At 35.7% G+C, this 288,358-nt stretch overlaps 3 protein-coding genes across 9 annotated transcripts; 1 reads left to right on the top strand and 2 right to left on the bottom strand.

The window, feature by feature from the left end:
* Positions 1-13,787: 13,787 nt before the first annotated feature.
* On the bottom strand, positions 13,788-25,692 carry DCAF16 (DDB1 and CUL4 associated factor 16). 2 transcript variants are annotated; one of them, XM_082653876.1, is made up of 2 exons: positions 25,451-25,692; positions 13,788-16,260 (listed from the first exon to the last, which is right to left on the bottom strand). In XM_082653876.1, exon 2 carries the CDS (start codon positions 15,618-15,620, stop codon positions 14,970-14,972), a length of 651 nt encoding a protein of 216 aa, XP_082510002.1. In that variant the 5' UTR covers positions 15,621-16,260; positions 25,451-25,692; the 3' UTR covers positions 13,788-14,969. The 2 variants fall into 2 exon arrangements, with proteins under 2 accessions (XP_082510002.1, XP_082510001.1); XM_082653875.1 differs by having other exon boundaries at positions 13,788-16,245.
* Positions 25,693-25,819: 127 nt separating this feature from the next.
* NCAPG (non-SMC condensin I complex subunit G) lies at positions 25,820-72,542 on the top strand. Its single transcript, XM_082653377.1, has 21 exons — positions 25,820-26,015; positions 27,003-27,206; positions 27,719-27,947; positions 29,708-29,853; positions 37,257-37,341; positions 38,351-38,543; positions 39,007-39,156; positions 42,923-43,063; positions 43,656-43,779; positions 44,975-45,064; positions 45,392-45,571; positions 48,245-48,355; positions 50,788-50,907; positions 56,674-56,901; positions 64,445-64,626; positions 64,899-65,073; positions 67,569-67,730; positions 67,956-68,094; positions 68,462-68,545; positions 70,789-70,864; positions 71,786-72,542. The coding sequence occupies exons 1-21, from the start codon at positions 25,905-25,907 to the stop codon at positions 71,883-71,885; spliced, it is 3,030 nt and encodes a 1,009-aa protein (XP_082509503.1). The 5' UTR covers positions 25,820-25,904; the 3' UTR covers positions 71,886-72,542.
* Positions 72,543-74,286: 1,744 nt separating this feature from the next.
* LCORL (ligand dependent nuclear receptor corepressor like) lies at positions 74,287-240,355 on the bottom strand (the record flags this gene model as incomplete). 6 transcript variants are annotated; one of them, XM_082653190.1, is made up of 8 exons in its annotated part: positions 74,287-74,467; positions 85,147-85,173; positions 105,247-105,340; positions 129,587-129,838; positions 177,287-177,416; positions 178,312-178,391; positions 190,198-190,263; positions 240,190-240,355. In XM_082653190.1, the coding sequence occupies 8 exons, from the start codon at positions 240,353-240,355 to the stop codon at positions 74,287-74,289; spliced, it is 996 nt and encodes a 331-aa protein (XP_082509316.1). The 6 variants fall into 6 exon arrangements, with proteins under 6 accessions (XP_082509316.1, XP_082509317.1, XP_082509313.1 ...); XM_082653187.1 differs by lacking the exon at positions 85,147-85,173 and adding an exon at positions 92,486-97,299 and having other exon boundaries at positions 74,423-74,467; XM_082653191.1 differs by lacking the exon at positions 85,147-85,173.
* Positions 240,356-288,358: the final 48,003 nt, after the last annotated feature.

Here is a 288,358-nt window from a genome sequence, read left to right as displayed (position 1 = left end):
GTAAAGATAATGCCACCTTCAGGCTGACAGCTGTATCATCCCTAAAATGCCATTTGTTGTTGACACTCATTCTGGCCGCGTGAATGTCCTGCCCCAGAAACACAGATAAAAAACATGGCTCTCAGCAGGCCGTTATCCAGGCATACGTGCCTTTGCACATTTCTAACAGAGCAAGCACGTATTGACTCTAGGCATCCTCCACCTGCTGAGCCCCTCTTTCAATTTCAACTGTGGTTCTCAAAACTGAACGTTCAGGGCTTCCCTGGTGGCGCAGTGGTTGAGAGTCCGCCTGCCGATGTAGGGGACACGGGTTCGTGCCCCGGTCCGGGAGGATCCCACATGCCGCGGAGCCATGGCCGCTGAGCCTGCGCGTCCGGAGCCTGTGCTCCGCAACGGGAGAGGCCACAACAGTGAGAGGCCCGCGTACCGCAAAAAAACAAAACAAAACAGAACAAAACCCTGCACGTTCAGAAGTCAAGGCTGCTGCAGCAGACAGGACAACAACACTGCATACCCCAGGATTCTGGTAATGTGGTCCTCCACCTCCCTGGCACCCTATCCTAAATGTCTTAACCTTCACTATACTTTCCAATTGACTTCTGTTTAAAAGTGATTCAGTAAACCATGGGATTTGAGCATCTTAATTTGGGCTGTAAGGATTTGCTGTCCATGACATCTGGGATAGTCTGTCTGGTAGTGTATTTGGAGATTACCATTGCATCAGGAAAACTTCCTACATGACATTATACACGGAACTTTGCACAGATGTGCAAGTATTTCCATAGGAGTAAATCCTAGAATAAACTGGTTTCAAAGAGTATGCAAATTTTAAATCTTTATATATTCTATACTGTTCTGGAATAGTTATTCCAAATTATACTCATTAATAGTGCTCAAAAATGTGTGTTTTCCCATGCTTGTGATCTTGAAATATCTTCCAATTTAAAAGGGGAAGAGCGTCTCCCCTACACCATTTGTTTGATTACTAGTAGGGCTGTTAAAACACCTTTCCACAAATTGATCAGTCATTGGAATTAAACTTTTTGTGCACTCTTTTTGTCTGGCTGTCTTCTATATGTTGAAGTAACTTTCTAGACCCAAGATAGGGCTGCTACTGTGTAGGGTGCCATGTCAGCAAACCAACACCTACATAATTTTTGTGTCCCTGTAATGCTCTGTGCGACCAGAAACACAGTATATCCAGTCAGCCAATCCCCAAACACCAAGCCAGCTCTGGGCTCTCTACTTAGTTTCTTCTTACTCTAAACAAGGTTGACTAGGTGACCCCAGCCAATCAGATATTTTCTATTTTTCTCTTCCTTGTTCTTTATTCTTTATCCTATAAAAGCTTCCTGCCTTCCACCCCATTTTATTCTACTTCATAAAGTGCTAAAGTTTGTATCACCAAAATTGTCTTTAATCATTTTTTAAAACTTATTACAAGATCTTTCTTTGCAGGGGCTTTGAGCACTTTACTTATCATACATATTGCAAACATTTCCCCCAGTTAGCAATTTACGTTTCTTATGCTCTATGAATATCTTGAATTTTTACATAGGTAAATCTGTTTATCTTTTCTCATATTTTGGAATAAAATGTTTGGTGGCAAAATTTTAGCCAGATTATATTAAATATTGATATGATCACCATGAGTGCCACAAATTGTGTTGGAAGCAGCTAGTGGGCAATGAGTCTAGTAATGCGAGCATTGGTAGTCATTTTTCTCATCTTCATACCTGAAAATCCTCCTTGTGGTAACAGAGGTGTGAAGCACAGGGATAAAAGAAGAGTTGAGTACATGGGCTAAGAGCAGTTAATCGCACAAGTAGTCTTTCCAATACCTGAAACATTTAACAGCCAGTTTGCAAAGTACATTTGACTTCACTTTAAACAGGCAGAAAGGGAATCTGGCCACTCAATACTGCTGCCTTTCTGGTCTTTTTCTAGAGTTCAAAGGTAAATAAACAATAGAACTCTCCAAAACTCGAAAAAGGAATGGAACTGATGCTTTTAAATTCTCTTTATTACACAGCAGTAGAGTGCTCTCTACTTAATGGAAACGAAAAAGTTTTTTAACTGAATTAAGTAGTGGTAATAGAATGACCTATGGTTCAATTTTTCAACCTAGCCAAGTCGTTTTTCAATTTCCCTTTCCAGAATTGACCACTGTTTTTGTTTGTTTTGTTTTGTTTTTGTTTTTTAAGGTCATCTGGTCATACCTTATTGTATTGTATTGCAGGTCATCTGCAATACAAATCCAAGTATCACCTAGAATATGTACATGGACTTAGAATTTCTCAAATTTTGGTAAACATAAAAATTATCATGAGCTTGATAAAAATGAATAATTCTGACTCCTTCATCAGAAATTTTGATTCAGGTCTGAGTAAGGCATTTTAAACAATCACTTCAGTGATGCTGTTGTGGATGGTACCAGACCCCAGTTTGAGAATTGCTTTAATGTCTCAAATAAGCCTTAACAGTTCCCTCTATGTCGTCCTGCTTTATTACGTCCTCCTCATCCTTTCTCCTATTCACATCCTATCAGCCTTCATGTCTCAGCTCAGGTAGCACTCTGAGGGAGCCCTGACCTGACTACTCCAGTCAGAGGTGCTCTCCCTGAGCTCTCATGGCACTTAGTATACAGCAGACGTCTCTAAACTTTGATTCAGCAACTGATCAGAAGAAACTTTTTGAGCATGCATTCCAATAATGTACTTCTTGACCTATGATTGTACTGTACTAATATTTTATATACACTGTAAAATATACCCAAAAGAGAAAGTTAACAGATGAATTAAAGAAAATATGACAAATTATTGTTAATTTGACAAAAATTTTGGTATATATTATTAATATATTGTGATATAGTATTTTAGATGAAGCAATTTAATTGAATATGCTTCAACATTTTAAAAAATCTTGATTTATCATTTTAGGATATTGTGATTCAGAGGTCTAATTCTAAGTTCAGTTTATTTCAACATTGATTTTAATAGCTGCTATAACTGAAAACATATGAAACTTCACAGGTTCAAGGGATGGATATCATTAAAGTTACTTACTAAATTATGGTTATCAATTTTGCAATCCCATACACCAATTTTCATAAAGGATTTTGCTCAAATTTTGTTGAAATTCAGTAAAGTTATATCTTCCTTGATACCAATCAATTCTCACAAGCTAATCATAAAATGTTGCATTTCTATATGTATTTTTAAATAGGTAGTTATTCATATGGTACAATATTCAAGAGTGAAAAAATGAAATGACTTCATTCCACCTCTGTTTCTAGTCACTGGTTCCACTCCTGCAGAAGCAACAAATTCTATTCCTACATGAGCATAAAAAGCATGTGTATATTTAATTTTCTGACACATTTTACACTTACTACCATACTGAATGAGGAAGGATGTGGTTTTCCTACACCATATCCCTTCCACATTCCTCAGTCTTATTTTATCAGAATTCCAATAGTAATCACTTAATATGATAACAATGTAAATATGGTTCATGGGCCAAAGTGTGCTCAAAATTACTCCTACTTTCTTACACAATCCTTCTTTGTCTTCTTTTTTAATTCGCTAACTGCTAGGGATAGATTTAAGTGTGTGTTGGTTTCAGTATTCAGCAAAAACCTGCTCTTAGGCTTTGGCCTTGCCCTTTGGGAGGCTGAAGAGCTGACTACCTCTTTCACTATCATTTCTGGCAACTCTGAAATTGTACCAGATCAATGATAATGGTTCTTTTTTCCAGATGAACATCACACCTATTCAGATTAACAACATCTGTATTATTAACAAGGCAAGTATATTAGTTACGGTAATGTTAATTGCTAAAATAAACAAACCCTACATTTCAGTAGCTTAACACAGTAGAGTTTATTTTTTTGCTCACATGAAAGTCTGAGTTACTTGTCTTTGGACCCCCTTCCTATCTAAAGTGAATCAGCAGTTGGCTATTTCTATCTGTGCTCCAAGATCCTCCAGGACCACATAGTCATCTGCATCCAGCCAGTAAAAGGCAAAAAGAATATAGAGAAGGTATATCCACTTCTAAAATACCTTGGGGCCTGGACTTGACATACCAACTCTGTAGTCATTGGCAAAAACTGATTATAGGCGAGAACTGACTGAGATATAAGGGGGTCTGGAAATATAATTCCTGGCTGGGTAGCAATTTCTCATAAGAACTCTACACTCTGAAAAGGGGAGCACACAATATGATGGACACAGAATTATCTATTACAAATAATTCAGACTTACTGTTAATATCTGAATATATATTTTCTAGTACAGGTAAACATTTGGGATATAAATTGAAGTGAAAAATCACACTGAAATGTAAGCTCCATGAAGGCAGAAATTTTTGTCTTTTTTGTTGACTGCTAAAGCCCTAGGGCTTAGAATAGTACTTGGCACTCTGTAGGTGCTCAGTAAATATTTGCTGAATGACCAACTGAATGAATGTATTTTATGCACTGAAATTCTATTAATCAGGTCAAATATTATGTGTATGTTTTGCAAAAGTAAAGTGCTGCAAATAATTGATTTGAAAACTGTTAATTTTATGTACAGAAACAGATATTGAGAACATTCTGGTAGCTGAATAACGGAAACAGATGAACACGAACATTAGACTAGATAACGTCTAGAAGAATACCTTAAATGTATAAAAACATTTAAATAACAGTGCAAGGCAGAATAATAGATTCAATTGTTTATAATTCCAATAGCTGTAGAATTGGTATACGAAAATTCAAAATTTTAAACAAAGAACTAGTATTAGATTTTAGTTAATTTATACCATTTAGATAATTAATTTTCAAGAAAAAGTCCAATTTGGGAATTCTTCAGTCTTTTGAGGATAACTGAAAAATGGAATGTCAACTCTCCTACCTCAGATTTCATGAAGAGGACAAACTCCAAAGATATATAAACCACATCTATGATAAATGACCTTTAACCTGGATAAAATAAATGTAAAGGTTACCGAAAAATAAAAAGAAGATAGTAATAGAGAAAAATGAGATACCTAAAGTATTGTTTTCAGTCATTAAATTTCAAAATGTCAGTTGTAATAAGAATATTTTAATAAAGACAATTCCTCTTCTACCTCATATCATATACAAAATTAACTTGAGATGGATCACAGACTTAAATGTGAAAGCTAAAACTATAAGGCTTCAAAAAAAACACAACATAGAAGAATATCTTCATAACATTCAGGTTGGCAAAGATTTGTTAGAGCACTAACAATAATAGAAAAATAACCTGATAAACTGGATTTTATAAAAATTTAAAACTTCCACTCATAACATACCATTAAGAAAGTAAAAATAAAAGGCATAGACTGGTAGAAGATACTTGTAACACACATACATATATCTGACAAACAACCTTGTATACCAAATACGTAAAGAACACATCATTAAGAAAAAGATAGCATAATTTACAAGTGGGCAAAAGACTTGAAAAAGTACTTTCAAAAGAGGTATCTGAAAGGACAATAAGCATATGAAAAGGTATTCAATATTGCAAATCATGGAAACGTAAATTAAAGCCACGATGAGATACTACTATACAATAAAAGAATCGGTAAAATTAGGGACTGACAATAACAAGTGTTTGTAAGGATGTGAAGCAACTGGAATTTTCATACATTGCTAGTGAGAATGTAAAATGATACAAACACTTTGGAAAGTGTTTGGCAGTTTTACTCTATGACACAGCAGTCTGGCTCATTCCCTAAAGGAATGAGTGCCTACAGCCACAAAAAACACAGAAGAATGTTTAATTGCAGCTTTATTTGTAATAGCCGCAAACTGTAAAGAACTCAAATGCCATCTAACAGGTAAATGAATAAAAGAATTATGGCATATTCATACAATGGGATAGTCTACAGCAATTTAAAAAACTGAATCATGGATACGTGCAAACTCCTGGATGAATCGCAGATATTATGTTGATGAAAGAAGCCAAGTGTAAAACAATACATACTGGATGAGTTCATTCACATAAAGTTGAGAACAAGCAAAATTAATCAATCTTTAGAAGAGATGAGTGGTTATTTCTGGGGGAGGTATAAACAGGGAAAAGGGCACTAGGGAATCAGAAATTTTTTATACTTTAATCTGAGTGTATACATCTTAATATGAGTATGCATTATGTGAAAAAATCAAGTACACTTAATGATTATTGCACTTTATGTATTTTAGTGTAGGTATGATTATCCCTTACTTAAAAAAAGAAAAAGAAAAAAAAAAAAAGGCACATGGACAAATTGTCCTGGCAAGGTTCACTCAATAGATTGGATGACAGAGAAAAAACCACATCACCACACATAATTATTTGTAGTTAGATCAAAATTTATTAAGTTATATAATATTAATATAAACAAAGTATAGGGAAAAAACCTCAATCATAATACATAGAAAAAAAATCTAAAGCATTATATGGGAATAACTATATCCTGATAGCAAAAACAGTACAGAAGATGAAAATATGAAATTTCAGAATATTATTTGTAAAGAAGTAAATAACTCCTTATGCTTTTGAGTCTACAGAGGCTAAAATTTAAACAAAAAGCTGGTTGAAATGATTGCTATGTATTATGCATCATTTCTTTAAAAAAATTTGATATTTGCTTAAGTAAGGGGCATTTTACAAAACAAGTCACTGAACACAAGTTTTTCTGAAAAAGTCTTCCGCAGTGCACATCTTATTGAAGGTGAGCACCTATTGCAATTGTGGTGTATGATGCCTGAATGAGCAATCTAATCGCTGACAATACTAGTTTTCCTATATTTTTAATGTCAAACTTCTAAAATCTGACTAATGAAATTGTAATAGAATGATTACATTTTAAAAAATAAAATTTGCAGATATATTTTTGTGACACAGAGACACTCATCCAAAAATTTGTATTTGGTGTACTTCGAATTGCTTCATTTTATCATTATTCTAGTTACCCTTGTACTTATCTTTAAATTTTTTTCCCTTGTCCCAACATCTGTTGCATTTTTTACACGTTCCATGTACTCACACACTTTGTTCTAAGTTTCCTAGAGACCTGCTTCCTGAGATCCCCACTCTACTTACTTGACACAGCAGTCATCGTGGGACTTTCTTTCATGGCATTCCTTTGTGAGATCGTATATTTTCAGGATCTCATGTCTTCTTACTTAGATTACTCCTTTGTTTTGGTGAAGCACATCCTCCAGTAGCCTCCTAAAAAAGGGTACATGGTAGGATAAAATTTTGAGACTGTGCTAGCCTAACCTTTATTTTAGCCCCATACTTGATTGGACTGTCTATATTCTAGAGAGAATACTAGACTGGAAATCATTTTTCCTCTTAGATTTGAAGACCTTGCTTTCATAGTTTTCTGCCATCTTCTAGTGTTGCTACCAAGGAGTCAAAATGCCATTCTGAAAACATCCTTTTATGTAACCCTTGTTTTCCCCTTGTGGAAACTTTTAGGATCTTTAACCCTGGCATCCTGAAATATCATCATATGCCTTTGTGTGTGTGCGTGTGCATATGTGTATGTGTGTGTGTGTGTGTGTGTGTGTGTGTTTTAATTCATTGTACCGTGCACTCAGTGGATCCTTTTAATTTAGGAGCCAGATGTCTTACATTTTTGGGAGATGTTCTTTAATTTTTTATCTTCACCTCCTTTCTCTGTTCTCTCATGTTGGAGATCTTATTAATCAGATGTTGCATCCCATTCTGATCTTCTTTCTTTGCTATTTTTCACCTCTGCTTTTTTGTTCTAATTTCTGAGATTTCTTCAGCTTATCTCCCAACACATCTATTTCGTATTTAACTTTGGCTCTCCTATTTTTCCAATATTCTTATTATTTACTGATTGTTCATCTTTTATAGCACCCTATTCTTAATTTTCATGGGTGTAATATATTCTATGTTTCTGAAAATATCATAGCATCTTTGAGAGCTTTATGATTTCTGCCTCATTTTCAGTTTTTTTTGTTTTAGGTACTTTTAATTGTTTTGGTCTTCATCTTTCATTGTTGAACGTATCTTCAAATGTCTAGTGATCCTTGGCTATCAGTTTATCATGACTTCAAGGGACTGAAAGCCACGTATGAATGAGCAGGGCTGTGAACTCTGGGTTTCACTGTAACAAATAATCAAGTGGCAAACTGTTTTTTAAATTGTCCATCTTTTTAGATGGGCTGGTCAGGGCTGGGGATAAGCCCAGCTACCAGATTCTGTAGTGAGGTGGTGAAAGGGCACTGAAGGATTATAATGTTCAGAATACTGACCTTCTCTCAATCATCCTGTTTTCAGAATAGCAACTCACTACCACCACCATTCTCCCCCCCCCAGGCCCCAGTTCTGATCCATTTGGTTCAATTTCTCCAGAGAATAAGCCTCTAGCCTTCTGCTAGAAAAAGGGAAAGCTGCCTGGCTACAAAGGGAGAACAAAAATAAACTTTCAAATAATTCCCTTATTTTCAACTTTGCTCCTCAACTGCACCTCCCAGGGTACCTTGTGCCCCCAAATCCTTGACTCTTTGGGGGGTTCTGGAAGGAAAAGATAGGTGTTCCAAATTTGTGGACCTTTTCTGCAGTGAAGAGTGGCTGTGAGAACTGTGCTACCTATCAAGTATTAAAAAAAAAAAAAAGAAAGTAGTGCTACCAAATGTAAAATAGTGGGAAGCAGCTGCATAGCACAGGGAGATCAGCTCAGTGCTTTGTGTTCATCTAGAGGGGTGGGATAGGGAGTGTGGGAGGGAGTCGCACGAGGGAGGGGATATGGGGATATATGTATACATATAGCTGATTCACTTTGTTATACAGCAGAAACTAACACAACATTGTAAAGCAATTATACTCCAATAAAGATGTTAGAAAAAAACAACAAAAAAGAACAAAAACAAAACAAAAAAAGATGTTAAAAAAAAAAAAAGTAGTGCACTTAATCTTTCCCTTCATGGTAAAAGAGAAAGTAACTTTAAAATACACACAAACGAAAAACAACAAACCCCCAAACTACCTATTACTGAGACATCATTTTGAAAATTTGTACGTCTGGAAATGTTTTAATGGCTATGTGATAATTTTAGCCAAAGACAATGTGTCTCCTATAAAAGCGCTCATATCTCAATTGACCTTCCTCTTTTATCTCTTAACAACAGTTCTAATCTTGGGTCAACTATGTGTTAGCCTCTCTCTTCCTGCATCAAGTATTCGCAGATAAAAATACAACACATAATGGAAAGAACCAGAGTGTTCCCTGGGAACAACTACAAGACTACAATCCAAATTTAATCAGTGTTACTCACACATTCATAGGGTTGCCAGATAAAATATGGGATGCCAGATAAATCTGAATTTCAAATAATTAATTATTTTCCCTCGAATAAGTATGGCCCCTATTTCATTGTTTATCTGAAATTCAAATTTACTTGGGCATCCTGTATTTTTGCTAAGTCTGGCAATCCAACACATTTACTTAAACAGTGTATCATAAGTAGAAAGTGACCAACATAGAAAAACTGGGTTTAAAGAAGGAAACTGGGATCTGGACCAAAGCTATTCAAGCCACTGGGCAAGTCTACATTACTACCAGGCAGGTAGCCATGGGCAACCCCATATGCACCCACTTTGCAATGTACAATGCCTTGGCTGTGGCCAAAATTAATGCTTTCAATTACTATAGGAACTTGGATTCTCTAGGTAGTGTGGCCAGCCCCTTGTGTCACCAGAGCTGTGCCACTCTATCAAGCCATTTTGGTTGCTCAGGGTTCAATCATAAAGCCAATCTAGGGTCTTTTTTGATGGACGATGGCCATACTCTTGGACAGTTCCAATTATTTGTGCACCTCCCAAACAAAGTTGCCCCAACCAGACCTAGATAATATACACACAGCAAGATATCAGTTGATGTATTGGAGTGTCAGGTCTCATAAGCTGACACCATGGATTGAAGGGGAGCATTAAGCATGGGTTTAATAGTTAACCCAAATATAATAATTTCCCCCCAATAAAATATTACTAGCTCCTTCATTTATAAGCTGTAATATTTTAAGACTGTTTCATCTGGTTTCTGTTGATATCTAGTTTGATACCAAACCAGCTCAGTTTCTGTGTATACTAGGAACTCAGTTACAATCTTGTTAGGCTGGCTGGGATCCTGTCTCCTAGGTGAATACTGGTTATGTCCTACGCTAGGAAATACAGCATAACTTTCCAAATGATTTCAGGAATTTTCATATCATGTTTCAGGGTCATCTATTTCTTCCCAGATAAACTACCCAAATTCCAGACTACTTACTGTTTTATGCTCCAACCCTAAGCTGTCACTAACATTTTTTTGAGCTTGAATTGTTTATTGTTCACTGTACAGTGTTATATACATTATCATGTCTTAAGTGGATTATTAATAGACTCAAATATTTAAATACTTTGTATTGAATTGGACAAGTCACTTAATTTTTCTCATCTTCAGATTCCTCACCTCTGGAAATTATCTTAAAGTATCTTTCATAGTGTCATTTCAACGGGTGCTATAAGATTAAAAAAGAAAATAGATGAACATTAGTTATGACTTTGGTAAATACTGCCCAGCTGTGGAAGGTCATTTCCAGGTTTATGAGCTGCTGTCAATGAGAAATAAGCAATGATCAACCACATGCAGCAGCTGCAGGGGATGAGGGGAGAGGTTCCTCACAAAGGTCTATGCTCAATATGTAGGAAAAAAAAAAAGGCAAAAGCCACAGTATTCAGGTCTTAGAAGAAGGTAGAGGACTGGCTTTCACCAATGCCCCGCTTCTGCCTCAGTTTCAATGCTCGTTGCTTACAGACTTGTTCTCTGATTCAACCCAAGCCCTGAAAGTGGTCCTTGAGATGGGGTAAGATATTTTTGCATTTATACATAATATTAAGGTTTTTTTTTAACCTGAGTGAAGATGTGAGTTGAAAGGATTTTTACACTGTGCCACAAAAGTTTATTTTTGAATATTTCTTTTTAGAAATTAACAAAATCCTCTTGGAATTAAATGGATTACATTTTATGTCACGTGTGGGCTGGAATAAAAGTGATTTAAATTTCTATTTAAAACCAATGGGCTGCTCCAAAAATATTGAATTCTCTAACAATGGAGCCAAAAGTAGAAAATCATTTATTATGTAAGAGAATTTATGTTTTCAGTAAGAAAACAACCCAAGTGACTTCTAAAGTCCTAATTGCTTTAAGCAATTGAATAAAAGTTAATTCAGGATTGACATTTTAAATGAAACATGTATATTCCTAGTACATTTGATAACGGTTCTTCATTGGAGGCTACATTTTAAACTGACTCCACAGTTTAGAAGCAACTCTAGTACTGTCTGCCTGCTACATTGTTATTTTAAATCATTATTCTAAAATCAAGTATTCTTTTTCCATACCTTATTGAGAAGGGCTGGTCATAGCTCTTACAGCTAAGAGGAGCTGGGTAGATCAGATCACTGTGATACCTTTACCCTCTCCCTTTCCTTAGTCTCATATCCAAAAATTGTATAGTATATAATCCTACTGCTGCCACCAATAGAAAGAGATTAGAAGATTATATACAAGGATCACACTTAAACATGTAGCCATTAACTAAATTTTGTTCAAAACTGGCAAAGATACACCACAGAGATTTTCCTTTTGATGACGGCAAGTAGACACAGAAGAAATACCTGGTGGTTGGTGTCAGTTAGTGTAGCTCCTTCAATTTTCCTCAGTCCAATGGATACCACTCATTAGTAGAACTTATGTGCCAGCAGCTTGTATAAAGTTGTCTCATGAAGTCTGAGTAGTTATCCAGACTTTCTGGGCTTTTATACATACCCCAGCCATATGAGCATAACACTTCTGGTCCTGATCTTTGTGTGCCACTGCCTTGTGAATTTAGTATATACAATTTAAATCTGTGTATAAAATACCTATTTATTTTATGTATTCCCTTAGCTGACTACCTCTTGTGGGGTTTAATTGTTGGAGTGTGCTCTCCATCTGAATTCCCACTACACTTCGATGACTGTCTCATTTTCAAATATTTAATGGCCAGTGTAAGGAGTAAGCTTATATTCTGTGACTCTAGCTCACAGTAAACGAGCATCAGTGGCCAAAAGCCTTGGGGTAATTCACATTGGTTCAATATATTTTAAAACTGATTTCTTATGTATATCATCTGATTTAATTTTGCACTCCCAGTGAGTGTCTGGATTATAGTAGGCACTCCATAATGTTATTAAATGACTAAATTTCTATTTAAAACTAATGGGCTGCTCCAAAAGATACTGAATTCTCTAACAATGCAGCCAAAAGTAGAAAATCATTTATTATGTAAGAGAATTTATGTTTTCAGTAAGAAAACAACCCAAGTGACTTCTAAAGTCCTAATTGCTTTAAGAATCTACTCTAATATCAAAACACTGTTTTCACCATAGAGAAAATGTTTTAGATGGACAGTTGTGATTGGAGTCTCAGCAAAATAATTCCCTAAAGGTGACCTAACATCTGCCCTCCTCCTGCCATGTCTAGATTTCTTCTGTTAGAAAGCTGATGGGCTTAAAAAAACATGTTTATCGTCTTCTGGGCTCAAGGTATCTGGGCTGCTTCAACAAAAAGAGACTATCTGCACCAAGACAGAATAATACCTTTAAATACATTGATGTCTGTTGGTTTAGAAATTCTGTTTCCTTACTCTTTTGATACATATTTCTATAAATAGGGAATAAATTCATCCTTCTTTATCCTAATTATGGGGACTGCATTTAACCAAAGGCCCATGGAGGGAGAGTGTGAAAGTGGTAAATTCACCCCTAACCCCACACCATGGCGCACAAAAAGAAGTAAAGGCTTAAGGCTTATTTAGGTATCTATCAATCATTTTGTGCAACCTGGAATTACTTATATACAAACAAATGGGTTCAAATCTGGGTCTTGACTGCATATCTGACACTTTCCTCTTCAACTGTTTCTTTTCTAGAGCTGCCAAGTCACCTCCTATCAGATACACTGTATCTCTATGGACTCTATTCAGCACTTGGTGAATGTTGAATATGCCTTAAGCAAAGCAGAATCTATTTCATTTGTGAAGAATAAATGACCATACTCTGTTCAGCATGTACAAAGCTGTTGGTTTATTCAGCTGGGAAGCTGGGGAAAGGCTTCCTTTGGGAATGAACAGCAAAAAGGGGTTCATGAACAAGGCACTTTTACACACACACACACACACACACACACACACACACACACACACAGGAACATATGATGGTTACATAAACATCAACAGATTTTAATTTTTAGACCCCTCTACCTCTTCCCACCTTCCCCTAAAAAAAAGAAAAAAGAAAAAAAAAGAAACAAAGAAAGAAACAGGTTTTTGTAACATTTTAAAAACCAACTTCATAGAACATCTACATAGGAACAGTTACTGATACATTCAGTTACACTAACATTATATGGTTTCAGTTCAGTAACAAGTTTTCCATTAACAAGTATTTTTTTCTACCTACTATAATTCCCTCCTTTTTCCTTAAGAGGAGACAACTAAGGTTCAGCAGAAACTACTCATTAGGTTATAAACATTCTCCTCTCTCCTTAAAGTTGCTATACATTTATAGAATTTGTGATTCCATTAATGCTTCAATTTTTTGATGCCACACTGTATACAGCACTTAATTATGGAGAACAGGAAAAAGCAAAACTAAAATAAGGAGAGATATATATCTTTAACAATCTGTTTTCTGATTCCCTTTAGATGCCCAGTCAACCAGGATCACACAAAGGTTTCACTCTTTATTGTAGGTGTGTGAAAAGACTTACTGGTCTCATGCATTTTATGTATGTTGATTTCTACGTTTTGACTCATCTAAATAAACACAGCAAGATTCATTTACAAGGGTACATATGCTTTCTATTCAGCCAGAAAAAAAAATCTAAAGCTAGATGTAGGAAAACAATGATGCTAAAAAACTCTTCAACTTCAGACTGTATTAGGCTGAGAATTTCTGCAGTAAAGTTCCTGAAAAGTTTGCAATGGACATGGAAAGTGCATGAAGTACTGCTCCAGGGAACATCATACAGATGAAATACTTTAATCCACTAACATAAATGCTCTCTTAATTTTTTCCCATTGGTCTTTGGAATGGGTTTTATTTGCTCTTGACTAAGGTCTGGATGCCAAGATGCAGGAAATATAATTGCCTACGGAACAGGTGTCTGTTTAATCCCCAGGTATGATCTTATAAGCCACTTTAGCTAGAGACTGCCTGGTGGGAGCCTATAAAATGTTTATGCCGTAACTGCAGGTTCCATAATAGGTTTGGAGCAGTGTAGACTACTACTACACTACTGCACTCCCTCCCCCCAAAACAGGAACTCCTAAAGGGTGCCATATATAGGTCTACCAATATAAAAAGAGGGAGATAAATCCATATTCCCACCATTTTCTTTTATCTAGTTATTCAATTTAACTCAGCTACCTCCCTAGAAATGAGTATCAGAGAAAAGTATGCTCAGAAAGGTGTTACTGGGAGTAGCTAACTTACCACTTTCCACAATGGCTATTCTGAAAGTTGGGTAACAAATGGGGTAGTGGCCTCCTTTTCCTTCCCATTAATAATTAGGTATCTAGTTAAGTCCATTAGACAGGCAGAGTAAACTGCGGGGAGAACTAAGTGTGGAGAATAGTCAACTTATCTCTTGTAATAAGGTCCCTTTTGACTAATTCTCTACTGAAGTTCTCATTTTAACCACAGGGTCTTTCAAAGTGAATGCTCACAATGTACATCTTCTGTACTGGAGTTACAGGACTCTTGGGTATTATATTCAGTACTTGATCGTATTTTGGCATATCAGGACAGTTTGGTTGAGAAGATGTTTGTTAGTTCCTCAACTGTGGGCTGTGTAACTGTATTCCTTTCTCAACTGGCAACACGAGAGATATGAGAAGGAATGGTGGATCTTTATAGTGATGCAGTTAGGAGTTTGTTAACTGCCTTCTGGAAGTCAGTGTAGGAGTAAGTAGTGTTGATGGGTTCAGTGCGGGTTGTTTCCTTAACTGTTTTAGTTAACCAGCCACAGCAACAACCAGAAACACATGAATTAGGAATTTGTTTTAGGTACTCAGGTATGGGAGTGGCTCTACTCAATGTTCGGCTTAACTGTTTGGTGGCAAATTGCAGTGCCCCATTTAGAGTGGCATGATCTCTAGAAAGCCGGCTGGGACTCATAAGGGGCTTTTGAAAAGGTGGGACTCCACAAGAAGCTAGAGGAGGCCATTCAGGAATCGGTTCCAGTTTGGGTACACAATGGGAGCAATGGGAGAGTCTTAGTCCTATCTCTCGTAGTATATGGACTGGTGTGCTAGCATCCAAGAGTTTAGCATGATACAACCAGGAATTAGGATTTAAAGGTTTCCAAGTTGTAGAATATTTTAAAAGGCACTTAACCTGCCAGGCAAGACTCTCAAGAGGTGTTAGGTTGGGCACCACAGGGTCCTCTTCTTCAGAGGAATCCCACTCTTCCCCAGAACTCTCATTTAGGTAGTTAGCATTTTCTTCTTCCTCACTTTCTGATTCTGATAAGGGGTCAGGAGAGGGATTTCTAGGACCCATTAGAATAGAACAACAGTATAGAAAAAAAGGTAACAGAAAAAGGTAACAATCTAAGCCAGTAAAACACTAACACTGGCAAATAGAAGCAGAAGATGAGAAATCCTTTCAATAGGATTCATTTGTCTGTTTCTCAGTCTGTTACACACACACAGTATGCCTCTGGCTTGCACCACTGTGCAGTTCTTCAAGATTATGTTGTATATTCTTCACTTACAAAGAAGACAGCTCAGTTCTCAGGACCAGTTCAGTGTGTAAAATTTAGTCACTTACCAGTGGCACAGGTCAGAGTCTCTCCTTCAAATCCTGGCTACCCAAGAAGAGAAGGGGTCCTCATCTAGGCAAGCTGATTTTCTTAGCATGGTCTCAACTGGTTGTGAAATTATGAGGAGACACTTTGTGTACTCTTTTTTGCTGGCAGAGATATTATATCTATTTCATAATAAAAAGAAACTCAGTGGTCGCCTTCTTTGTCCGCTGGTGCAGCAACTTTTGCGCAGAGAGATGGTGGGACGAGGTGTCAAGGATCTGTCTGGTGTGCACGGATCTGATGTTTTCCATAGGTGGTGCAAATGTCCTTGGAAACTGGTGACTTAGTTGTTGGACTATCTGGAAAGGTAGCCTTAACCTGTGAATGAGAAGACTAGAGACATGATATTAAAGCCTGAAAGCACTGGGTAACGTTATTATCCATCTAACTTCATAGACTATCCAAGCACATGGTGTTGAGCAAGAAGCCTTATCAGCTTTCCCATCTCTAGCACATAAGCTTAGGCAGAGTTTCCTACTGGGAATGGATCCTACCAAGACAAAATTGGGAAGAAGAGCCTGGGGCCACTTTAATCTTTTGTTGGTACATATCTGGGCTAGTTTTTTTATCATGCAGTTCTAGCCCAGGAAAGAGCAGATCCCTTATGCTCCAAACTCCAAATAGGGAGCTATAAAAGATATCTTTTTTATCTTTAGAGGTGCTTGTTGGGATTAGTTCTAGGGGACCTGTGCTGGTTGTAGAGCTGGTTGTAGAACTCTTGCTGGGACCCCAGAGGTTGTGGTCCTATGACCATACTCTACAGATAATGAGGGAAGATGGCAGGTATAAATCTTAATATAGCAGGAGTTAAAATGAATATAAACAGCTTAAACTGACAATTAAAAGGCAGACACTCAGACTGGATCAACCAAACAAAACAAGATTTAACAATATGCTGCTAACAAAAGATATTTTAAAGCAAAAAGAACCAAAAAAGGTCAAAGCTAAAAATATGAAAAAATATATATCAGGTAACTGTGGACCAGAATAAAGCTGGGACAGCAACCTTAATATCCAACAAAAAATATTTCAAGGCAAAAAAATATAAGGGACAAAGATTGATGATAATACTAGTAAAAGGAAAACAATGAAAGTGATACACTCATCATAAACATCTATGACCCTAAAGGCACATCCTCAAAATTTCTCTAGTAACAACTAATACAACTGACAGGGGAATATAAGTAGGGATACAAGCATTCTGAAAAAGTTAAAATATTAATATACTTTAGGTATTATATTATTTAAGTATACAAAACTCTATACCAAACAGAACAGATATTAAGTACACACATACACACACACACACACACAAATAGTTCATGCATTAGGTTATAAAGTATAACTAGATTCCAAAGGGTCAATTTCATTTAGACTAAATTCTCTAACCATAATGCAATAAAAGTAGATATTAAAGGTAGTTAAAAGTAATCCTGTTAGGAAACTAAATAGCTCATGAATCAATAAAATGGAAATCATAAAAGATATTAGATATAAAACTGAATAATAATATAACCTCACAAGCAAAAATTTGTGGGGTATGGCCAAACCAGTGCCTAGAAGAAATTTATAGCTTTAAATACACTGATGAGGAAACAAGGAAGTTTAAATACGCACAAGTTAAGCATTCAATTCAAGACAATGGAAAAGCGCAACAGCAAAATAAGCTGAAAGGAAATAATAAAGGCAAAAATTAAATAGTATATAAAAGAATAATAGAGTGATAAAACTGAAAGACGGTTTTCTGAAAATATGAATAAGAAAAACAAAACTGGTGAGAGTTATCAGGAAAGAGATTTTAAAATACCCCCCCAAAATTAAAAACATAATATATGCTAAAATGTGAAAACCTAGATAAAATGGCTAAATTCTAGAAGAATATAAAATACTAAAATTTGTACAGGAAGAAATAGATAACTTGAATAAAACAGACCAGTATTAAAGAAACTCAAAAGGTAACAACCTATTAAAAACACCAGGTGCAAATGGTTTTATAAGAGAGTTCCACTAAACTTCCAAGGAAATTAATACATATTTTACATAAATTGTTCCAGAAAAAAGAAAAATAGCATAAAACTCCTTTTATGAGGATAATAAAATATTAATTCCAAATCTAGAGATGAAGCAAATAAGAAAGGCTCATTTCACTTGCAAAAATTTCAAATATTACCTAACAAAATGTAATAGTGTATTAAAGAAAAAAAGAATGTCACAATCATATAGAGCTTATCATAGGAAAGCAAGAATATCTCAACTTCATAAAATTTATAAATATAAGTCACTACAGCAATAAAATAAATTAGATAATTTTATTAACTATGGATATTTAACCATTCTTGGTTCTTGATCAACACCTATTTATGTTTTAAAAAACAAAATGCTCTTACCAAACTAGGAAGAGAAAGTCACTTTCTCAACAAGGTAAAAATTATCTATGAAAAACTTTCAGCAAATATTCTAAATGAGAAACTTCAGATATATTCCCTTTAAAAATGAAATTAGGGAATTCCCTGGTGGCGCAGTCGTTAGGAATCCGCCTCTCAATGCAAGGGACAAGGGTTCTATCTGTGGTCCAGGAAGATCCCACATGCCGCGGAGCAGCTTAGCCCGTGCGCCATGACAACTGAGCCTGAGCTCTAGAGCCCGCGCGCCTAGAGCCCGTGCTCCACAAGGAAGAATAGCCCCCGTTCGCCACAACTAGAGAAAGCCTGAGCGCAGCAACAAAGACCCAACGCAGCCAAAAATAAATTAATTAATTAAAAAAAAGAAATTAGATAAGGATGTAAGGACTGATATTGTGTAACAAAGTACCAGTGTAACAAAGTACCAAAGTCCTAATCAATGTTTTTTTTAAAAAAGGTGTGAGAACTGGAAAAAAGATATAAAACTACTAATTTACAGATGATATGGTCATCTAACATTAAAAAAAGCCTAACTTATAAACTATTAGAGCTAATAAAAGAGTTCAACAAAGTTCCTGGATCTGAGATTAACCTATGACTATTCATTAATTTATTTATATAGCTCTTAAAATTTTCCAGGTACTATTCTAGGAACTGCACAAATGTTAACTCATTTAAAATTCTCCTAACAATCCTATAAGATAGGTACTTTTATTGACCCCATTTTATACATGAGGCTTAAGCTACCTGTCCAGGGTCATATATCTACTAAGTGATAGAATCAGGATTTGACCCCAGGCACTCTTAACACCAGCAATACTAACCATGAAATGTATTACATACATCACTTGCACAATAGGGGCAAAATAAAAAACCTATAAAGGATTTAAGAACTAATCAATAATATGCGAGACCTCTATGAAGAAGACTGTAAAATTCTAATGAAGGACATAGATGATTTAAAATAGACAGACATTCCATGCTCTTGGATGGAACAATGAATATTATAAAGAACTTTTTTCCAAATTAATTTGTACAATTCCAATATGTTAAGAATAAAATTCCACATATAGCTAAACAAACTATTTAAGCAGAAGAGTAAAGTAAATATCATGGCCTACAAGATATTAACACATATTATTACACATGTTACAGAAGCCACAGAAATTAAAGTAGGGTGGTTAGTATAAGAACAAATAGTCCAATGGAACAAAGCTCAGAAATAGAGCCACATAAGACTTAAGAATGTAGTATACAGTAAAGTTGGCACATAAATCAAGGGGGAATGAATGCATTTAGTATATAGTAATATTGGTAAAAACTGGCTCATTACATGAAGAAAAATAAAACTGTATAACTATATAATGCCACATACAAAGGAGGACTCATGACAGGTTAAAGACCTAAATGAGAATTGTAAAACTATATAGTTAATAGAATATAATGCAGGAGAATATCTTTGTGACTTAGGGCCAGAGAAGCACTTCTTAAAAAAACATAATGCACAAGACCAAAATACGATGAATTCAATCACATCAAAATTAGTATTTTTGGATTGAACTAAACACATCAAGAACAAAGTTAACTACAAATCAACAACAACCAAAAAGGTAGCAGTCTCAATAAAGAAATGGACAAAGGACAAAAATATCCAATTTACAGAAGAGAAAATCCACAGGCCATTAACTATATGATGAGTAAATAGATATCACATTATTCTATTATTTTGGTAAAAATCAGAAAGCTGGAAAAAGCCAAGTGTTCGTGAGGGGACTAAAGGAACTCCCTTAGAAACCAGCACTACTGGTGGGATTACAGACTGGGGTAACCTTTCTGAAGAGCAATCTGGCAGCACTACTTAGTCAAACTATTTGCACAACTCATGATGTAGGAATTCCACTCTTGGGTATATATAGCAGAGAAATTCTCCATAAGACCAACATGTACTCTGGGGAGTCATCTTTGATGGTAAAGAAATAGAAGCATTCCAGGCTTCCATCACTGGAGGAGTGGATAGGTTAACATGTGTTAAAAGCACATTAGAAGTATACATAGCAACATGGATGGACTAAAGGCATAGGTCTGAACGAAAAAAGCAAAACCAAAATATCAAGATCCCACTCATGCCATCATGTAGGAATGATTTCCAAAATGAAAGTTAGCAAACATCTCTAGTTTCAAATACACACTGAAGTGGATATGGTCTGGCTTCGTGTCGGTACTATTCCTCTAAAAAACATTTCTCTGGCTTCTACTCATTCTTTATCTAATTTAGTTCTCTGCAGTGTCTGGCACGTATTAGGGGCTTAGCAAATTTTTTGGAAAAATTAATGAGAGAATGATGAAGGCCTGCTGTAAGTAACTATACAAGCATGTTTCACTTTTATTCTAGGGAGACAAAAATTCCTAAATTATATTCAGGTGATTTGGTAGTATGTTGTACAAAGACAAATGAAATAATTTTTTTAAACAAGATCAACAAAGATAATGCTACTAAAGCAACATAAAGGTCACTGCTTATAACTTCATCTTTAAGAACATGAGTGCAAATACTTTAAAAAGTTTATAATATTATTACCTACTTCAATCTGAAAACAAAAGGAAAATTTAAAACATACCGTATTTTATTGAGACAGGTGTTAACTTTTTTTAAAAAACTAATTAATTGGGCTTCCCTGGTGGCGCAGTGGTTGAGAGTCCGCCTGCCAATGCAGGGGACGCGGGTTCGTGCCCCGGTCCGGGAAGATCCCACATGCCGTGGAGCGGCTGCGCCTGTGAGCCATGGCCGCTGAGCCTGCGCGTCCGGAGCCTGTGCTCCGCGACGGGAGAGGCCACAGCGGTGAGAGGCCCGCGTACCGCAAAAAAAAAAAAAAAAAAAAAAAAAAAACAAAAACTAATTAATTATTTATTTTTGGTTGTGTTGGGTCTTTGTTGCTGCACCCGGGCTTTCTTCAGTGTGGCGAGCGGGGGCTACTCTTCGGTGCGGTGCGTGGGTTTCTCATTGTGGTGGCTTCTCTTGTTGCGGAGCACGGGGTCAGTAGTTGTGGTTCCCGGGCTCTAGAGCACAGGCTCAGTAGTTGTGGCGCACGGGCTCGTTGCTCCGCGGCATGTGTGATCTTCCCGTACCAGGGCTCGAACCTGTGTCCCCTGCATTGGCAGGCGGATTCTTAACCACTGCACCACCAGGGAAGTCCCCAGGGGTTAGCTTTTAATTCTTCTGTCCTCTTATATTTTTACTATTTTCATTTCAACCAGATTCCATTTGCATGATTATTGATTGGCTATACTTCAGTAATTATGTTGCTCAAAGCATTCTTTAAAAGGCTCACCCTACTTTTTTTTGTTAAGCAAAAATAAAACAAAGTTTCTTTGAAGGCATATGTAAATTCTCGAGTGAACCCATCACTGTTACCTCTTTACATTCCATGAGTAATAATACCCTCATATCAAAAGTGAATTAACCACTTACTCTGTACACTCCCATGCATAATTTACTTTGAAAGAACCATTTTTCTGTAATTTCAGAACTAAATAGCCTTACCATACGAATTAGTTAGTTTGCTTAGTTTAGTTGCTACAGTGTGTTCTTTTCCCTATAGCATTTAGAGAAAAAGTCAAGACACAGGTAACCTAAAGGCAGTGAGTTTAAGCTTAATATAGCATCTTTTTTTTTTTTACCAGTTTTATCGAGGTATAATTAACAAATTACATATATTTAACATGTACAATGTGATGCTTTGATATACGTATTCACTGTGAAATGGTTACACAATCAAGCTAATTAACATACCCATCACCTCACAGTTACTATGTGTTTTTTTTGCATGTGATGATAACACTCGAGATCTATTCTCAGCAAATTTCAAGTATACATGATCAACTATAGTCATTATGATGTACATTAGGTCTCCAGAAAGTCTGTATGCTTTGATATCTATCTCCTCCACCCGCTAGCCACTGATAACTCCCATTCTACTCTTTATTACTATGAGTTCAACTTTTTAAGATTCCACATATAAGTGGGATCATACAGTATTTGTCTTTCTGTGTCTGGTTTATTTCACATGGCAGAATGTCCTCCAGGTTGACCCATGTTGTTGTAAGTTGCAGGATTTCCTTCTTTTTAAAGACTTAATTGTGTATGTATATAAATGTCACATCTTCTTTATTCATTCATTCATAAATGGACACTTAGATTATTTCCATATCTTGGTTCCAATCTTAACCAAGATTAAGATGTGAATAATGCTGCAATAAACATGGGAATGCAGATATATCTTTGAGATAGTAATTTTATCCTTTGAATATATACCAAGAAGGGGGATTGCTGGATCATATGATAGCTCTATTTTTACTTTTTTGAGGAACCTCCATATTGTTTCCCACCAATGTGTTTAAGGGTCCTAATGCTCACCAACACTTGTTATCTTCTGACTTTTTGATAACAGCCATCCTGACAGGTGTGAAGTGATACCTTATTGTGGTTGTGATTTGCATTTCCCTGATGATAAGTGATGTTGAGCTCCTTTTCATATACATGTTGGCCATTTGTAGGTGTTCTCTGGAAAAATGTCTATTCAGGTCCTTTGCTCATTTTTAAAGCAGGTTATTATTAATTTTTTTGCTACTGAATTATATGAGTCCTTATATATTTTTGATATTAACATCTTACAGGATATATGGCTTGAAAATATTTTCTTCCATTCCAAAGGCTGCCATTTTTGTAATCTAGTATCTTTTTTTTTAACTTTTCAGATAATGTTCCAAAAATACTGAACAAAAACATGTTATTAATCCCCCCTGCCCAAGATGGTCAAAATATACTTAGGCTGACCTCTGGTGGCCAGATGCCTCATCCCTCAGTAATGACAAAATGGTATGAAGTCACCTCTCATTTGTGGGTAACCAAATAAAATATGGTAAATGAAATAATATTGTTAGAAATTTCACAGTTAAACAAAGCAACAAAGGTAGCAGACACCCAAAGCATAAGGAGAGCTGAGCAATTAAAGGCCACAAAATAAGAAAAATTTCTCCAAATATTAGTTTGTTCTAACTTTTAGTTCACCAGTTGATTTTACATGAAAAACAAATGGTATATTCAGTGGTTCCCAAAGTAAGAATAGTTCTACACTATCTAATACTGTAGTCACTAGCCCCATGTTTATTGAGCAGTTTGAAATGTAGCTAGTGTAAAATAATTCCCAATTCCAAAGACTTAATAGGAAAAAAAAGAATGTAAATTATCTCATCAATATAATTTATGTTGAGTACATGTTGAAATGATACTTTGGATATAGCTGGTTAAAAAATTAATGCCCGTTCTAGGTTTCTTTCACCACAGCTGTCTAGGTATTCTACATTTTAGCTATAGTGAGATTATAAATGTTATCGACTATATTCCATGCACTCTTAAACCTCTGCTTTCCCTCTAGCTGATTAACCTAAAATACCCACCCCTCTTGCCTTTTCAGAAATTAGACATTTTGATAATTTTGAAATTATGGGCAACCCAATATTTACTATTACTGCTACCATATTTACTATTTTAACTAGCATTTGAATACCTGCAATGTTTCAGGAATTAGGACTATGAAGAGAATAGATGAATAAATTATGGCATGCTCATACAATAGAATTCTAGAGCAACCTATATGTACCTCAGTTTCCTCTTCTTAAAAAGACGGAAAGAATTTACAAGGGTTGTGCCTAAGGATTAAATGAAGTAAAGTGCTTAGAACAGTGTCTTGGCATATAAGGTGATGAAATAAAATTCATACTTTATGGCAAGACAAGAAAAATTTAAACATAAAATTTTTCTCTGCCTGTTTTGGGCCTCCTCCCTCCCCTTTAGTGTGTGTTGTGTATCTGCACTAACCAAACCTCCTTAGGAGATAACCTTCCTTCTTAATCTTGTAAGGAGTCAAGCTGACCCATGACCTACTACTCTCTTTGTAACTATAGATCTGGATTGTGTAAACTGTCAATAATACGTCATTTGACGTATAACCCTTTGTCTCAAAAACATATATTACTGGGCTTCCCTGGTGGCGCAGTGGTTGAGAGTCCGCCTGCCGATGCAGGGGACACGGGTTCGTGCCCCGGTCCGGGAAGATCCCACATGCCGCGGAGCGGTTGGGCCCGTAAGCCATGGCGGCTGAGCCTGCGCGTCCGGCGCCCGTGCTCCACAACGGGAGAGGCCACAACAGTGAGAGGCCCGCGTACCGCAAAAACAAAAAAAACCAAAAAATCCCCCATATATTACTGTGCTTAAGACCTCAAAAGGGCAGGACAGTCCTGAGCTTCCTGAAAGATTGTCTCACAGGTTATAACCCTCAGGTTGGCTTGAATAAAATTCTCCATTTCTTTCCTAGATCAACCGTTGGTTAATTTTTCCTCGACAATGGGTCCAAAAGGTGTTGTTATGGTTATGAAAATATCAATATGAATAAACCTCAAAAATAATACTGAGTGAAAAAAGCAAGTTGCATACATAGGATCATTCATATAATGTTAGAACATGAAAACAATACAAGATACTTATTCAGAGATTTATTCAGATATCATTAATACATAAAAATTAACAGTAAATTCAGAAAATCCATTGCTGCTAGGGAGGAAAGGTAGTTCAACAGGAAAAAAGGCGTACAGGCTGCTTTGTAATCTATTTCTTTAGATGTTAATAATTGTCTCAAATAATTCCATTAAAGAACAGTTTAAATAAAGACTTAGTTCCTGCCGGAAGGCACTCCAAATTTCTTTATCTTACCATTACCCTAAACTCTTTTTCCATTCTGTGTTGAAAACATTGCCGTTATGCACCTCTGTAAACAGGCCTCGAAAGCCGGTACATCTAGAACAAGCTGTACCTAAATTAACCCGTGCCTCTCTTCCCATACTGCCTTACACGTTTGCAGACTCTCCACCAGACGCGGACCTAAGGCTTAAAAATACTGCGGCCCGCCTCCATCTGGAGACCTCGGAACATCCTCCCTTCCAGTAGAAACCAGGCCGCCGCCCAGCACTCCCTAGCTCTCCCTTCTTGACGGATCTCCGAACGAATCCCTCCTCCCCTTCAGCGGGGGCAGGGATTCGTCCCCTCAGCAGATTCCCTTTCTCACCCAAGAAGGATCCGTTCTTCTTCCTCGCCTCACTCCCAGCCTCAAGACACGACTAAGCCTGGCGCCACCAGCTCTGATCCAACAGTCACTCCGCCGTAAGGCTCGCACTCCGGTGGATACCACTTCCGGGGGCGCCAACTCCTCCTCCTCTTAGAAACGCCACTTCCCACTCGGAAAACGGTTTAAAAGACCCTAAGCGCAAGCGCCCCATCGGTGGGGTTGAAGGGGGTGGTCCCATCTCTTCCCACTCTCGCCGCTCTAAACTCTCGCGATAGTCTCGCGTATTTCCTTCTCCCGCGGGAGTTATTTGAACGCTCTGGCGGTTACCACGCCCTCGGCTGTCGGCCGCCTGCAGACTGGAGACTGAAGCGTACCTGTGGAGTCCCTGACCGTGGTCAGTCGGTCAGCTGAAGCCGAGCGCTGACAGGCTTCGTCACGACAGGGTCCCGGCGCCATGGGGGCGGAGAAGAGGCTGCTGCCGATTAAGGAGGCCTTCCAGCTGGCGCAGCAGCCGCACCAGAACCAGGCGAAGCTGGTGGTGGCGCTGAGCCGCACCTACCACTCGGTAAGCGATGCGGCCCGCGGCACCGGGCCCCCGCCCCTCCCTTCCCCGGCTCGGCCTGGCCTCTCCCGGGGGCTTCCCGCGACCTTCCCGACTCCGCGCACCAAGACTCCAACCTCCTTAACTTTCACGACCTGGTTCGGAGAGGCAAACCCTCCCCTCCCCCCCGCCTCTTCCCAGCGGCCTCCGGCGCGGACCGTTAATCCTCTGGCGGTGAACTTGGAGAAGAGTTTGCGCGTACCGTGGCGACCGGGCATCTAGTGTAGGGCCGCAGCGTGGATCCTGAACGCGGTGTTGTCCCTCAGATCACCGCCCACATTTAATTACGTAAACCTCGCCCCACTGTTAAATTGTATCAAATCACCAATTAGCAAATTAATCGTTAGGACTTGGCTCTTCTTAGTCATGTAAATACTGTTTGTTTCGTTTTTAAATGAAACTTCAAGAAGAATAGGACCATGAATTTACTGTTTGTTTCGTTTTTAAATGAAACCTCAAGAAGAATAGGACCATGAATTTCGGGAGAATAAATTATCTTGAGGTCCGAGAAAAATTGTAAGTCAGTATAGGGCTTGAGGAGATGAGGTAGGATGTGAGTTATATCAAAAGGAAATTGCTGTGTAATATTAAGGGTAATACGGTAAAATGCAAAAGCTGTGGTTGATTTTGGGTTGTTCATGAAGAAGCAGATTTTTACTAAACTGGTACCAAGGCATCATATTGAGAATTCAAGGGTGTTAAAAAAAAAAATCAGAGGAGTCCTTTCACTGTCAAAATTCATGTTTGTTTTCTTCCTGGGAGAAATAAATTTCTCTGGAGAGAAATTAGTGCAAATTTATTTCCCCTTTGATGGTTTGGATAATTGAGAGTTTACTAAATAATGATTTTAGTTTGTTTGCGTTAGGGCTGGTGTTTTCAGTGTCTTAGAGTAATGTTGAGAAAAAAGGATTTTATCCCTGCACTTTGTGAAGGGTTTCTTTTCTCTTTCAGGTGGATGACAAAACAGGTTTTTATGAGGAGTTTGTTAATTACCTTAAATATGCTATGGTGGTCTATAAACGAGAACCAGCTGTAGAGAGGATAATAGAATTTGCAGCAAAGTTTGTTACTTCATTTCACCAATCAGATATGGAAGATGATGAAGAAGAGGAAGATGGTGGCATTTTAAATTATTTGTTTACTTTTCTATTAAAGGTATACGAAAACTAGAATTTCGAGGGAATATTGTAGAAAATTTTACTATTTTAAAAGGGCCATGGGAGTTTGTATATCTTAGAGAATGAATATCTGGTAATTGAGAAAATGTCTGAACGAATTTGCCTTTTATAGGAAATATTAGAACTGTCATTAAGATTAAAAAGTGAACTTTTAAAAACTCCAGCATTAAATTTTTAATGACCATTCTAAACCAGTTCTTACATACATTTGTTTGAAATGGGTTCTCTAGTTCAAAAGTAAAGAGTTCCTCCGAAGAGGAATATGCTTTTGTAATTTAGCAGATACTTTAGACTGTGTATTTTGAGACTTTTATGTTATGTAATGTGTATTTAGCATGTATATATGGATCAAGGTAGCATTATAGTTTTTCTGCAAGGAATGAATTATTGCTATAAATTCTTGAATTCTAAACATAGAATTCAAATGGTATGTCATTATTTAGTAATGGTATGTGACTTGGAATAAATTTTGTTTTGTTTCTGTTTTAGTCTCATGAAGCAAACAGCAATGCAGTTAGATTTAGAGTGTGCCAGCTCATAAACAAGCTCTTGGGAAATATGCCAGAAAATGCCCAGATTGATGATGATTTGTTTGATAAAATTAATGAAGCCATGCTTATTAGATTGAAAGATAAAATTCCAAATGTAAGGATACAGGCAGTTCTTGCTCTTTCACGCCTTCAGGATCCCAAAGATGATGAATGCCTGGTGGTTAATGGTATGTATAGCTCCTTAAATCCTTTTTCAGTTTCACTGACTTTGTTAAATTCTCAGCAGATGAATTTTCTTATTATGAAATATTATGGAAGAGCATAGTTTATATACACACACACACATACATGTATGTAAAAATATATGATTAAAAAAAAATACCCAAGTAGCCACCATCCAACCTAAAAATAAATAGAGCATCATCAATACCTCTGAAGCCTATCTTATGTCCCTTTCTAGTTATATTACTCTCCCTCTGAATTAACGAATATCTTGAATTTTGGGTTCCCTTTTGTTTGTTTGTTTAAACAGTTAACCACATGTATATACTTCTAAATAATGTTTAAGTTTTGCGTATCATTTTGTATGTTTTGTGGATCATACTATATTTTTCTGTGCTCTGAACATTATTTCTCATTGTAACATTCATCCATGTTGATACATTACTGATATACTGTTCTATTGTATGAATGTAAGACAATTTTATTGTTTCTATTATTGATGGACCTTCTAGTTGTTTCCAGTTATTTTCCTCTTAAAATACAGTGTCGTTGCTATGAACTTTCTTACACAGTACATGGCTTCTGGTGCACAGTTTTTCTAGGATATGTACCTAAGGGTGGACTTGTTGGGATATGTGCATTCAGCTTTATTAGATGAGGTACAAGTGTTCTACAAAACATTTATCAATTTATATTTCCAATAACAGTGCATAAACTTGTTCATTGAGCCATATCCTCTCTAGTGTTTGGTACTGTCAGATTTTTAAATTTTTGTTAATCAGGTTGTGTGTATCATATGTCATTGTTATGCATCTTTTCATATATTTAGCAGCCAATTTTGTTTCTTCTGTATAATGCCTATTAACGTGTTCTCATTTTTCTATTGGTTTGTCTTATTAATTGGAGTTCTTTATATATTCTGACGGGAAATCCTTGGGTTATATGAATTGTTAGATCTTCCTGCTTTCGATGGATTATTTCACTGTCTTCACTATGTCTTTTTTGGGGCAGAAATTCCTAATGTCAGAATTACCAGTCTCTTCCTGTATGATTTGCACTTTCTTTTATTTAAGAAATCTTTCTCTACCTCTGGGCTCATAAAGATAGTCATATTCCAGTTTTCCATATATGCCTAGGTTTATTTTGGGAACTCTTCTGGTTTGTTTTTCTCTTTGTCCCTGTTACTACCTTTATAATTTTGATAACTGGTGGTAGTTGGTATTTTTTGGTGTTAAATGAGGGGCATAATAATATGTGAAACATATATGTTTAGTAGTCAACATATACTTGATTATAAAGCATGGGAAAATCTGAGAAATAGAGGTGAATAAATATTTAAATACAGGAAATGAGTTTTGTTCAATGATAAGATCAGAAGTTATTTCTTTTTAGGATTCATTAAAAATCAAAATACTGAGCTCTTTATAAAGCCATATCCGTTTAAAATAAACTGGCTTCCATCCTAGACTTGTTTCTAAATCTTAAAGAGTAGCAAAGACATAATCTGAATGATGGATTTTCCATGATCTTTAGGGTTATTTATTTTCAGTTTTAGCCTTCCTGCCTAGTCCATTGACTAATTTCTAATTCTGTCCTTTTTAAGGGATGTTGGCAGAAAAAAATCTTCAGCTAAAATTAAATGTGTAAGACTAAAAAATGATTTTTATCATTTTAAAGATTAAATATCAAAATGTGGGTTATCTATGACTATGGCTAACTAAATAATATGTTGTTAGCGTACTAAAATGTATTGCTCTATTTTTAGCATATGCTACTTTGATTGAAAATGATTCAAATCCAGAAGTTAGGCGGGCAGTGTTATCATGTATTGCGCCATCAGCAAAGACTTTGCCAAAAATTGTAGGGCGCACCAAGGATGTGAAAGAGGCTGTCAGAAAGCTGGCTTATCAGGTAAATAAGTCCAATATCTTATATAGACATGTTCTTAAAAGACAAGAAGCTGTATTCTTAAAATACTTTTTTTTTTAACATCTTTATTGGAGTATAATTGCTTGACAATGGTGTGTTAGTTTCTGCTTTATAACAAAGTGAATCAGTTATACATATACATATGTTCCCATATCTCTTCCCTCTTGTGTCTCCCTCCCTCCCACCCTCCCTATCCCACCCCTCTAGGTGGTCACAAAGCACCGAGTTGATCTCCCTGTGCTATGCGGCTGCTTCCCACTAGCTATCTATTTTACATTTGGTAGTGTATATATGTCCATGCCACTCTCTCGCTTTGTCACAGCTTACCCTTCCCCATCCCCATATCCTCAAGTCCATTCTCTAGTAGGTCTGTGTCTTTATTCCTCTCTTACCCCTAGGTTCTTCATGACACTTTCTTTTTCTTAAGTTCCATATATATATGTCAACATACGGTATCTGTCTTTCTCTCTCTGACTTACTTCACTCTGTATGACAGACTCTACGTCCATCCACCTCATTACAAATCACTCAATTCCATTTCTTTTTATGGCTGAGTAATATTCCATTGTATACATGTGCCACATCATCTTTGTGCATACATCCGATAATGGACACTTAAGTTGTTTCCATCTCCTGGCTGTTGTAAGTAGAGCTGCAGTGAACATTTTGGTACATGACTCTTTTTGAATTATGGTTTTCTCAGGGTATATGCCCAGTAGTGGGATTGCTGGGTCATATGGTAGTTCTATTTGTAGTTTTTTAAGAAACCTCCATACTGTTCTCCACAGTGGCTGTACCAATTCACATTCCCACCAGCAGTGCAAGAGTGTTCCCTTTTCTCCACACCCTCTCCAGCATTTATTGTTTCTAGATTTTTTGATGATGGCCATTCTGACTGGTGTGAGATGATATCTCATTGTAGTTTTGATTTGCATTTCTCTAATGATTAATGATGTTGAGCATTCTTTCATGTGTTTGTTGGCAATCTGTATATCTTCTTTGGAGAAATGTCTGTTTAGGTTTTCTGCCCATTTTTGGATTGGGTTGTTTGTTTTTTTGTTATTGAGCAGCATGAGCTGCTTGTAAATTTTGGAGATTAATCCTTTGTCAGTTGCTTCATTTGCAAATATTTTCTCCCATTCTGAGGGTTGTCTTTTGGTCTTGTTTACGGTTTCCTTTGCTGTGCAAAAGCTTTGAAGTTTCATTAGGTCCCATTTGTTTGTTTTTGTTTTTATTTCCATTTCCTAGGAGGTGGGTCAAAAAGGATCTTGCTGTGATTTATGTCATAGAGTGTTCTGCCTATGTTTTCCTCTAAGGGTTTTATAGTGTCTGGTCTTATGTTTAGGTCTTTAATCCATTTTGAGCTTATTTTTGTGTATGGTGTTAGGGAGTGTTCTAATCTCATACTTTTACGTGTACCTGTCCATTTTTCCCAGCACCACTTATTGAAGAGACTGTCCTTTCTCCACTGTACATTCCTGCCTTCTTTATCAAAGACAAGGTGACCATATGTGTGTGGGTTTATTTCTGGGCTTTCTATCCTGTTACATTGATCTATATTTCTGTTTCTGTGCCAGTACCATACTGTCTTGATTACTGTAGCTTTGTAGTATAGTCTGAAGTCAGGGAGCCTGATTTCTCCAGATCCGTTTCTCGTTCTCAAGATTGCTTTGGCTATTTGGGGTCTTTTGTGTTTCCATACAAATTGTGAAATTTTTTGTTCTAGTTCTGTGAAAAATGCCAGTGGTAATTTGATAGGGACTGCATTGAATCTGTAGATTGCTTTGGGTAGTAGAGTCATTTTCACAATGTTGGTTCTTCCAATCCAAGAACATGGTATATCTCTGCATCTATTTGTATCATCTTTAATTTCTTTCAACAGTGTCTTTTAATTTTCTGCATACAGGTCTTTTGTCTCCTTAGGTAGGTTTACTCCTAGGTATTTTATTCTTTTTGTTGCAATGGTAAATGGGGTGTTTTCTTGATTTCACTTTCAGATTTTTCATCATTAGTGTATAGGAATGCCAGAGATTTCTGTGAATTAATTTTGTATCCTGCTACATTACCAAATTCATTGATTAGCTCTAGTAGTTTTCTGGTAGCATCTTTAGGATTCTCTATGTATAGTATCATGTCATCTGCAAACAGTGACAGCTTTACTTCTTCTTTTCCGATTTGGATTCCTTTTATTTCCTTTTCTTCTCTGATTGCTGTGGCTAAAACTTCCAAAACTATGTTGAATAAGAGTGGTGAGAGTGGGCAACCTTGTCTTGTTCCTGATCTTAGTGGAAATGCTTTCAGTTTTTCACCATTGAGGACGATGTTGGCTGTTGGTTTGTCATATATGGCCTTTATTATGTTGAGGAAAATTCCCTCTGTGCCTACTTTCTGCAGGGTTTTTATCATAAATGGGTGTTGAATTTTGTTGAAAGCTTTCTCTGCATCTATTGAGATGATCCTATGGTTTTTCTCCTTCAGTTTGTTAATATGGTGTATCACATTGATTGATCTGCGTATATTGAAGAATCCTTGCATTCCTGGAATAAACCCCACTTGATCATGGTGTATGATCCTTTTAATGTGCTGTTGGATTCTGTTTGCTAGTATTTTGTTGAAGATTTCTGCATCTATGTTCATCAGTGATATTGGCCTGGAGTTTTCTTTCTTTGTGACATCCTTGTCCGGTTTTGGTATCAGGGTGATGGTGGCCTTGTAGAATGAGTTTGGGAGTGTTCCTCCCTCTGCTATATTTTGGAAGAGTTTGAGAAGGATAGATGTTAGCTCTTCTCTAAATGTTTGATAGAATTCGTCTGTGAAGCCATCTGGTCCTGGACTTTAGTTTGTTGGAAGATTTTTAATCACACTTTCAATTTCAGTGCTTGTGATTGGTCTGTTCATATTTCCTATTTCTTCCTGGTTCAGTCTTGGAGGTTGTGCATTTCTAAGAATTTGTCTGTTTCTTCCAGGTTGTCCATTTTATTGGCATAGAGTTGCTTGTAGTAATGTCTTATGATCTTTTATATTTCTGCAGTGTAAGTTGTTACTTCTCCTTTTTCATTCCTAATTCTATTGATTTGAGTCTTCTCCCCTTTTTTCTTGATGAGTCTGGCTAATGGTTTATCAATTTTGTTTGTCTTCCCAAAGAACCAGCTTTTAGTTTTATTGATCTTTGTTATCGTTTCCTTCATTTCTTTTTCATTTATTTCTGCTCTGATCTTTATGATTTCTTTCCTTCTGCTAACTTTGGGGTTTTTTTGTTCTTCTTTCTCTAGTTGCTTGAGGTGCAAGGTTAGGTTGTTTATTCGAGATGTTTCCTGTTTCTTATGGTAGGGTTGTATTGCTATAAATTTCCCTCTTAGAACTGCTTTGCTGCATCCCATAGGTTTTGGGTCATCATGTCTCCATTGTCATTTGTTTCTAGGTATTTTTTGATTTCCTCTTTGATTTCTTCAGTGATCACTTCGTTATTAAGTAGTGTATTGTTTAGCCTCCATGTGTTTATATTTTTTACAGATCTTTTCCTGTAATTGATATCTAGTCTCATAGCATTGTGATTGGAAAAGATACTTGATACAATTTCAATTTTCTTAAATTTACCAAGGCTTGATTTGTGACCCAAGATATGATCTATCCTGGAGAATGTTCCATGAGCACTTGAGAAAAATGTGTATTCTGTTGTTTTTGGATGGAATGTCCTATAAATTATCAATTAAGTCCATTTGTTTAATGTATCCTTTAAAGCTTGTGTTTCCTTATTTATTTTCATTTTGGGTGATCTGTCCATTGGTGAAAGTGGGGTGTTAAAGTCCCCTACTATGATTGTGTTACTGTCGATTTCCCCTTTTATGGCTGTTAGTATTTGCCTTATGCATGGAGGTGCTCCTATGTTGGGTGCATAAATATTTACAATTGTTATATTTTCTTCTTGGATTTCTCCCTTGATCATTATGTAGTGTCCTTCTTTGTCTCTTCTAATAGTCTTTATTTTAAAGTCTATTTTGTCTGATATGAGAATTGCTACTCCAGCTTTCTTCTGATTTCCATTTGCATGGAGTACCTTTCTCCATTCCCTCACTTTCAGTCTGTATGTGTCCATAGGTCTGAAGTGGGTCTCTTGTAGACAGCATATATATGGGTCTTGTTTTTGTATCCATTCAGCCAGTCTGTGTCTTTTGGTGGGAGCATTTAATCCATTTACATTTAAGGTAATTAACGACATGTATGTTCCTGTTCTTATTTTCTTAATTGTTTTGGGTTTGTTATTATAGGTCTTTTCCTTCTCTTGTGTTTCTTGCCTAGAGAAGGTCCTTTAGCATTTGTTGTAAAGCTGGTTTGGTGGTGCTGAACTCTGTCAGCTTTTGCTTGTCTGTAAAGGTTTTAATTTCTCCATCAAATCTGAGTGAGATCCTTGCTGGTTAGAGTAATCTTGGTTGTAGGTTTTTCTCTTTCATCACTTTAAATATGTCTTGCCAGTCCCTTCTGGCTTGCAGAGTTTCTGCTGTAAGATCAGCTCTTAACCTTACGGGGATTCCCTTGTGTGTTATTTGTTGTTTTTCCCTTGCTGCTTTTAATATGTTTTCTTTGTATTTTATTTTTGACAGTTTGATTAATTTGTGTCTTGGCGTGTTTCTCCTTGGATTTACCCTGTATGGGACTCTCTGTGCTTCCTGGACTTGACTATTTCCTTTCCCATATTAGGGAAGTTTTCAACTATAATCTCTTTAAATATTTTCTCAGTCCCTTTCTTTTTCTCTTCTTCTTCTGGAACCCCTGTGATTTGAATGTTGGTGCGTTTAATATTGTCCCAGAGGTCTCTGAGACTGTCCTCAGTTCTTTTCATTCTTTTTTCTCTATTCTGCTCTGCCGTAGTTATTTCCACTGTTTTATCTTCCTGATCACTTATCCGTTCTTCTGCCTCAGTTATTCTGCTATTGATCCCTTCTAGAGTATTTTTAATTTCATTTATTGTGGTGTTCATCGTTGCTTCTTTCATCTTTAGTTCTTCTACGTCCTTGTTAAATGTTTCTTGCATTTTCTCTATTCTATTTCCAAGATTTTGGATCATCTTTACTATCATTATTCTGAATTCTTTTTCAGGTAGACTGCCTATTTCCTCTTCATTTGTTAGGTCTGGTGGGTTTTTACCTTGCTCCTTCATCTGCTGTGTGTTTTTCTGTCTTCTCATTTTGCTTATCTTACTGTGTTTGGGGTCTCCTTTTTGCAGGCTGCAGGTTCATAGTTCCCGTTGTTTTTGGTGTCTGTCCCCAGTGGCTGAAGTTGGTTCAGTGGGTTTTGTAGGCTTCCTGGTGGAGGGGACTAGTGCCTGTGTTCTGGTGAATGAGGCTGGATCTTGTCTTTCTGGTGGGCAGGTCCACGTCTGGTGGTGTGTTTTGGGGTGTCTGTGGACTTCTTATGATTTTAGGCAGCCTCTCTGCTAATGGGTGGGGTTGTGTTCCTGTCTTGCTAGTTGCTTGGCATAGGGTGTCCAGCACTGTAGCTTGCTGGTCTTTGAGTGAAGCTGGGTGTTGGTGTTGAGATGGAGATCCCTGGGAGATTTTCGCCATTTGATATTACGTGGAGCTGGGAGGTCTCTTGTGGACCAGTGTCCTGAAGTTGGCTCTCCCACCTCAGAGGCACAGCACTGACTCCTGGCTGCAGCACCAAGAGCCTTTCATCCACACAGCTCAGAATAAAAGGGAGAAAAAGTAGAAAGAAAGACGATAAAAGAAAATAAAATAAAGTAAGATAAAATAAAATAAAGCTATTAAAATAAAAAATAATTATTAAGAAAAAAATTTTTAAAAAGGAAAAAAAAAAACGGACGGATAGAACCATAGGATAAATGGTGAAAGCAAAGCTCTACAGACAAATCTCACACAGAAGCATACACATACACACTCACAAAAAGAGGAAAAGGGGAAAAAATAATAAATCTTGGCCTCAAAGGCCACCTCCTCAATTTGGGATGATTCGTTGTCTATTCAGGTATTCCACAGATGCAGGGTACATCAAGTTGATTGTGGAGATTTAATCCCTGCTCCTGAGGGTGCTGGGAGAGATTTACCTTTCTCTTTGTTTGCACAGCTCCCAGGGCTCAGCTGTGGATTTGACCCCGCCTCTCCGTGTAGGTCGCTGGAGGGCGTCTGTTCTTCGCTCAGACAGGACGGGGTTAAAGGAGCTGCTGATTCGGGGGCTCTGGCTCACTCAGGCCGGGGGGAGGGATCAGTATGGAGTGCGGGGCGAGCCTGCGGCGGCAGAGGCCCGCGTGACGTGGTACCCGCCTGAGGCGCGCCGTGCGTTCTCCCGGGGAAGTTGTCCCTGGATCACGAAACCCTGGCAGTGGCGGGCTGCACAGGCTCCCCGGAAGGGAAGGGAGGGTTGTATAGTGACCTGTGCTCGCACACAGGCTTCTTGGTGGCGGCAGCAGCAGCCGCCTTAGCGTCTCATGCCCATCTCTGGGGTCCGCGTTGTTAGCCGCGGCTCACGCCCATCTCTGGCGCTCCTTTAAGCAGCATTCTTAATCGCCTCTCCCCGCGTACCAGGAAGCAAAGAGGGAAGAAAAAGTCTCTTGCCTCTTCGGCAGGTCCAGACTTTTCCCCGGACTCCCTTCTGGTTAGCCGTGGTGCACTAACCCCTGCAGGCTACGTTAACGCCGCCAACCCCAGTCCTCTCCCTGTGCTCCAACCGAAGTCCGAGTCTCAGCTCCCAGCCCTGGCCCCGGCGGGTGAGCAGACAAGACTCTTGGGCTAGTGAGTGCCGGTGAACACCGATCCTCTGTGCGGGAGTCTCTCCGCTTTGCCCTCCGCCCCCCTGTTGCTGTGCTCTCCTCCGTGGCTCCGAAGTTTCCCCCCTCCGCCACCCGCCGTCTCCGCCCGCAAAGGGGCTTCCTAGTGTGTGGAAGACTTTCCTCCTTCACAGCTCCCTCCCACTGATGCAGGTCCCGTCCCTATTCTTTTGTCTCTGTTTATTTTTTCTTTTGCTCTCCCCAGATACGTGGGGGAGTTTCTTGCCTTTTGGGAGGTCTGAGGTCTTCTGCCAGCGTTCAGTAGATGTTCTGTAGGAGTTATTCCACGTGTAGATGTATTTCTGATGTATCTGTGGGGAAGTAGGTGATCTCTGCGTCTTACTCTTCCACCATCTTCCCTGCCGTAATCCCTCTTAAAATACTTTTGAAAAATATTTGGCACATAATAATTCAATTGAGATTTTTATGGACGGAGAGTGTAGATAATTTAGGTAGAATCTTATTGCATTAATGTGTTACCAGATATTAATTTTTTTGGAAATTCTGGATAATTTTCTTAGGTGAAGGAGATATTACTAGTTATAAAATACATAAATTATATTGAGTTTAATGGCCATTTTTTTATTATCATCTCTTTAAGGTTTTAGCTGAAAAGGTTCACATGAGAGCTATGTCCATTGCTCAGAGAGTAATGCTCCTTCAACAAGGTCTTAATGACAGATCAGGTAAGTTAGATATCATTATAGACAAAACATTAGTAGATTTTGAGGTTAGATTTAAAAGGTTTAGGAGAGTGTCCTAAATTAAGTCAGGTAAGCCTATCATTCCCACAGCCTGTCAAAGTTTATCTACGTGTGTTGTATAGAATACATTTTCTAGGGTTAAAGGTCTTGGTACTTAGAAGTAGCAGTTTGTTTTAATTTTTCTGTGTTTTATGTGTGGAGAAACTAAAGCTTAAGGCTATAAAAATAACATCAGAAGTAGGGCAGGATCTCTTTTTCACCGCTTTCGCTTCCTTTAAAAAAAATGCTGTCTTACCCCTTTTGTGTATATCCTCCTATGAATGTGTTCTGTGTATCCGAAACAATTAGAAATGGTCAGACCAGTATAATTTTTCTAGTCCCCCCCACCTTTTCTCTTTGTTACAGCTGGAGAATCAACTTATAGCAATGATATGAAGAATGATATATTTTAAATTTCCAAACCCCATGAGAAGGTTAAGATGGCTTAATTTTGCTGTAGCAAGAAAACATGAGTTTGAAGGACTAATGACTAGGATGACTTTAAAAACTAAGAATAAGGTTTTTCAATCATATGCCTGTATGATTCACTACTGCACATATCAATCATGTAATAAATGGATGAAGTCAGGCAACAAGTAAAATAATAGGTGTTATATATAGTCTAGACTAGTACCTGAAGCCCAGTGAACTCAGGGGAGAAGGAATGCAAAAATATTTTTGTAGGCTGTGGTAGTGGTTGTATATTTGGTTCTGACCTATTCCATTTTCATATGGAAGTGAGCATCACAGTGACTTTTCACTTTTTACAATATCATTGTACTTTTAAGTTTTTCTTTAGTATGCATTGTTTTGCCTCTGTCTGGTCCCATTTTTCTAGTAAATGTCGACTTAGTTAACATTGATCTGGTAAGAGTTAATTAAAACAGACAAAATATAGGAAATGGAAGCTAGAGGGAGACTTTGTTCACCTGTGTTTCAAATGACTTAACAGATGCTGTGAAACAAGCAGTGCAGAAGCATCTTCTCCAAGGCTGGTTACGTTTCACTGAAGGAAGTATATTAGAGTTGCTTCATCGGTTAGATGTGGAAAATTCTTCTGAAGTGGCAGTCTCTGTTCTCAATGCCTTATTTTCAGTGACTCCTCTTAATGAACTGGCAGAAATCTGTAAAAATAATGATGGCAGGTATGTAAAGTATTCATTATTTGAAATATGATACGGATGAACCTCTGCAATTAAAATTAGTCCTCTTCTGCATTACTTAAGATTGTATCAGTACTTTTTATCTACATGTCTTTTCTTTAGTCTGGTGGATGTCTTTTTTCCCTTTTTTTCCTCCTTGTGTTAGAACTCACTACTTTATCATAGACTACTTTAGCTGCGTTTTTTGTTTTGTTTTGTTACTTTGATTTTTGCATTAGCTTACCATGGAAAGTCCAACAGCATGGATCCCTATTGTGTTTGCTCATTTGATTTTTTTTTTTCTCTTTTGGTTTAAATATTTTCATTCTCTTTTGTGTGGATAAGTTAATGACCCTGCAGTTAAAATGATGGTGGTTATAAATCAAGTCTGCTTATTCCCACTTTTCTACTCAGTTCATATTTTTACTGGATATTAAGATATATTCTGTCTCCCTTTTAAATGAAGGAAATTGATTCCAGCAGATACATTAACTCCTGAAATTGCTTTGTATTGGCGTGTCCTTTGTGAATATTTGAGATCAAAAGGAGATGAAGGTGAAGAATTTTTAGAGCAGATTTTGCCAGAGCCTGTAGTATACGCTGAGTATTTACTAAGGTAAAATTGTTTTCTTTGGTTTGGGATGTACTTGTGTTGTACTTGTGTTGTTGTGTGTATTAACTTTCCAGCCCCCTCCCTCAAAGCAATGCTTGATTGAGAATAAGTTGAAAACCATTTTTTTGGACAGGCAAGGATAAATAGGTATACTGATTGAGTCTTTCTAAAGAATATCCTGTGCTGGTCAGTATACTGAAAGACCAAAGTCAATATGTTTTGGGACATTTCCTTAAAACTGGTAAGATGTAATAATGAACATTTCTCCATAAAGTTGATGATGATGTGTTGCTCTTTGAAATTGGTTGGCGAACTCTTTCTAAGTGCCAGACGGTAAATATTTTAGAGTCTGTGGACCATGCTCTGTCGCAACGACTCAGTTCTGCTGTGGTACTGCAAGAGCAGCCACAGAAAATATGTAATGAATAAGTGTGATTGTTTTCTGATCAATCTTTCATCAACTTTTATGGACACTAAAATTTGAATTTCATATAATTTTTACACATATATTTACATATATATATATCATTTAAAGATGTAAAAATCTTAGCTTGCAGGCTGTACAAAAACAAGCAGCAGGCTCTCTCTGGTGCATGGGCCACAGTTTTCCAACTGACAGGGTGGACCTCTGGCCAGTTTTAGTATTAATTAAAACTGTTAACGGTTTGGCTTTTGTTTTTTAAAAAGTTTTTTCAAAATATCTTTTTCTTAAATTATTTGAATTACTCTAGTTTCTACTTGGTTCACTTTAAAATTATACAAGTAGGGTTTCCCTGGTGGCACAGTGGTTGAGAGTCCGCCTGCCGATGCAGGGGACGTGGGTTCATGCCCCGGTCCGGGAAGATCCCACATGCTGCGGAGCGGCTGGGCCTGTGAGCCATGGCCGCTGAGCCTGCGCGCCGCAACAGGAGAGGCCACAACAGTGAGAGGCCCGCATACTGCAAAATTATACAAGTAAAATTGTACAAGTAAAACATGAATGCATTTTTGTCAAAATTCAAATACAGAAGTATACAGAATAAAAATGCGGTATTTCCTCTTACTCCTAATTCCTCAATCCCATTAATCTCCTTAGAGTTAACATCTAAACAATTTGGGGTATACACTTTCAACCCTCTTTCTCTACATTCACATACACATATACTAAGTGCATGGTTTTTAAAAATATAACACATTATACATATTTTTGGTTTTTTTCAACTACTATCTGAGATCATTATATTGGTACATATCAGTACAAATCTATCGCAATCTTAATAACAACCTATCACTCCATAGTACGGTGATAATGTTTAATTTACTTTTCTACTGATGGACATTTAGGGTATTTTCAGTTTTCACTGATGAAGGTGTTTTAAATTTTCTTTACATTTTTATGTATGTTTGGGATTTTGTAGGGTTGATTCCCAGAAGTGGAATTGCTGGGCCAAAGGTTATATATTTTTTCAATAGATATTGGTGTGTAGATTTTTAACTTCATGATTTTGATGCATTTTTTAAAAAGCTTTACATATAATATGGATTATGGGCCTGAATTCTCTTGGTGTGAAATATAGTGTCCTGCTTTTGTGTATAATGGCCCCACATGTAAGTTAGGGAGCGAAGCTAAGAACGTATTTGAATTTTGTATGCAAAACATTGAATCCATAAATATCTTAAATGTGAGCCAATATGGAGACTTATAGCTTGAGCTCATAGTAACATGAAAAACGTGGGAATCTACTTAGAGTTTTAAGGGTAATTATTTCAGGCTTTAATATTTAACTGGAGTATTCATTATAATGGTGTTTGGGCCATGTTGAAATGTACCCAAAAGGAATGAATTTTGATGCAATGCTTAATAATATATGTTTATATAAAAGTAATAAGTGCTCATAGAAGATTGAAAAAATATAAGAAAATATGAGGAAATGTTAAATATTATATTTAAATAACAGAGGGTGAGCATCTCAAAGACTGGTTCACAGATTGATTAATTCTTAGTTACTGAAAATTGACATGTAAAGAGCTTGGTTCCTCTAACTTTAAGAGGTCAGGGATTCTTATATTTCCTTTGTCACTTAATCTGTGAGTTTTGAAATAAGTTACTTGGATCAACTTGTTTTTTTCACATATAAAAAGGAAAACTTTAAAGATCATATTTAATTATTGAAAGAATACTTAAGAAATAGGATGATTTTCTTTTTGGAGCAGTGTCACTAGATAGGATTCGTTTTCTCAAGAACAGAGACAAAATTAAATGGAAAAATTGTTTCTTGATAATCTCAAGTGTATTCTCAGACATTTTGTAGCAGGAAGAGTTAATGACTCAGAATGCTGATACAAAATGATTTCCTGTTAATTGAGGTGTTCACATAAAGAGAGAAATTGGGGATGTTAAATGAGGCCTATCAAATTTGAGTAAGAAAAAGGGACACTAATAGAATTTTAAGAAATCTACCTTAAATTCTTAAGAGAGTTTAAAAAAAGACTTTCTTGAGTGGTCTCTTCATTATAATGACTACCTTTAAAAATGGTTGGAAAGAGACGATTTCATGGTAATTAAAATTGGTAGGTCGATTTTAAGTTGTATTTATGCAGTTCAGGATTTGTAATTATTAATGAAACAACTACTCTTTAGGTATTTTTAAAAATAAATTCAAAGTCTTGATACTATGCATTGTGCTAAAGCTGGGATGGAGAAGTAGGAGGGATTCAAAGGTGAGTGAAGGTTTCTTAGCTTGTCAGAAATCAGTAACTCTACTGATTTATTGATTTTGATAATTATCAGTTTTGTAGCTTTTGTTTAGTTTCCTGCTAGAATCCAAAGGGTGGCTGATGGCCTTGAAGGTCCTAATATCATTGCCAGAGATTTATGAGCTTTTATTTACTCTTGGCTGTCATTTTATGAGTCAGTTCATTTATTCATCATTATTCTGCAGTGTTTATAACTTGATTTTTGTTGACAATTTAAAATGACATTTTTCATCAGGATTATCATTTCATATATTACTTCCAACCTAAAGGCACCTAGTTGTATAGGTTTAAACTCTTAATTCTACTTAAACTCTTAATTCTGTTTTTAAGTAGCTATTTTTGTTCCACACAAAAAAGGAGACCTTCTGGTAGACTCTTGAATGTTATCTAGGTGAGGGTTGTAAAAGGCTTTAATTTGGGCAGTGATAGTAAAAATAAAAGGGTAGTTGACGGTGCTTGCTTAGTAGCACCTACACTAAAATAAGAACAATATAGAGATTAGTAGGGCCCCTAAGCAATGGTACTACAAATTCATGAAGCTATCTATATTTTTCTGATTTTTTTAAAAAGGTCGTTGTATTCATGCATTACTTATGTAATTACTATTTCTACTACTATTCTTTTAAACAAAATAATGGTTAATTAAGGATGATGAGGGAAGACTAGCTCTTTCTGAATAATTGGATTTTGGAGACGGGATTTAGAACTTTATAATTGAGAATACTAGTGACATTGAAATAGTTATTTTGAGAGATACAAATATGTACCTTTTGAAAATTTCCCATAGGAAATTTGAATCTTTAATGAAAATATATTTTCCAAATTCTTTTGAATCAAGCCAGTAAGTTCACAGAAGTTCATGACAATAACACAGAAGTTACTCTGTAGATCTGGATTAGTATAACATGGTATAAATATCCGTATATTTGGACTGATATGAGCAGAAAATGACCTTTTCTGACTTAATGGGGAGCTGTTTAATGTTTAATGTTTCTAAACAGATTCTACATCTTATTAATTGTGCTTGTTTTAGTTATATTCAGAGCATTCCGGTTGTTAATGAAGAACAGAGAGGTGATTTTTCTTATATTGGCAATTTGATGACAAAAGAGTTTATAGGTCAACAATTGATTCTAATTATCAAGTTTTTGGATACCAATGAAGAAGGAGGAAGGTACATTTAAATGTAAACCCTTGTTCTTATTTGCGCTTCTAATTTTATGTGTTGAAATATAGTCTTGTTACAATATGATTAAATATATTTAACCTAGCTCCCTAAAGTGTTATATGAAGTGTTCTCTTTCCTCTTATATATATGGAGTATGTAAGAGGAAATATATTTATATACTGTCTCTCTTTCTCCTAATTTCTCTCTCTATATATGAATATATGTATATATGGAAATATAAGTTTCTAATTCAGTTCCTTGAGAATAAATCAATAAAATTGCAGGTTTTTGCTTAAAAGTTTCTATTAGTATTACTAGTCCTCTCTAATAAATACAGTCTAAAAGATTTGATTCACTTATGGTATTTTGTCATTTCATCATGTTGATTTATGAAAGATTATAGGGCCATTTATAAATTTTTTTTCAGAACGTGAATTTTGGTCTAAAGTCTGTACATATATTTTTGTACCTATAGTGATAAATATAAAAAAGAAGACAAATTAAGTCTGTAATTAAGTCTGCAGAATAGGTGAAACGTTAGAGATATAATGTGTTTCTACTCTTGTACTGAAATTAAAATAGTTCTTTTTGAATGCAGGAAACGACTGCTGGCTATCTTACAGGAGATTCTTACTCTACCCACCACCCCAATATCCCTAATTTCTTTTCTTGTTGAGAGACTGCTCCACATTATTATAGATGATAATAAGAGAACACAGATTGTAAGTAATTTTCTTCATTCTTGATAAAAATAAAAGATTTTGGTCAATAACATTGAGGGTTGTCTTATTCTCTTTTCAGTACTTTTGGCTTTAATTGCTTTTGTTTTAGTTTTGTCTCTTTATCAAGTCTTTAAACTTCTTAAAACCAAATCTCTCTCACACACACATTTTAAAAAATATCTCCTTTCTTTTACCATATCTATCATTGTTTTGAATCAGTTTGAAATGGAGCAGGTTAGGGAAGAGGTGACATATAGGCATTGGTTGCTAGAAGGTTTGAGGGCCGACTGAATTTATACATACCTGGGTTCAAATCCCCTCGGACGCTTTCTCGATTTGTGGCTTTGCCTGAGTTATTTAATTTAGAATTTTTACCTGTCTGCAAAATCAGAACAATGAAATTTATCTTTCATTGTTCAATGAAGCAATGTTCATAAAGTGCTTGGTAAATACAGAAATAAATATTATCTATTATTTTACTATATTCAAGTGTTATTTTCTCTGGGGTAGCCCAAAAAGAGAGGCCTGTATCGTTGATTTTCATAAAATCGTATAGTCTTGGAGTTGCGAGTTAATTCAAAGGTTGTCTTTTCCACTCCTTCCTTATATAGATATACATAACATAAATTCTTTCTACAACATCCCCAGTTAGTGGTTATCCAGCACCTGCTTAAGGTACCTTCCTTTGGGATGCAGCTTTTTCCTGAATTGGCCAACTCCAATGCCTAGTGGCTCTGAAAGAAAAGTGTTTAATCTGCTGTCATTATTTATGCCTTGTATACCCAAAGGAAGAATAAAAGAGTATTCTAATTTTTTATATTCCACTTCCATTGGAGCTGAACAAGGGAGGGAGTTGAGGATTTTAGGCAGAAAATTTTAGTTTTATGGTGCCTAAGATTAGATGCTCTTTTCATTTTTTCTGTTTCAAAGCACTATATGAAAGAGAATTTATCTTCAGTGTCTATGTGCCTATTTACCTTCCCATAATCTTAAGAGTTTTTAGTCAGATGTATTGTTTGGTCATTTTTTTTCTAAAATTGTCTAGCAAATAGAATGTGTGCCATTTTTGCTTGTATATTTTGCTCTATTTTTCAAGAGATTGTGGATACAGTTTGGAGTTTTGTATAACAGTTCTATGTCATTTTCTGATATATAACATATATTAAAGCATGTATTCTGAATTATAACTTATCAGGTTACAGAAATTATCTCAGAGATTCGGGCACCCATTGTTACTGTTGGTGTTAATAATGATCCAGCTGATGCAAGAAAGAAGGAACTCAAGGTAACTGTCTTCTAAATTAAAGAAATGCTTGAGTATATTGTAGTTGTGCAAGTCTTTTATTTCTTCTTGTACATTTCCAAAATTGCACAAAGTCAAATTATTGGTTAACTATTAAACTATATAAGAGTATCTAAAATGTTATCAGATTATGTCAGTCAGAAAGATTTGCCAATCTCTGTTTCAGGAAGACTACCACTTTTTCTGTATGTACCTGACTGCTTAACTTCTAGATGGTTGAAATGGTTTTAAATAATACTCTTCAGTTTGCTACAGATTTCACATTAATAGTTTTTGTTTGGTGTTTACACAATTTATATCTTTTCTTAGATGGCTGAAATAAAAGTTAAACTTATTGAGGCAAAAGCAGCTTTGGAAAATTGCATTAACTTACAGGATTTTAATCAAGCATCAGAATTAAAAGAAGAAGTAAAAGCATTAGAAGATGCCAAAATAAACCTATTGAAAGAGACAGAGCAACTTGAAATTAAAGAAGTCCACATAGAGAAGGTATAGATACATTTTTCATATTGAATTTCAGCTACTGTTAATCATCTCAACTAAACCTTGTTTTCTTAACTCAGCTGCTGGAATATATTCACTTAGGAGGGATTTTTTTTTTTTTTTTTTGTGGTACGCGAGCCTCTCACCATTGTGGCCTCTCCCCTTGCGGAGCACAGGCTCCAGACGTGCAGGCTCAGCGGCCATGGCTCACGGGCCCAGCTGCTCCGCGGCATGTGGGACCTTCCCAGACCGGGCACGAACCCGTGTCCCCTGCATCGGCAGGAGGACTTTCAACCGCTGCGCCACCAGGGAAGCCCTAGGAGGGATTTTTAACAATACCATGAACTAATACAAAAATAATATTTTTCCGCCTGTTCCTTTCTATTTTGGACTTCGAAAGGCTTTAATGAACTTTAATTATTGTAGCTAAGACTTTATTTGATTTGCTCCCTTGTCATGCTAATCCCTAGAATCTGAAGTCTTTCTTCCTTGCCAAGGAAACCTGCTTTCCAGTGGTTTCCTTCTCTTTGTTTTGTTCTGTTTTGTTTGTCTTGAATGGTTTAGAAAAGGAAAATGCATCTTTCACTTATTTGTGGAAGACTCATGACCTTTCCACTGCTAGGAAAAGAATTTCTATAGTAACAGTGCAATTATACACATAATTTTTTAAAGTTTAATTACTCTTTTGTTTTTAGAAAAAGCTAAGTAACTTTGTTATTTTAAATGAAATACTGTATAAAATAGATAACTAATAAGAACCTGCTGTAAAGCACAGGGAACTCTACTCAATACTCTAATGGCCTATATGGGAAAAGAATCTTAAAAAAAAAAAAAAGAGTGGATATATGTATATGTATAACTGATTCACTTTGCTGTGCACCTGAAACTAACAACATTGTAAACCAACTATACTCCAATAAAAATTTTTAAAAAAAGAAATACTAAACATATATCTAATAACATTTAAAGCTTCGTTTCAGCAGTCTTTTTTAATTAACTTAGTTGTATTTGATACATGAATATTATTTTAATGTAAGGTAAAATGGTATCAATTACTAAAATATTTGCTATTAACTTTAATTCAGGAGGTCTTTTAGGATCTTGCCTTTTGTAGTAAACATCATTTATTACTGTAGTTTTGGTTTGGGAAGTGCTGATTATTCTTATAAAGAGAATGCTGGATAGGGAAGAGTTTACTGTACAGGAGAGTTTTGTAAGTTATGTTATGTCCTTGAGCTCTGCAGCCATAGATATCCCTGCTCTAACACCCTACCTTCCCAGTGGGTATGCCTGAATTTTATTTTCATAGCTAAGTAGCTTATTTCTTTTGTTTGACCAAGTCAGTGGATCGTTATAGGCTCTTAAATTTGAGGAGCAAATTTAAAGTGAAAAATGAAAATATAAACTGAAAAATGATATAAACTGCAGGTCTGAATTAGGAAAATTTTAACTAGGGTGATCTATCATGGTTATTATTATCTGTTTAACTTTACCTGCTTTGACCATTTATCTGTTCATTTGTCCTATTTTAAGGGTTATAAATCTATTACAGTATAATTACAGTATAGTATAATAAATGCTATGTTCAGGTAAGTATAGGGGTTTTATGGAGAGGGTGGTATTGGCTTCCCCAAAAGAAATGTTTCAGCTTGAGATTTGAATAAAAATAATATAAGCAAGTAGTTACAGGATCCTTTTTTTGTGGTATTCACAAGTATAAATTCATTTGATTCTCATTATGACCTAATGGAATTGGTACAATTATCCTTACTTTATAGAAGGCAAGTAACTTGCCTGAAGTTATACAGATAGTAAATGGTAGAGGCAGGATTCAAACCCAGGCAAGTGGCTTTGATTGTGCTTTTAATGCACTCTGTGTCATCTCTCCTCAGTGAGTTGTTAAGGGAATGTTATAGGCAGATGGAATGACGTGTGTGAAGGCCTAGAAGTTAAAGAGTGCCTGTTGTGTTTAAAAACTTCAGGTCCACATGACTAAAGAATTGAGGTGGAGAGATAAGAGATAAATCTGGGGGGAAGAAATTAAGGGCCAATTCATGTAAGGCCTTGTATAAACAATATTTTAAAAATTGTCCCTTACCCAAAGATCATGGTGAACCACTAAAGATGAGATTTATGTCTTATAAAGATCACTGTTACTCAGGAAATGAATTGCAGGCAGGCATACTAGTTTGAAGACTGTTAACAGTAATGTAGGATTGAGATGAGTGCAGTCTGAACAAGATAATGATGGTGGATATGGAAAGAAGTGATGGATTTGAGAAGTATTTAAGAATTAGTAACAAGGAGAAGAGTGAGTCAAGAATGTATCCTAGGTCTTTTGGTTTGGACAGCTGGGTAGATGGCAGTGAAATTTATGGAGGTAGCACAGGAGGAGGAATTTGGGTAATGATTGGTTAGTTCCCTTTTGGCCATTTTGAGTTTGGGAAGCCTGTGGACCATACAAGAGGAAATGTCTTATGGCAGTTTTATATATGAATCTGAAACTTAGAAAATAGTTGAACCAGCTTATAAATGCTAAGTTTTGTGACTGGATAAGGTTGTGCAGGGAGTGTGTATAGAGACAACATATCTTGGACAAAAAGCCTGGAGAAAGTAAACATTTAAGGGATGGGCAGAATATATTTTTACTAATGCTGAATATTTTGTGTTTCATTTTAGAATGATGCTGAAACACTACAGAAGTGTCTTATTTTGTGCTATGAACTGTTGAAACAGATGTGCACTTCAACAGGTATAGGTGCAACCATGAATGGCATCATTGAATCTTTGGTATGTTGGTGCACTTTGAGGCTTTATTTTAGCTCGCGCCTTCATCATTTTATAAGTAATATGTTCCTTGGGGTTCAAAAGAATGAAAAGACGATTTTAAACATCTGATAAATATAAATGGTAAAAAAGAAAAAGTAATACAGTGGCTGCTTCATATTGTGAGGATTAGATTAAGATAATGCATGTAAATGACCTGGTATATAAGTTATAATTATTCCTTTAGAAAATTTGAAAAAATTATTTTATGCTGGAAAGAGATGCAGAATATCTTCATTTTTTGAATAGTAAGAGGAAATACTGAGGTACATAAGGAATATTTAAGTACCAGAATCTTGCTGTGTAGAAAGACTGAGAAGAAGGTTACATTGTAAGCCCTGTGAAGGGAATTTGTTTATTATATATTTAAGGACTTTACTAAAGTAACCCTTCATAGGTAATCTCCATTTTACTGACCAGAGGGATATAAATACCACAAGCCTTTAGAACCACGTTGTCTGATAGAAATATAATGCAAACCACATGTAACTTTAAATTTTCTAGTAGCCACATTTAAAAATTAAAAAGAAATGTGAAATTAATTCTAATATACATTAATTTAAATATATTTTAATATATTTAACCCAGTATACCCCAAATATTATAATTTCATCATTTAATCAATATTTTATTGCGATATTTTACATTCTATTCTTCATACTAAGTCTTAAAGCACAATCTCAATCTGGACTAGTCATATTTCAAGTGTTCAGTAGCCACATGTGGTTAATGGCGACAGTATTAGACATGCAGCTTTAGAGTATTCTTTTTAATAGTGCTACTTATCCAAAGCAAATTTTGAATGTATCCAACCTCTTCCAGGATTCTCCCCAAATTGTTTTTACTTGGGATTAGTGAAAAACAGCCAATGAATGTGATCTAAAATCTAGTTCCTTGGATTGTCATGAGTTTCTAAATGTAGTAAAGAAAACCAATTATTGTTTATAACAGTCCAGAGCTGATTAAAACTAGATCTGTTAAACCGTTAGAATTTAGTTTTATTTTTAACAAAGCAGATGTCTAGTGAAAAGTGATACTGTTAAAGTTCTGCTTGTATACTTTATGTCTGGTTCTATTGCAAGAGAATGATAAATGATGGTATAATTAATTGCACAATTGAAGTAGTAAATATGAAGACTTACATATATATGTGGGGAAACACTATTGAGGGAAGAAAGAACACAAAATTGAATGGTCATAATGATTTTAAGTATATAAAAACAATCTTTCTAAAGATTGAAAGAGACTATAGAGGGATGTAAGTGAGTAAGGTATTTAAATATAGGAGCTATAATATTTTAATGAAATTACTGTGCTTTAAATAAAAATCATATATTAAGTGAACAAATATTTATTGAACATCTATACACCCAGTGCTGGGGATAGAGTGCACATGGTGTACAGAACACATATAGACTGCCCTTTTTGGATCTTCCGGTCAAGTGAGGGGGGCATCAATCAAATAAACAAGTGAAAGCTTATGCCATTGATAGTTGCTATGAAGAAGAGCTTTATGGTCATATGTGAATTTATGATAATGAGATTTCATCTGTTTATGGAAGGTGACCTTGAGGTGATGTTTGAGTTAGACGTTAACTATGTGACAAAGAGGGAAGAATGATCTAGACCTACTCTCTTCAGTATGGTAGCCACCAGCCACATGTGGATATTAAAAACCTGTGGCTATTAAATCTAGTCCAAATATATATATATATTTATACATATTTATAAATGTAAAACTACATTGGGTTTCAAACACTTAGTACAGACAACAGAGATTATCTCAATTTTTTATAAACATGAAAAAAGCCACAGCTAAAAAACAAATCTCAATTTTTTAACATTGATTACATGTTGTATTGATAATATTTTGTCTATATTGAGTAAAATAAAATGTATTAAACTTAGTTTCATCTTTTTCTTTTCACTTTAATGTGGCTACTAAAAAAATTTTAAATGACATACTTGGCTTGCATTATATTTCTAGTGGACAGCACTGAATGGGAGGCGTTGAAATCAGCTCAATTGAATAAACAGAGAGCAAGAGATAGCATGGTATAAGGTGATACTGGGAAAGACTACAGAATGAGGTGTATCAAATATTATGTTAAGGGGTTTTATCTTTTCTATGAGCATTGGGAAGCCATTGAGTCAGTTTCGGCAGGTGGAGGGAAGGTATCTCATGATCAGACTATATTTTGCTCTGACTGTATTCTTCTGTTTTACTGATTTAATATTTACCTTTTTTTAAACCAAAAGTTGACTTTTTTGGGTTAATAGACTACATGGAAATGGAGTAGGTCTGCAAAATCATACAGAAATTTGCATTTTTTAAAATATACTATTGTAAATTTCTTATCCTAGTCAAAATTATTTTAATTTCTAATTCATTTTAGATTCTTCCTGGAATAATAAGTGTTCATCCTACAGTAAGAAATCTGGCTGTTTTGTGCTTGGGATGCTGTGGACTACAGAATCAGGACTTTGCAAGTAAACACTTTGTATTACTATTGCAGGTAGGATTTATCTTGTGATTAAAATCTTAATTATACTTCTTGAGATAAATACTCAATCTGTGGTGATTTTGCTAGTGTTATTAAGTTTAATTGATTCCAGGGCTTGTTGATGATGATGATTATGGATGACTTTTAAGGGCTCAGTTTTTATGTTTTGATTTTTTTGTTATTAAAACTTTTTTGTAGAAGAAAGATGAAATGTCAATTATTTAAGGTATTTAAAAAATTAATCATATAGCAAATATTTATTGAGTGTATATTATATGCCCAGCATTATTATAGACTTTAGAAAACAATAATATAGGTAATGAAAAACATAAAAGTTGCTGTCCTAATGGAGCTTACATTTTAGAAGAGGAAATACACAATGAAAAATAAACAATATGTAGTATGTCAGATGGAAAAAAATAAAGCAGAGAAGGGGAATGAGGACTGGAAATAGGGAAAAGGAGCAGTTTGGTTTAGAAAGACCTCACTAATAAGTCAAAATTTGGGCTGTTACCAGAGGGAAGTGAGAATGAACTTTGTAGATCTGGGTAAGAGGTTACCAAAGAGAGGAAAGAGCAGGGGAAGGGGTCCATCAGTAGGACTCTGCTTCACATATTAAAGGAGCGGGAGCTCATATGGCTAGGCCAGATTGAGCAAAGAGGAGAATAGTAGGAGAAATGATTTGCAGGCAGCTGGTCATCCATGTCTTCTAGGGATTTCTAGTCTGTAAAGATGTAGCCTTCACAGTGAATGAGATGGGAAAGAATTGGTAGTTTTTATTTTCTTTTTTTTAAAAAAATTTATCTATTTATTTGGTTGTGTCGGGTCTTAGTAGCGGCATGTGGGATCTTTTGTTGTGGCATGGGCTCTTCATTGCAGCATGCAGCCTTCTCTCTAGTTGTGGTGTGCGGGCGTTGGAGCACACGGGCTCTCTAATTGTGGCCTGAGGGCTCTAGAACACAAGGGCTTAGTTGCCCCGCGGCATGTGGGATCTTAGTTCCCCAACCAGGGATCAAACCTGCATCCCCTGCATTGGAAGGTGGATTCTTAACCACTTGACCACCAGGGAAGTCCCAGAATTGGAAGATTTTGAGTAGGGGATTTTTATGCTGTGACTGGATATAGTGTTGGTTAGACCATGGGTTGGTTGGCAAACCTTTTTTCTAAAGGTCTAGAGAGTAAATATTGTAGACTTTGCAGGCCATATGGTCTGTCTCAACTGCTGCTTTGCTGTGGTAGTATGAAAACATCCATAGATGATACATAATTGAATAAGCGTAGTTGTAGATCAGTAAAACTTGTATTTATGGACACTGATACTTAAATTTCTTATAATTTTAGCATATAATGAGATATTATTTTTTAACCATTGAAAAATGTACAATTATTCCTAACTTGGAGGCTGTATAAAAACAGGCAACAAACTGGCCCATGAGTCATAGTTTGCAGATCCCTTATAGTAACTATAGGGATACAGTATGGAAGGAAGGATACTCATAAGGAAGCTATTGCAATAATCCAGGAAAGAGGTGATGATGACCTGGACCAGTGTTGTGATTATTGGGGTCATGAGAAGTGATGGTAATTTAAGTTTGAAGACAATGTCTATAGAATTTGCTGATAAATTTGATGTGGCGTGTGAGAGAAAGAAGTGGAAGAAAACAGGATTTTGGCCAGAATAACTGGAAAGATGGAATTGCCCTTTCCTGTGATGGGGAAAACAGAATAACAGGTTTTACGGCAGATAGGTGAGGTAAGGAGTTCAGTTTGGGACATGGTAAGTTTGAAGTTTGAGGTACAAGTGGATATATTGAATAGGCATTTTTAAGTGGGTTTGGAGATAGGAGAGAGGCCCAGGCTGGGGAGAGGAATCTGGAAGTCTTTATTCTATAATAGTATCCAATGCCTAGAAACTGGATGTTACCTGACAAATGAGTATAGTTGGAGAGGAGATCTCAACTTTATAGTTCCCTAAGCCTCAGGTAACATTTAAGGTAAGAGAGATGAAAAGGAACCAGTAAAGACCAAGGTGAAGTAGATAGTTAGGGGAGAGTGTGATGTCCTAGAAGGCAAGTGAAGATGGTATTTTAGAGAGGCCAGGGTGACCTGACTGTCTAATGCTGGTGACAGGTTAATAAGGATTCATTGTTGACCATTTTTGGCAAGTAAGGAAGTGTTTGGTGACTTTCATGTGCCTTAGTTTATGCACAGGGCAAAGCCTGTTGGAGTGGTCCAAAGAGAATTATGGGAGAGGAATTGGAGACAGCCAGTGTATACTACTCTTTCAAGATTTTATTTTGTTAGGAGTAATGGAGAAATGGAGTGGTAGCAAGAGAGGATATGGGGTAAAAAGAGTTTTTGGTTTGGTTTGAATTATTTTAGGATGGAGAAAATTACAGCCTGTTTGAATCCTAATGAGAATGACCCATTTGAAAGGAAAAAAACAATATAGGGAAGAGAGGGCAGTTGCTAGAGTGCTACTGAGTAGACAAGAGGGGATTAAGTCTAGTGTATCAGTAGAATGCATTTGACTTTTTAACTCCTTTGGACATGTTTTTAACATTTTTGGGCCTAGTTTTATTTGGAAAATATACTTCCCTCCACCTCCCCCTGTAAAAAGACAGTGTGATTCATGTAGCCTCTTGGTGTTGTCAAACGTAATGGGATAAAAAAGCTGCAAGGAATTTTAGTGCAAATTGCTTGCCAACAGGTGAATGGGAGTGCTTTGCATGTTCAACATGAAAATAACACATGACAACATGGATTATCATTTTTATGAAGATTATATTAAAAGACTCAACCAATAGTTGAATTTTCCCCCAACATAAAATCCTTATCTTGAAGCATCCTTTAATGTTGCATATGACATTGCCAAGAAAAAGAAAACATACAATTAGGGAGAAATTGGGGAAGTCATGTGTTCTGGAAATGGTCAAACTGTTTGTGACTTGTATCAAAGGAAGAAAATTAAACCATACTTTTGTCAAAAGGCAGTCCTCAGAAATTTCATTTTGTTGTAATTTCCTTTTTTGGAGTACTTGACATCTAATCAGTTCATTTAATGTGCAAGGATTAAATTCCTGACAGTGCTTTGTTTATATTTATCATCCCATGCTTGTTATCAGAGAAAAATTTCTATTATTGTGAGATCCTTTTGGAAACTTAGAATGTCAAGTATTATCTTTAAAATGGTGTACAGTTTCTTTTCAAAGAAACTGGAAGAAAAATCTTGGTACTTTGTCCAGATAAATCATTTATAGTGCTTGGCCATACATCTGGTTTTGCTCCAGGATGAATGAATGAATCTCCCTGTGTTATACAAAGTCATTACTATTTATATCAGCAGGTACTGGCATGAGTGATTCTGGTAGTAATTCTAAAGGGAGTCTTGTTTACTATTTTGAAATCTATTGGCTTTATAGGTGCCCAGGAAATAAAATACTACATTTTCAAAGAGGTTTTGCTAAGAAATTAAACCAGTAAGTTCTCTATTTCAATTTCCTGGTTTTCTAGAGGATGGGTCATTAAATGCTAGATTGACCCCTGGTCATTACTTTTTATTTAAGTGGAAGAAAAATCTTACTAGAAAATTTGATAGTGAAGGGTTCATTTATGTCTAGCTTATTAAGTATAGCGCTTTTTACTCTACAAATGAGGTAAAATGTTCATTAAGATACCCTATATACCATTATGAGTACTTCTGAAAAATTGTATTGAGAAGTTGTTGTTTTCAAGTAGAGGAGATTAGAGTTAGACAACTATATAAAATTTCTAGTACTGCAGCAAAAGAAATACCATAGAACTCTTTCCAAAGACACATAAATTCACTTGACTTTTAAAGATGAAATGTGGATTTTGATCCTTTTAATTTTTGCTGACATAACATCAATAATAAGTGTTTTGGTCATTTCAGACAGAAGAAATTAATATGAATTTAATGCTTACAAGTGTCCTGGAGCATTAGGAAGCTATTTAATACTAACTCATACCCCATTTGACGGAGCTATAGGAGCCTTGATACTGTTTGCTCCTATATAATTTTCTGTAGTGAAAAAGAATTGTCAAAATCAAGTTCATGTGAAAAATAAATGAATGTTTCTTATCAAGACCATTCCATAATTTTACCTTAATTTCAAATCAAAACAGTTAATAGCAGCCTTGTCATAGAATTAAAATTTTTAAAAATGAAAGTTTAGGGGCTTTCCTGGTGGCACAGTGGTTGAGAGTCCGCCTGCCAATGCAGGGGACACGGGTTTGTGCCCTGGTCTGGGAAGATCCCACATGCCGCGAAGCGGTTAGGCCTGTGAGCCATGGCCGCTGAGCCTGCGCGTCCGGAGCCTGTGCTCCACAACGGGAGAGGCCACAACAGTGAGAGGCCCGCGTACCACAAAAAAAAAAAAAAAAAAATGTGAATGATACCAGATACAAATGCAGTAAAATAAATTGTTTGTGGAATTTTGCCTATATTTTGACTGTTATTTTGAGGTGGGCTCTTATTAGGTCCTCAAAGGGGTTCGCAATCAAAAGAATTTAACCACTGAGTAGATTCAATTATTTATCTTTATAAAGGTATTTTCAGAGCTATCATTGGAAGATTTTAGATTAAGGGAAAAGAGCAGTATTTTGGGGGAGTAAGAAATCAGTTTTTTTTTTAATCAAGTTTTAGTAATAGAAATTGACTTAAGAAATATATCCACACTTGTTAGAAAGGCAGGAGAGGGAAATTATTTCATTTAGAAATCTTAAATAAATATCCAATATTGAGAGCTATTGCTAGCCAGTGAGGGACTGAGAAGGACAAGGAAAACCAAGATGCTGTTGAGAGTAGCATGTTTAGAATTTGTAGTGAATAGTCATGACAGTACATTCTTATAAATAAGCATTTGGCTTTGGCAGATTTGCAAGTCTTGCCATAAGAAAGTATGTAATAGATGTGTCTTGAAATTTCCTTCAAAGTTTTGTAATTTTGAGCCATTTTTCTCGATTCATTCATTTGACCAACTTGTGGGTGATTTTTCTTCATTCTGTGGGCTAAGCTGTATAGCCAAGTAGCTTATCAGTGACCAAAATTTAAGTGTATTAAAAAATATAGTAAATCTTTTCATAGTAGAAATATTCAGCTCTATTTTTTTCATGGCTTTGAAATTTGGTATGTAAGAATTTGGTTTTCTTAAGTCAGGATAGATTCATACAAGCTGCTGGGTTTTATGGATTCAGGATAGGCTCATAGAAACTGCTGGGTTTTATGGTTCACTTACTTTTATAAAGAAGTCCAGTTCAATGAAAACTGAATTCACTATTAATGAAATCTGAATTTATTGAGCTAATAAGAAAAATTTCTTTAATGAAACTTGATAACCTAGAAGAGTATTGATGTTCCAATGAATGCTTTTCATTGGTTAGAATGTAATGTTTTTATCTTGATAGATGGCCCCAAACAATTGCAATATATTGAACAGTTTTTCTAGATCTTAAAAAAATAATAAAATCATAGTTAAACATATACTTTTTTGTATATAAAAGGAACAAATAATATAATTCAGCTTGACTTCAGGGATTTTTTTTGACTGAAGACAGAATTTTTCTGAAGGAAATATAAAATGTCATGGTATAAATAAAAAAAATAACTAAAATAAACTTTTAAGTTTTAAAAAATATTTATATAGACTTGACACTGTTGTTGCAGTTCTATTAATAATAAGATATATATTAATTTTATGTAGCATAAACAATAAAAATATACCTAATTTGCTTTTGGTGGGGCATGTTTCGATTTAGGTTTTGCAAATTGATGATGTGACAATAAAAATAAGTGCTTTAAAGGCAATCTTTGACCAACTGATGGCATTTGGATTTCAACCATTTAAAACGAAAAAAATCAAAGCTATTCAAAGTGAAGGTGCAGAAGTAAACAGTAATGAAGAGCAAGAGTCAAAAGAATCTGAAGAAGAGGCTGATACAGCCAAGAATGTTCTAAAACTACTTTCTGATTTTTTAGATAGCGAGGTAAGAAATAATCATAGCCCTATTATTGTGAAAGGTAATTGTCAGCATATATATGTTTATCCTCTTTGTAGTTTTTAGGCTGAAGTTTAAACTTGGCTAACATTTTTTTTAAATTTGCCTTTTGAATATTATAATTAAATCCTACTTTTACTTCTAATATATCTAATTTCTCACTATCAAATTACATTGTGTAGAGAATTGAAGTGTAAACAAAAATGAAATGACTGTTGGGGGGGGTTATTTTTTCATCTTTTTTCTCTGTCTTTGTGATCTGTGACTTACAAGTTTCCCCCCCAAGGGTCTTAAGAAATAATTTAAAATAATCTTACATTGGGTGGGTAGAAGTTCTAAGATATGATATGGGATTAGATCTCTTTCCTTAGGGTACTCATGAACTACATTTTTATAGCATATGTAAACATTTAAATTATAAAATTTTTATATTTTTTTGTTGAGGTGAAATTGACATTACATTAACAGTTTTAGAGTGAACAATTCATTGACATTTAGTACATTAAAAATATAGTGTAACCACTGCCTCTGATTTTTAAAACATTTTCATTATCCCAAAAGGAAACTACCCATTAAGCAGTTGCTCCCTATTTCCCCTACCACCAGCCCCTAACAACTACCAATTTGCATTTTGTCTCTATGGATGTAACTCTTCTGGATATTTCCTATAAATGGAATCAGAAAATATGTGGCTTTGTGTCTGCTTTCTTTCACTTAGCTTGTTTTCAAGACTGTTGTGGCTTATATCACAAGCCTTCTTATGGCAGAGTAATATTCCATTTTATGTATATACCAGAATTTGTTTAGCCATTCATCCATTGAAAGATATTTGGGCTGTTTCCACCTTTTGGCTATTGTGAATAGTGCTGCTATGAAGATGTATTTGTCTGAGTAGCTATTTTCAATTCTTTGGGGTATATTTCTAGAAGTGGGGTTACTAGGTCATATATTAATCCTTTTTTGTTGTTTTTAGGATTTTACCCCTGATCCCTATCCCAACTAGTTAATTAATACATCCTCACATATTTATCTTTTTTTTTTTTTTTTTGAGTGAGAACATTTAAGTTCTCTCAGCAAATTTCAGTAATACAGTAGTGTTATCAGCTAGTCACCATGTTTTACATTTGGTGTCTAGAACTTATTCTTTTTTTTCTTTTCTTTTTTTTTTTTTTTTAGGTATAATAGAACTGATAGTATACCCTTTTCCATATTTCACCCACCCACCAGTCTGTGGCAACCATTTTTTCTACTCTGTTTCTATGAGTTTGACTTTTAAAAAGATTCTGCATATGTCATATCATGCAGTATTTGTCTGTCTTTGTCAGGCTGTTTCACTTAGCATAATGTTCTCAGGGTCTACCCCTGTTGTTGCAAATGGCAGGATTTCCTTCCTTTTATGGCTGAATAATATTGCACTATATATCTCACATCTTCTTTATTCATTCATTGATTGATACGTGGGTTGTTTCCATATCTTAGCTCTTGTAAATAATGCTGCAATGAACATGGGCATGCAGATATCTCTTTGAGATTCTATTTTCATTTCCTTTGGATATATACACCCAAATTGGATTGTGTTTTTAATTTTTTGAGGAACTTCATTCTGCCTTCCAAAATGACTGTACCAGTTTACATTCCCACCAACACTGCACTAAGGTTCCCTTTTCTCCACATCCTTACCAACACTTCTCGTGTCTTTTTGATAAAGCCATTCTAACAGTGTGAGGTGATATCTCATTGTAGTATTGATTTGCGTTTCCCTGATGATTAGTGATATTGAGCAGCTTTTCATGTATCTGTCAGCCATTTGTATGTCTTCTTTGGAAAAATGTTTATCAATTCCTCTGACCATTTTTTAATCAAATTATTTGCTTTTTGCTATTGTGTTATATGAATTCTTTATATATAATTTTGGATATTAATCCCTTATCAGATATATAATTTGCAAATATTTTCTCCCATTCCATAGGTTGCTTTTTCATTTTGTTGATAGTTTCCTTTGCTGTGCAGAAGGTTTTCAGTTTGATATAGTCCCATGTGTTTATTTTTGCTTTTGTTACCTATGTTAAGGAGCTGACTATCCTGTTTTTTGTAGGTGTTTCATGATTTCATGTGGTAATTTCTTTAACTTTTTGAGGACTTGCCAAACTGTTTTCCATAGCAGCTGAACCATTTTACATTCCCACCAACAAAGAACAGGGTTCCATCCTTATCAACACTTGTTATTTTAAAATAATTTTGTTTTATTAATAAGAAAAAATTGTTAGTAAAAATTTTAGCCATCTTGTTTTGAATTGCCTTTCCCTAATAACTAATGATGAGTATCTACATGTGCTTTTTGGCTATTTGTATACCTTGTTTGGAGAAATATGTATTCAAATCCTTTGCTCATTTTTAAATTGGGATGTCCTTCTGAATTCTTTATATATTCTGGGTAGTAGATCCTTATCAGATAACTGATATGCAGATATTTTCTCCTATAGGTTGTCTTTTCAGTTTGTTAATAATGTCCTTAGATTTTTAAAAAGTTTTAAATTTTGATGAAGACTAATTTATCTTTCCTTTTGCTGCTTGTGCTTTTGGTGTTATATCTAAGAATACATTGCCAAATCAAAAGTCATGAAAATTTATCTCTGTTTTCTTCTAAAAGTTTTACTCCTTTAGCTTTTAATTTAGGTGGATTGGTGCATTTTCAGCTAATATTTGTACATGGTGTGAGGTAGAGGTCCAACTTCATTGGTTTGCCTGTGGACATCCAGTTGTCTGAGCACCGTTAGTTGAAGAGACTATTCTTTTCCTATTGAATTGTTTTAGCACCATTGTGGAGGGTGAGAGAATCAGTTGATCATAGGAATATGGGTTTATTTCTAGACTCTCAATTCTTTTCCATTGTTTGTGTCCACCCTTGTGCCATTACCTGACTGTTTTGATTCATGTAACTTCATAGTAAGTTTTGAAATCAGGAAGTTGAGTTTTCCAACTTCGGTTCTTTATTTTCAGTATTGTCTTGGCTATTTGGGGTATCTTGCAGTTCCTTATGAATTTGAGGATTGGCTTTTCCATTTCTGGAAAAAAGTCTATTGGAATTTTGATAGGGATTGCATTGAATATGTAGATTGCATTGGGCAGTATTGCCATCTTAATGTTATGTTTTCCAATCCATGAACTAGAATATCTTTACATTTATTTAGGTCATTTTTAATTTCTTTCAGAAATGGTATATAGTTTTCAGGGTACATGTTTTTTACTTCCTTGATGAAATTTATTCCTATATATTTTATTTTGGTTGCTATTGTAAATGGAATTGTTTTCTTAATTTCCTTTTTTGGATTGTTCATTCTTGTTGTATAGAAACTCAACTGTTCTGTGTGTGGATTTGATTTCATATCCTGCAACTTGGCTGCATTCATTTGTTAGCTCTTGTACAATAGTTTCCGTGTGTGTGTGTGTGTATTCTTTGGGATTTTTTCTATAAGACCAAGTCATCTGTGAAGAGACAGTTTTAATTCTTCCTTTGCAATTTGAATGTCTTTTATTTGTTTTTCTTGCCTAATTTCTCTGGCTAGAACTTGCTGTACAATCTTGAATAGCAGTGGTAAAAACAGGCATCCTTGTCTTGTTTCTGATCTTAGGGGGAAAGTTTTCAGTCTTTAACCATTGAGTATGATGTAGAAGTTATCTTCTGTGTTTTTTTTTTCCAGTCATAAAAGCATGTTTAATTTTGTCAAATGGTTTTTCTACATCAATTGAAATGATTATGTGATTTTTTTTTTTTTTTTTTGCCGTACGCGGGCCTCTCACTGTTGTGGCCTCTCCCTGTTGTGGCCTCTCCCGTTGCGGAGCACAGGCTCCGGATGTGCAGGCTCAGCGGCCATGGCTCACAGGCCTAGCCGCTCCGTGGCATGTGGGATCTTCCCAGACCGGGGCACGAACCTGTGTCCCCTGTATTGGCAGGCGGACTCTCAACCACTGTGCCACCAGGGAAGCCCATGATTTTTTTTTTTAATTGCTATGGTACATTACATTGCTTGATTTTCTTATGTTGAACCACCCTTGCATTCCTTGGATAAATCCCACTTGGTTATGGTGTATAATCTTTTTAATATGTTGTTGGATTCCATTTGCTAGTAATTTATTAAAGATTTTTACATCTGTATTCATACGGGAAATTGGTCTGTAGTTTCCTTGTATTGGTCTTTGTCTGCCTTTGGCATCAGTGTAATACTGACCTCATAAACTGAGATAGGAGTTGTTTTCTCCTCTTCTATTGTTTTCGAAGACTTTGAGAAAGATTGGTGTCAAGTCTTCTTTAAATATTTGGTAGAATTTACTAGTGAACACATCTGGTCTTGGACTTTTCTTTTGGAGAGGTTTCTAATTTCCTTATTCAATCTGTTTATTGTTATAGGTCTGTTCAGATTTTCTGTTTCTTCTTGAGTCTATTTTTGTAATTTGTGTGTTTCTAGGAACTGGTTCATTTCATCTAGGTTGTTTAATTTGTTGGTATTCAGTTCTTATTATTCGTTTATAATCCTTTTTATTTCTGTAAGGTCAGTTGTAATGTTGCTGCTTTTATTTCTGATTTTAGTTGTTTGCATCGTCTTTTTTTCTTTGTTAGTCTAACTCAAGGTTTTTCAATTGTGTTCATCTTTTCAAAGAACCAACTTCTGGTTTCATTGATTCTCTCCGGCCCACCCCCGATTTTCTATCTCTTTTTTAGTTCTTTAAAGTGTAAAGTTATTGATTTGAGATTTTTTTTTTAAATGTAGGCATTTACTGCTATAAATTTCCCTCTGAACACTGTTTTCGATGCACACCATAAGTTTTTGTTTGTTGCATTTTCATTTTTATTCATCTAATTATTTTCTTTTTTTTTTTTTTGGCTGCTTTGGGTCTTTGTTATTGTGCTCAGGCTTTCTCTAGATGCAGCGAGCGGGGGCTACTCTTCGTTGTGGTACGCGGGCTTCTCATTGTGGTGTCTTCTCTTGTTGCAAGCTCGGGCTCTAGGCACGCATGCTTCAGTAGTTTTAGCTTGCAGGCTCAGTAGTTGTGGCTTATGGGCTCTAGAGTGCAGGCTCAGTAGTTGTGGCACACAGGCTTAGTTGCTCTGTGGCATGTGGGATCTTCCCAGACCAGGGCTCGAACCCATGTCCCCAGCATTGACAGGCGGATTCTTAACCATTGCACCACCAGGGAAGCCCCCATCTAATTATTTTCTAATTTCCATTTTGATGACTTCTTTGACCTTTGGTGTGTAAGAAGAGTGTATTGTTTAATTTACAGACTTGTGAATTTTACAGTTTTCGTCTCTTGTTGCTTTTCAGGTGTATTCCATTGTAGTTGGAGAAGATATTTTGTATAATGTCATTCTTTATGAATTTATTAAGACTTGTTTTGGGCCTAATATAGCCTCTGTTCTTGAGAATGTTCCATGTGCACCTGAAGAATGTGTAGTCTGCTATTTTGGGGTGGAGTGTTCTATATGTTTGGTAGTTCTAGTTCGTTTATGGTGGTGTTCAAGTCCTCTATTTCCTTATTGGTCTGTCTAGTTGTTCTATCTATTACAGAAAGTGGAGTATTGAAGTCTTCAGTTATTATTATAGAGCTGTCTATTTCTCCCTGCAATTCTGTCAGTGTATGTTCATATATTTTGGGGCTCTGTTGTTTGTTGTGTATATGTTTATAATTATCTCTTTGATGGATTGACCTTTTTTAAATCAATATTTAATGTCTTTTGTATATTGTAACAGTTTTTTACTTCACATTTGGACTGCAGAATAGTGGAAATAAGTCCTTTCTTATCAGTATTTTCTTTTTTCTTTATTGGAGTATAATTGTATCAGTATTTTCTTAAATTTTGAGTTATTAGCCAAGTGATAGACTGACTTCTCATTGGCAGTTGTCCAGTGCTGTGGGCTTGCTGACATTGCATAGATGGAAAACTGTTGCACATGAAAACTGTTTGACAGTAGATGAATGGTTTTTGTTTTTTTAAATAGTGCAGGTACTTTAATCTTCTTTTGGCTAAACTAGATTCTGTGGCTTTGATTTTATTTTTGTCATAAACACTAAAAAATCTTGACTTCCTTGACTGTCCTCTGGACCATAAATAATAGTTTTTCACATGCTTTAAAGACTTGCAGTCCTGTCCCAATTAAAATTCCCGTATTAGAAATTTTTTAAAAGACAGAGGGCATGCAGCCTTTGGAGTTGGAGACTTAAAGATTTGTGTTCTGGTAATGTCTGTGAATCTTCAATAAGGTATTTACTGTCTCTGTCCTGTTTCCTTATCTTTAAAATGGAAATAATGATGCCTATTCAGTGGGATAATTCTTTAATTTAGTCAACAAATATTTGAGAGCTATTTATGTGCCAGTCATTATATGCTCTTGAGAGTTCAATGCTGAGTGGAACAAAGTCTCTGCTCTCATGGTTGTTGTGAGCCCTAAATGAGTTTGTATGTGGAAAGCACATGCCAGTACCCTGGCACTTATTAATCTTATCAGCCTCTACATTTTTCTTCTTATTTTTGAGTTTTGAAAAATTTCTGAAATAGTTCTTGTATCTGCTCATTCCTCTGTTTTTCCTCCTGTCCCCTCTAGTTTAGACTTGTCTTTCATTCCCAGATTATGGCCTGTCTAGATAATTTTCCTGAAATCTCATTCAAATCTTATCTCCCTACCCTTTCAAAAATCTTCAACCATATTTCTTTACCTAATTTTCGAGGTCTCTCTAATCTGATCACTGAGCAAACTTACTTTCCATCAATAATAATAATCACTGACATTTGTTGAGGATTTACTGTGTAGATAGCACTCCTTAGAGCTTTACATGTATTATTTCTTTGTGTTTTTTGATAAGTAGTTTTATTATCCCTTTTTTTTTGTATATGGAAAAAGTGAGGCACAAAGAAGTTAAGTAATATGCACAGGATCAGATCATGCAGCTAGGAAGTGTCAGAGGCTTGAATTTAATTCAGGCTCAATAACCAATATTTTTAATTACTACTCTTATACCTGTACCTGCATTTGAATACCACTACATCTTTTCCATTTTCTTCTCTAGGTTTGTTTTGGTTTCTCTTTCTAGGAATGCCTTTTTCTACTTGTACACGTTCTATTCACATTTTACCTATTATTCACACACATTGCCACACCCACCTCTGGAGCTTTCATTTATAGGCACCTCTGATGGCAGAGACCATTACTGAAGGTTTTCTATATCTTAGCACCATGATAAGTGTTTAATACATATAGTTTTGATTTCTGGTTTCACAATATTATAAGATCTTTTGGTTTTTCTAAAGAGTTTAAAAGGAATTGAAGTTTTCATAGCTAGACTAATAATTTGTCACATAGCCTTAACCTAAAAGGAAAAAACAAAATCTTTTTATATGCCTTTAAAATAATTCATAATAACAGGAATGATTTTGGATAGTTTACATACAAATACTTATTTTGGGCTACAATGTAAGGCTTAAAAAGGAAATACAAATAAAAAATTTCTTTTAAATGAAAGTCATTTTTAATAGGTATCTGAACTCAGGACAGGAGCTGCAGAAGGACTAGCCAAGCTGATGTTCTCTGGGCTTTTGGTCAGCAGCAGGATTCTTTCTCGTCTTGTCTTGTTATGGTACAATCCTGTGACTGAAGAGGATGTTCGACTTCGACATTGCCTAGGCGTGTTCTTCCCAATGTTTGCTTATGCAAGCAGGTATTTAGTCATATCGATAAATCAAAATCTAACTTGAAGTTAAATTCAGGCTCCCTATGAGTCATATCTGTAGTATTTTGTTGTTAATGTTCTTTTTCTTCAGTGGTAAGTGAAGAACTTACTTAGATTCTATCTACCTGAATCATTTGGCTCTTTCCTAGATGAATATGTACTCTATCTTGGTGGGGTGCATTTAATATATAATGTTGTTGCTGCTTTTTAAAGAATCATGTTTTTTCTTTGCTAACATACCTCAAATTGTTTTTCAATAGGACTAACCAGGAATGTTTTGAAGAAGCCTTTCTTCCAACTCTACAAATACTGGCCAATGCCCCTGCATCTTCTCCTTTAGCTGAAATAGACATCACTAATGTTGCTGAGTTACTTGTAGATTTGACAAGACCAAGTGGATTAAATCCTCAGGCCAAGAATTCCCAAGATTATCAGGTAGGTGAGTATGTTAGCCTGTGGATGGTCTAGGGATGGTAACTAGCATGCTTTGGTAAAATAACCCCTCTCACAGATTCTTTGAAATAGTGAGAAGCTACATATAGATCTTGAGATTTCTAGTTTATATGGTAGCACATAACACAAAGCAAGAAAAAGAAAAAGATCTTTTGCAACTATGTGGGTGGACCTAGAGGGTATTATGCTTTGTGAAGTAAGTCAGAGAAAGACAAATACTCTGTTATCACTTACATGCAGACCCTAAAAAGTAAAACAAATGAATGAATATAACAAAACAGACACACAGTTATAGAGGACAAACTAGTGGTTACTAGTAGGGAAGGGGAGGGGAGAGGGACAAGATAGAGATAGGAGATTAAGAGACATAAACTACTATGTATAAAATAAACTACAAGGATTACTGTACAAGGATTACTGTACAGCACAGGGAAATGTAGCCATTTTTTTATAATAACTTGAAATGGAGTATAATCTATAAAAATATTGAATCACTCTCTTGTGCACCTGAAACTAATATAATATTGTAGATCAATTATAATTTTTTAAAAAATCTTTTGGGAAATGGGGAGATAATCATATAAAAATAGAAGTAATCAGTGCTAACATTTTTGCTACTGAAAAGAAGTTACCGAAAATTGATCATCCTTACTACCCCCTCCCCACCTAGTTCTGGCTGTTAATCATTCTGAATAATGACCTGTTATGTAGGACTCATTGAGTCCTCAGTTGTTGGCTTACCTGCTCTGTTTCTGATACAAGGAAGGAGAATTCAAAGATTGAAACTCACCTCAGGCTTAGTTTTGTTTTTAATTCAAAGAAGATATAGTAAGTGCATACTCTCCCACAAATTACATGTAGCTGGTTTTTAACCCTTTAATATCATTTGATCAAACATTCACCATATTGAAAATTAATGTGTTAATTATTTCAGATGCCAGCTGATTAAGTTGAAAATATTGGTCTTCTGTTTTGTTACTTAGTGACTGCATACTTCATTTGAGTTACTATGTTACATGTTATTGGAAAGAAGATTACAATGGATATTAAGGCAAAATATAGTAAGGGTCAGTGATATAGCTACTAAGTGCTTTAGCGCTTTAGAAGATGGCAGGTTTCATGTGGTATGGGTGATGAGTACAGCATTACTAGTTTTAAATCTCACTGAGTAAAATTCACTTAGACCTTGTTGGGATTTGGGGAGTGGTTTGGATAGAGAGAAAGACTTTTAGTAAAGGTGATTAAATGTAGCTGGTAGTACAAGTCATGTTGGGGAACTGTGGAAAAAATCTGTCAGCTAAGGATCCTGACAGGGATCCTTAGGGAAGAACATTAGGATAGGGAATTTGGAGTTGACTCTGTTTGCAGGGCGTATAATGAAAGGGTATAATGAAAGGGTTAATGGGATGACAGTTACTTATTAGGCAGATTAATTTGGTGGTCAGTTTCATTAGGTGAGGTGAATTGGTAAGAGGAATAGGGAGAGAATATTAATAAAGAGGGCAGTTAAAAGTTGATATAATTAGGAGATAAAAGCTTACAGAAAAAGAATAATATTAGTAGTAGTAGTAGAAAGTAGACAGAAAAAAGTAGTAGAAATTGACATAGAAAAAAAATTACGGGTAGAAAAGCCTAGAAGAACGAACTTTGTGTGAGGCAAGGGAGATGGAGGAATCCAAGATAACTCTGAGGTCCTAAGTGTGGGTGACAGAAGACTTCAAAGAAGCTGTTGACATTAGGGCGTACTCTCATGATCAGCATCTTGGAGGAGTGAGGGAAATAGATTGGGCAGAGGAAGAAGTTGAACTGTCATGCAGTCTTTTTTTTTTTTTTTGTGGTACACGGGCCTCTCACTGTTGTGGCCTCTCCTGTTGCGGAGCACAGGCTCCAGATGCGCAGGCTCAGTAGCCATGGCTCATGAATCTAGCCGCTCCGTGGCATGTGGGATCTTCCTGGACTGGGGCACGAACCCGTGTCCCCTGCATCGGCAGGCTGACTCTCAACCACTGCGCCACCAGGGAAGCCCTGTCATGCAGTCTTAAGGTCCCAGCTGATCTCACAGAAGTTCCAGAATTGGGATAGTTCTTTGCTTTGTCCAGAATTGAAACAAGGCTAGGCTGTTGTACCTGTACATCTGCCAGTTATTGAATGTGGACTAACCGTTGCGGGGAAGGTGTGACCTTAGGCAGAGCCCGTTGTCTTCAGCTTGGATCAGTTCTGCACCTGGGAACTTTTAGCCTCCATAACTCGTGGTAGCCTGGAGAATGAGTGGTCAGTAGTAAAGCAGATGGATCTGAGCCCTGTACCATGGCATCCACTCTACAAGAAGGGGGGAGCTCACATGGGGAGGACTATGATAATTTTGTTTTAGACATTTTGGATTATGTCAAGATAATTAGTTGGAAATGATAGATGTGTCAGACTGTATTGTAATCATACCATTTCAATTGACAAGGATTTTTCTCTTGATTTTCCAGGCCTTGACAGTTCATGACAATCTGGCTATAAAAATTTGCAATGAGATCCTAACATGTCCATATTCACCAGAAATTCGGGTCTATACGAAAGCCTTGAGTTCTTTAGAACTCACTAGCAGTCTTGCTAAAGATCTTCTGGTTCTGCTGAATGAGATTCTGGAGGTAAGTAGTTTCTAGTTACTCTTAATGTGTATAAATTTTTATCAAAGTAGAATTTACATGATTCTATTAATTTATGCATACATTAGTATGCTGTGACTTTGTTCATTGGAAGTAAATATTTCCTTCATAAATTTAATAGAATTTTTAGAATGTTGTATTATCAGTATATAGCGTTTTTGAAAGAAGATTAGAAAATGCTGCATTAAAAAAAGTTTTCTGTTACAGCAAGTAAAAGATAGAATGTGTGTGAGAGCTTTGGAGAAAATCAAGGTTCAGTTAGAAAAAGGAAATAAAGAACATGGTGACCAAGTTGTAGCGGCACAGGATGACAACACAACTACAGCTGTTTTTCAAAGTGAAGATGGTAATGACATACTAACCTGAGTATTTTTAAGATTCTGTCCTTTTCATCTTTACCGAGATACATTGTTTTCCTCCTCTAACATATATGTGATTGTATGTCAGAAATGGAAGAAAAGTTTTTCTAATTAAATCCCCTCAGGAAAGTGTATTACTGAGAAGTGTTCACTCACCATATAACCATGCATACTATGTTCCTAAGAGTTTTGTTTGCTTATTTTCCAGTGTTCACATTTTTTTGGAACACTTATTTATGATAAATTTTCAATAGCTGCTATTGGGACTGGTTGTCTTTGATTTGATCATTTAAAGTATTTCATGAGGCTACTTTTAATTTAGTTCATTAATAATTGTAGTATTTCCTTTAATAGAAAACAACAAAGAAGTATATATAACTCCTGTCAAGGATGTAAAAGCAACCCGAATGAAATCCACTCAGCAAAAGACCAACAGAGGTAATATATGGATTGACTAGCTTTTTTTAAAATAAATTTATTTATTTATTTAATTATTTAGTTTTGGTTGCATTAGATTCTTCGTTGCTGCACATGGGCTTTCTCCAGTTGCAGCGAGTGGGGGCTTCTCTTGTTGCGGAGCACGAGCTTGAGGCATGTGGGCTTCAGCAGTTGTGTGTGGGCTCAGTAGTTGCGGTGTGCAGGCTCTAGAGTGCAGGCTCAGTAGTTGTGGCGCCCGGGCTTAGTTGCTCTGCGGCATGTGGGATCTTCCCAGACCAGGGATTAAACCCGTGTTTCCTGCATTGGCAGGCGGATTCTTTTTTTTTTTTTTTCAATTTATTTATTTATTTTTGGCTACATTGGGTCTTCATTGCTGCGTGCAGGCTTTTCTCTAGTTGCGTCGAGTGGGGGCTACTTTTCGTTGCGGTGTGCGGGGTTCTCATTGTGGTGTCTTCTCGTTGTGGAGCATGGGCTGTAGGCGCGCGAGCTTCAGTAGTTGTGGCTTGCAGGCTCTAGAGCGCAGGCTCAGTAGTTGTGGCACACGGGCTTAGTTGCTCCATGGCATGTGGGATATTCCTGGACCAGGGCTTGAACCCATGTTGCCCACATTGGTGGGTGGATTCTTAACCCCTGCGCCACCAGGGAAGTCCCCTGGATTGACTAACCTTATAATAAAACTTTTCAGTTTTGTTATCCAGTGAAATACTTTGTTTCCTTAGATAGGTATAAAGATCTTTCATTGTCTTCAGTATCCTTAACTTTCTTTTTGATTTGTTTTAGCTGATATTAGGTTTTGCTTTGTGTCTAAAAGACATCAGTGTTGCTTCAAGTGCTTTTGATTGAAAGAAATATGATGCAAAAGATCATACTGCAAAGGACTATTTGGGTTAAATTAAGATTTTTATTATCAAATGATGAACAATGATTTTATATTTATATTATCAGTTGTTTGTGGTCTGTCCTTTATATGATTAAGCATTTTTGTCCCTTTTATCCTCCTAGTATATTTCTGGGCTTCTGTTTTCCGTTTTATTTCATATTTTCCCAACATAAATTTATTTTCAAAGGGATATCCAACAATAGGGGATTTGCTGGAATAAAGTAAATGTTGACTATTAGGGGATCACTTAGAAAAAAAAATGTGAAATTCAAGGTCTTTTTAATCTTTTATTATTTTCTTATTACAAAAGCAATGCATGCTTATTACAGAAGAATCAGAAAACACATCCAAGCAAACTAATCAAAAGAATGCTAATAATTCCACCTATGAACCAACCATTATTTTAATCCTTGAAAAATATTTTTTGAGGCCCTTTTCTGTGTAGACTTAATTTTTTTCTAAATGGAAAAAAGTAATATTGTTTTGTAGCCAATCAGTTATTTAAATGCTAATTGCTGGCTAACTGTTTCACATTAGTCCCATATTGTTGGATGTTTTCTTGGGTATAACTGCATTAGAAGTTTACAAGCAAATATGTACAGTTGGAAGAAAACAGAAAGAAAAAGTCTCACTTGAATAAGTAGGGTATATAAATTTCAACCAAATGATCATACTGAATAATCTGCTTTTGATCAGATTGCTTTTAATCAAGTATAAGAACTACACCTCTTTTTTTTTTTTAATAGCTCAAACTTCATTTATATATGCTGTTTTATTATCATAAATGAGCATCACAGGCCACTTCACTGCTTAACCTTGTGAATTTCTAGCTAGAATTTTTGTAACCCCCCAGCATATAAAGGGCTTTAATTTTTATACTGAAATGTTTTAGAACACACATTTGAATTGACCATGTATATGTTCGAATATTTTATAATAAACTATACCTTACTGATTAAAGTTCTATTTATTTAGGATCTGTTTCATGGGCTTAATCTCTCTTTTTAACCTTAATTTTCATTAGGTTCTCCATATACCTTGTGCTATGAGGTACTTTCTTTATATAACATTTTTCACATGCTTCTTTCCCTCAAATAAATTTAACAAAATTTGCCACCTATAACTCAATTTCCATCTTTTCCCTTGCCTATTATAAGAGAAATTACAAAAGAAATTAGTAAAATTTTGATCTTGCTGGGGTTCCTTTTCTCCATGGTGTTGATCATTTGTATCAAGGTGGCTGGGAACTAGGAGGAAAGGGTGTTGAAGAGGGAAAAATAAAGGATTTGGGTAGCCCAGAAAACAGGTTAAAAATGAGCAATTGATAATAGATTTTGATAATGATTTATATACTGTCTTTAAGGACGGAGAAAAGTGATAGCTTCAGCTAGAATGAACAGGAGACGTCAGACTGTTGAGGCTGAGGCTGACTCTGAAAGGTATGCCATGCACATCTGCAATATGTAAAGAGGTTTATCGTCATTTAAAAAAAAATGTCTAGAAGTAAAAAAAAAAAAAAATTGTAGTTTGTTTATACTGTGATTATTTAATAAGATAATCCGTGAAAATTTACAGCTTTTTAGATTATGTATCTAAGAGCATTCGACTTCCTCTGGCTTGTGTGCTTTTCCTGTTCGTTGACATGGCTTTTAGTACTAGGTAGTTATCTTTATGTTCTTTCAAATTGTATTTCCATGTATTCCTCTAATTGTAAGATCATGTATGTATGACTTCTCTGAACTTGAATTTGCAAACTATTGAGATTCAGATTTTCTACATTTATAATGATAGAATAATTCTGCCTATAATTTGGATGATATTAGTTATATAGTTTATTTTTGGTTTCTGCCAATAAGCCATTGTTGGAAGCTGTTTATAGCTGTCTTGCATTCATTCATTCATAGGTAAAATGTATATATTTTCAGTTTATAACTTTAGATCAAGTTTTAATTAAAGTATCTTTTGGGGAAACTTGCTGTTTACAGTGTTTTAAGAATGTATTGCCTAAATAAATAGAACTTATTTTTTCACTACTTGAGTTTCCAAAAAAACTCTTGGGCAGTTGTTATGGTTCCTGTTTAATTACAAGCTTCATTATAGAAGTTTGGGTTTTTGTTTTTTGCTTTTTTCTGTATAATACCAGGTTCCATGTAGATATAAAAAAAAATTAGTTAGGTTTTCCATGGTTCACTTTGCTGGATAGCCAATCGGTGTTTTTTGGTTTTGAGATTTTAGTTTTAAGCTTAATGGAATCAGGATATCAATCACACACGGATAGAATGACAGAAACAAAGTTTTATTTATAAATAAACTGGTTTTAAAGCTTGTATTTAAATTGGTGTATTTCAACATCTGTTTAGTGATCATGAAGTTCCAGAGCCAGAATCAGAAATGAAGATGAGACTACCAAGACGAGCAAAGACGGCAGCACTAGAAAAAAGTAAACTTAACCTTGCATAATTTCTCAGTGAAGATAAAAATTAGGAGAAGATATGATGGAGGTGGAGTCCTTTGAAAAATGTCCTTTAAAATTATATTCATTTCTTTGCTTTAATAAAGTTACCCTTGTATGAAAATTAGAAGAAGTCTGATTCTTGTAGAACTTCCTGCTGTGTGATTCCACATTACTTTAGCCTGTATTGAAGCAGTGAGACAGCGTCCATCAGTGTGCTCCACAGACCATCTCCATCAGTCATGGATTTAATCAGAATCTAAGGTGGGCCCAGGAACCTGCTTTTTAACAGCCTTCCCAGGTGATGCTTATGAGTTCTCACATTTAAAATCATGGCATTATAGACAACTTTTAAATGTGACTAGCTGGTAACTTGCATTTGAAAAGTTTGACTTAGATGTGGCAGATCCAACATAGATAAAAACACCTCAGAACACATTTTAAAAACGACATCTTAAGGGCAAATGAAGTACCACAAACTGGCTAGAGAGGAGCTTACTTCCAGGAAAGACTAGTATAATGAACCAAAGTCCCCAGCATCCAAGTTCAACAGTTATCATTTTGATAATTTTGTGATTCTTACACTTAAAAATATTTTGATAATGCTACATGCATGAGTAATTTTTTTCATAGAATGTTTGCATATAAGAGCCCAAGTTTGCTTATGTTGCGATGGTTCCTGGGTTAGGGAAATGTTCACATATACATATTAATCATGGAGTTCTCTATGTTTTTGGCATAACAAAATATCTATTGTGGGTAATAGAAAATACTAGTAGGAAAAGAATGTGACAGGAAGTCCACTATATACTAATGTGTGAATGAGCACTATTTCTTCACTGTAAATTTATTTTCTGAATTGGCACTGGCCTGACTTAAGAAACTTAAAACTGTGTCAAATCAGTCCTCTTTCCTTCTGTAACTCCCAACCAAACACCTTTTACTCCTCTGATAATCATCTCTATTATTCAGAACAGAAATACCCTAACATTGGATCTAATACATTGGTTTTAATAATAATTGTGCTTTTTTAGGTTTATTTACCAGAGGCCATTTAAGGTGATGTTCTAAGATGGAGCTAAAGTAAGAATGCTGTGCTTTTTTGAGCCAAATTGCTACATTACATATGTATATGTGCTTTATAAAACTTAGAAATATAAAAGGAGTCTGAAGGTTACAAAGAATGCTTATTAAGAAAAAGGAAAAGGCAGATATGGTGGTGATATAAAACAATGAAAAATAGATGATTGTTTCTCATTCTGTTGGCTCTGTGTCTTTTCCTGTGCTTCAAATTCCTTACGTAAGCCTTTTTGTTAAATCCCTGTCTTTTTAAAAATAATTTGGGGGTTGGGGTAGGCTGGGAGAAATAAGGACTTAGAAGGTACACAAAATGTGCCATAAGTAAAAGTCTTTAGAAACACACTAAACTAAATCCCATTTACCCCACAGCCAGGCAATCCAAAGGGAAGGAGCCATGTGCTTACATACTTTACATGGACCACCATACCAAAGCTTTCCTTCTCAGCCATGGGAAAAATTAAGCATCAGACTTTGAGTATTCTTACTATTCAAGTTTTGGACACAATCACACAAGCCAATCACAAAAGCTATGCTTTTGTACTACTAAAGAGGTAAGGAATATTATCCTCATTTTAAGACATCCCTTTACACTTTAAAATAAATGGCTAAAATACAGTAAAATCAATGGATGTAAATCCATTTACCATTTTTCATTCAAAATGGATAACTTAAAAAAACCAAACAGTATTCTTATCTGCAAGAGGCACAGATTTGCTGAAGAGTCAACATGCAATTGTGCCATTGCTCTTAAAACCCAGACTTCATAGGTTTAAAAGTACAGAGAAATAACTGATCAGTTCAAATTCTCCTTATGAATGGAAACATGCTACTTGATGATAAACTATGATCAATTTTTCTATACATATATAACTTTGAAAGAGATATACTTCTAAGAGATACCTTTGCCTTTTACCAATTTGCTTCGAGGTAGTTGGTATCCACCTGTTATACAACTGTTCATGGGTCAGGTAATCACAAATCTTTACAATACTAGCCTTCTAAATCTCACAATGCATTATATATTAAGACATTGTGCACGGAAATAAAACTGGGGACAATTATATATTTAAACTTAGGGAGTAAAAAATTCACAAAATACCATTAAAAAGAGAAACTTCAAAAATCCATTTGTACTGCAAAATTCCACAATGGTCTGGTGTAAAACATGTAAAAAGACATACAAAGAATATAATCAAAATGATTAATGCTAATGATTTAATATATAGACAAATCACAAGACTAGAAATATTTCAAAATCAATCGATAAATGCTTATCAGCAGGAAGAATGTTGACGTACAAAATAAGGATAGTGCAAGAAGAACTGCAATCTATTTCTCTTCACTTTTGAGATTTTGGTTATGAACTGTACAGCTCGCTAGAGATGCTGCTGTCAAATTCAGATTCCATTCAATGGGACGATTAAGGCACATCTTAATGGGGCTCAAAGGGCAACTTGCTGTATTCCCATCAGACAAATTCACTTTCTCATCAGTTTTCACTTGTAGCATGCTGGAAAAAAAAAAGTGTAAAGCACTTTAGTTTTTACTTTAATTTCAAAGAAACTATCAACCTTGTAAAAGAAAATTCAGTAGTTTTATTGTTCAGACCTCTAAACAATAGAGATGATTGATGGGTTTTCTTTAGCTCCTGTCTCCTTAATGAACTGAATTCAACACAGGTAATTGAGAGGTCACTCAGATACCACTGGACAAAATTAGCATATACAGATTTCATCAGTGTACATCAGAAAGGATATTTAACCTACTGAGCTTGGCTGGATTCAACCTTTCTTTTAACTTTTCCTTTAACGTGCCAGGATCACAGCCTCTTTGAGACAAGAAGGAATTAACCTTTGTTGAATGCCTACCATATTCTAGGCACATTCACATGCATAATCTCAAATTTCATAACCACCAAGCAAGGTTGGTATACTGTAAGCTCATAAGAAACGATAAAAGTGAGTCACAGAGTTCCAGTACAAATAAAGTCGAATGGGCTGGAACTGGAATACAGTCCTTGCTCTTTCCCTTATGCCTGTCTACTAGCTCTCTGATGAGAATCTTTTCTAAAACCACAGAAACTTGAGAGTCCAAAGGATAGCTAGCCACTCCACATGTGTAATATTAAAGTCAATTCACATCTTCCAATGTGAATCCTTACGTTTAGAAATGATTTAATAGCTTGCTATACATTAGCTCATTTGACACGACTGATTAGTTCAGTTAGACTACATCATTCCTAAGCTTTCTTCAACCGCAGGTCAATGATCCTTCCCACTCGTAAAGAGGAAGCTGAGTTGTGTAGTATTTTAGTGGCTTATCAGAGTTGGTAAATGGCAGCAGCATCCAGACTTCTCTCCTTACAACTTCAAACAACTGACTCACTTGCCATTCAATAAGCCAGAGATTTAACCTGTTAAACCATATTTTAACAGCCATTATATTTTCACTGAGTTGAGTTCTCCCCAAACAGTCCCAGTTCCACCGAATGACATGGTTTCAATTTTTATAAATAATGAAACAAAATGACAGCTTAAAAGATTGTTCATCAAAAATAGTAACTCATCATTAAAAAAATATCCCAAACCTAGAGATATGATCAATAACAACAGTAATGTTTTTCCTTCCTCCAAGGACTGCTAGTCTTCATATTTTTATTTGTATTTTCAAAACAAGAAAGTCTGATGTATGACTCTTTGAGAAACTCTAAAGCAAGCTATAAAAATACAATGATATTAATTGAGGTAGCTTGGTAGGTAAGTATATCAGGCATCAAACTCTACAATAAAACAACGGCATGGAGCAACAAATCATAGTCCTAAAAACGATTTTTTTTTCTGTTTTCTATTTGATTGACAAAGGTGTATTCATCAGAGAATACTATTCAGTAACTACACTATTGTTCTTTTCAATACTTTAAAGACTTTTAAAGTTACTTTTCTAGAGAGTGTACTCCAAATTTGGGAACACAAATGCCAGGGATGCACAAAACTATACACATGCATGGGAAGAAAATAGTCAAGAAAAAGAACTAAATGTTGTTAGTACCAATATACAGATTGACATGTTTAATTCATAAATATATACCTACAAAAACAAAACTAGCTGGTGTTTGAAGTTTGGGCACTACTGATCTTGAAGTGCTAGAACCAGAGGCATTCGAACAGCAGAGCTAGAAGTGACCTTTCTAGTCCCCACTTCCCCGCTTTTTTTTAAAAAAGAGATGATAGGGAAACTAAGATATAGGAAAATAGAAAAATAAACTGCTATTTTTCAGAGTGTTCTAACCAACCAGATGTATGAGAACTAATATAAGAATCTCGATCTCTAATTATAATCCAGTACTTACCAGAGCACTTTTCAATTCCATCTTCTCTACCAGTCAAATTAACAGTTTTTGAATACCCATCAGAAAGCACTTTTGGATACAAAGATGAAGATATAGTCCACGCTTTCAAAAAATTTGCAGTCTACAGGAATTTTTAACAAATATACCTTTATATTTGGAAATTAAAATTTTGACTAGTTAGGTTTAATGTTAGAAATTTGTCATAGAATCATATACATTTGTACCAAGTGAAAGATTAATGTTCAACTTAATGTATTTTTTAAACAATGATTTTTTTTCATGTTTTAAAAATAGGTAATAAATTTGCAAAATTAAAAATAGATAACTACACAATGTTTGTTATACAATGAAGTCTCTCACTGCTCCTAGCCCCTCTTCCAGGAGCAACTACTGTTGCCAATTTCTTGTGTATTATTCCAGATAGTCTCTCTGCATTGATATATATGTATATATGTCTGTTTCAAATATCTCCTTTCCCCCTACACAATTCTGAATACTGTTCTGTATCTTGCTTATATATTTTGGAGATTGTTCCATATTTGTACAATGAATATTTGATTCTTTTAATAGCTACATAGAACTCCATTCTACGGCTATGTCATAATTGACTTAGCCAGTCTTCAACTGACAAACTTTTGGGCTATTCCAATCTTTTGCTTAAAAATATCAATGTATTGAATATTCTTATGTGTGTCTCTTTAAGTATATGTGCAAGTACATCTTCAGGACTTATGTCTAGGATTGGCATGGCTGGGTCAACGGGTGCTTTAAAAATTTTGATAGATATTACCGAAATTCCCTTCACAGACTGTGTACATTTTTACACTCTGACCAATGATATATGAAAATGTCTTCCCTCAAACTCTTATAACAATGTATAATAAAATTTAGGGAAGCTTAAAAAACTGTATGCCCTGGCTTAATTTGCATTTCTCTTCTCAGTACACTTATTTTCATATCTTGAAGCCATTTGTATTTCCTTTTCTGTGTTGCCAGTTGAGACAATGACTTCTCTCGTATTGCCAGGCAGTTAAGAATTAATCCTGTGTTCTGTGTGATTAATCCACAGGGGTGGGATTAATCCAATCCCACCCCTCCCCACCCTGCCTAGCTTATTTGTTGTTTGTATCTGCTTACAGTGAGTTTGTCATGAATCCATTTTAAATTTTATATCATCAAATTTATCAGTCTTTTATTTCATGGCTTCTCTGTTTTACATCATGATTAAAAAGCTTAAGGAGCAGCATTTGAATCATCTGATAAAGTGGCTTTATATGTCCATATCCAGGATTCTAATGAAAGCCCAGCAATAGTGTATCCAGTGGTACTCTTGAGAGTAAAGAATTGGGGAAAATAATGTAAGGACCCAGGTTCCAGTTCTGACAATATTAATAAGCAGCCTTATGACCTTGGACATGTAACCTTAGCCTCCTTCAGCCTCACTTTCCTCATCTGTAGAAAAACAAAAGTAAATGACATCTTCCCTGCTTACATGTTTCTGATGATCTAATTAGAGTCAGTTAACATGCTTTAATAAGCATATGGAGCTATAAACAAATGCAAACGCACATACTTTGGTGAAAGGGGGAAGAAGCTGGAGAGAGGTACTTATCCGAAGTAAGTCCCCTTCTAACTCTATCTCTACCATCCAGGAACCCAGATGGCAAGTGAGGCTGAATAAGGCCAAAGGGTGCCTGCAATGATTATGGCAGACAGCTCAGCCTATTTTCAATACTCCAGTAATTTCACTCACCCTAAGACAAAGCCCCTCTCCACCATCTGAATGAAAGTTTATAGAATATGTGCATTTGGAAAGTATCAAAGATAAAAATCATTTGTGAGTTATGAAAATCCAAACAATCATCATCTGTGATTTAAAGTAATGATACTGATAATTCTAACAAAAATAATTTTTAATATATACAACTTATAATTTAAACTTGTTTTACTTATTACTGGAGATATGTGATAGTTCATTTCTGTCATACAGACAATAAACTTAAGGTGAGCCACACTGCAGGAAACAAATTTTAGTGTGATCAAGACAGGTCTGAAAATAGCATTTGTAGAGCAGTTGCTATATGCCAGGTCCTATGCTAAAAGCCTTTTTTACATTACCTGATTAAGTTCTAACAATCATCCACTGAGGCTCAAAGAAGTAAAATGACTGACCCAAGGTCACACAACTAAGTGAGTCTTCAGGGCCTATGATCTATTTACACTATCCTGCACACTGACTCTTGGTTTGTGATTCTGTCATGATTCTCCCTTCGTGTTAATATCCATTTATCTATTTCTTTAGAATACTTAACATACGCCACATGTCTGGCCTACGACCATAACCTTATCCAGGAGACCTATATGTTTAGAGCATGACTTTTCTTTATGTTTAACTAAAGAGGGGGCTGCCAGTCATACTTTTAATTTCTCAGTGTGAAAAAAGAAAAAAACGTTAGGGCAGAGACTGACATGAGAGCTACCATAAAACTATTCTTTAGGTTAAGGGTTTCAGGGAACACAGTTTATCTTTTCAAAGAGAGAAAGAACTCAGTTGTATGCATGGATAAACAATTCTGATATAGGATTTGGAAGTTGAATAGTTGCTATAATGTCGCTGAAACCATCGAATTTGAACTTAATGCCAGTGGGTGACTGGTTTATTTTCCTTTGGAAATAATTAACTGAATTAATTACTGTTAATTCAGTAAAAAGTTTACTGAATAGTTCTAACTCAGCACTGTCTTTGACCCTGATCTCTCTACAAATCTGACCAAATATCATGATATGGTTGTCAGTTTGCAAAACTAGAGCAGAGAACCTTCCTGAAGTAGACAAGTGTATTCCCATGTTTTGGATGTAATAAGAAGTTATAAAAATGAAGTCATTGGTCTACTGGACCCTAAATGTGATGGTTCTTAGGTTCTAGGAGGCCAGTATAGAGGACCATGCCACAGAGCAAAATGTTTCACTTCTATACGGAGCTGGCATGTGTTCATCAGCAAGGTCCGCTGTTAAGTAAAGTTAAATCCTTAACCAGTACCTACCTAATATGTTAGGAATATAAAAGACTGTGATGGTATCTGTCTTCAAGGGTTTTGCAGCTTGGTAAGGAGACAGTGGGGAAAAAGTATTCATAAGTTACCAGAATTAAAAGCAGTAAAAAAAAGGAGTAGCTAAGGGCAAAGGGATTACAGAGAAGGGAAAGATGAATCCCAGAAGTGGGGAGATGAGGGGGAAAAACATTTGAAATAGGTCTTTAGGGATGAGGATTTTAGGAAAGTGGGACAGAGGGAGACTTTAGAGCCTGAGTTCTGATCCTGAATCAAATCACTCACCGCTGAGTGTACATTCCTTAGCCTCTAAGCTTCAATTTAACTGGATAGTGAAGATAGAATACCACCATCTTAAGGGTAATGTGATTATTAAAGGAGTTGATGTAGATAAAGCACCTGGCATAGAGAATGCATGTAATGTGCCCAGCTGGACACATAGTAAGGAGTCAATAAATGTTAGTACTAATAACAAAAATCAAAATAAAAAATTACATGTGTGGGAATAAAGTATGGCAGATATGTGTATGATTTGTTTCTACAGTGTTCACCATACTAGTTTGTTCCTATAATTTGTATAGTCAGATAATAATATGACAGTTTAATTTTGAATCTCTGGGCTTAAAGGGGATCAAACGTAAAAAAGCCATACGATGTAGCCAGGTAAACATGGTCCACTAGTGAACCATGAGGTCTAACACGACCAAATAGGTCCTTTCTCTTGTTGGCAAACTCTCTAAGAGTTAGGTTGTACAAGTTTTTTGGTTTTTTTAAAAGACTTAATTTATCTCAAGAGTAAAATTTCCGTTTGGTAAGATATGGATGAATTTAAAGGCTTTGACAGATTGTTAAGGGGGAGATTTTAAGTCAGCCATTTTTTTCTGACTTGCTTTTGATTATTTGATGTGGTTACTGGAGGAGCAGAAGAACCTGGTGGTTAAGAGCAAGACTTGGAAATCTGAGAGTCTCGGATTAGAGTCCTAGATTTGCAATTTTACTGCAACCAATTTTAGGAAAATTACTTTTTCAATAAAAGATTAGCACGTATACAGATTGCCAACAAACACATGAAAGGATGCTCAACATCACTAATCATTAGAGAAATGCAAATCAAAACTACAATGAGATATCACCTCACACCAGTCAGAATGGCCATCATCAAAAAATCTACAAACAATAAATGCTGGAGAGGGTGTGGAGAAAAGGGAACCCTCCTACACTGTTGGTGGGAATGTAAACTGATACAGCCACTATGGAGAACAGTATGGAGTTCCTTAAAAAACTAAAAACAGAACTACCACATGACCCAGCAATCCCACTACTGGGCATATATACCCTGAGAAAACCATAATTCAAAAAGGGTCATGTACCACAATGTTCATTGCAGCACTATTTACAATAGCCAGGACATGGAAGCAACCTAAGTGTCCATGGACAGATGAATGGATAAAGAAGATGTGGCACATATATACAATGGAATATTACTCAGCCATTTCTAGTGAGTTATTTCTAGTGAGGTGGATGGACCTAGAGTCTGTCATATAGAGTGAAGTAAGTCAGAAAGAGAAAAAGAAATATTGCATGCTATCACGTATATATGGAATCTAAAAAAAAAAAAGAAGAACCTAGGGGCAAGACAGGTATAAAGATGGAGATGTAGAGAATGGCCTTGAGGACAAAGGGAGGGGGAAGGGTAAAGCTGGGACAAAGCGAGAGAGTGGCATGGACATATATACACTACCAAATGTAAAATAGATAGCTAGTAGGAAGCAGCAGCATAGCACAGGCAGATGGGCTTGGTGCTTTGTGACCACCTAGAGGGGTGAGATAGGGTGGGTGGGAGGGAGACGCAAGAGGGAGACGATATGGGGATATATGTATATGTATAGCTGATTCACTTTGTTGAAAAGCAGAAACTAACACACCATTGTAAAGCAATTATACTCCAATAAAGATGTTAAAAAAAAAAGAAAGATTAACACATGGTGCATAGTATGTGCTTAATTAGTAAGTGCTACCATGATTATCAGAGAGCAAACCATGGTAATCAAGAATTCAAAAGAAAACATTTAGAATTGAATCATTTCTACTGAGAAATGAGATAATCTACCTGAATTTTTAGTTGAATGGAATGAAGGAGATTGCAGTCAGATCAAAGGTACAAAACAAATTCTCTCCAGGAATCAATGAACAGTTTGCATTGCTACGTGACTTAGAAATGATTCTTGGCCTTGTAGGGATCCCTGAATTTCTTAGTGAACTTGTATATTAAATTAGTACAACACAACTGTGCCTAAAGCAGTACTGTATTCAAATATTCAGTAACTACATGTGATTCACATACCTTTATAAAAATAAAATAGAAAACTTCAGTACTAAATTAATATGAAAGTAAAAGCAATTAGCAAGTTGTTTATCTAAAATAATGCCAACTAACTGTAAAAGATCGCCGAACCTGGCATGACTTAAAACAAATGTTTTTGAACCCTGTTCCCATAGGCCTTCTCAGGAACTTATCAATGATCATCATCAATGATTCCGACCCTCTTTTTTTTTTTTTTAAATATACCATCTGTGGCAGATTAATTCCATTAATAGCCTCAGTTCTTCACCCATCACTATATGCACTCTCTCTGCCCTGTCATTTTACCATGTCCTCTCATTCTGCCTCACCTATGTGATTTGCTCTAGCTAATGGGATATTAGCAAATATGATGCAAGCTGAAGTTGAGAAATTGGGCATTTATGCTCACTTTTACACCTCTGCTTTTGCCCTGAGAACATGCCTGGGCTGGTTTACTGGATGGCTATGAGAGACTCAGGGGGAAGCTGCTATGGAGCAGGGCGAAGCTATCCACTTGACAGCCAGCTAACCCCAAAACACTCCACGGAGCCCAGCCAATATCCAAAGAACCTCCAGGCTTATTTTCAAATCACTGATTCATGAGTGAAATAAATGCTTATTTACTTTAAGCTAACGAGTTTTGGGGTGGTGTGTAATGTAGCATTGCTGTGGCAATAGATAAATAATAGACCATCTCTTCTCAACTGGATCCTCACCATGATGTTTAAACAAGTGCGAGGTCTCTCATTCCTTAAAAAACAAGGCTTCACTCAATCTTTTACCTTCCTGAGGTTAATATTTTTAGAGTTAGATTACTTTAATGAGTTGTCCTATACTTGCTCCCACCATTTTCGATACCTCTCATTCTTTAACCTACTCCAATCTAGCTTCCAGGGACAGCACTCCATGAGGACAGCACTAAAGTCACCAATGAAATGATAAGTCTAATGAACGATCTTTAGTTTTCAACTTTTTTGCCTTCCTAACAACGTTGATTCAACACTGTTGCCCATTTCTTCTGCTATGGACTGGATTGTGTCGGGCCCCTCTCTCCCCCATGCCCCTCCCGTCTCCCTGCCTCAGATTTATATATTAAGAGATATAGGGCTTTTAGGAAATAATTAAGGTGAAATGAGGTCACAGGGCAGGGCCATAATCCAATAGGATTGATGTCCCTATAAGACGAGAAGGAGATACCAGAGAACAGGAAAATGGCCTGCAAGCCAGGAAGAGAGCTCTCATCGGCAACACAGAACCCTCCAGATCTTGGACTTCCCAGCCTCCAGAACTGTGAGGCAATAAATTTCTGTTGTTTAAGTCATGCAGTCCATGTTATTTTGTTATGGCAGCCTGAGCAGAGTAAGATACACTCTTTCTTGAGACTCACTTTTTTTTGGCTTTTGAGACAAAAAACAATACTGGCTTTCCTCTGCCTCTTCCTGTCACTGCAAGGCATCCCACTCTACCTGCAGAATACATATTGGCATTTCTCAAGGTTGAATCCCAGGCTTTCTTTTCTTCTTCTCCTATACTCTCCCTTAGCTCTCATCCATACTCAGTTTCAGTCATGAATGATATCCTAGATATCTCAATTTTCCTGAGTACTCAACCTAAAGCAGCTCTCCCTAAAAACTCCTTATGTCATTTAATTTCATTAACACAGAATTTACCAGTGCCTTCTGTTTTCTATTTTATTTTTCCCCCCTCCCAAAAAAATACAAGCTTGATGACAGTAGAAATCCCTGCTGGTCTTATTCAGTATATTATTTTCAGCACCTAGCATACAGAAACTGGATAAATATTTGTTAAAAAAATAAATCTGGGATATTTGTTTCTGGCCATGATGAAGTAACAAAATGAATTTGCCCTCTCACTTTAAACAACTTAAAAAAACCCCACAAAATATATGAAATAATGTTTTTAAGATAATGGACAACAGGAAGTACAGCATGACAATGATTCCTGACAAAAGGGAAGCAAAAGGTGGTAAGACCTAAAATTTTCTCTGGCTTACTACTTGGAGAGTTTCCAGGCTGCAATATAGGGGGAACCCAAATAGAGCTTGGAAATCTTCCTGAGAAAGGAAGACAGAGTTTGGAGGTGAAGGAGTCCCAGGTGACTAGAATGTGTGGAGCAGAATACAGGATAGAGAGCTGCAGAGAGAGCTAGTTCCAGAGCTCCTCGCAAGTCTGTAGATAAATACTGATCAGTACATTAATGCTTCCCACGGCTGTGAGAAAGACCACTGAAAAGGACCAGCTGGAAAATACCTAGAGGCCATGCAGGACTGGATATGATTGGTGTTCCCACCAAAAAGAACGGAAAGACCTCCTAGCCCCTGGGGCATTAAGTAGAGTCCTCAGACAGGTGTTGGTACTACCTGACTAGTGGGGTAAAATTAGCCACTGAGAGGACGTGCACATGGTTTTTGAGAACGTGCATGGTCTATCCTTCACTTGCTCCTCAATCTTCACCACACCTGACATCATGCTCCTCCTTTCCGTCTTGACTCAAGACACACCAGTCATGTCTTATCCCTCTTACCCACCAGGAATACCATGCCTCATACTTTTTTCACATTCAGTTCTTCCTGGAAGATCACTGCTCCCCTCCCCATTCTCTGCCACTTGGCCTAGTTGGTTCCTACTCAGTCTTCCTACTCACTCTCACTCAGCTCAATGGTCATTTCCTCAGAAGTCTTCCTTCACTTCTCTAACTTGATAAGATCTCCCTATAAGGAATTCTCATAGTACCACCTACGAATTAAGAAGTTGTAAGATTTGTGTAACTGTTTTTTCAATGTCTGCCTCTCCAAACAAACTTGACCATGAATGGAGTGACATCTGGTTTTGTCCCCCCATCATATTCCATATGTCTAGCATACTGCCTGGCACACAGGAGACAAACCTTTTTGAAAGAATTAATGGGGTCTATAGATACTGGCTTTTAAAATCTAGCCTTCCGTACGTTTATATAACACAGAGGCAAAGAAGCAAACAAATGAATTTTCCAGGTTGCCTAGAACTGGAATTGAGCGGGAGAAAAAAGAAGCCAAGGTCTTGCTTAAAATTAAACAAAAACAAGGAAGAAAAATACCTGGCAGGATGAAATCATTCACACACCTACTCTGCCTTTTATTTTTCTGTAATTAAACAAAAGGTGAACTCAGTAGGCTTTATATTATGATAATCACAGGATACTCAGCTCCACTACAAAGAAAACTATTTACTGCCCAGGAAAAATGAGGAGAAAAACATGGTAGCCATGAAAGCTGAATTAAAAATTTTGAATTACTAAGTGAAGAAATAGAGAAGGAAAAAAGGGGTAGAAAAGGGGAGAAGAGAACACTTGAGGAAGGAATTTAAGGTGTGAAGCACTGAAATCAATCTCTTTCTAACAGGTGGTAGCAGCTGGTTAAGGAAGAGAAGGGTGACCCTTGAACTTACCTTAGATAGACAAAGCAGGTCTGGAGGCTGCTGGGAGAGAATAAAGGTTTACAAAACAGAATAAAACTGGCATTGATGCTCCCCCAGCACCACTGTGCTGGATAAAGACAGGTCTTGTTCCATAGAGAAAAACAAAATAACACAGCTACACGTCAGAAATGTATTGTGTGTGAGGTGGGAGTGGACAACAGGGAGCGAGTATGGATGGGTGTTGGGAATTAACTGGATATAATAATCTTAATTTACTAAAAAAATACAATAATTTTTTTTCTAGTCACACCTTATTAAAATTCTACTGATATTACCAGGGGTCAGCAAACTTTTTCTGCAAAGGGCCAGATAATTACTATATTAGGCTTTGTGGGCTTTATAATCTCTGTTGTAACTACTCAATTCAGCTTCTGTGGCATAAAAACAGCAATAGACAAACACATAAGTGAATGAGCATGGCAGTGTTCCAATAAAACTACTTACAGACGCCCCAAGTTAGAAAGTTAATTTTGTTTGAAAATAGTGCTGTACTCCACATCCATTAAAAGGGAGAATCAGGGCTTCCCTGGTGGTGCAGTGGTTGAGAGTGCCTGCCGATGCAGGGTCGCCTGGACTCAGGTCCGTGCCCCGGTCTGGGAAGATCCCACATGCCTCGCAGAGGCTGGGCCCGTGAGCCATGACCACTGAGCCTGCGCATCCGGAGCTTGTGCTCCGCAACGGAAGAGGCCACAGCAGTGAGAGGCCCGCGTACCGCAAAAAAAAAAAAGGGAGAATCAAACAAATTATCTTTCTTTAACTTATACTAATTATGTTGCCAAAGTGAAAAAACAACTTGAAATATTTTTTGATAAGTTCCCTGAGTTCCTTTGTAACTCTAGTATCTAACAATGCATGGTAGATCAAAAGAAAAATATACAATATTTGTTGAATAAATTGAATAGTTTTCCATGAAAGATATGGGGCAATTAGTAAAGCAGAATGTCCGTAACAGTTGACAAAGCAATGGTATATAAGATATGCAATAACAATTCTAAGACAAAAAATCAAGACAAGGAATTACTAAAGTAGCTGTTTCATATTTTAACATAGTATTATGGCAATAATACTATATTAAAACTCTTTAAAACCTAACATTCTTCTCTTTACTCAGTTCCTATGAAAATTATAATGATGGGAAAATAACCAATTGTAAACAGAATGGATTTTTATTAACATTTTTTGATTTCATTAGAATACTTTAAATTATTGGGTCACAGTTTTAATATTTTTACTGATGGAACTGGCAAGTAAAATGGTAATATGAAGCCCATGTAATAAAGAATAGGTCAATGTATTTATTATTTCTTACATTAAAATATCTGTCTTTGTTTCATCCAGTTCTGACCAAATTAAGTGTGGATAAATTAAGACTTGAGACACTGATCTCGTATGTTTTCCTAAACTCGTAAGATACTTTCTCATGGTCTGTAATACAGAGAGGAAAGCCACCTGAACTGACTGCTACCACAGCTCTTCCTTTCTTAACTCATTATGAAATAAAATCTAATATACAAAAATGAAACTTATTCTACGAAATAGGCTGATCCACCATGCACTGTTAGACATTAGAGTTACAAAGGAACTCAGAGAACTTATCAAAAAATATTTCAAGTTGTTTTTTCACTTTGGCAACATAATTAGTATAAGCTGAAGAAAGATAATTTGTTTGATTCTCCCTATTAATGGATATGGAGTACAGCACTATTTTCAAACAAAATTAACTTTCTAACTTGGGGCATCTGTAAGCAGTTTTATTGGAACATTGCCATGCTCATTCACTTACGTGTTTGTCTATTGCTATTTTTATGCCACAGAAGCTGAATTGAGTAGTTGCAACAGAGATTATAAAGCCCACAAAGCCTAAAGTATTAATTATGTGTCTTCTTTCAATGGTGAATCTTAGTAAAGCACTTACAATTTAATTTTGATTACTCTAACAATTTACGTACAACAAGAACAAATCTAGTACATAGATTAACTTACAGTTTTACAGTCATTGCTTTCTTTCTGGGAACATCACAGTAAGTACAGAGAAAGCCTAGCAGGAAACTATGTAGAGCAGTGCTTCCTAATTATGTTGCCCAAACTGTGTTCTGTGGGATATAAAATTTGGAGAATGCAGTTTAACATGCTAATGGGGCACTGCGACTCAATAAGCGCAGGAAAGAGAAGGCAGCATTTCCCAACGTTATTAGACCACAGAACGCTCTGCACACAGAACATCTTGGTGGACGAGCATTTCCTGGAATACACCTTTGGAATGCTTGCATAGCAAACTACATTAAGGTGACTAAATCATCTGGAAACGTTTTTCTATCAGAATGAAATTCAGAAAATCATCTACTCTATGTTTCACAGTTTTTCCATTAGAAGATAATTATGATGCTGAGTAACGGCACATGAAGTAACTCTAATTCTAAATTTTCTTTTTAAATGCTAAAGGATACTCTGTGCCGAGGGTTGCCTCAACCATACAAATTTAAAAGAATATCTTGAGTTAGGATTCAAAAAAAAAATGGTAAAATGTTCATTAGCAGGACCAGAGAAGTATGCACGGTTAGTATCAGTTTTAGGTAGTTAAAGGAGTAATCACCCATCAGTTATATACCTGAGTGAAAACCAGAATTCTGAATGGAAGGAATATATATATATATATATATATATATATATATATATATATATATTCAGTCGGTTTTGAGGATAGACCACAAAACAGGAGAAGCTGACAAACTGAACTTTTTTCAATCCAATCGAAAGTGTCAACTTGAGTTCTGAATTTTTACGGGAAAATTTAACGTTTTAGGCAAATAGTAGCTTTAAGTACACATTAGGTTATTCTAGTTTGAAATTTCCTCAGAGGTGTCCAAAGTCCATTTATTACATCCAGATATGTATCAATTAGGAAAAGGCACACCTTTGCTTTAGGAATTCAAGACACTGACATTGAAGAGGTCTATATTATTATTTTCAATAGTCACACACAATTTGAGGTCATTATCACCTCCGAAACCATCTCTTAGAATTGGCCCTTCACACACCCCATTCTGCCCTCCCCTCAAATCTACACTGTGTGCAGCTATTAGAAAAAGACTCCTTAGAATTACACTTTGATCACATAGTTTATCACAATTCACAGAATAAATTCTTGGTTTGATCTCTTTTCTTCCTGTTACACCCACTTGGTGAACCTAATTACTCTTAAGTATAAGGGCCCACCTTTCTCCACGCTTACATGCTGGCAACTGAGATAAAATCACAAAGCTGTTCAATCCTGTTATTCCCGAGACAGTATTTCAAACATTATCCACAGAGCTCAATGCCCACCATGCTACTCTTAGATTACCTCTTGATTCATAGAAAACAGACTCTACTATCCTCAATACTCTGCCCATGAACTGCTTTGCATCCTCATATATTATCCCCACTATCTTCACGTTTTAAGAGAGAAATGGCTCTTCTGGCCAAAACCAATCTCTCTAATGATACCCCAAGATATCCCATAATGAAGTCAGGGGCTTCACTCCATTTCTCCTACTTGCCATCTCATTTTTCTATCTTCAATCTTTCTTTTTCCACTGGCTTCTTCCCATTGGCATCTAAACATCCTTCAACTGGGCTTCCTCTCACTACTTCCCTATTTTCTCTCCAATCGTAGCTATTTACATTTTTCTGTGCTAATTTTCTTCATTTCCTCTTCCTGCATTTAGTCAATCACAACATTTCTGGCTCTATTAGTCCACCAAAACCGCTCTCTCCCAAATCTCTAAAATAACCTCTTGTGCTATGTTCAATGGAACATTTCAAGGCCTAACTGACCTCTTAATAACATTTTACACTGTTGTTTTTTCTCTTCTTAAAACATATTTCGTTTCGCCACGCTCTGCTGGCTCTCCTCTTACCTCCTGACTACTCATCAGTCTCCTTTTGCACATATCTTTTCCTTTCTCCATATCTTTGGGGCTCCGAGACCCTATGTTCTGCATATTTTACACTGAACAGTCTCTTCCACTCTCATGGCTTCAATTATTTGCCCCAAATCTGTATCTCCAGCTCAGACCCCTCTCCTGAGCAAAAAACCCATATTAACTCATTCCTTCCTAAACATCTTTTCTTGGATACCCCATTAGATACCTCAAATTTCTTATGTCTAAAACTGAACACCTTGAGTGTTCTCTTATATCTCAGTGAATATTACAATCACCTACCCAGATGCTGAAGCCGAAAACCTGGATGTTATCCTTTATTCCTCTCTTCTCTAAGACAGGTTGATTCTACTTCATGGATCTCTCTCAAATATATCGATTCTTCCCCATTACTGCCACTATTAGGGCTCAAGATATATTTTTTTTCATCAACTGATGCTGACCTCACAATTTGGGCTATGCTTCCATCAGTAGCTTTATCTTTTGCCATTTTTCCATCTACCCCCTGCCCCATCCTTCATTCCTATTTTGTGTCTCAGCTATATGAACTAAATTAACCAGTGCTCCAGACAAGCCTGCTCTCTTCTGTCACCCAAATTTTCCCCATGCAATTTGCTTCTGCCTGAAATACTCTCTGGACTTCTAGTACTTTGTCATCCTTCAAATTCCAGCTTAAAAGTACGAATCCTTGCCTAATTCTCTGAACCTGGGTTCAATTTCCCTGTGACGTGCTCCTACAGTCAATCTCTCCCATCACAGCACTCATCTTTCTACCAGAATTGCCTATTCACTATCCCCCATGAGATGATAAGCTCCTTGAGAGTACAAACCATGACTTTCACCATTCTACCCTCTTAAACCATATAATATCCCACTTAAAACATAAAATACACTCTATATATTGAATAAATAAGTGATATAGATCTTCTTTTTCTCACTTAGATGGAAAAAGAACTTTTTGAACCTTTTCCGGTGCCTAAGAGCATATTGTAGGCATTCAAAAAGTATTTGTTGAAACAAGAATAGAATAGAATTGCATTTCTTCTTCTTCCTTTCCATGTCTACGGTTGATATATAGCAGTACAAATGTAGTCAAGTATAACTTTTAAAACTTCTGTGTATTAAACTATATATGGACAGTTAATCTTGAAATGTTTAAAAACAAGACATTTGTGGTAGAAGCAAAACTCTTTATCAACAGAAATATTCCATTAATTCATTATATACCTAGAAAAGTCCTGTTGTTAAAAGTCTATCTCAAATTTCCAGTCACTAAGTACTCTATGAAGAAGAAAAACACATATAAAACTAATAATGAATTTTAGTGTCATTTCCAAAAAGGCAAAAAGAAGTATGGAATATCAAGAATAATGAGAAAAAAACAACACCTTAAGAAACATTTAGAAATCGGATAATATAACAAATATTGCTATAAATACAACTTTATAAAAATAATGTCCCTGTTGATTGAATGGAAAAAAAAGAATGTTAAAAAATAAAGAAGGAAAGTTATCAGTAAAAGATAAATAAAACTTTAAGCAGAACAGGAACTACTACTAGTAATTTTTAAAATGAGAAAAGGTGAAAAACAACTCTTAATATGATATTAAAAATTTTTTAAATGTCACAAGGATTTGAAATTAATTTGAAAAGTAATAATTAGGCATCTTCCATTTTATTTTTCTAGGGTGATCTCATATTTATAGTGAGGTGAAGAATCATATTAAAATAAATTTACACTTATACCTTAGAAAGATACAATGGTTAAGAAGCTGGAAGGAACAAAATACAGTTCTGTTGAAAAATGACAATGTAAACTAGCTTTAGTATGAAATGAGGATGGTATAAAGAATTAAAAATGAAACACTACACTTTATTCTCCATTCATGGCAGTCTTTTAAAAATATGTGTGAATATTTTTAGGTGAATTATAAGTTCTTTTAAAGAAATAACTATCAGATTTCTTCCCTCTTTTTCCCTGATATACTATTTGTTATAATATTATTTTTAGTTATCCTTAGGGCAAGAAACAAAGGGCATTACTTTTAGATTTGACTCATCTTTCATAATGGAGACTCTAATTTGACCACCTTTAAAATTTTAATCACTGAATGTTAGATAGTTAAAATTTTAAAATCACTGCATGTTAGATATACTGAAATAGGTATTATAAAGTTATTCAGTTAAGTAATTGAATTTTGGGGGTCATAATAATCTTCTAACCTATTAAAACTTGAGTTTAATTACTGATTTTAATATTTTAATTTAGGACCTGAGAGTGTTTTTTTAGCTTTTAAAAAAGTTTTTTAAAAAGGTAACAAAAATAAAGCTGCCAATACCTTCTGGACCCCACAAAAGCCTCCCCTAAAATACACAATGTAACAATGCAACCATATGATAAAATATCCTTAAATTTCCAAATGTAACCTGGCACTCTTTCACGTCAGGGAAGTAATCAACAAGCACTACCACACTCTCACTTATCCTAAATTGTCTAGCACCTATCAATAGGCAGAGCTTGAACTCACTATGATGGCAACTACAGTGTTTACACCCAATTTTTGCTAGGTTCTAGGGGTAACAGTCTCCCTGAGGCACAAATGCCAGGTCAGTATAACTGAGTAAAGCCCATGATTACTTGCTGAAGTCATTTCAGTTTGCATTCTGAATTTAGCATTACCTTAAAATTACCTGTATACGACTTTCTCCCTTGCTAGGCTACGGATCATCTCCGTAAAGAAATCCTTTATATACATGGAATCTAGTTCAATGTCAGATATGAAAAAACTATTCAACAAGTTGCTGATTTATTGGGAAAAAAAATCTTTTTCCTTGATACTCTTTAAATAATAAAATCCTAAAGTGGTTCCCAAAGTAGTACCAAAGGGCCTAACTTAATGGTATGTAAGACTGATACCCTAGGATTATTACGTTATAGTCTTTATCAATTTAGCCATGAGATAGTTTTTACTTCCTTCCAGATGGTCTCAAATCAAGACAATAAATATATATTAGCCTGTAGTGTAGTAGTTAATTTTTAGATAGTTATTTGGGCATATTTATTTGTCAAACTGTTTTCTATATTTTATATTAGAGCTATCAGATGCAAAAGCAGGTAATGTTTACATTAATATTTTTAGAAGCTTTCTATGTCTCAAATATACTTTAATTTGCTTGAAATCCTGGACACATTTAGATGTGGGGAAGTGCACTGGGACATTTAGCAGCACCTAATTTCACGAGTTTCATACTAGGTGCCAAGAAATTAGATTGTCCAAATTTTTTGGAAATAAAACTAAATCAGCTGTTCTTTTTCTACCCATTATCTCATACTTTACTCAAGGCACCTACAATGAAACTTTAAAATTAAGTAGAGAAAAACTTACCTAGTTGGGATTTTGAATAATAGTTTGCCATTTGTCCACTGTTGCAAGACTGCCGTTTATGTCTTTTTGTTGACATTTCTGTGGTCTTCCATGGTGGTCTTTTTCTTTTGTTCAATTTGCTAAGAACTTCAGAACTATCAGAAGGATTCTTGTCATAGTTAACACATTTATTTAATTTACTATTGTCAAGTTGGCTAGGAAATTTATTGCTTGAAGGACTATTTGCTTTAGCATTTTCTATTTCTTTAGATTGCTTTTTAAAAGAATTTTGCCTAGCAGAATGGGATCTTAAGGTAATGTGCTTTGATTCTTCTATGTGAGTTTGATGATTACTTCCACTGTTAACAGATTCAGGAGAGTAAATGATTGTATTTAACTTAAAAGTATTTCTGTGTTCAAGATAGTTGATCTTCCTCAAAAATATTCTACAATCTTTTAAGGTTTTTGACCTCCAATTATTTGGACATACATTTCCTAGTCTTGGGCCCTTTTCAAAATCTTTTTGGCTGCAGTTTGTTCCATTCTCCTTTGCTTCTGACTTAAATTTATTCTCTAAACTACCATGTGTTTTGAAGTCAGACATTGCCACCCTCTTTTGCAAAAAGTCATCCCTGACCTTAGGTGGCAAAATAAACTGATTATCTACTGTGTTTTTTCCTTGGGGTGGGATGTCAGCATTTGTTCCTCCCTCAGTCTTACTCAAAAATTGGTTCTGACAAAAAAATCTTAAGTTCCTCCTTTTAGAGATCCAAGCACCTGTTCCATGGCTGTGCAGCTTTCCCTCTCTTCTCCACCTTTCATGCCGCAACCTCTTAAACTCAGTTCTTTTTAACCTAGTTAGTGTTAAATTACTTTTCACATTTAAGAGTGGAGAGCTAACCATTTTATGCAGTATATGCAACTTCCCTGCTGATTTTGAAGGAGAAGATAGTGCAAATTTTTTAAAGTGCTTTCTGAAGGGGCTGGTATTAAAATCAGAATATTTGGTCCCTAATTTAATTCCTCTGGTATTTATTACTTCCAAAGGGTTTCGTGCATTTGCTTTTCTAACTAGTGAAAGAGACTGCGTTTCTGTTGTTTGCATAAACCAGGTACAGAGTTCATTCAAATCATACTTTTTCCGAAAAAGCATTTTTACAGGTGAAACTTCAAGTTCTAAAAAACAGGTGTCCAAAGGGCTTGCTATTTTGAAGTTATCATTTTCAATGTGTTCTCTTTTTTTATGAACACAATTTTCAGCTTCATCTCCACTCACGGGCACCCAAGCATTTGTTATTTGCTCAAATCTATTGTTTAATTCCTCTAATAAGAAATCGTTTGAAGTAGAAGCAGCCCACCACCTAAGCAAAGGGTTTGATGAAATTATAGGGTCCAAGGATACTTCAGAAATGGGTATTAATTTATCTTCCAAACGCTTTTTTGCATTCCTTGAATTTCTAGCTCCTGGTGTACCTTTGGAAGCTATTTTAATCCTTGACTGCTTATGTTTGTCCTTCTGACTTTTACCTTTCTGCAAATGGAGTTTACACGATTTATGGAGCAGAGCATTTCTATAAATAAGTGAACCAGAAGATGCTAATGAATGTAAGAAATGCAGAGATGGTTTTCGATCCCTAATAGAATGTCTCAAAGGTATAGTAGCAACCATAATTTTTGATCCATTCTTAAATTCGTCAGCTTCAGTGTGCCTTGTATCCACGGTGCACTGGTGATCATATTTTACTTCAGGCAGATTTTTTTCTAATATATTCTCTTGTTCTAAGGGAGGTAAGCAGCTGCTAATACTTACTTCTCTCTCCTGAGGTGAAATTCTATTAATAGTCACAGATATGCCAGAGATTTTCACTTTTGCAGGTCTACCAGGCTTCCTAATTATTGCCAAAGACTTCTGATTTGGTCGAATAATGTTCTTGGAAGGTTGAGGTATCACAGACTTGTTCTTGATAGGTCTAACATATTCAAAGCCAGACCCCAAGGTCTCAGTTTCAGCAGTTAGACTTGAAATAGCACTTATTCTTTCACCCGAGTCTATTTCACATTCTCTAATATTTCTGAGACTATTATATTCTGTTGGAAAATCAGCAACGTTATTATTTAAAGACATACCATTGCTTATGTTTACACTTCCTTCAGAAACATGCCTTTTAGTTCTTCTTGACCTTCCATAAATAACAGTTACTATAATACTCTTCTTATATATACCTTCTTTTACTTCTGATAAGAGAGATTCTGGGCTTTTCTTTTCAGCACTAAAGGACTCATTTTGGCAAATGGTGATGTCCGTTTGGTCAGTTTTAGGTTTGGGTGGTCTTCCAATTGGTCGCTTAATCTGTTTCACAACCTGGGGACCTATTTTTTTAGGTCTACCTGGTTTTCTTTTAAAAGATGAATCAATAGCACTGCTTGAATATTCCTTAGGTTCCTCTTGTGGCTTATCACTATTCAGATCATCTGTAAACACTGCAGAGGATTCTGCAGTTTCTTTTGCACAATTAAATTTGTTTAGTTCTTTTTGGAGACCGTCACTATCATTAAGATTAGAACTATAATTTTCAAAGTTGGCATTTGGGATATTCTCATTTGTTTCTTTTTTTTTTTCATTTACTTGATGAGTTGGTCGTTTTTCTGAAGGAAGATAGCAATTTGATTCGGAATTACCAACTGAAGTTAAAGTATATTTGACTCCTTCACTGCTTTTAACCTCAGATAAAAACATGAGTTTGATAGGACTAGAATAGTTGGCAAAAGAAGAGCTTTCAATGGCTTCATATTTTGTTGGTACATTTTCAACACTGGAAATCAAGCTACCTGTATTTAAAACAGATGACTTTTTCTGGTTATCAAGTCTTTTGTTATTCAAATCTATTGTAGGTATATGATTGCTTTTAATATTGGTGGATGCCACTATGGGTTTTGATAAACTCTGCTCTTTGCATGTCATTCTACTTACAGTAAGAGTCATATTTCTACCAGCATGTTGATCTTTATCATCAATTTCGATCAATTTCTTGGATGCTTTATATCCTTCCGATAATGACTGATTATTCCAAGACTTTTTGGCCATATTTATTGTATCTTCCAAACGTTCCACAACAACTTGTAAATTAGAATTCATTGCAATTTTGTTTAAATCTATATTGTGTGAGCTTTCAATCTGAATATTTTTTACTGGATCTTTTTTTTTTGTAGAGTCACAGGCTTTTTTGGCCTTAGGTGATTTTTTGAAAATATAATTATTTGTTACGTATATAGAATACCACCCTGGAGGTACAATATTTCGTTTAGTTCTGCTCAAAAGTCCAGGGACATCACTTTTCAAAGGAGTTTGAATATTCTCTAATTTTGGATTCTCTTTATGATTTTGCAAAAAATTTTTTCCAGCCACAGATTTCTCCTGTGATCTTCTTATGCTCCTTTTCTCAGAAGTTGTTTTAAAGCTTTCTGGAAATGCATCAAAAGCCAAGTTAGCTTCTAAATTAAGAGGTAGTTGCAATGATTGTAATCCATAATCTGGTGAAAATGTTTCTGCATGATTATTACCTTGAAGGTTTTTAGAATTTTGTAAAGGCGGCCCTTGGCAATGATAGAATTCTTCTTTGTCCGCTGAAAATAGTTCATCGTGGCACACAAATTTCCTTGGATTTTTTTCAGTGTATTTTTTTCTTACAAAGTTTTCATCAAGACTAGCAAGTTCTCTTTTTATCTGTAAAGACTGCCTTCTAAATATGGGTGAATCAGGAGAGTTGCGCATTGCAAGTAAGGTTTCTTGACGCTTTCGAAATCTTGTCTGAATAATTTTATTTTCTACCTTTTTATCATGTTGACTCAGTAATTCCATAAAACTGTAATCACTGGCCTTTGCATTATGCAAGAGAGAGTTTATTAAATCTCTCAATTTTAAATCATTATCTCTATTACAATCACTGCTAGATAATTTTATAAGGTTTGTCATATCTATCGTTTCTATTGATTTTAACTTTTCATTGATACGATCCATTAAATCTTGAAAAATTACAGTAGTTTCACCTTTTTCTTGATTTGTAGTACAATTATTGCTGTCTTCCAAGAGCAAACAATCAGAGTTACTGGATTTTTTAGTTTTATGCATTTTACCTTCATGATCATCTTTGTCACTGCTTACTTCTGCTGGTGTCAGAGATGGAGGCTGGTTAATGTTTGTTTCAAGTCTGTTATTTTCTAAGGCTGAAAGCTCTGAGATGACATCTTTCAATTTTTCAAATCCTTCAGTCTGTACAGGTGATAATGGTGGGGGTGAGGGACTTTGAGATCTACAAACGTCTTTAAGACTTATTGAAACATCACGTATTTCCCTTGATGAAAGAGGAGTCTGAAAGGCTGATTTTGTGGAATGAATGTTTGGTAAGAGTCCAGAACAACACCTGTGAGAATTATAACTGTTTGCAATTCCTCTATTCACTACTGTCTTAATGTGTTCAATAGTTACAGTTTGGCAAGATAAACAATGTATATCTTTAATACAGACTGGCAGAGGCACAAAACCAGGGCTTTGTCTTTCATTGTGTAAATACCCTCTTTCTGCCAGCCTATATTCACAACTACAGGAGAGCCCATCTAAATCATCTTCAATAAGGGGATTTTGAGATTCTGAAGACACAGAATATGATGTATTACAACAGCAAAGAGAAGCAGCATTCTGCTCTTGGACTAGAAATTTCAACATAGCCAAAACTTGTTGCTGGTGATGTATGCACAAAGATTCCAAAACTTTGCTTAATGCTGATTTTCCTTTTTCCATTTTAGTAGCTTCCTCTGATTTTGCATCAACAGTTGAACTAAAAATAAAAATCAAACAAAAAATGAATTACAGCAAAAATACTAATATCGTAAGGAATTTTAATTTTAACAGAGTTTGAACAAAAGATATTTTGGTATTGCTGGACTCCTAACTCCTATGGAGAGCTGCAATAGTGACATCTTCATTATTGTTTAGCAAAAATAAAATGAAGCACTGGTGATAATTAATTTCTTATGATAAAATATGAGTCAAAGCAAAGCCCTATGTTTTGTGATATAAAAGCTGCTGTTGATGATAGATATGATTATATTTAGAGATTGCTAATGTTTAGTGCTTTGGATATATTAAGAATATTTAATGGAAAGTGCTTCAGAAGGAGTTAAAATTTTTGTAAAGTAGACATGTTATAAATTATTTTGATGGTTATCAGTCCATATTAGTACAAATAAGAAAAATAAGATGTAGGAGAAAATCTTTCTTATCTTTATTTAAAATAGATATTTTTCAAGGTAGTGAAAATAAAATTATGAATAAAAAAGAGTTTTGCATAGTCACAATCAAGGGATTTAGATTTCATATAAATAACAGAATGCCTTTTCTAAGATTAAACTGTAGGCCTTTTAACCTAATAAGAAAATAAAAATTGAAGCTATTTAAAAATGAAATCTATTTTTAATTGATTTTAGATACTAAATTAATTACATCAAAACTAAAGGCATTACTTACCTAATTATTTAATTTCAAATGCTGGAAAATGTCCCACTGCAAAAACTAACATACATCTAATGTTAACTAAAACCCAGGATTACTTAGCAACCAATGTAGAGGTCTACAAAAGGTTTTTTAATCCAATACCAGCAGCAAGAAGAATAAAATATATTAAAAGAATTCTGTTTCAGAAAAGTATCTATTTAAATTAAACATATCACCAAACTCTGTACATGAAAATAGCCTCCCACTTGTGATTTCTTTTATTTGTTGTTGTTAGTTCCTGACTTGTAGAAATTTTATTTAGGGTTGGAGTTGAAATATGCTGATTATGAATTGCTACAGAAGATTGTATTTTGTTTAAATAAAGGGTTATTATGTTCATGAATATTAAAAATTAAAGAATTTTTCTTTTAAAATGAAGTGAGATTTATTTAAAAAATTTTCCTCCCTAAAACTGGCTTACCCTGTTTCACAGATAAGTACGCAATATTTTATCTACATTTTATAAAAACTACGTCGAGTAACAAAAACAACAAATTTTGCAAATTAGATCAAAATTTTTCTAGAAAAACAGTATCTTTGCTAGATTCAACCAATGTTTCACTACTACAACTAGCATGTGATTTGACATAAAGTAGCTATCAAAGAGATAAGAGATACGAAAGTACAGTAAAACTTTTTAAGTCCACTGCCACCTCTAGACAGATGAAGACAGGACATGACCTCAGTATCCTTTCTTTTCTGAAAATAATTTTTTGTAAATGTTTTCATGGTTGGGAGTGTAAAATAATTGAACTGAATCTGAAGATTCACTACTGGATAATTCAAGAAACCTATGTAGAGAACAGAGGCAGGAGTAAATGTTAACTATCAAATAAGAAGATATAAGTGATACTATACTCTTTCCCAGTAAATTAAAAATTATAATTTTCACATAAGCAAAAGAAAACCCCAGAAGTTCTGACAGACACATTTCCAACACGTTTCTTTAAAAGTTATGTTATGGCCTATTAAACATATCTGTGACTAAATAAAGAGATTTTACATGTCTCTCAGAAAAATACATTGCACTATATTTTAAAGATTAACATGCTTTTATAACAGTTCCTGAAATGCTCAAATGATTTTTCTCTGTTAGTAAAGTCTAGAGTAGAAATAATAAAAATTCATGACTAGTGTTAACTATTCTGAAAACCACTGATTTTTATAGCTCTCTTTTGACTTTCCAAGGAAGTCGATACTTATTATTTTTAATAATGGAACTTCAAAAATCTCAAAAATACCACAGTGGCCAGTAATTTCTATCTAATGCCATATGAAGAACAGCTTTAAGAAGTTACTAATTAGATATTCAGGTATTAAGATTTTATATATATTTATATATATATCAGATATTAGATAACTAAGTTCTCAAATTATAAAACTCCACAATATGCTTATTTGCCTTCAATTTTTTTCTTTTCCATATTTCTTGTATGTTAGAATCTCAAAGAAAAATCTAATATATAATAGTTGAATACACATAAGCCTCCAATCTAGAATTTATTCTCAATTGATTCTAAAATTGTATGTTTCACAGCTCCCTTGTTTTTCATGTTAAAATTTTTTTCTAACCTTTTCCTGTTTGATTTATATATAAAAAAAATTCCGCTTTTTTTTGGTAAGTTTCTATCCATTTTGCCATTACAAGTTTTGTTGTTGAAATAGTTGTCTTTGGAGAAAGTTAACTTCTAATATTAATATTAATAAAGCTGCTTCCTAGAGTGAATCAAAGAAGCCAGTGTAGTCAGTTTTTTCTTTGCTTTTCTTTTTTTTCCTTTTACTGAATGAGTAAATCAATCACACACCAACAGTGTTGTAAATTTAAGTGCAAAAGCATTGAAGTGCTTTACTACAAATTACAACCTAGAAACACGTTAACTGAACAATTAAAATTCATACAATCAGATTTAGATATATAACAACACAAAGTAGAAACAGAATTACAGTACATTTACAACACAAGACAGATACATGAATTCATTAGAAAATATTGTAATAAATAATTCATGAATTATAGTGCAATTGATTTATGCATAAATATAACTAATTGCCTAACAATCAGTTTATATTAACAAAATCTGTCAAAATCAAGGCAGCCACAGAGTTTTACTAAATTACTGCGACAATGGAAATACTGCAATTAAAAAACAAATACAAGTATTTGTACTGTAAACAACTAAAAAAATCGGTCTCCCTAAAGTTAGTATACAATTTAATATAAAATTGTCATTAGCTACCAGAAATGGTTTAAACAACTTTACTGAGCAGTAGTTTTCTAAAAACAGAGGCACTGTTTTTTCTTTTCCTTTTTTTTTTTTTTAAATATAAAATACTTGAGGAACATTCAAATAAGTAGAAAGCACATAAGGGTTGCTTTCACCTTCATTAAAAGTCTGCTGAAACTGGATTTTTCAGAAAATTGTCAGTTAATAAGTAGTAACTGGTAACTAAATTTATAAAGTACTTTGAAAGTTTAACATAAAGAACATCTTAACAGAATCACTGGGGAGAAGGGGAACCCATAAATTTCCCTGCCTTTCCTAGTTTGTATAATCAAAAGTTAACTCAACAATTAGAAACATTTTGTTTCTTTTAAAAGTTATGGGTTGATCATTACCTATAAACTATCAAAAAATATTTAATTTACTATTTCTGACCAAAAATAAATAATACAAGTACTAAAATGCTGCAAATTAACTATAATATTACCTATAAAACTACTGATCACTGTGAAGTCAATAGCAAAATGATCCCTGATTTTATGAATCCTGTAAAGTTTTTGGTCAGGTCATCTTTTAAATGATATAAAAGTGTTCTGTAAGTATCCCTTTACTATAAACTTCTCAATCAATTTATTAATGTAAATATAGTGTGAGGAATAAAAAAGCTCAATACAATATAAATATTATGTAATGCATTCAAGCCCCCAAATTCTTGCAAGTAAAATTCTGTATAAAGCGGTCAATAAAATTGTGTTGAAACATTTACTTTAACTTTGTTTTTCAATGGGGGGGGAAGGGAAATATATTAAATAATCCAAGTTCTGGCCCTCACAAAATATGGCTTAATTCTTTAAAAAGAAAGATGACCCTGACATCTGCTGTTTTGCAATCTATTATGTATACTTGCTTAGTGGGGAAAAAAAAAGCAAGAGGATTCATACCCTAGTATGCAGGTAACATTAATAGCTGAAGAGGGTTCAGTATGGATCTAAGAGACCAAATAACTACTCGGTTGTGTAGTTTCCCACTCTTCAGTTTCCTTAAAGATATGTAAGCAGTTTTAAAATGTAATAGCTGAAAATTTCTTTAGTATTACATATATATGTGATTATTAGATACACACAAACACAAGTGTAAAAACACATGTATTTGACAAGGTGCACTTATTTTTTTAATTCAGCTTTAAGTATTCCTTTTGGACTTAGGAAAACTGGCTTAGAAAAAATGATCAGAACCTGAATTTTAATAGAGAAAAGGGGCACTCGAAGAATTTTGAATTTGTGAAGCAAATCCCCATTCTTTCTATGGAGGCACATGCTTTATAACATTTTACCACTAAAACTGCATACTTCATAAATCCAACATGGATACTCTGAACCACATTTTGAAACTGCTATATAAAATTACTGGTCTCTCTTATGAGTCTAGTAAAAGTTAAAATGCACTGCCCAGCTTCTAACTACCCAATTAGTAGAGAGTTTACATTACTGAAAGTTCAAAACAGCTTCAGTGTTAAATATCTGTAAATCTATTCAAGACCCTGAACAAACTGCAAATTTGGTTATTAGCAAAATGATAATGTATCGCCCACCAAAATGAAATCTGTAATTCATTTTGATAAACTGAAAATGTTTTGAAATGTCACAGCAGCAAATATATTAAAGTTACACTGAGGTTTTTCAATAGTAGGAGTGTGTCACAATCCTTAAAATTTAAAGTAGTCATAACATCAACTAACCAGCACATTTTAAACCAAAATTATCATTCTCAAGCTTTTTCTGTGCACATTATAAACATGCTCTAAGTTGCATTCCAACTTTCTTTTCTAACCTTACACATTAGCTTATTTTTCAAATGAAAAACAAAATTAAATTATTTTAATAATTAAATTTAAATTACTTTTTGTTCTTAGTATTCCATCTTACATTAAAGGACTTTATAGCTGCTGGGGTTAACTATGTGTCAGTTTTTTTTAAAGTATATACCTTATAAACCCCAACTTCCTGCTAAATCAACTATTAAATGATAAATATTAAATTTCATTATACATATCATTTAAGGTTTTCTTTTCTATTCCCAGTGGATGCACTTGAGTGCATTTCATATTTCATAGAATGCACTGTAGTGTACTAATACTGTATATATTAATTTTTATTAGTGTGGAGATAGCTGTCCGTTTAAACTTTGATTGGTTGTTTGATATACTTACAACAAATGTAAGTATGCTATGCAAAAATGTTTACAAACTATTAATGTATTTCCATTATAAGATGGTTCAACTGAATGGCTGGAGTGGTCTTTCACCAATAAAAATGTTTCACTTGACAATTACTTGTTTTCCCACAACGCTTTATGCTATTGACTACTAAAGAAAACCTGAATCTTTTTCACCTATTTATACAAGGATTAAATACAAACTATCAGAATTAAGTAAGCAACTATATAGTTCTGTCCACAGTGAAAACCCTGAATAAAACTTTTTTTCAAAAGGCATGTAAGTGGTTTTTGAACTGTAAAATTTCATGTCTCCTGTCAGAGTGAGCATCTGTAATTCCCACATGTGTGTATACAGACACACAAATACACACCTGTGCACATACACACACAAACACGCATACACACACACACACACGCACATACACACATTTTCCTAACAAGTAATCTACACAGGCTTGCCGCTGTTTTTGCAGCTGCCAGTCCCTGAATCTGTCATATTATATAACCCAGTGTCTGGTAATCGGAGTTTCTTCTTCGGAGGAGTCTTCAGTGTTCCAGATCTTTCTTTTACCTTGTATTCTAAAGTGCTGTGAGGTACCCCATAAATTCCTTGTGCTTTGGAAACACTCATTTTTCCGCTCATTACCATTGCAATAGCCTCTTCCATTATTTCATGATCATATTGCCGATAACGGCCACGTTTTTTCCTGGGCTGCTTATTATCTTTTCGATCCAACCCATCTTCAGTATTTTCAGAGGTTCCATCAACTGTTCCATTTTTAGAATTAAGACACAAAGGAGAGAGGTCCCCATGTAGAAAATAAGAGTCAACACTTGAGTGAGTTACGGGCCCAGAACATTCTATTTTGTTCTGTTTAGGGAGTATATTTTTCAGTTTTTGGAGAGCTGATCCTTCCAGGACTGGAGAGGTTTTGGAAACTTGATACATAACATCCAGCAGACCAGGACCATCAGGTTGTGGTTTTGAAACAGAACTTACTCGTAGCTGAGGAATTTTTAACTGTACAGTAGGATGTGTTTCATATTGTAGGCTTTCATTTTTTTCTTTAAATTGAGTAACCATTTTCTGTAGAGTTAACTGATGGAGGTAACTGGAAGCTGTTGGGAATTTTAATTCTGAGGTTTCAAGTAGATTGAGTTTACTTTTTTCTGTGCGCTCTGCTTGAGCTCTCGCCCACAAGGCTACTTTTTGCAGCACTGCACAAGTTTCTTTACTGTCTTTATGTGAGTAACTATCATTGAAATCTCGAGTTTTGTTTTTAAAAGATGCAGGCTTCCCTGCTGGTAAGGCTTCTAAGTGGAGAAGTAAAGTTTTTTGAGGTATGCCATAAAGTATGCCTGCTTTATTTATGTCCAGTGCTCCAGACTGAATGTCTTTCAAAGCTTTTGAGAGCAAACCATCTGCAAACTCAGCACTTCTTTCCACATAGTCCTCTCTGTTTCTGTGTAGTCTCCTGGATGGATGGAATGAAACGATGGTAAACTGATGCATGAGAGACTCTCACACAGCTATGGAAGGGGAGGGTCCACTCCTTTATTATACTCCTTGCTTAGGTAACATCACTGCTTATGACTCTTTTAAGTCTGTGAGATGTAGTAGTTGCTCCTTATCAAAGCAAACGCTATAGTCCTGGTAGGACAATGTGTCAATCATACGGTGGCCTCAACGGGCAGACCTTCCAAGAACATAAAATCCTAACTCAGTATTTGTAAAAATATTCTCATGATGTTGCTATTCCTCTGACAGATGCTTGCAGAGCAACACTTATAATTTTTTTACAATTAGAGTTCCATTATATAAAATACCCAAATCCTAAAGGAGTTTTTGTTAGTAGAAAAGTGACGTTACCGCTAAACAAGTAATAAAAGAGTCAACCCCTTTAAAGGAAATTTGTAGCAGCAAGAATATTTCCAAACACAAATACCCCATATTTCCACAAGACTAATTTTTCTCTAGATAAAAACTTAAAATCTGAAACAAGTAGATAAGTTATATTTGGGTAAAATACTTTTAGATTTTATACATGTTATTTCTATTTCGAATGTATCACTATAACTTTTAAAGTTTCTTAAACAGAAAGCTCACTATACCTCATGACTCAAAAAGCTATTACAGCCTTAGTTGAAACAGATTACACTCTACATCTGAGATTTAAATGTTACTAAAAAGCTTCCTATGCAGTTTGTTAATGGGAAGATGCAAAAGTTACCAAAAAAAAAAAAAATCCAACAGAACAGCATTTCACTATTAACTATTTAATTAATTTAACAACAGCTTTTAAAGCATGAAAGGATTTTTTGTGGTGATTACTAGATAAAGTAGTCTGCCACCACACCTAGAACACAATGAAAAAAGTCTAAACACTGTTAAGTTAGTTGTAAGAATTAGTAAGCATAGTACTTTTAAAACTGGTTGATTGTTTTAAAAAATTAAATAGTGAAATTACATATTTTCCTTAAAATTGCCTCCTAAATATTGAATTTAAAATTCTCTTTACTCGTCCTGCTTCTTAGTTTGTATTCTATGATTAATTTGGTAGTTCATTTTAGTAACATGAACTAAAGTTTGGTGATTGTTCTGATAACTTTTCTTTAACAGAAAGAATAAAAAAGAAAGAGAAAGGACAAATGAAAGGTATGAGAGACACACACTTATGAGTGACAAAAATTCTGGAAGAAAACTATATATGTCAATCTATTCAGAGTAGTATTAAGAGTTCTCTCCATAATTTTATATTAATATTAAATTATATTTCCTAGATATTGCTTACCCAGCCATTGAATTTTCAGAAGAAGGATCACATATGGATGACTCTTCAGATTTTATGCTGGTTTTCTTTGTAGAGAGATCTAACACTCCATCCCCTATAATTTTTGCAAGAGAAAAAACTTTATATTTGTGACAGGTAATCCTTAACATTTTAACATTTCATATTTTGATGATCTACTAATTCATGACCTAAAAATTAACACTTGTATTTGACACATGGCCATCACCAACTCATCTTGTGGTTTTAGCAACAATACATGACTGGGAAGGCACTACATAGGAAAAAAGAACGGAGAAGGAGCTGGCACTGCCAAGTGATATGAAGAAACAAAGAGACTAGATATAAAATGTTTAAAATCCACCCTTGGTCACCTTTTCCACTGTTCTGCAGTGAACAGCCATTGACTGCTCATTCAATAGAAACATGACTGCTTCCTATTCAAGGCTGCCCAGATGATTTTGGGAAAGTAGGAATAATGTACGTTGAACAAAACAGAAAGCGTAGAAAATATGATGATGAATAAGAAAGCGATAATTAGCATTTACTAGGACTAGTAATATGTGGAACACATACTTTAGGTAATCTTTGACTCTATGTACAGCCAATCTATTTTTTAGAACTCAGCATAGAATTTTCCTGTTTTAAATAACTGAAATGTACAACAGTTGAATCACTGCCTATGTAATGTATTGTGGTTATACCTGTGATTGGAAGAAGACACAACAATATAACATTTTAGGAAAAATAAACTGTTAGAAAACAACTGCTTATGTATGTTACTAACATGTAGTTATTTTATTACTATTATAATATTGAATCTACATAGATGAAGCTTCAATGATTCAGATATGTTGTTAATCTGATAAACTTCAAAATCAAAAAGAATAAAAATAAAACTATGAATTTAAAACACAGCAATACATACTGGGAATATATCTCTACAGATAGCTAAAAAATTGAAAATTAAAGCTACAAGGAATAATTGTAAGAAAACCCATGTTTAAAAAATATACTAAAAAATTCAACTAGGTTTAAAAATAATTTAATTATGTGCAAAGCACTGTTTTAGGAACTTGGAGACCAGCAGTAAAAAAAAAAAAAAAGGTATACAAAGTACCTATCCTCACAGTGCTTGTGATCTAGTTAGATAATTCGTACACCACCACCACTGACAACAACCATATTTCAGGTTGATGATCAGTGCTACTTAGGAAAAATAAAGCAGAGTGAGCTGATAGAGTAATGAGGGTAGGACTAAGGCAGCTGCTCTTTTCTCAGGTATTACCAGTAAAGGCCTCTTGGACTTGAACAGAGTCCTGAACAAAGTGAGGGTACCAACCAAGCAGATTATCTTGGGGAAAGCTTGTAGAAGGATCAGTGTGCAAAGGCTATGATATGGAATCATATCTGGAATGTTTAAGGAACAGCAAAGAGGCCAGGGTGACTAGAGTGGAGTAAGAAGACTGTGAGAGATGAAATCAGAAATCAGGCAGATCACATAGGGCCTTGTAGGCCATGGTAAGAAATTTTATTTTGAAAGACAAGAAACCACTGGAGGATTCTAAGCATAAATCTGGCACAATTTTAATTTATGTTTTTAAAGGATCAATCTGCTGTGGGGAGAATGGACTGCAAGGGGCTAAGAGGGGAACAGGGACACCTGTTGGGAAAATGCTATGCTATTTCTCACCTCTAGGCTTTCACACTTTCAATCAGTTTCCTCTGCCTAGAAGTCTCTTAATCCTCTCCTTCTTCTATCCCCACACTCATCCTAATATTCACCAAATCTTACTCAACATTCAGTCATTCATGACACAACTTGAACTTGGCTGTCATTATTCTAGGTTCCTATACTTGCAATACTTACCTAGAGTATTTAGCATTTAGCAGGCTATATTCTAGTTTCTTATTGACTTATTAGTGTTAGCCACCAGACTATAAGCTATGTGAAGGCAGAGATCATGTCTATTTTATTTACTGATGTATCCCCACTGCCTACAATAGTGGCTGGCACACAATAAGTGTTCAATAAATATTTGCTGAAAAGAACTGAGAGGAACTAGAAGGAATTCAGTTATTGCTAGAGGTTAAAATGCCTAGATTGAAAGGGTAAAAAGGGAGACTGGACAAATAAAGTACATGGTACATACTACCTTAAAAAATTATTAAATGAAGTATCTTGCCCCAGTTTATCCATCCAGTCCAATCTTAGGCTTAGTCAACAACTCATCTCAACCATCACACTTCCTGTGCATCTAAACCACTTGCAGTTCCTCAAACATCCTATGTGGTGTCAGGTCTCTCAAACTGCAGTGCATGGTTCCCTCTGCCTAGAATGTTCCTTCCACTTTTCAACTTGCCAAATGCCTCATCTTTAAAGATCCAGATCCCCCCAAGTAGAATCTTAGTGTTCACCTTGTCAACAGCATCCTATAACACTTACGACACTCTCATGCAATTTTTGATTTACGTATCTTTTTCTTCCATGAGACTGAATTCCTCAAGGTCAGGAATCCTGACTTACTGATTTGTATTTCATAAACAAAAGGAGAGTGCTATAACCTACTAAAATAGAGAAATGAATGTTGTCTTCTCCTTTACTATCTCATTTCTCTTCTTCAGCACTTAAAATTTTACTATTTTAAGGTCTTACAAAACCATCTTCAAAAACGTCATTACTACCTAATCCATATTCAGATTTATCACTGAATTCACTCGTTTTGATTCTGCTCATTTTATGTGGTTTATAGCATATAAAATACACTCTTCATAAGTGTGTTATTCCTTGTCAGTGTTACAGAATAAATTAATGAATTTCTCCAGTTCTAAATTTTAGACTTTTGATATGGTCGATTTCAGGTTAACTACTCCACAAACCATAAATAAGGAGGTGCAGAGAACTCCTTCTCTCTCTCCTTTACATTAAGTGTGAAAACTAGGCTGTAGCTCCCTAGCTAGGACAGTAAAGGTATTCTTGTCCTTTTTGGACCACTCCTTGATTGCTGGTTTGATAGCTAATTTCAGTCTTGAGGATGAGCTAGACTTAAGCCCTGCTCCGTCTTTAAAAGAATTACCCAAATCAGGCTTATATTACTGATTCTTCTTCTTTAGGAACTCTAAACAGTGGCCCAGGTGAGAAATGCTTTTATCTTTTTTCCATAACCCATTCTCCATACCTAGGCTGCCCATGTTATCTATTAAAAAATCTCACTTTTTGTTAGTGGTTTTGTCACCTATATTAAAATATTTTGCTGGTATCATGATTCCTTTTTCCATCATAAAGGCTGTGGCTCAAGACCTAGGAAAATCATAAAGAGTAACCCCTAGGTTTATCTGAAATAGAAAAAACAAAAACAGTAAGAGAAGGGGAGAAATAGCTTGGGAACTAGGATTAAGAAAAAGAAAAAATCAGAAATGGCAAAAAAGGGCATTTTCTTGCCGCTGCTGATTTGCATCTATCAGCATCACTTCTTCACAATGGAGATATCACATCATAACTAGATTGTTTTGTGTGTATACATTTTCAAAGTACTAATAATTAACTTGATGGATAAAAAGTAAGCACTTATCATGCTAAATGCTTCAGGGCAACAGAAAATAAGTAGAAGACAGAAAGAGAGACTGAAATTTATTTATCATTCACCTACTGGTAGGTACTTAGGCTGTTTTAGTTTTTCACTATTACAAACAATTCTGAAGCGAAAATCCTTCTAAATGTTTTCTTGTGTTCACGTGTAAGAATTTTTCTAAGATGCACACCTAGGAGTGTAAGTGCTGGACAGAAGGGTATACATTTTGAACTTCTGTAGATATTACTAAAAATTTTTTCCATAACCTTGACAACACTTGGTGTTGTTGAGATTTTTAATTTTTGCTAATCCGATGAGAAAGAGCAAGTTGCAGGAGTAAATGAACATGAATGCATTTGGTATGCATTTACGTGAATCTCTAAAGCACATAAAACTATTTTGCTTAGAGATGCATAAATAGGTATTGTCAGAGGTTGCTTTCAAGGATAAACAAAAAGATGTGATAGTTCCTCAAGAGAAAACATATTAGAAGCAAATATGATCAAATAACACATTTATTAGTTCTGGGTGACAGGAACATGATTATTACACTGCATTTTGCTGTATATAAGAAAATTTTCCAAATAATAAAAACAGATTGTTTCCATTTACTGGTTGTAGACTGAGCATTAACAACATGATTTAATTATTTCTCAGCAAACACTAGTGCAAAAGATATAGGATTAAAGACAGGCTGATGTAATCTACCAACAAGGTCAGGTAACTGTCTACATGACACTACCAGATAACTTTAAAAATGGACTGGTGTTTGGAAAATTGAAACCATGACCAAATTAAGCAATTTCTTGAGTATCAACATTTTATTGGGTTAATTTTTTTGAGAATTTGCATTCCAAAACCAAGATTTGGATTTCTGTTTACAAATTATTTTCAGCTCTGTATTCTCCTGCAAATTCCTGATGAAGAATCTATTAAAAGCAGACAAGTACAACCCTCATAATACAGAATTGTCTTTCACTCCTCCAAGGACACCATTCTTTCTCATCTCTTACCTGCCTCTGTCCATTCTTCAAAGTATGCTCTGTGCTCTCTTGGCCTGGCTAACTTTAACACATCCTTCCGGATCGTCCCCTCAAAGAAAGTTTTCCTAATTTTTCCCCAGCCTTCTTTCATATTCCCATAGCACCCTTCATATTCTTCTATACTGTATTTATGATGTGTTATTATAATTTGCCTAGTTTAGCACCTGAAGCCCAATAGTACTGTGGGGATTTAGTAACTACGTTTAGAATCTATTTACTATTTACATCTAATTAAGTATACTTACTTAGCTGATTTTCTCACAAGACTCACTTCTAAGCAAGGGCCTGAAAGCAATAGTACCTCAATAAAGACCAATTCACTGACTCATCAATGACTTGCTCAATTCTGTCACACCAATCCTAAGCATATAGCACTGCATACAGCAGACCCTGACTGACAAAATAATCATGAAATCAATGAACTTTGTTCAGCTAGTCAGAAAATGACAGCAGAGTCAAAAAGTTGATATCTATATGGGAGAGAAGTTAGCTTCACACAAAGAGAAACTCCAGTTCAGTTAAAGAGGCTGAGAATGATTTTTAATCATCAATTTCTATATTCGTTAGGCTCTAATAATAACAGATTTTTCTTTAGAAATATCAAGTTGATGATCACTAACCACTAAATTAAATATGAATATTAAATATATTAAAAACGTATTTATTAACTCATCACAATACTATTGGTCACCGGTTGCTATACAAGACAAATTCATCAAGCTCAGTCCATACCTGAGTATGAACATGAGTTAAAAGACCTTCAAAAACACATTACCTATCATCAATATTAAAGATGTAAATATCAGTAAGATTCAGTACATGAAGGCAAGTGAATTTTAATGACAAAATATCACATACATTTTATGTTGTTTGGACAAGGAGAAAATATTCCAAATTAAATTTCATAATAACACTAATCACTAGCAATAAAACTTTCATCCAAATCAATGCAATGTAATATTTCATGATGTTTGATGCAAACCTATGTTAATAGTTTTAATAAATACCTTAATACTATTTCTACTTTATGTCTTTGATCACCTCTTATCTCTCTCCTTAAATGGGTCTTCCTGTCTTTCTTTTAGCCCCTCAATGTATTGTTCTAGTCAGCCTTCAGCTCTTGTTCTTCCCTACTGTACTCTCTAGGAGATTCCCCTGATTTCAAATATTGAGCATTTATATTTAACTGATTTCTAGAAAACAGAGCTTATATAAAAATCTAAATATATAAAACCATAACATTTTTATAGTGTGCAGAACACCACTCTAAGAGCATTATATGTCTTAACCCCACTTAGGGCTCACACAGCCCAATATATAAATAGGTTTTATTTATTTGCAATTTTTAATGATAAAACTGAAAGCAAAAGAGGTTTTAATTATCTTGCCCAAGATACCTGTAAGTAGTGAAATGCCATTCAAACTCAGGCAGTTATTCCAGACTCTGTATTCAACTACAATTCTAATCTGTGTAATGTTTTAAAAAGTCAAGTTACAATGTTGGTAATGGTGCAATAAATTTGCCACCATCACACATTACCAGTTTAGGAACAAATGCTTTTCTAAATAATCTAGTAATATGCTATCAAAAATCTTAAAAATGTTCACACTCCTCTAGGCATCTATCTTAAGAAAACAGTATTTTGGGCTTCTCTGGTGGCACAGTGGTTGAGAGTCCACCTGCCGATGCAGGGGACATGGGTTCGTGCCCCGGTCCGGGAAGATCCCACATGCCGTGGAGCGGCTGGGCCCGTGAGCCATGGCTGCTGAGCCTTCGCGTCCGGAGCCTGTGCTCCGCAACGGGAGAGACCACAACAGTGAGAGGCCCATGTACCGCAAAAAAAAGAAAATAGTATTTAAGTGGTTTTATATACAAAGATATACCAAAGATTTCAGTATTACTGATAAGCACAAATATATATAAAATACACACTTAACAGGATCTCGCTAATTTTCTGCTTTCCCCAGGTTTGCCATAATGAGCATATATTCATGAAGAAACCCCACAAACTTATTAACAAAATAATACCAAAGTGTAAAAGCAATCACTTGGGTTTATCCAAATTTTATTTTAAAATTGTTTTTATTACTTCTTTAACCATTGAGTTAAAGTTTCAGGGTCATGGACGAAATAATATAATATCAGAGTAGCACATCAATTAAGCTTTAACATTGGTTTTTCCTTCCTTCATTTGCCTTCCTCTGCACATCAAACACTTTTTTAAAAGGGAAGAGTTATTGCTTTCTTGACGTGTTTTTATTTAGTGCATACATAGCTGAAATCCCATAAGAATTCACTCACCTACTATTCACTAATAATGACAAGGGACAAAATAAATCAGAGTGAAGTGCTTATAGTAAATTTAGAATATAAAAATTAATAATACTAAATTTAATTAGGAAATATTACTGGTAAAATTAAATAGGGTTTTAGCACTTCCACCATATGCCATTTTAGAATTTCACTGCAGTTCTTTTTTTTTTTTTTTTTTTTTTGGCGGTACGCAGGCCTCTCACTGTCGTGGCCTCTCCCGTTGCGGAGCACAGGCTCCGGACGCGCAGGCTCAGCGGCCATGGCTCACGGGCCCAGCCGCTCCACGGCATGTGGGATCTTCCCGGACCGGGGCACGAACCCATGTCCCCTGCATCGGCAGGTGGACTCTCAACCACTGCGCCACCAGGGAAGCCCTTCACTGCAGTTCTTTTTTTCTTTCTTCAGTTATTCTACAAATACTGAACTAAAGCAAAGTTTCAAAAGGCTTCAAGTCAATACCTTGAAAAATATTTTTAAAAACACACTCTCTTTTTTATCCCATGTATTGTACTGTGTATTACGTAAGTTTAAGTTTCAACCAAACATTTAAAATGTGGGATGTATACTTATTACAACATCATATTGGAAGACTTTAGACTTGCTAGCCCTTAACATGCTCATTTAAAAGTGATTTATGAGTTTTAAAAATCTTTTTATTGAAATACAACATTCATAACAAGAATGAACCTAACTACACAATTTAATGAATTTTCACAAACTGAACATTTCGATGTAAATAGTACCTAGATCACCACCATCAACCCAGAAGCCCCCCATCATATCTCCTCTAGTCCTTACACCTACCTCCACTATCTTGACTTCTAACAGCTTTATGCATGCTGTTTTATGCAGCAATTTCACTTCTAGGAATATGTCCTAAGGTAAAAATTAAGACTGACTGCAAAATATCAGCTCGAGCATGTTCACTTATATACCTGAAGATACAGAATTAAGTATAATGTGATCCTTCCAGAAAATTGAATACTATTCAGCTAAGTAGATCAATTTAAGTATTAAAATGGATCTGCAGAAAAACAGTAACATATGGATGTTTAAAAATATTTAAAAAATACAACTTATAGAGGATTATATAATGAATGATTTGTGGGAATGAGCTCTGGGAGGAGAGAGTGAGAGTGTGTTAAGTGTGTGTGTTGAGTATGTTTTTCCAGAAAATGATTTGGAAGGATTGAAAACCGAATCAGTTACTTCTGGGTGGATAAATAAAAGATCAGTGCAGAGCTTTACAGTTCATTCATTTGATTAATATTTATTGCATGGTTATAATATGCCATTTTTCTAAATGGCACAAAGGAAACAGTAGGGAGCAAAACAGAAAATGTTCTTGCTCTCAGGTAATTTACATTCTAGTAGAACAAAGAAAAGTCAATAAAATATTGATTTCACAAGGTGGTAAGGCCTTACAATGAAAATAAAACACAGTGACAGACAGAATAATAACAATGGCAGGTGGGAAGAGGTTACTATGTTGGAATAAATGATCAGTTAAAGCCTCTGGGAAGATGACTTGCTCTTTCTTAAAAAAGAAGTTTAATTGAGATACCTTTCAAAAATGCAAAAATATAGAATGATTGCTTCTATCCACTCTTCAGTTTATACAATTACCTAAATTTTTGCTACACTTGCTCTATTTATCTCTATCTACTTAAGTATTTTAAAGTTAATTCCAGCTGTCACATCATTTCTATATTCTTATGCATCTTTAAACATATGAACATTTTTGTACATAACTATATATAAAAATTCCTTGTTATCACCTAATACTTAGTTTGTACTGAATTTCCTCTAGTGAGTCCAAAATGTCTTTTTACAGTTTGTATGTTCAAATTAGGAGCTAATTTGTCTGTGTTATTCTTGATGGCTATGTCTCTTAAAATTTATAGCAGCCCTTTCCCTCATTGTTTAAAATAATGACACTGACTTTTTGAAGAGGCCAGGTCATCAGTTCTACTAGAGAATGTCTCACATTATGGTTTGTTCTTTTTGCTCTCCTATGGTGTCGTTTACTTTGCTCTAAAGCAAATGGTTCTCAAACTTTTGGTTCTCATGATCTCTTCACTCTTAAAAATTACTGTGGACCTCAAAGAACTTTTGTTTAGGTGAGTCATAATATTTACCATATTATAAATTAAACTAATTAAAAACTTTAAATATTTGTAATTGATAACTCTATAAATGTTTATAAAACATTTTAATGAAAAATAACATTGTCAAAATAAAGTGAGAACTTTAAAAAATAATTTTGCAAATCTTTTAAATGCCTAGCTTCTATTAAACTTCTTGTTTAATAGGAGACAGCTGGATTCTCATATATGCTTCTATATTCAATGTGTTCAGAAATCATACATCAGCCTCTGACTGACTGCACTACACACTTGTGAGAGAATGAGAGTGAAAAGGGCAAATAATATGTTATTATTAGTTTTGACCTGGTGTATCCCCTGAAAGAGTTTCAGAGACACTGAGGGCTTCCCGGACCACATTTGAGAACCACTGACCTAAAAAATCGCTTAGATTCATGTTCAACGTTTCTGGCAGGAATACTTCACAAGTGATGTATAAAGTCTATTTCTAATGATGCCTAAGTGATCCGTGTATTCTGATGACAACAGCCTGACCTCTCCATTGTAAAGTTCCCCAAGCAACCTCTCCTCTAATAGTTTTATCTTCTGATAATGTTTGATTCAGTTATCTTACTAGGCATTGCAAAATAATATTTTAAGTCTGTCGTGTCTGCCATATTTATTAACTGAAATTCTTCTTTAAGAATCTTCCTCAAAAGGCTATTTGGTTGTCCTGAAATACAATTTGTAAAAGCAAAGCAAAATAAATGCTTAACTCTTTCCTCTAATTGCTCATTTTCAAAGTAAGGAGTTGGTATGCTATGCTTCTCCAGTGTAGACTAATGACTTTGAGGGGCACCTTGTTTTTGTTTTTGTTTTTTTTGGATTATCATGAACTAATGGATTTTAAAACATTCAACATGTTTCAGTTGAAACTGTTTTTCCTTCTGATGCTTAAATGTTCTCTTATTTGGCCAATGGGGAACCCTTAACGTTGCCTCCTGTATTTGGTTGACAAATTAGTCTTTGGCACGTCCTTGCTTGCTGGCACAAGATGTTCCAGGCTCATCTTGTACATTTTCTGATCCAGACCTGGATTCCAAGGAAGGCTATTTCCCTTTAAGGGAAAATAATGTTTAGAAGACCACAATCTTGGTCTAAATTCAATGCCACTGAGCTGTCGTGTTATTGCTTTTAGAATATTTCAGTGGTCAGACTAAGAAATGCACATTTTTGAAAAGAAAAAAAATCATGAGTTTGCAGTGACATTTCCAATCTACACATATGTAATATTACAGGGTGTTTACTTTGATTTTACACTTGTTTGTTTCTTCTCTTACCCTGAAAATCTTGGTTTCCCAAAACAATGTTAACATGATTATATATCTGATTTATCCTAGAGATCCAAAATAACAAACAATGGCAATATTATTACTAATATTACTAAAAGAAGTTTAGAATTTCTTTGAAGCACTCCTTTGTCCTTAGAATATATTCCACCAAGAATGTATAGTCAAAATACTGGGTAAAGTCACCTGACATCATTCTTTTCTTAGTGTTAATATATTACTAACTTGATGCAGCTATGCTCATTTGTTACATTCTTTTTCAAATTTTAGGGACTGCTTTAACTTTAAAAAATGCTTATTCTTGGGGATCTGAACATTTATATAAAACTACATAACAAGGTCCATTCACAACACTTCTATCCTGCCTCCTCCGCCTCATTTACTTCATTCCCTTATAGGTTTTATCTTTCCTGCTTTGTTTATACAAAAAGAGAACATACATATACTGTTCTGCATCTTGCTTCTGTCTCCTAAAACTTGAAAATGCCACTAAAAAGGGATCTTTCTCACTCTTTTTATTCAAATGCTCAGTTTGCCACTGTGTGGATGTACAATAATTTAGTTAACCATTTGGGTTACTTCTAATCCCTTGCTATTGTAAGTAATGCCGCCCAATGAATAACCCTGAGTGTATATCATCAATATTTGTGTAAGTGTAATTATAGGCTCAATTCCTTGAAGTGAGATTTCTGGCTCAAAGAGTAAATGCATATATAATTTTAACACGTATTGTATTGTCAATTCCCCTCCAGAAGGATTCTACCAGTTAGTATTCCCCTAGCAATGAGAATACTAGAGAGTGCCTGTTTCTTCACAGTCTCACCAGAAAGATTATGTTGTTAAACTTGAATTCTTATCAGTCTGATAGGTGTGAACCATATATGACTATTTCCTATGAGTTTATAAGTGTGTTTCCCTATGTTTAAAGGCTTTTAAAACCTCTTCTTCTATGAATTGACAGTAAAACAATGCACATTTTTCTATCAGTGGTATATCTTTCACTTCTCAATTTTTGAAACTCTTAATGCATTAGAGTATTAGTCCTTTATTTTGTAATATAAATTATAAATACTTTTTTCATAGACTACTATTTCTCTTTTGATTTTTCTAATGGTGCTTTCTTCTTTATCACTCAGAAGTTATTTTTATACACTGGCATTTATTATTGTCTTATTGTTAAGGTGATATTCTAGCTAAGATATAAATGATGAAGAGGGCCAAGCCACAGAAAGAAGAAGATCTAAAGGCAGAGTAATCCAGGAAAGCCATCAGCAAGAGTGAAGGTTCAGAAGTGAAGTGAGCTTAGAATGTGTCAGAAATAGACAGACAGTATGACTTGCACATACTAAGCCAGGAAGAGAGGAAAAGGAGTTAAGTCCAGAGGGGTAGACAGGGACAAGGTCTTAGCAAAGCCATGTAGGTCATGGAAAGAAAACTTAAATTTTGTTCTTCATGTAACAGAAAACTAAGAGGAAGATTTAAATATAGAAGTAATATCAGCTTTACTCTATTCAAGCTGTTATTTTGAACCCCATTTTGGCACACTGATAACTTCAAAGTTAAGGTACATATTATGGAAGCTGTATTTGGAGGGAAAATACATGAAAAAATTATAAGGGAAACCAAAACTCAGTGAATTATCACCTGGAAACCATGTGGTGATAGAGTGGCCAATTTTATATCAAACTATAACAAATATTCAGGAAATGTAATGGCTATAAAGAAATTGATTTTCTTTTTATACTCCGTACAGCTAATTAGGTTAGTCAAGTGACAGTTACATAACATTTATTTATGGAACTTCTGAATTTAAAGTGCATGGCTTTTTGTGATATTCTTTACAAAACAGAAAAGAGAAAAATCCAGCTTAAATATACCATAACAATTATATTTCTTGACACTCTATAATCTGACTTTAGGGAAAAGTTTTGACTAGTCTCTTGATTTTTAAGTGACTGAGACAATCTTCATACAGTTCCTCAACCATACCTGATTTGCTCCTGCCTTCTTTGATTTCTGATATTTTTTTCTCTGTTTTTGATATTTCTTCTGCCTGGAATGCCCTGCCCTCAGATCTTCATGTGGAGGACTTCTTCTCATTATTCAATTCTCTGTTCAAACTCATTTCTTCTGGGAGGCTTTCCTGACCACCTTACCTAAAATAATCCTCTCAAATCTCTCTTGATATCTTGCTTATTGATTCTTTTTGTAAAATTAGGGGCACGCTGACAGGCATATTTCAAAACAGTAACAAATAACTTCTGGAAATGGAAAAATAATAACAAATTAGAAACTCAAAACAAAGGTAAAACAGTGATTAGAATAGCTCAAGAGGGAATCAGTGAATTGGACATAGTTCTAAATTAAGTAATCAGGCTATAACACAAAGGGACAAAGAGGTGGAAGATATGAAAGAGAAGATAAGAGATATGAAGGATAGAATGAGAGGATCCAAAATATGTCTCAGTAAATTTTGACAAGAGAAAAAATGGGAGCTGCATTACACTGAAAAGATAATGGCTGAAAAATCACAAGTGATAAAAGAAATTTGTCCTCGGTTTTAGAAATGATAGGACCTCCAAGCAGAATGAAGAAAAGAAATCTACACCCGGGACTTCCCTGGCAGCACAGTGGTTAAGAATCTGCCTGCTACCGCAGGGGACATGGGTATGAGCCCTGGTCTGGGAAGATCCCACATGCCGCAGAGCAACTAAGCCCATGTGCCACAACTACTGAGCCTGCACTCTAGAGCCCATGAGCCACAACTACTGAAGCCCACGTGCCACAACTACTGAAGCCCACGCACCTAGAGCCTGTGCTCTGCAAAAAGAGAAGCCACCATGATGAGAAGCCCGTGCACCGCAATGAAGAGTGGCCCCCGCCCACCGCAACTAGAGAAAGCCCGCATGCAGCAATGAAGACCCAATACAGCCAAAAAATAAATAAATAAATGAATAAAAAGAAAAAAATAATAAAGAAATCTATACCCAAACATATCCAGGACAACCTGCAAAAAAGCATAAACAAAACACAGAGAGAAAAGTGAGAGAGATGCTAAACAAAAAGCGTGTAAAGTTTACCTACAAAGAAAAGATGATTTGTTGGGTGGTTATAGCAAAAATAGAAGCCAAGACACTATCATGGTAGCAGTGCTAAGAAAATAATTGTCAGCTTAGACTTGTGTACCCAGAAAAAAAATCTCTTTGAAGATCAAGGTTAAAAAAAAAGAATAAGAAACTGGAAAAATAATCCCAAAGGTTTACGACCAGTAGACCTTTATTAAAAGGATCTCTGGAGCCTGTGCAGCCCACCACTGCCAAGGTCCCGTGATCCAGGGACAATTTCCCAGGAGAACACAGGGCACACCTCAGGCTGTTGCAACATCACGCTGGCCTCTGCCAACAACGCAGGCTCACCCAGCATTCCATACCCCTCCCTCCCCCCAGCCTGAGTGAGCCAGAGCCCCCTAATCAGCTGCTACTTTAACCCTGTCCTGTCTGAGTGAAGAACAGACGCCCTCAGGCGACCAACACGCAGCGGCGGGTCCAAATCCAAAGCTGAACCCCGGGAGCAGTGTGAACAAAGAAGAGAAAGGGAAATAAAATGGACAACCTGGAAGAAATGGACAAATTCTTAGAAAAGCACAACCTTCCAAGACAACCATGAAGAAATAGAAAATATAAACAGGCCAATCACAAGCACTGAAATTGAGACTGTGATTAAAAAGTTTCCAACAAACAAAAGCCCAGGACCAGATGGCTTCACAGGTGAATTCTATCAAACATTTAGAGAAGAGCTAACACCTATCCTTTTCAAACTCTTCCAAAACATAGCAGAGGGAGGAACACTCCCAAACTCATTCTACAAGGCCACCATCACCCTGACACCAAAACCAGAAAAAGATGTCACAAAGAAAGAAAACTACAGGCCAATATCACTGATGAACATAGATGCAAAAATTCTCAACAAAACACTAGCAAACAGAATCCAACAGCATATTAAAAGGATCATACACCATGATCAAGTGGGGTTTATCCCAGGAATCCAAGGATTATTCAATATACAAAAATCAATCAATGTGATACACCATATTAACAAATTGAAGAATAAAAACCATATGATCATCTCAATAGATGCAGAAAAATCTTCTGACAAAATTCAACACCCATTTATGATAAAAACCCTGCAGAAAGTAGGCATAGAGGGAACTTACCTCAACATAATAAAGGCCATATATGACAAACCCACAGCCAACATCGTTCTCAGTGGCGAAAAACTGAAAGCATTTCCTCTAAAATCAGGAACTAGACAAGGTTGTCCACTCTCACCACTATTACTCAACATAGTTTTGGAAGTTTTAGCCATAGAAATCAGAGAAGAAAAAAATAAAAGGAATCCAAACTGGAAAAGAAGAAGTAAAGCTGTCACTGTCTGCAGATGACATACTATACATAGAAAATCCTAAAGATGCTACCAGTAAACTACCAGAGCTAATCAATGAATCCGGTAAAGTGGCAGGATACAAAATTAATGCACAGAAATCTCTGGCATTCCTATACACTAATGATGAAAAATCTGAAAGAGAAATTAAGGAAACACTCCCATTTACCACTGCAACAAAAAGAAAAAAATATCTAGGAATAAACCTACCTAAGGAGACAAAAGAACTGTATGCAGAAAACTGTAAGACACTGACGAAAGAAATTAAAGATGATACGCAGATGGAAAGATGTACCATGTTCTTGGATTGGAAGAATCAACACTGTGAAAATGACTCTACTACCCAAAGCAATCTACAGATTCAATGCAATCCCTATCAAACTACCAATGGCATTTTTCACAGAACTACAACAAAAAATTTCACAATCTGTATGGCAACATAAAAGACCCTGAACAGCCAAAGCAATCTTGAGAAAGAAAAACAGAGCTGGAGGAATCAGGCTCCTGGACTTCAAACTGTACTACAAAGCTTCAGTAATCAAGACAGTATGATACTGGCACAAAAACAGAAAAAGAGATCAATGGAACAGGACAGAAAGCCCAGAGTTAAACCCAAGCACAAATGGTCACCTTATTTTTGATAAAGGAGGCAAAAACATACAATCAAGAAAAGATAGCCTCTTCAATAAGTGGTGCTGGGAAAACTGGACAGCTACATGTAAAAGAACGAAATTAGAACACTCCCTAACACCATACACAAAAATAAACTCAAAATGGATGAAGGACCTAAATGTAAGGCCAGACTCTATAAAAACTCTTAGAGGAAAACATAGGCAGAACACTCTATGACATAAATCACAGCAAGATCCTTTCAACCCACCTCCTAGAGAAATGGAAATAAAAACAAAAATAAACAAATGGGACCTAATGAAACTCAAAAGCTTTTCTGCAGCAAAGGAAACCATAAACAAGACGAGAAAACAACCCTCAGAATGGGAGAAAATATCTGCAAACGAAGCAACTGACAAAGGATTAACCTCCAAAATATACAAGTAGCTCATGCGGCTCAATATCAAAAAAACAACTCAAACCAAAAATGGGTAGAAGGCCTAAATAGACAGTTCTCCAAAGAAGATATACAGATTGCCAACAAACACATGAAAGGATGCTCAACATCACTAATCATTAGAGAAATGCAAATCAAAACTACAATGAGGTATCACCTCACACCAGTCAGAATGGCCATCATCAAAAAATCTACAAACAATAAATGCTGGAGAGGGTGTGGAGAAAAGGGAACCCTCCTACACTGTTGATGGGAATGTAAACTGATACAGTCACTACGGAGAACAGTATGGAGGTTCCTTAAAAAACTAAAAACAGAACTACCGTATGACCCAGCAATCCCACTACTGGGCGTATACCCTGAGAAAACCGTAATTCAAAGAGTCATGTACCACAATGTTCATTGCAGCACTATTTACAATAGCCAGGACATGGAAACAACTTAAGTGTCCATCGACAGATGAATGGATAAAGAAGATGTGGCACATATATACAATGGAATATTACTCAGCCATAAAAAGAAACGAAATTGAGTTATTTGTAGTGAGATGGATGGACCTAGAGTCTGTCATACAGAGTGAAGTCAGAAAGGGAAAAACAAATACCATATGCTAACACATATATATGGAATCTAAAAAAAAAAAAAAAAATGGTTCTGAAGAACCTAGGGGCAGGACAGGAATAAAGACGCAGATGTAGAGAATGGACTTGAGGACATGGGGAGGGGGAAGGGTAAGCTGGGATGAAGTGAGAGAGTGGCATGGACATATATATACTACCAAATGTAAAACAGATAGGTGGTGGGAAGCAGCTGCATAGCACAGGCAGATGGGCTTGGTGCTTTGTGACCACCTAGAGGGGTGGGATAGGGAGGGTGGGAGGGAGGGGATATGGGGATATATATATATATGTATAGCTGTTTCACTTTGTTATAAAGCAGAAACTAACACACCATTGTAAAGCAATTATACTCCAATAAAGATGTTAAAAAAAAAAAGGAATCTCTGATTCCAGAAGACACTTCGAGATATAAGAACAAATAATGAGCAAAGGAAAAAGGTAATCATGTATGTAAATCTAAACAAAACTTGATTATATAAAATAGTTACAATGTTTTAATTGTGATATCATAAAAAGAGAACAAAAGCATTGATAAAATGGCTATCGTGTCAGGGCAGGTAAGAAGTTAAAATATTCCTTACCGGACTTCCCTGGTCGCACAGTGGATAAGAATCTGCCTGCCAATGCAGGGGACACGGGTTCGATGCCTGGTCCGGGAAGATCCCACATGCCGTGGAGCAACTAAGCCCACGCGCCACAACTACTGAGCGTGCGCTCTAGAGCCCGAGTGCCACAACTACTGAGCCCGCGCGCCTAGAGCCTGTGCTCAGCAACGAGAGAAGCCACTGCAATGAGAAGCCCACGCAACACTACTAAGAGTAGCCCCTGCTTGCCGCAACTAGAGAAAGCCTGTATGCAGCAATGAAGACCCAACGCAGTGAAAAAAAAAAAAAAGAAAAATTCCTTACATTAACTGCTGAGTTAACTGAGCATTAAAAAATTTCTAGGGAAACCACTAACGGAACAGCAGTAGAGTATATAACTTCAAAATTAGCAAAGAAAAAATGCAATCTAAAAGAAAATAACAAAGGAGGGAAAAAAGCTTAACAAATGGGACAAACAGAAAGCACAAAATAAGATGGTGGAAATAATTACAAGGGTTATGAGGCTACAAAAGAATACAGGATGCTATGGGAAAATATGAGACCGAAACTCAATTTTGGTGGTAATTAGTAAGAATGCATGTGTTATGTCTGTGTGCATCCAATTTAGGAGGTGTGGGGGTTGGTTTTTCTTAGAGAAGTGATGTTTAAATGGAGACCTGAAGAAAAACCAAGTAAAATTTATTTAGAAAAAATTGGTGTGGGTAGGGGGTAGAGTGGCTTCTACACAGAGGCAAAAGCATGTACAAATGTTCTGAAGCCAGAGTATATGACATTCAAGAAACAGAGAAAACCAATATGAAGACTAAAGAAAGGTGCAAGATGAGACTGAATAGATAGGTAGGATCTGGATCTTGGTGAGTTTAGGATTTTACAGTTTATCCTAAGGACAGTTCAAAGCCATTAAAGTGTGTGTGTGTTTTGTTTTGTTTTTTTTTTTAAGTGTTTTTAAGCAGATGAGTGATATGGCTTTGATTTGGAATTTTAAAAAACCACCTGTTCCGTCTATCCCTAGAGTTAGAGAAGGTTAGATCAGAAGGGACATGAATCATTTAGATATGTTTTATTCTTCAGGTTTACTAAAATATGGTATCTTCTCAAGCATGGAACATAACATTTTCTTCCATATGTCTTCAGCCTTGGAAAACAAAAGTTCAGCATAGAAAAACAAGATGGATAATTTTATTGCCTTCATTAGTAGATACGGAAATATCTTCTGAATTGAAATTTAAAAAAAAAAACAAAACTATTCAGTATTTTCCTAACAGAGTAACAACAAACTTCATTTATAAACAGCGTAGTTTATAATACGTGATATCATAAAATGATACATTGCTCTTTTAATTATAGTTTAACATCTCAGCTGACAGTGTCACCTACCTTAATCTCAGCCAAGAAACCAGACTAGAATGGCAGCAGCAGCAACAAAGGATACTTAATAACAATTAAACATATCACTGAAATTTATATATTTCATTCAATGAAATATAAAATTTACCTGAAGCCTAGTTTATATGTCTCATCCATAATTTATTTTTTAAAAAAATCTTATTCAATCTAGGAGACATGATTTCCAAAGTTTAGCCTACTGAGCAATGTGAAATAATAATTTCTTAAAAGTATTTTTAACTTAATCTGTTGCCAGTTAGCTTAAGGGAGAATAATTCTAAAAATGTCAAGACATTACAGGTCAGTGCAATAATTAATGTTCATCATGACACAATGTTCCATATGTTGTTTAAGAAAGTATAACGATATTTCAGGATAATTTCCATCCAATATGTTTAAAATAAGAAATTTCACTGCTAAAAACCCATAAATCCAATGATCAAGTATCAGTTCTCAGTTCAGCTGTCAATAGCATTTGAAAATAGTGAAGATTTTTAATCCAGTAAATCCAATATGTCATATATCATACACGCCCTGGGGATACAAAAGTGAATACACAGGTTCCTGCGCCCGAAGGTTGATTACAGTGGGGAGATAAACACGGAAACAATTACAATGAAGTGAGAAATTTACTCTAATGAAGATTCTACCAGAATATTCACTGGACCTCATGGTAGACAACACCACCACCAAGGCCAATAAAGTGCTGCTCTTTCATCTCTGCCCACATTTGATCTTGTTTTGTACAGAACTGGTAAATTCTTCATGGTTGTCACGATAATGATAAAGGTCCGTAAGTTGCAAATTTCTTCCTGTACTTTGGAATTCAGGAGAAGCTTTTACTTTGGGCCCAGATTAAAATCGAAAAAAAATTATTTTTGGTTATGCTAATGTTATTTCTACCTGTTTTTTAAGCTACTGCTCCAGGACAAAAGAATTCATAACTTACTTTCTCCCAGTTTCTGAGGCTCAGAGTATTTATACAAATCTGCAGAAATGAAAGTGCACATAGAAATCTCTCTAATATTTGAAATACCTGGTTAGAAGGTACAATGGAGAGGCAAATAGGAATGTATCTCTCAGGGCAACAATATTTTAAGTCAGTCTACAGTTTGTGGAAGAGAGGACAAGGAAAATGAGAAGTATGGAAACTGATTTATGAAGAACAATTAGAGAAGCTATATAAAGATTAGCATGGAAACAGAAGTTTAGACAGACAAAATAGTTTCAACAAATATTTACAGCACTAATAATAAGTAAAAGGAAAAATTTTCTCATATTGTTGCAGATGGAAAAGAAACCCCAAAACCCTAAAGGTTAGCATGGGAAAGAGAAGTCTGGAGATACAATAATTGCTACAAATATTTACAGTACTATTGAGTAAAATAATTACTGCAGATGGAAGAAATATAAAATGAAGGGTGGATGTTTCAGAGATAGGAGCTTAATTGTCAGAGCTGTCAAACAACGATTTTTTGCATGTACTTATTGTCAATCAGAGGTTGAATTACCATCTTTTATATGACAGAATAAAAGAACCCTATATTGGGATGAAAGCTGAGCAGGATATTCTTTTGAGCATCTTTTACTTTGCTTATTTGGTTATTCTGTAATCTTCTGATAACTGTTTTTGCCTATTTTTCTAAGGTGTCATGTTTTCCTCATTGGCTGTAGTTCTGTTTGATTAGCTAAATGGTTGTTAGTTACATCAGTTGTAAATACTGTCTCCAAATTTGAGGCTTGAATTTTCACTCTCTTCACAGTGACGTTTATAACACTTAAGTTTTACATTTTAGTACAAATTTACACAATTATTGCATGGATTGTTATTTCTGCATCTTAAGAAATTCTTCCTTATTTTAAATTCATTAAGATATAATCCTTTATCTTTTCTAACTTTTAGTTTTGCTTTTAACATTTAGCCCTTTAACCCAACTAAAATTACTTTTGTGAGCGGTGTAAGGTAGGGATCCATTTTTTTCCCCCTCCAAGTGGGTAAGCAATTGCCCTGGAACTATTTACTGAACAGGCCATCATCCTGGTGATTTATAATGACATCTCTTCTGGGCTTGCTAATCTGTCCTAGTGATTTGTATATGGCCCATAGCACCCTGTTTGAATTATTATACAAAGTCTTGATACGTTTTAGAGAAGTCCCTCACCACCTTGACTTGGTAATTCTTGGCTCTTTTAAGTTTTACTCATAAATTTTATGATTGGCAAGTCATTTTTCACAATAAACCCTATCAGAATTTTGACTAGAATGACATTGAATTATTAAGTACATTAAAGATGAACTGCTATCTTCTAGAGTCTTCCCATTCATTTAAAATATAATCACTCATTTTGGGAGTCTTCTTTTATAACCTTCAGTAAAGTTTTATAATGTTCTCCATAAGGTCTTAGTTTATTAGCTTCAATCTTAGGTGTTTTAATGTTTTTCCTGCTTTTGTTGCTATTGTAGAAGATTTTTTAAAAACTGGATTTTCTAATTGGATGTTATCATACTAATCTTGTGAGTAGTACCTTTTCTGAACTCTTTCATCAGTTCTAAAACTTTACATAGATATTCTTTCATATTTTCTATATACACAATCATACTGTTTGTAAGTAACCACAATTTTGTTCATTCTTTCCTTATAACCTATTACTTATTATTGCTTACTTTCATATTTCTTTTTTTCTCATCACGTTACATGAGTCAAGACGTCTCATAAAATGTTGAAAATTTTTATCATGTCTGTTACTTTAAATCATTTGGTTATGATGTCCCTCATAGCAGAAGTACTCATCTATTCTTGGGGTGATAAGCATTTTTTATAATAAATGTGTCAGCTTTTGTAAATTTTTTCTGTATCTATTAGGATGATATGGCTGATTTTTTTTTGTAATGTGTAAAATCATAAAGGTGTCTCAAATGCAGAATCATCTGTGCTTCCCCACAGATGATTTATAATATTTTTATGATTTATAATTTATATAAACATTTATAATGTTTATAAACATTTATAATTTATAAAAACATTTATAATGTTTTTATAATTCACTATATTCAATTTGCCAACATTTTGTTTAGAATTTTTGTACCTAGGTTTGTAAATAAGACTAGCTTGCAAATTTTCTTTCTTTTGCTATCTATGCCTTGTTTTGATAAAGATTATATCAATATTTCTCTTTTCTATTCTTTAAAATAGTCTGTAAAAGATAAGAATTATCTACTGCCTTAAGGTTATATAAAGTTACCTGTAAAACCATTTGGGATTAATAATTTTATAGATTTATAGGTCAGACAATCCATAAATTATCTACATTATTTATGGCTAGATTATCTACTGGATTTACAGATTACAGCATCTAATCTGAATAAAATAAATCACAAAATGAACAAATGACTTAAATGAGTATTGTTGCAAAATTACAGTGAGAATAATGTGAAAAAAGTTAGCACTAGCAAATAATAGACAAACAAAGGCAGAACTAATCCTGCTACTACTAGTATGAGCATTTTACTAATTATACTATAAGGTATGAACAGTGAAGTCAGTCCAAAAGTTTTTTTAGTTCTTAAGAAACCATTTGAAATAAGGATTTATACCTTGTATTATTACTAATGAAACGCTCCAAAGTCTACATTGTGTAATAAGATACTGGGGGTGAAGTCACCACGATTAGCAAGACATTTAAAAATTGTTTACAACATCTTTATTTCAACCTTAAAAACTTTAATTTGTGGAAATATTAGTACATATAAGGTACTGGTGTGTATAGGTACACACATACATGTGCTACATTAAAAAAAATTTGGTATGCAAGTAGACAAAGTTAGAGCTTACCAATCTATACCACGGCAGAATAGTTTTATAAAAGAAAATCTGATTTGTTACTCTCTGCTTAAAGAAACCTAGCAGCTTTCTAGGGCCCTAAGAAAAGTCAAAATCCTTAATATTTCCTACATGGCTTTCTCACAATCTTACCCCTACCTATTTCTTTAGCCTCACCTATTACCATTCTCTCCCTTGCTTTATACACTACAAGCCACACTAAACTAAATGACTTTTCAGCCTCAGAATGTTAACATATATATTTGTGCACTTTGTCTAGAACATCAAAATAATTTAAATAAGTAACTACATTACTTATTTTCTATATATACTTGGGTCTGCCTTATTACTTAAATTCATAGAATCACAGAATGTAAGGACTGGAAATTTACTTTTAAAATGTCATCTATTCCAACCACTCATCTGATGCTTTTGAATGCCTCTTAATGATAAGGCAACCAGGGAATCTTTTCCCCTTTCCCCTTTAAAAAAAATGTCTGAACTTTAGAAATATTCTTTCTTATATGGGCCTGAAATCTGTTTCCACCTAACTTCTAGGTAGCGATCCTAATTCTACTCATTGGGCCATTCAGAGAAAGTTCAGTCCTACTTTAGTGGAAGAGCCATACAAATATTTACAGATAACTACCATGTTACTTCCAAGCCTTCTCTTCTGCGGTGGTAGGGAACAGGAGGTAGAGAGTAGGGAGAGACTAATGTCTGAGTATCTTTTATGAGTTGGTGACTTTATATTTAACTTTCATATTGCTCCAATGAGTTTGTTATTATTATTGCCAAGTAACAAATGAGGAAATTAAAGCTCTGGTAGGTAAAGTTAACTATTCATGTAACTTAAGTAGCAGAGCTGGGATTTCAACCACAAGTCTGTCACAGATACCAAAGCCTATGTTTTAGTCTCTTTAGAACACTGAACTGCCTCCCACAAAGGAGAAGAGATATAAGAGGGTATGAAACATGGAAAAGCAAGACAAACAAAAATTCTAAAAATCCCATGCTTTCTAACTTCCAAAATTCAATGTATTGATATATTTTTGTCCTTAAGACTTACATCAAAATCATCTTCAACATTTCTTTCTCTGTCTTATAACCTACCTAATTATTATCTCAAATTTCTCAGATCTTACTACATAAATGAACTCAAACAACCTACAATTAGGGAAGCAAAAAGAGAAAAGTATTTCCATATTTCAGCCTCTCTCAATTTTAATGTCTTACACAGTGAAAAGATTATCTTCTTTAAACACTGACTAGTGTACTCTTCTTTACAGTCTCCAACACCACATTGCCTTCTGCAATCAAACTTAATGCTGACATTTTTTCTGGCTTTGAGGCCCGACAACACTATCCTTAACTTGTATTAACAAAAGCTACTTGTTCTCTCTTCTCCAGGCAAACACTTGTTTGGCATCCTCCACAAGCACTTTAAGGTCTTCCTTCTTTTCCTCTGAGAATCACAACTCTTCCTTCAGTTAACAATTAGATAAGACCAATACCGCCTCATCATTCATGCTTCTTATGAAAAATGTATCTCCATATAGTTAATTATATTTATCCCATGCATTAACTTTTCTCTTTCCCTAGTTACATCATAAACAACTGAATACAAGTCATCTATTTCTTTTTATCTTTCACCTAAGTGCAAAAAACTGAACAGCAAGTGCTTAATGAATGTTCTCAGCTGTACATTACAAAAATACATTTTTATCATATATATCTTTTTATTTGTACACTTTCCTTTTAGGTTGCTTGCTAGAATTCTTTCACCATACACTTTACTGTGAAAAAACATTGAGAGAAACTCTCACTTCCAGTTTTATAAACAAAGTCAAATGTAATACAAAAGCTCTAATTCAGCACTTCTCTCTAGTCCATACTACATAGGTTAATTACAAGTAATATTACTTCTGAAGTAAATTTCTCTGTGAATATAAGGTTATATATATTTAAGAATACTAAAACATAAAATTATATGTCACACACACACATACACACACATACCACACACATACACACAAATCTTACCTTGCTGAGTATTTTGTTCTTGCATTCGATTCACAGTGAGGTCTAAGGGGCCTTCCTGCTCTTCCTGAAGGGAGTTTTCTGCTTGATTCATTTGGATACTCTTACATATTAGACTTGGTCCAATTGAACCATTTCTATTCTCTTGAATTTTACCACTTTTTGAAATATACTCAATTGCAAACTGACGTATCATCTTTTTCATTAATTCCTGAGCAACTAGGGGAATGTTAGGATCACAGTTCTGAGGAAGATCTAGGGAAGAAATAAATATAATAAGAATTAAAAAAGAGAATGCAAAATACCTATGTTTAAATTTATCTTAATTACAAATTAATGATTTCACAAGTCTCAGATTCAGTCCATAATTGCAAATGGTTTCTAGGACTTAGCAACAAAAACCTTGTTGGTTTAATTAGTATTATGAGAATATATCAACCCCAAACTTGGCATTTTTAATTGTTTCTTAAAAATAAATATTTTTGGTCCCAAACTAAAATATAAACAACTAGACATAAAAACAGACAGCTTATTTTCAGAGTTTTAATTCAAATGTATTCTACAAGATACTAAGACACTTAGTATGTGAACATAAATTGTATATATAAGTAACCAAGCAAGTTTTAACCTAATAGAGTAGGTATACACATTAACTATTAAAGAAAATATCTAAACTCTGTAACTATTTATTACCATTAATTCTTCAATTCTGTCAAATGTGCACTTCATATATAGCCTAAATGTCATCATCAAGGATTTTTTTCTTTTTTCAATTTTTCATATTGAGAAATTTCAATCAGAAAGAAAAAAATAAAGAACACTACAATGACACAGACAGCCTCTACCAAGATTCAAGAATTGTTAGCATTCTGCCACATTCACCTTCTTTTTACTTTTATTGGTTTGCAGAACTACCAGAAAGTAAATTGCAGAATTATGAGATTTCACTCTTAAATATTTCAGTGCACATCTACTAAGATTCCCCTATAAAAACAGCAGTACCACTACTGAGGGTCTTAATCAGTCCTTGGTCCCAAAACATGTTGGTCAGCTACAACCAAAATAAAGGACAGCAGTCATATACAATTCTGCTTGAAACCTGTACAAGAGGTAAAAACAATTGAATGATTTTGTAAGAGGTGTGGAATAAAGACAGACCACTTATAAACACAGTATATAAGAAGTAATAAATAGTTTTAATATTGGATGGTGGTGGCTTTTTTCACACACACACTACTGGCCTCACCCCAATCCTTTTATTTACTCTGCTCCTTCAGAGGCAGAATGATTGGTGAACTAGGAAGGATGACTAAGTGTATTTGGTTAGGCTCCATACTTCTTCCTCTTAGAAGTGGGCCTACTTCTAGAGATAACGGGTTGGCCAAAAAGTTTGTTTGGGTTCTTCTGTAAGATGTTATGGAAAAACCCAAATGAACTTTTTGGCCAAACCAACATGCTCCTCTGCTCCTTAAATGCCTCAACTCTTCCCCAGGCAGATCAGTGCTGTGTGAACAGGCCTGCCCTGATCCTGGGCTGTCTGAGACTGAAGGGTTGAGTCTCCTTAGTTTTGGGGTTCAGTATTAGATGGAGCAATTGTCTAAGAGATCTAAAGGCAAGTCCTCCAACTAGCATCTACTTTTATAGATCCATGATTCTAAAATGCAAGAAGATTAGAAAACATACTATTTAAAGGTGAGGAAAGGCAACAAAACTACCTCCACCATATCTGATAGCAAAATGTGACCTCAGCCGACATCAATCTGTTTATGGTCCTGCAGAAATATCAATATATTTGATCACAGGGTGCTGTTTTGGACCTGCTGGAGATGTTATATAATAAACATCTCCATTACATTAGCTCTTTCAAAACAAAGAACACTGAATTCTGAAAAAACATTTGAGAAGGGATTACGGGCCTATAAAAAAAAGTAACATTATAGTCCTCACATTTATTCTTTGTTTAGAGCCCAGTAAGGAAGAGAGGTACTATTTGTTTCTGAGTACGAGAAAAAAAGACTTGGCTATACAGTTGAGCACTGAGCAACATGCGTTTGAACTGTGCGGGTACACACAGACATGGATTTTTTCCAATTAATACATACTACGGTACTGCACAGTCCATGGTTGGTCAGTCTGCAGATGTGGAACCCCGAGTATGGAGGGCCCGCTGCAAAGTTAGACTCATTTTTCACTGTGCAGAGGGTCAGTGCTCCTAACCCCCACGTTGTCCAAGGGTCAACTGTATATATCACATGCCCGTGGCTCATTTATTTTATAACTGGAGGTTTGTACCTCTTAATTTCCCCCTTCACCTATTTCATCCGCCAACACTCCTCCCCTCTGGCAACCACCTGTTTGTTCTCTGTAACTATGAGTCTGTTTTAGCTTAGTTTGTTTTTGTTTTGTTTCTTAGAGTCCACATATAAATGAGAATATACAACGCAAGGAATATGGTCAATAATACTGTATTAACTTTGTATGAGGACAGTTGCTTTCTAGACTTATTATGGTGATCATTTCATCATGCATGTAAATGTGAATCACTCCATAGTATACCTGAAACTAAAGTAATATTGTCAACTGTATTTTAATGAAAAAAGAAAAACTTAGCTATAGATTGAAATCTTAGCCATCTTCCTGAATTTAGGCTAGTTACATACCCCTCCGTGTTTTAGTTTCTCTGTTCATAAAAATGGAAATGATAATAGAACCTTGGTAGTCATAATAAGTCTTGCTCACAGGATATTTTAAAGTTATATGAGATTGTAGATAAAATACTGAACTCCTGTACTTGTCATTTTAATAGCTGACATTTACTCCACTGTTATCTTAGGTTATAGTGAAAATAACAGAAACAAAAAGATGCAGGCCAAGCAGTTACATTTTACGTAAATCATAAAATGTCAAATAAGTAAAAACATTAACTAACTAGGTTAATATGTAAAATTATTAACTAGCTGGGAAAACACAAAGGACATAATTTCTAAGCCCATGTGATATACTGTGCTCCAGAATAGATAGTATTAGCACATGTAACCCAACTAAAGTGATTTGTAACAAAACGAGAAATTTCCATGTTACACATAAGGATTCCCAATTTATACCATTTCTTGACTATTACTTCCAGGAATCCTTGAAGGCATCTGTGAACACTCTTTTCCATCTTTTTTCAAACCTAATCTTGCTTTGAATTATGTGTTAAAAGGAGATACTGATTTACTTCTAGGTATTTTGGTTAATTATCCTGTAATGTATTGGCTAATATCACTTTATCAATTCAAAATAATTATATTTATCAAAAAACAACAGAAATATGATCAGACATATCATGTGACTAGGGCTATACTTTAGAATTGAGTTTAGAGCTAAGTTTAAAGCAGAATAGATAATGCTACTTTATTCTATTCATCTACTCAGTTTTTGTTTATATTGGGAATAAGTCTATGTGTGAGACCAAAGGACGTGGCAAAAAACAAACAAACAAGATAAAAAAGAGAAAGAGACAAAGAAAATGCTGCTCAGCTGCTGATTAGTGAGCCTTCTAGAATACTTGTGCAAATTATCAAAACTATAAAAAAAAAACTGAATTAACTAAAGATCTAGGCCAGGGATATAAACTCAGATAGTTTCAAAATTCAGGCAACTCACAAACCCTGGGCTAGAAGAGAAAATATGTTGCCAAATGGAAATGGTATGCCCCAAGAAGATAGAAATAATTTATTTTTGCCCTATCTCTTCATTTTCCAAATTTATCTAATTCAAGAGTTCAGCAAGTTGTTTGTAGTAGCCAGTTTCAAGATGGTCCTTAATGATTCCCACTCCCACCTCCTGGTTTCCAGGGTTGTGTAGTCCCTTCCACATTGTATTAAGGGTGGAATGTGTGATTAATAATAACATACTGCAGAAGTGTATGTCACTTCCAAGATTAGGGTATAAAAGAATATGGTTTCTACCCTGGATACTCTGAATACTGGTGTTCGCTGTGACCCCCACCCACACTATTCTGTCCTCTTGCTCTCTCATCACTCACTCTGGAGAAAGCTGTCCTGTGAGCGGCACTGAGGAGGCTCACAAGGAAAGGAACTGAAGTCTCCTGCAAACAGCCAAATGACTGAACTGGGAAGAAGATTCTCAAGACCAATCAACTCCCAAATGACTGAAAAGGAAAACAACACAGCAAAAGTTATGTGATGAAGCTAAAGCAGTGCTTAGAGAGCAATTTATAGCAATAAACACATATATTAAAAAAAAATTCAACCCAGTAACCCAATAACCTAACCTTCCTCCTTAAGAGAAAACGAATCAAAAATTAAACCCAAAGCAAGCACAGAGAAGAAAATAAATAAAAAGTTAGGGCAGAAAAAAATAAGATAGAGAATAGAAAGACAACAGAGAAGAGCAATAAAACCAAAAGTTGGTTCTTTGAAAAGATCAAAAATTTGACCAAGAATAAAAACCAGAATAGACTTAAGTTTGTAAAATCAGAAATGAAGGAAGCATTATCAGCATTAACATTAAAGGTAATCAAGAAATACTACCAAAAAAAAAAAAAAAAAAGAAAAGAAAAAGCTATACATCAACACATTAGGTATCCTAGATGAAATGGCCAAATTGCTAGAAAGACACAAACTATCAAACTCACTCAAGAAGTAACAGTAAAACCTGGACCTGCAAGTAAAAAGATTGAATTAGTAACCAAAAATCTTGCCACAAAGAAAAGCCCAGGGACAAACAGATTTACTGGTGAATACTATTAGACATTTAAAGAGGAATGAAAACCAATCCTTCACAAACTCCAAAACAAGAGATGAGAACACTTCCCAACTCATTCTATGAGGGCAATATTAGCCTGATACCAAACCTGGACAAAGAAATTACATGAAAAGAAAACTACTAAACGAAATGAAAACTAACCATTATGAATAGACAAAAATCCAGTTGACCCTTGAGCTACATGGGTTTGAGCTGTGCGGGTCCACTTATATGTGGATTTTTTCAACAGTAAATACTACAGTACTACACAATCTGTGACTGGTTGAATCTCTGGATGTGGAAATGCAAATACAGAGGGCTGACCATAAGTCATACACAGATTTTCAACTGCATGAGGGGCCAGCCCCTATCCATCACATTGTTCAAGGGCCAACTCTCCTATCACACAGAAACAGGCAACACATAAAAAGGATTATACAATAAGACAAGGTTGTCCACGCTCACCATTATTATTCAACATAGTTTTGGAAGTTTTAGCCATAGCAATCAGAGTAGAAAAAGAAATAAAAGGAATCCAAATCGGAAAAGAAGAGGTAAAGCTGTCACTGTTTGCAGATGACATGATACTATACATAGAGAATCCTAAAGATGCTATCCGAAAACTACTAGAGCTAATCAATCAATCTGGTAAAGTGGCAGGATACAAAATTAATGCACAGAAACAAAATTAATGCACAGAAATCTCTGGCATTCCTATACACTAATGATGAAAAATCTGAAAGAGAAATTAAGGAAACACTCCCATTTACCACTGCAACAAAAAGAATAAAATACCTAGGAATAAACTTACCTAAGGAGACAAAAGACCTGTATGCAGAAAACTGTAAGACATTGATGAAAGAAATTAAAGATGATACAAACAGATGGAGAGATATACCATGTTCTTGGATTGGAAGAATCAACACTGTGAAAATGACTCTATTCCCCAAAGCAATCTACAAATTCAATGCAATCCCTATCAAACTACCAATGGCATTTTTCACAGAACCAGAACAAAAAATTTCACAATTTGTATGGAAACACAAAAGACCCCGAATAGCCAAAATAATCTTGAGAACGAAAAACGGAGCTGGAGGAATCAGGCTCCCTGACTTCAGACTATACTACAAAGCTACAGTAATCAAGACAGTATGGTACTGGCACAAAAACAGAAATATAGATCAATGGAACAGGATAGAAAGCCCAGAGATATACCCACGCACAAATGGTCACCTTATTTTTGATAAAGGAGGCAAGAATATACAATGGAGAAAAGACAGCCTCTTCAATAAGTGGTGCTGGGAAAACTGGACAGCTACATGTAAAAGAATGAAATTAGAACACTCCCTAACACCATACACAAAAAGAAACTCAAAATGGATTAAAGAACTAAACATAAGGCCAGACACTATAAAACTCTTAGAGGAAAATGGCAGAATACTCCATGACATAAATCACAACAAGATCCCTTTTCACCCACCTCCTAGAGAAATGGAAAAAAAAACAAAAATAAACAAATGGGACCTAATGAAACTTCAAAGCTTTTGCACAGCAAAGGAAACCGTAAACAAGATGAAAAGACAACCCTCAGAATGGGAGAAAATATTTGCAAATGAAGCAACTGACAAAGGATTAATCTCCAAAATTTACAAGCAGCTCGTGCAGCTCAATATCAAAAAAACAAACAACCGAATCCAAAAATGGGCAGAAGACCTAAATAGACATTTCTCCAAAGAAGATATACAGATTGCCAACAAACACATGAAAGGATGCTCAACATCACTAATCATTAGAGAAATGCAAATCAAAACTGCAATGACATATCATCCCACACCAGTCAGAATGGTCATCATCAAGAAATCTACAAACAATAAATGCTGAAGAGGATGTGGAGAAAAGGGAACACTCTTGCACTGCTGGTGGGAATGTAAATTGATACAGCCACTTCAGGGAACAGTATGGAGGTTCCTTAAAAACCTAAAAATAGAACTACCATACAACCCAGCAATCCTACTACTGGGTATGTAACCTGAGAAAACCATAATTCAAAAAGAGTCATGTACCAAAATGTTCACTGTAGCTCTATTTACAATAGCCAGGACATGGAAACAACCTAAGTGTCCATCGACAGATGAATGGATAAAGAAGATGTGGCACATATACACAATGGAGTATTACTCAGCCATAAAAAGAAACAAAACTGAGTTATTTGTAGTGAGACAGATGGACCCAGAGTCTGTCACACTGAGTGAAGTAAGTCAGAAAGAGAAAAATAAATACCATATGCTAACTCATTGTGTGGAATCTGAAAAGAAAAAAAAACTGTTCCTGAAGAACCTAGGGGCAGGACAGGAATAAAGACGCAGATGTAGAGAATGGACTTGAGGACACCGGGAGGGGGAAGGGTAAGCTGGGACGAAGTGAGAGAGTGGCATGGACTTATATACACTACCAAATGTAAAATAGATAGCTAGTGGGAAGCAGCTGCATAGCACAGGGAGATAAGCTCGGTGCTTTGTGACCATCTAGAGGGGTGGAATAGGGAGGGTGGGAGGGAGACGCAAGAGAGAGGATATATGGGGATATATGTATATGTATACCTGATCCACTTTGTTATAAAGCAGAAACTAACACACCATTGTAAAGCAATTATACTACAAAAAAGATGTTAAAAAAAAAAGGATTATACATCAAGACCAAGAATCACAAGAATACAAGGTTAGTTCAACATATGAAAACCAATCAGGCAATGTAATGTAACGTATTAATAAAGAACAAAATCCACATAATAATCTCCATAGATGTAGAAAAGCACTTGATACCTTTTCATGATAAAAACAATGTACAAACTAGGAATAGAAGGAAACTACCTCAATCTACGAAAGAGCATCTATGAAAAATCTACAGATAACATCACATTTAATGGTGAAACATTGAAAGTTTCCCCCATAATATGAGAACAAGAGAAGGACTCTTGTCCTTGCTCTCATTACTTCTATTCAACATGTACTGGAGGTTCTAGCCAGTGCAATTAGGCAGGAAAAAGAAATAAAAGTAATTTGGATTGAAAAAGTAGAAGTAAAACTCTTTTTACAGATAACATAATGTTGTATATACAAATTTGTTAGGAATCCACACACACAAAATTTTAGAACTAGTAAGTTCATCAAGGTTACAGGATGCCATATCAATATACAAAAATCAATTTTACTTCTATACAATGGCACTAAACAATTCTAAAAGGAAATAATTAAGAAAATAATTCCATTTACAACAGTATTAGGAAGAAAAGACTTAACAGGAATACATTTGACAAAACATAAATAAACAGAAATACATCCTGTGTTCATGAACTGGAAGGCTTACTATTGTTACATGATAAGAACTCCCCAAATTGATCAACAAATTCAACACAATCCCTATCAAAACCCTAGCTGGCATTTTTTTTTTTTTTTTTTTTGCGGTACGCAGGCCTCTCTCACTGTTGCGGCCTCTCCCATTGCGGAGCACCGGCTCCGGACGCACAGGCTCAGCGGCCACGGCTCATGGGCCCAGCTGCTCTGCAGCATGTGGGACCCTCCCAGACCGGGACACAAACCCGCATCCCCTGCATCGGCAGGCGGACCCCCAACCACTGCGCCACCAGGGAAGCCCCTACCTGGCATTTTTGTATAAACTGACAAGGTGATTCTAAAAAGCATACTGAAATGCAAGGAATCCAGAATAGCCAAAATAATCCTGAAAAAGAACTAAACTGGAGGATTAGCAATTCCTGATTTCAAAACTTACTATAAAGTATAATAATCAAGCCTAGGTGTTAATGTCCTAAGGATAGACATATAGATTAATAGAGTAGAACTGAGCCCCAAGATAAACCATTAATCTATTTTTGATAAGAGTACCAAGACAATTCAGTGGGGGAAATCATTGTCTTTTCAACAAACTATGCTAGGACAACTGGATATTTACATGCAAAATAATGAAACTGGGGCTTCCCTGGTGGCGCAGTGGTTCAGGGTCCACCTGCCGATGCAGGGGACACGAGTTCGTGCCCCGGTCTGGGGAGATCCCACATGCCACGGAGCGGCTGGGCCCGTGAGCCATGGCCGCTAAGCCTGCGCGTCCAGAGCCTGTGCTCCGCAATGGGAGAGGCCACAACAGTGAGAGGCCCACGTACCAAAAAATAAAAAAAAAAAAATAAGTAATAATAATGAAACTGGACCTTCACCTCATACCATATAGAATAATTAACTCAAAATGCGTCAATGACCTAAATGTAGGAGCTAAAACTATAAGAATCTGAAAGAAAACATACATGTAAATCTTCATGGCCTTAGATTAAGGCAATGATTCCTTAGATTTGACACTAAAACACAAGCAACAAGAGAAAAAAATAGATATAATGAACTTGATTAAAATTTAAAACTTCTGTACTTCAAAGGACACTAAGTGAAGAGAGTCCACAGAATAGGAGTAAATATTTACAAATCACATGTCTGATAAGGGTCTACTGTCCAAGTATATAAAGAACTCTTATAACCCAACAATAAAAAGACAAATGCCCAAATAAAAAAACAGCAAATGATTTGAGTAGACATTTGTCCAAAGAAGATATTACTAATGACCAGTAAGCACATGACAAGTTGATTAACATCATTAGTCTTTAGGGAAATGCAAATCAAAAGCACAATGAGATACCATTTCACACCTTGAAGGAGAATTATAATAAAAAGTGCAGATAACAAGTGCGAGTGAGAATGTGGAGAAATCTGAGTCCTCATACACGGTAGGTGGGAATGTAAAATGGTGCAGCCATTTTGGAAAATAATTCTAAAAACACATTAAAAAATGTAAACACAGAATTACCATATGACCCAGCAAATTCCACCTCTAGGTATATAACTACGAAAACCGAAAACATATGTTCAATCAAAAGTATGTATGGGGCTTCCCTGGTGGCGCAGCGGTTGAGAGTCCGCCTGCCAATGCAGGGGACGCGGGTTCGAGCCCTGGTCCGGGGGGATCCCACATGCCGCGGAGCAACTGGGCCCGTGAGCCACAGCTGCTGAGCCTGCGTGTCTGGAGCCTGTGCTCCGCAACAAGAGAGGCCGCGATGGTGAGAGGCCCGCGCACCGCGATGAAGAGTGGCCCCCGCTCGCCACAACTGGAGAAAGCCCTCGCACAGAAGCGAAGACCCAACACAGCCAAAAATAAATAAATAAATAAAGGCAAGAACCATTTCCTTTATATTAAAAAAAAAAAAAAAAAGTATGTATGAATGTTCACAGCAGCATTATTCACAACAGCCAAAAAGTAGAAACAACTCAAATGAATGTCAACTGGTGAATGTATAAATAAAATGTGGTATATCCATACAATAATTATTCAATCATAGAAAGAAATGAACTGATGCATGTTATAACAAGAATGAACCTCAAAAACATGCTAAATGAAGGCTGCACATAGTGCAATTTCATTTATATGAAATGTTTAAAACAGGCAAATCTACAAAGAGAGAAATCTATTAGATTAGTGGTTGCCAAAGCCTGGAGAAGAGTAAGAGAATGATGAGTGAGTGTTCATCTAGTAATGGGTTTCTTTTTCAGGGTGAAGAAAATGTTCTGGAATCAGACAGCGGTGATGGTTGCAAAACTTTGTTAATGAGTGTACTAAAAACCACTGAATTTTATACTTTAAAAAAGTGAATTTTATTGTATGTGAATTATAACTCAATTTAAAAAAATAGGAAGAAAGGATAAATTAGAAAGTGGAACTTAGAGCCCAGAAGGCAGATTCAAGAGCCATAAAGAATTTTTCCTTAAGATCTAATCGAATAACTTCCAACATTTGCCCAGCTGGATTTCAGGATTGCTATGGAACAGTGACCCCTGTGTGCACCCCATTTTGCCATTTTTGAACAAGAGTGTTTACAGTGGTTATCCTATGCCTATCCTAACATTGTATGTTGGGTGTGTGTGAGCAAGTAATTTGCCTTTTTACTTTTAAAGGTCTACAGATCAAGAGAAACTATATTTGAAGTGCTATACCAAAGGAACTACACTCAAGGAACTTCATTTGTATCTGAAACTGAGTTAGATAACAAGAGTGTGGTCTCTGAGATGATGTTGTAATAAGATAAGACTTTTGGAGGTCTTGGGCAGGGGTGAGTGTATTTTACATATGGGAGAGATGTGAATCACCAGAACCAACTGATTCCAACTTCCTTGTATTCACTCCTTTGTTCAGTATTCTTCCACACTCATAGGTAGCATATAATGCTACTATTTACCTAGAGAGAGAGTTGCTCTTAGGACCAATCTAAGAATATCTGTGTAGGCTGTCTCAATTATGAGACTGTCAAAGTGGATAATATTGGTCACTAATCCAACAAAAATTTTAAAGACCAGGATGATGGTATTTTTCTTATCTTCTCTTTCTCCAAAATCCATTTCCCTTCTCTCCATGTTTGATATGTATTAACAATTAATACTTGTAGCACTTTATTTAACATGAAGACTTCTGACACACATTGGTATCATTTAATGACAAATATCATATTAGTGCAGATAATGATATAACGAAAGGTAAGAAGGAAAGCATAGTTCTACTGAACCACTTATGGTGTACAGTTGTTGCCCTTGCCTCCTATTCTTCCCCAAATATTTTTTTTCTAAAAATTTCAATCTACAGAAAAGTTGAAAGAAGAGTACAATGTACTTCCACAAAATTTTACCTCTATAGATTCAACAACTATTGACATTTTGCGTCATTGGATTTACACATAAACTCACACACACAGGTTATTTATGGGTGAAGCATTTGAAAGTTGCAGATATCATGAAGCTTTAACTCTACTTAAGAAATAAAGAACAAGAACATTATGATACATAACTATAATGCCATCACCCCTTTCAAAAAATTTAACACAAAAAATATAGTCCCCAACTTTCCTCATTATCTCCTTTACAGCTTTTTCCTCCCCAATCTCAGGTTGCAATCTAGGATTACACATTGTATTTTTTTTAAACATCTTTATTGGAGTATAATTGCTTGACAATGATGTGTTAGTTTCTGCTTCATAATAAAGTGAATCAGTTATACATATACATATGTCCCCATATCTCTTCCCTCTGGCGTCTCCCTCCCACACTCCCTATCCCACCCCTCTAGGTGGTCACAAAGCACCGAGCTGATCTCCCTGTGCTATGCAGCTGCTTCCCACTAGCTAGCTATTTTACATTTGGTAGTGTATATATGTCCATGCCACTCTCTCACTTTGTCCCAGCTTACCCTTCCCCCTCCCTGTATATTCAAGTCCATTCTCTAGTAGGTCTGCATCTTTATTCTCGTCTTGCCCCTAGGTTCTTCATGACCACTTTTTTTTTTTTTTAGATTCCATATATATGTGTTAGCATACGGTATTTGTTTTTCTCTTTCTGACTTACTTCACTCTGTATGACAGACTCTAGGCCCACCCACCTCATTACAAATAACTCAATTTCGTTTCTTTTTAAGGCTGAGTAATATTCCATTGTATATATGTGCCACATCTTCTTTAGCCATTCATCTGTTGATGGAAACTTAGGTTGTTTCCATGTCCTGGCTATTGTAAATAGAGCTGCAATGAACATTTTGGTACATGACTCTTTTTGAATTATGGTTTTCTCAGGGTATATGCCCAGTAGTGGGATTCCTGGGTCATATGGTAGTTCTATTTGTAGTTTTTTAAGGAACCTCCATACTGTTCTCCATAGTGGCTGTATCAATTTACATTCCCACCAACAGTGCAAGAGGGTTCCCTTTTCTCCACACCCTCTCCAGCATTAATTGTTTGTAGATTTTTTGATGGCCATTCTGACCGGTGTGAGATGATATCTCATTGTAGTTTTGATTTGCATTTCTCTAGTGATTAGTGATGTTGAGCATTCTTTCATGTGTTTGTTGGCAATCTGTATATCTTCTTTGGAGAAATGTCTATTTAGGTCTTCTGTCCATTTTTGGATTCGGTTGTTTGTTTTTTGATATTGAGCTGCTTATAAATTTTGGAGATTAATCCTTTGTCAGTTGCTCCATTTGCAAATATTTTCTCCCATTCTGAGGGTTGTCTTTTCATCTTGTTTACGGTTTCCTTTGCTGTGCAAAAACTTTTAAGTTTCATTAGGTCCCATTTGTTTATTTTTGTTTTTATTTCCATTTCTCTAGGAGGTGGGTCAAAAAGGATCTTGGTGTGATTTATGTCATGGAGTGTTCTGCCTATGTTTTCCTCTAAGAGTTTGATAGTGTCTGGCCTTACATCTAGGTCTTTAATCCATTTTGAGTTTCTTTTTGTGTATGGTGTTAGGGAGTGTTCTAATTTCATTCTTTTACATTTAGTTGTCCAGTTTTCCTACCACCACTGTTCTCACACACTCGTACCAGATTTCTATGCAGGTTCTTGTAAGTAACTCTCGATGTTACATCAAACATTATAATGGCACACTGAGCTTGGATATAATAGCCATCTCTCAGTCCACCAAATTTCTCCTGACCAGCTGTATCCCATACATTGAACTGAATAGGTCCTTTGCTGGTATGGAACACAAGGGGATGGACCTCAACACCCAAGGTAGCTACATACTTCTCAAATTCACCAGTCGGATGACGTTTCACAAATGTAGTTTTACCAGTACCACCATCACCAACCAATACAAGTTTGAACTGAACTTGGGGTTCTCCTTGGGCAGCCATTGTTATGTTACTCCTCCCGGCTGCCTCCCGCTGTCGCCACTGGGACGTCCCGATCCCCGGCCCCGCAACCCCTGCCCTGGCCCCCTTCTTACTTATTTTAGATCCACTTTACCGATCTAGGACTGAAAGTAACATGTTAATACACCTGAGGTGTTTGTCCTTTACTCTGAATTCTCTCAAGTTTCTGCTTTATGAAGTTCACTGCTATATTATTTGACACAGATATTAATAAATACTATTTATGAGTTAAGGCCCTTAACAAAGTTTTTTGTCCTCAAGACAACCAATGTAATTTGGTATGCAAGAGAAATATTTTGAGTACTTCACATTTAATTGTACAGAATATTTTTAAAAATGTCTAACCCAAGGGTTAAATTTTCATAAATTAAAACAATTTTATTCCTTCATCAGGGGCATTCTTAAGTGTAATAGCCCTTTTTTTTACTACAATGTGTGCGGTGCTGAAGAACACAAGGACTACTAGGTAGAGTTTAGTGCCACTGGTTTGACTCATGCTAGGGTACCAGTAATTTTAACCAACATTGCTCTTGCACCATCAGTTTTAAGGTCAACACAGCAAAAGTGGCAAATAACATCTTAGAATCATATTTTATAAAGTTTTGACCTTGCAGATTCCTTCAATGATTCTTAGAGACCCAAGAGTTCCATGTATCACTCTTGGAGAACCACCAAACTTAGTATATTTTTAACCCATAATAAATAGTACACTGGAAGGCAATATAGAAGAATGGTTGGAAATACATCATTGTAATCAGATACACCTGGAATCAAATTTCAGCTCTGCTGATTACAGGCTGTATAACGTTGTGTAAGTTACTGTATAAGCCATAATCTCTTTATCTGTAAAGCAGTTTTACTAATAGTGTCTAAAGGAGTTGCTTCAAGGATTAAATGAACTAATGTATAGAGAGTGCTTACCCAGTGCTTATCACATAGTCCTCAAAAAGAAGTAACCTAATTACATAATTTTTATATAATGCAACTATTTTCTAACAATCCCTATCAGGAGAAAAAAATTAAAGACAATAATTTGGGAAATCTCCCTAGACCAAAAACTTTAAAAATGAGCAAAATACTTGAAGCATTAAATTCCTAGAATTTTAGGATGTAAAATTTCAGATACCAGCAAATTTTGACATTTTCACTTTAATAGCCTTTTTAAAAAAACTGTTTTAACTTTATCTTTTCTATTTTATCTTTGCATATTATTTCACCAGTTTTGTTGATATCTTGTCTGCCTTTCTCCTAATTATTTAGGGTTACTTTATTTTATTTTGTATTTTATTTATTTATTTTTGGCTGCGTTGGGTCTTCATTGCTGCGCGTGGGCTTTCTCTAGTTGCAGTGAGCAGGCGTTACTCTTTGTTGCGGTGCGCAGGCTTCTTATTGTGGTGGCTTCTCTTGTTGTGGAGCACAGGTTCTAGGTGCGCAAGCTTCAGTAGTTGCAGCTCACGGGCTCAGTAGTTGTGGTTTGCGGGCTCTAGAGCGCAGGCTCAGTAGTTGTGGCACATGGGCTTAGTTACTCCGCAGCATGTGGGATCTTTCCAGACCAGGGCTCGAACCTGTGTCCCCTGCAATGGCAGGCGGATTCTTAACCACTGCACCACCAAGGAAGTCCCTTAGCGTTACTTAAAAAAAAAAAAAACTCCTTCACTTAGATGCTCCGCTGACTTACTAAATTTCCAATCTTTTGCTTAATATAAAAATTTAAGGCTATAAGTCTCCTTCTATCAAATCCTGTAAGTCTTATAAGCTTTAAAATATATTTTTAATATTATTTAGTGCCAAATATATTCTGATAGCCATTAGGATTCCTTCTTTATCCCATAAATTACTTAGAAATATAATATTTCCATATGCACAAACTTATTCCATGAAAGTTGTCTTTTTTGTTACTGACTGCCATCTTAACTGAACTGTATCAAGAAATATGGTCTGTGTGATATCAGTTTTTACATGTTGATAACTTCTTAATGGCACAAAATGCAGTCAGTTTTTATAAAATTTTGAGTATATTTGAAAAAATGTTTATTTTACAAGGTTTCAAAATTTGCAATGATTGGGTTTGGGGCTTCATGTATGTCCATAAACTCAAACTTATTAAAACTATGTTGTTCAAATCTTCTTTCTTCTCATTAACATTAGGTCTGTTGGACTTAACAAGATCTTAAACTCCCTATGATGTTCTCCTTGTACTTTTGATAATTTTTGCATCATATTTTCAGGCTGTGTTATTCTGACACACATATTCACAACTGTCATGGTTTTCTGGTGAAACAGTACCTTTTATCATGATATAAAAATCCAATTAATTTTTAATATTTCTGTCTTCATAAGTCATTATGCTTGATGTTATACATTGTTATGCATATTTGGTCAGGCTTTTACTAGTGTGTATTTTTTTCCAGCCTTTCACATTTTCAAGGAGTCTTTTATAAAGAACATATAGGTGGATTTGAATTTTTAATCTATCTAATAATCGATGTCTTAATTGGAGAACTCATACTACATCTATTTAAATAACTAATATTTCTATTTATTCCTATTTTTTGCTTTTACAGGTCCCAATTTTTCTTTTGAAAAAAATTTTCCATGTATTTTCCCTCTTCTACTGGTTTGAAACTAGTATCTCTAGAGCTATTCTTTCATTACTTAGCCCCAAAAATTTCAGATGTGTTATTTTTCCTTGTCAAGGAAAGTCTGAAGTTAATAAATATATTTGCTCTATTAAAAAGGGCTGTACAATGCTTTAATTCCACTCATACCACTCTAGGCTTACATGCTCTTGTTTTCAGGTATTAACAGGATTTATTAATCCCACAAGTAGCTATTATTTTTATTATCTTAGGCAATCAGTTTTTCTTTAGATTTACTTCAATGTTTACCAGTTCGTACTTTCATTCCTCCTTGCATTTCAGACTTTTTTTTCAAGATTGTTTTATTTCTTCCTCAAGTATAACCCTCAGAGGGTTTTTTGTTTTTGTTTTAAGTCTATTGGAGGTAAAGTTTCTGGTTTTTTCTTTCTTTTTTTTTTTTTTTTTTGCGGTACATAGGCCTCTCACTGTTGTGGCCTCTCCCGTTGTCCCCTGCATTGGCAGGTGGACTCTCAACCACTGAGCCACCAGGGAAGCCCCTGTTTTCCGTTTTTTTAACCTGCAAAAAAATTTGTTTCTTGAAAGAGCTTTTACCAGATCCTAAGTTGATAGTCACTTTCTTTTGTAGGAGTCCATTTCTGCTTAGAAAGCAGCTGTCAGTCTTATTCAACTGTAAGTAATCAGTCCCGTACTTCTGGCTGTTATCAACATTTTCTCTTGCTCTGCAGTCTTCAACTAAGTCTGATGTGAATTTATTTTCACTCATCCTGTTAGGTAACACTAGGATCCCTGAATATGATTCATGTCTTTCATAAATTCTAGAAAATTCTCTGGTAGTATCTCTTTAAATATTGCCTCTCTTAAATTCTATTTAGAATCCCCACCTTAAATTCTGATTAGACACACAATACCTCATTTCACTATATTTTTCATGTCTCTTAGCATCTTTCAAATTTTTCATTTTGTTGCTGCATTTTTTGTGACTTCTTCAACCTTTCCAATTATCAATGACCCTCCCAAATGTAACTGGTTGTTTAAAACTTTCATTATGTTTTAAAATTTCATTATTATATTTTTCATTTTTAGACATTCTATTTGGTTATTTTTTATACATGTTGGGTAGTTTATGATAGTCTCTAGCTTTTACTCATGCTTTTAATTTTAAACTTCATATTTCTTTAAATAGATTAAAACATACCCTTTTTATATTCTTATCTTTTAATTACAAAATCCAGTCTTTGAAGGTTGGTTCTGGTTCTTTATTATTTCTGCCAACAATTATAAACTGTTTGCTTATGTGTTTTATGATTTATTTTATTTTGGGGGGAATGAATTCATTTTTTAAAGAACTTTATATTTGGGACTATTTTGAAAACAAAGATGATTAAAAAAGTTTTTTTTATTGTGGTAAAATACACATAAAATTTACCATCTTAACCATTTTAAGTGTATAGTTTAGTTCAGTGGTATTATATACATTTATAATGTTGTGCAACCTTCAGCACTATCCATCTCCATAATTTTTCATCTTACAAAACTGAAACTATACCCATTAAACAATAATCTCTCATCCCCCTCCACTCACAGCAACTGCAATTCTACTTTCTGTCTCTATGATTTTGACTACTCCAACTACCTCATATATAAGTGGAATCACACAGTATTTGTCATTTTGTGACTGGTTTATTTCACTCAGTGTAATATCCTCAAGGTTCCACCACGTTGAAGCATATGTCAGAATTTGCTCCCTTTTAAGGGTGACTAATATTCCATTGTATATATACACTACATTTTGCTTATCCATTCTTCTGTCCATGGACAACTGGGTTGCTTCCAATGCAAGATGATTTTAAATTAAATTCTAGATTTTTGAATTAGTTTGAACTCAGAGATTCTTAAACCCTGTGGCAATTAGTCAATGGCTAAAAATTACCAGGGGAGATTTTCTCCTTTTAGATACAGATATATATTCTTGCTCTCTATTTTAAGTTTTGATTTTTAATCTAGGATTTTTCATTGTTTCTTTAATGAGAGCTTCATATTTCTAATCGTCTATATTTCCAGAATCAAGAAACCAAATCTTCCTTGGTTATAAAATTCCTTGTCATTTCAAAAATAAATACTTCTTTAACAATTCATTTAAAAAACAAATTATTCATATGCCTTACGTTTAAAAGATATAATTCATGTAAACATACAGAATTATCTCTTTAGACAGTTTAAATATACTAAGGTGGTTTATGTTATCTACCTTTAATAACCTTTGACGCTTAATGATGTAGTGAGGCATTTAAACTTCCTAGGGGAACATTCTGAGCAGCTCTAACCCTGTGGAAAAATTTTAAGTCTAAATGTAGAATAATAAGCAAAAGAGCAAATGATTTTTCAATGTTGTCATATCTCATGAAAATTCCTGAAGATTTAGTGTTGAATTCTCATAGGAAAGGGTAGAGTTGGTTAAATCCCCACAGTAAAACACTCCTTGGGGCAGAGTTACTCATCATGACAAAAAGCAACTCTTTGCTATCTTTTTGATATGCCTTTATGTTTCAACATTAAGTAAGATCTGAAAAGCCTATGGGAACCATAAAGTAAAAATCAGATTAAGGGAAAAAAATCTATGATATGCTTTCAGAATCTTTCCTTCCTTAATAAAACTAAAAAGCAGATGATATTAGAGAACTTTCAGAATAAAGAATCCAGTATATATAGTCTATGCCTTCTTAAAAACTAAGATCACCTGGTTCTTTGAAAATGTCATTAAAATTGATAACCTCTAACCAGAATGCCAAGAAAGAGTGGCAAGACACAAGTTACAAACACAGAAATGAAAAAAAAAGCCATCACAATTGATCTCATGAATATTAAAAGGATGATAAATAAACATTATGAACAACTTCATACCCACAAATATGATAACTTACACGAAACAGACCAATTATTTGAAAGACACAATCTGGCAAAACACACACAAAGAAATACATAACATGGGTAAGCTCATATCTGTTACAACTGAATGAATAATCACCTTTCAAAGCAGAAAGCACCAACCCAGATGGTTTCACTGGTGAATTCTACCAAGTATTAGGGAAGAAATTACACCAATACCCTACCATCTCTTCCAGAGAATAGAAGAGGTGGGAGTACTTACCAATTCATTCTAAGGTCAGCATTATAGTAATACAAAAGAAAGATAAAGACAAAACTACAAAGCAATATCTCTCATGAAAATAAATTTAAAAATCTTGCTAAATACTGGCAAATCAAATCCAACAATGTACAAATGGAATTATACACAATGACCAAGTGGAATTTATTTCAGGTATACAAAGCAGATTCAACATTTGAAAACCAATTAATGTAATCGAGCACATCAACAGGCTAAGAAGAAAAATCATATGATCACCTCAACTGATGCAGAAAAAGCACCTGACAAAACCTAATACTCATTCATAATAAAAACTCAGCAAACCAGGAACAGAGGAGAACTTCTTCAGCTTGATAAATAACATCTACAAAAACCTACAACATCATACTCAATGGTGAAAAACTAGATATTTTCCCCCTAACATCATGAACAAGGTAAGGATGTCCCATCTTATCACACCTATTCAGCATCATAATGGAAGCTCTAGGTAACATAATAAAAAGCTCTAGGTAACAAGAAAAAACAACAAGAAGTACACATTCGGGGAATAAAGAAATAAAACTGTCTTTGTTCACAGATAACATGATTGTCTATATGAAAGACTCAACAAAAAAATTCCTGGATATGAATACAGTGAGAAGTTTGACAAAGAGATGCAAGATATAAAGAACCAAACAGAGATGAAGAATATAATTTAACTGAAATGAAAATTACACTACTAGAAGAAATCAACAGTACATTAATGATACAAAGAGACAGATTAGTGAGCTGGAAGACAAAAGCAGTGGAAATCACTGAAGCTGAACAGAAAAAAGAAAAGAAATGAGAGCAGTTTAAAAGACCCCTGGGACAACATCAAGCAAACGTACAGTCCCACTAGAGGAGTCCCAGAGGAGATGAGAGAGAAAAAGGGGCAGAAGACATAATAGCTAAAAAATTAATTAATATGGGAAAGGTCCAAGAAGTACAGAGAGTCCCATACAGGATCAACCCAAAGAAGACCACACCAAGACACATTGTAATTATAATGGCAAAAATTAAAAATAAAGAGAATATTAAAAGCAGCAAGGGAAAATCAACAAATTACATAAGGGAACATTCATTCAGCTACCAGCTGACTTTTCAGCAGAAACTCTGCAGGCCAGAAGGGAGTGGCATGATATATTTGGAGTAATGAAAGGGAAAAACCTACAACCAAGAATACTCTACACAGCAAGGCTTTCATTCAGATTTGATGGAGAGATTAAAAGTTTTAGAGATAAACAAAAGCTAAGAGCTCAGCTTCACCAAATCAGCTTTATAAGAAATGTTAAAGGCACTTGTCTAAGTGAAAAAGAGGCCACAACTGGAAACATGAAAATTATGAAAGGAAAATCTCACTAGTAAAGGCAAATATACAGTAAAAGTAGTAAATCAGCCACGTACAAAGCTAGTAGGAAGGTTAAAAGACAAAAGTAGTAAAATCATCTATATCCTTAATTAGTAATTAAGGGTACACAAACAGAAAGATGTAAAATATGATTCAAAAACTAACCATGGGGGGAGGGGAGTAAAAATACTGGGGTATTAAAAATGAGTTTGAAATGAAGAGATCAGCAACTTAAAATAAATAACACACACACACACACACACACACACCCCTACCTCATGGTAATCACAAATCAAAATAGATACACAGACAAAAAAGAGAAAGGAATCCAAACATAACACTAAAGACAGTCATCACATCACAAAGAAGAGAAAAAAAGGAACAAAAAAGAACTATAAAACCAACCCCAAAACAGCTAACAAAATGGCAATAAATACATACTTATCAATAATTACTTGACACACTGACTGAAAGTGAGAGGATGGAAAAAGGTATTCCATGAAAATAGAAATCAAAAGAAAGCTGGAGCAGCAATACTTGTATCAGACAAAATAGATTTTTAAAACAAAGACTGTAGCAAGATACAAAGAAGGACATCACACAATAATCAATGGATCAATCCAAGGAAATATAACAATTATAAACATATATGCACCCAATAGAGGAACAACTAAATACATAAAGCAAATATTAACAGTCCTAAAGGGAGAAATTGACAGTAACACAATAACAGTAGGGACTTTAACACCCCACTTACATCAACAGACAGATCATCCAGACAGAGAATCAACAAGGAAACTGGCCTTAAATTACACATTAGATCAAGTGAACTTAATAGATATATACAGAACATCCCATCCAAAAGCAACAATATATACTCTTTTCAAGTACACATGGCACATTCTGCAGGATAGATCACATGCTAGGCCACAAAACAAACCTTGGTAAACATAAGAAAACTGATATCATATCAAACATCTTTTCCAACCACAATGCTATGACACTAGAAATCAACTACAAGAAAAAAAACTGCGAGAAACACAAACATGTGGAAGCTAAACAATGTGCTAGTAAACAACCAATGAATCACCAAAGAAATCAAAGAACAACAAAAAAATACATAGAGACAAATGAAAACGAAAACACAATGATCCAAAATCTCTGGGATGCAGCAAAAGCAATTCTAAGAGGGAAGTAAGTGATACAAGTGTAACTCAGGAACCAAGAAAAAAGAATCTCAAATAACAACCTAACCTCACATCTAAAGGAACCAGAAAAAGGAGAACAAACAAGTCCTATAAACAGAAGACAAGAAATCATAAAGATGAGAGCAGAAATAAATGAAATAGAAGCTTAAAAAGCAATAGAAAAGATCAATGAAAATAAGAGCAGGTTCTTTGAAAAAATAAACAAAATTGATAAACCTTTACTCAGACACATAAGAAAAAAAGAGAGCAGGCCCAAATCAATAAAATCAGAACTGAAAAAGGAGAAGTAACAACCAACACCACAGAAGTACAAAGGATCATAACAGATGAAAAACTATATGCCAGTAAAATGGACAACCTAGAAGAAATGGACAAACTCATAGAAATGTATACTCTCCCTATACTGAACCAGGAAGAAACAGAAAATATGAACAGACCAGTAATGAAATTGGATCAGTAATAAAAAAAAAAAACTTCCAACAATGCTGTTCATAGCAGCAACAATGCTGTTTAATAGCCAAGATCTGGAAGTCACCCAAGTGTCCACCAACAGATAAGTGGATAAATAAGATGTGGTGTGTATATATATATATATATATATATATATATATATATACACAATGGAATACATTCAGTCGTAAAAGAAGAATGAGATTTTGCTACTTCCAACAATGTGGATGGACCTGGAAGGTATTATGCTTAGCGAAATGAGACAGAGAAAGAGAAATACTGTATGCTATTACTTATATGTCAAATCTTAAAAATAAAACAAATGAATGAATATAACAAATCAGAAAGACTCACAAATATAGAGAACAAACTAGTGATTATTAATGGGGAGAGGGAAGGGGGTGGGGCAGGGTAGGGATTAAGAGGTACAAACTACTATGTATGAAATAAATAAGCTACAATGATATATTGTTCAATGTAGGGAATATAGCCAATATGTTTTAAGTTGAAATGGAGTATAATCTATAAAAATTTTGCATCATTATGTTGTATAACTGAAACTAATACAGTATTATAGATCAACTACACCTCAATAAAAATAAAAGAAAAAAGTCTATTAGGGTGAACATAAGATTATTCTCATTTTAACTTATTGATTTGAGGAATCAAGGCAATAATAAGGTTACTAGGTCATGGATTATTATTTAGATTATTATTCTTTCAGTATACTTTTGGATTCAAAAGATTAATACAGCATTTAGAACTGTTGTCTATATATTCATTAGAGGATGATAATTTTTCAGATTTTGAACCAGTTACTTTTATTCTGAAAATGCACTGACAATGTTCATATTATTCTGTACTCTTAAAAAAAAATTACATATAACATTGTTTGGAAAAATTAAAAAAAAAAATCCTGGAACTAATAATAGCAAGGTTGCAGGATACAAGGTGAATATACAAAAGTCAATTATCTTCCTATACACCACCAATGAACAAGTGGAATTTGAAACATAATGCAATTTACATTAGCACCCTTTTAATGAAGTACTTAGGTATAAAGCTAAGAAAATATATACAAGATCTATATAAGGAAAACCACAAACAGATGAAAGAAATCAAAGAACTGAATAAATGGAGAGACATCCTATGTTCACAGATAGAAACTCAATATTGTTAAGATGTCAGTTCTTCCCAACTTTATAGTTTCAATGTAATCCTAATCCAAATCCCACAATACTTTGTGGGTATTGACAAACTGATTCTTAAGTTTATATAGAAAGGCTAAGGACACAGACACAGCAGCAAAAAAGAGCCATATTGGAGAACTGATACTACCAACCTCAAGACTTATTATAAAGCTACAGTAATCAAGACAGTATGATAATGAGCTCAAACAGACAAACAGATCAGTGAAACAGAACAGAGCACCCAGAAATAGACCCACACAAACAAGAGTCAACTGATCTTTGATAAAGGAGCAAAAGTAATCAAATGGAGAAAGGACTGTCTCCAAGAAATGATGGTGGAACAACCAAACAACCAATGCAAAGAAAGAACCTAGACAAAGACCTTGTATTTTTCACAAAAATGAACTCAAAATAGGTCATACACCTAAATGTAAAACACAAAACTATAAAACCACAAGAAGACAACACAGGAAAAACCCTTGGTGTCTTTGGGTTTGGCAGACTTTTTAGATAAAACAACAACAGCATGATGCATGAAAAAATTTGATAATGTAGACTTTTAAAATTAAAAGTTTTTAATCTGTGAAAGATTCAACTTAAGAGAATGGAAAGACAAGCCACAGACTGAGAGAAAATATTTACAAAACACTTACCTGATAAAGGGCTTTTATGTCCAAAATATATAAACTCAACAATGAGAAAATGAAACACTGATTAAAAACTGGGCAAAAGATCTGAACAGATTATCTCACCCACGAAGATACGCAGATAGCAAATAAGTATATAAAAACAACTGTAAATTAAAGAACTGTAAATTAAAACCATAAAAAGATACCACCACACACCTATGAGAATGTCTAAAATCCAAAACACTGACAACAGCAAATGCTGGTGAGGATGTGGAGCAAAAGGAATTCTCATTCATTCCAGATGGAAATGCAAATTGGTACAGCCACACTGGAAGATAGTTTGGCAGTTTCTTAACAAAGCTAAAGTCTTACCATAGGATCCAGGAATTGCACTCCTAGGTATTTACCCAAATGAGCTGAAAACTTATGTCTGCATATAAACTAGTGAATGTTTATAGCAGCTTTATTTATAATTGCTAAAAATTGGAAGCAAACAAAATGTCCTTCAACAGGTTAATAGATAAACAAAACTGTGGTATATCCACAGCATGGAACATCATTCAGTAATAAAAAGAAATGAGCTATCTACCAAGCTACAAAAAGACAAAGAGGAACTTTAAATGCACATTACTAAGTGAAAGAAGCCAATCTAAAAAGGCTATATACTGTATGATTCCAACTATATGACATTCGGGAAAAGGCAAAACTATGGAGACAGTGTTTGACACAAGTTGGGGCAAGGGGTAGAAGGATGAGTAAGTGGAGTACAGGGGATTTTCACAGTAGTGAAACTACTGTGTATAACACTGTAATGGTGGATACATGAAACTGTACATTTATTAAAACCCACACGACTGTACAGCATACAAAAAGTGAACCTAATGTAAACTATGGGCCTTATTTAATAATAATTTGTCAACACTGATTCATCAATTGTAACAAATGTACAACCAGCAATGAAGGATGCTGATAATAGGAGAAACTGAGTGGGGAAAGTATATGGGAACACTCTGTACTTTCTGTTCAACTCTTCTGTAAACCCAAAACTGCTCTAAAAAATGAAGTTTTATTAATTTACCAAACAAAACAAAAAATTGGATTAAGTAAAAAATCCATTTGATTTCACGTACTTTTCTTCCTGTAAAAAAAACTATTCAGTAGGTGGCACCAGAGACCCTTTAGAATAAGGAATTACAGCCGTACTATTCATAATGCTTAGTTTTGATGCTGATACATGCGTTGAGACTGTATTTATTCACTAATGAATAATATGATTGATGCTCTTGAAAAAGTGTGTTATAGACAACTAAATTTAGATGCAAATTTTATTATTCCATAAGTAGGTAAATAATCATGATAATCTAGGAATGCAGATCTGATGAATTATGGAACAACAGTAATCTTACACTATGGGTAAATAAAAAAGGTGCTATATTAAGCCACTTAAAAAACAAATTCCAACTCACATTTTGACAACTACATAGCACATCCATTTGACACTTCTTGACTACTAGTGAGCAAGTATCTCATTAATAAATTGTTTGTCTCCACAGACTAAAAGCAGTCACTAAATGTGGCATCAAGGCATTTTAAAATTCATTTTCTCTTCAAGCCGGGACAGAAAAAGTATTATGCCTTTCTAAAATGCAGACGATGAAACATGTTAACTACCCACCGAGCAACTATTGCCTGTCCACCCACTGGGATTCAATCTAACATACTCAATACACAGTTTTACAGAGAACAAATGAAGTAGCCCTGACTTATAAAAAATAATCTCTTCCCCATCTTCTTATTTATATCACTTTAAAGTGATCTTATTCAGGTGCTCAGGAATTATGTATTTTACCCATTAATGGAGACCGAATACCATATACTGCCACTTTGGTGGAGATAGGAGAGAAGGGGTAGAAGAAAGGAGGGAATCAAAGAGGTATCTGGAGAGAAGAGTAAAACATATTCTTATTTTTCCAAATTTAGAACTCAATTCTCAAAAACAAATGATCAACAAGGCAGCATGTGGCTGAAATATAAAAACAAGTATATTAACCTTTAATTATCATTATAGAGTTCTGTACAACAGAGAATTGTTATTTAACATTTATTTCCAATAAAAAATACTATTCAGTGCCCTAAAACGCATTAATCCAAATTTTAGAACACAGTTTAGCTGTAGTTGCAGAACAACAGAAATGGAGTAGAATTAAGTCTAGGAACACAGTAACTGAAAACGAATCTTGGAAGTGAATCCTCTGAAAGTCTACTACACGTGACTAGGTAATACAAAAACATGGCCACTGATGGATCTCTGATTTGTCCACAAATACATGTATTAATCTTAATTTGTAAGAGTAAACTATGGTCACTTACACCTTGGGAAACACTGGATGATATATAGCACAGTGATTTCCAATCTTTCATAATTTAATTCTCTATTTACTTTAATTAAAAGACATGCCAATAAGAGGTAAGTTGTTTTGTCTGGCAAATTTTATGAAGAAAAAGTAATATCAATTTGAACCAAATATAAAGAAAATTTTTTTTGTTTGGTTTACAGTCTTATTGCAAGTAAATATTTGACGTTTTCCTGGCTTTTTAAAATGTCAAAAATAGCTTCTGTACTTTTTACCAACTTTGAGGACTACTAGACTTCAGGATCTACCACCTGAGACAAAATCTAATCCAATCTCATAATTTTACAGAAAAGGTAGCAAAAATTTTACATTATTTTGTAATCTTTCATAATTCATTACATAAATTTTATAATAGCTCATAATTTACATATAGGGTTAAGAATTTATAAAATGACACATACTGTATGCCCTTTTAATCCCCCTGAACAAGTTAGGGTATTCATCCTCCTTTTACACTGGGTCTCCATTCCCTGCACCTATTCCTCAGTGCCAAACTAACATTGTTCTGGGATAACATTCTAATCATTCTAAAGTTTTCAGACAAATTTTGCCAACACTCTATTGCAGCTGTTTCTAGCATGCTATAATACATCGCCACTGCTAGATATATTTCAACAAAACAAGCTCTAGCACCCATACTCTACAAACAATTGGGAAAAAATTTTTAAAATAGGGGTCTATTAATAAAGAAATGTTGGGACTTCCCTGGTGGTCCAGTGGGTAAGACTCCATGCTCTCAATGCAGGGGGCCCGGGTTCGATCCCTGGTCTGGGAACTAGATCCTGCATGCATGCTGCAACTAAGAGTTCGCATGCCACAACTAAGAAGTCCACATGCTGGAACGAAGATCCCACATGCCACAACAAAGACCCAGCCAATAAATAAATAAATATTTAAAAATAAACAAATAAATGTTATCTTCTGCAATCACTGAACTATATTACCAGGAAAAGAAAATTCCTCAATATAAAGAGTAGTATTAATATATCTAACTTTTTAAAGCATTTGTAAGAAAAGAATGTAAGAAGAACATGGGCTAACTGAATCTCTCAAATTAAAAAAACACCTGATTTTCATTAATAATTTCATCCTTCCTTTACTGAAAATCTCTTGTGATAGAGGCAATAAATGGAAAACCTTACAGACCTGGATTTCTTCTCCTTTTCCTCATCATTCTCTAGAGAAAGATATGAGCAAGTATGACACTTAGCACACCAGAGGCCAAATGGCAGCACACTCTCCTGCCTCCACAATTAAGAGGTACAGCTAAACCATATAAAAAGAAAATTCCTAAGTCATTATATTAACTATCAATTTATCAATTGATAAGACTAGTTACATTTTTCTCAAAAAGAGGAACTAAACCGTGTAGAAGTGGAACAAAGTCTGCTCTGTCTAGTTTTATCTAGCATATAAGCAGCCGGGAGAGTCATTTGACCTGGGCCTCACATTTGCAAATTTGCTACATATTTATGATTTTAGTATCATCTTCAAGTGAGGTTATATACTTACATGTGGCATGACTAAAAAAAAAAAAAAAAAAGGCCTACAACTTCAAATTTCCATCCCTCTACTGGACTTCCTGGATATTACAAATTAATACCTTTTGTAGATCTAATAATGATCGTGTAAATACAATTTTATTTCATGTTTTAAATGTGTTTAAAGCTTAATCTGTTAGGCAAAACATTTAAAATATACAACAGTTTGTAAAGCCCACTTCAAAAAGGTAAGGTTGCCAAGCCTCTTTCAAGTTTTCAGAGATCCCCTTTTATTATTTGTAGTTTTCTTTACCTTGGCTTAGTTTCATCTTATGTGTCTAGTTAACTTAGCTACCACATGGAGGATATCAAAACTATGTTTTCTACCTCACAAGGCTGAACAAATTAGGAGGTATAAAGGCACTTCAACAAGGTTAAAGCCCTATTCAACAAACACAAAACATTACTAATCATCTTATAAAAGACTTGTATCCAGAATTTATAAAGAATACATAAATCAACAGTAGAAAGCAAACAACCCTACTAAAAATGGCCAAACGAATTGAACAGATCTCTAAAAAAGAAGATCTACAAACTGCCTATAAGAACTTGAAAAAGCACTCAACATTATTAGTTATGAGGAAAATACAATTTAAAGCAAAATGAGATACCATTTCACACCTACCAGAATAGCTAGTAACAAAGATGGGTAACAGTAGTTACTGACAGGGATCTGGAGCAACTAGAACTCTCATGCATTTCTAATGAGTAAAATGATAAATTTGGGAGAATTATCTGTCAGTTTCTAATATATTTTAAATATACATTGATGCTATGACCCAGCAATTCTACTCTTACGGATTTTCCCAAGAGAAATGAAACAGGTGTCCAAAAGGCATAAGAATGTTCATAGCAGCCTTATTAATAATCCCTAGTGACTTATTAATAATCGCTTTCAGAGGACGTTGTAATAAAGAACAAAGAATCAAAAGTGATTCTTGTATTTTAATACTGAGTGAGTGGGAAGGTGTCAATGGCACTAATTAATGGGGGACATAAGAAAATGAACAGGCTTAAAAAGGAAAATAAGTTTAGATTCACTGAGCTTAAAATTCTTCCATAATATATATGTGGAGATGTCTAGAAAACAGCATGGAACTTGGAGACTGTGGCTAATCAAAACAGAGGTTAAGAGTGGAAGCCAGGAGAGTGGATGAGGTTTTTTTGGGGGGCCACAGTCAGGGAAATACATGTATGTATAGAAATATACATATGAATGTATATATAACTCTAAGGACACAGTCCTTAAGGTATAACATTCTGGGGACAGCATGAAGATCAAATAGTAAAGGAGGCAGACAGGATTCTTAACCCTTTTTGTGGAAGAATTCCTTTGGCAGTGTGGTGAAGACTATGGTGGTCTCCTTCTCAGAATCATGTTTTAAATGCACAAATTTGTAGGATTACAAAAGAAACCAACTATACTGAAATACAATTTAAAAAAATTTTAAGTTAAGATACAGTAATATATTACCTTTTCTTAATGCATATATTATAATGCATAATATAAGATCTAGTAGTAAGTCTAATATCTACTATAATTTCAAAGTAGTCAGAATATAAACAATAATTATGTGTGATATGAAAATATCTATGATTTTTATTGCTAGAACAGGTATTATTAATACTACTGTTGTTTGTTATCAGCATTTATATTTGAAGGAAATGTTAAACTTCAGCTAGGGGTTAGTGAAAATAAAGATGTCATTTTTTTCCCCCCATTCAAGTTCATGAACCCATGAAATCCTGTCCATGAACTTTTTGGGGAATATCCCTGGTTAAGAACACTTGAACTAGAAAGTAAAATTAAAGAGACATAAAAACTTGATAAAACAATATCATGGAAACTACAGCAGCAAAATAGCATATGTTAATTTTAAACTGCAATGATAAAATACTATATCCCCTGCTTCATTTCTTACAATTGTCAAGTAGAACAAGATACAAAGGCCAGAGAACAGCATGTTAAGCAAAGTAAGGTGGAAAAGATTCAGAGGTTTCTGAATATTTTCAGAGAAAGAAAAGAAATCACAACTGTATTTAAACTAATTTTTAAAAATTTATCCCCATTAGGAATCACTTGATAACCACTATAACCACAGACTGCCAATACAATGATCATTCTATGTCTCATACATTCCACTCCCAACCTGCTTCATCCAGCCTCTGCTTCTTATACGATCTACTGATACACTCTGCCATGCAAGCCAGGGTCAGAACAGATGAATAATGATGGCACAAGTCCTTCAGTTGGCCTAACTGCTACCCTAGAGATACAAAACAATTCATTATACTGAACAGGAGGGGTAAACCATTTTCCTCTTAGAGAGACGCAGTCAGGCAAGTTACGCTAGATACATTATCTCAATGCTTATGTCTCTCTACACAATAGTCTGTGTTGTAGTGAAAATCTGACTAGAAATTATTTGGAATGCTGAGTCATCTCCCATGACAAACTATCTTTTTTTCTGCCTCCTCAGCAGCTATGGCACTTGCTATTAAGTACTATCAATCTCTGACCCAACAAAGTAGTTGTTTAGACAATGCCTTATTCCTATCAAAGTCACCGTCAACAGAGTTTAGAAGTTACTGTCCAGAGGCTATTATTACAGGGGAATTATGGCTGAGTGTGCCACAGTGTTTGTAGAACATATCCACTTGTAGACATACTACCCACTATAACCAATGTGGCACTCAGAGAGATACGAACATCTCCAGAGAAGCTTTTAGGTCTGCTAAAGCTAGGGCATTCCTGAGAACAAACAGAAAACAAAATAAAGGTGTTAAAAACCAGACTCCCTACCAAAGAAAATCTAATACTTTAATTTAACAATATAGCAAAGCCCAAATAAGGCTGTAAAAATTCTATTCTAAATGAGTTAAGTTTGATAAGGACTACAGTAGGATCAAGATCATGGAGAATATCTTCAGTAACAGGCAGAAAGGAAAACTGAAGAATGAGGGCTTAATATTCAACTCACAAGGCTAATACTATTTGCTCTGTCTTGCCTACTGAATATGAGCCATAAAAGCTCCTCCCAAGTGTTGCTTTCTTACTTTCTTACTTTTAATTTTAAATGGAATGAGTCTCTAAACAAAATGCAAATAAATTACTAATAACAAGCATTAAAATTTTTTTATCTAGAAAATAACAGCATAGCTACAGAGGCACAGAGCTATCTTTTAACTAAAGATCTCCCTTCATTGTTATAACTAAAGTTATTAAAAATCAAAGACTCTAAAAAAAAAGACTCTAAAATAACTATGATACTTGCTCAGGGTAATAAAAGAGACACTAAGGGAAAATACACAGTTTCTGCTCTCTATGAGTTAGCAATCCAGTATGGAAGGATAAAATGTAAAGATTGTATATTTCTTGGAGGAGTATCTTGAGGCTTATTTGGTCTTCAATTTCAACGTTCCTGAGTAGGGTACACGAGGTTTAAGTCCACAAGAGAATCAAGAGCACATGAACTACTCTCTCTATTCTATCTCTACTGTATCCTATTATTAACATGCCAGTGTCCTCCTTGAGACTAAGCACTGTATCTTACTCATTTACCTATTCAGGGATCTACAATGGTACCACAACAAGGTAACAATGAATTTCATAAATAAACGATGCTTCACACTTCAAAGGGAATAAAGGGCAGCATTAACAGCTGAGCAATGAGTTATTAACCTTTTTTGGTTTTGGTTTTGGTTTTCTTAATTTTTTTTTATAGGGCATAGAAAAATAAGAATGAGAAGACATCCCTTTACTCTCTCACACTTCGCACAAAAGGTTTCTGAACAGTCACTGAAAGGAATTATTACCAAAAAATGATTTTTTTTTTTTTCTGGAAGTCTTATGAGCTAGTTGGTTCAAAGGCAGAAAAGAATGCAGACTTAGACACTGCTTATGTTGCTTTCACTTTGGTTTACTATGCCACTACTGAACATGCACTGCAAAGGATAAATATAAAATCAAGGATCAAATGAGTGGACATGGACTTCCTGAAGCTCCTTTTTATTCCACAGATTTGACTGTCTCAACTGCCCATGTAAAATGAGGAATCTGCCAGACAAGAGGAACATGGAGAACACATAACCATAGGATCTCTGCCTTTTATAACATTTTAGGGGGTTTTTTGGGGGGGGAGCTAAGGGATAGCTGCACCCCAGTTATACTTCCAAGTTTCATTTCTTAAAGCCTACCTGAAGCTTTACTAAAAGTCATGGTCTACCACAGCTTAATGCTGCTATTTAATCCTTTTGCCCCTCCTTACCCTTCCTGCTTCTCCTGTTTTTTTGCCTCTTTAAAGCCATGATCTGACCATGGTATTTGTGAATCCCCTAGCCTTGTTAAAGCCAAAGTCCAACTCCCCTGTGACTACAACTTTCCTTGTTAGGCTTTTTAGCAATTAAATGTTCTTTGTAAGTTCAGCTCATCAATTTTGGACTTTGGAAGAATCAGTCTCTAAAGTATGCCTTTAGAGCAGAGTTCTTCAAATTCTGTTGGATATTCACTCATCAACTAACAAAACTGAGAATGCACGTTAAAAATATGTGTATTTTTCATTTTTATTATCTATTTTTATTTTATCTATTGTATCTATTTTTATTATCTATTTCATTTGTATTATCTATTTTTCAGACTTAATTCAGATAAAACTACATAGTAGAATAAGTATATCCATTTAACTGGCCATATAAATTATAATATATCACAATACTCAGAATGCAAACCAAAGAATAAGGGCTCCATTATCAATCCCTCCTTGTCCTCACTCTTCTCCCAAAACACTAGGTCTCCTTTATATGACAAGGGACTTCTGATACAAAGCCCAAGTAAGGGTGCCACTGTTAGTCAATCTGTCAAAGATTAGTAACGGTTAATTTATTTTTTTTTATGTTTTAAAAAATATTTTAAATTTTAAAGTAATTTTAGACTACAGAAAAGTTTCAAAAGCAGTACAAAGATTTCCTGTATATTCTTTTCCCAGTTTTTTCTTAATGTTAACTTCCTATATAACCAATTATCAAAACCCAGAAATTAACATCAGTACAATACTATTAACTAAACTGTAGATTTTATTTGGAATTTATCAGTTTTCCCACTAATGTCCTTTTTCTGTTCTAAAATCCAAGCCAGGATCTCACATTGCATTTAATTGTCATGTTTCTCCTTAGTCTCCTCTAATCAGTGAAAGTTCCTCAGTCTTTCCTTTCATGATATTAGACATTGTGGATGAGTAATAAACAGTTATTTGGGAGAATGTTCCTCAGTATATCTGATGCTTTCTCATGATTAGTTCAAAGTTACACATTTTTGGCAAGAATACTACAGAAGTGATGTGCATTTCTCAGTGCACCATATCGGTGTACCAGTAAGACTGGACATTTGTTACTACTGGTGATGCTACCCTGGATCACTTGGTTAAGTTGGTGTCTGCTCGGTTTCTCGACTGCAGAGCTACTCTTTCTCCTTTGTAATTAATATACTGGGGAAGATACTTTTAGAATATGCACATACTCGGATTCTCATCAAACTTTTGCCCACTGATTTAAGCACTCATTGCTGGATGTAATAATTGTGACTGTGGTGTTCTAAGGGTGATTTTCATTTCCTGCATTCCTTCTACATTTTAAAATTGGAATTCTTCTCTGAGATAGAGCTGTCCCTTCTTCCTTATTTATTTACATCAATATGAAAAAGTGGATATTGATTTTATTCTATGGGTTATCTTATTTATTTTTTTGCTCATATTGTTCCAGCTTTGGCCATCAGCAGTTCTTTCAGGTTGGCACCTGCATCCTACCAATCTACCTTTTTTTGAGACTTCCTTACTTTCTGGCACCACAAAGTGCTCCAAATTCATTTTATACTTTCCCAGCCCCAGCCATGGAAGCAACCACTTCTCCAAGGAGCCTTGGTTCCCTTTATTGGAGAAGTCTTATTTTATCAAGGATGTACATCAATGTAAATAGAATTCCTGCACTCCAGTGGATCACCTTACTTAATCCCTGACTACATGCACACGTGATATTGGACAGCACCATTTTACAGCACTGGCTCTATGATGGTAATTGTTTTTTCTTTTTTTTGGTCTAACAAAATATTCAACAACAATGAAGGAATGTTCTCTATTAATAGTCTAAAACATTTCCAGGGTTAACAAGGATTAAGTCAAAGAAGTGCATGTAACAGGAAGAATCACAGACTTGTCAATATTATCCATAGTTTTATCTCTATAACCTTCTAGACACATGTAAGGCCTGCAACTCTGGAACTCCAATAACTCCAACAAACGACAATGCCAAAGGTACATAAACATACCCTAATCTAGGTAGGCAGTGACCATTACTCCACCAAAAAGTGAGTGCTTCTTTAACAAACAAACCTCAACAACATCAACCAGTACTGCCAGAACAATAAGTGTGCTTTTTAGAAAAACAAAAATGGATAAAGACTCCCATGAAAAAAATTGCCATCATTTAACATGAGCTCACAGATGGTTTTGTAGAACTCTAGAGTATTTTAAGTTGAAAAATGAAGTATGTGCAAAGTAAATCAGGATCCACTAGGCCATAACATACCCAAAAGGCTTTGGAGTTCAAATAATACCAGAATATTAGAGCATATGATCAGACTCACTAGAATATTTGGCTAGTATCATGGTTCCAGTTGCTCATTAGAAACACTGCTAGCCTAACTTAGTGTATTTAAGACAGAAGCAACCCTAAGGCAGGTCACTTTAACATGTTGCTGGCTTAAATAAAAAATAAATTTTCTTAAATATATATAAAAGTATTTTAACATTTCTAGTTACTATAATGTATACTCTTCATTACCCATATCTAAAGAAGCAAAAGGTAATCTAAAATAATAAATAGTTCCCAAATAATCTATATTTTGCTTTAGAAAATGTGACCTTTCATTACACAAATATATTCATACAAGATTTTCACTCTGTTATTAGTTAATATTTTAAAATTAGCTTCGGTTCTCTGATTAATCAGAACATGAAGGGAATATGAAAAATGGCTAGCAGGATTAGCTAACTTTTCAAACTATCCATGCTGAAATTTTACCTCAAAGTGTCTCACATGATTATTGAAGGCTGACTGGTGTATATGCCTGTACAATAATTTTTTTCAAATATTCCTTTACCTTTGTTTCACTTCCTTAATGCTACATCGACTAACAATATATCAACACACTTTAGCAAACATTTCCCCATTTTATCAACTAAGAAATCAAAGCAAAAAAGTGACTTTTCATTTGTATAAAATAAACACAAAGAACGTTATAATTTGTATTCTGTTTACCTGACAATTCTACTCCCCCAAAGTACCCGAAGAGTACTATTGATATATTTACTGCTGACAGTTCTGAAGTATTACTACTCACTTTTGACACTGTATGATGCCTTACACCCTGATGTTAGTTATTAATTCATGGGCTCCTAAGGACAATCTTCTTAATGATTACAAGACTTAATTTGAGAACTAAACCCTATGTGATCTTCCTTTTTTGATTTACTGTGATTCCAAGTAACTGATGATAATGATAATAAATAACAGTAGCAGCAGTTTTAGATTACTGAGTCCTTACATTATCTCTTCTTCCCACCCCTCCCCAACTTTATTGAGGTATAACTGGTACACAAGAAAAACTGCACATAAATAATGTATACAACTTGGTCAGTTTGGATGCATTATCTCTTCTAATCATCACAATAATCCTCTTAAAAATGCCACAATTATTCCCATTATATAGAAATGGAAACTAGTCTTAAGGAGGTTAAAAAATTTGCCTAAGGTCATGCAAGGCTGAGTAAGTAGTAGAACCAGGACTAGAACCCAGGTCTAATCCAAAATCTGACCTCTTAACTACTATGCCATACTATGAGTAGAGCAAGTCATTTACATGCTGGTGCCTCGATTTCTCGTACACTCAAAGGCAAAAAAAAAAAAATTAGTGTAATCCACCATAGGGCTACTCTTCACTGGATGCCTAGTATACATATGGCACTAAGCTGCATGTTTCATTTACATTATATTAATCTTCACAATAATATCACCAAGTTAAGCTGCCCAATATCACAGCTTCTTAATTAAAAACCAAACAAACAAAACAGCAAGCAACCCATCTAGGTTTGACTCCATAGCCCATATTCTTTTTTCCACCAGAAGCTACTACTGAACACACAGCATACCTATCAAACTAAAATCTAAACTAGTACCTTTTGTTTTAATAAAACTATTTTTTTGGTGGGTGAGGGTAGACAACAGAGTATAAATAAGCATCCACAATTATTATGCCTCTTGCGCATATGAGAAAACTAAGTCACATAAAAGGGTAAGTAGTTTATCAGAACTATATAACTAATGTATGGTAGGGCAAGATTTGAATCCATATATGTTTCATGGTAAAACTTATGCTTTGCCCTTTCTACTGAAGATAGAAACGTTTTAGAAGACTTCACTCAAAACACTTTAAGGGGGAAAACACACACACATACAAATATATATCCATATGGAGAAAGGTAGGAGGTGATCGCTACTTGGTAATAACAAATCAATGAGTTCCAATCAATAGAACAGTCTGAGCAGGCTGTGAATATAATGGACAACTAGCCAACAGCAAATAGTAAACTGTAACTGACAGTTCATAATTACATGTAAATTTAAAATGGTGAGATGGTAATTTATAAAACTAATTTATCACATTTCACAAGTACAGTATTTGATCAAATCCTCTGCTAGAATCCTAGACTCCTTATATCTTTGTAAGAGAAATTCAGAAAGAATTAATCAGCCACTGAGGTTCCAAAGTGCCACAGAGAATAAGTAATTATTCAAAAGAGAATTATAACTATATCATATTAAATGAGATAGGAGAGTTCATGTGTTAGAGCATATTTAACAAATGCTATTTCTACAAAAATTGCACTAAAAAAAGATCTTTATGTGAGATTAAGAAACTGAAAATACAGACTCAAAATTATGGCAAGACAGAACTTCAACTTTTTATTAAAAAGTTGAGGTGGTAGATTGATTCAGTGGCTGGCTTATAACTCAGGTGTTTTTTACACTATAGTTTATCATCCACAAAACCACAGTATATGAAGAAAATTATCTGGAAAAAAACAAAACAAAACAGCTGACTAGTAACATACTTCTCCCTCTCCCTTATTATTTCAGTTCAGGACACATGAACTATTTCAGTCTTTAGCTAATGTTCTTGGCCATTAAGTTTTCTTTCTTTCCTCAAAAGGTCCTGATCTTGAGATTCTAATACCACCCAATTCAGTATATTGGGCTGTCTTAAGTTTGCAGGCAGACTACAATCAGGTTTAAAGTCTTACAGCTAAAGTACCAAGAGGAAACATACTTTTAAGAATTCTGGATTAGAGTTTTTAGACGTATTATTTACAATGACAATGAAAACTTTCTAAATGTATGCTTTAAAAGTACATCTTAAAAAGAAACTAAGCAAAAGAATAGTCATAGTAGTTTTTACTCTGAAGTCATCTAACAACCTGCTGTTTTTAGGTATATAATAAGACATAACCACTGTTTTAAAAGCATACAAACTAACAAATATTGTGGTTTAATTTAAAAAATTTAAAATAACATGAAGAAATTGAAACTTAGCGACAAAATTTAAAAAGATAAAAATCAGAGAAAAGCAGACCTCTAAGAAATGTAGGCTTTCCAAGAAGTTTTAAAAAAACACAAACCCTTATTTTCACAGCATCTAACAAACACACACAATTTGCAGCAGGAGGACTGAATGAAACGTATAAACATCAGTTCTCATAAAAAAACAAACAAAAAAACCCCTCATCTTAGAAACATAATATTTCATAGAGCAAAATTTTAAGACACCTGAATATATAGCAACTGAAAGCAGGAACCTGCTTTTGTCTTGTCTTTTGAGCAGGCTTCGCCTGTGTCTGCTTGGCCCCTTGCCAACACCCCTGAACCACACTGCTGTATGGTACCCTAAAATCTGTTCAGCAGCTGAGCCATGTTATTCCACCACACATACATGTAGGCAGTGTTCTCACTTTAACCCTAAAATGCATAATTATACATAAATTGAGCAGCAAATATATATTACATGTTGAAGAGTATCTTCTATGATTTTGATTTATGTCTTTGACCAAAACTCTATTCAAAAAACTAAGAAATGTTTATAAGGAATTGGAAAGATAAAAATTATTAAAATAGTCTTTGCCTCCAAGGAGTTCAAAATCTACTAAAATCAATACTCTTAGAGGGATATGATGGAATAATACTTAAAACTGACAAAGAAGGTAGAAATCATTTCACAGAATCAAAATTATCCTTAAAAATCTCTTAAATAGCCCACCAGTACAGTGTATACTTATGGTCTGCAGTCTCATACATTATTATGTATTATGAAACACACATTTTTTAACATGAGAATCATGCTCTATTTTGCAGAGATGCTTTAAAGTACAGGAGGTGTGTAGAAACTGAGAGCTATTAAAAAAACAGTAAATTTGCTTAATCTCCCATCTCATGGCCCCTACTGGGGGACCAAGGGACGCCACAGGTATTCTGACAAAGTAGAACAGTGGACAGATACCCACGTGACACAGATTTTTCTTTTTCACACTTGGCATGAAATATCTGCTGTGGGATGCTGATGCATTTGATACTTCTAGAAGTAGGACTTATGAAAGTGTTTTGATAAAAAGATACTCTCAGTCAATGAGGCTTGGGAAACAGTATCACAATAAACAGTGAATGGAGTATGAACAAACCCAGCATATTCTTCTGTTAACTTCAAGGAGTTAAAAGAAATGTTGACTGTAAAGCAAAAAGTCTTACATCTTGCTAAGGAGGCTGGGTTTAATGAAGTGGACCATGGAAATGTTAACTGTTAACATCACATAGTGAAGTTTATGATTAGAAAATCTTTCAACTTGATGCTCATCATTTGTCAGGCAAAGATAAAGGAGTCACAAATACTTGACACCAAATCTTTAAAAAAAAATTTTAGATCATGCAGATAAAATGTCTGTTCATACAAGTGAGTCTGATCATGATATGAGAAGACTCCACACATTAAAGGGTGACCAGGAGCTGAAAAACTACAAGTGACGGGAACTTAAATAGTTCATCCATTTTTAAAAGAAGTTTTAAAAAAAATCCCAGTGCCTTTTCTGTGGCTTCAGCTGATGGTTCAGATAAGCTAGTTCCATGGATTCAGACATGGATGAACCTTAGGCATTTAATTCACCTGTTCAATACTTCACCAGCTCACTCTGACTTAATACTACTCATCACCAAACAGCAACAGGAACTAAGCCTCCATCTCTTTTATTACCATCAAACTTCATGCAGGCAACTCTTTAATCAATTAAACATTTTAAAAATGCTTTTTTGATTATTTTACTAAGTACTATTAATAATCATTAACTATCTTACATTATTTAATCAGTTGTTTACATTATAGTACATGTTGCTTGGTCAAGTTATTTAACTGTTACTTCTTTGTATGTAAGTAAAGGAACAGAGTTAAATAATCTCCAAATCCCCTATCTGCTTTTAAATGCTATAATTTTAGCTTGGTCTTAAAAGGAAAATAATCTGTAAAACTGAGGAACGGGAGTGGCGATCACCTCCTACATGCCTGATCTATAATTTTTCAAAACTGATATTAGCGTTAACTCCTGAAATGTATTTCCCCCAGGTTTTCTGTAGTTTGAGTTTGATACCCTATTTTTTTTCTTTTTAGCATTTGCTCAAATGTTATTCGACTGCTCTTTATAAGACTGCAATTCCCACCTCTACCCTGGCATTCCCTAAGCTCCTTTCCCTGCTTTGCCTCCACAACACCTACATATATATTTATATCCAGCACGTGTGAAAGGTGTGTGTGTGTGTGTGTGTGCGTGCACGCATTCACATTCAACCACAAACAGAATTTACTTGCTTACTGTCTGCTTCCCCTCACTAGCACACAGAAGACAGGGATGTTTTCTGCCTTTTTTCCACTAGTATGGTACCTGGCATATAGAAGGAAACTTAGTGGAACGTTGTTGAATGAATTAACTTCTCTAACCATGGACGAGAAATATGTTTTATAAAGGCCAACATGCTAGTCTTGCTCTGGGGAAAGTCATACTCAGGGAAAGAAAGAAGTAAATTAGCAGGATTTTATGAAAGAACACATAGGTGATGACACAGCTGGTGAATTCATGAGTTACTCAAGAAAATCAGAAAAATATTCTAGAAAGATTTTTAAATGATTACTACGAAACAGTTAAATAGCACGTAGTAACTGTCTATTACTTCCACAAAAAAGTGCTTTTTCCAATTCAGTACTCATTAGTTTGAACAGCATATACAGATTACTACATTTATTCACATACAGGCTAATTTCACTATCTGCAGTATTAGAGACAGAGCACAGGGGAGAAATACTACCCAGGGACAGATGGTAATTCAAAAAATAGGGCCCCAAATAGAATTATATCTCTTCTGAGAATTAGGTCTTCCCTCTCACCTAACAGACTACACTTTCTCAACTGAATTAGAATATGCAAAGAAATAATTTAGACAAACTTCTAAAGAATTATATAAAGATAAATGAAAGAACCACTGCTTCCCCAAAATTTAAATTATGTCCTCAAAATGTTATGAGTTGTGTATAACCATTGAAAGAATAATTCAATGACTAAACATTTCTGAAAGGAATTTAGAATCACTTATATTTTCATTATTTGGGCTGATTCCTAGAACATCTTAGAATATTGGAACTTTCTTATCACATGCAAGGACTCATTAAAGACTTTGCTAAAAGATCTAGCATACTACAGCTATAAGTAACATTTTAAAAAAACTGGATAGACAATCATGATTTTAAAGCATTACTGTTGACCTTTAAAATATTCCTCTTCTACAGGCACTCAATTAAGTTATTGAGTTTTAACTGTACCAGGTATAATTCTAGGTGCTGAGGAGATATAGACAAAATCCCTGTCTTATTGTTCTTATATTCTAGAAGTGGCAGATAACAAACAGATATTAAAAGAGGAGTCAGGGAAACAAACAAACAGACAAATGAAAAGAAGAATGATGGGAAAGAGACTGACTGAAAGAATTATCATAAATGGGGTGGTTGGAGCAACGAGTGGTCAGGCCAGGGTAATGTTTGATAATATGAAGGAGTGCGATGCTCAAGTGCAAACAAGGATTCCAGACAGAGGTAACAGCAACAGCAAGTAGGAAGACCCTAAGGTGGGAATAAGGTTAGCACATCTGAGGAAAAGCTAAAAGCCAGAGTCTGCAAAAGAATAAACAATAAGAGATGTGGCTAAAGAGGAGGCAGAAGTAGGCCATGTAGATTGAATTTTTGATAGATTTTACTCTCAGTGACATGCAAAGCCATTGGAAGCTTTTGGGCAGAGGAATAATGTCCTGGTTTAGGCTTCAGAAATATCATTTTGCCTTCTGTGTAGAAAAAATGAATTGGTAGGGAAGAGAAAAGTAGAAGAAGAGACACCAGTTAGGAGGCTCTTTAAGTAGTATATGCCAGAGATGAAGTGCCTTGGATTAGGATGGCAGCTATGGAAATGGTTTGAAGGTAGAACCAATGGGAGTTGATGATAGGTTGACTGTGGGTATACAGGATACTGAGGAATCAAGAAAAGCTCCTAGCTTGGGGACTGACCAACTGGGGTCAAGGGTGATACTTTTTACTAAGATAGGAAAGGCTGGGGCAGGGGAAGGTTTGGGGAGAGTAAAGTCAAGTGTTCTGTTTTAGATAGGTCATTCTGAGATGGCTACTGAATATTCTACTGAAGAATACCAAGTGGACAGATATAAGAGAGTAAAGCTAGAGAAAAGATTAGGATTAGATATAATCCTATAATATTCAGGTGTCATCAACACATACATCGTAGTTAAACCCACTGGATGAAATGATGCCATCAAGTAAGAGAAGGCATACTTAGAAGAAAAGACAACTGAGGACTAACTCCTAGGCTCTTCAATATTTAAAGGTAAAAAAGACAAAAAGCAGCAAGGAGCATGTGAAAGAAGTAATCTGCAAGACAAGGAAAACATTAAAAGAATATAGTTTCCTAGAAACCAGGATTAAGGAAGTGCTCATCCCTATCAATTGATGCTGAAAAGCTGAATAAGGTGAGAACTAATAACTTTCCTCTGAACAGTACAAGATGGAATTACCAATGAAACTGATAAAACAATTTCAATGTTGTAGTAGAAAAGAAAGTCTAATTGGGATGGGTTGAAAAGAAAAGGGGAGTTGAGAAGTGAAGATGGTAAAAGTACAGAAAATAATTATCTACTACCTGTCAGATGCTTGAGATATCTCAGCAGGCAAAAATACAAAAATCTAATTCTTCATAGTGCTTATATTCTAGCAAAAGGAATAAGACAATGAACAATAAAAATAAGTAAATTGTATAATATGTTAGAAGGTGATTGTGCTACAAAAAGGAAGCACAATTTTTAGTTGTGAACTTTTGAGAAGGATATAAAACAACCACCTGTAACAGAGGAAAGGGACTAGGTGAGACTTAGAAAGTCAGCATAATAGGGTGTTTTACTTTAGTCAAGTTCAGCTGTTCCAGGGTAAGTGTGTAAGATATTGAGAATAGGGTTAAAACACAGATAAGGTTCTGACAAGCAAATATGACAAAGGAAAAGAGAAGCAAGGGAGTTAAAATTTTACAGAAAGATAATTACAGCGATTGAGCACAGTATCTGAGCTGAGTAAGGAGAGACGTGAAGTCGTAAGACAGTAACAGTGAGAAGTGGTATGGTCAATAGATTGGGGGCTGCAAGGAGGTTAAAAAAAATACTGGGATGACTACTGAAATAAAATGGTAGTAGAAATAGGGATGGTTGAAATTATTTTTGTGAGGTGGCAAAGGTCTAGGGATGATCATGGGAAAGGTGGTTGGAGTGGAATGGAGGAAAAGATCATTGGAAATGAAGAGGTCAAGTAACTGAGAGGCCAGAATGTAGCACCTAACAGTTACATAGAACTTGAAGTCACAAAGAACTAAGATGGGAGGAAGAAAGTGAAAAGGCTGGTAGAGGTGTGCAACATGATAATATGGATGGAATATTTAGATATTCCAAACAAGCTCAGGGTTTGGAGTAAGGATGGCAAATAAGTGATTGGAAAGCAGCTATAAAGATCTCAGAAGTTGCTTGTTAATTTTATCACCCCCATATTACATAAAGCAAGGAATTAAAAACATCCAGCAAGGGAAAGGTCTACAAAAGCATCTTTTATGAATATATAGGTTTCACTTAAAGCAATAAAGTAAAGGGAACATTAAGAGAAAAGACTGAGGATATAGGGGATTGCTGATGAAAGACCACAAGTTCCAGAAAACACAGTGGAGAAAATTTGGGTGCTTGTAAAGGTGTAAATGACTGGGTCAAATTAGAGATTAAAAAAGACAAAAGGAGATAAGAATCCATGTGATGATGAATGAATGGACCTGATAGTCGGCCTTCAATTCCTGCTATGGATGGTGTTGCAGGCAGAAAGGTGATTTTAACAGAAATGCTTAAAATCTTAAATAGTTATAATTTTAAGTGTGTTCTTAGAATTTTATTCATATCCTCTACATGGCAAAATAAGAAAAATCTTTTCAAGGATACCTCTGGATTGTGGCTCATAATGGTATGTGGATTATTTTATGACACTAACATACAGTTCCCTAAGAGTTCTAAAAAGGCAGCCCACATATAAAGAAAAAGTCAATGTATGACCACGTGTTATCACAAAGGCACATTTGTATAAGAAATGCTTAGGGCCTGAATGAATCAGGTCAAATTTACATAGTCATTCTAGGATACCTGCATTTAGAGAAAAGCAATCTTAACACTCCTGTTTCTAAGAAGTCAAACGTTTTTAGTATCAGTCATAATCCAATTAATTAATAAGCAGTATTAATATTTATTTCATGCACTATTATAGAGCTTAAAAATTAAAAGTTTAAAAGGAAAAGGATCTGTGTTCAAAAGAGCCATGAAAAACTTTATATAAAACCTAGCTAACAATTAATTTAAGGGGGAAAGGTTGGTTAATAGCAGCTTTCAACTATATACCAAGGTCTTCGAAAAGAAAAGGCCAGAATAGTTACATGAATGCTCAATGTGTGTGTGGGGGGGGTAAAAGATAAAGTAGGAAAAACATTATATTTTGATGAAGGAAGGCTTTATTTTGTTATATACACTTAGCAGTATGATTCATTCAGCTACAACGTGCATACTATCTGTCCAATTTAGTCAAGTAGCCTTCTTTAACTGAAAAATAAAAGATGAGATATCTTCCTGAATCGTAAGCCAGTGATTTACACTGCTTCAGGTGATCAGAGAATGTGAAGCCAAAGTCAAAACAGTTTAGTTCATATCCTATGGGGACAGCTTCAGAAAAGGCATTTTATATCTATATGCCTATGTTTACCCACATTTCAAAACAAATAAACTGACTGATATTCAGGCTATACACAGCAATATACTTAAGTACAAAGTAGGAAAAGATAAACAATACATACACGCTAAATAATTTTCTTCTTCAAATAAAACAAATAAGTACTAATACCACTGAATATGTAGAGAAACTGGAAGATATATGGACAGTTTATCTTAGTACTCATTTATTCATTCAAAAATACTTACTGAAGATCTAAGATGTGACAAGTACTATTCCAGATACTGAGGATTCTGCAATTAACAAAACAGAAGTCCCTACTATCATGGAGGTTTCATTCTACTCTAGCATTCTAGACAATTGTCTAGGTTAACCTCTAGAAGGAACTCAATTTTGAAACATTTCTAAAGTAAAGAATATATAAAATTAGTTAAAAGTTCATCTCTGCACTAAAATATCCACTCCCCTGACTGTACTTACTCAACCCTACAAGAGTATTTTTGACTGGCTTCTAATTATAAGGGATAGTCCAAACTGTATTTAGATTAAGTAATAAGTTTTCTCCAATTATTAAATACTATAAGGGAACTAATCACTAAAGCTGTTCACGTTCATATAAAGCAAAGATGGAATGCTCTGTATGTCTCATAGGTCCTCTCTAGCCTGCCTAATTCAATTAAAATAATACTAATTCTAGGCTGCTAAGTAGTAGAGAACAGGAATGATTTTCTACTTAATACTTAGAATCTAAGTGTTCCTCACATAGAAAATCTTTGACCTTTTAAAATTCCTTCCAAGGATTCAAACGTTCACAACACAAAACTTCTCTGAGCTTCATTATCTCAGTCTGTTAAAGCGATAACAAGAGTACCTATCTCTTAACAGTGTTTTGAGATTAAATGAGGTAAGTCACAAAACGGACTTAGTGTTCAATCATAATTGATGACATCAACCATCTTAATTATCCTAAGTGTGAGTTCTCAATAACAGCAGCTTACATCATCAACTTCCATAAAACTATAGTTAAGAAAGATAATAAACAAGCTACAATAGGGATCTTAGAAGATTTCTCTACGTTTTGGCAAGATGATCACATGCTTATGCTCCTCAAACTAAGCAACAGATTTAAAGTATCAGTAATACTAACGCTATTAATATGCAGCACTCCTATAAATGACCAAGTTTGAGAAATTTTCAGGAATCAAATAAAAACTTCACTAACAAGATGCTTTATTAGCATTTTATTTGCTTCCGAATACTCGGAATTTCCTATCTTTAAAAACACATTTTTTGCCTTTTATTTCAAAGTAAAGTTAAAAGAACTTACTAAATAAATAAACAAATACACAAACAAAGGAGTTAAAACCATTTAAAAGATACTGTTATTATCTTCTAGTCTCATCCTGCTCAGACCATATTGGAAATCTCGAAAATGATTTCATTCAAAGAAATTAAAAACAAACAACAGAAACAAAACCAAGTAAACAAGTAGAGAAGTCCTTATGTTTAATTAAATCTGGAAAGTGATGAGGGACTACAAATAAAGAAATTAACAAAGACAAAAATACTGAAGACCTGAAGTAAAGCAAAAATACTACTAATAAGAATCTTTCATTTAAAAACTCTGTGATCCTTCAAAGATCTTGAAGAAAACCAAAAAAATCCCCAAATGGAGAGGTCACTAAATATCCATGAACACTCACCCAACCATTGGTAGGAGACCTCTTGGAGACCCAGATGCTTGAATCAGCTGAAATAGTACCAAGTTTTTACTGATTACTCTTAACAGGGCAATGGAGCACAGGCTAACTCCATACTATCAAATACTAAAAGTCATTATTATTGATTAATTTCTACCTACTACCATTACAAATTATTCAAAGGAGGAGGCGACTGAGTAAGTTCTAAGGTGAGTGAAACTTACTGCATGCATGTGTGTAAATGCATACATTTTCTCCAGCTCTCTTAGTGATGTAAGTCTGATAACATAATTCTTATAAATGTAAATATAAAGACAGAATAAAATTTTCTAAGTTAATATAAAATTCTTAAAGAAATCATGTAAATAATTTTTATATTGGTTCATAAAGAAAATTTTAAGAAAACAATTTGTTTTTTAAAGATACTGCCAATTTCTCAATACTAAGTACTTTGGTAACACACAGGAAAAGATTTTCAGTCCCCTGCACTTAAAAAAATATATAGTTCTTAACTTTAGGCCTTTTAATATACTAATGGTTCTTCTCATCAGAGGATTTTCATATTTCAACACATAAAAGAACTCGTAACAGTAAGACTAAACAAAAGCTTCCTTTCTCAAAGGTGAGGACTATATTCAACATTATAGATTAAAACCTGTAAGTCATCTGTTTTAACAGAAAATATCTGATGTTACCTAATTCAAAAGAGGAGTAAAAGCACTATCAATACTTAGATGAAAATACAGTAATGTTTTCCCCAACTCAGGAAGCTGGGAGGTACAGTGATCCTCCCACCACCATCCTTCATTCCCCCTGCACCATGACTTATTTCAAAGGTCTATGTGATAAAAATTAAGACACTTTACTACTGCGCAAATGGCCAAGAACAAAAAATGGAAGGGTCTATATTTCTGTATTTTTCTCAAGTAACTTAAGATATAAAAATAACTTCTGCCTGATACATGTGTATCAAAGCAAGAAAACAAGTGAAAACAGCCCTAATTTGGATTTAATGTTTAGATAGACAGGAAGCAAAGAACAACACTGACATTGTAATGTCAAGTAAGCACATTCAAGCTATCAAAGAAACACTGAAATCTCAAGCCAGCAAATATACTACCGACCTGGCTGATAAATGATTTAACTGTTACATTTCTAAAAACAGCTTTGCAATATATTATATCTATCACTTATTGAACACAAAAGAACTTTTGAAGTCAGAAACAAAATAAGGAAGACCAGAAGCATATAAAATTTTCTTCTGCCTATAGTAGATTAAGAAAATAAAGTCAGGGAGAGATTTGAGAATAGAATGGTGAAAAGGAAAGCCTAATAGAAGACAGCTCTACAGTGATTGCAAATCCTAATGTCCCTAAAAATATGAAGAAAAACTAAGGACAAAGAAGGAAATAATCAAGAATGGAGTAGAGATTGACATATTAAAAACTTGTGTGAGAGAAAATTCAAACATTTTAGATGTCTATTGCAAATTTTAAATGACAAAGTATATCAATATTACCTTTCTTTCGAAAGAGTGCATTTAGGTAATTTTCTGCTTGGCATTCAATCTTTTCAGTGTTGGACTGGCCCTGAGATGATAGTTCCTCTGTTGGTGTCGACTGTGAAGAATCAAGAGATGGTATACAATCCTAAAATTAGAAGAAAACAACATAAAAAAATCACTTTTTATTTAAACATGGGACTCCATTTAAAATGGCAAAAAAAATTCTGTTTATTTTTTTATCTTTTAAATATGTCAAATTATATACAGAACATAAGATTTGAGAAAGGAGTCGGGAAAAAAGAAATTTATCTTTGATAGAGGGACAAACTAGCCTTATTCCTTAGCAAAACTATTGTCAAAAAGGGGGTGGGGGCAGATAAAATATATTGTTAAATAAACTCACTATATAGCATGCCAGTAATGAGAGTTTTAAGAACAAAGCAGATATGTTTATCCACTAATCTGACCAAAATGGGTGCAAGTTCTCAAATTCCCATTTCTTCTCAGCCCTTCCCACAACAGTACATAAAGAATTAGGACTTCCCACCATGCAAGAAGATGCTGCTTGTCTATTTTATGCCCTGTTTACAGTAGAAACTAATAATTAATCATTTCACAGGAGATAATTATGATATCCAAAAGACTTCATGAGAAAGTAAAAGGCTAAAACGTAGTACTACATTATCCTCCAACCACTGATTCCTAAGAAATCAGACTACAGGGTGGTCTCAGACCAAACTCGGCTCACCCGTGTCTACCTAAATACAAAACAGATCTGAACTGAACTTTATGAGTCAAAGAGCTTTAAGAAAGAAATGTGAAATGAGCAAAAAAGATGAGAATGTTGTTGGGATTTTTACCTGCAAGTTAAGCTAAATGTTAGACTTCTAACATAAGACTTTAAAATATTCTTCTCATTACCAAAATCAAGTATTTAAATTTCACTGTAAGTCACAAATTCTCAGAACAAATTAAGTTTAAAAAATTGTGTTACAATTGTGCAATTAGTTTAGACATAATTTCATAGCACTAAAACTTACACTGACTGCTTCTCTCTGTAGGTTACAAAATGAACATTTTTCATCCATAGACCAGTCAGTCAGCTCTTCTGGTTCACAGTCTTCAAAAGAGGGAAAAATATTGATTAAATACACTAACTTTATTAAAACAAATAAAATTACCACTCGCCATAGCAATGGCTCATATAAAAAAGCTAGCTGCAATAGTAAGGGGAAAAGGCCCCCTCAAAATTAAACTGGTGACATCTACAAAGAAATACAGAGAGTAATTTTGCACTATTATCAGACAAAGTAGCAAGAACAATGAGCTGGTTATAAATTAATTTTCCAACAATAGAATTTTAAGTATCATCTAGCCTTCTGAAAGATTCAATTTATCATTGTCTATTAATTTTTATTTTCACTATGAAAGAAGTCAGAACAAACAGGGAGATATGGGGATAAAGGAATAAATTTTGCACATCATGAAAGACAACATAAAACAGAGAAATGGAATAAAGCACCAGAAAAGCCTACAGATTTGAGAATATGGAATGCTATCCAAGAAAAAAGTAGAAATCCACTGCTAAGAAGTCAGATCAGATTTTCATTACGTGCTAAAGGCTTTGTTGCAAGAGTGAGAGCAAAAAGCAAGTAAACAAGTTATATTATTCAATACCAAACATGGATTTTTTTCACAAGAATGTTCCTTATAATCCAACTGTTGTAATATGTTAGTGAGTTCGTGGAAAACATTTTCTAATGAAGGAATTTTATGAAGATATAATAACATTGCCATCCTAACTGTACTTGGTATAGACAGTGATTTTTCAAATTTACTCCTTGCAATAGAAATTCCCTCCAATTTCTTGTCCCAAATAAATTCATACACAGAACCTCAAATACATAAACTATTATCATCTGAGGCAGCTACATTGGAACTAATTTGAAAAGCACTGTAATTTCTCTTATACTTTTGAAATACATAATGAAATTGAATACATGTTTTCTGCTAAACTACACAGGAAACAAACTCATCCTTCTGGAATGATAATGAATAAATACTACTTAGGTTTAGCCCGTGGGATACTCTTGCATTAATCCAGATATATAGGTCAGAATAGAAGATAATATAATTTGCTGGAATATAAAGAGTACAGTGATAGCTTCCTTTGATTTTGGCAGTGCTCCAGAAATATTCCTTTTATTTATTTAAGCTTGGAAAGAGGAGGGAATGGGAACATAAGATCCAGTATGGAGTAATGGAAAGATGACTGGATTTGAAGTCTCCAAAAATCTGGAATGGAACTTATTATTTGTAGCCTTGTCAAGCCACAAGGTTTCGTTTTAATTTCCACATCTGTAAAATAAGGATCCCATCACCTAACTTATTTGTGATCAAATTTTAAAAATATGAAAATACTTCATAAACTGCAAAACATCATGCAGAGGTGAATTATTAATGAGGTAGAGTCGCTAGTCATTATTTTTTAAATCCTGTACTATCACACATATATTTAATAAGGTTAGTTTGAAGAAGACAAATTTTAATTGAATATCTGCTTAAGAAAACTGATCACTTTTTGTAAACAACCTGACAAATGAAAAGGTTTACATAACCTATACAGTTAAAAACCCAGAATTGTAGTTATGCAGGTTCATAATTTTCTCCAACCTTTCACCCAGTCAGTACAACAGAAGCATAGATTCACACTCTTGAATATAGGACTGTGCAGTGTCTCTTACAGAGAGCGAGGCACAGCTTTCTGACCAATGAAATGAATATAGAAGAAGTGACAGTATACCATTCTAAGCAGAGGCTTTTAAAGGCATGGCAAATTTCCCCAATTCTCTTGAATTTCCACCATCCAACATCAGAAGAACTTGGCCCGTAAAGCCATTAATCCTTCAGTCTGGAACATGGAATCATGAGATATTATCCCCATCCACAGCCTAGATTCCAGTGAATAAGGTCACCCATAAACATGAAACAGATTTTGGAGCTGTTTGTTATGTAGCATTACTGTAGCAAAAACTTGACTCATATGCTAAGCATAACATAATTTTGATAGATCAAGGAAATCTTACTGCTTTTAAAAATTATGGCCTCATGAATAGGGACTATGAAAGGAATCCAGCATTGGGATTTTTGAAAAATAGCTGGTAGGTCTGGAAAAGGTATTTCTGAAAAATCACTGAAAGGTTTCATACAGTTTCAGTGATAAATATATTGACTCAAGGGACAACAACTTTGGGTTAATTAAGACCATTACCAGTTGTAAAATAAAATTGGGCATGCTGAGATTATCCTCATTTATTTTAGTTATTTTAGGTGAAGTTCTTCAAGGAAATTCAATTAAAATAAATGCCTACATAGTTAAACAAATGGCATTGAATAATCAATGATTACATAAATGCCATTAAATGTTACTGGGTTCAGAAATCTATGAATTTACTTAAAAATATTTAGTAATTACTCTGTATATAGCAGCTTTTAATTTTCAGTCCAAATAAATGATGATGGTATACTTTTTTTATATATAGGAAAAGCGATTTTGAAAAATCACCTGGAGGCCAGACTTCTCCCTCTGTCCAGGTTGTCCTTTCAGGTCATAAAAATTAAATAAGCACTACAACAAAACACATTCATTTTATCTCTCAAACAAAATTTGACAATGATTCAGATATTCATCTCTAAAATAAGTTGTCTCTCATTTTGAAACTTTAATACATGAAGGTATAAGCTCAAAAAGGGTCAAAATATGTACCTTATACAACTAACCTTATTAATAAAAGGCAATGTCATATATGAAACTGATAGTAAATGAATGATAAAAATCAACCTTTCCACCATATATACATATTCTTGTGGTCAAAGTCTGGCTCCAATCATTCACCTGATTTATCTGGGAAAGATAACAGTCTTTGAAATTAGAGAGCCTTGTAGTGAACCACGGTCTTTCCACATACTATTGATAGATGTAGCCTTGGGCTAGTCACTTTCTCTGAGCTTCAATTTCCTCACTGTACAATGAGGATAATAATAATTGCATCTTAAGGCTGTAGTAAAAATTAATTAAGAACATACACAAAACACAGAAGTCCAGTAGATGTTACTTTCATTTTCTTTTAACTAATCACACTTCTTTTTAATGTTTTTATTCTCTTCAGTACCCTCAAGCCACAGAAAATAAATTTGGAGTTCCTAAAGATAAAGTTCAATGAAAAGTGAAAAAGGAGAATACTGAAACTAGATTTTTCATTAAGGTCATAAAAACTGATTATAACTTTGTTAAAAGATACATAACAGTAGGCAATATAATTAAAAAATAATTTTTCATTATGAAACTACATATTAACTATATTGAAAGTACAAAGGAGAAAAGAAAAACTATTCATAATCCCATCATCCAGAGATAACGATTAATAGTTTGCAATATATCCTTCCAGTTTATATTCTATACCTTTTAAAAAATTAGGATCAGCTGATTTTTTAAAGATCAATAAAATGATAAACCTCTAGCCTGGCTAACCAGGAAAAAAAGAGAAAATATCAGAAATGAAAGATGGGCCATCACTACTGACTCTATGAACATTAAAAGAGTAACAAAAGAATATTATGGACAACATTAGTTTCCCACAGATTTGGATAAAATGGACAAATTTCTTGAAAGACACAATCTAGCATATCTCACACACAAAAATATATGTAACCTCAACAGGCATTTATCAAAGAAATCAAATCAATAATTAATAGCCTTCCAAAACAGAAAGCACCAGCCCAAATGGTTTCTCTATAATCTGTTCCAGAATACAGAAGCAGAGGAAATATTTCCTAACTCATTCTTGACGCCAAAGCCTGTCTGAACAGACACCTCACCCAAGACGATATGCAGATAGTAAACAGGCATATGAAAAGGTGCTCAATATTACATGCCATCAGAGAAATGCAAATTACGACAAGATACCACTACACACCTATTAAAATGGTTAAAGTCCAAAACATTGACAACATGAAATGCTGGTGAGGATGTAGAGCAAAAGGAACCTAAATTCACTGCTGGTGGGAACACAAAATAGTACAGCCACTCTTGAAGATAGTCTGCTTCTTACAAAGCTAAACAGAGTCTTTCCTTTCCAAAGGATCCAGCAATGGTGCTCCTAGGTATTTAACCAAGTGAGTTAAAAATGTATGTTCACACAAAAACTTGCACACATATGTTTATAGCAGGTTTATTCATAATTGCCAAACCTAGGAAGTGAGCAGGTCTTTCAAATAGGTGAACAAACTGTAGTCCAACCGTATAAGGCAGTTTTATTGTTTTATTGCACTTTGCTTTACTGCACTTTGCAGATATTGCATTTTTTTACAAATTGAAGGTTTGTGGCAACACTGTGCTGAGCAAGTCTATCAATGCCATTTTTCCAACAGCGTTTATTCACTTTGTGTCTCTGTGTCACACATTTTGGTAATTCTCACAACATTTCAAACTTTTTCATTATTATATTTGCTATGGTGATCTGTGATCAGTGATCTTTGACATTACTATTATAACTGCTTTGGGGTCCAAGAACTGTGCCGATATAAGTTGTCAAACTTAATCAATGTTCTATGTGTGTTCTTTTTTTAATTGAAGTAGAGTTGATTTACAATGTTGTGTCAATTTCTGCTGTACAGCAAAGTGGTTCAGTTATACATATTTATATTCTTTTTAAGATTCTTTTCCATTATGGTTTATCACAAGATATTGAATATAGTTCCCTGGGCTATACAATAGGACCTTGTTGTTTATCCATTCTATATATAGTGGTTTGCGTCTGCTAACCCCAAACTCCCAATCCCTCCCTCCCCCACCCACTCCCTCTTGGCAACCACAAGTCTGTTCCCTATGTCTGTGAGTCTGTTTCTATTTCATAGATAAGTTCATTTGTGTCATATTTTAGATTCCACATATAAGTGATATCATATGGTATTTGTCTTTCCCTTTCTGACTTCACTTAGTATGATAATCTCTAAGTCCATCCATGTTGCTGCAAATAGTATTATTTCATTCTTTTTTATGGTTGAGTAATATTCCGTTGTATATATGTACCACATCTTCTTTATCCATTCATCTGTCAATGGACATTTAGGTTGCTTCCCAGTCTTGGCTATTGTGAATAGTGCTGGTATGGACATAGGGACGCATGTGCCTTTTTGAATTATAGCTTTGTCTGGATGTATGCCGAGGAGTAGGACTGCAGAATCATATGGCAACTCTATTTTTAGTTTTTAGAGGAACCTCTATACTGTTTTCCACAGTGGCTGCACCAACTTACATTCCCAGCAACAGTATAGGAAGGTTCCCCCTTTTCTCCACACCCTCTCCAGCCATTTGTTAATTGTAACTTTTGAAGAAAAAAGTCTGACTGGTCTGAGGTGGTACATAATTATAGTTTTGATTTGTATTTCTCTAATAATTAGTGATGCTGAGCATCTTATCATGTGCCTGTTGGCCAACAGTATGTCTTCTTTGGAGAAATATCTATTTAGGTATTCTACCCAGTTTTCAACTGGGTTTTTTTTGTTGTTGTTGTTGAGTTATATAAGATGTTTGTGTATTGTGGAAATTAAGCCCTTGTCGGTCACATCATTTGCGAATATTTTCTCCCACTCTGTCTAAGTCGTCTTTTCGTTTTGCTTATGGTTCCCTTTGCTGTACAAGAGCTTTTAAGTTTGATTAGGTCTCATTTGCTTATTTTTGCTTTTATTCCTATTGCCTTGGGAGACTGACCTAAGAAAACACTGGTAGGATTTAAGTCAGAGAATGTTTTGCCTATGTTCTCTTCTAGGAATTTTATGGTGTCATTTCTTATATTTAAGTATTTAAGCCATTTTGAGTTATTTTTGTGTATGGTGTGAGGACGTGTTCTAACTTCATTAATTTGCATGTGGCTGTCTAACGTTCCCAGTACCACTTGCTGACGAGACAGTCTTTTTTCCATTGTATATTCTTTGTGTGTGTGTTCTGACTGCTCCACCAACTGGCCTGTCCCCAACATCTCTCCCTCTTGCTGGGCTTCCCTATTCCCTGAAACACAACAATATTGAAATTAGGCCAATTAATAACCCTACAGTGGCTTCTAAGAGTTCAAGTGAAAGGAGTAGCAGCAAGTCTCTCGCTTTAAATCAAAAGCTAGAAATGATTAAGCTTAGTGAGGAAAGCATATCAAAAGCTGAGACAGGCTGAAAGCTAGGCCACTTGTGCCAAACAGTCAAGCTGTGAATGCAAAGGAAAAGTTCTTAAAGGAAATTAAAAGTGAACACATGAATGATAAGAAAGTTTTAGTGGTCTGGATAGCCAGCCACAACATTCCCTTAAGCCACAGCCTAATCCAGAGCAAGGCCCTAATTCTCTTCATTGAAAACTGAGAGAGATGAAGAAGCTGCAGGAGAAAAGTTTGGAGCTAGCAGAGATTGGTTCATGACGTTTAAGGAGGGAAGCCATCTCCATAACATAAAAGTGCAAGGTAAAGCAACAGTGCTGATGTAGAAGCTGCAGCAAGTTATCCAGAAGATCTACCTAAGATAATCAATGAAGATGGCCACACTAAACAGCAGATTTAAAATTCAGACAAATCAGTCGCATATAGGAAGAAGATGCCATCTGGGACTTTCATAGCTAAAGAGGAGAAGTCAATGACTGGTTTCAGAGCTTCAAAGGAGAGACTGACTCTCTTGTTAGGGGCTAATGCAGCTGACAACTTGAAGTTGAAGCCAATGCTCATTTACCATTCCAAAAGTCCTCATTTACCACATTACCTGTGCTCTATGAATGGGACAACAAAGCCTGGATGACAGCACATCTGTTGACAACATGGTTTACTGAATATTTTAAGCTCACTGTTGAGACCTACTGCTCAGAAAAAAAAATTCCTTTCAAAATGTGAATGTGACTGCTTGTTGATAATGCACCTGATCACCTAAGAGCTCTGATGGAGATGTACAACAAGATTCATGTTGTTTTCATGCCTGCCAACACAGTATCCACTCTGCAGCCCACTGACCAGGAATCATTAAGAAAAACATTTCATAAGGTTATAGTTGCCATACATAGTGATTCCTCTGATGGATCTGGGCAAAGTAAACTGAAAACCTTCTGGAAAGGATCCACCATTCTAGATGCCATGAAGAACATCCATGATTCATGGGAAGAGGTCAAAATACCAACATTAACAGGAGTTTTGAAGCAGCTGATTCCAACCCTCATGGATGACTTTGAAGGGCTCCGGACTTCAGTGGAGGAGGTAACTGCAGATGTGATGGAAATAGCAAGAGAACTGGAATTAGAAGTGGAGCCTGAAAATGTGACTGAATCATTACAAACTCATGATAAAACTTCAAAGGATGAGGAGTTGCTTCTTATGGATGAGCAAAGAATGTGGTTTCCTGAGATAGAATCTACTCCTGGTAAGATGCTGGGAAGACTGTTGAAATGACAACAAAGGATTTAGAATATCACATAAAATTAGTTGATAAAACAATGGCAGGTTTTGAGAGGACTGACTCCAATTGTGAAAGAAGTTCTACTGTGGGTAATATGCTACCAAATAGCACTGAATGCTACAAATTGTTTGTGAAAGGAAGAGTCAATCAGTGTGGCAGACTTCATTGTTGTCTTATTTTAAGAAATCACCACAGCCATCCTAATCTTCAGCAACCAACACCCTGATGAGTCAGCAGCCATAAACATCAATGCAAGACCCTCCACCAGCAAAACAATTACAACTTGCCAAAGGCTCAAGTGACGGTTAGCATTTTTTAGCAATAAAGTCTTTTTTAACTTAAGGTACATACATTGTTTTTTAGCATAATGCTATTATTACACACTTAATAGACTACGGTATAGTGTAAACATAACTGTAGAAACCAAAAAATTTATATGCACTGGGAAACCAAAAATTCATGTGACTCACTCTATTGCATTATTCTCTTTATTGCAGTGGTCTGGAACTGAACCTGCAATACCTCTGAGGTATGCCTGTACACTTGGATAAGTCTCTGTGTACACATTGAGGAAAGCTAATATAACTTATATAACTAACTATAAAATAGTATTAGATTCTCTGGTTTTAATATAAATAAGCATCAATTCATATTAGAAAGCTACTCATTTTTTAGTTAATACTAGGGTATGGGTTCCTAGTAGGAAGAGATACTACCTATTCATTTTTCTTTCCTCATTGCTCATCACAGTTCCTAACACAAAATAAGCATTCAAAATATGTCATCCAATAAATCTTATTAAAAAGTAGTTTTGTTTGCTCCATCATCATAGTGTTAACAGTTGGGGGAAAAAAAGGATATTAAGCCAAAAATATTAAATGTTGGTCAGTGGTATAAGTCAGGGATTAGCAAACCTTTACTATAATATAAACAGCCAGAGAGCAAATATTTTAGGTTTTGCAGGATATATGGTCTCTGTCACAACCATTCAACTCTACTGTTGAAGGACAAAAGTAGCCATAGACAATATGTCAACAAATAAGAGGGGCTGTTTCCAATAAAACTGTACTAATCGGGCATTAAATATGGACTTCATATAGTTTTCACAAGCCACAAAATATTAAATCTTCTTTTGATTTTTTTCAACTATTTAAAAACATAAAAACCATTCTTAGCTCACAGGCCATTCAAAAACAGTCAGTGAGCTGGATTTGGCCACGATGCAATCGCTTGCATACCTCTGATATAATTTCTTTTTGAAATGTGGACAGAGCTAGGGAAAAACCAATAAGGATCTATCAGCCACTTTATGCCTGCCTACTGTACTCTTTTCATATTTTGTAAATATCCATAGTCAGGGCAAGTAAATCAGACAATCCTACAAATGAAAGAAACTGGTTCCCCAATAAGACATGAGAAAGGATTGACTAAAGCAGAAAACAAGAGTGAATTTCTGCTTAAAAGTCATGTGATAGCAGGAAAAGTGAATTCTGGGTTGGTAGAAGAGAGGCATAGGGTATGGGGAACTTTTCAAGGAGTACATAAAAATTGATGACATTCAAAGTTTCTTTGGAGACTTTACTCCAAAAAGAAATAATAGTTATGTTTTCCTCAAAAGGACAAAAAGTCCTAAGAACAGATCAAAGAAGACAGAAAGCTTTTGTTTCCAACAAATTAAAAATTAGCAACACTCAAAAGCTTTCAAAACCATTCAATCTGGAGGTGACTCTGAATAGATTTCAAGAATTAAAATATAAACTTCTCAAAACACTAATACAGAAGATAAAAAGCCTTAAAATTAAAAACACACTGTATGGCAAAGTTGACTTTCAAGGTAGCACTATGAATTTTAGAGTACATTTTTCCACAGAAGCAGTAGCAGATTGGCAATGCAGTCTATTTAACTTAAATGTATTATAAAATAAAAATACTATGCATTTAATTTTATAATAAAAATAATTTAGAGTAATATACAAGGATCCCTTGGCTAGCCAATTCATCTAGTTCCTGAGTTTTGGAAAGTGAGTAACAAGGGTTCAGATTTCCAATGATTTATCTAGAAACATACACTCACCTATGTGATTCTTGCATACAGATTTGTATAATGAGAAATACCTACACTTGGTAGTCCTAACATCTAAATATTTAACCATTTTAAACAATGATAACAAAGAAAGCACACTTATTTAAGAAGAGGATAAGAAAAAAGCTGGAGATGTCTATAATGGATAGCTTCTATATGCCTTTTCAAAGGCTCTACACTTTGATAGCTCTGTTGTAACCTTCCTTCAAAATGTATGGCTGTCTTTATCTTTGCACAGATACAGATTTATTACTACAATTAATATTATCCCTCTTAAGCCTGAAACTTTGATTAGAAACCTTTTTTTTTTAATTCAAAAGAGCAAAGAAAAGGAGGAAGAATTTACCTAAGAAACCTGGAGAAAAGTTAGAACGTCTGGGGTGAAAAAGGGCAACATCAATATGTGCCTATGTGTGAGAAGAAGCTAAGTTCCAAAGCTTAGCTAATTTTGTAAATCCTCCCACCAAAAGCTTAGCTAATTTTGTAAATCCTCCCACCAAAAAAAGAACAAAAGAGGATATAAGGTACAAGATCTATCAGAATTAAAAGAATAAATGGAATGAGGTATAAGCAACAGGGTATTAAATTAATTAAATTAATTACCATAGATCTACAATGTAATACTGTGCTGCCATTAAGAATGATGATCCAGAACTTTATATACCCAAATGATACACCAGTGAACAAAATCAGTAGGCACAAAAAACTATATACACTGTATATACAGTATGTACTACTTTAATAAAAGAATAAATACATCTAAACATATATTTTAAATTTATATAAAAATGGTGAAGGTTATCTGTGGGTCATAGAACTAGGAGTAATTTTTTTCTTTCTGATTTATTTGTATTCTCTAATTTCCAAAAATGAACATGTGTTACTTGTATGCTAAGGAAATACTAGTCTAAATATAAAATACAAGAATTTATTTCATTAGGACATTCTGCCCTTTATGTAATAAACTAATTTCCGAAGACATAAATATATACACACATAACTACATAAATAAATAAATGACAGTGAGGGAAGCAAGACGCTTAGAGTTACAAGTTGCAACTTGGGTTATCAGAAGGCAATTAAGTATAATGCTGACTTCTGATCTGAATGAGGACAGCAGGTTTAAAAAGAAAGGGTGAAGAAATATCAAGCACAGGTTAAATTCTTGTTTCTTCGGATTTTTCCTTTCTTCATTTACATGCTCAGAAAAATAGGTGAAACTACAATTAGTAGTGTTTATAAATATATCAGGTAAAAATATTTAATGCAGTGTTAAACTACGATAAAACGAAAAATGAGTACAGTTAAGAGATAAAAGAGAAAGCTCTTAGCCATAAGAATGATAATACACTAGAATAAGGCACGTTTTAGAGTCTCCATCCTAAAAGTCATGTTCTGCATGGATATCATTTATCTGACTGAACGTGGGTGGTTGGCACAAATGATCTTTCATAGATACCAGCTCTATGGTTCATAACTCAATTATCCTGCTCAACATTAATTAAAAAAAAAAAGAATAAGTAGAAAACTTTTGATTGCCTCAACTCAAAAGATTTATTTATACAAGATACCTTGGGTCTTTGTAGAATGGAAAGTACCAGAGAAGAATAGAAGCTAAAAGAGTTATTAGCATATAAAATTGAACAGGTACGAGATTCAGAAATAATTGTACCAAAATCAAAGTAGAAAATCTATACTAGCACTGCCCATTTTGTGAATGAGCTGTACTATAAAATTTCAAATGTTTACAAAAATGTTCTCTCCTAGTGCTCTACATTTCCAAGCAAGTAATAAAAAAACTAAACTATATTATAGCAATTATAGCATAGATCAAAATCTTCCACCAGGATTTATGCTAGAGTGTTTGGAAGAGGAGGCCATAAGAAATAACAAATAGTATTAAAACTCTGAACACACATGGCGGCGTATCTCAGAATGACAATCTGAGTTCCAGGCTGCCTATATCATAAGCAACAGGAGATATTTATTTAACTGAACCTTTTTAAGGCCTCTTTAAGAATAAGTCAGGGCACATAATGTTTAAAATAACAAAAATTAAATTTTACCATTAAGCCAAAAACAAGCTTTGTTTTCTACTTTGATCAATGTACTAAAAGTTTTTTAAAGATTATATAATAATGTAATAATAGAAATTTTGTTTTAAATTTTGTAATTATCATTATTACATTATGTAATAGAAATAATATTTAGATCATTTTATTTACTTATTTAAAAATATTTTCTAATTAAATGAGATCACAAATTCATTTTAATACAAAGTTAGTATAGAACAACCATTTTTCATTTGTAAAATGGACAGAAGATTAAAATTTTTAAATAAAATTTAAAGAAACATTACCTTCAAATAAACTGAGGTCTCTTCGTAGCCGTGGTCCATAAAGCCCTTCTAAAATACTCTCAAAACCTGTGTTTAATTAAAGACAGAAAAGTATATTAACTACTAAAAAAGCTTAATTTTACAATAATCAAAAGCCATAAATTCTATATGAATCAGATAATTATAAATTTAACATACTATGAGGTGTCATTTTTTCCTTTAGATGAATTAAGTTGAACTAGGCAATATATACAACACAGCAAGAAGTCACACAATGACTACCAGGAATTACATGATTATAAAAAAAAAAATGTAAATATTCAAATGTAAATATTCACTTCTAAAACAAGTAAACACCTCGTCATTTAGAAATAGTCCCAGGTTAAAATAATGAGCAGATTTGTTTTTTTGTGTTTTTTTTTTTTGCAGTACGCGGGCCTCTCACTGTTGTGGCCTCTCCCGTTGCGGGGCACAAGCTCTGGATGCGCAGGCTCAGTGGCCATGGCTCACGGGCTTAGCCGCTCCGCGGCATGTGGGATCTTCCCAGACCGGGGCACGAACCCGTGTCCCCTGCATCGGCAGGCAGACTCTCAACCACTGCGCCACCAGGGAAGCCCAGCAGATTTGTTTTGCAATGATTTGTAGAGATGAAAAGAATAATTAGAAGAGACATGTATTACAATCCTGTTTATACTGGTTACAAAAAATGTTAACTTTAAAAAAAGTAGCATCTTTAACCTCAATTTTAAAAACGAGTAAATAAGTGTCAATGGGGAGAAATTTTTGCTGTGAAAAGTATGATATATAAAATTTAAACCTGCTTGTAAAAATTAAAACACAACAATTTTGCCTTGTTTTAAGGAAAAAAATTACTGAAAATCTTATTAACAAAACTCTAGTTCATGAACTGAGTATTCTACTTTGTGGATAAACTAATATTAAGATTTTACAATTTTCTTTTTGAAGTTTGCATCATATTCAGTATTAAGCAGGTTACTGATAAACTACAAGGCATCCTGGAAAATGACCAGGATGGCAAAATAAATGGAAAACCAAAAAAAGGAACTAATTTAGGGATGCTTAAATTATGAAGGAAGAAAACGAAAGGAAGCATGATAGACCTGAAAAATTAAAGACAGATTTTCTCAGTAATATTTCTAAACTGTAAAACACGAGAAATATTTCTGTAGAAATGTTTTATAAATCATAAACTGCTTTTAAAAACGTTTAAAAACCTCTATACTCAAGATGCATGTTAAAATCAATGGTGTGTCAGTCGAAAAGTGACTTTTTTATTTAGTAGAACATGAAGAAATGATGCATCTTACAACTGATGATGTCCTAAATTTGACAAAGTAAAGGTAGCTCTCATGGTACTTGGTAAATATGTACTTAAAAAAATCTCTGTGAAATGATTCAGTACTAGTTCCCATGAGTGGAAATTTCAGGCAGAAAAGTGAATTAACTCCCACCAGAGGATGCTTTCAAGAATGCTACAGAAAAGACTTACTATTAGATAAAGACTCAGACTGAACAAGCCCCAAATCTCTATTACCAAGATATTCTATTTTGATGTGATCAATTTACTCCAAAAATAATACTGCAAACAACTATTTTAGGATGTTATTCTGTGGTATTTTGGACAAAATGCATAGCGCCCCCCACCCCGGGGTAAGCATACTGAATTTAAACAGTGTATATTTCCTAGATTTAAGCCTGAAAAGAAAGCAAACAGAGACTTACATTTTTCTACTGGGTTCCTCAACTGTTCACTAGATAAGACCAAGGTCTTACATACAGCCTGTTAAGATTTATTCATATTGCATAGTGTTGGTGCTATTGTAAATGATATCCTTAGTTAAAAGTTTTATTTCTTGTAGGCATATAGAAACACAATTGATGTTTGTATATTGACTCTGTTATCTAACAACATCGCTAAACTTTGTAATTATAATTTATCTGGAAATGTTCTACATATACAAATATATCATCTATAGATAATGGTAGTTTTGTTCCTTTCTAATCCTTATTGCTTTCTTTTTTCTTGCTCTTGCCTTATTGGCTTAGCTAGGACCTCAATTATGATGTTGAAAATTGGTGGTCAGAGTGAGCATCCTTGACACATCCAATCTAAATGGGAACACATTCCAAGTTTCATCATTAAATATGTTTGCTGTATTCTTTAAGAGAAATACTGCTTATCACATTAAGGAAGTTCATTCTATGTCTAGCTTGCTAGGGGTGTTTTCCTGCCATGCAAAGATATTGAATTTTACCAAATCAATCAGTTTATTTATATTTGATTTACAATATTGCATTTCAGGTGTACAACACAATAATTCAATATTTTTATAGACTATACTCCATACAAAGCTATTATAAAATATTGACTATATTTCCTGTGCTGTAGATTACAACCTTGTAGCTTATTTCAGACCTAGTAGTTTGTACCTCTCAATCCCCTTCACACATTTTGCTCATCCTCCCACCCATCTTCCCTCTGGTAACTACTAGTTTGTTCTCTGTAAGTCTGTTTCTGTTTTGTTGTATTCATTTATTTTATTTTTTAGATTTTATTTATAAGTGAAAACATACAGTATTTGTCTTTCTCTGTCTGACTTACTTCACAAAGCATAATACCTTCCAGGTCCATCCACATTGTCACAAACGGCAACATTTCTTTCTTTTTTTTTAAGGCTGAGTACCAAATTTATTTTGAATTCATTGAAATAACTATGTCATTTTTCTTTCTTAAATCTCTGAATATAGTGATACAGTGAATTACATTGAATATTAAACCAGACCTCTTCCATTCCTGGGAAAACCCAACATTATCATGAGACATATTTGCTGGGTTCCTTATCTTGATTAGTCCTTTCAAATTTCGGCATCTATGTTCAGTAATGAGACTGGTCTGTAAATTTCCTTTGTATTTGATCAAGTTTTTATATCAACGTTATGCTACCCTCATAAAATGAGTGGCAATGTCCTTTCTTTTTCTATTCTCTGGGAAAATATTAGGAAATGTAGGATGCCTTGCTTGAACATTTTAAAAGAACATGCCAGGGATGCCAAATGGAAATAAAGTCTTTCTGAAGTGCCTATTACTGATCAAATTTATTTAACTGTTAAAGGATTATTCATGTATTCTATTTCTTATGTTAGTCATAGTTTTCTGGGAACTTGCCCATTTCAACTATATTTTCTAATTTATTTGCATAAAACATTTCCTTGTATGTTTTTATCTATCTAATGTCAACAATATCAGCAGTCATGTCCTTTTTGCTTTTCATTCCATACTTCAGTTATTTATGATTTCTCTTTTTTCTTAGTCGAGCCATTAAAAGTTTCTCTCCCTCTCTTTTTTTTTAGATTTAAAAAGAATTCTTTTTTGATTCCTTGATCTTCTCTATTGTATGTCTGTTTTCTTATCCATTAATTCCTGTCCCTGCTTTTATTTCTTCCTGCCCTCTATTTTATTCTGCTCTTATTTTTTCTTCCTGAAATGGAAGAGCTCATTAACTTTCAGCCTTTCTTCTTTTCTAATATATGCATTTAAAGTTACTGATTTCCATCTAATAAGCTGCATTCCAGTCATATTTTCTCATCATTCAGTCGAAATATTCCCTAATTTTCATTATGTCTTCTTTTCCTGTTCACAGTTTTTAGAAGTGTATTTCTTAATTTCCAAATATATATGGATAGTCTATCCTTTTAATAGATTTCTAACTTAATTACACTGTAGTAAAAGAAAGTACCCAACATGATTTCAATCTTGAAATTTTCTGAGACTGTCTTTATGGTCAATACACAATTTTTGAAAATTCTCTGCATATGCTTGAAAAGAATACATACTCTAAAATTGCTGGATGCAATTTTACACTTTTGTTTTTTCAATGTCTGTTTTTTCTATCAATTGTTGAGAAAAGTAAGCAAAATCTTCTATGAAATTGTGACTTTGTCTATTTCTCTTTTTTACTTCTTTGAAATTTTGCTTTATAAGTTTTTGAGGCTACATTATTAAGTGCTTATAATTTTATAATTGTTATATCATCCTGGTGAATAGAACTTCATATAATTACAAAGTGAACCTTTTTATTTCTAGCAATGATTTTTGCATTCAGCTATATGGTCTTTTGTTACACACCTATAAAACACTTTTTGTTATTGTTTCCATAATGTCTTTTTCAATTATTTCCTTACAACCTTTCTGTATTATTAAATAATATGGAATCTCTTTTTCTAAAACACTACATTTTGTCAAAATTTAGTAATTTAAATTTAAGAGTTTATATTTGGGTTTAAATTCCTTATCTGTTTTTGTTCTATTTGTATCAAGCTTCTATTTTTCACCTTTCTTGCAAACTTTGGAATTCACTGAATATTTATTGCTTAATTTTGTTTTTCCTCTATCAATATGATAATTATGCCCTCTTTCTATTCTTTTTGAGGTTATCCCAGAAATTAGGATATAGGTCTAACATTAATCAAAATCTTTACCCATCCTTCTAGGACTTAGACCTCCTTCCTATTTATGCTATTGCTCTATATACTTCACTAAACACTATGTTGTTTTATGTTTGCACACATATTTACCACTGTCTCTGCTCTTCATTACTTATTATATCTCAGAGCATTCATCTAGGAATACTTTGCTTCTGCCTAAAGTACCGCCTTTAGTGAATATGTGTTGCTGTTAACACCCTTCCTAAGACTCTGATCAAAAGTACTTAAGCTGTTCTCATAACATACTTCATGCTGCTCTCTCTCCTATATTTTACATTTCTTTCTTTTTTCTTAACTGCATTTAATTTCTTCTACCATATATATTCCACTTCACAAATTCCCTCTATTGCACAATCAGCTGACAAACACACCCTGTGATTTTTTTAAGTCAGTTTTATAGAGATAAAATTGTCATACAATACTATGTACCCATTTTAAAATAAAGTTCACTAAATTTTGACAAATGCATATTTTCATTTAACTAAGAACATAATCAAGCACAGAATATTTCTATCAACTCAAATAGTATCTTTGTGCCATATAAGTAAATTTCCTGGAACAACTCAAAGCCCAAAGAAACACTAATCTATTTTCTGTCATTATAAATTAGACTTATCTTTTCTATAGTTGCATATAAATGGAATCAGAGCATATATTGTTTTGTGTCTAGCTTCTTTTGCTCAGCCACCTGTTAATGAGATTTATCCATGCTGTTGCAGGTATCAACAGTGCTTTTAATTTCTGAGGTGTATTCCTTATACGGATATAGGGCAAGTTGTTTATTAAGTCTCATGTTGATGGACATTTGAGTTGTTTAAAAGTCTTTGTGAATATATGTTATCATTTCTCTTGAATAAATAAGAGTGTTATTGCTGGGCTGAGTGGTAAGATTGTTCTGATTTGCTGTTAATATTTTAAGGAATTGTACAGCGGTTCTGCAAAATGGCTGTACTCTTTTACATTCCCACCAGTAAAATGTGAGAGATTCAGTTGCACCACATCCTTACCAACATACAGCACTTAGCACTGTCAATCTTTCTAACTTTAGCCACTGTAAGGAACATGTATGGGTATATAATAGTGGTTGTAATTTGCAATTTCTTGATGACTAATGATTTTAAGCATCCTTTCTATTGAAACGTCTATTTTGTTATGGTAACAGGGTTATGCTATGCAATTTGTATAAGTTATAGTATTTATTTGCATAAAGTTGTTCAAAAGATTTTCCTACTACCCTTTTAATGTCTATACAATCTGCAGTGATAGCCCTCTTTCATTCTCATAGCAGTTTAATTATCTCCTCTACTTTTTTATTGATCTCTCTGGCCAAACTTTTAGCCATTTTATTGATCTTTTCAAAATACCACTGTGGTTTAAATAATTTTATTGTTCATCCTTTTCTATGGTTTTTATATCTGTCCTACCTTTATTATATTCTTCCTTATAATTATTTTTTGTTTCATTTGCACTTATTTTTCTAAGTTTTTAAGGTGAAAGCTTAGAACATTGATATGTGACCTCTGTCCTTTTCTAGTAAAAGCATTTAAAGCTATAAATTTCTCCCTATTCACTACTTTAGCTCCATCTCATAAATTCTGATAAATTGTCTTTTCATTCAGTTCAAAATGTTTGTAATTTTCCTTATGATGCATTGTTATGTGCCCAGGTTATAAATGTGCTGTTTATCTTCCAAATATTTGGGAATTTTCCAGAAGTCTGTTACTGAATCCCAACTGAATTCCTTGTGACCATAAAACATGCTTTGTTAGATTACAATCACTTTAAATTTATTGAGATTTGATTTACAGGTGGCACATGATGTACTATGTTGGTGAATATTGCATGTATACTTGAAAAGAATGTGTATTTGCAGTTATTGGGTGGAGTGTACTATAAATGTCACTTAGGCCTAGCTGACAAAGTGTTCTTTAAGTCTTCTATAGTTCTATTGGTCTTCTGTCTTATCTTTCTCCTTTAAGTTCTGTCAGTTTTTGCTTCATGTATTTTGAATCTACGATATTAGGTGCATATATATTTTTTATATTGTCTCCTTTGCGAATTGATTTCATCATCATTAAAAAATGCTCCCCTTTATCCCTGTTCTAAAGTCTTATCCTTTGGCCTGAAGTCTACTGTGTCTGATGTTACATCAGACACAGCACTTTCTTATGATTAGCATTTTTTTTATACAGTTGACGTCTGACGAACATGGGTTTGAACTGTGTGGGTTCACTCACACGTGGATTTTTTCCAATAGTTAATACTATAGTGCTACACGATCTGTGGGTGGTTAAACCCACAGATGCAAACCACAGATATAGAGGAACCATAAATATGGAAGGCCGACTACAAGTTATAGGCAGATTTTCAACTGTGTGGAGGGACGACATCCCTAACCTGCTTGTTGTTCAAGGGTCAACTATATATCTTTTTCCATCCTTTAATTTTTAACCTATGTCTTTATATTTAAATTGAGTTTCTTGTGGAAAACATACAGTTAATATTTCAATACAGTGTAAATATCTGCTTTTTAATTGAAGTGTTTAGATGATTAATATCTAATGTAGTTATCAATACGGTTGGGTTTATATCTGCCATCTTGTTATTTGTTTTCTATTTATTCCATCTGTTATATGTTACTTCCCCCAACTATCACCTCCCACAATATTCTTTTGGATTGAATAAGGATTTTTTAATACTCTATTTTATTTCCACTATTCGCTATTATTAGCTCAACCTCTTTTTAGTTTTTTAGTGCTTGCTACTATAGGATTTATAATGTTCATTTTAGCTTTTCAGTCTACCTTCAAATATTATAATATGACTTAACAGACAATGATAGGAGCAGTATATATCCATGCTCCACCCCCATTCTCGGTGCCACGGTTATACATTTTACATCCACGTCTGTTATAAATCCCACAATATATTACTTTTACTTTAAAAGAGAAATTATTTTAAAGAAATTTTAAACAGGAGAATGTCTCTCTTATATTTATGTACATATTTACAATCTCTGTAAGCTTTTTTTCCTTTGTGTAGATCTTATGTCTAAAGAACTTCCTTCAATATTTTTTGTACTAAAGGTTAGCTAGCAATGAATTCTTTCAGCTATTGTTTATCTGGAAAAAAAAATCATTCTGTCTTCACTTAAAAAAAAACATTTTGTTAGGTATAGAATTCTAGGTTGACAGCTTTTGACGCCAGCACTTTAAAGATATCATTCCATTGTCTAACGGTTTGCAAAGTTCCTGACTGTCTGCAGTCCTTCTCATCTTCGTTCCTCTGTAGTAATGTGTCTTTTTCTCTGGCTGCTTTCAAAATTTCCTCTTTATTACTGACTTTGCGCAATTTGATTATTATGTGCTCTGGGTGGCTTTCTATGTGTATATTCTACTTGGGATAAATAAGTTGAGCTACCTGGATCTCTGCAGGGTTACAGTTGTTATCAAATTTGGAAAACTCATGGCAATTATTTCTCCCAATATTTTTTGTATGGCCTCTTTTTGTTCTGGATTCCAATTCTATATTGTTAGACCACTTGATATTGTTCCAAAAATCACTAATGCACAGTTTACTTTTTTCCCTAGTTCTTTTTCTACCTGTTCTGTATTTTCGGTTTTTTCTGTTGCTATGTTTCAATTCACTGATCTTTTCTTCTGCAGTGCCTAGTTTGCAATAGGACACCAGATATTTAAAATATATAATTTGAAGAGTTCTGACATATGCATATGCCCATAAAACCATTACCACAATAAAAAAAACTAACATTTGCAACACTTCCAAACACACGCTCACTCTTTTTTAAAAATAAATTTATTTATATATATTTTTGGCTGTGTTGGGTCTTCGTTCCTGCGTGCAGGCTTTCTCTAGTTGTGGCAAGTAGGGTCTACTCTTTGTTGCAACGCGCGGGCTTCTCATTGTGGTGGCTTCTCTTGTTGCGGAGCATGGGTTCTAGGCGCGCGGGCTTCAGTAGTTGTGCCACACAGGCTCAGCAGTTGTGGCTTGCGGGCTCTAGAGTACAGGCTCAGTAGTTGTGGTCCCAGGCTTAGTTGCTCCGTGTCATGTGGGATCTTCCCGGATCAGGGCTCGAACCCATATCCCCTGCATTGGCAGGTAGATTCTTAACCACTGTGCCACCAGGGAAGCCCCCTGCTCACTTGTTTTTAATCCATCTATCCCTCTACTCAGAACCCTAGGCAAACACTATAGATTAGTTTACATTTTCTAGAATTTTACAAAAATAGAAACTTACAGTACACACTCCATATATTTTTTTTTTGGCCTGACCCGTTTCACTCAGCAGAATGATTCTGAGTTTTATCCATACTGTCACCTGTATCATTACTTTGTTATTTTATTTTCTAGTATACTCTATCGTATGGAATTATCCAGTCAGATGTCGGTGGATATTTTCATTTTTCTTGCATATATAATTAACAGTGAAATGGCTGGGTTATATGGTAGGTTTATGTTTACCTTTTTCAAATTAATTTATTTTTAAAATTGAAGTACAGTTGATTTACAGTGTTGTGTTAATTTCTGCTGTATAGCAAAGTGTTTCCATTATACAGATACATATTCTTCTTTATATTCTTTTCCATTATCGTTTATCCCAGGATATTGAATATAGTTCCCTGTGCTATACAGTATGACCTTCTTGTTTATTCATTCTATATGTAATCATTTGCATCTACTAACCCCAAACTCCCAGTCCATCCCTCCCCCACCACCCTCCCCCTTGGCAACCCCAAGTTGTTTAGCTTTTTAAGAAATCAAAATGTTTTCATAAGTTATTATATCATTTTATGCAAAAATCCTCAACAAAATATTAGCAAGCCAAATCCAACAACACATGAAAAAGATCATACACCACAATCAAGTGGGATTCATCCCAGGGCCACAGGGATGGTTCAACATATACAAATCAGTCAATGTGACAGACCACCTCAATAAGAGACAAAAACCACATGGTCATCTCAAGAGATGCAGGAAAACCATTTGATAAAATTCAACATCTATTCATGATAAAAACTCTTACCAAAGTGGGTGTAGAGGGAACATATCTCAACATATTAAAAGCTATTTATGACAAACCCACAGGCAACGTAATACTCAATGGCGAAAAGCTGAAAGCCTTCCCACTAAAATCTGGAACAAGACAAAGATTCCCACTCTTCTCACCACTTCTATTCAACACAGTATTGGAAGTCCTAGCCACAGCAATCAGACAAGAAAAAGAAATAAAAGGTATCCAAATTTTAAGGGGTAAAATTGTCATTATATGCAGATGACATTATACTGTATATAAAAAACCCTAAAGTCTCCACATAAAAACAACTAGAACTGATAAAGGAATTCAGCAAGGTAGCAGGATACAAGATTAACATAGAAATCTGTTGCATTTCTTTACACTAATAATGAAATATCAGAAAGGGAAAGTTAAAAATCACATTAAAAAAATAAAGTACTTAGGAATAAATCTGATCAAAGAGGTGAAACACATAAAAATCACATAAAAAAATAAAGTACTTAGGAATAAATCTGATTGAAGAGGGAAACACTTATATGCTGAAACTATAAAGTACTGATAAAGGAAACTAAAGATTCAAGGAAATGGAAAGATATCCCATGCTTTGGGATTAGAAGAATTAGTATAGTTAAAACGGCCATACTACCTATCCAAAACAACCTACAGATTTAATGTGATCCCTACCAAATTATGCATGATATTTTTCACAGATTTAAAACAAATAATCCTAAAATTTATATGGAACCATAAAAGACCCAGAATTGCCAAAACAATTTTAAGGTAAAAGGACAAAGCTTAGAGGCATAACCCTCCCAGACTTCAGACAATGCTACAAAGCTACAGTAATCAAAATAGCATGTTACTGGCACAAAACAGACATATAGGTCAATGGAACAGAATAGACAGCCCAGAAATAAAACCATACACCTGTGGTCAATTAATCTTCGACAAAGGAGGCAAGAATATACAATGGAGAAGAGACAGTCTCTTCAGCAAGAGGTGTTGGGAACACGGGACAGCTGCATGTAAATCAGTGAAGTTAGAACACTCCCTCACACCACACACAAAAATAAACCCCAAGTGGTTTACAGAGTTAAATGTTAAGACATGACACCATAAACCTCCTAGAAGAGAACATAGGCAAAACATTTCTGACATGTTATAGCAGTGTTTTTCTTAGGTCATTCTCCCAAGGCAACAGAAAAATAAAAAGCAAAAATAAACTAATGGGATCTAGGAAAAAACCTTATAAGCTTTTGCACAGCAAAGAAAACCATAAACAAAATGAAAAAACTTATGGAGTGGGAGAAAATATTTGCAAATGGTGAGACCAACAAGGGCTTAATTTCCAAAATATAAAAACAGCTCAGGGCTTCCCTGGTGGTGCATTGGTTAAGAATCCACCTGCCAATGCAGGCGACACGGGTTCAAGCCCTGGTCCAGGAAGATCCCACATGCCGTGGAGCAACTAAGCCCGTGCACCACAACTACTAAGCCTGCACTCTAGAGCCTGTGAGCCACAACTACTGAGCCTGTGTGCCACAACTACTGAAGCCCACGTGCCTAGAGCCCATGCTCCACAACAGGAGAAGCCACCGCAATGAGAAGCCCACGCACCTCAATGAAGAGTAGCCCCCACTTGCTGCAACTACAGAAAGCTCACACGCAGCAACGAAGACCCAATACAACCATAAATAAATAAATAGATAGATAGACTCAACTCAAGGGCTACTTAAATACAAACAAAAAACAAAAAAATAGCTCAACTCAATTACAAAAAAACAAACAACGCAATCAAAAACTGGGCAGAAGAACTAAATAGACATTTCTCCAATAAAGATATGCAGATGGCCAACAGGCATATGAAAAGATGCTCAATATCACTAATTATTAGAGAACTGCAAATCAAAACTACCCTGAGGTATCACCTCAAACCAGTCAGAATGGCCATTACCAAAAAGTCTACAAATAAATGCTGGAGAGAGTGTGAAGAATAGAAAATCTTCCTACACTGCTGGTGGGAATGTAAGCTGGTACAACCACTACAGAAAACAGTATGGAGATTCCTTAAAAAACTAAACATAGAGCTACCATATGATCAGCAATCCCACTCCTGGGCATATATCCAGAAAAGATGATAACTGTAATTCGAAAAGATACATGCACCACTATGTTTATTGCAGCACTATTCACAATAGCCAAGACATGGAAGCAACCTAAGTATCCATTAACAGATGAATGGATAAAGAAGATGCATATATATGCAGTGGAGTGTCACTCAGCCATAAAAAGAATGAAATATTGCCATTTGCAACACATGGATGGATCTAGAGTTATCATACTAAGTCAACTAAGTCATAAAAGAGAAAGACAAATATCCTATGATATCACTCATATACAGAACCTAAAAAATAATACAAATGAACTATTTACAAAACAGAAACAGATTCACAAACATAGGAAACAAATTTATGGTTACCAAAGGGGAAAGGGGGGGAGGGATAAATCTGGAGTTTGGGATTAGCAGATACAAACTACTATATATTAAATAGATAAACAAAAAGGTCCTGCTGTATAGCACAGGGAACTATATTCAATATCTTATAATAAACTATAATAGAAAAGAATATTAAAAACAACATATATGTATAACTGAATCATTTTGCTATACACCAGAAACTAATACAATGTTGTAAATTAACTATACTTCAATTCAAAAAATGTTATTGTATCGTTTTACATTCTCACCAGCCATGTACAAATGTTACATTATGGCTTCTCAACTCCAACATCACTTGGTATGGTCAACTGTGTGTTTTTCTTTTGTTTACTTTTTTTTTCTTTTCAACCATTCAAATGACTTAAAACCTTCCTAATGTCATGATATCTCATTGTGATTTTAATTTGCATTTCTCTAATGATTAGTGATGTTGATCAGCTTTTCACATGCTTACTGCCATTCATATGTCTCTGTTAAAATATTTTGCAAAAATTTTAATTGGGTTGTTTCACCTCTTATAATTGAGTAGTAAGAGCATTTTTGTTTGTTTTTAAATATATTCTGGATACTATCCTTTTGTCTGATATATATGTTGTCGCTGTTTCCTCCCAGCTTATGGCCTTCCTTTGTTTTCTTAATGCTATCTTCCAAGGAACAGAAGTTAATTTTGATGAAGATCAATTCATCCATTTTTTTCCTTTATAGTTGTTGTTTTTGTGCTCTAAGAAACTTTCTCTACACCAAGGCTGCAAAGCTCTTCTCTGAAAACTTACAGAAATTTAAGTTTTACATTTAGGGCTATGGTCCATTTTGATTATTTTTTGTGAATGGTGTGATAGAGCTGATGTTTTCTATATTGATATCTATGTGACCCAGCACCATTTATTGAACCATTTCTTTCCTTTTTACATTTTCCTCTTCATTATGTTCACGCTATCCTTTTAATCCTTGAGTATACTTAGGAAATTTTAATAGTTTTCACATCCTTATCTGTTAATTCTATTATCTGTTAATTCTGGTTCTAATTCTATTGACTGATATTTTTCCTGATTATGAGCTAAATTTTCCTGCTTTTTTGCATGTCAAGTAATTTTATTCGGATGCCAGACATTATGAATTTTTATATTGTGAGTCCTTTTTTTTTTCCCCTTGAAGAGTGTCACATTTGATTCATCCAGTAAGTTAACTTACTTGAAGATCACTTTGAGGTTTTGAAAAAGGCTTTAAGGAAAGAAGCAGAAAAGCCTTTCTACTACTTCCTTTAGTTTTCTTGGATCTCCACTGAATACCTCTTGTATTCCATGACTGTACTTATTCTGGTTGGTGTGTGTAAGTTCTGAAAATTGTTGAAATTATAGCTCACTGGCACTTGTCCTTTCCTAAAGGTGTTACTTATCAGGCCTTGTAGAATGTCATCCTACATATGCATGAAGTGGTTTTCAGCCAAAGATTCAAGGGTACCCTATGCTGGTTTCTTGAGCTCTTTCTACATGTAGCTCTCCCCTTTCCAGCCACTGGAAAGTTCCAGCCACTCATACACCACCCTAAAGGCTGACCTTTGTCTTCTCCAGTCAGCGAGATCACTTTTTGGGCCAATCCTGCCTATGCTACAGTCTGGAAACTACCTCCGGGCAAAAAGCTGGAGTGATCATTAGTTTCCTTTTCCTCAGGGACCACAGTTCTGCGCTGCCTGTTTTCCAATGTCTGAAACAAATTTCTTTTAAATATACAGTCCAGTTTCCTAGCTGTCTATAGTGGAGGATAAGTCCAAACCCTCTTACTTCCTCATGGTCAGAGGTGGAAGTTCATTCTCTGACTTGCTGATTTCAGTAATTTTAGTTAAACAAGTTTTATAATGTTCTTTTTCAAATATTTAACATCTTATTTACAGTTCCCCATTTCTTGCAGATATTTAGGTCTGTCATTTCTTTAAATATGGTAAGCACAGTGATTTAAAAAATTAGTATCTGACCATATAGTGTATATATATGTGTGTGTGTGTATATATATATATATATATATATATATATATGGTCTTTTATGGGTTGGTTCTGCTGTCTGATGGGTCTTGCTCATCTTGCCTTGTTTCTTTGTGCACTTAATTCAGTACTTACTGGCTTTTACCATCAAAAGATTAAAAATTCCCTAAGGCCTAGGATGGATGTGACCTCCTCCAGAGATGCTTATCATTTGTTTCCAGAAAGCATCTAACGGCACCGTCAGCTAGAAACCACCCTGTGGTAAACAGAATAATGAATGGCTCCACAGATATATCCATGTTCCAATACCCAGTACCCATGAATAACTTATGTTACATGGCAGGGAGGAATTAAGATTGCAAATGTTATTAAGGTTCCTAATCACTCACCTTAAAATGAGATTAACATGGTGGACACAGTATAATCACAAGGATCTTTAAACTGGGAGGAAGGAGGCAAAACAATCAGAATAAAAGACGGCATTATAAGAATGACTCAACTGACCACTGCTGGCTTTGAAGATGGAAGGGGACCACAAGGCATGGAATGTTGGCAACCTTTAAAAGTTAGAAAATGCAAGAAAATGGATTCTGCCCCTGAAGCCTTCACAAAGAAACACAGCCCTGCCAACAACATGATTTTAGCCCACCAAAGCCCATCTCAGGTTTCTGACCTCCAGAACTGTAAGATAAATTAATGTTGTGTTAAACCACAGAATCTGTGTTAATGTATTACAAAAGCAATAGGAAACTAATATACACTTGTCTTAGTCCATTCAGGCTGTTGTAACAAAATACCAGAGACTGGGTGGCTTATAAACAGCAAACATTTATTCCTCACAGTCCTGGAGGCTGAAAGCCCAAGATCAGGGTGCAAGCACAGTCAGATTCTGGTAAAGGCTCTCTTCCAGGTTACAGAATGCCAACTTCTCCCTGTGTCCTCACACAGTGGAAGGGGCAAGCTAGCTCTCTGGGGCCTCTTTTATAAGGGCAGTAATCCCAATCATGAGGGCTCCACTCTTAGGACCTAATCACTTCCTGAAGGTCCTACCTCCTAATACCATCACTTTGGCCCTTGGGTTTTCCACCTAGGAATTCTGGAGAGACACAAACATTCAGACCACAGCAACACTTCAACCAATTTCATGGTCTGAAGTTCCTTGACTGACTCAGGGTACAGATCTGCTAGAAGGCCAGTCTGTGACAAGTTCAATCTCAGATATTTTCCTTCCTTTACGTTTTCCTTTTCCTGCTTTGATCATCAGGCAACCTCCTGGGTCTGCAGGGAAAAAAGATGATATAGGTCTGGTTGCATTTACTCTGAAGGCAAGGTCCTCTGAAGTCCCAGCTTAATTTGGATAGGAATATAAGGATATCTACCTTGAACAAGTTACAGAACTTGAATTCTGATCCTCTTGCCTAGTCAGCCAGGAAAGAACAAATAAAACAAATGACTTCACGCTTAAGCAGTTTTTTACCTCTTATTTTCTTCTTACTTCTAACATTAGCCTGTGTATTCCCAACTATCTTTTCAGCTCTTAAAAAAAATTTTTTTAATCTAGCATTTTCCATTGTTTTCAGCAGAAGGATTGATCTAGATAACTTAGATCACCCTTACCAAAAACCAAAATTCCTAGTTCATTCTGTTTGACTATAGAGTTCATTTATATAAGTACATGCAGTTTATCCATTTCTCTGTTGAGAACTGTGTGACTCTTCACCTTTTTTGTTATTACAAACAGAACTGCATTAAAAATCTTCATAAATGTGTGATCCTGTCCAAGTGTTAGAGTTTTTTGGGGTAGAAATCTATAAGTGGAAGAATTACTTGGCTCTCAAGTATGAACATTTTCAACTTTACTAGATATTGCATTATATGGTTGAATCATCCTACAGTTCTAACAGTAATGTTTAAGAGTTCCTGTTTCCCACAAATACTCACCGAAACTTGGCTTTATATTTGTCACACATATGAAAATAAAATCACTTATTTTAATTTGCAGTTCCCTAATTATTACTAAAATTTAGCGTATTTTGAAATGTTGTATTTTCATATTGCCCTTTTGCAACTTTTCAACTGAACCATGGGCTTTTCAAAAATTCAGTCAGTTTTAGTATTCTGGGTAATAATTAGCAATTTCATGAACTGTACCCTCCCCCACCCCCCCAGTTATGGCTTGATTTTTCGTTTTGTTCTCTTGTAACAGGAGTTTTGCAGGGGTTTTTTGAGGTATAGCTGATTTTAATATTTTTTTCAGAGGTTTTTTTTGGGGGGGGTTGTTTTGTTGTAACGTAGCATAAACAAACTTTTTTTGTATCTTGTGTTATGGTTGTACATTTTTTTGTATAGGAAAAATTTTTTAAAGTCATAGGTAATTATTCTATGTGTATGTATAAAATTTTGAAGTTTTGCTTTACAAATGTAGTTCTTTAATCCATCAGAATTCATTTTTATGAAGAGTCTAATATAGAAATCTAATTTTATCCCAAGCGCCATTCCATCTCAATTGATTAGTAAGGCTATCTTTATGTCCTAAGAAATCCCAAAATGCAAGTCTGGATTTTTTTAATTAATACTTTACTGAGATATAATTTCCTACCATAAAATTCACTCATTGTAAGTATTCAATTCAATGATTTTAATATATATACAGAGATGCACAATCATCACCACAATCTAATTTTAGAACATTCCATCACCTCCAAAAGAAACCTTCTGCCCATCTAGTCTCCTCATTCCTATAACCAACCCCAGGTACTGATTAATCCACTTTCTGTCTCTATAAATTTGCCTTTTCTGGATATTTCAAATAAATAAAATCATGTAATATGTGCACTTTTCTGTCTGGCTTCTTTCACTGAGTATAATGTCTAATGTTCATCTATGTTGTAGCACATATTAGTACTTCACCACATTCGTATATCCATTTGACAGCTGATGGAACTTTGGGTTGTTTCTACTTTCTGTCTTATTGTCAATAATGCTGCTATGGGCATTTGTGGATGTATATTTTCATTTCTATTGGGTAAGTACACATAGAAATGAAATCTTTGGGTCATATAGTATTTTTATGTTTAACATTTTCAGAAACTGCCAAACTGCCTTCCAAAGTAGCTAGACCATCTTATATTCCCACCAGCAATTTCTCCACAGTCTTACCAACACTTGTCTTTTCAATTATAGCCGTTTTAGTGAGTATGAAGTGATATCTCATTTTCCTAGTGATTAATGATACTGAACATCTTATTATGTGCTATTGGTAATTCACATATGTTCTTCAGTGAAATGTCTATTCAAATCCTTTGCTTATTTTTTAGTTGGGGTCATTTGTCTTCTCATTATTGAGCTATAAAAGTTCATATGGATATAGGTCCCTTATCAGATATATGATCTATCTGCAAGTATTTTCTACAAGTCTGTGCGTTGTCTTTTCACATTCTTGATGATGTCTTTTGAAGCACAAAGGTTTGTAACTTTGATTAAGCCCAACTTATCAACCTTTTATCGTGGATCTGTTTTTAGGCTCTCATTGATCTGTTTGTCTACTCCTAAGTGAATACCACAATGTGTTAAAGATTACTATTTTATAATTTGAAAAAATATTCTTAATACCACTCAATGATTTTCTTAACAAAGGTCAAACATATCATTTATTGGAGTTATTCTTGCTTATAGTTCTTATGGCCAACTAAAAATGTTAACTTCTAAAAAAAAAACTTGTTTCTTTTTGGTATAAATGGATGTGGCCAATTTATATCCAGTAAACTTGCTAAACTCTTCTAGTAGTTTTAAAAACATATCTATAGATTCTCTTACATTTTTATACACAAACACCTGTGGAAAACCACAACTGTAATTTCTCTTTCAAATCACTGTGCTTCCCCCCACACACCTCCTTAATTTAATTGTTTTGGCTAAGGCCTCCAGTTAATGTTGAACAGAACTGGTAATACCCTAAAATACATACACAAGAAATAGGTGAGAATTACAGCACACTTCACATCTAAAACTATGCAACCTAAAAGACAATGGAATGATACCTTTAAAGTGCTGAAAGAAACTATCAACCCAGAATTCTATACTCAACAAAAACACCTTTCAAAGATGAAGGTGAAATAAAGACATTTCAGACAGACAAAAACTGAAAGACTAATTATCAGAAGATCTGCACTACAAGAAATGTGAAAGGAAATTCTTCAGGCAGAAAAAAATGTTACCACCCAAACATTTGGATTTACAGAAAGAAGTTAAGATTCCCCCCAAATGGTTAAGATGAAATGAAATATAAAAGAAATTTCCCATTTTGGGGGATCTAATCAAACTTGAAAGCTTTTGCACAGCTAACCACAAACAAAATGAAAAGACAACCTACAGAGTGGGAGAAAATATTTGCAAATGATGTGACCGACAAGGGCTTTATTTCCAAGATATAAAAACAACTCATACAACTTAATAACAAAAATACAAGCCAATCAAAAAATGGGCAGAAGAAGGGCTTCCCTGGTGGCGCAGTGGTTGAGAGTCTGCCTGCCGGTGCAGGGGACACGGGTTTGTGCCCCGGTCCAGGAGGATCCCACATGCCGCGGAGCGGCTGGGCCCGTGAGCCATGGCCTCGGAGCCTGCGTGTCCGGAGCCTGTGCTCCGCAACAGGAGAGGCCACGACAGTGAGAGGCCCGCGTACCGCAAAAAAAAAAAAAAAAAAAAAAAAAAAAAGGGCAGAAGACCTAAATAGACAGTTCTCCAAAGAAGACATACAAATGGCCAACATAACCTGGAAAGCTGTGTATGCTGCATCTTGACAGGTACTTTAGCACCCTCAGAAGTCAATTTTTCTAGGCTGATTCAGTGAGGTTCATAAATATATTGTTTTGTTTTTGTTTATAGTTCCAAGTCAACTGATCTTCCTGATTAGTGATGAGATAGAGCAATGCTGAGCTAAAAAGAATTTTTCTAGGAAATAGATCCTGTAAAGGCACTAATATTTCCATAACCCAACTCCAACAAACAAACAAAAAAAACCAAGAAAACAAGGAAAACAGTAGGGAGGATCCTTAAAAAACTAAAAATAGAGCTACCATATGATCCAGCAATCCCACTCCTGGGTATGTACCCAGAAAAGATGAAAATTTTAATTTGAAAAGATACATGTGCACCCCAATGTTCATAGCAGCACTATTTACAATAGCCAAAGTGTCCATCAACAGATGAAAGGATAAAGAAGATGTGGTATACATACACACACACACACAAAGACACACACAAAGGCGCGCACACACACACAGAGGAATATTACTCAGCAATAAAAAAGAATGAAACATTGCCATTTGCAGCACATGGATGGACCTAGAGACTATCATAAGTCAGACAGAGAAAGACAAATACCACATGGTATCACTCATGTGGAATCTAATAAATAATACAAATGAATTTATTTACAAAACAGAAACAGGGGCTTCCCTGGTGGCGCAGTGGTTGTGAGTCCGCCTGCCGATGCAGGGGACACGGGTTCGTGCCCCGGTCCGGGAAGATCCCACATGCCGCAGAGTGGCTGGGCCCGTGAGCCATGGCCGCTGAGCCTCTGCGTCCGGAGCCTGTGCTCCGCAACGGGAGAGGCCGCAGCGGTGAGAGGCCCACGTATCGCAAAAAAAAAAAAAAAAATAACAGAAACAGACTCAAAGACATAGAAAACAAACTTATGGTAAAGGGGGAAGAGGGAAGGATAAATTAGAAGTATGGGATTAACAGATAAACACTACTATATATAAAATAAACAACAAGGATTTACTGCATAGGAAAGGGAACTATATTCAACATCTTGTAATAATCTATAATGGAAAATAATCTGTATATATACTTACATATATATACATATATATATACATATATCTGAATTACTTTGCTGTACACCTGAAACTAACACAATATTGTAAATCTACTATACTTCAATTACAAAAAAAATAGAGAGACATTTTCCCAGTTTTAACTGCTCTAAAAGATAACTGACTAAAGTAAAAGTAGTATCAATACTGGTTAATAGCATATGTAAAATTTTTGCAAATAATATATTTAATGAAGAATTTATATCTAGAAACACAAGAAAACAAACCACTCAAAAAAAAAAGGGTGAGGGTAACAGATTTGAACAGACACATCACAGAAAACAAATGGATGGCAAATTAGCATATGAAAAGGTACTCCACATAATTTATCACTGATATGCAAATTAAAATCTCAACAAAATATCATTACACACCTATTAGAATGGCTAAAAAGAAACTGCTAATACCATATGCTTCTAAGGATGCACAACAACAGGACTTCTCATAAATTATAGGAAGGAATGCCAAATAGCACAACTTTGGAAAACAATTTGATAATTTCTAACAAGCTATACACACATCACCACGTGATCCAACAATCCCACTCCTATTTAACCAACAGAATGAAAACTACATTTATACAAATACCTGTACACAAGTGTTTGTAGAGTTTCATTCACAATTACCCAATGTCCTTCAACTGTTGAATACATAAACAGTGATATAAGAGACTACTACGCAGCAAAAGGAATAAACTATTGATACATGCAACAACATGGATATATCTGAAATGCATACTGTTAAGTGAAGGAAGCCAGACTCAAAAGTACATACTGTATGATTCCATTCATATAACACTATAGGGTCAAAATCAGATCAATGGTTGTTAGTGCTTGGGTATGGGTAAGGAGATGACTACCAAAGAGTAAAAAAGAACTTTTGGGGATGGTGAAACTGTTCTGTAGCTTGAATGCTGAGGGGTTGGTTATCCAACTGTTAGTGTGTGAGAACTCACAGAACTATACTTTGTAAATTATACCTTAATAAACCTCACCAATGGGACTTCCCTGGCAGTCCAGCAGTTAGGACTCTGCACTTCCACTGAAAGGGGCACGGGTTTGATCCCTGGTCAGGGTATTAAGATCCCATAAGCCAAAAAAAACCTTGCCAAAAATTTTAAATATGGCATAACATGATTTTTGAAGCAGAGAACAGTGAAAGTCATTATTGAGAACTACATGAACTGTGAAGTTTAGGCAACTTGATAGGCTATCCTTATAAAAAATAAAGTCAACAAAAATGATGTCAGGGTTGAGAGTAAAGATGGAAGAATGAAAATTAGATGGCACAGTCATCAATGAGTGTGGAAAGGTAACTTAGCTTTCAGTAAACTCAACTGAATTCAGGAAACTGGGGTTCTGGTAGTTATACCTTTTAAATTTGAATATCTGAGTTCAGAAATATCTTGAGAAATCTACTGTTCCATAAGCCATAAAGAGGCATTCTAATATTTGGCATCTAAACCTATCCCATGATAGTCGCATATTTCTAGATAGATTAACAAAACCCAAAGCAAACAGAAACCAAAACAAAAAACCCACCTCTCTTTAGAAGAGGCATCCAGATCTTTGGTTTGGAAAATACAGTCACCAAATCTACTACAAATAAGAAGAACAACAGGTCTTTTGTCCCTTTCCTAGAACAAAAGACAAGCCCTGAGCAAAAATTTGAAGTCTTCTCCCTTCTCACCCAAAAAGTCACATTTTCCTTTCTTAAGTTCTCTTTGGCTCACTAATACCATTTCTGAAGGCCTAAAATGAATGCTGAAATGAATCTTTCCTCATCTTGGTCAAACAGAGATATATCTGAACTAATGATTACAGAAGTGAAATATACCAAGTGATGGCGAGATATGGGGAGTAGTGGGTAACTAAAGTAGAGCAGCAGTAAAACTTGCTGATGATAGCAACAATATTATAAACTTGAGTGAGGGTAGGTACCCATACTGATGCTTTCTGCACTCCCCACTCTGCTTATCATAATGCTAATTATTAAAGTTGACCTGATACTTACAAATTTAATACTGTATTTTTGTAATGAAAATACATCTGCTACAATGCTTTTCTATTCATAAATTTACCTTCAGACAAATTCGTGAGTTGCTAGATTCAATTCTGTGTTTTAAAATCTAATTAGATGTATGTAATTATCATTCAAGTAGCAAATGTGAAAACTGTGACCTATGTAACATACAAACTATCTTTTCCTAAGGTCACAATTATTTAATGAGGTGCTTCTCCAGTAAGTACTCAGATGATAAATCTATTTAAGTGTATCTTTACTTCCATGGTGGCAAATCCATGCACCACACTCAGTATAAAACTATATTGACTAAAACTATAATTTATACAAAATTTCAATACTTTGTATCTGCTGGAATTCTGCTTTCAAACACTGACTCCTGAATTTAAATGCAATAAACATTAAGGCAAAAGGCAAGAACTCAGACTTTGGAATTGGAAGAGACAAGAAAAGGTGGTATCAGGGAAGGTTTTCCAGAAATCAGGACATCCAAACTGAGTCTTAATGGAAGAATGAGAATTAGCGAGGCAAAACAAGGAAGGGCACATTACACATTTAGCAAAGGAGAGCAGCATGCGTAAAGAGATAGGGGGAAAAAAGCTTAATATGCTTAAATATAGCACTACCCAACAGAACTTTATGTAATGATAGAAATGTTCTGTACTTGGGCTCTCCAGTACAGGTGATGAAGAACTGATTTTTAAATTTTAAGTTTCAACTAATTTAAGCAGCATGTCTAGAAGCTGGAAAAGTATGGTAGAAGAAAGAAGGTCAATATAAAAGGTTGGAGAGATGCACACGACAGGGATCCGGAAGAGCCTAGCACATTTTGCCAAGTAGTTAATATTTACCCTTAGAGCCAGAATGAGCTATGGTAGGCATTTAAGTAGTCAAGAAACAGGATTAGCTTTGCATTCAGAAAAGATCACTCAAGCAGGAAGTGGCACACAGACACATTAAGGGCAAAGACGAATAAAGCTAGAATGGTTAGAAAACCAGCAGAAATACAGCAGAGAGAAAACAAGAACATAAATTTAGGCAGAAGTATACCTAAGAAAAAGAGAATGGCTTTAAGCCATATAATACAATTAAATGGAAAAAATAATTAAATGGTGACACAGTTTCATTATTTTCAGGTGGGAGTGAGAGGGGTAAAGATTTCTGGCTTGACACATAGCACAGGGAGATCAGATCGGTGCTTTGTGAACACCTAGAGGGTTTGTGAACACCTAGAGGGGTGGGATACGGAGGGTGGGAGGGAGAAGCAAGAGGGAAGAGATATGGGGATATATGCATATGTATAGCTGATTCACTTTGTTATAAAGCAGAAACTAACACACCACTGTAAAGCAATTATACTCCAATAAAGATGTTAAAAAAATTAGTGATCTTAAGATTAATGAGATTGTAAGATTTATCTAGTTCTTGTGTAAAAATAGTCCAGTGCCATTGTCTATGCACACTCTTCTTGATTTTTATTGTAGATTTGTTAGCATGTAAACAAGTATTTTTCTGGAATAAATAAGACTATGTTCTTCATCCCTGTAAGAACAACTCAGAGTAAATTCTCACATGGCTAATTTAAAGGCTTTCCATCAAACTCAGCACCATGAATAGGATGGTAGTGCTAACCAGCAGAACAGCTATATCCATGGATGATGCCATAAAGAGATATTCATGGGTTCAGAAGAAATCACCTCTAGTTCATAAGTCAGGGAACATATTATGACATATAGGACGTGGGGGAGAAAGTAAACAAAGAGATTTATTAGAGCATTAATTGTGATAAAGATACAATTTCCAGAGGTAAATTGATTTTGCATATATATTGAGGTTTTCATACTTTTCATACATATGATAGTCTAGTAAAATATTCTCTATGGTATTTCCACATCATACATTTAGAAAATATTTTTGTGGGGAAAAACTTTTATATTTGAATAAATATCTGTTTTACTAACAACAACAACAACAAAAAAGATGTTAAAAAAAAAGATTTCTGGCTTGAGAAATTGAGAAACATTCACTGACAATCCATGAAATTTTTTTTGTTTTGCCTTATATGACTGGTAGATATAAAAGGAGTTCACTTTTGGATATGCTAACTTGGCTATGTGGGCATAAATTAAAACAAAAACATCTGGAGGTAGAAACACAGACTCAGAGATCATCAGTACACAGATGGAAGATGGAGTCTCATTTTCTAATTAATTAAAACAAGTTTTCATCAAGTATCAGAATCAAAATATTTTTAAACTACCATTTAAAAGTTTTTTTCTATTTTAGTTGCTAATATTGTAATGACATTATTGTTTTTACTACAAATGTTCAGTATTTCAGTACATAATTGAAGAAAAGTTAGTATGTCATCTGGTACCATGCTACCCACAAGCCCCCACCCCAAGCCTGCCAACACTCAAACCCTAAAAAAAGCCACACTGTATCCCAACTCAGGCATTCACACAAAGTTGTTCCTTCAGCCTACAGTGCATTCCAACCCCCATTCTTACTCCCAAAACATGTCTAGATAACTCCTACTCATTCTTAAAATCTTGGTTTTAAAAATCACTGAAATCCTAAAATTCCTAGAAGAAAACATAGGGGAAAAGCTCCTTTATACTGGTCTTGGTGATAATTTTTTTAGACATAATACCAAAAGCACAAACAACAAGTGTAAAAATTAACGTGTGGGATACATCAAACTAAGAAGCTTCTGCACAGAAACCAACAATGAATAGGCAACCTATAAAAATATTTGCAAACCATGTATCTGATAAAAGGTTAACATCCAAAATATATAGAGACTCACACAACTCAATGGCAAAAAACAATCTGATTAAAAAATGAACAGAGGAACTGAACAGACATTTCTCCAAAGAAGATATACAAACGGCTACAGGTTCATGAAAAGGTGCTCAACATCACTAATCACCGGGGAAATGTAAATCAAAAGCACAATGATATCACCTCACGTCTGTTAGGATGGCTGTTAAACTTCCACCAACACCCTTGCGTACTGTTGGTGGGAATGTAAATTGGTGCAGCCACTATGGAAAACAGTAAGGGAGGTCCTCAAAAAATTAAAAATAGCACTAACACATGATCCAGAAATTCCACTTCTGGGTATATATCCGAAGGAAACAAAATCACCATCTCAAAGAAATATCTGCACCCACGTGTTCATCGCAGCAATATTTACAATAGCCAAGTGTACTAAGGAAACAATCTAAGTGTCCATCAGTGGATGAATGGATAAAGAAGATGTGATGTGTATCGACAATGGAATATTATTCAGCCATAAGAAAGAAGGAAATTCTGCCATTTGCAACAACATGGATGAATCTAAGGACATTATGCTAAGCGAAGTTAGCCAGACAAAACAAGTACTGTATGATCTCACTTATATGTGGAATCTGGGAAAAAAAGAAAAAGTCAAACTCAAAGAAACAGTAGAGTGGTGGTTACTGGGGACTGGAGTGTTAGGGGAGATGGAGCAATGCTAGTCAGAGTATATATATATAGCCTTCTGCTATAAGATAAATAAGCTCTGGGGATCTAATGTACGGCATGCTGACTACAGTTAGTATTATTGTGTTGTGTACTTGAAATTTGCTAAGAAAGCAGATTTTAAGCTTTCTCATCACACACACCAAAGAAGTTAACTATGTGAGGTGACAGACATGTGGTAACCTGATTGCGGTAATCACTGCACAAAGTATACATATGTCAAATCATCACATTGTATACTTTAAATATATACAATTTTATTCGTCAATTATACCTCAGTAAAGCTGGGGAAAAAGAATCACTGCCTAAAATTAAAGCTTCATATAATCTAATCTAGCTTTAGACTAGGTTAGACCCATTATTACATGCTTTATATTATATAAATATATATATATAATACTCCCTTTGGAGCACCTATCACAATTCTGGTTAGTCATGTATAATTTTTTAATGTCTCTTCCCAACTAATCAATTATTCATCTAACAAATATTTGTATGTCTACCAGGTGTTCTAGAAGCTGGGGATATATCAGTGAGAAGAAGAGACAAGAATTCTGCCCTCAAACGTGGGAAAGAAGAGTGATAGAGAAAAAAAATCACATAAATAAATCTTTGATATTTTTATTTGATAAATGCCACAAAATTGTATAAGCTCCAAAAAAGGAAGGGACAATGTCATGTTGCTTGCTATGATAGTCCTAGCATCTGGCCCATGTAAGGCATTCAAATATTTGTTGAATACATGTTTGAGAGAAAAATTTCACTCTGGGACCAAAGACATTCATTCTCAAAACAATTTTTAAAACACAGCCCAATCTGTAAATTAAAATCTTAATAATTACCTTTCCCTCATCAAGTATCTTTCTGAAATTCACAACCATTTATTTATTTACATGCTACCTTGTTCTAAGAGGAACCCATATTTGTGTCTTGCTTAGTTTAGTGCTTTTTCTATTTCTTGGACGCTACAACACTTTAGCTTCAACGTAACCACTGCCTCTTTCTTAAGTAGTTTCTTGACTGTGTTCTTTCTGTAAGCGTATGTCAAATATACATTCTACTCTGACTTAAGGACTGCAGTGCCTCTATTAATAAAAGTGTTTCTATTACAAGGCCCTGAAGTCTCCCTAATCCCCAAACATGAGGATATAAATGCAACTACTGGTATCTACTGGTATTAAGGATGCTGCTAAACACCCTACAATGCACAGGACAACTCCCCACAATAAAAATTTGTCCAGCCCCAAAATAGAGCCAAGGCTGGTTTGAAACTCAGCATTAAAGGAACTGAGTTCAACATGTCGGAGTAGACACTAGAAGAGAAAAACTCAAAGAATACCTTAATTATCCACCTCTTTCTCTAATTTACATTTATGCAACAAATGGAAACCAAACTAGTCATAAGGAATTACTGAGGAATAAGCACATGTATAAGATAGTTACCCTGTTCAAGACTTAAACATAGTTGGATTTGACACTAGAATAATTATTTTACTGTATTTAGATGCTTCTTAGTTATTGGTGGGAAAAATAGTCTCATCCTCTCATTAAGAGCTATTAGCATTCCCTGATTTTTATATCTAGTATGAATTTGTTTTGCCCTCTCATAAAATATAGAATGATAATAGATATGGAGTCAAGATCCATGCTGGAGTCTCAAACTTCCCACCATACCAGCCATGTGATCTTGGACATATGACATAACCTCTCTGAATCACTAATCCTTCTTCTATAAGACTTGGAGTATCATCAACAATTCATATGTTGAAGATTTAATTATTGTTTTCAAACATTTAATAAAACACATATATTCCAGGTAGAAGTTAATGTGTATGGAATTTCTTAATAAAATGTAATCAATCAATAAATAAATGCTAAACTTTACCAGAAACTAGAAATACACAATTCAGGTATCTGAACTAGATTTTACTCCTACCTGAGTATACAGGCAAAAATTCAGGAAACACATTCTGACCAGGCTGTGTCCATATTATTTCCGTTTACCTCTTATTAAGTTTGTAAGTTACTCTTATAAAGTTATAATACTAGAATATTCATATTTTATAGCACTGATAATGTCTCATTTCAAGCAAACTTAATAGGTATAACAACTAGGTCTACATAAAAATGAAAAGAAAATATGGGATGACAATATGCTTTAGGAAGAAACAATAATTTAAAGAGAAGGTTTGCTGGGCATTTAAAACAGACACAAAAAGTCTGTGCAACTTTTATGAAAGACACCTAGTACATAAAGCATATCTGTCTCTTACACTGAAATAACTTATAGAAAGTAGACTATGAAGGCTTTGTAGAAGACTGACAGCAAGAGAAAAATACATACCTCCAGGATGGAGGAAAGGGAATGGGACTGGTAAAAGATAGATGAGAATTTCAACTTCATCTGTCATGTTTTATTTCTTAAGATAGAAGGTACTTGAATATGTATTATATTACTCTGAAAATTTTTTGGAGGTCTGATACAGTTCATAAGTTGAAAAAGGTTTTATGGTTTCAAACAGTAAATGTGTTACCTTAAAGATTCACCTCTACTGAACATTATTCGTAGCAGTACAGAAAATGTGAAGTTTTACTGGAATGTCTCTGATTACCAAGGCTCTTATAATGGATATTGAAATCACTGTTCTAATCAACTTTCACCATTTAAAAGAACAGCCAACTATACTAATTCTGCTTAAAACTCTTCAATGGGTCTCTATTGATGAATTATAAATATTCTAGGATAGCATATATGGCCTTCCCTGATCTAGCCCCTGCCTATTCGCCAACCTCATTTTATACAACTCCATTATAATTCATATGCTACTTACAAGAAACAACTAACCTTTTACATTATTTACAAATCTGAGCTTTTGCACCTGCTGTCTATCTGAAATGCTTTTTTCCCATCTTTGTTCATCTGTCAAGTGCCCTGTCTTCCAAACTAACCTAAAACATTTTCTTCCAACTTTATAACTAGCTAAGTAATTAATCATATTAAGCAGCAGTTTGTTCACATGCAAAATAAAAGGTCTCTGGGACTTCCCTGGTGGCAGGGGACACCGGTTTGAGCCCTGGTCTGGGAAGATCTCACATGCCACGGAGTAACTAAGTCCATGCGCCAAAACTACTGAGCCTGCGCTCTAGAGCCCGCAAGCCACAACTACTGAGCCTACGCATCGCAACCACTGAAGCCCGCGCACCTAGACCCCACGCTCCGCAACAAGAGAAGCCACCGCAATGAGAAGCCCGCGCACTGCAACAAAGAGTAGTCCCCGCTCGCCACAACTAGAGAAAGCCCGCGCGCAGCAACAAAAACCCAACACAGCCAAAAATAAATAAATAAAATAAATAAATTTATAAATAAATAAATAAAATAAAAGGTCTGGCATACTGGCATACAACAAATACTGTCCAGATGGTATCACAAAGACTTTTCCAATCTTACTTGTCAGAATTCACTGTTACCAGCACCACATTCTCCCAAGTATGTTCACATCCTAACTTGAGACTTTTTTTTTTTTTTGATTGAGAAAGGTAGCTAGAATGTTTAACAACTTGACAACAAGAACAACATTACTGCCTTTCTATTAACCCTAGGATCTATCACAGTGATTCACCTAATAAATGTAGTTGAATTCGCCTAAAATGCAGGTTACAGAGGATTTGGCTGAAGAGAGAGAGGGACCACCTACACTTAGTAACACAATGATTTTTCAAGAAAGAAGTAGAGAGTTTTTAAATAATAAGAAAGATTACTACTGTAAAAATAAGCATTTGTAGCAAATACAGTGTTTTAGAGAAGACTAAAACAGGTGATAAAGTCTTCACAGAGTCAACATTTTTGTTACACTCCTAATAAACACCTGCCTTAAGGTCATAGTTTAATGGGGAAGAAAAACAAAAAGCAGACAAGCTCAATAAACATTACATAGAATCCCTGTGATGAGCAAGAAAAGAGTGCTAAAGCCAAACAGAAAGTGAGAGAAATAAGATGGTAGAAGGTACATTATCTTTAGCATTTAATTTGGGGAGTTGGGTGTTAGTAATGGCATGGTGTTTAAGCAAAGATAAAAATTTTGATTTCTGAGAAGACAAATTCAAGATGAAAATGTCTAAAAATGAAAAAGAAAACACTTACAAATTAAGGAAATAATGCTCAAGTATAAATTAAGTACAAGGTAAGTAACTTGCAAAATAATCAGCTTTTAAGGCACAAGAAACTCAGAAGCAAAATATACTATAGACTCTGGCTTATCTCAATGACTTAACTCTATCTGAATTCAGTGACTTAATTCTGTAAAAAGAAATAGTTTTCAAACCCACAAGGGGATGAGGATAGCAGAGAGTCTATGTTCCTTGAAATCTCAACTCACTTTTGATACAGTGTATCATTCATAAAATTACTGTCATAGCTCCAAATGTCTTTTGGCTATGTCCAAAACAACACAGCCTTCAAAGGGCAAATAATATCATTCGCCACAAATAAGGTTATTAAATGTGTCACAAATTATAAAGAAAATTTCCAAAGATACTTTGCAAGATATCTGTATGGCAGAACAGAAGCAGAAAAGGGAGTAAGTAAATACCGGACAAATTTTAAAATTTCAATATAACTTGATAATCAATTTTTAAGGTAAATCTATATATTTAACTGAAGAGAATAAAACAAAGGCAGAGAATAAGTATATTACCCAATTTCCATTAAGTTTATGCTTGTTTATTTTTTAGCAATGCAGGGTAAATGTACTGAAAAAAACTCATTCACTCGACAATTATTTAAGGACTCAGTGGGTGCCAAGAAAGGGAAGGAAAAAGCATGTTTTTTCCTTTACCCATAGACGCGCGCGCGCGCGCGCACACACACACACACTTTTTACTTAGTGGGAAATACAGCATAAATGTTATATGATAGAGAAAGGAGAGAGTGATTATCAGCGCATACAGAAGGGTACCAAATACAAACTTGGAAAGGCTAAGAAAAGCTGAAAAAATGAAGTCTAATTAGCTAAAATGCGACAGAAAAATAATCCAGGAGTTGAATCAAAATTAAATACGTATAATATATAAGAATGTCTGGAGGGGTGGGGTAGGGAGGGTGGGAGGGAGGGAGACGCAAGAGGGAAGAGATATGGGAACATATGTATACGTATAACTGATTCACTTTGTTATAAAGCAGAAACTAACACACCATTGTAAAGCAATTATACTCTAATAAAGATTAAAAAAAAAAAAGAATGTCAACTGTATTGTCTGTAATAATGTAAACTGGAAACAGCACCAAATCCTTCAAAACCGATTAGATGAATAAGTTATCACATATATACATATTGGAATATTATTAGAGCAATGAAAATGAATAATCTACAGGAGACCACACGAATGACTCTCACAACCATAATACGTTAAAGAAGCTATAACAAAGAATAAATGCTATATAATTCTATTTAAAGAAAGTTTCCCAAAATAGGCAAAAAATAATTTATGATGTTAAGAAGTCAGAATATTATTCACGTTTGACGGGAGAGAGATTAGTGACTGGGAGGGATTATGAGGTGACTTCTGGGGGTTTCTATTTCTTAATCTGGTGGTGGTTACAAGAGTATGTTCACTTTGTTCCCTTAAGTGTAAGTTTATAATCCATATACTTTTCTCTATGTAGTTATACTTTTTAAAAATGTTTACAAAAGAAATGGATAGCAGCTACTTGGTAATCCAGAAGGAAAAAAAAATGCAAAAGCCCAAAGACACAGTGCTTGATGATCCAAAAAGGGTTCAGCATGGCTCCTCTGTAAAATGCTAACTATAATACCTATACTCAGGGTTACTATAGGATTAAAGGACAGAATATGAGTAAAGCACATATCTGGCACAAATATTTATAGGTGTTTATAAATGTTAGCTGTTATTATTACTATACTACTATTACTGTGCTACTGATGCGGCTCCTTGATGGTAGTGCTCAAGGTAGAATGACAAACAAAAAGGCTAAAGGAACAGAGGCAGCAGGTTATGATGGGCTTTTCTAAAATATATTATGAATTTAGACTTTATCCCAAGGTGGTGGGGAAGCAATGAAGAATTTTACACGGATGGTAATATGATCACATTTGAGTTTAGGAAATTTGTCAAAGGAAAGAAAATGTGAAGCTTAAAAAAGGATGTTAAGAAGAGGTTGTCAGCAAATCATACAGAGAGGTCCAGAAAGGAAGAAGGAAAAAAAGCGCTGACTTGAAAATCAATACCTAACAACTTTGAGAGAATAGCTTATGACTTTCTAAAGGTTACAAAGTTAATAAGTGACACTTAGAATTAAAGGTACTCTAAATTCATAATTTATTACAAAAATCTCAATTTAATACTTTTTATATAATTGTAACTTTAAGCACACAAATATCAACAGGACATTCTCTTCAACTATTCATTAAAATTAAACTAAAAATACTTTTTAAAAAAGTCTCCTGGGGGCTTCCCTGGTGGCGCAGTGGTTAAGAATCCACCTGCCAATGCAGGGGACACGGGTTCGAGCCCTGGTCCAGGAAGATCCCACGTGCCGCAGAGCAACTAAGCCTGTGCGCCACAACTACTGCGCCTGTGCTCTAGAGCCCGTGAGCCACAACTACTGAGCCCATGTGCCACAACTACTGAAGCCCGGGCACCTAGAGCCCATGCTCTGCTGCAAGACAAGCCCTGCAATGAGAAGCCCGCGCACCGCAACGAAAAGCAGCCCCGGCTTGCCACAACTAGAGAAAGCCCGCACAGAACAACGAAGACCAATGCAGCCAAAAATAAATAAATAAAATAATTTTTTTTAAAAAAGTCTCCTCGAATCATCACAATTGTTATTACTAATGATAAATTATACATATATGTGTATAGATGGATACCTATATATACTTCTATGTCTCTATATATCTGTCTATCCATATCTCTTAAAATTCAGACTTTCCAAGTCATAAATTAATTTGATGTGGATCTGAATAAACACCAAGACCAAAGTGTAAGTACCAAATTATCATGAGTGCTAACAAATAGTGTAAAACTAATGTGAAAACATTTTTAGTGAGTTATTGTTATTTCAGCAACAACCAAATAAGAGGAATGCTCTGACACACTTTGACACATTAGCTATCTCTGTTGATTCAATGGCTCTACAAGATGAAAAACAATGAACTGCTCTTCAACATACACAGTGAATCTATTAATAAGCAGTACCTTCTTTGATTTGCCTGATGAATATAAAATGTCAGATAGATCCAAGACATAAGCAGCCAATGGTTTATTGGTTTTACAGCCATTCAAAAAGCAGAACAAAAAGATGGGAGGGGGAAGGGAGGGGAGGAGCAGGGAGGGGAAGGGAGGAAAGGGAAGAAAAGAGTAAGCTTCTGGGGTCCAGAGCTCAACTTTTCTGCCTCATAAACAAACCATAAAGAACCAAAAATAGTTTATATTAAGCCTAAAAGCAAGCAGTAAGATATCATAAATGTCATGATGTTTTTCACAACTGTAGCATAAATCCACAACTACCACAAAAAATGTGTAATCTGGCTTTGTTCACATTAGAACATGGAACGGTTTGACTGCTGCATTCAGACACCAACATACAAAATGCTTTGTTTAATAAAAATTCTACTATTAAAAATTAGTCCAGAACCTACAATACTATTGTTAAAGCTGGGTCACAGAAATATGGAGATTCATTATGCTTTCTTCTTCTTTTTTGTATATTTAAAATTTCCCATAATGATTTTTATAAATTATGACCAAGCTTTCAAATATTCTCCTGGGAAAGCTACTTTTGATTTCCCCAGAGAAAGAGTAATCAGTGTTTGCAGAGGACTGGTATAAAACATAACTGCAACAGTAAATTCACTGAATAGAATGTGGAAAGTGGCATTCCTGTGAACTTCACCACTTAAAAGCAAACTAACGAAAATGTCAATTGACACTCAATTAAATATCAGAATAAGGACTAATTCCTTAGGGGGGGAAAAACATTCACAGTCTGGCGTCAAGTCAATTTTTGTACTCTCATGGTTCCTGCCACATTGCAACTTTTGGGCATGCTATAATAATTTTCCAAAAAACAATATCTCAGACTTCCATGCTTTTGCCTCTGGTGCAAAAGGAAGTCATCGTTCGGTTGAGAATAGAGCAAAAACGTCATCATATTGTTGTTGTAGGACACAAGATTAAACTAAAAAGAATCAGAGCAGAAGAGGGGAAACTATTAAGAATCTGAGCAGTAGTCCAGGCAAAAAAGTAAGGTTTACTTAGACTGGAGTGGAAATGGAGGGAAAAGAATGGACTTAAGATATATTTGGCTGAGTAATGTTCCACTGTATATATGTACCACATCTTCTTTGCCCATTCGTCGGTCGATGGGCATTTAGGTTGCTTCCATGACTTGGCTATTGTAAATAGTGCTGCAGTGAACATTGGGGTGCATGTGTCCTTTTGAATTATGGTTTTCTCTGGGTATATGTCCAGTAGTGGGATTGCTGGGTCATATGGTAATTCTATTTTTAGTTTTTTAAGGAACCTCCATACTGTTCTCCATAGTGGCTGTATCAATTTACACTCCCACCAGCAGTGCAAGAGGGTTCCCCTTCCTCACACCCTCTCCAGCATTTGTTGTTTGTAGATTTTCTGATGATGCCCATTCTAACCAGTGTGAGGTGATACCTCATTGTAGTTTTTTTTCCTATAAATGTATTTATTTATTTGTTTGTTTTTATTTTTGGCTGTGCTGGGTCGTCGTTTCTGCGCGCGGGCTTTCTCTAGTTGCGGTGAGCAGGGGCTACTTTTTCGTTGCAGTGCATGGGCTTCTCATTGCAGTGGCTTCTCTTGTTGCGGAGCACGGGCTCTAGGCACGCAGGCTTCAGTAGTTGTGGCATGTGGGCTCAGTAGTTGTGGCTCATGGGCTCTTGAGTGCAGGCTCAGTAGTTGTGGCACATGGGCTTAGTTGCTCTGCAGCATGTGGGATCTTCCCGGGCCAGGGTTCAAACCCATGTCCCTTGCATTGGCAGGCGGATTCTTAACCACTGCGCCACCAGGGAAGCCCCCTCATTGTGGTTTTGATTTGCATTTCTCTAATAATTAGTGAGGTTGAGCAGCTTTTCATGTGCCTCTTGGCCATCTGTTGGAACGAAACTGGGTCATTTGTAGAGACATGGATGGACCTATAGACTGTCATACAGAGTGAAGTAAGTCAGAAAGAGAAAAATATTGTACATTAACGAATATATATGGAATCTAGAAAAATGGTACAGATGAACCGGTTTGCAAGGCATAAATAGAGACACAAATGTAGAGAACAAACATATGGACACCAAGGGGGGAAAGCGGGAGGGTGGGTGGTGGTGGGATGAATCAGGAGATTGGGATTGACATATATACACTAATATGTATAAAATAGATAACGAATAAGAACCTGCTGTATAAAAATAAATAAATAAAATAAAATTCAAATAAAAAATATATTTGGAAGCATAATAAATAATAATCGGTGAACTGGGTATAGGAGAGGAGATGGACAGTAAGTGAAAGATGACTTCCAGGTCTCTGACTTGTGAAACTAGGTATAATGAGATGAAGAAAACCAGAGGAACAGATTTGGTATTTGGTAGAGGGAGATCAAGAGTTCAGTTTTAGATATGTTATATTTAGGGTACCTGAAAGAGATACAAGTGGAGAGAGATCAAGTAAATCAAATATCGAGATAGGCTAATAAATGGGAGCAGACAGAGAAAATGAGGGTCACAAGGAAATGTTTAGGGTTTTGTTTAAAGAAGTAATCATTATATGTCAAAGCTATGGAAGTCTAAAACCTACTGTGAACCATGTTGCATTCACTCTACTAACTTCGACACAATTTGTGAAAACTGACTTCAGGTAGTCTTTCCAAATTACTTATAACTATAAAGTTATTCACATACTAAACAAAAAAATACAACATAAAATTACTAAGTCTATCTAGGCTGTATTTTCCTGACAGATAATAATGGATAAAATTTGTGGGGGGGGGGGGCGGGGAGGGAAACAAAACACCACACATGATAATAATCAAGGTCCAAAGCCACCCCTGGACCTACAAATGTTAAGAATTCAAGAATGCAGAGGTGCCACATCATTCCTGCAGCAAAATTTCTAAGTTAAGAAAGCTCAGAATTTATACTCTACTGTATTCCACTGTATGATTGGTTTCCTTAGCGGTCTTGCTGTACATATTCTTGCAACAAACTGGCTTACAGCAAACTACCACACCCTAATGGTTGATCCTAGATATTGATATGCCTATATACTGACGCTACTATCTCAAATATGAAAACCGCTCTATGTCCTCTCCTGGATAATGGTCCCACAATCCAGCAGGCCTCTTAAACAGAAGCCTGGAAATGATTCTCTACCTTCTCATTTTTCTGTATGCCCACAGCTCATCTATGACTAAAATCTGTTGATTGTAATAACTTACCTCTTGAATTCTTCTCCCTCCTCCATTTCTACCACTACCCTTATTTCAGAGTCTCATTATTTCTTAGTTGGGCTATCCTGACATTCCCGATTGATTTGCCTGTCCTATTCTCCTATTACTCTACTGGCCAAGTAATCTTATAAAACCACAAATTAAATTATGTCACTCCCATGCTTTAAAATCCTTCAATGGTTTTCCACTACCTGTGAGTTACTTAACCTCCTTATCTGTAAAGTGGGGATGATAAAAATAGTCTCTACTTATGTGACTGTTTTGAAAATCAAATGAATTCTAGTGTAATTAAGCACTTAATGCCTAATGAACAGTAAAATAAAATAATTTAAAATAATAATAATTATTGTTATATTCTGCTTAGATGTTTCTCCATGATTCAGCTTCTATTTCTCTTTTCTCTTCTCATGTCCCACAGTCATTCCTGGACCCATACAAAGAAACCTGATCACTCTTCTCTATACCACAACTTTAATACTGTATGTGCTTCTATTATACCATTTACCACACTTCAGAGTAGGAGAGGCTTGTCTTCACTACGAGACTATGCTTCACAAAGACAATCTAATGCATCTGAGTCACCTAGCACAATGCCTGGCCCATAAATATTTACTGAAAAAAATTATGAAGAGAAAAGAGATGTATGAAAGGATTATAGCAGATGGCCATGCTTCCTTCCACACTGAAAATCCAATTATTCTTGATAAAAAACAAAACAGCAATTTCAGAATAGGTCTAAAGAATGAAAGAGTCAGAAAAAACTCACTCTGTGACAGAGGATGAAAGCACCTATGGGTTCAGACTGAGGAGAAGAATGAAGATAAATTAGTTAACTAAGATAACTTAGTAAGATAAGTTAGGTAAGTAAGCTAATCTGTAGTCATATAGGGAAATTTTACTTCATTTATGAGTTGTATATATCTGTGCTAGAATAGAAATATTAAAAGGTCAAATAATAAGGCAAAGGAGAAAAAAACAAGTAAAGATTAAGCTGATGCCATAATATTAGTGTTAAAAAAAAAACAAACCCAAACACATATTTTACCAGGGCACTACTTTCCTATACTACGTTAAATGGGTAAAGGGGAGCATAGGCAAAGGATAGCTAAAATGAAACAATAAATTGTCATCAGCTATTTCTATCTGATCACTTGCCATTCTTGGGAAAAGTTCAAAAGAGTTGGAAAGGGGATGGCCGTCATTCTTGGAATTGCGATAGAGGGTTAACTGTATATCTTTACATCAAGACTAAAACTTAACATTGACAATCTATGCTGGGGTAATCCCTTGCCCCACTAACTCTATGTTCTTACCTCCCCCCCCACCCCGTTCCCAATGTTAAGACCAAGAAAGAAATTTGGGGATATTATTCCCTGACTAACCCATCTCAAGGGAACACTTAACTGTAATATGTGCATTCAAATACAGAAGCCCCTGGTTCTCTCTTATTCCAGGGCCAGGAACAAAAGGCCAAGGAGGTCTAGACCCAGAATACTTCTCCCTACTCCTGATTTCAAAGTTCTGAAATAAAATAGAGAACAGCTCTGGTACTAAAGTTTTAAATGCAACTATCTGATCAGAAAGCAGGAGGGATCAGACTTGCTAATTTTTAAACTAGGTTTCACCAAAAGAGTAATATAGACTTATATGTTAATTCTATCTTTATATTTTCTAGATGAAAAGTCTTCGGCAAGTCAGCTTCTCTAAGCCTTGGTTTTTTCATCTGTAAAATGAAGATAAAAATTGTACTATTTCTCATGTGAAAATTAAATGTGATTAATACAAATAAAAGCTTATTAGCACAGTGTCTAACACACGATGGTAAGCATTCAATAGACATTAGCTATCATTATTTCAAAGGGCAATTCTTAGTGTTGAAAAGTGTCAGTTTATATATTACCAACTATGAGATTTTAAGGGCTGAAAGTGATTAATTCAAGAGAATGTAATATTTAGACTAATGACATTGCTTTTAAGTATTTATTTTTACTTTGTATCAATGTTAAATTTACAGAAAATGTTTTAAGTATGGTAAAACCTTTTACTTTTCCAGCTATTTGAGAGTAAATGGCCTACGTGATAACCCGTCACCCTTGAATTCTTTAATAAGCGTTTCCTACAAAGGCATTCTCTTACAAATATGACCATTAAAATCAGGAAATTAACAATGAAGCATCATGCTCACTGCTATTGGGGTGTCACTGCTCCTAGGTGCCTTCTCAGTGAACAGTTTAGGGCATAAGTATATATTTCTTTATTCTACATCTATATATAAGAAAAATCATGAATTCACACACCAATATCTCTTTTCCAATCCAACACTACAGAAAGCATTCTAGTTTTTTCCACTTCCATAATGGTAACTCCCTTCTCAGACAGTGACAGGCTGGCTCCCATTATCCTTAAGGATTTATTTCACTAGTCTCCCTGTATGTTACCAGCCTCCCATTGTGGCTGTTTCCCCATCCCCACATGGACGCTCTCTTTACCCCTCTCTGCCCCAACACCCACATACTTCCTCCACAGGTATAACCTCCCCTATTCCTCATGCCTGGCACTCCTCCTACAAGAATATCCTCCTCATCTTGCTTAGGCACTAACATCCCATGTTGAGCTGATCCTCCACTGGGATGTCTTCCTCTCCCCACCCTCAGGTTCTGATATTGCACTGGGATGCCTCCAACCATGGACTCCCACAATATCCAACTTGAGGCTGAATACACCCAAACCAGGCTACCCTCCTACACAGATGACTTTCTGCTGCCACCCCTGGTGGCCATCACCTCCTAGTAGATGCCCTCTTATCCCTCTTACTCTGTACCAGGCTACTCACCTTCACAAATACCGATCTGACCCTGCTTGGCTCCAACACCTCACACTAGTGCGCCCCTCCTATTCAGACTGCTCCTCATACCTCCAGCTCCAACAACCCACATGGGGACCCTCCTCAACCCTGCCAGGCTCTGATATACCCACTCCTTCAAGAGGACATGCCCCCTCCCCCCATATACCCTAACCAGTGTGGACACTTTGCTTGGTGCCACCTGATGGTTTCAGTACTGAAACGTTCCGAAAGGAAAGAAGAAGGGAACAAGGAAGAACAACTGATGACATTTAAAAAAAAAAAAAAAAGAGAGAGAGAGATACCAGTGAATAAACTGCATAAGCACCCATAATCCAAGCTAATTAAAAGGCTAATCTATTTGTCAAAGTATCTGCTTTTTCCACTTAAAGAAACAGTGGTCAATTCTTTTATATTAATTCCTTCTAAATTTAAAAAGTCAATTGAAAATTGATAAAGAAGGAAGTCTTGTCTTTCTTTTCTAGCCAAATATGCATTTTATTTAAGTATCTTACATAGGCCTGTAGAAAAATCTAGTTCATCAAAAAAACAAGACTACCAATTTTATTTTAAGAGTTTAAATAATATATGAGTGTTTCAAACACTAGAATTAAATATTTAAAAAATATTTAGAATATGCAAGTTTGAGTTGTTTTCAGTATAATGACAATTGTATTGTTTCCAGTACACTTATGCCCAGATACAACTCTGCAAAAATTAGCCTTGATTGTTACAGGAGTAACACCTTTTCCTTGCTCCCTGTTTCTACGAGGAAGGATGGGCATAAGCACAATCTGAGCCTCTCTTCACTCCTACGGAAGCGAAGAGACTGATCTGATTGGTGATTTTGTAAAGAATAGTTGGGTAGACCCTTAGGAGTAGCTATCGAGAGAACATACTCACAGAAAGCTCATATTCCGCTCTGCTTCCCTAGTATGCCTAGCACCGGGTGGATAAATTGGCTTATGCCAGAACACCTGACTCCTTCACCAACCTATTTCTCTAGCCTGGCCTCTATTAGTAATAAAAGTAATATTCTACTTCCATCTTTCTCCTTGTTTTAATTTTCAAGTTGTTCAGAACCCAAGCAAAAGAGAAGGGTGCCATCTGAGAGTACTTCAGCAATCCAATATCTTAATTAATTTACTGAAGTGGAGATTGCTCGTTTTCCCAGTTTTGACTCAAAAGGGCTGCTTCAATTTGAGCTTCTTAAAACTATTAGAAATAAAAAAACCCTCAAACCTGAACCAACAGCAGATGTTCAAAATGAAAATAAGCCGACTTATCTGATCATGCTTATTACCCATTAAAAAAAAAAACTTCAAAGGCTTATAATTTCCTCCTTATAGATGCCATAATTTATACTTTCAGTCCTACTTCCTACTCCCACCCTATACTCCAGTGACACTAGAGTGCTGAATATTTTCAGAATATACATTACTTAAACTTCTATACCTTTGTTTACACTATCCTTCAACCTGTTCCTTCCAACCTACTTTTCTGCTGGATCATTTAACTTAGGGATCAGCAAACCATGGCCAGTAGACCAAATCTGCCTATTTTTGTAAATAATTTTGTTATTGGAACACAGCCATGTTCATTCATTTATAGATTGCTTTTGTGCTACAACAGCAGAGTTGAGTACTTGCAATAAAGACCATATGGCCCACAGAGCCTAAAATATTTACATCCAGCCCTTTACAAAAAAAAGTCTGCCAACCCCAGCTTTCAGTCAATCCTTTGAAGCCTAGTCATTTCAGATTCTTCAAATCAAAATTAATTGCTGTCTCCTAAGCCTTTCCATTATATTATGCCATCTCTAATACTTAACATCCTTGATAACTGTAAGCTCTTTAAAAGCAAAGAATTCCTAGTGTAGGAATTAGCTTTTTTACCCAACTCACAGTTCCCACCTCTCCTAATTCTTATCACGTTTTTAGGGGAAGTATTCTGGAAGAAGCTTCTGCTCTTTTCTCTACCCCTTATTCATCCTACCAAAGGAGAGAGGAATAACTAGTATTGGCAACATGCTGATAGTTGTTCCTAGTGGAATGGATTAATGTTTTAAAGGTCACTTTTCATGCATGTTCAAGCCTACCGTTCATTCTGCCTAGATGGTCCTACCTACCTATAAGCAAACCACATGGGGTAGAGCTTCCTTGTATTTTAGAAGAGGCCTGCAGCTCTAGCTGCTCTGTCTTTGATAGGTTGGTAAGTTCAGTTCAGGATGATATTGTCTTAATTCTGGCCTCAGCTACAAGCCAGGTTCTTCAATACAACCTTACCATCTAAAGAGCTAACATTTCGATCCCTGATTCCTAAGTCTATTTCTAGTTCAGAACCTGGTTAAGGAAGAAACACAGAATTACACTCCCATCAACCAGCACACAGTAGGACTCAAGATATTTGATGATTGACTGACAACAGTAAATTAACTGGAAAAAATCAATCTTTTAAACTGTGTAACACACTAATGTCACAAACCATATCTTACTTGATGAACTTAATTAGGAAAATATGTTTTGAAGAGAAAAATAAACAATTTTAGAGTTCACATTCAGTGATGCAAACCAAGCCCATTCTATTTATCTCTCAATATTTTGTTGCTATCAAGTCTCAGCTTAATTAACATATAAAGTAATCATGGATATTATCAATTCAAAAAAGTATTCTCCATCTTATTATCCATGCATGAAACAAACATCTCTAGATCCCACACCCTTCCAATTACTGCTCTATACATCTGTTCTTCCTCAAAATGTAGCTTCTCAAATGGTTTCTCCTCTTCCACACATCTTAAATACTTTCTAACCTATTACAATATAGCTTCCATCCCTGCCACTCTGCTGAAATCCATCTGGTCAAGGTCACTAAGAACTTCCATGCTGCCAAAAACAATGCACATTTCCCTGTTTAAGGGTACTTGACATCTCATCAACATATAACAATCCCTCCTTATTTTAACACTCTTCTCTTAGATTTGGTAATACCATCTCTCCTGGTTTTCCGACATAGCCAATGGCCTTACTTTTCAGTGTGAAAGTCCAGTGGCTTTCCTTTGAGGCTCCTCTTCCTCCATCCAAGGAATGCTAAGATTCCTTAAGACATGGTACTGAGTACTCCTCTCTAGTTATACTATCACTTACCCTTAGGTGGTCTCATCCATTTCAAGGATTTAAATATCATCTTTATGCTGGTAATTCATTAATTTATATTTTTAGCCCAGAAACCACTACTATATAAGTATTTTAACACCTTTCATAAAAACAAAAGATAGTGAACATTTAAGGACAGCTATAAATCTATTATCTGTAGATTTCCAGCTATGAAAAGTGAAATGACTCGTGCCTAAGGTTAAAACAATAGAGGCTAAAAAAGGAACTATGTTCTTTCAATTCTTAATCCTTTTTACCATTTGTGAAGACTTAGCCCCTTGTCCCTAAACTGTTTACTAAATAGTTTACTATTTAAATATGAAGACGACTGGACAAAGCTTCTTCCCTACATACACACCTTACACATAGCCATCAGAAAAGAACTGGCCAATCTGAATTAACAGAGAAAGCCTCAAACTCGTTTTTCAAGAAATATTTTAGAAAAGACTCCAGGCTACAACTGAATTTTAAAGGAGACTGAGGATGCAGGCAGGGTAGCTGTTATGATTAATAAGATACTCAAGAATTTGGAGCAATGTGTACAAAACAGAAGTAAAGGCAGATAAAAGTGGCTGGGCTGTCTAAAGAAGAAACCAGGCAAACGAACAGGGAAGGAGCCCGGTGGACTATGACCAACTAACTGGATACGGTCAGGAGCTTTCATTTGATGAAAAAAGACAAGTGGGAGACACTACTGCTTTGTAAAGTACAAAATCAAAGTAGCTATTCCAAATAATGATTTAATATAGGTTATAAGCTAGACTGAAGGACAGTAAAATCAATGATGCAGATACTGATATAAACTAGAGTCTTACCTAAATTGGCCCAAGTGCTTAACACTTCATCAGAAAAACTGAATCCAAGAGATATTGTAAAGAAAATAATAATAACTTGGTAATAGATCAAGGTAAAGAGAAAAGAAAAACAAAGAAGCAAATATAAGTAAGCAGGGTTGTTGCCAATTAATACAAGGAAAGGAGATATAGAAAAGTGATTCTTCATTGGAAGCTGTTTTCTAGAAAACATAAAAAGCCTCAAAACAAATTTTTATTTAGCTTTATTAAGAGCAAAGTGCCATTCTTCAAATATAAATATGGCATTGTTACCTTAATTAGTTTCCTAATGGTAGCAGTAGGTTGGTCTGGGCCTAGTCACAGCCTCCTATCTTTATTCTGTGGTGAATAAAATACACACACACACACCCAAAAAAGAAGGAATATTATCAAAAAAGAAAAAGATAGAAACTCTAAACCTCAATAACGTATGAGATTATAATTGAAAAACTGGATTTACCAAAAAGGAAGAAAAAATTGCATATCCAAAAATCTACACGCCTCTGTTGCTCCTCCCAAGACTGCACAGTGGTAGAAGAATTAAACACCAGGATTGAAAGATAAACCAGGGGAGCATGGAGGATACATAATAGCTACTTCTGGTGACATAACAGGAACTTATCACAGTACCCAGCCAAACAGGGAGGGATACACACATGTAACCAGCCAAGGGAAGTAGCATGGACAGGAAGAGACAGCACCACACAGAAAGGAGAATACATGTGATATGCTCAGACCAGCATACAGCCTGTTTCTAACATATGCAAATATACGAAATTCATATACTGCTTGAACCCAAGGATGGCAGAACTTCCAAGTATACAATCCAAGAGTACACAGAATTTCAAATTTTACAAGCAAAATTCACAATGTGCCTATTTACAGAGAAATTTGGATATGTCTTTACCACCCAACTACTCATGATCATCACAGATTCCATTTGCCTGATACATATTATTAGATAGTGCTTTAATTCACATCTTTTTTTAATGGATAAAAAATCTGCTAGTGCCTGAAAAGACAGTTGTGCAAAGTTTTTGGGTAGTTGACCCATTCATACCAGTTCTCATCAAATCCAGATTTCTAAGTAAATCTACTCTTCCAGAATTTACATAGCAATAGTGACAAGATGAGGTAGAAGTTGGTGGAAAAATAAGAGTAGGAGGCAAGAAGCAGCCGGAAAGAAGTGTCAAGTTGATTATCTAGAACTTTATTTACCTGGACTATCCCATCTTTAAGTGTTATAGCTCTATGAAGTGCTCCCGTAACTTCTTCAGAGGTTAAAAAATAGAGGAAGAGAATATCTTCTGCCCCTGATACTGCTGATTATCAATGGGGCAGGTAGTTTGGAAAAGTCTACTCTGCAAACACCTGCAGAGTGTAGAACTCTAAGACAGTGATGTGGTTAACAGGAAGAGTACAGAGAGTAGGTACCAACAAAGAGTAGGTTCAAGATGATATAATGATACAGATTTTTTTAAATGAATTTAAACAGATTTCTTGTATTCAGCTACCACAAAGCCAAAATGTTCCTTGCAACGTAGGACGGCATCAAATGCCTTTTGCTTTTCTTATACATAAAAAGCGAAGATCAAGCTAAGTGATTATACTGTGATTCTTAAACTCCATGACTCTACGGCTCAAGAATACCCTAGAATATAGATCTTTCAAGCCTTTACTATCTTTTTCTCTAACATGCCTCATGATCTCTTCATTGTTCATCAGCATTCCCACCAGAAAGAATCTACTGGCAAAAACATAAAGCTCAAAGCTTTTAATAACCTGTATAAATAATATTAACAGCAAATGTTTATGGAATGTTTTCTATATGGCAGACACATATTAACATATATCAACACAATTAATTTTCGAACAACCTCATTATCTTCAATTTACAGGTAAGAAACTGAAGTACAGAAAGGTTAAGTAACTTGTCCACCCTGGTAGGTGGTAATAGCTAGAGAGCTGGAGTTCAAACACAGGTAGTCTAGCTCCAGTGCCTATATTCCCATTCACTATATTACGTTATTCAAATAAAAGATTTGGGGAATAAAAGATTTGGGGAAAGCTATCAGTTTGGTTAGTATCAACAGATTTGAAAAAGTGGTACCAAGGTAATCAAGCCTTGGCTGGAGTCACTACACTATAAAACTGTGCTGTCCAATGTGGTAGCCATTTGCCACATGAGGCTACTAAGCACCTGAAATGTAGCTAGTCCAAACTGAGATATGCTATAATAACTGATTTCAAAGACTTAATGTTTTAAAAAGAATGTAAACTAACTCAACAATTTTATATGGATTAATGTTAAAATATTTTTAATATATTGGGCTAAATCAAACATGCTTTCTTAATGTAGCTACTAGAAAATTTTAAATAATATATTTGGCACCCATTTTATTTCTACTGGATGTTGGAGTTTATTAAATGATTCTAATCAAATCTTCATTGTTTTACTGTTGTAACCTTAGGCAAATCAGTTACACTGGTTACACTGATCATTAACTTCTGAATCAGAAAAAGAGGGCTTAAAAACAGTCCTGGGGGCTTCCCTGGTGGCCCAGTGGTTGCGGGTCCGCCTGCTGATTCAGGGGACGCGGGTTCGTGCCCTGGTCCGGGGGGATCCCATGTGCCGCGGAGTGGCTGGGCCCGTGGGCCGTGGCCGCGCCGGGCGTGCGCGTCCGGAGCCTGTGCTCCGCAACGGGAGAGGCCACAGCAGTGAGAGGCCCGCGTACCGCAAAAAAAAAAAAAACAGTCCTGACACCTCGTGTTCATATTTTGGTATCTAAATCTATTTTCCACTAAAAAGAATGGAGGGCTCCTTGGAAAAATGGTTGATGTCGGGGCTGGGACATGTGAAGTACAAGATGAACCTGGAATATCTTGTTTGGGCAGGAAGGAAGTGCTCAAAAATAATCATTGGGCAGGGAGGGGTTGGAGAGACATGTGATTTGTCAAAAAACACTGGACAGCTTGATGAGGCTCCCACTGGCCAGACCTGGGACAATTTGGAAATCAAAATAATGACAGTAATGGATTTAACCACTGAATAAAATAAGAACCCATGAGTTCATACGGATGAAAATAACTAACAAAAATAAATAAAGAAGACAGGATAGACTGCTTTATGACAGAATATCAACTACTAGTTACAGAATGATGAAGCTAGAAAAATCATGAATGAATGTTAAAACTTGTGGGTAAAGTTCTGATGAGACTATGTAAATATCCTGTTCCTCAAAAGTATTTCCCCACAAATTACATATTAATTACAAAAGAACAAATAGTAACTTTCAGGGAGAAATATGGAAAATACCACATTAACCAGATTTTCAAAGCTACCATCACCAACACTGGGACAAAACAACATTATGAATCTCAAGATATGATGTATTAAGAAGGACAGAACATGTCTTCAGAGATATTCCTGCCAAAAATGCATAACCAATCTAATCAGGAGGAAACAACAGACAAATTCAAATTGAGGGACATTCTACAAAATAACTCTCCTGTACTTTTCAAAAATGTCAAGGTCAAGAAATACAAGAAAGGCTGAGAAAGTGTTCCAGATTTAAAGAGACTAAAAGAGGACAACCAAATGCAATATATGATCCTAGCTAGGGGGAAAAGCTTATAAAGTGGATAAAATCTGAATATGGATTATGAATTCGATAATAGTATCATTAATAGTATGTCAATGTCATATTTCCTGGTTTTAATAACTATACTGTAGTTAGGTAAGCCAATGTCCTTGGCTTTAGGAAATATAACTGAAGAATTTAGGGGTAAAGAGGCATCATGTCTCCAAATTACCCTCAAATGGTTCAGAAAAAAAAAAAAAGATATAGATATAAGGCAAGAATGATAAAGCAAATACTTCAAAATGTAATACAATTGGTGAATGTGGGTAAGGGTATAGAGGAGTTCCTGGTACTATTCTTCCAACTTTTCTTGTAAGTTCGAAATTATATCAAAATTAAAAGTTGAAACAAAACAGAACTTATTTCCCAGATCAAATATCCTAATGGACTACACAAGTCCTGATAATGTTTAAAAATATACTAATGCATTTCTTTTATCCTGGACTTGACTTTGCTTTAAATTATATGATTTATCAGATACTAATTATATATTCCATATATAATTCCATAAGATCCAGGACTATATCTGTTATCACTCAACATGCTGAGTACTAGGATACTATTTATTATATCCAATAGCACTCAAACATTTGTTAGATGAACATATTCAAAAGTATAGCACAGTACAGGATGATTACAGAGAAAAATCAAATTGTAAAAAGCACCACATTGTAAATAAAGCTATTAATTGGGCCACACAGCTTACAGGACAACTCTTCAATTATAAAAAAAGAAAAACCAGGATTAAATCACAGAGTAACCATAAACCTAACCTAAAGAGATGAGTTCCACAAATAAAGAAAGGTAAATATCATTTTCCATATCAAGAGTTAAACATCTTATCTAACTACAAGCAGTCATGGCAAGGAAAATGAACTTTTTGCTCATAAAATTAGAATATATATGTTATTTAAAGAATGAATGAGATTACTTTAAAGATTTAGGCTAAGAACTGAGATTTTAAAACTTCACTACTGGCTCAATACTAATTTGCTGTAAGGCCCTGAGACACTACTTACAATTTCCATATTTCATTTAAAAATAAGACTTGTGGATCATTTTCTTCCCTAAAGGTAGAAAGAATATTTTATAAAAATTTCAACCAATAAGAGCAATGAATATTCAATACAGAAGTACATATACACATATATGTTCACACACATACACACATGCAAAGTAAAAAGAATATAGCTTTTTTCAAATATATTTACAAAGTAATAGCAAAAGGTGACTTAAAATAGTTACTCAAAATACATTTAATCCCAATTCATACTGTGAGTAGGTGCTTCACATATAGACTACTGAAAAAAACCCAATCAACCAGTGTATATCCTGCTTAAGAGAGTTTTATTGTTTATTTAAAAAACAAGCATGATAAAAACAAACTATGAGATGGATCTTCCTAGGTCTCCTGACTAGGACTGGGACTGTGGGAAATAATTCTCAAATACAGTTAGAGCTCAGGAAAAAATTTTCTTTCAAATACGATACAACTGTATACTACATTAAAAATGTAATACAGAGACTACATATTAGACACACAGCATTAACACAATCTTCAATGTCTTCCAATCCTACTTGAATATCCAAGTAGGTAAGACAGAAAGACATCCTATTTCCCTTCTTCCATCAAATCCAATTAATTTTGTGTTTAATTAAAATTCGACTATTTTTCAAAAGCACATATATTTTTGTGAGACGAAGCCATACTTAATGCATCTAAACAAGCAAGATGAGAAAAAAGAAAAAGCCAAAGTATTCTAAAATATAAAAATTGTCCAAAGACACCATCAAATAACTGTGCCTCGGCAAAACTTAACACAATAGTATCTCGAGCCAGTGTTACAATGCTATCATCCTGCCTGATTCTAACTGAACGAACTCAACAATTTTCAAACAGGTTGTCCGTGGAAGAGATCTTTACATAAGCAATTATAAAAACAGGGTCCATTTTGTATTCGGGAAGCACCAGCAACCCTTCGCTTAAAATTTTTATATAAGAATACCGTGAGGGTTTTTTTACACTTTTTAAAAAGAGATAAAATCACTTATGAATACCTGACTAAAGCTATTTCCTAGAACATTTCCTTAGATAAGAACAAAACATATTTTAAAGCGTAAAACAGTGAATTGCTTGAACATAACTTAAATGCCCCTACTCAGAGCAAACTTCCTTCTCGTACGTTTTCCTATATCCACCGTATTCTGCAGTGCACATTTCTGATTTGAAGTTGTACTAGTTTATCCTACCACGACCTCCTTTTCACTAGTGAAAAACAAGAAAGATCTTCAGGCGCTAACCAAACAAATCTGAGGGGGCTTGGGGAAAAGGGGCGCGAGGTGGCGCAAGAACAGATGGAAACAGGGTAAGAGAGTTGTTTTCTTAGGGCACTAAGGTTACTCCTCAACTCCAAATGCCAAGATTTAACTGCCAGTCGAGCAAGCTGCTGCCACTATCCACTCTTTAAACAATGCAACCTTCCCTCTACCTCTTCTACTCGCCCACCCATCAACCCCTTCCAAAACAAACACAACACACCCCATCCCATAAACCGCGTTATCCCCTCGGTGCCCACTCGGTGTTATCCAACCTGCTGGATAACAGCTCCACGCACACGTCTTACTCAGACAAAACAGCGACGGCGGCAAGGTGGGGAGGTCCCACCACCTCTCGCCACCCCCGAGCAACCCTCAGAATGACAGCCCGGAGCCCAGAAGTTTGAAGCAGAAAGATTCCGACCCAACCAAAAGGGAAGACGGAATTGCAGAACGGGGATGGGAGTTGGGGAGGGCGATGTGCGTGTCTGTGCAAGGAAGGGTCCATCACATGACAGTAAAAGAGGACCCGAGTCTTCGGGGCGTCCGCGAGGAGAACGGGGGGGTTGCCGTCGCCATGGCAACACCCCCCCTCCGTCCAGACTTCCAAAGAGGGAGGAAGAACTTCAAATCCCAACCGTCAGCGCTCGAGCGGCTCCTTCTTAAAGGAGTACACACGGCGCCGCCGCCGCCGAGCGCGAGAGGGCAGAGTTGGGCGCCCCCGCCCCTCGGGCGACGCCCCCGCCGCCCCTCGCCCCCAGCCGGCTCACCCGCGGCCCCCGCCCCGCGAGCACCCGGGGGTCGTTCAGGTCCCCGTCCCCGGGAACCCTGTCGCGTCGGCCCGCCCGGACCCCGGCGGCAGAAGGGGGTGTGTGTGCACCCGGCGGGGGCGCGGACCAGCCCGCCTTCCTCCCGCCGGCTCTGCCCGCGGGCTCCTCTCCGGCCGGGCGCCGACCCACCGGCCCGCTTCCTCCCTCTTGACAGGGTGGACAGCGAGCGGCCAGGGGCGCCGAGGAGTTTCGGGGAGAGCGCAAGCGAGCCGTTTCCTTGGGGGCTCGGCGAGCGGGTCCGAACTAACAGTTCCCGGGGAGCCAAAGAGCTGAGGAGGGGAAAGGAGCGCGGACCGCGCCGGGCGAGGAGCCCCCAGACAAAAGGCGAGCGCCGGATCCGCCGCGCCGCCGCCGCTCCCATCTCGCTCCCCCAATGAACTGACCCGAACGGGAGATTCAACTAAACCCCTCTGCCACAAACTCCTCGGGCTGCGGCAGCCGTCGCCGCGCGGAGCCGGGGCCCCGGCCCGTGTCTCTCTTACCTACACAGTGCATGAGGCGGTGGCGCCAAGAGTCGAGTTCCCGCCGGAATCCTCTCCTCTCCGCCGCGCACCGAGGGCTCCGGCACTGAGCGGCGGCGGCGGCGGCGGCGGCGGCGGCGGCAGCAGCGGCGGCGGCAGCGGCCATTCTCTCTCTTCCCTTGTCCATCTGCGTCCCGCGTCACGCGCCCTCATTTACATACGAGCGGCGCAGGCACGAGGCAGGGGCGCGAGCCCTCGGCGCGAGCCCCGGAGCGCGCGCCCCCCGGAGGGGGGTTGATTGACACGTGTCACACTACCTTCCCTCTGCCCTTCCCTCCCCCTCCCACCGCTCCCTCTGGGAGAGGCGGGGAAGGAGCGTGAGGAGAAGGAAGCAACCTGCCGCTTCCGCTGACCCCGCCTCCCCATCTACTCCCCTGTCTCCCCTCCCCCCGGAGTTTACTCAAGCGAACCATACCGCTCCCGCCGCCCGCGAAAACCCTGAGCAGGAGCCAGAGGCTCGGAGCCCCGCCAGGAACCGGCGTGCTAATGGAGCGGACTAGCAACGCTTCCTCTCTGTCTTCGCGACGCGACTCCGGCCTCCCGGAGACTTCACTTCCCAGGTCTCCTTGCGCTGGGGTCCCGAAGCGGAGCTTGCTGCCGCGGCGCGGTGCATGCCGGTTCTTGTAGTCCACCAGGGATGGGCGTGTTTCCGTACCCTTCGCACACTTGGGCTTGCAGCCTGGCCTTCTGCTTCTCGGCTCTGTGTGCGGCTTGTGGGTTTACCGCTCAGGGCAGTGCGCTGCGCGCGTTGCGGGGTCCGACCCAGCCACCTTAACTTCCTTAGGATTCACAATAGAAAGGCGGTGGAAGCCGCTAGAGTTGTCGGTATCTTGAAGTTTCGGGCTGCGCTTTGTGCTTTAAGTGCTGGAAACTTTTGGTGGTCACTGTGATCTCGTCGCTGCTGAGAAGGAACAAGCCGGTCATTCGGCTGCATCCGAAATAACTGCCAAATGTCCAGAGAGAGAACCCATAGTAACTTCAGTTTCCAGGGCGATGACATCTCGGAAAGCGAGAATATTTGTAAAGATTAGGGAAAGATTGCGGGGCTTTTCACCGGAAATCGTTTACGGGGGGCTTGGAGGTGGCTAGGTGAAAACTCCAAAAGGGGACACTTTTATGCTCCGCAAAAAGTAAACTCCTGGAGGACAGCGACCCATTAAGTCTTGTGTACCGTGTCGTCTTTCACTTGCCTAACCCTAATACAGTGCGCAGCACGGGATTTAGCACTTAAATGTTGTGGAATGAATTCTGCGCTGAGCTAGAGGAAATATTTCTTCAGAGAGAGAGAAAGCTTTTGATTAGATATAAACTCCAATGACATTTTTAACTTTTGCCCCACAGTGATTGTGCATGCATTTCTGTATACGTGCAGGGGGCCGAACCGAAGCTATGACACACACAGTTTGCTGAGAAGTACTGTGGATTACTGGGAATTTATGCACAAGTTTGTGGGAAATATGTTTTAATTCTTCTTGGAAACTTCTGTGAATTCTGAATTCAGTTCCATCCTCCCTGTTTTGTGGATTATCCTTCCTTATCCACCTCCACCTTTTTTTTTTTTGCTTCCTAGGAAAAAGTAGTCCTTGCTCATTGTTACCTCCTCAATACTGAATACGTAGTTTTAAATTTTCAAAAATTAAAAAAAAATGAAGTTTGAAATCTCATAATCATCTTTTTTAGAATGGACACAATTGGAGAAGGAAGTGAAATCACTAGTGAAGGTGCTTTTGGAGTTATCAGTGGATGGTGTCAGTTGTGGGTTCTACTCATGTTGTAATTGCTAAGATGGTCAGCCTCTGTAGCTTTTCTATCTCAGTACTCTACATTGGTTAGGATGTTAGGGCTAGGTTATGGTGCAGTAACAAAGCATCCAAGAGTTTTAGTGGCTTAAAAACAACAAAGAAAGTTATTTCCTGCTCATCTGTATTTTCATCTCTGGTAGAAGGAAGGGAGAGGGTGGGGAGAGCGTCACTCCATGAGATTCTCACCAAGCAACCAAATGGCTTAGGGAGGCTCCAACCAATCTCTGGAACTTCCTCACTTACATGATAGGCAAAAGGAAGATGAATGGCAAACAGGTTCTTTCTGAAAGTGATACAAATCAATTTCACTCACATTTCATTGACAAAAGCAAATCATATGGGCATGCTATCTTCAAGGGAGCAGGAAAGTGTAATCCTACCATTTGCCCACAAGAAAAATTAACCCAAATTTACTGGTGAACAGCACCAGTGATTACTACAATCCATCCTTCTAGTCACCAATATACATATCACTCTCCTTACACTACAATATACATTCATTCCTATCACAAGTGAAACAATCCAAAAGTTCTATTCAGTAATGGCATTAATCTCAAAGTCCAGCATCTCTGGGTGATGCCTGGTAGTCCCTGTATTAGAAGAGGAGAAAAACTTCTGTTGTTATAAAGATCTGAAAAGACTAAATATCTATCCTCCCTGGTTACACACACACACACACACACACACACACACACACACAAACACACACGTGCACTCAACAAACAAACACTGGTGGGACAGGAACAGAACAACCGTGGTAAACATTTCTGTTTAGAAAGGGGAAGAATGGGAGGCATGCGTGAATAGCTTTAGCAAATATTTTACCACAGCTAGCGTGGATTACCAACTTTCCAGCCTCTAACAACACTTTCCTCGCCACCACCCACTGAGCTTCTAAGTCATAGCTAAATATTTTAGATTTTCTATCATAACTGTACTTCCTTCTGGGTACCAAATTCTGTGTTAGTCAGAATGGGCTCGGTTATGCTCCAGTAACAGAAACCCAAAATCTCAGAGGTTTAATACAGAGATTTATTTCTTACTTTAAACTATGTGTTCTCCAAAACTCAGTACTGGGGAGGAGAGGAAGAACTGTTATATGTCCACTCAGGGACCCACGTTTATGGGGCCCCACCATCTGAAAGTTCTGCAGTCAGCATGACAAGAGAAAGAAGATGCCAAAGCACAGTCCAGCTCTTAAAGACCTGCCAGAAGTGAAATATTTCACTGGGTGAAGCAAATCATATGGCTATGCTTAACTTCAAAGGAGTGATATATCAGATAGCTTTGAGGACATAACAAACCGCCTCAGAATTTAAAAGCTTATAACATCAACTATTTATTTAGTTCATGATTCTATGGAATAGCAATTTGTGTTAGGCTCAGCCAGACAGTTCTTCTGGCCTGGCCTGGGCTCACTCAGGTGTTTGTGAATAGCTACCTGTCAACAAGGCAGCTCTGTTTCTGAGGGTGTGCCGTCAGCTGGGACAACAGAGCAATCAATCCAGGTGTCCCTCATCATCAGGAGGCTAGCCTTGGCTTGTTCACATGGTGGCAGTCACAGGGTTCAAAAAGAGCAAGCCCCAATGCACAAGCGCGTTTTATTTTTTAACACCTTTATTGAAGTATAAGTGCTTTACAATGGTGTGTTAGTTTCTGCTGTATAACAAAGTGAATCAACTATACATATACATATATCCACAGATCTCCTCCCTCTTGCATCTCCCTCCCTCCCACCTATCCCACCCCTCTAGGTGGACACAAAGCACGGAGTTGATCTCCCTGTGCTATGGGGCTGCTTCCTACTAGCTACCTATTTTACATTTGCTTGTGTATGTATGTCCATGCCATTCTCTCACTTCGTCCCAGCTTACCCTTCCCCCTCCCCATGTCCTCAAGCCCATTCTCTATGTCTGCGTCTTTATTCCTGTCCTGCCCCTAGGTTCTTCAGAATCTTTTTTTTTTTCTTTTAGATTCCATATATATGTGTTGGCATACGGTATTTGTTTTTCTCTTTCTGACTTACTTCACTCTGTATGACAGTTTCTAGGTCCATCCACCTTGCTACAAATAACTCAATTTCGTTTCTTTTTATGGCTGAGTAACATTCCATTGTATATATGTGCCACATCTTCTTTATCCATTCATCTGTCGATGGACACTTAGGTTGCTTCCATGTCCTGGCTATTGTAAATAGAACTGCAATGAAAGCGTTTTTTAAGTTTCGGGTTGGGTTACATTTGCTCCAGGCCCATTGGCTAAAGCAAATCATATGGCCAAGCCCAGTGACAATATGGGGAAATAGATCCTACCTCTTAACAGGAAGAGCTGCAAGACACATTGCAAAGGGGTATGGAAAGAGGGCAAGAAATAATTTGTGCCCACTTTTCAATCTACTGCATGAGGAAAGTGCAATGCTACCATGTTCCCACAAAGCAGGGGAAATAGAAGTATTAACGAACAGAACTAATGAATATCATATCTATAGAATTTCTGGGAGAAGGGGAAGATCATGGCCAGATACAATGAAATACACAAATAGAGTTAACTTTGGAATTCAGCTTGACTTTGAAGAGCAAAGACTTTTCCATGGCAAGTATCAGAGTATGTTGTAATAATCCAAAAACTTGATGTTCGTGTGAGCTCAGTGAACATAATGATAGAAGTCTGGCTGATTCACCTTTGTATTTTCAGCATCTAGCGCTGTTCTAGGCACTTAGTTGATGCCTAATGTTTATTGATTGATTTGACAAATGTTAGGGATATCTATAAAGACAAGGATAGAGAGGGGGTCATATCCAAGATTGTCTCCTACACTGAAAATCTAGTCACTCACAAAGGAGTTTTAACATAACAACAGATATATGATATGAAAATGTTAATGTTCTTTGGAAAGATGTTTTTGTTCTGTTGTCTATTTCCAATACATATTGTATCATTGGTTTATTGCTGTGTAAAAAGCCAGTCTATAACTTAGTAGCTTAAAAGAACAACCATTTGTTATCACTCAAAAATCTATGGGTCAAATGGGCAGTTCTGCTCAGTTGGTGAGGCTCTGCTGGTTTTGACTGGGATTTCTAATGCTGGAAGCTGCTTGATCTAGGATGGCCTCACTCTGGTCTGCAGTCTGGCTCCCTGTTTGCTAGGTAAAAGCTATGACTGAGCCATGCATCTCATTATCCAGAGACTAGCTAGAGCTTATTTATTTAGTGACAGCATATAAAACATATAAAGAGGGTAAGCACTAATGTGTAAGTGTTTTTCAAGTCTTTGCTTGCATTTGTTTGCTTGCTACTCTCCTATTAAACAAGGCCACTCATAAAACCAAGCCCAAAATCTGAGAGGGAGAATACTAACTAATGGCATGGATACAGAAAGGTATCACCAAATTAGGGTCATTACTTCAATCAAACCACCATAAAGGGCTTCCATGGTGGCGCAGTGGTTGAGAGTCCGCCTGCCGCCTGCCGATGCAGGGGACATGGGTTCATGCTCCGGTCCGGGAAGATCCCACATGCCGCGGAGCGGCTGGGCCCGTGAGCCATGGCCCCTGAGCCTGCGCATCCGCAGCCTGTGCTCCGCAACGGGAGAGGCCACAACAGAGGCCCGCGTACAGCAAAAAAGAAAAAAAAACACCATAAATATCCATCCAAATTCACTATTATTCACTAAAGCTTATAAGCACCTCTACAGAGTATCAAGTATACATATAAACGGCTGGGAAAATTACATTTCTTGATTTATGAGATCATTTGGCAGTCAATTCCCAATCTGGGGTACATTTTAGGAGAATATGATATAAACATACAAATAAATTGGAGTAGTTTGAAATACACATGTTTCCATAGTAAAGAAATATAAAATCACAGAAGTACATGACAAGAGATGTTTTTTGAGATACTAACCAAAAATGAAAGCTATTCTTTTACTTTGCAACAAAAATAAACAACCCAGTATACTAATAAGATTGTAAAATACCTATTCAATTATAAATTATCAACATGTAACATAAAATAATATACATTTTATAATTTAATAAAATATAAACATTTTTGTATGAATTAAATATTTGGAAGTATAAGGCATAGCCATTAGATGCCTTAATTAACTATAAATCATATTTCTGAGAAGCCATTTTTTGAGTAAACTTTATTAGCTGCTTTAAAAATATCACACTTTACTATATTTCCATTAGTTCTGAGTTATAATGCACTGCACTGATCAGAGATATAAAAATCAAAGACAAATTTGATCAACCAATTATTAGGACATGGAACATAGCCCTTTCCAGAAAATTTCTAATCAGCCACATAATCGTATTATGCTAAATTTTATGCAAACATCTTAGATTCATCCATGTTTATGAGCCAAAGATTTTTCAGTACTTTTTTTTCTTGTGGGAGTTTGGACTCTAAGGACACTGTTACCTCAGATATACATGCTGATGCTTTTAATTTCAATACTGTAGTTAAATAATTAGTTAAATAGATGAGTGATTTTGTCTTCTTGATACATTTCCAAATATTATCAACATCTTTTTTGTACATTTTATAGGGAACAATGATAAGATTTCAAAGGAGGGAATAAAAATTGAAGAAGCAGAAATATAATGATGATGTACTTCATTTCTTCTACTGTAATGTCTATTTCCTATTCCCAGGCTGTCCTTAGTGTACATAAAAATGGACATGATAGTTGATTCAATATGGTCACTCATCTCAGGGGCATATCTCAGATTTTTGTTCTCCATGTTCTTTGTTTAGTTCAACCATTGGATATTTTTAAATACATTTTAAAAACATTACTATTACACCCTGTAACCTCTTCATATTAAATATCTTATAGTTGGATATAATTTTCCCTGTATTAGGAAGACTCAGGCCCTAAACTGTCAGGATAACCAATACTGAAATTAGGGTGAGCATGTTTTCTTTTCTTTTTTTCTTACAAAATCATACATCTTTGAGCTTGGCATCTGAATTGAATAAATTTACCATCTATTTTCTCTTACATCCAGGCAGATGTTAATAGGATCTGATCTATCACTACTCTTTTTGTGTGCACTTGAAATTACTTCTGCAGCCTAACTCATTATTATCACTTTCATTTTCAGCCTTTTAATAAAATTTCAATGTATTATATGCTTAATGATGGCAATTTGATCCAATTTAATCCAATTGCATAGTTCAGTATCAAAGTCAAATAAAAATGTCATCTACAGCACCTAGTCTATTACAATTTAGGAAGAGTATGTGTTGTCTAGGTCAATCCCCTACTTTTTCAGATAGGGATACTGAGGCCCAGACAGAATAAGCAATTTATGTAGGTTACACAGCTTACAAGCAGTAGTACCCAAACTAAAGATCAGATTTCCTGATTCCTAATATTGAATTTTTTTGCTATACTAATAGCCATGATTTGTTGAGCATGTACATATGTTATTAACTCATTTAACTTTCCCATAAGCCTATGCAATAAGTACTATTATTAATATCCACATATCACAGAGAAGGAATGATGAATTGGCCCAGAGAAGTTAACTTGTCCAACTTCACTCAGCTAGTTAGTGATAGGACTGGAATTTGAATCTGTCTTTCCAAATTTTATGACTGCTTTACACTGGGAAGCAGAAAAGAAGTTAATAATGTTGCCTTGTTAAAAGTCAGAAATTGAGGAACCTGGACTTTATATGATTTTCATGAGGGGCTCCTCATTATTTGAGTGAAGATAGTGACACAAACACAAAAGTACGGTTCCCCAGTATTTAATATATCATTCAGCCAAACTGGGGTTTTTGCCGCCCACTTTCTGATATTTCCATGCTGTCTACTGTCATGGAGCTCGTCTAATACTCCTTTCTGTGCTCTTAAAGCATGTTTTTTATACTTTTTCTCATGGGTTTTTATCATATTCTTCCATATATTATAGTTATTTGTGGATGTATCGTTTTATTCCACTCTATCACCTTGTTGATTGTGAAGTCAAGGCCTGGGTATTCATCATTTCTTTATACCTGTATTCTACACTTTGTTGATACCAAAGAGGCTTTTGTTAAGTTGAAATAAAAGGGTAACAAATTGGGATTTTTAAAAGAAAACAGGAAAGATATAGGACTTCTTTCACCCCCACCAACATTCTCAAGACCTACTCATAAATCCAAACTTATTTTTCACCCCTGATGTCAAGACAGTGACAAAAGGAGGTGGCATGTTTGCATTTTACAGAGGTTATATTTCAAACCCAGAAATAATCATTTGGCCTTTCAGTGTGTTGAAATTCCTCATACAAAATAAACCACAATGTCTTGTATGAATAAAGCAAATCACTTTACCTACTAAAATGTCTTAGGGAGCGAAATACGAACAATTTATGAATTTGAAAAATCTTTTCCATGCTGTTGACAATAGCTAGGATTGAGTCCTCAGTTTCAAATATAGAAAATATTTATGTATTTTGATATAAAAATAGTACAAAATACTAATATTTCATGGTAAACAGGCCCAGCAATAAAGCTCTGAAGTAAAATCCAGTGGACTGAAGAAGTTTATCTTAAAATATTACTATAAAGAAGGCTTATTTAACCAGTGAAATATGGTAGTAGTGCATATTAATATCCACCTAGAGAATAGATGTGAAATAAAGATAGAAAAGAAAGAAGCAATTAAATTATACTGTGATTTACCCTTATGAAGAAGAGATATGAATTAAAATATGAAGCTGATAAAACTTTAGTACCTTTTAACTTAGTAGTCAATATGTCAAAATTATATAACATTTGATGATTTAAATTATATTAAGATTTAAATTATAATTAATAATCACTTATGCAACCGTAGAAGGTAAAAAATAGTCTAATATGATTCTATTGTAGACTTTCAAATTTAATAGGTAAAATCACCTGATCTTATTAATATACACTAAAGTTATTAAGCTCTAAACCAGAAACTTGAAAGAAAAGGAAATCTAAATATAAAACTCAGAAACTCTTTTGAATACCATTGGTCTCCCCCAGTCTCTGTTTCTCCATTGTTCTCAGGAAATAGGAGAATCACAAGACAGAAGGTAGAAGTGAGAAGGTGGCTAAAAAGCCTGGGAATTGGTTGAAAGAGTGTGTAAGGAGTGTTGAGAATCACCTCCTCCTCTAGACTCCTTCTTGACCATGTATGTGCAGCCAGCCCTTTTTATCCCAACTCCTAGAAGAGATTGGACATTCACTCTTTGGAGAAATTGGACTAGAGAGATTATGGTTGTGAGGAGGCCAAGTTTAGTAGAGGGAGGGGCTAAAGTTGCAGACTGAACACAGATTATTAAGTAAAAGTTTGCTAAGTTTCCCCCCAACTTGCTCCTAGAACATCCATAACCAGAGTTACACCTTTTAGCAGAAAATTGGAGCTCTTTCTCAAGAGAAACTCAAAAGTCTCACAGAAAAGACTTATAGATGCTGACGTTTGAATATCTTCATAATGAAAAGCTTATCTTCTTCTTGATCACACTTCAGTAAAGCCCACCAGTCATAAGGCTCACCCATTTACACAGAGCATCCAAAAAATGTTTAAGGGTTTCACTCATAAATGTGCATTGGCAGCTAAGAGTCCTTAGACATTTGAGGCAAAAATCCAAAAGACAGAGACCAAAACAAGCAGATAAAAGGAATTCAAAATAAAACAGAGACAATGCAGGGACTATAAGAAAGCTTCCAAATAATTATAATTAGCATCCTCAAAGAGATAAGAGAAGATATTGCATTATTAAAACAAGAATTACTTTGAAACAAGATGCTGTGGGAACAGAGAACAACAAGGAATCAAGAAAGAGCTCTTGGAAATTAAGAATATTTCAGATGAAATTAAGACAAAATTCCATAGAAGTGTTGAGAGGTGAAGTTGGAAAATTTCTTAAAGGTAGCATCAAAAAACCGAAAAGATGTAGAGACAGACAGTAGAAGATGTGAAAATTTCAATCAGTCTGGGAAGTCCAACATCTGACCAACCTGAGTTCAAGAAAGAGCCTATAGACAAACTGAGAGGAGGGTATTATCAAAAAAATAATAAAAGTTCCCAGAACTGAGGGAAATGAGCCTCTAGATTAAATGGCTTCATTCCAAGACAAATAATTATGAAATTTCACGATCCCAGGAATAATGAGACAATTCTAAAAACTTCTAGAGAGAAAATATAGACCATGTACAATGAATAAGGAATTGGAATAGTATCACACTTCTCAGCAAATGACAATGGACAACATCTTCAAAATTGTAACTAAAAATTATCTCCAATCTAGAATTCTAAAATCTGTCAAACGATCAGTCAGTTACGTGAATAGAGTAGATAGTTATGGCTTGCAAGGTCTCAAAGCATTTACTTCCCATGTATTCCTTTTCAGGATGCTACTGGGGGATGTGGTTTCTTATAATTAAGGAGATAAGTAATCATAGATACAGGGAATCCAACATAAAAAAGAGGTCAAAGGAATTCCTAAGGTGAGGAAGGACAGTTATAAATGAGAGCTGGCAGAAGACCCCAAAAGCAAATCCAAATGCAGGATGGACTTGCTTTTGGATGTAAGATGATGGAGAGATCCAAGAAAGAATTTCCTGGGACAAAATGGAGCAGAAATTGTATGACTGGTTTGACTTGTGGAAAAATAAAAATTGGAAGGATGTTGGGGAGAGCAAAAAGAACTAGTAATAGGCACATAAGTAACTTAGAAAATGAAAGGTCCTCAATGTATGTGACTTTGAATTTTTATCTTTGCTTCTCCAGTGTCTATGATAGTGCCTGGCATGGAAGAGGATCTCAGTGAGTGCTTACTGTATGGATAGATGGATGGATGAATGAATGGATGAATTAATAATGTAATAATAATAATAATAGTAATAATAATAATAAAATAATAATGAATTTGTGCCTTCCTCCACCTGAGAGTTTCTTGAACATAGACAAACCTCTGTGAATGTTTATTGAATTTTGTGAATGCATATTGTTTATTTAATCATTTGTTAATCCCTTTAGCCAGATTTCCTAGTTTTGAAAAACAAATTAAACTTAAATTTGTTTGATTACAGTAGGCTAATTATTAAGATTCTGAAAAATTCCAGGTGGTACCTTTAGTCACAGAAAGAATCCAGGTACTCAAAAATAATCTGTTTCTGTCCATCTTTTACCATTGCTTTCTTCTTTGTTGTTTCTGTTCTTAGGTCATATTTCCCAATGTGCTTGGCCAAGGTAACCACTAGTAGTTACAGCTTAATCCCCCAGATTAACCCCACTTCTTTTTTATTAGTTACCCCAAAATACACAGCTTATTCAAAGTCGACCAACTTTTATCGACTTCTTGAGCCAATTATTGCGGCCAGGGGAATAGAATATTCTGATTAGTTAGGCCTGGGTCACATGACCAACTCTAGAACCATGGGTCAGCCTCATCCAAACCACATGGACTCAAAATCAGGGAGAGAGAGTTCCTCGAAGGTCACTATTACCAGAAAAAGGGAATGTAGATATCCATACAGGCAAAACCAAATAGCTATACTTTATTGAAAAAAATTCACCTACTTTACCCTGACCTCTATTACAGAGATGAATATTCCTCCAAATAAGCCTTTCAAAACAGAAAATAGCATTTGAGATTGCTTGTTAAATATGACTTTGTATCTCTTTATATCTCATCTTTGACCTTTCTAACTTCTTGGCATGTAAATTGTAGACCAGCTCTGTTCAATAGAAACATAATGTGAGACATAAATGTAAGCCACATGTGCAATTTTAAATTTTCTAGTGGCCATATTTAAAAAGTAAAAGTCATTTTAAAATATGTTTTATTTAGTCCAATACATCTAAAACATTACCACTTCAACATATAATCAATATAAAACTTTTAATGAGATATTTTACATTCTTTTTTCTGTACTCTTTGAAATTCTATGTGTATTTTACACTTGCAGCACATTTCAATTTAAATTAGCCACATGTGGATGAAGGCTACCATTTTGGACAAAGCATTTCTGGACTGTGAAAGCCTTTATATTCTATCAAGTAAAGTCTTTATTCTTTCCCTCCGCCAACCAATTTCCTCTCTTAAAAGCCATCTCTTTCCATTCTAATCATCTTTCTCCCTCCAATCAAATAGTACAATGCATCAAATTGGACAATGTTAATGAGGTCACAGTCTTATGATTTTGAAAAGGGAATAAAAAGAAGTGTTCACATATTTTCTACTTTTCAGGAATGAGAACTGAAATAAAATGGCAAATCATCCTGGTGCTTTCATTCAGCATGAGTTAAAGCAATGTGAAACAGATGATCACATCTTGATGACAATTACAGTACTACTTGGCAGGAAGAAGTGAAGAAGAAATTTGTCCTGGTACTATTAAATAGCTGCCCAGATAGGTTCTACAAGGAATAGAAAGAGTGAGAAGAATCAAATTACCCACATGCAGGTAATGAAATAGTTGCATCATGTTGTTGGGGGAATCTCAATTGCTAAGATAGAATGTCTGTTAGCACACCTTTATTCCTCAAAGAAGTCTGATTTGCACATACTCACTTTTGAGGATAAATCTTCAGATGTGCTTTTTTGTATGTTTAAAAAGCAGGCTCTTTTTTCTACTATGAATCCCTTGATCCAAGGGTTTATCTTGGCACCTTGAGGATTATGTAAAACTTATTGCCGAAGCAGCATTTTCTTTTAAAGCGTCGGTTTCCAAGCACTCTCTGAGAAAGATAAAAAAGAAAAGAAAATAAAAAGCCCTCCAAAATGTCAACTACTTTGGGATGGATTTTACATGATTTTCTCAGTTCAAACAAAACTGTAGTATATATAAAAAATGTGACAGAATTTTATTTTGCAAATTTAGTATGATTAGAATTTACATGCAGTTATAAAATACTGTTCATTTTCACAGAAATATCTTAAACAACTTGCATTTGTAAACACTGGGTGATTCAATTTAAAAATATCAACACTTAAGATATATACCTTATCATAAAATATATCTTTTAGTCAGAAATCAATACCCCACACATAAAAATTCAATAAACATTTTGGACATCTAATGCTTTTCAAGTGCAACACTAGGCTCTGGACTTCAAGGATAAGTCACAGAATTTGCTCTCATGATCATGACATATATCTATAGTGTTTGTTGCACACTATTTGTAGACCTTCCTTTTAGAAATCAGATCTTAATTTTCCCCTGAAGACCATTCCCTCCCCTATCCTCAGTTTATCTGCATCTTATGGAATTGACACTACTCCTGACTGCAGACTTGAGCAGGTGAGTCAGGACTGGCCAATCAGCACACTGTATTCCCCTGTATAGTGATTGGCTCAAGGATAGACACATTACCTAGTCAGGGCCAATGAGACACAGTGAACTTTGGGAGAGACCTTTGTTTTTTTCCGCTAAATGTGCTACAACCATTTTGCAACTAAGTACATGGTGTTTGAGAATGAACCCACCACCAAAGAACAGAGCTCACAAAAGGAGAGAAGAAAACCAAGTCCTGTAATGAGCTCTGTCTAAAGCCAATAACCCTGGACAAAAAGATATTATAAGCCTAAAGGCAGCTACAGCATGATGAAAGAGGAAACAGTTCGTTTTGAGAGGACATAAAATGACAATAATAGAGTGATCAGAGAAGAGACTAGGAAGGCAAGGGACAGATCACGGAAGATCACATCCTCCAGGTTAAGGACCATCACACAGAGGATGGCAGGATCACTGACATATTTTAAACAGGGGAGTGACATGGTCATATTTATTTTGTAAAAATGATTTTAAAAGTGTTTTATTTAAGCAAGCACTTAATGAATTTGAACAAAAGCTGCAGTAAGAAGTAGATTATGTGGGGACACATTTTAACAAGTATTAGATTGTGAACTCATGGAAGACAAAGTCATTTGCATCATATCAAGTTCAATCTCTGATCTATTGTATTGAACCTATGAAATTACTGATACTTGAGTGTGTCTAACCTATTAAAAAAAAGCAATTACATATGGTTCAATCCAATATAAGTATATTATATTTTTATATGATAAAGGCCAGAAAAGAGCATTTCTAGATTTTTTTTCTCCCATACAGTTGATTTCGTTGATTTAGAATCAGTTTTTTTTAGGAGACTTTTTTTTTTTGGCGGTACACGGGCCTCTCACTGTTGTGGCCTCTCCGGTTGCGGAGCACAGGCTCCAGACGCGCAGGCTCAGGGGTCATGGCTCACGGGCCCAGCCGCTCCGCGGGCATGTGGGATCTTCCCGGACTGGGGCACGAACCTGTGTCCAGGGGACCCTGCATCGGCAGGCAGATTCTCAACCACTGCACCACCAGGGAAGCCCTGAATACACGTTTTTAAACACATAGGTGCTTGTTATAGGCTGAAAGATGTTCTCCGAAAATTCATATGTTGAAGCCCTAACCCACACAACTTCAGACGGTGACAGCATTTGGAGACAGGGCCCTGAAAGAGGTGATTAAGTTAAAATGAGCCCATGAGGTCAGGCCCTAATTCAATCTGACTGGTGTGCGTATAAGAAGAGGAAATTTGGACACAAAGAGACACAAAGAATGTGTGCACAGAGGACACAGTGAGAGGGCAGCTGTCCTCAAGGCAAGGAGAGGGGGCTCAGAATGAGATCAACTCTGCTGAAACCTTGATCTTAGACTTCCAGCCTCCAGAAATATAAGAAATATATATAAGAAAATATATAAGAAATATATATATATATATGAAAACAAATCTGTTGTGTAAGGTACCCAGTCTGTAGTATTTTTCTAGGGCAGCCCTAGCAAACTAATACAGTGATTAAAATTTTTTTAAATCTAATATACTTTTATTCATCAACTGTAGCCAATGTATTTGATTCTCCATTTCTCCAGATGAAGGTTTTTAGCACCCTTACCTTTCCATTTGTTCTTTCTTTCCCTTTCAGTTTTCATCATCTACATTTTGCATCGTTTGATAACATTTACAATCTACTCTGCAACTGTATTTAAATGTATGCTTTATCTATAGGTTGATCCTAAAAATTGGTCATCAGTAAATGTTGTCTATATGCTATGCCTATGTTCACTGTATAGCCAAGCAGTTTAATTTTTATTTTCCGAAGTGCTTTTCTCTCTCCCTCCCTCAATTTGATGAGCCTGTGGGTTTTCTGGGTTCGGGTAGGCTTAGCTCCAAGTTGCAGGTTGGGTTCATGTGCATGTGCCTTATTCTGGGATCCATGGCTACTTGGGGCATGCTCTTGTCATGAAGATGACAGATAGGCACAAGGGCAAGCAAGACAACATGAAACATTTAAAGCCTCTCCTTATATCACATTGGCTAACATTCCATTGGTCAAATCGAGTCACACAGTCAAGTCCAAAGTCGATGGAGGAGATGGTATATTCTGCACACAATGAACCACGGCAAGATTGTGGGAAAAGGAAGGATGAATTGTTAGCCAATCATACTATCTACCACAGACACCGATGGCTATCGAAAACCACTATACTTTTCCCTAAATTATTTGCTTAATTCCTTTAGAGAGGAAACCTACTTTTTTTGTTTTCTCAAGCAAATACCTGACTTTTGTTAAAGATTAACTTACATTTAAGAAAAAAGCCCATGTAATAGAATAATAAAGCAATAGTATCTAGTAATGCCTTATATGAAGCAAGCACTCAGTAAATATTTGAATGAATAAGCAAATGAATGAATAAAAAGAAACTAGCTTTTTAAAAGGGAGCACTCAGATCAGAAAGTTTTAAAAATATTTATCTTTTTTTTCTTCCAGATAATTGAGACAGTTTCAGGGTTATACATGAAAATGTACCTTATCTGTCCTGTATTCTTCCTTCTCCTGTTAACTGAAGTTGTTCAGTGAATATATTTAATTTTCATCCTTAAAATACATACAAGGCTAATTTAAAATTGTTGCTGCATTATAAATATATACCATGAAGGATAATTTACTTGAAAAATTTAGGATTTCATAGTATAGCTGCTTTAGAATTTAAATGGAAAATATTTCATATTGGTAAGTTTCTAAAAACAAATTTTTATCAACTATCTCACTTTAAATGAAAAAGGACTGGCCTGAAATATATGAAAAAATTCAGCCACAAAGGTGATTTTTTCCAGTCCTTGTGGGACTACATCTAGCATCAATTTAAGCCTGGATTTGCAAACATTCTTAAATTAGAAAGTATTTTCACAATGATTTTCTTTTCTAAACAGTTTTAAAATAATTATTATTAAGTAGCAAATTTTGTTTAAAATAATTTATTTAATTAAGCTCTTTGGCAAAGATTAAAAATAAAAGAAACCCTTTGGGCCAGCACCATGGATTCCATTCATGAAATGAGGCCAACTGAACAGCTGCTTTGGTAACCTTGGTTTGATTTCTTTCTGAAAATGGTGAATTTGGTAATTGAGTAACCTCTGTAATGTTAATGGAATGCAAGTTTGTACTGGGAGTAGCATATCTATTCCACAGTGCATGATTTGGCTCTACCATCCTTTTTATTTATTTAAAAACTTTGCTCTGTCTGCAGACAGAAGACTATTATTGGAGACTATTAATGAGATCTATATTCACATCTTGGTCTGAATATCTCATTGTCCCCTTGGCCATTAATATCTTCGTATTTCAATCAGTTATTTTTCCTCTCAGAGTGCATATGATAGAGATGTGGAAGATCATACAGACAGGTGAAGGAAGTTTCTGTTGTCATGGAATGTTTCAGGTTTAGGAAGCTTCTATTCTTGAGAGTTTAGATCTCAGGAATAAGCTTACTATTCATAGCTTGCCAAAGCACGTTTGTGACAGCTATTAGTATCTAATCTCTAGATTTATTTTGAAAAGGTAGGTCTATGGAGTAGGAAGCAAGGGAACTTTGCATAAAGTCAAATTTCTAAGCTTAAAAAAATTGTTCCACATCTGTGATTTTTTTTGTACAAGCTCAGGTGCCAAATCAGCTATCACTGGTTGTGTAAAGACGACTTCCTTAAATTCGCTACAGCTTCTGCCTCAGACTAATAGACTTCCATCTAGCAAGGGATAAAAAAAGGATGAAATGGGGAAAAGTACCTGCTATGTTGATAGTAGGCAGGGTATTTATTTTGTGTGTGTGTCTGGGGTGGGGTGGGGTGTTGGGTCCTGTGTTTAATCAGCCTCACCTGACAAAGTGAAAAGATACTAGGGATGTATATTGGTTTCCTAGGGCTGTTGTAAAAGGCACCGCAAACTGGGTGGCTCGAAACAACGTAAATGTATTACCACACAGTTCCGAAGGCCAGGAGTCAGAAATCAAGGTGCTGACAGGGCCGTTCTTTCTGTGAAAACTGTAGGAGAATTTTCCCTTGCCTCTTCCTAGCTTCTGGTGGTTTGTTGGAAATCTTTGGAGATTCTTGCTTGCAGCTGCATCACTCCAGTCTCTGCCTTTATTGTCACATTGTGTTCTCCCTGTGTGTCTCTGTTTTCACATGGCTGCCTTATAAGGACACCAGTCATTTTGGATTACGGGCCCAGTCTACTGCAGTATGACTTCACTTTAACTTAACTATTTACATCTGCAATGACCCTAGTTCCGAATATGGTCACATTCTGAAGTAACTGAGGGTTAGGACTTCAGCATATTTTTTTTGTGGGGAACACAAATCAACCCATAACAGAATATAAAACAGAGAGAGAACTCAAGCTCCGAAGTGAGTCTAGTCAGAAAAGGACCTCTGTTAGCCTGTAATGGAGACTGTGTGAATTAGGAAAGATGGCCCCTCTGGGTGGACGCAGTCACCATGGCAGGGCTCACAGCTGGAGAGAGAGCACAAGCTGGATTTCAGCCCCCTTTATCCCCTCAGCATAGTGTCTTTATGCAGTGCACAAACAGCCCAAACTAACAGTGGTCCTGAGACTGGAAGTAGATGATGATAACGTGTGGGCAGTAATACTGTTGGCAAGAACAAGTTGATGAAAATGGAGTATTTTGATGGAGATGGAGCAGAGTAGGGAGGGTGGATGGCATTCATTGTCTCATCTCACCAGTATTTACTGAGTATCTACTACATACTAGGTGCTCTGGTGGTGCCTGATATACAGCACAGAACAGAATGGAGTAGTCCTCTTCTCTGTCCTTAAGAATTTACATTATCTGTCTAGTGTAGACAAATAATGAATAAGTGGACAGCAAGCACATTATCGTAAATCATGGAAAGTGTTCTGAAAGAAATAAAGAGGGTATAATGAGAGAAGAAAATAGGGGAATAGATAACTTTTTTTGGATGGAGTGATCAGGAAACACCACCTTAAAGTGATATTTAAATATAGACCTAATGGTTAAGACTTAGGGGTGACATTGGTTAAAGCTGGATCTAATATATACTACCAGATGTAAAATAGATATCTAGTGGGAAGCAGCTGCATAGTACAGGGAGATCAGCTCGGTGCTTTGTGACCACCTAGAGGGTTGAGATAGGGAGGATGGGAGAGAGATGCAAGAGAGAGGAGATGTGGGGATATACGTATATGTATACCTGATTCACTTTGTTATACAGCAGAAACTAACACACCATTGTGAAGCAATTATACTCCAATAAAGGTAAAAAAAAAAAAAGCTGGATCTAGTGGGGTGGGACATAAAAGATACCTAACCTAAAAATTATTTGGCTCATTGATTTAGATCTTTGTATCTTTTTCGATTTAGCTTTTTAATCCTACTTTTCTTTTCTATAATTAATAGAATTCATTATTTTGTTGAGAGTTTTTAGTACTCTCCCATTGGAAATAATTTCATAAATACAATACCATTTAATTTTTTCAGTTCAAAATTTGCAATAATTGTGAAACGTACATATTATTATACAAGAATTTTATTTCCTCAGAGAACTGGAGCCATCCGGCTTTCCTATGAGGCCCACTGATTCTCCCAGAACTGGGATCAGTTGTCAAAATCTCTGGAAGCAAAACTGAAGATGGATTTGTGCTTGAAATGTTCAAACAAGTTCCCCACATCTTGGGCATCCAGACTGGTCTCAGTCATTCTAGGCAGGATATTGGGTACCAAAATAGTTAAAATGAAATTTGCATTTTCTGATCACCACTTCCTTCCAGTTCTGTATCATTACATTGAGGTTCAAGATGCAACAAGCAAAATAAACTTCTTTTAAAATAGGCAGGGTGAACTAGCTACAAGCTTTTCATATTCAGATGCTTTTTCTGTGCTCAAATACTACTTGCAAAAAAATTGGATTTGAAGTATCAGTGATACAAAAATAAGGAATAAACTTTGGTTGTTTATGGCCAAAGGGAATTCTGTGGCTGAGAAATGCATATGGTACTCTAGGTGGGTCCTTCCCACTATGTAGACTTCACTTGGTGTCACTTCCCCAGACCCCTGGGAATCACTCAGTACTCTGTCATCCCAATCACTCTCCTGTTTTCTTTTCTTCATAGCACTTATCAATATCTAAAGTCACTACATTATTTATTTGCTTATTGCCTGATTTCATACAGTAAAACTCCAGCTAGACCTTGTCTTCTTCAGAGCTGTATCCATAGCACTTAGAACATAGCACACAGTAAATGCTCAATAAATATTTGAGAATGATTGTAAGAATGAATGAAATTCAGGAATAGAGAGACATTCCTGCTGACAAGAGCACTAAAAACTTATTAACTCAAAGGTGGTCAAATGTTTTTAACATTATATGATTCTTCTACAAAAGTTATTTTATCATGTAAGTCACTTATATTTAACTAATTCATTAAAAATATTGTTGGATACAAATTCACACAACTAAACCATTAAGGAGACCATGACTCTATTTCTCTTGAGTTCAAACTATAATTTATAGGTTGTTTATTCATGAGGGTAGAAATTCCTTCTAACATTCAGTTGGCACTCCTTTGTATTATGTATCACATTGCTTTGCACATTGAACATAATAAGAATAGTAATAGTAAAAATAAGAATAGCTAATATTTATTGAGCAGTTACTACAAGGCACTAAGTGTTTTTATAGATATTTTATGTATATCTCATAATAACCCTATAACTTTCTCACAGTTACACAATTAATAAGTGACATAACCAGAATTTGAACGAAGGAAATCTGAACCTATTTGAAATTTTTGAACCTATCTTCTTAATCTCAATCATATACTAACTCTAGAGTGAAAAGTTGTTACTGTAAAACAGTTAAGCCAATTATTTAAAATATGAGTATTCAGTGAGTGTTCTTCAAATCCTCACTTTTGTAAAGTTATGTATCTTTGAAAGACTTTTGGTTGTTAAAATTTTTTTTAAAGATTAAGATATGTCATCAAATGAAAGATCGTGATCAACTCAGAAGGCAGTTCTAGAGTAATTATCTCAAAAATGACTTACATAATCAAAGACCGATTAGAAAGAGATATAGTTTCTTTACTTAGAGTTTATTTGCAAGTAGCAGAAACCCACACAAAATAGGTTAACATAGGGGGCAATTCATTTGAAGTAAACAAGGATATCCTGGAGAAATCCAAGTACAAGAAATAGTACTGTGTTTTGTAAATCTAGAAGTGGGATTTGACAAGTAATCAAAATCTACGTTCTCTCTCTCTTTCTCCCTCTGGAGCCACAAAGTCCATGTAATTTTCATATCTGCATCATTAATTATCATTCTTCCTCCCTCTGATGGGGAGGAGGGGAGAAGATGGCTGATCCAAAAATGGAGTTTCAGCCCTTATACACAAGCTCAGCACCTGCAGATAACTGAAGTGTGTTCTTTATCTCAGGTTCTCAATTACAAATTCCCAGTAGAGAGAGCTCAGTAGTCCAACATATCTCTGTGTCTATTTGACTGTGGTTGGGTAACAGAGCTGACCCTGTACAAAGGCTCAATACCTTGGATGAAGTGGTATGGGTTTGGGAGAAGTCCTCAGAGAAGGAGAGCAGGAACTGGGCATATGTCCCGGAGGTGTTTTCTATAACTTTCAAGATGACAACCTTGAGGGAGATGGTCACTTATTTAAAAGTATAAGTTCTTGAGTGTTTGCTTTAGAAAGTAAGTTTAATTTCTTTATAGTCACCTGACCTTTACAATTTGCAGAATTTTGACAGATGAAATGGAAAATGATGGGAGGATTACTTTAGTGTGGAATTCAGGAAAGGCCTCTCTGATGAGAAAATATTTAAGCTGAAACCAAAATAATAGTTGGTTTATGTATTAAACAGACACTTTGACCTTATGTTAGATCCTGTTTAATATGATTTACAAATATTAACAGTTAGTTTGCACTGGCTTTCTTTCACCAGCAATGGGAAGAGTTCAGATTAATACATATGTCAATTGTTCTCAAATACAGTACCAACCAAATTTCCAGTTTTGTCAAATTTAATTTCCAAAGTTAATAACATATGTAATTACAATAAAAATTCCAAAGGAATTATTTATTTCACTTTATTTTTATTTTTTAAAAATTTGGGGTAACATGAAATATAAAACCAGCCAAAAATATGGAAAAGAACAAGTAATGGGGGGAAACTTGCCATGTAAAATATTAAAAAACACTAGAAATATTATAATTAAAAATTATTGCATGGGGATGCCATAAGAATAGATAAACTAATCAACATTAAAGTATAAATAACCTGGAAACGGGATCTTGACATATATATATATATATGTCATATATATATATGCTACCTTGACATATATATATATGTCATATATATATGCTATCTTGATATATATATATATATATATATATATATATACAAACATATATAATATGATGAAGGTGGCATAAAAGACTAACTGGCAATGGGAGGAATTATGAAATCAATTAAGCTTGATAATTAGCTAAAAGTGATAAGCAGAATTCTAACATGACCCCCAAGATTTGTGGCCTCTGGTGCCAACGCATACTCTCCTAGTTATTCAGTCAAGTACTAATGTAGGTACTTCTGTGAAGGGGTTTTGCAGATGTAACTAAGGTCCCAAATCATTTAGCCTTAAAAATAGGGAGAGGATCCTGATGGGCCTGATCTTATCAGATGAGCCCTTAGAAGGGATAAGCTCCTTCTGGAAGGAGACTTGAAGTGTGAGAAGGATTCCATGTGAGAAAGAGTCTCCCTTGCTGACTTTGAATATGTGGGAAGCCTCCAGGAGCTAAGCCCCCCGACAGACAATATGGACCTCAGTCCCACAACCACAAGGGCTGCAATTCAGCCAATAATCTGAATGAGCTTGGAAGCAGATTCTTCACCATACGATCCAGAAAGAGAGGCAGCTCAGCCAAAACCTTGATTTCAGCTCTGTGAGACCCTGAGCAGAGAACTCAGTCACATCATGATTGGACTTCTGGCCTACAGGACTATAAGCTAACAGATTGATGTTGTTTTAGGCTGCTCAGTTTGTGGTAATGTGTTATATACATCAATACAAAACTAATATATTAACTTTGTGGTGGGGGGAGTAAACATAGAGAATCACCTCTTTGTAATACATCACAATAAAACCCGTAAGTATTAATGCTTTCAATGAAAGGAATGAAACCATAATACAAACCTATCTTGTCAAAAATGTGACATATTCCTTAATTTTTTATTATGTAATATTAGGTGCAAAAAAAGGATACATGCACTATATATGTAAGATTTGATGCATAATCCCAGAATGAACACTTTTGAGCCCACCATTTAATTTAAAAATAGAATATAACCAATGCTGTTGAAGCTATCTGTGTTTTTAGGATTCTTCCCTTCTTTTTCTGGGCCTCCACTTCTCTATTCCAACCAGATAAACTCTATCTTGAAATTTATGTTTATATTTCCTTTGCTTGTATTTGTATTAGCAATAAATTTAATATATGTATGTATCCTTAGATAGCATATTGTTCAGTTTCCCTTGTTTATGAGCTTTATAAAAAATTGTACTCAACGTAGCCCTTTATGGTCTGCCTTTCTTCCACTCAAGGTTATGTTTTTAACATTTTATACCTTGTTGTATATAGTATTGGTTCATTCAATTTTACTGCTATATAATAACCCAATGTATCAACATATTATAATTTATCCAATCTCCTGTTATTGGACATTTTTGTTATATTCATTATTTTTGCTATTAGAAGCAACACTTCCATGACTACTCTTTAACATATTTCCTGGTTTCTCTAAGATGTATACTTACGAGTTAAATTGTTGGATTTTAGGTATGGGCATTCTCAACTTTACAGGTTAATGCCAAATTCTTTTCTAAAGTAATTGTAACAAACTGTAATCTCACTAGCAGCAGTCTTGTCAATATTTATTATTGTTATATTTCCTAATTTCTGCCAATCTAGTGGCTATATCATGTGCTTCATTTTGTCTTAGTTTACATATCTATGTTATTAACGGAAATGTGGGCATTTTCATGTTTAGTGGGCTGTTAGCTTTCTTTTTACATCTTTATTGGAGTATAATTGCTTTACAATGGTGTGTTAGTTTCTGCTTTATAACAAAGTGAATCAGTTATACATATACACATGTTCCCATATCTCTTCCCTCTTGTGTCTCCCTCCCTCCCACCCTTCTTATCCCACTCCTCCAGGCGGTCACAAAGCACCGAGCTGATCTCCCTGTGCTATGCGGCTGCTTCCCACTAGCTATCTATTTTACGTTTGGTAGTGTATATATGTGCATGCCACTCTCTCACTTTGTCCCAGCTTACACTTCCCCCTCCCCATATCCTCAAGTCCATGCTCTAGTAGGTCTGTGTCTTTATTCCTGTCTTACCCCTAGGTTCTTCATGACATTTTTTTCCCTTAAATTCCATATATATGTGTTAGCATACGGTATTTGTCTTTCTCTTTCTGAATTACTTCACTCTGTATGACAGACTCTAGGTCTATCCACCTCATTACAAATAGCTCAATTTCGTTTCTTTTTATGGCTGAGTAATATTCCATTGTATATATGTGCCACATTTTCTTTATCCATTCATCCGATGATGGACACTTAAGTTGTTTCCATATCCGGGCTATTATAAATAGAGCTGCAATGAACATTTTGGTACATGACTCTTTTTGAATTATGGTTTTCTCAGGGTATATGCCCAGTAGTGGGATTGCTGGGTCATATGGTAGTTCTATTTGTAGTTTATCAAGGAAACTCCATACTGTTCTCCACAGTGGCTGTATCAATTTACATTCCCACCAACAGTGCAAGAGGGTTCCCTTTTCTCCACACCCTCTCCAGCATTTATTGTTTCTAGAATTTTTGATGATGGCCATTCTGACTGGTGTGAGATGATATCTCATCGTAGTTTTGATGTGCATTTCTCTAATGATTAGTGATGTTGAGCATTCTTTCATGTGTTTGTTGGCAGTCTGTATATCTTCTTTGGAGAAATATCTATTTAGGTCTTCTGCCCATTTTTGGATTGGGTTGTTTGTTTTTTTGTTATTGAGCTGCATGAGCTGCTTATAAATTTTGGAGATTAATCCTTTGTCAGTTGTTTCATTTGCAAATATTTTCTCCCATTCTGAGGGTTGTCTTTTGGTCTTGTTTATGGTTTCCTTTGCTGTGCAAAAGCTTTGAAGTTTCATTAGGTCCCATTTGTTTATTTTTATTTCCATTTCTTTAGGAGGTGGGTCAGAAAGGATCTTGCTGTGATTTATGTCATAGAATGTCCTGCCTATATTTTCCTCTAAGAGTTTGAGGGTGTCTGGCCTTACATTTAGGTCTTTAATCCATTTTGAGATTATTTTTGTGTATGGTGTTAGGAAGTGACCTAATCTCATACTTTTACATGTACCTGTGCAGTTTTCCCAGCACCACTTATTGACGAGGCTGTCCTTTCTCCACTGTACATTCCTGCCTCCTGTGCTTCCTGGACTTGATTAACTATTTCCTTTCCCATATTAGGGAAGTTTTCAACTATAATCTCTTCAAATATCTTCTCAGTCCCTTTCTTTTTCTCTTCTTCTTCTGGAACCCCTATAATTTGAAGGTTGGTGCATTTAATGTTGTCCCAGAGGTCTCTGAGACTGTCCTCCGTTCTTTTAATTCTTTTTTCTTTATTCTGCTCTGCAGTAGTTATTTCCACTATTTTATCTTCCAGGTCACTTATCTGTTCTTCTGCCTCAGTTATTCTGCTACTGATATCATCTAGAGTATTTTTAATTTCATTTATTGTGTTGTTCATCGTTGTTTGTTTCATCTTTAGTTCTTCTAGGTCCTTGTTAAATGTTTCTTGCATTTTGTCCATTCTAGTTCCAAGATTTTGGATCATCTTTACTATCATTATTCTGAATTCTTTTTCCAGTAGACTGCCTATTTCCTCTTCATTTGTTAGGTCTGGTGGGTTTTTATCTTGCTCCTTCATCTGCTGTGTGTTTTTCTGTCTCCTCATTTTGCTTATCTTACTGTGTTTGGGGTCTCCTTTTTGAAGGCTGCAGGCTCATAGTTCCCATTGCTTTTGGTGTCTGTCCCCAGTGGCTAAGGTTTGTTCAGTGGGTTGTATAGGCTTCCTGGTGGGGGGACTAGTGCCTGTGTTCTGGTGGATGAGTCTGGATCTTGTCTTTCTGGTGGGCAGGTCCACGTCTGGTGGTGTGTTTTGGGGTGTCTGCGGACTTATTAAGAGTTTAGGCAGTCTCTGTGCTAATGGGTGGGGTTGTGTTCCTATCTTGCTGGTTGTTTGGCATAGGATGTCCAGCACTGTAGCTTGCTGGTCGTTGAGTGAAGCTGCATGTCGCTGTTGAGATGGAGATCTCTGGGAGATTCTCGCTGTTTGATATTATGTGGAGCTGGGAGGTCTCTTGTGGACCAGTGTCCTGAACTTGGCTCTTCCACCTCAGAGGCAGAGCACTGACTCCTGGCTGCAGCACCAAGAGCCTTTCATCCACACGGCTCAGAATAAAAGGGAGAAAAATTAGAAAGAAAGAATTAGTAGAAGTAGAAAGAAAGAAAGAAAGAAAGGAGGGAGGGAGGGAGAGAGGGAGGAAGCAAGGAAGAAAGGAGGGAAGGAAGGAAAAAAGAAAGAAAGAAAGAAGATAAAGTAAAATAAAATAAAATATAAAGTTACTAAAATAAAAAAATATTATTAATAAAAAAATTAAAAACAAACAAAAGAAAAACAAAAGAAAACAAACAAACAAAAAAACGGATGGATAGAACCCTAGGACAAATGGTGGAAGCAAAGCTATACAGCATAAATCTTGCTCTCAAAGTCCACCTCCTCAATTTGGGATGATTCTTTGTCTGTTCATGTATTCCACAGACATCACGTTGATTGTGGAGCTCTAATCCGCTGCTTCTGAGGCTGCTGGGAGAGATTTCCCTTTCTCTTCTTTTTTCTCACAGCTCCCAGGGGCTCAGCTTTGGATTTGGCCCCGCCTCTGCGTGTAGGTCGCTGGAGGGCGTTTGTTCTTCGCTCAAACAGGACGGGGTTAAAGGAGCCGCTGATTCGGGGGCTCTGGCTCACTCAGGCCGGCGGGGAGGGAGGGGCACGGAGTGCGGGGCGGGCCTACAGCGGCAGAGGCCTGCGTGACGTTGCACCACCCTGAGGCGCGCCGTGCGTTCTCCTGGGGAAGTTGTTCCTCTATCGCGGGACCCTGGCAGTGGCGAGCTGCACAGGCTCCCAGAAGGGGAGGTGTGTGGATAGTGACCTGTGCTCGCACACAGGCTTCTTGGTGGCGGCAGCAGCAGCCTTAGTGTCTCATGCCCGTCTCCGGGGTCCGCGCTTTTAGCCGCGGCTCGCGCCCGCCTCTGGAGCTCCTTTAAGCAGCGCTCTTAATCCTCTCTCCCCGCGCACCAGGAAGCAAAGAGGTAAGAAAAAGTCTTTTGCGTCTTCGGCAGCTCCAGACTTTTCTCTGGACTCCCTCCCGGCTAGCCGTGGTGCACTAACCTCCTGCAGGCTGTGTTCACGCTGCCAACCTCAATCCTCTCCCGGCGCTCCTACCGAAGCCTGAGCCTCAGCTCCCAGCCCCGCCCGCTCCGGCGGGTGAGCAGACAAGCCTCGGGCTGGTGAGTGCCGGTCGGCCCTGATCCTCTGTGCGGGAATCTCTCTGCTTTGCCCTCTGCACCCCTGTTGCTGTGCTCTCCTCCGCGGCCTCGAAGCCTTCTCCCTCTGCCACCCGCCGTCTCCGCCCGTGAAGGGGCTTCTATTGTGTGGAAACTTTTCCTCCTTCACTGCTCCCTCACTGGTACAGGTCCCGTCCCTACCCTTTTGTCTGTTTATTCTTTTTTCTTTTGCCCTACCCAGGTACCTGGGAAGTTTCTTGCCTTTTGGGAGGTCTGAGGTCTTCTGCCAGCCTTCAGTAGGTGTTCTGTAGGAGTTGTTCCACGTGTAGATGTATTTCTGGTGTATCTGTGGGGAGGAAGGTGATCTCCGCGTCTTACTCTTCTGCCATCTTCCCGGAAGCCCTCTGTTAGCTTTCTTTTGTAATGCAATTATTGTCCACATCTTTTGGGCATTTTCCTGCTGAGTTATCTGACTTCTTATTGATTCACAGAAGTTTTTGGTGTATTCTGGAAACTAATTTTTTGTCAGTTTTTTGTGTTGCCATTTCTCTCAATAGTTTCTGGTTTGTCTTTTCATTTTCTTTATGGTATCTTTTGATGAAAAGAAGTTCTTAATCTTATTATAATAGAATTTATAAGTCTTTTCCTAAAATTTATAAGTCTTTTCCTTAATAGCTTGTATCTCATTTAAGGAATAATTTGTTATCCCAAGTCAATAGTATACTCTCCTAGATTTTGTTCTGAAAGTTTTAAAGTTACCATCACATTTTGTTTATAATGCATTAGAATTTGATTTTTATATATGACATAAGGTATGCTTTCAGTTTATTTTTTCCATGTGGATAATTAGTTGTTTCAACATCATTAAAAAAAACATTGATTTTCTTCTAATTACCTCTAGAGTTGTCTCTGCCAGATATCAAGATGCCATAAATACATAATTCTCTTTTTTGGCACTGCAATTGGTCAATTTCTTTATCTCTGTGCTTATAAGACACTATCTTAATTAAAATAAATTCATAATAAATCTTTGATATTTGATAGGGCAATTTCCCACGTTTTATTTTATTTTCCAGGTTGTTTAGGTCTTTCTTTGGCCATATAAACTTTAGAATCAGCTTGTTAACTTCCTAGAAGAAATCTGTTGGGATTTAGAAAAAACTTTTTTCACAAAAAATTACAAGTGTACATAAAAATAAGTAGAACGGTATAATGATTCATTATTTTATGAGAGAAAATTATTTTTGTAAGGGAATATGGGGGTTTAATCCAGAAAGATGGTATATTAGTTTGCTAGGGTTGCCAAAATAAAGTACCAGAAACTTGGGTGGCTTAAACAATAGAAATATATTGCCTCAAAGTTCTGGAGGCTAGGTGTCTGAGATCAAGGTGTTTGCAGGGTTGGTTACTTGTGAAGGAAGTTGGTTCCATGCCTTTCTCCTAGTTTCTGTTTGCTGGCAATCTTTGGCGTTCATTGTAGATGGCATTGTCCCTGTGTCTTCATATGGTTTGCCCTCTGTACATGTCTCTCTTCACATGAGGTTCTTTTTATAAGGACAATATTAGATTAAGGGACTACCTTACTCCAGTATAACCTCATCTTAACTAGTTACATCACAATGACCCTATTTCCAAATAAGGTCACATTCTGAGGTACTGGGAGGTGGTTAGGGCTTCAACATATAAATTTTTTGGGGGACACATTTCAACCCATAATGGATAGCTTGAGGTCACAATGTGGAAGGTCTTGGAGAGCATTTGAAAGGGTTTCATATTTGTCCTGTGGGAAGCTTTTGAAAGTTTTTGAACAGAGTAGTGCTTTGATTAAAAGATATTTCTGAAAAACTGATTTGACAGCAGTGTTTTATCAGAGTTATGGTTAAAACATAACATAAGCTCAAAAATGATTTTTTGGGGGGAGCAATATATGGGAATTCACAGATGGGAAACAGAGAATCAGACTTGGAAAAACATAGGACCAAGTACACTCTAAGGGTCAAGTTAGAATGGTCAGAGTGTTAGATCTGACCATTTTCAGTCTTTGTATTACATCTCGTCAATATTGCTATTCTAAGAGGCAGTATGTGATGATTTACCTTGGGTCATAGATCTGCTATTAGGATTTGTAGGTCAAGTCACCTTGATTAACAGTCCAGATGCAATGGAGGAGAGGTAGTTATCCAAAAGAAAATTGTAGCACTGTAACTAAAGAGCAAATGTCCACAACAAATGTGTAAGGGAAGAACCTAGAGGCAGGGAGCCAGTGAAAAGATCATTTCAAAAGCACAATATGAGGTGATGAGATAATGGACCAGGGTGAAGGAGGTACTATAAGGTAAATTTGATGGTACCCCAAAACTGATTGATAATGAGGTGGGGTTTGCACAGAGTGATTTGAGGGTGATGACAAAAGCAGTGTGGTCAAGAGGGCAAGCTGGTTTTACCGGAAGGTGTAGAAACACTTCTACTTTTTGGTTGTGTAGCATCTAAACATTCTTCATATTTTGGAAAGATTCCAAAACAAGAAGGTAGAGTCCTACCTTCTACCATGGGAGACAAAAGTGTGTGTTCAGGAGCAGATAATCTCCCTCCAATCTTCTTCATACAGTAGCTGAAGTGTAGGTGATGTCACCTAGGCTGGACACAACAGATACACCCATGTGGAGCTTTAGTTCTTTTGGGAGTGATGGAAGAGGGCAGTGGATGGTCAGAGGTTATTTTTTGTGTGTGGCAGAGTTGTGAATCCGGTAGCATAAGAGTAACTGTTTAGTGGTGATGACATCCTCAGCAGCCTGTGACTGCGGTGGGGTGTGGCTGTGTCTTGGTTTCTGTTTATTTTCCAGGCTGGTTTTCCAGCCCTCCCATCAATCCTGTGAGCTAGCCTCTATAGACTTCCAAACAATTCATTTCTACTTAAGTGGAGAGTTTGTTCCTTTTGTTTGGAAAGATGGATGATGATGTACAGAGGCCACCACAGGGTCGACAGTGACTGGCATTTTAGTCATGATGAGTGAAAGCAAACAGTGTGACAGTCACACAGAAATGTTCAGAGTCAGCTGGATAAGGGCAAGCAGTGCATTCAAGGGGTCAGTAGTGGAGGTAGTTTGTTAGTATCTACCTAAATGTGGTTAAGACAGTTAATGACAGTGGATGAATTTGCTGGGGAGAGAGAGTATGAAGAGTGAGAATGCCTAGGGCTAATCTTCGGACTATATCACAGTGAGAGGATAGAACAAAAAAATAAACAACAGCAATCACAGAGGTGGGCAGAAAGGCAATACAGTTCAATCAGGTACGTCAAAGAAGCAGAGAAGTTCAAGGAGAAGCTGAAAAGTCAAATGGTCCATGAAGTGTTCAAAGAGAAGGTGCAATAAGTGTTCAAAGAGAATGAGAACTAAGTATAATTTCTTCAGTTTGTCACGGGTAGCATTTAAAAAATTATGGATATCAAAGCAAAATATAACATATGTAGTGCTAACGCTCATTTGAATGTGGAAGGTCCTGTGATAAGCACTGTATATTATTGTACGGAAAATAGATATTATTTTCTGCCTTATGTACGTAAAGAAACTGAAACTTAGTGAAATGAAGTAATATGCCTGTGTTCACATGGCCAATAACTTGCAGATCTGGAATAGAAACAGGTTTGTAGGATTCCAGCAACCATGCTCTTAACCACTGCACTATAGTTAGTTCACAAGCATGGCAATACAAATGTTTTTTTTTTTTTTTTCGGCGGTACGTGGGCCTCTCACTGTTGTGGCCTCTCCCGTTGCGGAGCACAGGCTCCGGACGTGCAGGCTCAGCAGCCATGGCTCACGGGCCCAGCCGCTCCGCGGCATGTGGGATCTTCCCGGACCGGGGCACAAACCCGCGTCCCCTGCATCGGCAGGCGAACTCTCAACCACTGTGCCACCAACGAAGCCCATGCAAATGTATTTTAATATACAACTTAAAGCTGAGTTTGCCAGTCCTGTTAAACTTCTTGCTACAACCCAGCAATCTCTCATCCTGTTGATTCATTTGCACCTTGCACCATTTTATAGTTTCATTCTATTGGATCTTTGCCACTTATATATGCAATCACATATGGCCCAGTTTTTAAAATGAACTGTGGTTATGTGTGTAATCTTTGGATTTGAATGATTCTTAGTACCAGAAAGTATACTGAACTTTTGAAAAATATGGACGCCTCTCCTCTCATAATTTGGTTGTTTTGACTTCAGAAAAACAAATGTACATTATCTTCAATAGTTTCCTTAAAATTCACCAGAACACTGATAAAAATCATGTATGCAATGATTTACATGAATGTATATATATGTAAATATATCTAAAATATATCTTTATCTTTAATACAACATTTTAATTTTAGCCTACAAAGAGGAAAACATTCCGAAGTCATCATTTCCCTTGCCTTTTTCCTTTCTCTCTCTTTCATTTTCACATCATAATTTGTTATGGACCTAATAGGGTTTAACTCTTGGCTGTGTCATTTATTAAGTATTTGGCCCTAGGCCAGATATTCAACCACTCCAAGTCTCCATTTTCTCACGTGGAAGTGAAGACTATAATGGTACCTACTTTTTTGGGTTCCTGTGAGGACTCAGATACATTGTGTAGAGCTAAGAATAGTGCCAGACACAGGTTCTCTCAATCTCAATGCAGTGGGCAGGAAAACTTGCTTGCTGGTCTTAGCATGTAGTTGGTTTAGAGCATTCAAATGTCTGTTCCCATCTCTTCTTCCCACCAATTGCCTTCTCTGCTTCATCTTTCCATGTTTTCCACTTTTCATGAAAATATGATTTAAAAGTATTCTTATGTGGCCCTTCTGACTAACCTTACAAATATGATCATTTCATTCACTCAAGTGTTTTCTCAACTTGTAAGTCATTTGTTTCTCACCGTTGCATCATTTTACAGTTCCTTTGTATATCAAGTTATATGTATTTTCAAATTATTTTTCCCACTCCTATTTCTTTGTGTGTGTTGTTGTTATGATGTTGTAGAGGATGTGTTGGGAGAATTAAGTTACAATTCATGCCCTGATACTAACTATCTGTGTTGCTTTGAACAAATCCTTTATGTTGTCTGGGTCTCATTTTTAACTTCTGGAAAATAGGGGATTGGGCTAAGAATGAAAGCTAACATTGAGTGTTTTCTGTGTGCTAGACACTTTTCCATACGTTTTATAATAACCTATGAAGTAAGCTCTGTGATTATGTCCATTTTACATGAGACAACTGGGGCTTACACTGCTAACTAATTTGTTTCACCTGAGCCAAGTCTGTTTCACATTTGAGTTTGCACTTTAATATCTATAATGATTCTAGAAGGTAATGAACTGCTTGGAATCTAGACTGACATTCTGTTCAGTTTTTTGTTTGTGTATTTTTTTATATATAATTTTTGCACAAAGCAGGGCCAATAGTCTTGATTACCTATCCACTTCAAAACGAAAATTGTTTAGGACTGCTTTGAGGAACTGTAGCTAACCAAACTTTGGGTAAGTTAAAAAAAAAAAAACCCTTATACATGCATTATCAACATTTTTGAAAGAATAAAACTCATGTAAAAAATATTTTGTTTCAGAAAGCATTTAAAAATATAAAACTCAGACTTTTGAATTCAAAATTCTTAGGGGATTCTTATTTCTTTCTATGGCTGTAGAACTGGGTCCCAGAGTAATGTATAAGATTTTTGTTGTTGTTGTTCTTAACCTTTAAGAATTTATGTTGACTTTGGAATAAATAGTTGTATTTTTGTCTCAAAAATCTGATAAAGATGGTAAATTGGTGTTTACACAGTTTGAGGAAAACAGACCATTAGAGAAGCCAGAGCTAGACCGTCTTCTGAGCTGGTTAATTCTCCCATAATGTTAGGAAACTGAACAAATTTTAAAAGGTTCTAAGTTCTCTACTGCCTGCTTGAATTCCTGTCTCTAATGGGAATTATTCAGACCTCTGGAAAAGAGTATGAGTCTTTTTAGGGCTAGCCAAGATTCTAGAGAATTAAAACAAAATATTATCTAAACTTCAGAGCAAAATAGGTTTTCTTTTGTTTGATTTACCATACCTATCAACGTTTCCTAGAATGTGATCCATAAAACACGATTTCTTTGAAAAAAGGATTCTGTGTTCAGATATATTTGGGTAACTCTGGGTGAAATAAAACTGAAAAAAAATGTTTGAAATTGTAGTTCTTCTCAGAGTATTTAGTATTGGAAATGCATTTAATTTTTTGATTGGCAAATTCTCGTTAAACACCTTCCAGGGCCAGACACTGTAGTAGCATTTGGGGCATAGTAGATGCATTATTCCTGCCTTTAGTGAAGTAAGGGCTGGTGAGAATCTCTTGTCATTCTGAAAGCAAATGTAAGGTATGCAGTTTCTCTTACTTTTTAGACCACAGGAATCTTTTCTTTCTTCCTTCTTTATAGTGGAGCACTTCTGGAGACTATCTTTCGGAGGAACATGCTTTGAGAAAATGTAGGACTACATTTACTAATAGATTCCCTTTATATGACTTTTCTTAGTGTTTTCCCTGAGAAGTCCAGATGCTAGAGAACAAGGCCAGGATGGAAGCAATGAAATAGACCCAACTGATGACCTTACACACCTAGGTTACCTAAGTGCACCCAGCCACGGTGAGGTCAGCACTGGGAACATAGGGACAAGATGGGACACAAGTACTTTGAAGTAGTGAAGTTTTTCAATGATTTAATATCAACAGAGATGCTGATGGATAGAATTTATATTTGGAATTTTTCAAAATATCAATTATCAGTTTGAATTCTAACCAGAGGGTGCATTATCTTTTTTTCTTCCTGGTGGTGGGGAGAAGACACCAGGAGATTTCTTTGTGCTCAGAGGATTAAAGAACTCTGGGTATCTTTTCTTTGTGGAGAAGAACCAAGGAGGCAAAGGTTTGAGATGGTGAGAGCAAAGGTGGTGGGTGAGAGCAAAGGTGGTGGGTGAGAGAAGAACATGAATCAGGAACACAAGTTGCGGACCTGAAGTATTTCCAACCAGTACTATAAACTAGTCACTTTGCAGAAGTGTTGAGGGTTCTGTGGACAGCAGGTCTTACACTTATATGTACGATTTTACATATAAATATGTAAGACCTGCTGTCCATGGAACGCTCAACACTGTTCTACAAAATGACTAGTTTATAGTACTGAGATGGTATCAGGAAAGGACAAGGCTTTCGATGTTAGATAGATCTGGATTTGAAACTGAGCTTCTTCATTTCTTATTGGGTGCCTCTGACATAATTATTATGCTCTCAACTATGTGCAAAAGTTCTGTGAAGGTTACAAAGATGGAACAAACAGGAACTTTGTCCTCAAAGAGCTAATGATTTGAATAGGAGATAAGGCATGTACTTTTACCTATGATATAAGGTAGAAAATGAATAAGGATCATAGAGATTATGCAGCGCTATTCAACCTTATATTTTCAGTTTACAATTTCATTCCTTTGAAATAATAAGGGCCTTTCATTTGCATCTGAAGACTGTATCATAGTGAATCTAATTTCTTAAGAAAGAATACTTTGTTGCCAAACACACTGAAATCACACATATTTTTACTATGCCTGTTTCTAGCAAGTTTTGCTTTTATTTGTTACAATTAGGCATTAAACAGATAATGCTATTTCTACTCATAAACAATTTGAATAATTTGTATAGTACTTTTTAAGTTTCAACCTGCTTTCACATCTATTTTCTTATTTGTTCCTTGTAATGATTAGATGTGGTAGGAAAGATACTAGCACTTCTTTTCAACACATGAAGAAACTGAGGCTCAAGATCATTCAGTGATTTACCCAAGTTCAGCAAATGAGGTAGAGTTGGAAATAAAACCACAGTTAATTGTTTCCAATTCCTGTGTTCTTTCTTGCAGATTGTGCTTTGCCAGCTTTTGGACTTCAGAATCTTAAAAAGGCCTCAAACTTATTCCAAGAGATTACTGAATCCAAATATATACCAAAAATTAACTATAGTCTAAAGAAATACATTCTCACACATATATTCTCCATGCAGTTAAGATGCTATTATGACAAAGATAATGTAATCTCAGTTAAAAATGTAATTAATTCATACTTTTTTTGTTGTTTTGCATTTTCTTCAACTATCATAACCAGTGTCCATTTATTATTATTATTATTATTAACACAGAAAAGGAATCCTTGATGCCTAATCCTCTAGAAGGAAAATCAACTATTTTAAATAAAATGCAAATCAATCAATTGAAAACAACACTGCAGAGGAAGCTTTTTTCTTTCTTGTCTTTCTTCCTTCCTTCCTCCCTCCCTCCCTCGCTCCCTGCCTCCTTCCCTTCCTTCCTTCTTTCCTTCCTTCCTCCCTCCCTCCCTCCCTCCCTTCCTCTCTTCCTTCCTTCCTTCCTTCCTTCTTTCCTTCCTGCTGGTCAATGCTTTGGAAGCCTGTGGTTTCTTTGTAGTCCAAAGTGCTGTTTTTAGTCTGCACCCAAAGTCCTGGAATTCTCATATTGACACAGATGGCCAAATTTTCCTCTTGACGAAACTATTGGTGAGACAGGATACAGAAGTCTGTTTCTACCTTTATTTTTGTAATTGCTCTTAACATCTTATGAGATATTCTTAGAATATTTATGATTAGGTGATCCAGAAAAAAAAATTATCCTATAATTTTATATCAGATTAAACTAAAAACTGGTTCTGCTACTGTAACATGAAATGATAAAATCTTTCCATTTAAGTCCTCAATTAAAAGAAGCAGCTTTTTAATTGAGATTTAAAAAAAAAAAAAAACTGTGCTATTTTAGGCCTGGAAAAGAACAATGGCAGACCATATGGAAGAAAATCACACAAGAGCGACTTCCCTGGTGGTGCAGTGGTTGGAAGTCCACCTGCCAATGCAGGGGACATGGGTTCGAGCCCTGTCTGGGAAGATCCCACATTCTGCAGAGCAACGAAGCCCGTGCGCCACAACTACTGAAGCCCATGTACCTAGAGCCCGTGCTCTGCAACAAGAGAAGCCACCGCAATGAGAAGCCCGCGCCCCACAACGAAGAGTAGCCCCTGCTTGCCGCAACTAGAGAAAGCCTGCGCTCAGCAAAGAAGAACCAATGCAGACAAAAACAAATAAATTAATTATTTTTTTAAAAAATCACACAAGAGAATGGTGAAATAGGAAGGAGAATCATATCAGCCCCCTCTTTCTATCCCCCTCTCCATTTGTCCCTCATTGCTCGAACACTTTTGATGGTGAAAGAAAATGCTCTTAATAATTACGTTGTTATATATTGGACAGTCTGCCCCTAGGAAACTGGGAATCACGATCTTTTTACTTATCACAACAGAACCAAACATAAGAATCAGCTTCAGTAAGGTATGTTTTAAAACGTTTGAAAAATTTTGGAATCCCTTTCCCACTCTCTCACACTTGAACTATGACTCCCTGTATTAGCAAAGTGGTATGCGTGCTTCATTGCTTTATTGTTCAAAGACAGCAAGAATAGAATTCCCTTTAAAATATGTTTGAGTGGTACTCCCATTATTGCGTTTTAGTTTCATAAGTCTTAGTACTACAGATAAGTGGTTGACAAAAGCAAGTCTTGCCAAATATGCAAATAAGGGAGAATAATTTAAATATTTCTACTTAAAAATGAGTGTGTTCTATTTTTTAAGGAAGTGAAAAGGAAATTCAGTTCAAAAAGATATTTTTCTAAGAATTAATATAAATTTTCAAATTGTTTAACATCTTTTCCCATTTTTCTTCATTAAGTTCACCATTTCTTGTACTCTGCTTTTTTTCCATTAATTTAATTTGTTTGCATGTTGCCACTTCCTACTGGTTAATTATTGGCTAATTTATTTTAAAAAGATGAAATGGTTGACTATTCTAAAGATTAAAAAGCAGACCTCTCCCCCACTAAAGTAGATGATGTGCTGAGACTCTTACAAAAATTCCAAAAGGAAATAATTCCAAGAAAATAATTTATAATTATTTTTAAAGAAAGAAAAAACACAATGTGCTTTAATACCCAGAAAAGATGGCTGACATAATCACATAAGTATTCTGACCATCTTTTCAGGAATTTAAGGAGACCAGTACTGGTAGATTATGTTTAGAACCTTTTTGCTATTGCAAGGAGAGGGAAGGCAGTTGGTAAATTTTAAAGAATATAGTTGGAAAATTTTTTTCAGGATTTTAGATGGTTTAAGTTCTTTTTTATTTATGCAAAATTATATACTTTAAAAAATTTTGTGCTCTGCTTGCAAACAATTTTTCAGTCAACTCTCATTATCCATGGTGTTTATTTCTATCACGTCACTATGAATACTGAATTAGTGAATACTGAAGTTCCACTCCTAGGCAAAATATAGAGTTAAGTTCCTGTGAATCTCCGGTCACAACATTTTTTTTTTTTTAACATCTTTATTGGAGTGTAATTGCATTACAATGGTGTGTTAGTTTCTGCTTTATAACAAAGTGAATCAGTTATACATATACATATGTTCCCATATCTCTTCCCTCTTGCATCTCCCTCCCTCCCACCCTCCCTATCCCAACCCTCAAGGTGGTCACAAAGCACCGAGCTGATCTCCCTGTGCTATGCGGCTGCTTCCCACTAGCTATCTATTTTACCTTTGGTAGTGTATATATGTGCATGCCACTCTCTCACTTTGTCCCAGCTTACACTTCCCCCTCCCCATATCCTCAAGTCCATGCTCTAGTAGGTCTGCGTCTTTATTCCCGTCTTGCCCCTAGGTTCTTCATGACCATTTTTTTTTCTTAGATTACATATATATGTTTTAGCATATGGCATTTGTCTTTCTCTTCCTGACTTACTTCACTCTGTATGACAGAGTCTAGGTCCATCCACCTCGCTACAAATAACTCAATTTGGTTTCTTTTTATGGCTGAGTAATATTTCATTGTATATATGTGCCACATCTTCTTTATCCATTCATCTGTCAATGGACACTTAGGTTACTTCCATGTCCTGGCTATTGTAAATACAGCTGCAATGAACATTTTGGTACATGTCTCTTTTGGAATTATGGTTTTCTCAGGGTATATGCCCAGTAGTGGGATTGCTGGGTCATATGGTAGTTCTATTTTTAGGTTTTTAAGGAATCTCCATACTGTTTTCCATAGTGGCTGTATCAATTTACATTCCCACCAACAGTGCAAGAGGGTTCCCTTTTCTCCACACCCTCTCCAGCATTTATCGTTTGTGGATTTTTTGATGATGGCCATTCTAACCAGTGTGAGATGATATCTCATTGTAGTTTTGATTTGCATTTCTCTAATGATTAATGATGTTGAGAATTCTTTCATGTGTTTGTTGGCCATCTGTATATCTTCTTTGGAGAAATGTCTGTTTAGGTCTTCTGCCCATTTTTGGATTGGGTTGTTTGTTTTCTTGATATTGAGCTACATGAGCTGCTTGTAAATTTTGGAGATTAATCCTTTGTCAGTTGCTTCATTTGCAAATATTTTCTCCCATTCTGAGGGTTGTCTTTTGGTCTTGTTTATGGTTTCCTTTGCTGTGCAAAAGCTTTGAAGTTTCATTAGGTCCCATTTGTTTATTTTTGTTTTTATTTCCATTTCTCTAGGAGGTGGGTCAAAAAGGATCTTGCTGTGATTTATGTCATAGAGTGTTATGCCTATGTTTTCCTCTAAGAGTTTGAGGGTGTCTGGCCTTACATTTAGGTCTTTAACCCATTTTGACTTTATTTTGTGTATGGTATTAGGGAGTGTTCTAATTTCATACTTTTACAAGTAACTGTCCAGTTTTCCCAGCACCACTTTTTGAAGAGGCTCTTTTCTCCACTGTATATTCTTGCCTCCTTTATCCAAGGTAAGGTGACCATATGTGCGTGGGTTTATCTCTGAGCTTTCTATCCTGTTCCATTGATCTGTCTTTCTGTTTTTGTGCCAGTAGCATACTGTCTTGATTACTGTAGCTTTGTAGTATAGTCTGAAGTCAGGTAGTCTGATTCCTCCAACCCCGTTTTTCTTTCTCAAGATTTCTTTGGCTATTCAGGGTCTTTAGTGTTTCCATACAAATTGTGAAATTTTTTGTTCTAGTTCTGCGAAAAATGCCAGTGGTAGTGTGATAGGGATTGCATTGAATCTGTAGATTGCTTTGGGGAGTAGAGTCATTTTCACAATGTTGATTCTTCCAATCCAAGAACATGGTATATCTCTCCATCTATTTGTATCACCTTTAATTTCTTTCATCAATGTCTTATAGTTTTCTGCATACAGGTCTTTTGTCTCCTTAGGTAGGTTTATTCCTAGATATTTTATTCTTTTTGTTGCAATGGTAAATAGGAGTGTTTTCTTAATTTCACTTTCAGATTTTTCATCATTATATAGGAATACTAGAGATTTCTGTGCATTAACTTTGTATCCTTCTACTTTACCAAATTCATCGGTTAGTTCTAGTAGTTTTCTGGTAGCATCTTTAGGATTCTCTATGTATAGTGTCATGTCATCCTCAAACATTGACAGCTGTAATTCTTCATTTCTGATTTGGATTCCTTTTATTTCTTTTTCTTCTCTGATTGCTGTGGCTAAAACTTCCAAAACTATGTTGAATGATAGTGGTGAGAGTGAGCCACCTTGTCTTGTTCCTGATCTTAGTGGAAATGATTTCAGTTTTTCACCATTGAGAATGATGTTGGCAGTGGGTTTGTCATTTATAGCCTTTATTATGTTGAGGAAAGTTCCCTCTATGTCTACTTTCTGCAGGGTTTTTATCATAATTGTGTGTTGAATTTTGTTGAAAGCTTTCTCTGCATCTATTGAGATGATCATATGTTTTTCATTCTTCAATTTGTTAATATTGTGTATCACATTGATTGATTTGTGCATATTGAAGAATCCTTGCATTCCCGGGATAAACCCCAATTGATCATAGTGTATGATCATATTAATGTGCTGTTGGATTCTGTTTGCTAGTATTTTGTTGAGGGTTTCTGCATCTATGTTCATCAGTGATATTGGCCTGTTATTTTCTTTCTTTGTGACATCTTTGTCTGGTTTTGGTATCAGGGTGATGGTAGTCTCATAGAATGAGTTTGGGAGTGTTCCTCCCTCTGCTATATTTTGGAAGAGTTTGAGAAGGATAGGTGTTAGCTCTTCTGTAAATGTTTGGTAGAATTCGCCTATGAAGCCATCTAGTCCTGGGCTTTTGTTTGTTAGAAGATTTTTAATCACAGTTTCAATTTCAGTGCTTGTGATTGGTCTGTTCATATTTTCGATTTCTTCCTGGTTCAGTCTTGGCACGTTGTGCATTTCTAAGAATTTGTCCATTTCTTCCAGGTTGTCCATTTTATTGGCATAGAGTTACTTGTAGTAATCTCTCATGATCCTTTGTATTTCTGCAGTGTCAGTTGTTACTTCTTCTTCATTTCTAATTGTATTGATTTGAGTCTTCTCCCTTTTTTTCTTGATGAGTCTGGCTAAAGGTTTACCAATTTTGTTTATCTTCTCAAAGAACCAGATTTTAGTTTTATTGATCTTTGCTATCGTTTCCTTCATTTCTTTTTCATTTATTTCTGATCTAATCTTTATGATTTCTTTCCTTCTGCTAACTTTGGGTTTTTTTTGTTCTACTTTCTCTAATTGCTTTAGGTGTAAGGTTAGGTTGTTTATTTGAGATATTTCTTGTTTCTTAAGGTAGGACTGTATTGCTAGAAACTTCCCTCTTAGAACTGCTTTTGCTGCATCCCATAGGTTTTGGGTCATCATATTTTCATTGTCATTTGTTTCTAGGTATTTTTTGATTTCCTCTTCGATTTCTTCAGTGATCTCTTGTTTATTAAGTAGTGTATTGTTTAGCCTCCATGTGTTTTTATTTTTTACAGATTTTTCCTGTAATTGATATCTAGTCTCATAGCATTGTGGTCAGAAAAGATACTTGATCCAATTTCAATTTTCTTAAATTTACCAAGGCTTGATTTGTGACCCAAGAGATGGTCTATCCTGGAGAATGTTCCATGAGCACTTGAGAAGAATGCGTATTCTGTTGTTTTTGGATGGAGTGTCCTATAAATATCAATTAAGTCCACGTTGTTTAATGTATCATTTAAAGCTTGTGTTTCCTTATTTACTTTCATTGTGGATGCTCTGTCCATTGGTGAAAGTGGGGTGTTAAAGTCCCCTACTATGACTGTTTTACTGTTGGTTTCCTCTTTTATGGCTGTTAGTATTTGCCTTATGTATTGAGGTGCTCCTATGTTGGCTGCATAAATATTTACATTTATTATACCTCCTTCTTGGATCAATCTCTTGATCCTTATGTAGTGTCCTTCTTTGTCTCTTGTAATAGTCTTTATTTTAAAGTCTGTTGTGTCTGATATGAGAAGTGCTACCCCAGCTTTCTTTTGATTTCCATTTGCTTGGAATATCTTTCTCCATCCCCTCACTTTCAGTCTGTATGTGTCCCTAGGTCTGAAGTGGGTCTCTTGAAGACAGCATATATACGGGTCTTGTTTTTGTATCCATTCAGCCAGTCTATGTCTTTTGGTTGGAGCATTTAATCCATTTACATTTAAGGTAATTATCAATATGTATGTTCCCATTACCATTTTCTTAATTGTTTTGGGTTTGTTATTGTAGATCTTTTCCTTCTCTTGTGTTTCCTGCCTAGAGAAGTTCCTTTAGCATTTGTTGTAAAGCCGGTTTGGTGGTGCTGAATTCTCTTAGCTTTTGCTTGTCTGTAAAGCTTTTAATTTCTCCATCAAATCTGAATGAGATGCTAGCTGGGTAGACTAATCTTGGTTATAGGTTTTCCTCCTTCATCACTTTTAATATGTCCTGCCAGTCCCTTCTGGCTTGCAGAGTTTCTGCTGAAAGATCAACTGTTAACCTTATGGGGATTCCCTTATGTGTTACTTGTTGTTTTTCCCCTGCTGCTTTTAATATTTTTTCTTTGTATTAATTTTTGATCGTTTTATTAATATGTGTCTTGGCGTATTTCTCCTTGGATTTATCTTGTATGGGACTCTGTGCTTCCTGGACTTGATTGACTATTTCCTTTCCCATATTAGGGAAGTTTTCAACTATAATCTCTTCAAATATTTTCTCAGTCCCTTTCTTTTCCTCTTCTTCTTCTGGGACCCCTATAATTCGAATGTTGGTGTGTTAAATGTTGTCCCAGAGGTCTCTGAGACTGTCCTCAGTTCTTTTCATTCTTTTTTCTCTATTCTGCTCTGCAGTACTTATTTCCACTATTTTATCTTCCTGGTCACTTATCTGTTCTTCTGCCTCAGTTATTCTGCTATTGATCCCTTCTAGAGAATTTTTAATTTCATTTATTGTGTTGTTCATCACTGTTTGTTTGCTCTTTAGTTCTTCTTGGGCCTTGTTAAACGTTTCTTATATATTCTCTATTCTATTTCCAATATTTTGGATCATCTTTACTATCATTTTTCTGAATTCGTTTTCAGGTAGACTGCCTATTTCCTCTTCATTTGTTAGGTCTGGTTGGTTTTTGCCTTTCTCCTTCATCTGCTGTTTGTTTTCCTGTTTTCTTATTTTGATTAACTTACTGTGTTAGGGGTCTCCTTTTCGCAGGCTGCAGGTCATAGTTCTTGTTGTTTTTGGTGTCTGTCCCCAGTGGCTAAGGTTGTTTCAGTGGGTTGTGTAAGCTTCCTGGTGGAAGGAACTACTGCCTGTGTTCTGGTGGATGAGGCTGGATCTTGTCTTTCTGGTGGGCAGGTCCACGTCTGGTGGTGTGTTTTGGGGTGTCTGTGGCTTTATTATGATTTTAGGCAGCCTCTCTGCTAATGGATGGGGTTGTGTTCCTGTCTTGCTAGTTGTTTGGCATAGGGTGTCCTGCACTGTAGCTTGCCAGTCGTTGAGTGAAGCTGGGTCTTCGCATTGAGTTGGAGATCTGTGGGAGATTTTCTCCGTTTGATATTATGTGGAGCTGGGAGGTCTCTTGTGGACCAGTGTCCTGAAGTTGGCTCTCCCACATCAGAGGCACAGCCCTGACTCTTGGCTGGAGCATCAAGTGCCTGTCACCCACATGGCTCAAAATAAAAGGGAGAAAAAATAGAAAAAGAAAGAAAAGAATGAAAGAAAGAAAGAAGGAAAGAAAGAAAGAGAGGGAAAGAAAGAAGATAAGATAAAATAAAGTAAAATAAAATAAACTTATTAAAATAAAAAATAATTATGAAGAAAAATTTTTTAAAAAGAAAAAAAAAAAAAACCCAGAAAATGCACAGACAGAACCCTGGGACAAACGGTAAAAGCAAAGCTATACAGACAAAATCACAGAGAGAAGCATACACATACACACACTCACCAAAAGAGAAAAAGTGGAAAAAAAAAATATATCTTTGCTCTCAAAGTCCACCTTCTCAATTTGGGATGATTCGTTGTCTATTCAGGTATTCCACAGATGCAGGGTACATCAAGTTGATTGTGGAGATTTAATCCGGTGCTCCTGAGGCTGCTGGGAGACGTTTCCCTTTCTCTCCTTCGTTCACACAGCTCCCGGGGTTCAGCTTTGGATTTGGCCCCGCCTCTGCGTGTAGGTCACCTGAGGGTGTCTGTTCTCTGAGACAGGACGGGGTTAAAGGAGCAGCTGATTCGGGGGCTCTCGCTCATTCAGGCCGCGGGGAGGGAGGGGTATGGATGCAGGGCGAATCTGTGGCGGCAGAGGCCAGCATGACTTTGCAACAGCCTGAGGCGCGCCGTGCGTTCTCCCGGGGAAGTTGTTCCTGGATCCCAGGACCCTGGTAGTGGCGGGCTGCACAGGCTCCCGGGACGGGAGGTGTGGATAGTGACCTGTGCTCGCACACAGGCTTCTTGGTGGCAGCAGCAGCAGCTTTAGCGTCCCATGACCATCTCTGGGGTCCGTGCTGATAGCCACGGCTAGCACCCGTCTCTGGAGCTCCTTTAAGGGGCACTCTGAATCCCCTCTCCTCGCGTACCAGGAAACAAAGAGACAAGAAAAAGTCTCTTGCCTCTTCGGCAGCTCCAGACTTTTTCCCGGACTCCCTCCCGGCTAGCTGTGGCGCACTAGCCCCCTTCAGGCTGTGTTCAGGCAGCCAACCCCAGTCCTCTCCCTGCGCTCCGACCGAAGCCCGAGCCTCAGCTCCCAGCCCCCGCCCGCCCCGGCGGGCGAGCAGACAAGCCTCTCGGGCTGCTGTGTGCTGGTCGGCACTGATCCTCTGTGCGGGAATCTCTCCGCTTTGCCCTCCGCACCCCTGTTGTTGCGCTCTCCTCCGCAGCTCCGAGGCTCCCCACCTCCGCCACCCGCAGTGTCTGCCCGGGAAGGGGCTTCCTAGTGTGTGGAAACCTTTTCTCCTTCACAGCTCCCTCCCAGACGTGCAGGTCCCGTCCCTATCCTGTCTCTGATTTTTCTTTTTTTTTTTTTTTTGCCCTACCCAGGTACGTGGGGAGTTTCTTGCCTTTTGGGAGGTCTGAGGTCTTCTGCCAGCCTTCAGTAGGTGTTCTGTAGGAGTTGTTCCACTTGTAGATGTATTTCTGATGTATTTGTGGAGAGGAAGGTGATCTCTGTGTCTTACTCTTCCGCCATCTTGAAGCTCCTCTTCAGGTCACAACATTTTTATCAACTTATCAATATATAACCTTGTTTTTAATAGGTGTTTCATTTAAAAAAAATTTTTATTGGAGTATAATTGCTTTACAATGGTGTGTTAGTTTCTGCTGTACAGCAAAGTGAATCAGCTATACATATACATATATTCCTTCTTTTTTGGATTTCCTTCCCGTTTAGGTCACCACTGAGCAATGAGTAGAGCACCCTGTGCTATACAGTAGGTTCTCGTTAGTTATCTGTTTTATACATAGTAGTGTATATATGTCAATCCCAATCTCTCAATTCATCCCACCATCTCCTTCCCCCTTGGGATCCATATGCTTGTTCTCTATGTCTGTGTCCTTATTTCTTTTTCTCTTTTTTTTTTTTTTTTTGCCGTACGCAGGCCTCTCACTGTTGTGGCCTCTCCCGTTGCGGAGCACAGGCGCCAGACGCGCAGGCTCAGCGGCCATGGCTCACGGGACCAGCTGCTCTGCGGCATGTGGGAACTTCCCAGACCGGGGCATGAACCCTTGTCACCTGCATCGGCAGGCGAACTCTCAACCACTGCACCACCAGGGAAGCCCCCTATTTCTGCTTTGCAAATAAGTTCATCTGTATCATTTTTCTAGATTCTAAATACAAGCAATATTATATGATGTTTGTTTTTCTCTTTCTGACTTACTTCACTCTGTATGACAGTCTCTAGGTCCATTCACATCTCTGCAAATGGCACAATTTCATTCCTTTGTATAGCTGAGTAATATTCCATTGTACATATGTACCACATCTTCTTTATCCATTCCTCTGCTGATGGACATTTAGGTGGCTTCCATGTCCTGCCTATTGTAAATAGTGCTGCAGTGAACATCAGGGTGCAAGTATCTTTTTTTTTTCTTTTTTAACGTTTTTATTGGAGTATAATTGCTTTACAATGGTGTGTTAGTTTCTGCTTCGTAAAAAAGTGAATCAGTTATGCATATACATATGTCCCCATATCTCTTCCCTCTTGCATCTCCCTCCCTCCCACCCTCCCTATCCCACCCTTCTAGCTGATCACAAAGCACCGAGCTGATCTCCCTGTGCTATGCAACTGCTTCCCACTAGCTACCTATTTTACATTTGGTAGTGTATATATGTCCATGCCACTCTCTCACTTTGTCCCAGCTTACCCTTCCCCCTCCCATATCCTCAAGTCCATTCTCTAGTAGGTCTGCATCTTTATTCCCTTCTTGCCCCTAGGTTCTTCATGACCATTTTTTTTTTTTTAGATTCCATATATATGTGTTAACATACAGTATTTGTTTTTCTCTTCCTGACTTACTTCACTCTGTATGACAGACTCTATGTTCATCCACCTCACTACAAATAACTCAATTTTGTTTCTTTTTATGGCTTAGTAATATTCCATTGTATATATGCGCCACATCTTCTTTATCCATTCGTCTGTTGATGGACACTTAGGCTGCTTCCATGTCCTGGCTATTGTAAATAGAGCTGCAGTGAACATTGTGGTATATGACTCTTTTTGAATTATGGTTTTCTCAGGGTATATGCCCAGTGGTGGGATTGCTAGGTCACACTGTAGTTCTATTTTTAGTTTTTTTGAGGAACCTCCATACTGTTTTCCATAGTGGCTGTATCAATTTACATTCCCACCAACAGTTTAAGAGGGTTCCCTTTTCTCCACACCCTCTCCAACATTTATTGTTTGTAGATTTTTTTGAGGATGGCCATTCTGACCGATGTGAGGTATACCTCATTGTAGTTTTGATTTGCATTTCTCTAATAATTAGTGATGCAGAGCATCTTTTCATGTGCCTCTTGGCCATCTATATATCTTTGTAGAAATGTCTGTTTAGTTCTCCTGCCCATTTTTTGATTGAGTTGTTTGTTTTTTTGATATTGAGCAGCATGAGCTGTTTATATATTGTGGAGATTAATCCTTTGTCCATTCATTCGTTTGCAAATATTTTCTCCTAATCTGAGGGTTGTCTTTTCATTTTGTTTATGGTTTCCTTTGCTGTGCAAAAGCTTTTAAGTTTCATTAGGTCCCATTTGTTTATTTTTGTTTTTATTTCCATTACTCTAGGAGGTGGATCAAAAAAAGATCTTGCTGTGATTTATGTCAAAGGGTGTTCTTCCTGTGTTTTCCTTGCAGAGTTTTATAGTGTCTCATCTTACATTTAGGTCTTTAATCTATTTTGAGTTTAGTTTTGTGTATGGTGTTAGGGAGTATTCTAATTTCATTCTTTTACATGTAGCTGTCCAGTTTTCCCAGCACCACTTATGGAAGAGGCTGTCTTTTCTCCACTGTATATCCTTGCCTCCTTTGTCATAGATTAGTTGACCATAGGTGTGTGAGTTTATTTCTGAGCTTTCTATCCTGTTCCATTGATCAATATTTCTGTTTTTATGCCAGTACCATACTGTCTTGATTATTGTAGCTTTGTAGTATAGTCTGAAGTCACGGAGTCTGATTCCACCAGCTCTGCTTTTTTCCCTCAAGACTGCTTTGGCTACTCGGGGTCTTTTGTGTCTCCATACAAATTTTAAGATTTTTTGTTCTGGTTCTGTAAAAAATGCCATTGGTCATTTGATAGGGATTGCATTGAATTTGTAGATTGCTTTGGGTAGTATAGTCATTTTCACAATATTGATTCTTCAAATCCAAGGACATGATATATCTATCCATCTGTTGGTGTCATCTTTAATTTCTTTCATCAACATCTTAGAGTTTTCTGCATACAGTTCTTTTGTCTCCCTAGGTAGGTTTATTCCTAGGTATTTTATTCTTTTTGTTGCAGTGGTAAATGGGAGTGTTTCATTAATTTCTCTGTCAGACTTTTCATCATTAGTATATAGGAATGCAAGAGATTTCTGTGCATTAATTTTGTACCCTGCAACTTTACCAAATTCACTGATTAGCTCCAGTAGTTTTCTGGTGGCATCTTTAGGATTCTCTATGTATAGTATCGTGTCATCTGCAAACAGTGACAGTTTTACTTCTTCTTTTCCAATTTGTATTTCTTTTATTTATTTTTCTTCTCTGATTGCTGTGGCTAGGACGTCCAAAACTATGTTGAATAATAGTGGTTCAACACTATTGAGTGGATATCCTTGTCTTCTTCCTGATCTTAGAGGAAATGCTTTCAGTTTTTCACCATTGAGAATGATGTTTGCTGTGGGTTTGTCGTATATGGCCTTTATTACGTTGAGGTAGGTTCCCTCTATGCCCACTTTCTGGAGTTTTTATCATAAATTGGTGTTGAATTTTGTCAAAGGCTTTTTCTGCATCTATTGAGATGATCATATGGTTTTTATTCTTCAATTTGTTAATATGGTGTATCACATTGATTCATTTGCATATATTGAAGAATCCTTGCATCCCTGGGATATATCCCACTTAATCATGGTGTATGATCCTTTTAATATGTTGGATTCTGTTTGCTAGTATTTTGTTGAGGATTTTTGCATCTATATTCATCAGTGATATTGATCTGTAATTTTCTTGTTTTGTAGTATCTATGTCTGGTTTTGGTATCAGGGTGATTGTGCCCTCGTAGAATGAGTTTGGGAGTGTTCCTTCCTCCACAATTTTTTGGAAGAGTTTGACAAGGATGGGTGTTAGCTCTTCTCTAAATGTTTGATAGATTTTGCCTGTGAAGCCATCTGGTCCTGGACTTTTCTTTGTTGGAAGATTTTCAGTCACAGTTTCAATTTCATTACTTGTAATTGGTCTGTTCATATTTTCTATTTCTTCCTGGTTCAGTCAAGAAGGTTATACCTTTCTAAGGATTTGTC

This window comes from Grampus griseus (assembly GCF_964374135.1).
Source record: "Grampus griseus genome assembly, chromosome: 4".
NCBI lineage: Eukaryota > Metazoa > Chordata > Mammalia > Artiodactyla > Delphinidae > Grampus > Grampus griseus.
Note: the sequence above shows the minus strand (reverse complement) of the source record. Positions and strands in the feature narration are given on the sequence as shown.

Coding starts and splice junctions, on each gene's coding strand:
- DCAF16 (XM_082653876.1), bottom strand. CDS start 15,620: ATGGGTCCTAGAAATCCCTCTCCTGACCCCTTATCAGAATCAGAAAGT.
- NCAPG (XM_082653377.1), top strand. CDS start 25,905: ATGGGGGCGGAGAAGAGGCTGCTGCCGATTAAGGAGGCCTTCCAGCTG. Junction 45,065..45,391: donor CAAGAAAGAAGGAACTCAAG/GTAACTGTCTTC, acceptor ATCTTTTCTTAG/ATGGCTGAAATAAAAGTTAA. Junction 65,074..67,568: donor AGAATTCCCAAGATTATCAG/GTAGGTGAGTAT, acceptor TTGATTTTCCAG/GCCTTGACAGTTCATGACAA.